This window comes from Natator depressus, chromosome 3, assembly GCF_965152275.1.
Source record: "Natator depressus isolate rNatDep1 chromosome 3, rNatDep2.hap1, whole genome shotgun sequence".
Classification (NCBI taxonomy): Eukaryota; Metazoa; Chordata; order Testudines; family Cheloniidae; genus Natator; species Natator depressus.
The window spans coordinates 124,152,120-124,440,477 of NC_134236.1; the positions used below are offsets into that span (position 1 = coordinate 124,152,120).

The following is a 288,358-nucleotide window of genomic DNA, read 5'->3' on the forward strand; positions in this document are numbered from 1 at the left end:
GGCGTTCCCGATTACACCCCTACATGCTCGAGCAATATTTTTATACTTCCTAGTCATCTGTCCAAACTTCCACTTCTTGTAAGCTTCCTTTTTGAGTTTAAGCTCACCAAAGATTTCACTGTTAAGCCAAGCTGGTCACCTGCCATATTTGCTATTCTTGTCTCTGGACCATCCTTGCCAATGGCCCAGTCTTGTGAGATCCTGAGCACCCTCACCTCCAGTTGAATGAAATAGCTTTTTCAGGTGCTTGACACTTCACAGGACTGGGCCTCCAAAGAAAAAAATGTACTGTTTTAGGTCTTAATCCTGAAGTGCTGAGCACCTGCAACTGCCATGGAATTTCACTCTGTAGTATAAATAAGCCAAACATTTCAGACTTGAGTGTCTAAATTTAAGAACCTTACATAAAAAGGGCCCTAATATTCAAAGCTGTTGTGCAACTGCTGGCTTCAGTGGAAGCTGTAGATCCTCAACTCCTTTGAAAATTACTAATCATTTTGCAGATGTTCTTCAAGAGACTTGTAAAAAATTCTCAGATATGCCTCTTATTTGAGGGAAGATGGGTCAAGTGGGATGAACAGGTTAAAATCAGTCATTGATACAACTTGAATTCCCATATGCAACTCACAGTTTATGCTGCCATATATTTGATACCCTCTCTCTTATTGCCGATGCAAAAAAATAGCAATTTTGTTCTCTAGGTCTGTATGGTTCAGAGATTTTCCGCTTCATATATTGTCAGCCTCATTTAACTACTACCACTCAACTGTGTTGACCACAGAGCAATAACATACTGAAGCAGACTAACACATCCCTTTTAGCTGCTTCTTGCAACCCTCTTCAGCTACAGCCTATGCCTGAATTAGTGTGCACCCAGCTGTAACAGTGCACGTGTAGCTTATTGGGCATGTTCTGGTTCTCCCTATAGCCTCAGAGTTTGCCACCTCTGTTCTCATTCACTGTTAAAGAGCCGTGTAACTGGATCTGCACGAACATGTGGCAAGCGGATGCAGTGCTTCACTACTGCATGTACTGAGCCATGCCATTAGCAGTCCCCAGCTGCCGCCAGACATAGTGAAAAGTGCATTAAAATAAAATGTTGACATGGAGAAACATTTTACATCTGGAATACTGAGCTCCTTCCAGGTGTATTCATGCTGTAAGGAAGCAGGACTGAAATAGATGGATCTGTACTGCCACAATGTGAGCCTGAGTCTATAGACCTGGGCTCTGAGACATGGTGTCTTGAGTTTTAAAACACAGTCTAGACATACCCTTATTGGAGACCTGGGTCCATGGGTACAGCCATTGTTACCTCCTAATAACTGTGATATTAATTAAGATGCACCATTTCAGTGAGCGAATTAGGATGTATTTAAATGGTGTGACAGCTTCTGTGACATAATGTCACAATATGATAAAAATAACATCAATAATTAAAGCAGTATTTTTAAATCTAGTTATCTCTAAAATCCACTGCTTCGGCAAAGAGCATTTCTTTCTGTTATGCTGCATTTATTTTATTTAGGTTTTTTAAAAGCCAGACAGCACCTCTCCAGAAATTCAAGATTTCTTTGACATGCATTAAAAGTTCAAAACAATTGAATCAACAAAAGTAGGCACAGCAATTTTCTTAAACCAGAAAAAGGGAGAAAAGACCTTCATGCCAGTCCCTGACCCCAGCTACACAGTACACCCCTTCCCTCAATCTTCAGCTTCCCCACCAAAAGCCTAGGAAAAGAGATGGCCTTGTAGTGTGCCCTAAAGAATAACCCATCTAAGCTACACTGAATCGAAGATGGGGTGAGGATCGAGACAGAATTCTGACATCTCAACCCCTTGCTGGAGAAGACTCTGCCAGCAGCTGTCTCTGGTAAACAGAGCAGGGCCCAGCCCTCCACCTCTGCTGGCCACAGCTGTGGTAGTACAGCATGGAGAGCGATAGGGTCTCTCAAATAGGCGGTGATGTTAAACTGCATCATGTAGCTCAGGATTATGGAAAACAGTCCTGGAATCGGCATATTTCTAATTCAAGGTAGGTGGAAGTGAAGGTTCAGGTATCAGCCTCATGTGACATCACTTTGCTGGTCCTCCAAAGGCTGTTACGTTTAAAGGCACCATAATGATAATCTAGTGACCTCCTGGATAACACAGGCCATAGAATTCCACCCCTTAATCTCTGCATCAAGCCCATAATTTCTGTTTGAGCAATCGTCTCTTTTAGAATGACATCCAGACTGATGTCAAGTGATGAGGAATCCCCCACACTCCTAGGTAAGTTGTTCCAGTGATTACTTATCTTCATTTTTTAAAAATTTGCACCTTATTTTTAGTCTGAACTTTTACTAGCTTCAATGTCCAGCCATTAGATCTTGCCATAACGTTGTCTGCTAGATTAAAGAGCCCTCTGTTATCAGAAATCTTCTCCCCTCATAGGCACCTGTAAACCATGGTCGAGATACCACTTCAGCTTCTCTTCGAGAAACTTACCAGACCACGTGTCTTGACTCTTTTTTGCTGTAAGACTGATGTGCCAGACTCTGATCATTCTTCTGACCTTTTTTTTCAGAACCCTTTTCAGTTTTTCAAAATCCTTTTTAAAGTGTGGACCCCAGACCCAGACACAGTATTCCAGTAATGGTCTCACAAACGTTGTATACAGAGGTAATACCACCTTCCCCCTCCTACTTAGTATTCTTCTGTTTACACATTCAAGGATTGTTAGCCCATTTAGGTCTTGTCCTTACTTGGGGGGAAAAGGTTTTTTTTTTTTTTTTATAAATACATGTTTAGCGAACACCTGTTAGTTAATATCTGTTAAAATGCTAGGGTGAAATTCTGACGCCATGTAATAAACAGCAAAATTCTTATTGACTTCAGTGAAGCCAGTATTTCACAGCTCATGTAGACCCCGCAAGATGTAATTTTAACATGTATAGTCTGATTGAGGTAGACCCTAGGCTCCCTGCTGAGAGTTAACCTAGTTTGACTAACGAGTTAAAACTATAACTTGCCTTGTCTATCCTAGCATTTTAACATGTGTTTAAAACCAGACTCTTTCCCCTAAAGCAGATATGGCCCTTTTCAGAGTCACTCCTTTTCCCAGATAGAACCCACATTCCCACAAGTGTGACCTGGTGCCAGATTCCTCCAACACAGTGAGGGAAGTGAAATCCTAATATTTCAAATGCTAGAAAATGTAAAACATTTGAAACCATCTTTATCCATCTTCAAGGAAGCAGTGCAAGGCAAAAAACAGGTGTGTTGTTTTACATTTGACCTTTAACATGAAAAAAATTGACACCACTCAAATCTTTAACTTTGAAAAGATACTTGTTTTTAAAGATAAAACCCAGTTTACTCCTACAAGAGTTTGGCAGATTGATGCAGCATGTTAAGATGGTTCATATCCATGCAAGAGTTCACTGGGTAGTTGGAATATATTGTGTGACCAAATTAATATGTATAAGAACATCCAATATGTGTATGCAGAAACTCATTGTTTTTATGGCCCCTTGTTAGACAGGAATTCAGTGAAGTCAATGGTGTAGTCTGAATTCAAGTTACTCTGCAGTGAATTGGAAATCAGGGGAAGGCTGAGCTGCTTTGCATTGCTCTAGTTGGTGAAGTTCATTAATGTTCATTTTGGGAATGATTTAATGATGAGTAGTTGATACATTGCCAGCTCATAAAATCAGCTCAATATCAACTCATTAGCAAGAAGTTGAACTCCGCTTACGTTGTTCTGAGACTTGTACCATAAACAATTCTTAAGGAAAGTCAAATCTTATTAAAAGAAAGAAGAAGGGGGGTGGGGTAGGGAAAGGAATTTGAGAACCAACTTTAAAAAATTCTTTTGGTGCTTAGGAACGGACTTACAGTGAAGCTCACCCTTTAAAAATTACTTTAAAAAAAAGTTTATATAAAAAACGGTGTCCCAAACTATTTTAGATTCAAACACAAACACTAACGTGTGGACTGGTTAAGGTTGCTTAAGTGCAACTCCCACCAACGAATTGTTCAAAGACTAGGAAATCCATTGTTAATTTAAGTTAAATTCAACACAATATCCAATTAATAGCAACATAGAGAAAGCACCCATAACACATGTATGTCATCCTGCACACTAGGAAGGAAACACCTCCCTGAAACGACCTTATCTCTGGGTCCAGATATAAACTTTGTGGTAGGCTCCTATTTCTATTATGGGATAGGCCAAGGCAAAACTATGCATTTGGCTATTCAGTTTCTGCTGCCTTAGCTGACTAACCAACTTTGCTGGTGATCTTTGGGAAGGAGGGTAGAAGTTATTCAAATGTTGGGAGTGAGGGCCCTGAGGTGTTTTCTTTTACAGTCAAATTAGGGCTTGTTCACACAGTGCATTAGTGCACACCAGCTGGGGTGTAAAGTCTAATGTGCCCCAGCATGTTGCACGCTAACTGGCTCAAGTGGGGCACATACTAAAAGTTCCCTAGCTTGTGTTAATGTAGTCCCATTTCAAACAGTAATAACTATTGCACAGATTATGGAAGTAACAGAGAGAGAAAAAAAAGGAGCAAAAACATCTAGAAGGGAGAATAAATGTGCAGGAAAGCTGAATTCTTGGATGATTATTTAGGGCTTGAGCATTTTGGCAAAATCAATTTTATTTTGCTTCTGAATGGTTTATTCATGTAGAGCCATTAGAAGCATAATAATTTGTGAAATAGCCTGTGACCCTCACTACTTCTCCCTGCTGTCTTAACAAGCTTCCTATCTTATTGTCAAAAGACTTTTGAGGCTAAAATGATAAATGCAGGAAATCATGCCTTGTTAAAAGGTGAATTAAAGGTTCTTCCTTAACCAACAAAAAGTTTTCCGTGGAAGCAGAGAGTTTGTTTACTGGAAAGGCAAACAGGGACAAATTGTACACATTAAAACCCTTTTGGTAAACCTAGAAAGGGAGAGAATAAAGAGCCGAATGTCTTTCTTTGTTCAAGTTGCACCAAGAACAGCTGCGGCATATTACATAGAACGTGGTTCTCAAACTATTGTACTGGTGACCCCTTTCACATAGCAAGCCTCTGAGTGCGACCCATCCCCTGCTTATAAATGAAAAACACTTGTTTATATATTTAACACCATTATAAATGCTGGAGGCAAAGCAGGGTTTGGGATGGAGGCTGGCAGCTCACAACCCCCATGTAATATCTTCATGACCCCCCGAGGGGTCCCGAACCCCTAATGTAGAACATGTTAACAGAGACATTGGCAACGTTGTTTGGGGACATCGGTGCAAGTTTTTGTGCATGCAAGTTAGTTTCAAAGTATGCATGCTGGGGACAGTGAAAGGCAAATTTATGCACAAAGAATGCAGCTGCATATGCAAAAGTTACACATGTGGTGTTTGTACATGCACATACAGGCATCTGCTCAGTCACTCCCTTGTTTTGGTGCACAGTTTACCCAACTTGTATGTGTAGCTGGCACCATTTCTCTGTTTGGCGCTGCAGGCATTTATTTTCCATGAGCAACTCGCATGTTTAGATTTGAAAATTTTCCCTTTTTGTTGGTTTTATTTGAATAGACTCCACTAGGCACCTATCTGCATTTGTAGGCTCCTAAATACCTCTGAAAATCGGAGTCAGAGTTTATAAAAGAAGATTTCTCTGTACTACTGTTCCTGTGCCTTGACTGAGGTGATGCTATTTTTAGCACTAGCTGGCTATATTCTGTGGTCGTCAGTCTCCCGTGTTTGCTGTAGTAGAGCCTCATTACAAACATAGATAGGCCAGCAGAATATGACCCTTATTTTCTGAGTTGTCCCTTTGATTTAAGGGTAAGGTGAGCTGGATTAGGCTCATACAATGCTACTGTAATTGCTCCATCTGTTTAGTTTTCCTCATTTATTATAATTAACATTTTCACTATCCCCTGTTGGATTGTGTTGGTTACGGAATCAGTTTCCTGGTTTATAAACATTGCTAATGTCAAATTCTAATGAGTGCATGTTTTACACTGTGTTATAGCCTTTCAGCTGGATATGGTTTTGACGTAAGCTTTCGGGACAAGCTGTCATTTGTCACTCTCGTGAAATTTTTTCCCCCCTTGTAAACAGGATCTGCAACGTCCTGTTGCCCAAAGGATAATCAGACATTCTTTTCTTGTCTGCTTTGTTTGTTTTTCTTACGCCACTTATTGCTCTGCTTGAGTGAGATGCACAGAGGCAGTTACTATCCATATTTATTTGCAGTGGGCATTAACCTAGACTAGTACCACAATTTTTTTTTTTTTTTGGTGATCCTAAGGAGAAGCTAAATAGCTGGGCCAGGAGGTAGCAATACCAATGAATAGAACTTGGAATCTTTAGTCAGTTAGCTTGAATGAAGAACTGCCAAGGTCCACTGGACAAGATGTTAGTGAATCTTACCTGAACAATCCTATGATGAGTGCTGAGCAATAAGCCAGTGCAGCTTTTAAGCTATGCCAGTCAATTTACTCCAGGCTAGAGATATGACAAGTCCCTCAGAAACTGGAGCCCTCTGTAGCCAGGGCCAGATTAAGCCATAGGCACTATAAGCTTTTGCCTTGGACCCAAGTTCCTGGCATCATGCAATGTCAAAATCTCAGCTTTCATTAAAAATCTTTGCCCTCATGGTTGTCTAAAAAAGACTGAAAATGTGCAGGGCCTTGCCTGTCCTTCCTGAACAGTTTATATCCATCCATGACAGTACTCCAGTCATGTGAGTTATCCCACCAAGTCTCTGTTATTCCAATCATATCATAATTCCTTGACTGTGCCAAGACTTCCAGTTCTCTCTGCTTGTTTCCCAGGCTTCTTGCATTTGTGTATAGGCACTTGAGATAACTCGCTGATCGTCCCCCTTTCTCAGTATGAGGCAGGAGCCCTCCCCTCTCGCACTCCCCTGCTAGTGCTTCCTCCCGGTATCCCGAGTCCCCACTTACCTTAGGGCTTTGGTCTCCTTCCCCTGGTGAACCTAGTTTAAAGCCCTCCTTACTAGGTTAGCCAGCCTGCTTGCGAAGATGCTCTTCCCTCTCTTCGTTAGGTGGAGCCCGTCTCTGCCTAGCACTCCTCCTTCTTGGAACACCATCCCATGGTCAAAGAATCCAAAGCCTTCTCTCCGACACCACCTGCGTAGCCATTCGCTGACTTCCACGATTCAACGGTCTCTACCCAGGCCTTTTACTCCCTGTGGGGTACCCTCAAGCCCTTTCACCCCCCATCTGGGGAAGAGCTAAGAAAGGAAATCAGCTGTTGACACCAGCTAATTAAATAACATATGCACAAACCTCTAAGGGACACAAAAATCCAGTCCTGTTCTTAAAAAAAAAAAAAGTAAATATTAAACAAAAAGAAAGAAAATACATCTGGAATTTAGGCTTTTTGCTAGATTTAAAAAAAAACAATTACAGGGATTAAGCATCAAGATAGCTACTTGAGATTCAGCTTAAAGGTTACAAGCAAAACTAAAGCACCTGGGGTTAGCACAGAGGAGTCCACAAGCCATAAAGAAATAAGAGATAAACTAATCATAGAAGATCAGGGTTGGAAGGGACCTCAGGAGGTCATCTAGTCCAACCCCCTGCTCAGCCAATCCCTTACAAATTGCCCAGTGTTTTTCTTTTGTCAGAAATCATCCTGTTTAGCTAAACACCCCTCCTGCCAAAGCAGATATCCAACTTCCAGGGGATTCCAGCCTACTCAGAGTAATGGCCTTGGGGATGGGTGTTCTTTGGGTGAAAGGGCCACTGGGTCTTAAAGGCGGTATCCACAGACCTTGAGTGCCTCATCTCCTGAGTTGGAACGGGTGGGGGGGGGGGAGGTGAGGTGAGGTGAGGAGTGCACTCGTATGTGTGCTTCTCTGGGCAAGGTTTGCCTTCGTAGATGAGTTCTGAGTCCCCTTTGCTTTCCAGAAATCTGCAGCTATAATTTTAGAAATCAAACATAAAGTCCTAGTTAGTTCTAACAGGCACCCAGTGAAGTTGGCTTTAAGGCTGCTTTTTCACTGTCAATGTTGCAAAGCAACTTTAGTGGGGGCCAAGATCTGAGCCACTAACTCAGCTGTGTTGCACTCAGAAGGTTAAATAGTGCTCTCTGTTCCAATCTTATTCATGTCAGCGAGTAGCAACAACAAAGAACTGCAACTGACCCATATGATGCAGTAGTAATTTATTTGTTTTCCTTCTTAAATGTACTTACTTACCTCTCTAATCTAGCTATAGGTTTTTATGGCACCTTCAGTGCCATGTTTTCTGAGTGCCTCTCATGTACTACTGTTTGCCGTTAAATCACACACAAGTGAAATCCACAGTACATACAATGTGGCTGTGCTGATATTGTAGGAGAACAGATATCATTTGGAATTTTCTGCTTGATGTCACAATTTAAGAATTGCATTAAATGCTAGTATTTAAAGATGAGGTAATTTACTATTTGTACAGTGACAACAGTGTGCTAGGTGCGCTAGCCCGTGATGAGAACAAGTTTTAAATTGCCTCATGTTTATGTATTTGTATCGTTAAACCTAACACTGCATTAACATTTCTTATTTTGCATAGAATTCAATCCAAATTTCTTATAATATCCTGCAAGCTCTAGTAAGAATCCTATTTCTCTTCTGTTTTGTGGTAGCTTTCACAGATTTTATAGCCTCTGTTTAGTTTGCACCCATCTGTAATCCTTCCTTAGGAACCCAATGTCTTGGAAAAGTTACGGTGACTATCAGAAAGCAGCACTTAACTTTATAGGTGCACCTGTGCATTTAATTCTCTCTCTAAAACTTCTTTTAAGTCCTTAAAGGGTCATTCCAAACTCGAGGGCAAAACTATGATGATATCATCTCAGTATACTACACAAGTGCAATATATTGAACCTGACAATGAAGTGTTCATTAATCCTGAAACCCAGCCAGTCCATTGGCTATTCTGAAGGGCATTGCATGAAAATGAAATGTCCTCTTATGACAGACAAAGGTCTCTTTATTAAATTATTATTATTACTTACAGTTGTCCTCCACTTGTGACTGTCAATAGCTGCCAGTAAGATCAAGGGTAGTTAAAAGTTTTGCTTGAATGTATGTGGTTGAATATTCAAGCCAATTGGTTTGAATAGAGATGGCTCAAGTCACAAAGTCCGAATCCAAACTTACCCAAAAGTTTGGGTGTTTTTGGGGTCTGGGGCAGAGGGGTTTATAGCTAATTCTGCCCCCTGTGTACATATTATTATGAGCTAACTTTTCTGAGGACAGTGAAATGGATTTGCCAGCATAGGCTGTGATTAGAAAATGGGGGTGAGCAAACTGGTTTGGATGCAGTAAGAAGTGACTTGACCCTTTCTCCAAAATTCAAATTTAATTTTTTTTTAAATGTGGATAACATTTTGTTAATTTTTTAGAAGTTATGTTTGTCTTTGTGCCCATCTATACCTGAAGCAGAAGTGCTGAAATACCATGATCAAGGCTATTTTCAGATTATCCCTGGCTTGACTAGACACAGAATATATCAAAACTTTCAAGATTGGCCTTTCTTCTGGGATGCTCAATCCAATTTTGTAGACTCAAAAGGGGAAATCCAGGCTCTGTTAAAATCAATGGGAACTTTGACATGGATTACATAGGACCAAGATTCCATCCAAAAGATGGAGATAATTCATAGGAGCATCCATTCTTATGGATGGCTGGTATCTTGAGTGATTATCTGAACCATTGAGACTTGCCAGTCACTAGATGTGGATGATATATATTTTGCATTTTTTAACTGGAAAGGCACAAAAAGAAGGGCAGAAAGGTAAGAAACATAATGTAGTCAGCAGTCCTTTCCATAACAGCTTATAGCCCACTTTTGGGGACATCAAAGTCCCAATCTGGCAGTGCACTTATGCACTTGCTTAGTTTTAAGAACATGAGTGCTCCCATAAACTGGTAATAGCACTGTTTTACCTATTTAAGAGCATGATTAACTTTAAGGGCCCTGCTAGATCAGGGGCCCTGGGTGGTGACAGTAGACAGAACAGGTTCTTGATTGTGGCTATATTTTGAATGACAAAAAAAGGTGTGTTGTTTTACTGCAGGAAAGCATTAGCTATCCCAGATAAAAAACTTAGCAGATTTAAGGCAGTCTAGTTTTACTGCAAGGCAAACTAGGCAAGGTCCACTATGGGAAAGGGGGATAATGCTGACTTTGCCTAGCTACCTATTGGTAAATACTACCAGTGCCTTGTCCTCATTTAGGATTTTACAGCAAGATAATTATCAAGTTTGCTATCTCACTGTAACTCCCACCCCCTCAAATCCCTCCCTCCTAGTCCACCCTTGTGTTAGCAAAGACAAGAAGCCTTAGTTTTGAGAGCCATGGAGAACTTCTGCCCGACTCCAGTGGCCTCAATAAGGAATTTGTTTTAGATTCAGTATGATTGAATTCTGTCTCTGGAACAGCACAAGAGTGAGGGAAGAGAAACTACAAGAGGATGTCAAGTATCGGGGGTAGCTGTGTTAGTCTGTATCCACAAAAACAACAAGGAGTCCGGGTGCACCTTAAAGACTAACAGATTTATTTGAGCATAAACTTTCGTGGGTAAAAACCTCACTTCTTCACATGCATGGAGTGAAAGTTACAGATTTATGTCTGCACCTGTAACTTTCACTCCATGCATCTGAAGAAGTGAGGTTTTACCCACAAAAGCTTATGCTCAAATAAATCTGTTAGTCTTTAAGGTGCCACCGGACTCTTGTTGTTTTTGCAGGAGGATGGGAGAAGAAAGTGAGAGCAAAGGGGTTGGAGGGGAGAAGAGACACAAAAAGCATGATTAATATCAAAACTCTGTGTGCAACCCTACGATATTTTGACTAATTATACCTCTTAACACTGTTTTCTGTTTGTTCTTTACTCCAGCAAATAATTGCTCCATATTTTGCAAATACTAATGGCTTGAATAGATTAAATCTGTTGTAATGTCTGTGCAATTTAATAAAGCTTGATCGTTTGTAATCCCATGTATTCTGACTTCTGTTCTTATGGCATTGGCAAAAGGGAATATGACCAGTAGGGAACCAATTCTAACAAAACACAAACAAAATCCAAGAAAGATTTCTGAGTCTTCTGACTCTCTCTCATAGTAAAATGAATTTATAACAAAACCGAATTCAAAAAGGGAAGCTCTGATTCTTCACTGGATGTTCTCTTCTAGAGATATTTGGCAGTGGTACCCATAATTTGTAATCTGGAGTACAAAGAGAAATTATTTTCATTTCTTCCTTACTAAAATATTCCCTTGGTGTTTGGGCAATAATGTAATATGTTGCACTTGTATACCACTTTGCATTTGAGGACCTTGGAGCTTTGCAAACGTTATTGAATTAAGCCTTACAATAACCCTGTGATATAGGGAAATATCCTCATTTTGCAGAAGATGAAATGGAGATGCGGAGAGATTGTGATTTGTCCAAGATAATGCAGTAAATCTATGGCAGAGGTGGGAATAGAATCCACATTACCTGATCCTGGTCCAGTGCTTTAACCACTACAATGTGCACTCCAGAATTTGGATAACTACCTGAAATACCCCAATCTCTTGGATCTGGATATAATGCAAGAACCTGTCCACCTGGCAAGAACCTGGAAGTGCAGAAGCATGTAAAAATGAAGAAAACCATGTTGCCAGTGGGGTTGCATTGGGTGTGACTTAGGGCAGAATTTGACACATACCTTAATGTTGTCTTTGTGCTACACAGAGCAGCCTGTGCTAGGTGTAGTGGTAAGAAAACTCTCATCGCTACATTCTGTCATGTCCTACTGCTTTATTTTTTTATATAATATAGCTCAATGTTAAAAGCTTCCTCATGCTTTTTTCTAGTTTAAAAAAAACTTGTGTTTTATTTCTAGAACATTAAATATCTGTCTTGGGCTTTTTTAAATTTTAAGAGCAGGCTTTTTACTTTTCCTCCATAAAATCCTGAGCAGGAGATATTAATCAGTCTATAGATGTGCCTGCTACAGGATGTTTGCCTACTGTAGGCCCCGATCTCTTGCTTCTAATTAAAACGTGCTTTGTTTGTGATGTTAGCTTCCAAGAGACTCCGAGTTGCGGTGGTGGTAGAAATGGAAACTTTTTTTTCAAAGTCCATTTTGGTGGTTGTTTTACAAAGCATTTTTGGGGGGTTTCTAACTTCTTGTGCCATTGCACATCACATTTGTTTCTGTAAGTCTGTCCATAAAATTCCTGATAGCGTCCATTCTTTGGCCCAGAATGGATTTTGCTTTCTCTACAGTACACCTTTAAATCACTCAGGGTTATGCTGTCTGCAGAACAAGACACCATTTTGTGTTGTGTTCTGTGCAGGCTGTGGGAGGAGAGGCTCACACTGTAGGACCTCACATGGAGCCTTTCCTTTCATTCTCATCTTTGTTAATCTTACACAAATTAGGTTGATGGAAATATACTTTCACCCTTCATGTGTGCGGGGGAAAAACACATAATAGGGTTGAAATGAAGCTCTAGTACAATAACTTCAAATATATTTGTCCAGTCAAGTAATTAAATTAGATGCAATAACCAATACTATTTATTGGCTGTATCACCATTTTCCAGCTGGGCTGCTTTTCTTTCGATAGCCTTTTCCTAAACCAATTCTGAAGCTGCGACTCCTTTGCCCAACTCTTCAGGGGCTGCTTCTCCTGCTCTGTACCGTCCGGTGCTCTGTTTGTAACCTTCTCTCCAGTCAGCTGCCTCCAACCTGCTGCCCTTGCCCTGTGTTCTGTTTCTCTTCCTATGTATCAGGAAGATTCATGTTTTTCTAACTTGGAACAATATTGCAAGGTGGAGCCCATCAAATTAAAACTTTAGAAAGGATTCTGTGCTTAAGCCAAATTTAGGGTTGGTTAGAGATTGTTTTTTCTTACTGCTAGCTGGCTAGTACATTTCTTTGCTATATTGTGGAACGTGTATCACTTGACACCCAACCAATTACCTTAGTTAATTGTGACTGGGAGCTGAGGTAGCTGAGAAAGAACTGATATTGGTTTAGATCGTGTTAAGTCAAGCAGAAAGGACAGCCTTGTTTGTATCTGCAAGATGAAGTCACATGTAACTTTCAAAATTAGCATTGTGACTCTCTCTGCTGAATTCTTTTATTCTGGAAAGCATTTATACATATGCTTAAATTTAAAGAATGTACTTAAGTGCTGTCCAGAATCTGGGTCTTACCACAGACCTGGAGGGACAATGAGGAATCCTTGTGGCACCTTAGAGACCTAACCTGGAGGGGTCATCTTTAGAGGATGAGAGAGGTAGTTTAGGCTTGCTGCCCAGCTGATCCTTGGTGTCTTAGTGGAGATTATTAATAGAGGTGCTAATTCTGGTGGTGGCTTTTTGACTGTCTGGAAGGAGTTGAATTAAAACCACCAATTCTTTTCAAATAATCCTCCAAATAGCCTTCAGAAGGCTGCTGTCTCTGAATGAACTGGGGACATTGATTCACAGAATGGCCATCAGATTCCTTCATTCTATGAGTAAATTTTAAATGCTTGTTCAATAAGATGCCTGGTGGTGGCTTTTTGTAGTGCACAGTTTGTAAATGCTTCAGCTAGTCTCTGCATGCGCTCTAAAGCGCCTCCATGTACTATACTTGCATTTTCACTGTGCTATTTTCCTACATTTTTATACTTGGATACTTATTTTTTTTAAAAAATATTCACTGAATATTGTTAGTATTCCTTAGTCTTGTAACTCTTCAATCAGTTGAATAAGCAGCTCCCATTGTATCGGCTACAGTCACTCTGGGTAATAATATGCCTGGTAGTTATTTAAATAATAATATGCCTGGTAGCTATTAAAGATATTTATTATAAATCCTCACCTACACCCACCTTCCCCCCCCCCATTTTTTTTTAACTGCCAAGATGACATGGGAGAGAAGTGAGTCACCATTGTCTTGGTTAATGCAATTTCAAATAACATTTTACAAGAGCTTATAAGCTTCCAGAAGTTTTAATTGGTAAATGAGCAATTGGTATATGGGGGAGTGGGTTTGGAGTGGGCAGGCAAAAATCCTTCCCTCACCTCTGGTGAATTCCCCCAGGCAGCTCTGCTTGGATTGTGGACCTTAATATAAATCTATATACAGTTAATGTGCCTGCACAAAACTGAATGCCTTTTGTTTCACAGAGATTCATGCAAGCCTTTTTCTTTTGGTTAGCTTCTATTCTTAGATCCTGCATATTGGTTTTGAGACAATATCTCTAAGTGTTAAGTAAATCCTGGCTGAACTACAAACCTTTGCCTGGTTTTGGGTGGAAAAATTATAATAGACAATTGAGTAAGTATTGCATAGTTGTCACAAAAGAACATAGTTCAGCCCCAAGAGTCACCTGAAACTTTGACCTAGGATTGCCCAACATTTGCCTTGGGTTTTTAGAAAGATTTGCAAATTTGCCCAAAATTTGCCCAAACTTGAAACCAGTTGAGATTTTTTGTTTCCTGGCTTTGAATTTTATGAGGATTTTCACAACTTTAAGTTATCTGGCTTTTATTCTCACTTGGCTCTGCCCCAACCACCATAAAAGTGCAAGTAAGGTAAGCAGGTGCTTATGGCTCCAGGTATAACTTGTTTAGAGTCCTCCCCTCTCCCCCTCCCCTTCAGCAGTGAGATCAGAGTGACAGGCAACTCAGGGCTTGATCTCTCTTCCCTCTTCCTGCTTTTGGCAGCAGGACCTGATGGGAAAAGGATATCCAATTTGAGTTCCCAGCTTCCCCATAAACTTTCTTGCTTGTGAAGCAATTTGTTCTAGCCCTGCCTTTTTCCCCTTTACATCACTGACTCTCCTCAGAAACATGAGTAAAGTACCATTGCTATGCTTGACATCTGACAAGACTGGCTGGCTGGTAACCTACCTCCAAGAAGATTATTATTGCAGTGCCTAGGAACCGCGGTCATGGATGAGGATCCTGTGGTACTAAGCTCTGAACTAACATAACAAAATGACAGTTTCTGCCCCAACGAGCTTACAATCCAAGAAGACTGCCCCTCCAGTAGTCACTTATAAAGCAGACAGCTGCTGTTTTAATTTCCTATCCCAAATCTTAGCTTTATATTGTTTGGTCAGCACCACTGACACCTGGGGTGAAAATCATGAGGATACTCCCAGTACGAAGTAGGATTCCCATGAGGCAGCAATCTGCTTTGCCAACAAGTCCCTAGGCAGGCTACTTAAGGATGTGACTTACAAAGTGATACAGAGCTTGTAAAACAAAAGAAGGTGTTATGATGTCATCGACCATGTAAACAGAAACAATACAACTGGATTGTCATTACATTTCAGGGTAGGTATGGGGAGTTGACTCTGATTAAAGAAGGCTATGGAACAATTCCAATAATACAGTCCTATTTAACAATTTCTTTGTTTTTCTCTGGAAGAGGAAGGAATTGTCAGAGTTTTGCAAATGGGAGAGAACTGGCTTCTAACACCATACTGATATATGACCTCAACACTTCTCTTGTCTCTGGTGAAAAATGAATCCCATCTGATGACTGACCTTTCAAGTAAGGGTACCTTCTCCAGAAAGGCACTGGATCTATTGGTTCCCAGCTGCTGCTTTGTAAGAATCATTATTAAAGTTCACAGGGGAAAACTAGTTACTGCTGAGGCTTGGCTGAATGAACAGATTTCTTTTCAAAAAAATCCTCAAAATAACATAAATCTGTATATAAGCGGAATGTGACTTTGGGGCTATGTGGGGAGGGGACTGTTTCTGAAAACTGATAGGGCCTGGTGTAAGTCAAACAAAAATACCCCAGACAGTTTAGACTGAATTTACTACCAGTGCTGAGGAGAGGGTGAAGGATGGCCACATGCAGCTGCCACAGGACTTTGAGTCAGAAACCTACGTCCTATTGCAGGCTCTTCTGCTGACTTTCTGGGTAGGCAACTGGCGTAATATCTGTGCACTTGTTTTCCCATGTCAAATGGGGATAATGCTTGCCTACCTCCAAGGGACTTCAATGGGATTCTGAGCGGGTGCAAAGATCCACTGTCAGAACAGGAGCCTTGCTTTGGAAAGTGCTTTACACATGTAATGCAGCATATAAAAAGCTATGCATTACTTTTATGTGCCAATCTCTGTGGGTAGATTGTCCCCTTATATCGGCCCTGAGCAAGGAGTGGCACATTGATGGGAGTTCCATTTCCCCCTCTGGTTCCCCGGTGCTCTGAGGGGAAGTGATTTGCTTACTTGTCTACACCAGGAGCAGACTACTCTTTTCTCTCCATGCTGGCTCAGTGCTGCTGGCCAGTGTATTGGAGGAAATGAGGGATGAGTCAGGCTCCACCCATTCCCTACTCACCTGAATAGGAGAGAGTAGTGGTCCTGCTGAGGCTGTTCTCCCATCTCATCAGCCCCAACCACTCACTGATCCATGAGGTGAGTAACCCTCACAGGGGAAGTTTTGTACCCCCATTCTCCCCTGTGCCATGTCATAAGGGTAGGCCACAGTCTCGCTCAGTGCTTGTAAAGCACTTTGAGATCTTCTGGGGGTGCCAGGTAAGTATACAGTATATTATTTTCCATAACCCTTCCCCTGCACTCTGTAAACTTCTGAGAGGAAAATCATCTGTCCACAGTTTTGAAAGACAAATATACCAGAGAATGGAGTTTCTGAGAATACAATAGGGAATTTTTTTTCTCAATTTACTGTTTCCTATCAACCTTTTAGCTTTCATTTCCCTAGTCCTCTTCTCCTCATTTAAGCCCCTGCCCCCACCAAAACAAAAATCCTTGGTTCTGGGAAAACAGAATATAAAACAGGATATGAAATACAAATCTAGTAAGAGGCAATGTTTGGTAACTCAACTCAGAGTTCCTTTGCTATTTCTCATTGCTCATTTTCCTCTCTTACTGAAACTTCAATATGTTGCCTGCATTATTTTATAGTCTTCAAGTTTGCTCACTAGTGGCCAGACATGTCCAGTGATTGCTGCTTCCTTTGTTCTGTTCCTTTCCTCCAGACCAGAAGGTTACGGTTTCTCATAGACAGAAAGTCGTACCACTTATAATCCTCCAATTTCTTGATTGCTGATGCTGCAATCACCTACTGGATGACTTTGCAATATCAGTAGCTTCATGAGAGCACTTTGTGATGTGCAGCCAGAGGAAGAGCTAATTTCTTTAGATTTTAGTTGGATAAAATCTTTGGGTTATTGCCTCGTTTTGGAGGGTGAGGATGGAGGACTGCCTTTTATGGATAAGTAAGTCCCTGAAATGAATTTCCTATTGCTCTGCATAACTTTATATTCTGTATTTTTCCTCCAAAAGACAATTCAGGTCTGAGATTTACTTTATTATTTAATGGCAAAGGTAAAGCATATAATGTAAGGAATTCAGAGATTAGATTGCTGCTATACTGACAATAAGCCTTTGTAGATAAGGCTGGGGGGAAAACTATTTTTAATTAAAACCAATTAACATGAAATTGGAGTTTCTGGTTCTTAATTGTTCAGAGTGAATTGAAGGTTTGAAACTCTCTGGGTTTTGTATCAATGCTTTAATCCACTGGCATATGGGCGACATGAGCTTTGTGAGTGACTTTGAGTTGAATTTATTCTTCAGTCTCTGGACTGATGCAATGTGGAGTCAGCAAGCATTGTGGAAGGGAAACAGAGGAGGAATAAACTCACAAGGTATATCTTCACTGTAGAGTTAGCTTGAGTTATCTACATTTAAGTAGACTCCTCTTGAGTGTGAGTGGCCTCACTGGGACATCTTCAAGTTGCTGCACACTCTTCTGTGTGGCACTAAGACTTCTGGGGGCATGCCCCATAGTTCTTAGTGCAGTAAGCTGAGTTGCACTAGGAATGCTTTCACAGTGCATTGCAGAAAAACTTGTCTATCCTCTGTGGACACACTGGGGCATTGTGGGAAGGCATTGGAGGACTAGCAGCACTGGAATGGAGTTGATGAGTTGTGCAGTAGTCTATAGTGCCTAATAAATCAGCCAAGTTGAGTTAAAAGCTCCACCATGCTCAAGTTAAGGGGTTCTGTGTGTTGATGGGAGTCAAGGTAGGGACAATACTCAAATTATAACTTGTTACTTTTGCAGTAAAGACAAGCCTTTAGGGCATGTCTACACTTAAATCTCTACAGTGGCACAGCTGCAGTACTTCAGTGTAGACCCTACCTATGCCAACAGGAGGGGTTCTCCCATCAGCATAGGTAATCCATCTCCCCAAGAGATGGTAGCTAGGTCAATGGAAAAATTCTTCTATCAACCTTGTGCTGTCTGCACTGCGACTTAGGTCAGCATAGCTCCGTCTCTAAGGGGTGTGGATTTTTCATACCCCTGAGTGATGTACCTATGTCGATATAAGTTCCTAGTGTAGACCAGCCTTAAGCTCACCAAGAATGACACAGACTAATGGATGAGTCCTGGCCGGGTTACCTTTATGACTGGTAGGGCCACATGCAGAGGTATATGAACCTTTTCTTCAAAAACTAGATTTGACATGAATATTTCCTGGCTCTGGATTCACAAGCAAATGTTGAACCAGTAGGTTTTTGGTTTCACTTTATTTTGATGACATTGTGTTGCCAGTAACTGAGTACAATTCATCATTGTCACAAATAAATTAGTAACTATGGTTTGGGTGTATGTACGTAGGCCTTCAGAGTTGGCAAGGACATTCAAAAATAGTGAGTCAGGCCCCAAAAGCTTGAGACTGACTTAAAAGACATGAATTATTTTATCATGCATTTTGGATTCTTTTTATTTGCCTTCTGGCTTCTAAGGTTTTTAAGCGGAACTTGATTCTGTTTTCCTATTTATTTATTTATTTATTTACAACCAAAAGGGTGTTAAACTTTTTTTGAAAGGAAAGCTGAGATTTTCATGTAATCTCCTGATTCCAAGAGCTGGGGCTTTAAGGAATGCACCAAAAATCACAAGACTTGTGATAAAATCATGAAGGTTGGCAGCACTGCAAGGGGACGGTAAGATCCCTTTAGCAGTCTGCAGCAGGGGATTCGGTGGGAGGGTTGTGGGACTGTCCCACCCATCTCTGTTAATACCCATCTCTGTTGTATCTTTATCTGCCATTACTGGTCATCAACCCAAACGATGAACAAGAGTAGTAGCAATGGAGAGACTCGTAGGCCAGAAGGGACCATTGTGATAATCTAATCTGACCTCCTGTATAACGCAGGCCATCGGACTTCCCTGTACTGATTCCTGTTTGAATTAAAGGATATATCTATATATATCTATATATATTTAGAAAAATCTCTAATTTTCATTTCAAGACTTTCAGTGAGAGAAAATGGTCTGCCCAAATGAGCTCTTTGACCCCCTGGGGATACCAGAGGATAGTCCTAACATGTGTAACTCCAACATAGCCTTGTCCTCCCAACTTTTTCCTTTAGTTTGCTAGTGACAGACTCCCGGGGAATGAAGCACAGAAACCGTTATCTCTTGACCACAGAGGAAAAGGGTCAGTCAAGGACTGGAGGGTCCCCTTTTGAGTCCAGAGAATGTGGTGGAGGCTCTCATCCAATCAGCGGGTGTAGAGGACGTTCGTGTAACTGGGAAGTTGGTGTCCATTGGTAGGTGACACTACATGTTTTTCTGCAGCTAACAATAGCAAGCCAGGTCCTGAGGATTCCTCTGGCGGAAGAGTAGTTCCTGCGCCACCTCCCATCCTGGCCTCCAGCATAGCATGCATGGCCAAGGAAAAGGAATGTGGCTGGGAAACCAGTACATCCAGCCAAGCCCCAGCTGCTCTGACCGCCATTAAGGACTGCTATGAGCTGGTGCAACGTAACGCAGCCCCGGGGACTGTGTAGGGGCTAGTGGACTAAGAATCAGGGTAGTAAAGTTGTCTTACGCACATTTTTTGTTACGTTTTATTAGATATCTGGAAAAGTTTCACCATATTGTTGCCATTCTTTGTTTTATTTATATTTAAATAGTGACAGGGTTCTCACTTCTGTACAAGAAACAGAAGAAGACCCAAGCCAAGGGGTTCACAATCTATTTGCTGTCTTTTCATTGACAAGTTGACAGGATTTCAACTTTGCATTCAGATGTTAGGGGGCTCTTGGCAATATTCAGATTTTCACACAGCCTTTCTCCTCTAAATTTGAATTCTGCTTCAGGAATTCAACTCTGTCTTGCCAATAGGAAACATGTCTATTCTGACCAGGGCCAGCTCCAGGCACCAGCGTTCCAAGCAGGTGCTTGGGGTGGCAGTTAGCAAGGGACGGCGGCAATTCGGCGGCAGCCCCGCAGTCCCGCTGGCCGCCGTGGCAGTTTGGCGGCAGCTTCTCCCTTTTGCTGTCCATGGCGGCAGTTTTTTTCACTGCTTGGGGCGGCAAAAACTGTGGAGCCGGCCCTGATTCTGGCCCAGTTGAAGCGAAGCCTCTTCTATCACATCAATGTCATGTCTTGCTGGGACAATGTGCTGACATTTGTAGGCTCATGCAGGAGCAGCCGAATCCTGTCCCCCAGCTTGGATTTGCTCCCTCCAAGAAGCGAGTCCCTGTGGCTGCTTTCAAAGCTCCAGTCTCAATTACAAAGATCTATTTGACTAAACTAGTCTCTTACAAAATCTGCCAATCAAACTTCACAAGTTGCCTCTAGGGACTCACTCCTCTGAAAGGGTGCGTCCAAGATAACTGCAGCATTTCTGTGGAAGATGCAGCTTGATTGCATTTTTAAAGTGATAGGACTCTACATACTATATAGAGTATATATACTAGAAAGAAAATGAAGCTATAATCTGCCTATACACCTGCTAATGGATTTTAATAACATCGTGGTAATGACTGATGCTCTAATGGTTTTGTGATATCAATAGAATCCTGAACTCCTGGAGGCGTGAATCTTTAGTCATAGCTTTTCTGATGAATTTTAAATACTTGAAAGACATCATAAGATTTTACCGCTCCCCCAAAATATATGATTTAAATAAGTAAATACCCTCTGCCACCCTATTTTTTTTTCCCTTATGGAAAAGTTTTACAGAATCTAACAAACAAAAACAAAAAGTTGCTTTTATTATTTGTTACAGTAGTGCCTGGAGGGCCTAATCGGAGATCATGGCTCTAGTGTACTAAGAACTGTAAACACAAAACACAGAGTGTATGTTTAAAAAAAAAAAAAGTCCCTGCCACAAAAACCTTACAGTTCAATCTGAAACACGAGCGATAAGAAAATACAGATAAAAGTAATGACTACACAACATATGTAACATGTCTGAAGTACAGACTCTGTTCATTCCATAGAAATTACTCTAAAATCTATAGAATGTAATAGACCAGTTTGTTTTTACATCGTGGTTTTTTTTAACCATGCAGTAGAGTTCTAAAGTGGGGATGTGATTCTCCATTCAATTCTGTAGAAAAGTTATAATTTTTTTTGTCAGATTCTGTAGGACATTTCTATAGGGGAAGGTGATGTGTGACTGTGATATCAACCAAAAGGTCCAGTCGGGTCATGGTTTTGAAGGGGAACTTTGCTTTGGCAGGCTGTGCTGAGGAGAGCCCCCTCACAGCACTGGGATGTCTAAAGAACTCCAGGACAGGAGTGTTTAAAGATCTGCATTGAGGTGTGCTGGCAGAGCTACAACTAGGTGGGGAACTGATGGAGAGTCTATCAGCACAGTACTAGATTGCAACCGGCGCTTAGTACTTCACCACCATCTCATCAAATCTGCTCAAAAATTTACCAGAAACCAACAATCACAATTAAAAAAAAATCCTCTGCAAAATGTTATTTTTCAGTCTTGGCTTGCACTTCATAAATCCCTGCCTGCAGCTTCTCTGCTTTGTCTCCAGATTCATATGCGAGTGCTGTCATATTAGCTGGTTTTCTTAAGAATTGTGCTGCCGGTGTTCAGACAATTCACTGCTGCCATGATGGTGGCATTGCTGCAGGGCGTTCGTGCTGTGTTTGCAGTGGCAGGGCCTGATGTTCAAAGCTGGGCTTCCTCCAGTTGCTTTAATGGGGAGCAAGCGAATGCCTGCCTGCACGCTACAGCAGCCGTGATGCCAAATCTGCCAAGGAAGCCTGCATTTCGGAGGTGAGAGCTCCCTTCCCTGTCTCATTAGGTGGTAGGATCTGCTACTCTGGCTTCACTTTAACTGTGTTGCAGTTAGGGTGACCAGATGTCCCGATTTTTATAGGGACAGTCCTGATTTTTGGGTCTTTTTCTTATATAGGCACCTATTAGCCCCCACTCCCATCCCAATTTTTCACATTTCTGTCTGGTCACCCTAGTTGCAGTCCAGTCTTGCCCACACCTTTTCTGGTTTTACCTGAATCATTGGCATTCTTCCTCTCTGTATTTGAGACTCCAATTAGGATACTGGATTGAAAAGGAGCCTAGAAGATACAGCAGGCACACCGCAGTCTAAATCAACCCTGATTAGAGATGAACAATTTCTTTCTCCTCCTTTATTGAGGCATTGTCTGTCTGTGAACATTAGCATTTTATCCGCTTGTAAGATGCCAGCCGCAACTGAATATTCTTTTGAAATTGGGGTTTTATTGTTAAAAACCACTTGTATTTTTAGATTTCTGAATGTTTATTTTCTTTTCTTTTTCTTTTTTTTTAACTTGTTGCAATTGATCTTAGCTCCTTGTTTCTGATTTCTAGCATCTGTGTCGGAGCAGAACGAGCGACAGAAATAGAATGTCAGATCTTTGCTCAGGTGGTAGGGAATTTGTTCTTTGCTGTGGTGAAGAGTGTGACAGCTACAGAAATGGTGGTGAGAATGAGTGAGGGAAAGCCCAACCAGGCTGTCATTCCAAGACACTGCTGTGGCAGAAACCGGCGCACTACAGCACTATAAAGCATTAGAAAGTTGATAAAAATTTCACACATTCTCTCTCCTACCCCCAATAAAATCCTACCCATGCATGTTCATGCACACCCAAATATTAATCTGATCTCAGTTTCCTTGAGTCTCTAGCTGTCCTGAGCTAGCTAGCTTGCTTCCTCCCTGCTGCTGCTCTCCCCCTCTTATCACAGGCAAATCAGGAGTTAGCTACCTATTAAACCTCCCTCCTTTTGAGCTCCTATTAACCAATTAAGTCTTACTGCCTGACTATTCACAGCTACGTAACTGGATGGCTCCATCAATTTTTGAACCACGGAGCATTTGCTGGAGACGGGTGATTGGTGGCTGGGTCAGTGTGGGCTCATTCCACTCTGTAACAAATCCTTCCTGTACATAGGCACAGAGGGCCAAACGAAAGATGTAACTGCTTTTTCCTTTGTACGTGGAATTTTTATTTTGTATGGGTCTTTTGGGTGATTTTATTTCTTTTAAGAAAGGGTGCATTTGAAAAATCAGCTGTAGTGCTACAGATATATGGGGTCAGGGACCTTTCTTCCGAAGAGTTCAGTCTCGAAGGCCCTAGGGCTGCAAAGACACATACACCATGCTTTACGGCAAGCTTCGGAGTAGCCACACTGCCTTCAGTAGCACTACTTCTGTGAGTGAAGTTACTTACATGTTTAGAAGGGTTTGTAGGATTGAGGCTTAAGGACTTGATCTACCACTGATGAGCTACAGGAGGCAGGGGCGCTAGAATTGCGGGAGAGGCAGCCGGCCATGGCCCCATCACTTTTTACCAGCCGCAAGGGCGAGCAACAGGAGGGAGGGGACGGAGAGGAGCGAACGGGGGCAGGGCCTTGAGACAATGGGCAGCATGAGGGCGGGGTCTTGGGGGAATGGGCAGAGCCAGGGCAGGGTTTCAGGGAGAAGGGGGGGGACCATGGTTTGGGCACTAGTGGCCTGCCCACTTTTAGGAAGCTTTTGCTGCTCCTGGGCCTTACAAGTCCCTTATTAACAAAGCTTTTTCTTTATTTAAAGAAGGCTTTTGGTCCTTGTCCTTAGAAAGATTGCCTTGGAAATGTCAACTGATTGTAGGGGTGAAAGGAACCAGCAGTTGGTTAGCACATCTGCAGCAGAAGGCTGGGTGGGACCTTATGGTCATTTATACAAAATGAGTTTAAGTTTGGGGTGTACCCCAAAGAACATCATGCTGACACTCCACAAAATTCTTAGCCTGATCCCGTACATAGTTGCACAGGAATGATAGACAGGACTTTGATGGATACTTTTTCGCAGTGGGTATCTTTATGGGCCTTATCACCAGAGTATCTGAGCATCGCATCATCTCTACGGTCTCCTTAATCTTAAAACAGACTGTGAGATAGGGAAGCATCATTATCCTCATTTCTCAACTGCGGGACTGAGACACTACATGCCTTGTCCCAGGTAGAGTGTGACAGAACAGGGAACTGAGCCCAGTTCTTCTGAGTACCAGGCCTGAACCGCTAGACGATCCAGAAGTACTGAGCCTGGCTTTGCTGGTTAAAATGCTCAGCCTTACAGTAAGCCAGCTGTACCACACTCAGGCCAGCAGGAGAGGAGCAGGGATGTGGCTAGGGGAGGACAACAGAGTTTGAGTGGTTTGGTTTTGGGGGGAATGGTTAGAGGGCAGCGTCCTTGGAGGGGAGGATGGCAGCATGGCTTGTGGGGAAACATGGCTTGAGAGTAGAGGGATTAGTGTTGGTGGATGAGGTTGTCGGAGGAAAAACCTGTCCATCTCTCCCACTGCATGGTCCCAGATTTCATTTGGGAAACTTATTCACCCTACTTTTGTGTCCACCACTAGTGCATACAGGAGTGCATGTGGGATGAACTGTCCCCAGCTTCCTCCTGCAGGAGCATACTAGGGAGAGATGGTGAGGAAATGGCTAAGGTGCTGCTGCACTTGAGTGGGAATCCTGCAGACACAGAAACCTACCTCTCTTCACCCCAGTGCCTGCCCACCCAGCCCCAGTATGGAGTTTGGGAACCTGGGCATATAAAAAACTGCTCTACTTAGAGGGTGGCAAAAGAATGCTTTACCTAGGGAGTGTCCCAAGTATTGCTGACAGAGGCAGAAGCTCCTTGAAGGAACACCACATTAAAATTTTGGCAGAACATTGCTGGATCCTGCAAAATGCCAGCAACTCCTGCCAGGTACAGAGCACCCTTGGAGCATTTCCTCCAGTAGACAACATAAAGAGTAGAGCTAAGTGAACAAGGAATAATTATTCTGCAAACATAGTCTCTTTCGGCTCACAGGAAAAACTATAAGCAGATCACGATTTCTTCAAATTTATTCTTTTTTAATATTTATTTAATTTTTATTGAATTGATTGATCATGAATGTTCCGAACTGGAGCTGTATTATTTAGTTGTGACAGGTTGGATAAAATCTTCTGATGTGAAAATGTGCATGTCTGAATTGAGAATTTACTTTCTGAGAACACTTGTGTATGTGACTTCGAAATTTTTGCCTAGAAAACTCAAAGGCTTGAATGCTTGCAGAAGGCAAACACAAGGATCATGACTATTGTGGTAGCAAGTTCAACTAAAAATTCTGACTAATAGGAATTTTGTTTTTCTTTACATTTGCCCAGTTCTAATACAGGCAAAGCAGTGGGGGTAGAGATTCAACACAAGGCTATTTTCTTGCCTATTTTAAAAACGTATTTTAAAATTTACTGGGGGGTGAGGAAATTTTAACTCTTTCTTATATCCACCCCTTCTTTACCATCCCTCCTTGGATTCTTTTTTCTCTATGCCTTCTTGACCAAGCATAACTATTCCACCATAGCCCTCTTTATAGCTCTCATCTTGACTTTTTCATCAACCCTTAATTGTCATCAGGTCCTTTCCTCTCTTTCCCCCTCTTTTCCCCACATGTGCTGTTACATCCCCAAGCACAAAATGAGAAAATATTTCTGAATAGTTGACCTGTCATTTTGTATTAAACTTCTGAGTCAACTCCTGAAATCCTATTTACTTGGGTGGCCTCTATCTCCATAAAGAACAGGAGTACTTGTGGCACCTTAGAGACTAACAAATTTATTTGAGCATAAGCTTTCGTGGTCCGATGAATTGGGTTTTAGCCCACGAAAGCTTATGCTCAAATAAATTTGTTAGTCTCTAAGGTGCCACAAGTACTCCTTGTTCTTTTTGCTGATACAGAGTAACACGGCTACCACTCTGAAATCTATCTCCATAGTATCTGGTGCCTCCTAAATATTTAAAAGTAGAAGGAACTGCTCTCTCTCTCTCTCCTCCTCAGTCTGCAGGAGAAGTTGTTTAATTAGTTCATATTGCTTTTTTGTTTTTTAGTGGGTGAGTGGGCTGTGTGCAAAGGACTTCCTGAGAAAGTGCAAAGTCAAAGAGATGAGTTTTATATTTGTGTTTTAGTTGCGAGGGAGAGTTCCACAGTCTAGTTCCAGCTCCTGGGACAGAAAACGCATTTTCTGCAAAAGCAAAATCTTCTGCAGGCAAACTTTGTATGTTTTGCTCAACATATTCACACAGGAAGCAGCTTGACTTGCTTGAGACAAACCAGTGTGAATGCAGACTTTCAGTTCAGTTATAACCATGTAATTATAGTGATCAGTTTTGTCACACTTTGTGGACAAGGCCTTAGATTGTAAGCTTTTTGGGGCAGGGATTCTCTCTTGCAGTACGTGTATACATGCATACAATGACTTGCACAGTGCGGCCTTGTTCCCTGTCTGAGGAGCTCTCACAATATAAATAAGATCACAGTCTACTACTTGTACTGGTGGCTTTGAGGGAAACTGCTTTTAAAGGCTTGGCTACCGAAACATGCTCAGGCTTGTCTCATGAAAAGCTTTGGAACAAAGGCTCATCTTAGCTATTGCTAAGGGAGACACACATGGGTGAGGTACTGGCTAAGGGACACAGACAAGCGGCCAAAAAGGGATGGGGCAGCTTAGTGTCTGCTGAGAAAGAGGGGTGCAAGGATTCTGTCAGGTATAGGAATTGGGAGTGTTTCTTCAAATTGTTTAGGAGCCATATAGCAGGCTATCCAGGCCTCTGGAAAATAGAGGTTTGCAATGGAAAAACTGGCAGAGTTGGTTACATCAGCATTATCAGGCACGCAGGATAATTGAGAAAACTGGCTCGCACCGAAAGCTGAACTGCAAACTTTCTCCCTGATCAAGGAGAGTTTAATACATCTCTGCTTCAGGTACCTTCCCTTCAATGACAGAAATCCATCCTGATTCTAAACTGGGTAATATATGTCACTTCCTTCCCCTCCCCCCCCCCCCCCGGCCCCATACCCACACACTGATTCGCTCACATTCATTCAAATCACCAGTGATGGTAGCTCTACTGTACTCCACTGCATGGCCATGCATGGATGAGCAATGTCCAAACAAGTTTACAAAGCCCTGTTTCCCAGGTCAAGCTGTGTAATGCCCTCTGAAAGTCCCTAAGTCAAGGAAGAAAGGAGGAGGGAAGGTGGAAGGGTTACTTATGTTTCACAAATCCACAAACTGCAGCCAGACTCAAAACTGTTTAAGCCTGGGCTGACTACAAAAGGAATTCAATATTCCATTCTTCAGAGTGAATGACTCTGATCAAAGCAACCACTTTTGAAAAGACACATTCTCTCCTTCCGTTCCCCAGTTGCAAACTTGTCTTTAGACAGCATCATCCAATGATCTTTCAAACTGCAAATTTTCATTTCCTTGAACCAGAACATCCCTCGGCCTTGCCCCTGACACCCTCCTGAATTAATAATGGTTTTTATTAAGAGGCAAATTCTACCTTTTCTTACTGCAGACATCCCCTGGCAGCTATGGAACAAAGTATGGTTCCATTGTGCATGGAAAGAAGAGGTCTGGAATGTCACAGCCCTGGGCCAGTGGTCTTTACCCCTGGTGCTTTACAGAGCTCTACGGAGAGTGTGGGGAGCCGGTGGATCTATCACTGCATGGATCTTCTGGGAATTTCCTCCTATCCCTGTACAAATTGGTATAGGAGCCACAAGTACTGCTGCAGCTTAGAGATTGCATTAGTGGTTGTGGCTCAGTTCAGCAGCTACTCTGTGGTCCCTGAGGAGGATTCCTGCCTGTCTCACGAGTGCCCACAGCATGGGTGGTTACTTGGGATGTGTCCTGGGAATTGGGTGTGGCCCTCAAAGTGTGTCATCCCCCCGGAAAGGTTTTACATGCAAAACACTAACAGCTAAAACAATAAAAGCATAAAACTGCATCAGATCAAATAGCCAAAATTATAGCAAACATCTGAAACAAAACCACTTTTAATTTAGCTCTCTCGGGCACTATACTTTTTGTTTGAGCCCTATTATTGACGAAGTACAAGTTCTAAAATTATAATAATTAAAATGGTGATTATAAGTGTCAAGGATTGTACTTTTTTTTTTAATAGCTGGGAACAATCTCCTCATTATTAAAGCCAAAACTTGGCTTGAAATTCACATCAGTAAAAAAGAAAAGAGAGGATTAAGCTGAGTGCAGAGCACATGCCTGACCATTGAGCCTCTCTCTATAATAGACATGACCTTTCATAGTTTGTCACTAAAAAGGAGGATAGCCTTGTGGTAAAGGGAGAAGCTTGAAAATAAGCTGGAGGTATAGAGCTACTCAGTTTTTGTGGACATTCTGATGAACTTTAGCATTAATATAGCATGTTACAAACATCAACTGGTTGGTCACTGCAGCTCCTCCTCAGAGATGGGCACGGAAGTTACATATTATGCCCATTTTACAGATGGGGAAATGGAGGAAGAGTTCAAAGAAGTCTACAGAGGGCATTGGTGATAAGGCAGGAATCCTCTGGTCTCAATTCTATCCTTAGTTCACTACATCAGGTCACGAATCTCCCCGTGACGCTGTTTTCCCTCACCCACCACTGATGGAAAGAGGCCACCCCAGCTGCTAGGCAGAGAAGCTGGTTCAGCTGCAGACAGCTGGCTGGGGTAGAACTCCTAGTGGAGTGGTGGCCCTAATGACAGCAGCAGCTGCAGCCTAGGTGGTGCTGTGAATTGGTCTGTTTCACAAAAAGTTGAGGGACCACTGGCTGTGAGTTTTCACAGGACCCAAGGGCCGGACTTGGATAACAGGGGGCGAGGGGGATGAATCAAAACTAACCCAAGCAGAGGTGATGGTGGTGGACAGAAGAATGTATTTGGGGAGTCTAGGAGTACTGTTGGAGTCCTTGCTGATGATGAGGTATTGTGTTGCAGCGGCTGTGAGTAAGCTTTCTACCATCTCCAGTTGGCTAGGAGACTCTGTCCCATCCTCGTGAACAAAGACCTGGCCTCAGTTATTTATGCCTTTGTAACCTCTTGACTGGACTACAGCAATGTGACGCACCTGGGAATGAAATCTTCAGCGCTTAGGAAACTCAAACTAGTACAAAATGCTGCAGTATGTCGCCTCGGCAACATCGGCTCCAGTGACTATCCCAAACTTCACCACTTTCCATACTAGGTGCATTTCTTTGACCTGGCCTTCTCTAATGTAACCACATAGCAACGGGAACATTGAACAAATCCCTAGCAAAACAGGACACTCCACTCTAGATGCCTCTTTCTCTGGGGTGAGGCTGAGAGAACAGACATGTGACATGTGCAATCCCATTGCTTAATGCAATACAGGAAGGTGCTCGGATATTCTGGTGATGTGTGGTATAAAAATCTATAATCCTTCATGGAAAAAATCCGTGGTGCAAACATCCAAACCCTGATTGGCTTTATGTTTTCAAGGCAATCCTTGTGATAAAAAGGATTAGAGACGTATTCTGCTTGTTCTGTTTTACAGGGTACATGAAAGCTCTAGCTTTGGATGCCTGTCCAGAACTGCGGTAGGCTACCAGGGCCCCATCTGTCTGGTCTGGGAGTTGCTGTCTGTCCCTGCATTGATCATACCAATAGCTGAGAGGAAGCGGCTGGGGAGCAGACGGGAAATGGAGAAAGAAGGGGAGGGGGAAGGAAAGGGAATTGGAGAAATGTTGATAAATTCTATTTAGTGACTAACACAATGCGTGTAGCAGCACAATGGCCTTTTCTGCAGACAGATTATCCCAGCCAGAGTCTTTGCTATATTAAAAAGAGGGGGGGGAAATAGAGCGCCAAAGAAAAGGAAAGGCGGGCTGTACAGCAGCAATCAATGCTGCCCTTTGTGCTGCCTGACATTTGAGGGACTTGTTATCAATGATTGCTGGCTGCTTTTATCTAAATGTATCTCCCCAGCTGCCAGGCACAGCACTGATAGGCAGCAGAACGTGCTGATGGCCCTAGCCGATATCGTGTCCGCCCAATTCACCCGCCTGCCTTCCTGTCAGGTGCTTGATGGCTTCTGTCATTCCACTGGTGACATGCTTTTGCCTAGCTCAATAAAGGAGGGTGGGGGACATTTCCCACTCCTGTTCCTCCTCTTCCACTTCGGTCACGTCTCTGTCTTTTTTTAAAGCAAAAAAGACAAAAGGCCAAACTTACCAAACAAACAGGAAGCTGAAGGGGGAATGCATTGGAGAAAGAGAGGGAAAACTCACTTTATTTTTTGTTTGTCAGGCAACAGCTTTGTCATCTGCTGCTCTGGCAGAAATTGCTTTGCTCTCTTTCCCTCTCTCTCCCCCTGGTTACTGCAGAAGAGTGATAAGACTAATCTACTGCTTGGCTGTTAGCTTGTCTTTTATTGTGGAAAATGCCTCTCTTTAATATTGTGTATATACAATATATACTCTGTATAAATACACACCCAATTCTGGGGGTAGAGGGTAGTGAGTGCATGTAGAATAGGAGTTAGTTGCTGCAGTTTCCTAAATTCTGGTGCATGGGGGGAAAAAACCCTTCAAACAGTCTTTGCTGGAAAGTAGCTGCTTTTAAGAGTGCAAGCTGGGTCAAAGGAGCTGAGCATTTGCTAAGAAAGTAGCCAATTACTGACAGCTCTTAAAACACAGAGGCCCTTGGTTGTCTATGGCCTCTTATTTGAAGAGACAGCTTAAATTATTACTTTTGCTGCTAAAAAGATTCTGAAGTTTGCATAAAAATGTCCGCTAATAGGCTTGCATGGATATTTACTCTTGCTTAGTGACAGTGAATCCATTTAAAAAATACAATATGGGCAAAGTTTTAACACTTCTCTAACAATAAGCTTTCTGCTGTTGTCTTCTTCAGGGAATCGTGCCATCTTCAAATTGAGTATTGAAAAAATGCAACATATAAAGTAACCAGAGGCTAATTCAGCAATCACTATTAACTGGTTGGCTTTTAATGATTCTTCATCAAATCTGAAGTTAATTACATAGAGCTCTCATAATACGGAATGTCAGGAGGTCAGGTTATGGTCTCACCTGTCTCCGATGTTAAATATTTTCTATTTAATCTACACACTTACTTACAAACCAGGGACCTGATTCTGCAAACATGCATGTGTTTGCTCCTGTTGAACTCCAAAGGGCTACTCACATGAATAAATGTTGCTGGATTATGGCCTATGTATAACAACATAAAACTATGATGAGCCAAAGGTATATAATTAAAATAACGGTACATACAAAGGTTTCTTGCAGTAGTCTTCTCTTTGCTTTTTGTTCTGGGTCATGGTGTCTACTTGGAATGTGAGGTCTTCAAAGTACAGACTCTTCTTTTGGCTTACGGTACTTATTGTACAGTGCCGGGTAAACTGATGCTTTGGATCAAATTCTCAAATCCTTCATCAGTGTTTCCTGAGTACTTACTCAAGCAGAATTGTTGCCTGACTGAGGACTGAGTGACTAAGTATGGATTTCAGGATTTAGCCCTACATAAATAAACACTAATGATAATCAAAAGAGCCAGTTCTCAGAAAAGCAGACATGTAGAAGAGCTATTTGAGTCAGTGAAATCTGTTGAAGGGACTAGAGCTAAAGGTCAGAAATCAGTGTGTGTTGAATGTAGTAAAAATAAAAGTATTAATAAAATGTAAAATTGGTCTTTTTAAAATGGGACAACGCTATAAAACTTCAAGCGTCAAAGTCAAGGACATCTGTAAATTAGGAGGCATAATATCTCAAAGGATACCTTGATGAGATTCTGAATAAAAAGACACAGCATTTTAAAAAAAAATAGACAGCCAAGACTTTAAAATATAGCACCACCATTTAATTCTGCTTATTAATTCTAGCTTTCATCTAAGGCAAGGGATCAGTTGAAGGCAAGAGGAAGAAATTTCATTGCTAATAGAAAACTAGGAAGAGCTAACATAAGTTATGGAGAGTGAAATAAAATGGGCGAGGGGGTGTTCTGTCTAATTTCATAAGGAGACCAAATTGAGAGAGAGGCAGTTTTAACTACTACTATTAGTTGCCACTGAATCCATTTGGGTTGTCCTTTGATCAGACTCAATGAATATAGTGTGTTCTTCTCCACCCTTGCCCTTCCCATACACTCACGCCTGCACAGATAGTACCAGCCAGAGCCTATGCTCAGACATGCACACGGCATAACCTTCTAGAGAATTTCTTTCTGTGGAGCCAATGAGCATTAGGAAGCCAATTCCTCCCAAGAGCATGTTTATATCCATCTAAAATTCATTTCAGCTGAAATATTTATGGGGTTTTTTTTTATGGTCGGGGGGTGAAGGGGTGGACTGAGTTTAGCTTGGTCAGATCAAGTTAGCTGCTGCAGGCAGAGATTACTGCTTCTTTCAACACTATCTGTCCCTCCTCCTCAGACTTAAATGAGCATTTATTCCAATCCCTTTCTTAATGCTGTAACATAATTCATTAGGACAGTCATAATGAGCTGATAATTAGTCTGGTGGGAGGGGGTGAGTAGAGGAAACAGAAATGCTAGACAGAGAGAAAGTCAAGCAGGCTGGGGCATCTTAAAGAGCCCTGAGAGAGCCTTTTGTCAACAAAATGGATCAGGCTTGCAGGCAGTAAAACTTTCAAATGACCTTCGTGTCAAAATATTAGGCTGCTATTTTTTGCTAGATGGTAGTTTCATAAACATAAAAAGCACACATATCATTCAGCGAGCCATAAAATTTGTCTCAAAGATGTGGTATGCTCCACCCCCCCCTTTTAAAAAAGTCTCCAAATATTTGGAGGGGGGGTGGTAGGGGGATATGACATCTAATATCACAACCTTCCACTTAGCCTGAAAATGATATTTACAGCAGGCTTGTCTTTGTTCTCTGGGTTGTGTGTGAGATTTTTTTTTTAAAGGAAGCAGTAAATTATATACATTGCTATATAAATAGATAGATCCAGGAGGTAGATATAAACCTATGGAGAAATTTCACATATTCCATTCAGGAAAATTACCCATTGAGGTTTACAGTTTATGGTGTAAGCTGGAAAATGACAACCATGTTGATATTCTGTAATTTAGAAGATAGATATGATTATCATAAAGGTCTTCCCTGGATGAGTGAAACATCAAAACAATCTGCAGTAGGTGTTCTCCCTCAGAAGTCCTCTCTTTTCAAGGAAAAACTTCAATACAGGAGGACAGAGGGTTGAATTTACACTGTCTAAAATTACAGGAAATAGAAATGTATTACTGAAAACTTTAACTGCTTTGGTATTGCACTTGTCTTTAGGCTCCCTCCCTGTCTGTCCTTATCTAACAAGTCCCAGAGCTGTGGGACTCATGTAACTTGAACTAGCAAAGGACTGATATGGCACCACTGAAGTTGAACCATAAAAACATGTGTAAGCAGCAGCAAATACAAGGATGACTAGCCAATTTATTGAAAGTAGAACTAAGTAGGTAGCCAGGAGACAGAAAAATTGGCTTACTGATAAATTGTGTTTAATTACTTGTTTTTCCACTATGACATGGAATTATTAAACTGTTCTCTCTCTCTCTCTCCACCTCCAGCCTCCGTGCCTGTCTTTTCCCTTTGAGTATCTGATCTCTTTACCACTAGAAGTCAATGCACTGGTGCTCACAGCAACACTCCTAGGTGATTTTTTGGCATCAAGGCAGTAAACCTTTAGACCATGTTTACACTTGAAGTAGCCCTGATTCAGCCACCGGTGAGCAGCAGTCTGTGTCCTTGCAGCAGTGCTGACCACTAATTCCAGGCAAAGGCAAGCGTGGGAGTGCAATGATTGAACTAATCTATGTTTAGCCCAACTTGCTGGCCACCAGTGGCTGAATCAGGGCTATTCCTGAGCATAAACCTGGCATGAACTGTGTAAAATGTTTACAACACAACTGAAATACCAAACTCCTTTGGTTTCAGAACATCTTTCTAGCCCAGCACCTGATCAGACCAAATTTTCACTAGGGCTTGCAAGCCTTTTGGGTTAGGCTGTCCTAGGGTTGCCAGCTCTGGGGAAATACCCAGCCACTGGCCACTCTTGCTCCCTCATCTAAGCCCTAGAGATAGCCCCTTACCATTCTCTCCCCAGAGCCCCTGCCTCCTTCTTCCTGCTGGCAAGCCTGGGGTCCATCCCGCTCTGGCTCCCCAGTGCCAAGAGGAGCCACTGTGGTTTTGGTAGGCGTGAGGGCCTAGCATGCAAAGTGGGAGCTAGCTGTTGGATGCACTCCCAGCAGTGTGATGTGTGTGGTAGTTACAAGATCACTGCGTGGCCATGCAGCATACAAGGAACGTTGGTCCAAAGTGTGTGTGTGGGGGGAATATGTCAAACTTTTCACTGGCAAGCAGTACAAAAACCAGTCAGGCTGTCCCCAGTTTCAAATGAACCTGAGTTAGTTTACATTTTCACTTCCAAACTTGTGTGGATGTTCACAGTAATGGCAAAAAGTGCTTGCCCCCAGGGTAACAGTAATGGCAAAAAGTGCTTGCTCCTCGTTAGCAATGTTTTGGAGTGAAAAAACTTACTGTAGTGGAACTCAGCAGTTTTGATTGAATTTTGCTTTAAGGTTTGAGGGTTCCTCCCTCCCCCCCACAAACATTAAATTCAAAACTTAGGCTAGGATAAGGTGAGGCATGGCACCTCCATCTGGACCCAAACAGGAGAAGAGGTTTACATGAATCTCTGCGAGGTTTAGACCCTCTTTTTCCCACAGCTCTAATTACAGATGATTTGGAAAATTAAACAATGTAGCTGGCATAATTTTTCCAGGAAAGTGTCTGTTTTTAAGTACTGTCACAGTTGAATTCTGCCAAAAAAGCTGAATATGGATCTCAATGACCTCTAATGAACATAGAGTTTAGTACACATTTTCTTAAATGGGGAACCACCATGCAGTTATAGCATACAGACTCATTCAGACTCTAGATTTGATCAATTTAGAAGGAGGCAAAACTCTGACATGGCATTCAATTGACATTGGATCATGCTGGCTGGCTAGATCAAAACTATTGATAAAACTCTCCTTTTATTTTTCTAGTCCTTCACTGAGAGACAGCCACTTGTCTCCATCTCCCAAAAAGGTAACAGTTAAGAACCTTAGAAACCAAACCCACCCCGATGCCATAATACTAATTGAATACTTAATAAAGGGCATGTAACTGATCGCTAGAATGCAAGGCACGTGCCTGCATTTTAACATCTTGTGCCCCATTCTTATGATTAATTAAAAATGTTAAAATGTATTTTTTTTAAATCACATTGAATTGTTGTAGTTAGAGTTGGGAGTTTCCATTATGTGAATGACCATTTGCTTCTCTCTTTGTGCAACTGTCCAAGTTGTAAGTGTGGATTGAGGGTAGAATATAATTATAGGAAAGGCTGATAGCAGTGCCTATTAAGGTTGCCTGACACTTCTCATTATAAGATCCTGTTTTCAGTTGCTTATAACATGGCCACACCTTAACCATTTGAGCTGAAATTTTCCATGCTGGGTGTCTGCCTGAGACTGAATATTACTTCTGTAGTTTCAGCCAAAATGGTTCAGCTGTTTGATAATGAGTCTAGGGGGGAAACTTTTGCTCTAGTCTCTCCCCGCCCTGCGCTCCTCCCTCCCCCGCATTTGCTTTGGAGCAGGGGCTTGAAATTTGGCAGGGGAGTGATCTTTGTGTCAGGGAAAAGCCTTTTGCTATCCCTGTGGAAAATCTGCCCAAATTTGGCCAAGTTATAAGTCTTTGGGGGAAAAACACAGTTTATACATGCTCAGAAGAGACTTGTAAGACTGCAGGTAAATATCCTGAAGATTCCATCTGCACAGAACATGCTCCATCCTGGGGCTACATGGTTGTGAGCAGGGCTTGACCTGCAATTGCAGCTATGGGTTGCTGCAGGCTGGGCACCAGAACTGAAATCAGGGAGTCTCTTCTGGGCTGTTGATGACCCCTGCTGGGCCCAGGAAATATAGAGGAGGTAGCTGCCTGATTTGAATGCAGAGGGTCAAGAGCTGGAATGGGGAAGTGAGTGGAGGGAGTAGATTGGGAAAAGGAGCCTGAGGGTGTGGGATATTGGGACTAGAGGCTGTGAGGGGAGTGAAGGAAACTGGGACTGGAAGTTGGGGTGGGTGTGGAAACTGGGACTAGGGCTGGGGGGAGGAAGAGAGAGTGGTAGGAGGAGGGGAACTGAACTGGCTGGGCAAGGAAACTGGGAACGTGATGGGGACTATGGAGGGGCAAAAAGACTGGTTCTGGGATGAGAAGCCTGAAGAGTGGAAGCTGTAATTGCCCAGGCAAGGAGAATAGGACTGGGATGAGGAGCCAAGGGTGGGGAAGAGAGAGGACAGTCAGGGGTCAAGTTTGGAGGCAATGGGCAAAAGTATCTGCCTCCTAGTGCATATTCCCCTCCAGTGCCTGGAATGGAACCCAGGATTCCCAAGTCTCCCCATTCTGCTGCTGTCCGCGACTATTTGTGAAACGCATTGGCAAGGTGTTCCATCCCCATCTAGCTCTGGTCCACACAGAGGATGAGAACCCATTACTGCTATCAGTTACTCCATTAGCTTAAGTGGCAGAGGTTTGTGTGGTGAATCTAAAGGTTCCCGCCCTGATGATGACCCATGCAGGTGTCAGTGATATTCTATAATGGATTTTTTTGGGAGGTGGGAGTTGTTAGTTTACTTTATCTCTCTCTCTCTCTCGCAAAAGAACACCAATGCTTGACTTTGCACCTAAATAAAAAGTTAGGAAGTCCCAGAATTAAAGTTGCCTTAAGGATGATCTGATGGTTAAGACAGCTGAATCCTACCTTGGAGAACTGGTTTCTATCCCTGCCTCTGCCACAGAGTTTCTATGATGTTAGGTGTCACTTAAACCAAAATTTTCATATGTGGTCACTAATTGTATGATCCTTGTTTCCTGGGTGCTCAACTTGAAACACTTGGGTTTTGATTTGCAGAAGAGCTAAGCAATCACAGCTGCAAGTGAAGTCAATAGGAGCTGTGCACTGAACATATAAAGTGCTATAAATATGCTAAGGACTCTGAAAAAACAGGTCTTAGATGTCTCAAAGTGGACATGCAAACCTATTAAACGCTTAACAATTTTGGCTTTAATATCTTTGTGTCTCAGTTCTCCATCTGTAAAATGGGGATAATACCACTCTTTCACCTCACAGGGGTGTTTGGAAATTAAATTCGTTAATGTTTGTGAAGCACTCGGATATTCTGGGAGCGTAGTTGAAATGTCCATGAGGAAATTAATAATTTTGTATTCAGGGCAGGATTTGAATGGTATGTTAAATAAGACCTGGGGCTACAAACTGAATGACATGGTCACATCTCTTTGGATACCATTCGACTGAATGAAGCAGGGATCCTCCAGGAAAAAATACTTCATGGTCGTGTGTAATTAAAGACTAATATCGTAATGCATTCTAACAAGGGAATAAAGTTAAGATTATGTGGGCAGCCTTATCTTTGTCATTTTCAGATCAAGAAAAACAACTTTGCTTCTGCAGGGTGATGTATAGCTACTTACTGCTCGGCTCTAAGTGTCAGCATGTGAAAAGTGCAATTATAAATATATTATGCATACTCCCCCCCCCCCGCCCCCCCGAAACAACAACACCCCTGCATTATTAAGGTTACAAAGTTGAGCATTCAAGTTTTGCAATGCCTGTGCAGCCTTAATTCAGCCCCCTTGAGCATATACATTACCATAGAAGTAATAGGCTGTCATCCTTTATATGGATGAGTCATTATAGTGGGATGAGAGCCATACTCTGCCAGTGGGCTTCATAGCTATTTGCTAGACAGCAGAGAAAAGTTGTGACTCAAGACTTCTGGGTTCTAGACTAGGTTCTGGTGGCAGTGTTCTTGAGGGGTTACAGACTCTTCCTTCCTGTCTGCCGTAGCCTGTTCCCCTTGCTCCTCTATTCCTGTCCTGCCTAGCATGTTCTTATTTCCTGTTTGTTCCTGTTGTCCCATCTTGCCTATCCCCACCAAGCCTGTCCCTCCCTCTGCTTCTTACCCCTCTACATTCTAGTCAGGATGTTCCCTCCTTTTTCCTCCACTCTTCGCGTGCATGAGCAGCTCGGCACTGAGAGCACAGCAATGAGATTCGCCCTCCTCTGTTTTGTTGTCATGCTCCACAGTACCCCTAGCACGAAGAAGGAGCAATTGCAGGGAAAGGCCCTGAGCTGGAACATGCTCAGTGCAGGCTGCATGTAGCTGACATTTTGAGCCGTTTGTACTCCACCAAATTTGTATAGATGTTCACAGTAATGTCAAAAAACGCCTCCTGCCAGGGTGACATTTACCCCCAACACAGCCAAACTTCAAGTCTCTGCTCTAAAACATGGAGGTACTAAAGCTTCTCAGTTAAATACCTGTAAGATTTTTTTTTTTTTTAGATTGGCAAAACACAGTTTTCCCTAACCTCATTCTTAAACAGCTGAGGAACTTTTGCTGAAACTGTCTATAAAACTTCAATCTGAAGCAGAGACAGCACAGAAAATTTCAGCCCAAACAATTAGTCTGGAAAAGTTAGAAGCAACTGAAAATAGGGTCTTATAATGGAAAATATCAGGCAACCTTAACTTCAGGTATCACTATGATACATTCAAGTAATGTGTTCAAACTCATGAAGGTTAAGAAATGCTAAATTAAGGCTAATGTTCTGTTCTCGGCTCATGTTGATGTGGAAAAAAAATACTTCTTAGCTACATTCAGCCTGGAGCAAAATTTTATGGTGGAGTTATAAACCCTTGCAGATAGGTGTTTTTAATGGACTCACCGTTAGACCTTAATTACAGCAGTACAAGTGGCTTTCATAAACAGCATTTAAAATGTGAGCACAATGGAGCAGGGTCTCAAGACATAAGTCAGTAGCTTTGATAGTATTAGCAGTAGCCAGATAACAGTGAGCATTGTAGGGGTGGGAGGTGCATTACATAAATGAAATAATAAATATGATTTATTTTCTCAAAACACTGAGAGGCAAACCTGAATTAATCTCATGGTTTTATCTGTAGTCTACACCTTACCCTCAGTGCAGGCAGATGCTTATGGCTGAATAAGACAAAATGTCTCACTGTAACATTCAAATGAAGTGCCGATTGTTTTTATTTCATGGGGACAGAGACAGTAGATACTTGACTTACATCCAATAATAAAGTGTTGTAAATTGTGATGGCTTCAGTAGGGGGATGGGTAAAGAGGGTTGTCTAATTGAAAATTTGCAATGGGTTGGGGCAGAAAGGGGAATACAAGTATGAGTGGAAACGGGTGTACAGTAATTCCTCATTTAACGTTGTAGTTATATTCCTGAAAAATGCGACTTTAAGTGAAACGATGTTAAGTGAATCCAGTTTCCCCATAGGAATGAATGTAAATGGGGGGGTTAGGTTCCAGTGAAATTTTTTTTTGCCATACAGTACAGTACTGTAGTTGGGAGGTGCCCCCGCCTTACCCCACACAGGCACCGCCCACTGGCACTGGAGACAATGAGGCAGGCAAGGAGGCTGAAGGTGCTGTAGGCTAGGAGAAGCACGTTTTGCAGCAGAAGCGGCAGCTTCCCCTATTCTGCAAGCACCAGAGGCAGGGGGCTCATCCCTTGGCCCGCTCACTCCACCCTTTTCCCCAAACCCCCACCCTTAACCTGCCTCTTCTTCCCCCGCTCCTCCTCCGTCTTTACTCCGCACCCTGTGTCCTCACTCCTTCCCCCTCCCTCAGTCTCCTGCCCGTGGCAATCAGCTGGCGTGCGGCGTTCGGGGGCAGGAGGGTGGGGGGAGGAGCGAGGACTCGGCACGCAGCCTCCCCCCTTCCTCCCCTGCCTCCTGCCTGCGGCAATCAGCTGGTTTGCAGCGTTCAGGAGGCAGGGGAGGGAGGGGGAGCCTGTGCGCCGAGTCCTCGCTCCTCCCTCCTGAGCCCCGCAAGCAAGCTGATTGCCGCAGGCAGGAGGCAGGGGGAGGAAGGGGAAGGCGCTGATCCTCAGGGTCTGCCGGTGGGCGGGAGGCACTGTGTGTGGGGGGCGTATGGGAGCTGATGGGGGGCTGCCCGCTGTGGACAAAGCAGGCAGCCAAACGACGTTATAGGGAAGCATTGCACAACTTTAAATGGAGCATGTTCTGTAATTGAGCAGGGACGTAAGATCAAAACAAGATTAAGCGAGAGGACGTTAAGTGGGGAGTTACTGTATCAGTGATCAGGTGCAAACCTGGGAAAATTATAAATCAATATGGGGGGTGGGGAGGGGAGAAAGCAAGAGAAAGTCAAAGACACCACATAAGATATTGGAGTTGAAAAATCTTAAAACCAAAAGCTAAGAACACTTGCTCCCAGGAAGAGTGATGCATGCTAGGAAAACGACTACCCTTAATTCTCTGATCATCTTGTCTGCTCTGGGTGGATATTTCCACATGACATCTGAGGTGCTGCTGCTGGATGTGCATTTTTAGTTGCAGCAGAGGGCAGGTAGAATTAAGTAAGTTTTGCTGCTTAGCTCTGGTGTTGCAGGAGAAAGTAGGGAGAGGTTGCTGGCAGGAAGAGTCTGTGGGAACAAGTCCTCTTGCATTGGTAGTGTTTTAGCTTCTGCTCAAATGTGAATGCCCACTGCTACCACGGTCTACAAACCTTTTTAAGGAGTGATTAATTAACTGGCATTGCGGCTTATCATAATGGTGAAGGTGGACCAGTTGTTCCACTGCCCAGGAGAAAGTGCTGGGTTAGATTCTGCCCTGGATATTTTCCCATAAGTCACATTGGTATCAACAGGAGTTGAACTTGCCTATTGGCGAGCACCAGTTGGAAGAATAGGAAAAGTATTTTTGGGAAAGGAGTAACTTAACAAACTCCTCTACCCTCTAAAGCTAAATCCTGCTTCCCTTTCACCATTGAAGATTATTTGCACCAGGAAGATGATCAGGGTTTGGCCCATGGTGACCTTCGTAGAGCTTGGCACAGAAGAGGAATTATATAACTCCCACCAATGAATGGGTAAGGGAGGCTCGCAGCCTCCAGTTTCTTTTACTTTGGCAGGGGACACGATCTCCTCCACACAAATGCTTGGAGCAGGAGGTGGACATGGGAGCTGTGGCATGTTGATTTGATAATTTTATATAACTTTGCTATGTTTCTACCCTGTCTGTCAATCATATATTTTTGTATATGGAGGAAGTTCTGGCCAGTATGATACCTTTCGACATGGGGTTGGTGTTGAGTTAATCTAAAGCAAGATAAGAGGAGGAGGTACTAACTAGGGAAAACAAAGATTTGGGAGTGCATCAGTATAAATGATCCCTTTATTTTGTGTTGACAAATCAAAATAAATGCCAGTTGGAATTGCTATATGTTCCCCAATAACAATAAAAGCCACAGGAGCCAGACAGAAGCACTGTAAATACATGCAATGTCTTCCTTTAGGATGACATACACATACTTTAGAGGGCTTCTCAGCTCTCTCCTCTGCATTCCATTTCTTCACTGCAATAGCATCTTACCATAGAATGTTTTCCTTCCTTCCTCCTGTAAAGGAACAGTAAATTGAGCTTGTGTCTTTTTTATGATTTACAAAGGAAGTTTGAAAGGGTTATATTTTTAAAACAATATTTTTTCTTCTTTGTTTTTGTATGTTAGAAATTTAAGTCCCATCTAGGCCGGAGGACTCTGATTGCTGGGAAAATAGTGGTGAAGCAAGAAAGTAAAAGTAGAGGTATTAAGAGGGGAAGGGATTTTTTTAGTCAGACTGTGTACAATTTTTATTAACTTCCACTGAATGAAATGGAAGCAGGATGGGGTGCCTATGGGTATTCTCACTTGGTACAGAACCAGTACAGAGCTTCCATTAATATCAGTGAGAGCTATGTGCACACTCAGAGAAGAAAAGATTCTTTAGCCTCTGCTATGTTTCTACCCTGTCAATTGTATGTATTTGTAGATATACAATTCTGATCCTTTTGAAATAGCTGTTTCAGGCCTGGAATCCAGAGGGTTAAACATTCTCAGTAGGTTTAAAAATGGGGCAATAAAACAAAAAACCAAAAGAGAAACTCACACCAAAAAACATTAATAATAATAATAAAAAAGACATTTTGGCCATTTGGTCATAAATAGTACTGTTCAATAGCACAAGAAATCATGCAGACTGTGCAGGGAGACATAAAACCACTGAATTATGTATTAATGTGTCATATAAAAGGGAAAAAGCACTACAGAAATATTGTAGAAAAAAATAAATAAAACCACCATTAAAAGTCAATGTGCCCCATTTGGTCAATTTTGCTAAACATAAAACAACAAAAAGCATGATTTGGAAGTTAACGAGTTAAACACTTAATTTTGATACTGGATTTTCCATTATAAACCATAGAAAGGTGTGGCTAGGCCATAGGTTCAAGAATTGATTTTATGTCTGCACTCATCTAAATCAGCTTTTGGGTGTTTTTGTTTTTTAAGAACTTGGAAACCTGGACATGTATGAGCTGGCTGACATTAAACTGGCGCTGAAACCAGCTCAAAGAGGGTATTTTGGATGAAAAGAGCCTAAGTTGAAATCTCCTGGCAATAGCAGTGAGACTAATGTTTTTCTGCCATAAGGTTTGTGGTGGTGCTGGGTATGCACATATGAAAAAATTACATCTTGTGTGCAGAAGCACAGACTGTTCTGAAGAGAGGAGAAAATGTGAAACAGCACAGGGGGAGGTGGCCCAGCCCACTTCAGATTGCAGGTTTGATTTCACTCATTTCCCCAGTGGCTCTTAACATAAAATGGCAGTTGCCAGTGCCTGACTGACCTAGTGGAGTTTGCTGTCACAAGGCATGCAGGATGTAGAGAAGGGCTGCCTACATCCAGGAGTGAAAGTGGGTGGGTATGGCGTACTGGTAAGAAGCCAGTACCAACCTGTATGCAGCTGATGCTAAAGAGCTTTCCCTTTTGGTCCCCCTGGGCTGCCAACAGGGGGGCAAAAGGGGCAGCTGCCCCAGGGCTGACGATTTAAAAAGGTCCGGGGCTCCTGGCCATCGACGCCGCTACTGTAGCAGCGGCCAGAGCCCCAGGCCCTTTTAAATCGCCGCCGGAGTCCTGGGCGGTGCAGGCCAGGGTGTGTGGATGGGCTGGCTGTGGGAGGCTGACCCCCAGCCCCACCCCTTCTGCTCGAGGCCCCGCCCCGTACCAGTAAGAGTTTAATATTACTTTCACCCCTGCCTACATTTTGCTCAACTGGGTCCACTGTGACAATTTGCCAGGACCCCTCTTTTGCCATGCCCACCTAATTGGTGTAATGCTGAAGAGATTGTAGCTGCCCTCCTCTTTAACATGGAAGTGCTGATAATGATGGAGATTGCAGGATATGTGCTGCTCAGCCGTGGGTAGTCAAATCAGGATGGTGCACTGGGACCTTTAACTACTGTGGGACAAAGCTCCTTTTCGAGGGCTGTGCCAGCAGAACATAGCGTAGAACTCTGTGGTTCTATTTAGCCCATAAGGCCTCACTGCAACCCTCTCCCCTAGTTTAGAAACCGTGAATTTCTGCCTCAGACACAAACCTCTGAAAGATTTGTAAATTATTTTGATAGGCCTGTCAGGAAGCACAAATAACATGAAAACCATTGTGTGACTGCTTCGTTCTCCATTGCTACAATGCATTCTACAGTCTTCATTCTACATTCTGGAGCCGTATTTCAGATGTAATTCCAGCACATTTTGGAAAAGCAAATTTCCCTTTGGTCATCTCTAGCATGTTTTGTCTGCATCTTAGTCCAACCCCAGTGGTGCCAGTAACGTTTTCATTGCAAGGTGAAAAGCTTTCAGCTGTTGTAGTGACAGCTGTGGCTAATTCAGGTGCTCAGACACCTGTACGTGTGCTGCTCCCATCTGCTGTTGCTTGTTCTTATTCCCCAGCTATGGTATAGAGAATCTATACCATTTCCACTGTGAAAGTCCATAGATCAACACCAGATGAAGACAGTGAGGCCTATCTCCCTCCTAAAATAAATGGAGATGCCTAAAATACTTGTAAAATATATTGCAGTCCAATATCTCTTGTCACCTGTAGAAAAGAAGAGCCTAAAAATGTACCCTGGTTTTGACACCAGTTTGTGGATTAAATTAGGAGGGACCTGAGCCTCAATGTTTTTCTTTTCAACAGAAGCTGATCTCCAGAACTTCAAAAATGCTAGGTTTTATATTGTTCCATTTGAGCATAAAATGAGTGAAATAGTGTTAAGGGAAATAAAAAAATCAAAAGAATTGACTACGTACTTGCCATCTATCTGAAGACCAAGGGTATGTCTACATTGCCATAAAAAACTCATGGCATTGAGTCTCAAAGCCCGGGTCAATTGACTCAGGCTCACAGGGCTCAGTCTGTGGCACTAAAAACTGCAGTGTAAGCTGTTCAGGCTTTGGCAGGTGCCCAAGCCTAACCATCTACACTGCAGATTTTAGCCCTGCAGCCTGAACACTGAGCACATGTCAGCTGACCCAGGCCAGCCCTGGGTCTTTTATTACAGTGTAGATGAAGCCCCAGTGATCTGTATTGCTTACTACTATTTACCATAGGCTCTAGCACTTGTGTGGTACTCCCTTGCTCACATGTTGTTGTGGGGTTCTGTAGCGTGTGTGCAGATCTTGGCGAATCTGTATTTTTAGTTATATTAACTTTATGTAGAAGCTAACATTTAGCTTTCTTGCAGTGACTAATGTTGTAGCATATGTTAGTGTTGATACTGCATTGGAAACTGATCTCTTGACTAGGAATGGAATTTTATAATCTAGTAATGTCGTTATTTTGCAAAGTTTAGAGGCCAAGTTCATTGGGACAGGTTAAATGAAGCAAGTTGCTTGTTAGATGAAATACTGCACCATGTGACTCTGTGTTTGTGATTGCATGAGTCTGTCCTGGGTGATGAAGAGGATCAGCCCAAAGCAGAGGTGGTTCGTTTCGGAGAGAGTGAAAATGTAGATGAAGTGGGGCTGCTTTGCATATTTTCTCTGATTCAGCTGGGAGAATGTGTGTGTTTTGGCAGAGATGCCTCTAGCTTTTTCCTGGTCCCGTCTGTGGGTATTACTCTCTGCAATTCCTTTTAGACTTATCATTTTAAAAAAAATTTTATTTGGACATAACTGAAGTGTGTTTAACTTTTTACAGTGGGAAATATATTTGTTTCACTGAGTTCTCTAGTGCCATCAGATGTGTATTTTTGCTAGCCAGAGGTCTGGAGAGTGTTTGCTCTAATTTTCCACAGTCAATGGGAAGCGTTCTAATAACACTATTCAAAAGAATGCCTGTGTTCCAAATGCTGGATCTGAGTTTGAACCCCTTCGCCTTGCAGGGGTTTGGGACTGATGGATCAGTTTCAGCCTGTTCTAGATGCCCTGGTTGTAAAACTCAGATCTCAGACCTTCTCTAAGTTTTGGGGTGTTTGGATTTGGGGCTGACATCTGTGCCTATGTCTAATCATTTATCTTCTGGTCAAACCAGCAGATAACTTCTTCGTTTCCCTGATTGTGGCGTTCTCTTGCATCATCAAGCTAAGATCTAGAATGAACGAGTCTTGGAGGCTGGGAGAGCGAGATCTTGTCCACACTCATGGTTTGCCTGAATGGTGGCCTGCCATTGGGGTAATCCCTATTACCAGCCCCTACTTAGTGTAGAGAAGGTAAATTGCTGTAGGGGTTCAATTTTGCATTAGTGGAGCTTGTCCCAGTTTCAACCAAGGAGTAAGCTTAGGAAATGCAAGTAATGGCTGTGCTCATTTACATGAAGGGTTTTCTCTGGTGGCTGGTCACCAACAGCTGTAATTGGGGCAAACCCCCAGCACAGAGAAGATCTCAAAGTTTTTAAGTGCATAGCACATTTTACCAGCTGCACTTCCTGTTACCAGCTCAGCTCAGATGTGCCTTAACTCCCCTCCCCTTCCCTTCTTTTGTCTGCTGTAGTTAGGTTTGGCTGCTCCTGGATATGTAAAAGCCATCTGTGTGGGAGGAAGAGAGGGAGTGTCAGTTTTTTCCATTTGATTCCCTTCTCATTCTTTACATTTTACATCGTACATGTATGTTCTGTCTCTGAAGTTCACTCTATTCTCTGAAATATCTGTTTTCTTTATTTGGTGAAAGTCTTATGGGATTTCTGTGTGCAGCACACAGGTCACATTCAGTAATAGCTTTGGCTACAAGTAAATAACTATGGGTTCCTATGACCTCATGTGATGTCTCAGGCAATATGTCTGACTTCACAATGAACAATGAAAGAGGGTGTTGTGTGAATAGGGGCTGTTTCATTCATGCAAGCGTGAACATTCTGGCTTGTGATTCTCATGCAAACCCAACCAGGATAGTTATGGATTTATTTTCAAACCAGAAACAGAAAGGCGCATACAGTTCTGCGTGACAAGTACTATAAATGTTTTTAGTTGTATTTTGTTCAATTTTGTTTTGAGTACAATGTGGATACATTTTAATTGTGCTCTCCAGGCTGAAAATAGAGGGAACTATTGTGAAGTGAATCCTGAAAATCAGGGCTGAAATATGCTTTTAATCTTCACTTGAAGATATTTACAGAATTGATGTTTCCTGAGTCTCTGGTAGCGACATGTCCTGGAGCTGAGGGACATAGCAGGAAAAGGCTCTGACACCTAATGGTTTATCGCTGAATGGTATTTCTGTATGAGCAAGAACCCAATGTCTGCTGAGCACAGAACATGAGTGATCGGGGTGACGGAACCAAAACCTCATTTAGATACAGGGGATCCTAAATTGAGCAGAGCTTTAAAAATCAACAGCATCTTAAAATGAATTCCATATCCAGCTTAACAGCAAGTGAAAACACATGGGGGGCGGGGTCTCTTTGACTAGGTTTGAATTTTATTGAAGCTGGGGCAGCCGGACTCTATACGTCTCCCAGTCTTATGAAATGTGTGAAAAAGGACATTTCAGTGATCTGGTAAATGCTCCTGCTTCATTTTAAAGCCATGTTGTCGTCTTGAATATTTCCTCAAACACCTTTACTTTGCTTTTTTGGACACTCTCATTCTAGCCCCATCCCCCCTGTCCTTTAGTACTTTCAAATCTAAAGCTCACTAGCCTCAGAAATCTAGCTTCCAAGGTGTCTGCAAAGAGAGGTGATTTTTAAAACCAGAAAATGCTGATTGAGGCGAAATGAAATAAACTCATCTAGGAGGTGCTACTGCTTGACGTAATGTCCTAGTTTTTAATTTTTTTTTAATTAAAAGTTTGGGAACCCTGAGGACATAACTTTCAATGGAATGACCTGATGGAAAAATGAACATGAAATGTATGTATTGAGATATATGTGTATGCATTTTTGTGTGGCATGCCACTAGGAAACGTTCAAATGCAATGGTAGTTCTGAACACACTGGTATTCAGAATTATGCAGGTGCTTTGGAAGGAGGGACAGTGCAAAATTTGTTTTCTGATGCACACTACAAGGTGCAGTGGTGCGTGGGTGGTTCTTCTTCGAGTGCTTGTTCACGTCCATTCCACATTAGGTGTGTGCGCGCTGCGTGCACGAGCGTCGGAAACTTTTTTCCTTAGCGGCTCCCATCAGGGCCCCCCTAGTGGCTCCACGGTGCCATGCATATATACCCCTGCCGGCCCGACCCCCTCCAGTTCCTTTTTACCGTCCGTGGTGGTGTTGGAACAACTTTTCTCTCTCTCTCTGGTAAAAGAGCAGTCCCTTAGCCTTTAGAGTAGCTGTTATCAGTTCGTTAACATACCTATTGTGGACACTTAAGTCATTAGGTGCTTGGAGGCTTCCAGCACCCGCCCCAGGCCGTGGGGCATGCTGCAGGCCCACGGCTTCAAGGCTTGCACCACGTGCCACAAACCTATGCCAGTTAGTGACCCCCACAACTCGAGTCTACGTTGCCTGGGGGATGGACATCAAACTGAATGGTGTAGGATTTGCAAGGCGTTAAAGCCAAAAACAAGGAAAGAAAGAGACTTTCATCTAAAGCAGCTGTTGATGGAGGCCGCATTGCAGCCGCCGGGCCCGGAGCGCCCGACGCCGGCTCAGGCTTCCTTGGTGCGTAGTGCCCCGGAGCTGTCGAGAGACCCGGCACCGGCTAAGCACTGTAAACTGTCAGCCCCAGAGCCCCGGCGCAGCTGAAAGGAAGGCACAGTCGTTCCCCGCACAGGAGGCTGGCACCTAGTGCCGACCAAGGCCCCAAGTGCCGATAAGAGCAGGAAGGCCACGGTACTGGTGCTGACACCGGTGGTCCCAGCAGCACAAGCCCCACTGAGCCCAGACGTAAGTGAGCTCAGTGCGGACAATGGGCTCGAGGGCATAATGGATCAGCCCTCTATGCTTAGCACCTTTGAGGCTGCAAAGGACCTCATCGAGCTGTCGGCGGCGAGCCCCATCCTGTATGGGGAGAACCCTCCAGCACCCATGCCTCGGGTATCATCGAGGGGTAAACCGGCAATGGTGTGTCGCTCAAGGACACCGTCCCAGCTCTGCTCCCAGAGTTGGTCCCGGTTGAGCTCCGACTCCGTGGACTCACAGTTGCCAGCGGCCCAGAAGGAGGTTGCGTCACCAGCAGTGGGTTGGCGCGAGGAAGCACTGGAAAGGGCACGCTGCACTCTGGCACCACCCAGAGACCAGCACTGGGAGGAGTTGAGATGGCCCTCGCCAGAGGACTCCCGCAGATGGTCCCGGTCCAGGGAATGCTGGCACTGGTCCCAGTCCCAGTCCAGATCCCAGTCCCGGGGATACCGGTACCGCTCCCGCTCAGCCAGGAGCCGATCATTCTCCCGTCGGCGCAGATCGTTGGCATCGCCATGGCCTTCGCAATTGGCATTGCCGCAGTCCAGCGCTGACTCCGGCCACTATAGCTACTTGCACCGGGCCCCGGACAGCAGGGACCCTCAGGTGGGTTGGCAATGCCAATGGGGGCCGCCAGGCCATTGGCCCTTCTGGCCCCCTGGGACTATCAGGAGCGCTAAGGGGCCCCGTCCAGGGCAAGTTACTCGGTGCAGTGGCCCTGGTCCCCGCACTGCTGCCAGACAGTGCCGGAGGCTACAGTATCCAGGCCTCCAGCATCCCCCCAGGATAAATGGGAGAGACCGGCACCGAGTCTGGTGCCGTCCCATAGACTCCCACCCCGGCTTAAACCAGAGGCCCCTCCCATGGGAGAAGGGGAGCAGGAGGACCAACCAGAGGGGGTCGAGCAGCAGCTAGCCTCCTCGTCTTCCCTGGATGAGGCGGTGGCGGGTACAGAGGTGTCCGGACCTCCACCGCTAGACCATAGAGCCCACCAGGAATTGCTGCACGCAGGGTTGCCCAAAACTTGGGGTTGCAGGCCGAGGAGATGGTTGAGCAGGAGGACCCCATGGACATTTTGAGCCCCGAAGGTCCATCCAGAATAGTGCTCCCACTCATTAAGACCATTCAATCCAACTATAAGACTATATGGCAGACCCCGGCCTCCAGCACTCCAATGGCCAAGGGAGTGGAGCGTAAATACTTCTAAGGGCTATGAGTTCCTGTTCTGCCACCCAAGTCCATGCTCCCTACTGGTCTCAGCGGTAAACGAAAGGGAGTGCCATGGACAGCAGGTCCTGGCCCCTAAGGCCAATGAGGCAAAATGCCTGGACCTTTTTGGCAGAAAGGTGTATTCATCTGGGGGCCTTCAATTGAGGATTGTGAACCAGCAGGCCATCCTCAACAGGCACAGTTTCAACTCCTGGGCAGTGGTGGGGAAGTTGAAGGACAACCTCCCGCAAGGTTCCCAACAGGAGTTCACGGCCCTGGTGGACGAGGGCAAGGCAGTAGCTAAGACCTCTCTCCAGGCCTCCCTGGATTTGGCAGATGTGGCAGCTAGAACAATCGCGTCAGGGGGTCATGAGGCGCTCGGCGTGGCTTCAGGAGTCAGGTCTTCCACCTGAGATCCAGAATACACTCCAGGACCTCCCCTTCAAAGGGTCCGGGCTCTTCTTGGACCAGACAGACACGAGGCCGCACAGCCTCAAGGACTCGTGAGCTACGCTTAAGTCGCTGGGTATGCACACCCTAGCGACCCAGAGGAAGCCCTTTGAGCTGCAACCTCCCCCTCAACGCCAGTACCAGCCTTGCTATAGCCATGAGCCTTACCGTAGGTGAGGCAGGGATAACAGGCGACAGCACAACAATAATAGTAACAATAATGCGCCAGAACCAAGGCCAGCACAACCCCCAGCCGGGCATTAAGCCAGGCTTTTGAAGGTGCGCTCGAGGACAGCGTACCAGACCAGTCACCAGATCCGTCCCTTTGTTTCCTGAACCACCTGTCCCGTTTCTCCCATGCGTGGTCCACCATTATGTCAGACCGTTGGGTCTTATGCATGGTGCGGAACAGGTACTCGCTGCAGTTTACCTCCTTCCCCCCCGCCACCTCCCTTCCCCATCCCTCTTTAGGGACCCCTCTCACAAGCATCTCCTAGAGGAGAAAGTCCGCTCGCTGCTAGAGGCGGGGGCGGTAGAGGCGGTGCCGCACAGCCTAAGGGGGAAGGGGTTCTACTCCCGGTACTTCCACATCCCCAAGGCCAAAGGGGGCCTTTGCTCCATCCTAGACCTGCGCAGGCTCAACATGTTCCTGGTCAAGGCCCGGTTCTGCATGGTCTCTCTGGGCACCATCATCCCTTCCCTGGATCCGGGGGACTGGTACGCCGCCCTCGACATGAAGGACACGTACTTTCATATCGCCATCCACCCAGCACATCGACAGTTCCTACACTTCACCGTGGGCCAAGAACATTACCAGTTTGTGGTTCTCCCGTTCGGCCTAGCCGTGGCCCCAAGGGTGTTCACGAAGTGCATGGCGGTGGTGGCGGCCTTCTTACGGAGGCAGAGAATCCAGATGTATCCATACCTCAATGACTGGCTCCTGGTGGGCCGATCCGAAGCGGAAGTGCAGGGCCATGTGGAGGTGGCCCTGAGATTGTTCCGTGAGCTAGGGCTCCTGGTCAACGTCCCCAAGTCCACGCTCGTACCCACGCAGAGAGTGGAATTCATAGGGGCGGTCCTGGATGCAGTGCAGGCCAGGGCAAGCCTTCCAGTATCCCGATTCTGGGCTATCCAGCAAGCGGTGGCCTCCCTGCGCCAGTTTCCAATGGCCAGGTGCTGCCTGCGGCTGCTGGGCCACATGGCAGCATGCACGCACGTGGTCAGGCATGCCAGGCTGAGACTCAGGACTCTGCAGGCGTGGCTCGCTCGGGTGTACTGCCCAGGCAGGGACCCCCTGGACTTGGTAGTGACAGCCCCAAGGGCTGTGCTGGACTCCCTGCTGTGGTGGCAGTCCCAGCCTGTGGTTTGCGAAGGCATCCCCTTTGCCGCTCCACAACTGGACCTGACGCTGGTGATGGATGCATCAGACCATGGATGGGGGGCTCACCTGGGGGACCTCATGACACAGGCGTTGTGGTCCGGAGCAGAGCGGTCGCTCCATATCAATGTGAAGGAGCTCAGGGGGGTTCGTCTCGCCTGCCAGACCTTTCATGCCACTCTGAGTGGTCACAGCATGACAGTTCTGACAGACAACACTACTGCCATGTTTTATATAAACAAACAAGGCGGGGCTCGTTCCTCGCCACTCTGTCGTGAGGCTCTCCTCCTCTGGGTCCTTTGCATAGCCCATGCAATTCACCTCGAGGTGTCCTATCTCCTGGGGGTACAAAACGAGCTGGTAGACTCCCTCAGCAAGTCGTACCGCTTGCATGAGTGGACGCTCAGGGCGGACGTTATGCTTTTGCTCTTCTGCAGGTGGGGGTTTCCCCGGGTAGACCTGTTTGCCATCAGGGCCAACCCCCAGTGCCCGCAGTTATGCTCGTTCCAGGGCCGCAGCCTGGGCTTGCTCACGGACGCGTTTGCAATCCCGTGGGGAGGCGGCTGGATGTATGCCTTCCCCCCGCTCCCCTTGGTGCGCAAGGTCCTACTCAAGGTGCGCAGGGACAGGGCGGTGGTGATCCTCATCGCCCCAGCCTGGGCCCGCCAGCACTGGTACACATCACTTCTAGAGCTGTCGGTGGAGGCCCCAGTAGTCCTGCCCCTACACTGGGACCTCATTACACAGGACAGTGGGCAGCTTCTCCACCCCGACCTACAATCACTACACCTGACGGCGTGGAGGCTCTGTGGCTAAATGCCCTGGAGAGCCAGTGCTCCCTTCCCGTGCAGCAACTTCTGCTTGGCAGTAGAAAGCCCTCTACCAGGGCGGCCTATATGGCCGAGTGGAAAAGATTCTTGTGTTGGTGTGAACCCCAACAGGTGCGGCCATGCCAGGCCCCGGTGCAGGCCATCCTGGACTACTTCCTGCACCTCAAGCAGCAAGGGCTAGCCCCGTCCTCACTCAGGGTACACCTGGCGGCCATCTCCGCCTTCCATACGGGGTTCTCGGGGGGCTCGGTGTTTTCCCACCCAATGGTGGGACGGTTCCTTAAGGGGTTGGAGAGGGTGTTCCCGTACTCCCACCCCCCAGTCCCTCCATGGAACCTTAACCCGGTCCTCTCTAAACTCATGGGACCCCCTTTCGAGCCCCTCACTTCCTGTTCTCTCCTCCACCTTTCCTGGAAGGTGGCATTTCTGGTTGCCATTACCTCGGCAGAAGGGTGTCCGAACTGAGGGCCCTCACCTCTGAGCCACCGTACACAGTCTTTCACAAGGACAAGGTGCAGCTCCGGCCGCACCCCAAGTTCCTCCCTAACGTAGTCTCCCAATTCCATTTAGGCCAGGACATTTGTCTGCCGGTGTTCTTCCCGAAACCCCATATGGACCTGAGTCACTGCAGCTTGCACACCCTAGGTGTGCATCGAGCGCTGGTATTCTATTTGGAGTGCACCAAGTCCTTTCGTAAATCTGCGCAGCTGTTTGTGGCTGTAGCTGAGAGGATGAAAGACCTCCCAGTGTTGGCGCAGCGGATTTTGTCTTGGATTACAAGCTGCATCCGGGCGTGCTATGAGCTTGCAGGTGTTCCGGCCCCGGCGGTCACGACCCACTCAACCAGGGCGCAAGCAACTTCCACGACGTTCCTGTCACAGGTCCCGATCCAGGAGATCTGCAGAGCAGCCACCTGATCCTTGGTGCACACCTTCACAACCCACTACGCGGTCAGCCAGCAGGCCAGAGAGGACACAGCAGTTGGCAGAGCGGTCCTCTGCGCAGTTGTTCTGTGACTCCTACCCTCCTCCAGAGGTCAGCTTGTGATTCACCTAATGTGGAATGGACATGAACAAGCACTCGAAGAAGAAAAAACGGTTACTTACTTTCTTGTAACTGTTGTTCTTTGAGATGTGTTGTTCACGTCCATTCCACCACCCACCCTCCTACCTCTCTGTCGGAGTTGCTGGCAAGAAGGAACTGGAGGGGGTTGGGCCGGCAGGGGTATATATGCACGGCACAGTGGCGCCACTCGGGGGGCCCCGCTGGCCCAACAGGAGCTGCTAAGGGGAAAGTTTCCAATGCTCGTGCACGCAGCGTGCGCACACCTAATGTGGAATGGACGTGAACAACACATCTCGAAGAACAACAGTTACGAGAAAGTAAGTAACCGTTTTTTGTGCATGTTTGAGAAAGAGCAAATTATCCAGAATTAATATTTTTTGAGTTGATTGCTGAGTAAAAGGACCAGAGATCCACCTCTGCAATCCTCCACAGGGTTCAGTTGCACCACCACCTATAATGCACCTAGTACCTGGTACTCTGAGGCAGTAATAATTAATGATATTACTCCCTATCTGCACCAGGGTAACTCAGAGACCTGTGTATTTAATAAGGCATGTTTGAAGATGAACTTGCAGGTTATAAGATCTTACAATTTGCTTCAATACTATTTCTAAACCAATTTTAAATAGGCTTTAGCTCACTTTATATAACTGAGTACTTAAAAAGAACCAAACTGATCCACATGTATGGAAACAAAATGAATGCTGGCCAGTCCAGCTTACTAGATATTATTTAATGCTGGAAAACACTTCCATTTAGGATTTTTTTTGCCAAATCCAGCTTTCTATGGAACAAAATACATTTGCATTTGAACACTGGAACAATCAGTAAAACCATTACACGGGATTGACACAGATAGGAAAAAGCTGTCTTGAGCCAGGGAGAACTGAAGTTGACAAAGTGATTGTGGCATCTATGTTTCCTCTTATTGCTCAGTACTTTTCTCAGCGACTTGACTCGGGGGAAAATCTTCAAGTCTTTAAATAAGCAGAATGAAATACTCCCTCTGATGTGCATTTTGGAAAGTCCCTATTACTTATTCTGTGCCTGGAGCTTCCAGTGACATCAGTAGTTGTTCCACCTGCACAGATAATAAGCAGTGTGGAAAAGGACTCTTGTACAGTGCTGGTTGGAAAGAAGAATTGTGTTCTTTTAATAGAAATTCATTGGTTTGGGCAAAATACAGCTTTTATTTCCAGAAAAGCTTGAAAGCATGACCGGCCTAGGGAAGGAATGAGTCTTCCAGATATTTCTTCCCTTTGAGAGGGGAAAAATTGAGGGTCTGTTACACCCTCTTTTCTTTGGACGTCCATGCCAGACATTGGATACTGTTTGTTCTCAAGGAACGAGTTTGTGCCTGTGCAATGTCAGATCATATCAACCCACCTCAAATGTTCACTCTTATATCTTTCTAGGTTTTTGTGCTATGTCCATTGCCATGAAATCTGAGTGTCTAATTGGTCAGACCTGTACTTCTTGCAACATGTAGAATGTGCAGCCATTCTTAAATTCCTAATGCAAACTGCTACTGCATTAGGAATATACGGGCTTGCTTGGTTCCTTTGCACAAATGTTCCAACAAAGGAAACAATTACATCACTACTGAGTCTGCCAACTGAGGATCTCAAAGCATTTCACACACACACTGTTATGTTTAATCTTGTAACGCCTGTGACAGGTAGCTATTGTTCTAGTTTTTGCAAGAGCTGAATGAACAAATCTTAGTGAATAATTCCTTCCACAGATTTGGCCTCTTTCCTATTTGTGAATTGTCCAAAGGTACTTTTGATTTTCTTAAATGTATTTCTTATTCAGAATTACCCCAGAATAATTTCAATAAGCAATTTTTGCTCTTTGTGTTGCCTGTGGGAAATTTATTGTGCATATTTAATAAATGAACTTAGAAATTTGGTCTACATTGATTCATTTTGATCAGACACATGGGTGACATGGTATGTTTCTATGCCTGGATGTCAAATCAGTTTTCTGCTGCAAATACTCACATTTCTGAAATCAAAAATCATGCTTCACTAAAGTATGCTGTTTTAATAAACATTCCTGCGACTAAATTCATTTGTTAGCATGTTCATGAAAAAGGACCACAAAAGGGATGTGAAGCAAATACATTTTAAAAAAATTGGGTGAATATTTGTTGAGAATTTTTAGAGGGGGGAAATCAAGGCATTGATACAAAGCGAATATTCTGAGGACATACAGCAACTTCGTGGCAGAGTGAGCCAGTACTAGAACCTAATAATACCTACCTCTTATATAGCAGTTTACAGCCATAGGTCTTGAAGCACTTTACAAAGGAGATCAGTATTATCTCTGTTTTACAGATGGGGAAACTGGGTCACAGAGGTGTAATAACTTGCTTGAGGCCAGTGGCAGAACTAGAAATAGAACCCAGATCTCATGAGTCCTGGCCTAGTACTCTATCCACTAGCCAAGCCTAGATCTCCTGACTCTCAGTCTTGAGTTTTAATCACAAGTCAATGCTTTCTCTTTTGGGAGAGGCAGGTAGGACACAAACATGAGAGAAAACAAAAGTTCTCAAATCAGTTCAGTGCTTGTATCAACATCTTTATTCTGTTTTCATACAGCACTAACAGTGTGGTAGACATATTAAATGTAGTTTCTTGATCCCTCTCTGCTCCATGCCAGAGCTGAATCCCTGAGTTTCAGTACTGAATGAATTCCTTCACTTGATTTCTCTCCTCATTCAATTGAGGAGAAGCATGGTCAGAGCACGTCGTTAAAAACTTCTGTGCCACATATACAAAACTTTAAAGAAAGACATGCCAGGAAGGAACAATTCCTCACTACAAATGGCCATACCTTAATACATGTTAATAGTTCAGTGGTTTATAATGCATTTCACAATAATGCTCCCAACTTTTGCTGAGGGTACACATGTGGCCTCCTTCCAAGTGCCTCCTTATGGCCTCACCTCACTTTCTCTTTTGAGTCCCCAGTAATTCCATGGAATCTTGGTCCTTTAGTCCATCAACAGTTTATCAACAAACCTTGTGGAAATAGTCCCTAACAAAAGTCCCACAACATAGCCCATATGACCCCAGTGCAAGCAGTCCTTAAAAATCACATATCCTCTCGGGCATTAACATAACATGTACCAACTTCTGGCATCATCTGCTGTGCCTGGACTCTTTCAGTCCTCCTCTGTTCTTCTGCCAGGACAGCCACCCCAACCCTTCCTTCTGGAGTGCCAACCCTCTGTCTCCAGCAGGAACCCCCACAGCCTCTCTGCTGAGAGCATCCTTGCCATGGGAACAACCCTCACTCCTCCTGATCCTCTTCCAGTTATTCTGGGTCTAGCTTTCCAGCTCTGGAGATGTCGGCAGATAAGGTGCTCCACTGCTCCCCTATCTTCAGCCCTATCTGGCCCTTCGTTCCAGCTCTCCAACTTAGAGCCAGCAGGCATCTCCCTCTGCTGCTGATTCTCCTGCCTTCAGCCCTCTGGTCCTGGTTTTCTGGCTAGGAGATGCCAGCCAGCAAACCCCTCTTGCTGCTCTCCTGCCTTTAGCCTTCTCCCAGGATCCACTTTCTCTCTGTCAGCGAAGTTCTCCTGGCTCTGTTCTCTATCACTAGTTGTCACCAGACCTCTTTTAGCTCCCCAAGTGATGCCCGTCCCTCTTATTTGGGAGCACCTGGACTGGAACAGGAGAGCTGAGCCCAGTTTCACTTAAGCCAGTTACAGCTTAGAAGGTACTGAACGTTTAGCCTTCTGAATGAAGTTATGTATGTAAGGGTGGGAAGAAGAAGTCGATGGGCTAAACTTCCTACTGGCATAAGTGATACAACTCACTGAAGAAGACCCTTATGGCAGCAGTGAATATGTCCCACCGTCTCTGTCTGATGTGACCTCTTTCTTCTTTCTCTTATATCTTTCTCTTTATTTTTTCCTATGATTCTATGTTTGAATTCATTTTTATAACTATTAACACAATCAAAACACCAGTTGTTACCCTTATCAGTTCAAGATACACGACGTGATGTGTTTTTATATTTTTTGGCTATGCATTTTGATTATTATGTACATTATCAGATAGAAGATATCCATTGTGGATTGTGGAAAGTGGAACTTAACAAATAGTCCATCTTGTACAGCAGTGGTCTCCAACCTTTTTACCCACAAGATCACTTTTTGAATTTAAGATCAACCCAGGATCTACCCTGCCCCTTCCCTGATGCCCCGCCCCACTCACTCCATTGCCCCCTCCCTCCATTGCTTGCTCTCCCTGACCCTAACTCACTTTCACAGGGCAGGGGCGTGGGAGGGGATGCAGGCTCTGGGCTGGGTCTGAGGGGTTTGGAGTGTGGGAGGGGGCTCTGGGCTGAGCCTGGGGCAGCGGGTTGGGGTGCAGGAGGAGGCTCTGTGCTGGGGCTGGGGGTGAGGGGTACAAGCTCTGGGAGGGAGTTTGGGGTGCAGGCTCAGGGCTGGAGGTTGGGATGCGGGAGGGGATGTGGGGTCTGGGAGGGAGTTTGGGTGCAGGAAGGGGCTCTGGACTGGGGCAGGGGTTGGGGTGCAGGAGGGGGTATAAGGTGCAAGCTCTGGCCGGGAGGCGCTTATCACAGGTTGCTCCCTGTCAGCGGTGCAGTGGGGCTAAGGCAGGCTCCCTGCCTGCCCTGGCCCCACACCACTCCTGGAAGCGGCTGGCATGTCTCTGTGGCCCTTGGGAGGGGCAGGTGGCTCCGTGTGCTACCATTGCCGCTGCCCCCACAGCTCCCATTGGCCCTATGCTATTTATCAATGATCTGGAAGAAAATGAACTCATCACTGAAAGCTTACAGACAACATAAAAATTGAGGAGTGGTAAATAATGAAGAGGGCAGGTCACTTATACAGAAAAATCTGGATCACTTGATAAGCTGGACTCAAGCAAACAATGTGTGTTTTAATATGGCTAAATATAAGTATATACATCGAGGAGCAAAGCATGTATGTAGGCCATACTTAGAGGATCGGAGTCAATCAGCTGAATATGAGCTCCCAGGGTGATGCTGTGGCTAAAAGGGCTAAAGCAGTCTTGAGTACAAATAGAGAGGTTATTTTACCTCTGTATTTGGCAGTGGTACGATTGCTGCTGGAATACCGTGTCCAGCTTTGGTGTCCACAATTCAAGAAGGATGTTGAGAAGTACCTGCCTGAGGAACAGATATTTAATAGGCTCTTCAACCAAGCAGAGAAAGGTATAACACAATCCAATGGCTGGAAATTGCAGCAAGACAAATTTAAATAGGAAATAAGGGGCACATTTTGAACAGTGAGGCTAATTAACCATTGGCATAACTTGCCAAGGGTCATGGTGGATTCTCCATCACAGGCAGTGTTTAAATCAAGATTGGATGTTTACCTAAAAGTACGGAATTATTTTGGGAAGTGCTATGGCCTACTTCATACAGGAGGTCAGACTAGATGATCACAGAGGCCTTCTAGCCTTGGAATCCAGGAATCTTGCTCGTTGGGGCAGGAACCGTACCTATTGTTCATTCTATAAAGAGCCACCGGTATTTTTGGGTGCTGGATAAACAAGATGGTTTGATGTGCTATTAATAAGCTGATCATAATACACGTGGTATGATGTGCTATTAATTAGGGTTTGGCAAAGCTGGTTAAAATGTTGTGACTGAAAGATTTTCCTACCAGAAAGTGGGGTTTTGTTGGGAACAATATTTTTAACAGGAAATTTTTGTCTTGAAATTTTGCTAGGGGAAATGGGAATTGTTTAATTTTGAATTGCATTTTTTGTTTCTGAAAATAAAGAAAATTTTGTACTGAAATAAAAAATTTTGATCAAAATCTAAAAAAAAAAAATGCTTGTTTCATTTCAAAATCCCCTGCCAAAACAACTTGGGATGAAAATTTTTAATGGATGAGGAGGTGGAAAAAACCCAAAATGATTTTTGACCAGCTCTAGTGTTTGGATTGAGAACTTACTGGAGTAAGGGGATGCAGCTGCTACTGGTGCTTGTATAAGTAATAGGGTGGAAAATTAAAACAAATAAATAAAAGGAAAAGGTCTAACAATGCTAAATGTTCTAATAAAAGGTCTGATCTTGCTAAGTGCTGAGCATCTCTTGAGAAGGTACAACATAGACTGTTCTGTTCGTATGCCCAAAACATCAAATACTGTACAGTGTGGCAAGATAACTTTTGTTGTTGACACACAAATAATTATTTGAAATTGTGTGATTTTTTTTCAATCAAGGTGTTTAAAGAAATTGTACTGTCCTGTCATAATAAATAAAAACACTTCACAGCATATCATATGTTGTTAATGAGATGTTACATTCTGCCTCTAAAATATGGATCAGAGCCATTACCAAAATGATTAATATCCAGGATTAATCAAATAGTTTAGAACACAATCCTGTCTAAAGTTCATAGGCAAAATTGGACATAACTTTGAGATTTAATCTATTCTCTTGTGGTTTTAGGGGGGAAATCAGTGAATGTCTACACGCTGCCCTTCTGAGGTGGGAAATTTTATGTTTTCTTTCAATCCTCGCATTTTTCTAAGACTGGAAATACCTTGAAGTATTATTGAGGCTGAGTCATTGGTGCATTATAAAGTTATTGCCGGTGCTGCTTAATATGTACTTCATTTAGCCATAGGTCTCATTGTCTGGAAGATTTAAGAAAAAAACTTTTTAAATGAGTCCCAACTATGCATTTAATTTAGATTTATAAGACAGTCATTTGTTCTAGTAATTAAAAAAAGACACTTTGTATTAATGACAGGTTTCAGAGTAACTTTGTATTAAAAACACATTAATTGAGGATTTTACCCAGATGTAAAAGATTTTGAAATCGTTAATGAAGGTATTCTAAAGAATCAATTGGTATTTACGAGAACTGATTATTGTAAACATATTTGAGGTTTAACAGCATTAATGTAATCGCTGATTTTGAATTCTGGATGAACAAAGACTTGTCTGATTCAGATCAGGGTACTTTAGTTTTATCATTTTTCTCAGGCAATTCAGCTGATATCTAGTTCAGAACCACTTCCTTTGAGCCTTTTTATATTTCATTTCAGTATTTTAAAAATGTATTCCTGTGAATGATGCCATCAGAAACATTGAGACACTTTTATAATCTGTGGAAGGAAATTGCCTTCAGAACACAGAGTTCTGCCATTTTCACTACAGTTTAGGCGTACACAGCTGGTTGGCAAAGAGTCAGATTCATACTGTTGCGGTAAAGAGGCACTGCCCTGTTCCAACAGGACCTTCTGTTGCTGGGTGGGGAAGGGATTCACCCAGGGGAGGGCTGTCAGTGTTCATATCCATGTACTGCCTTAGGGTGTCTGCTGGGGAAGGGTTGGGGAAGTCTACCTTTGTGGCTTATTCCCCAATAGCAGCTCCTGTGGAACCTATCTATGCTGTAGCTGGCAGTGAGCCTCCCAGCCTTGATTAGACATGCTTGTGCTAGCACGGCTCAAACTGGTGTGCTAAAAATAGCAGTGTGAATGTTGCAGCTCAGGTTCTCCAGCCCACCCGACCCCCTGGGCCTGAGCTTGGGTGGCTAGCCCAAGCCTCTGCTGCAGCCACAGGTCCACACTACTATTTTTAGCATGCTAGCTCGAGCCTGACTAGTGCATGTCTGTCTTTCTGGCTCACTCCCAGCTGCGGTATAGACGTACCCTTGAGTGGGGGGTGCTGAATTGATGTGTCCCCAGCCTCTGTGCTCCATCCAACCCAGCTGGATCCATGGAGATCAAGTGGAAAAGTAACACATTCTGTTGTTTATATTCCTTTTCATTGCCCCCCCTCCGCCTTTTGAGGGGGGAGAAGGTTAGGGGAAACCTGGGAGCCATGCTGCCAGGTTGCAAGGTGGGGAGGGGAGGGGATGTAAGCATCTAAGGTAGGGCCTCCATGTAAATGACTGTGGCTTCTTGCAGGGCCAAAAGGCTTGGGGGCCACACTCATGCCATGCTCTACAGGTAGAGCCCTGCCAATCTGCAGATACCCGCAGACCAGTTTTGCGGATCGCAGCACGGATGCAGATACAAATTTTGCATTCGCACAGGGCTCTGCAGCACACAGTCACCCGAACGGAGCGACTGTCTAGCTCGGCTCCAGCTCGACTCTCTGAATCACATGCTGGGTATTCTGGGAGTTGTCCCCAGCTTGCTTGGAGGGAGGAGGTAAATGACAACTCCCCGAAGGGAGTGAGCCAAGCACCGCTTTGAAGGTGGGGTTGTTCTTTAAACAAGCAGGCAGCAATGGCTGCGTGCATTAGAGCCGCTGCAACTGCATAGGGGTGTCCGAGCCCCCCACGGGGAGGGCGGCGCTGCATAGAAGGTCCCAGAATTGTAGCCTCCCTGCTGGAGTGGGGAAGGAGGTACAGCAGGGGCAGAGCGGTCGGCAGGGCAGGAGGTCTCTGGAGAGAAGAGGGGTTGGGGAGGCGGTTGGAGGTTTGACACAGCCCTGCGTCACTGCTGAGCAGTGACCTGTGGAGCTGTTTAGAGCCATGCAAATCCGCGGATATCCGCAGACAAAATTTTTGCAGATCGTGGATCAGATGTGGATACGCCTCTTTGTATCTGCACAGGGCTTTATCTACAGGGGCTTGTAGGGGTGGAGGGACAAGGCAAAACCCCACCCTCCCCGGAAAATATATGGCAGGAAACACTGTGACAGAAACTGGCCTATGTTTTTAACCCAGCCCTTACTCAGGCAAAGCTTCAATTGACTTCAGTGGGAGTTTTGCCCAAGAAAGAACTGAGAATTTGGCCTAGTAATTGGGGGGAGGGGAGTGTGTGGCTTGTTTTAGGATGGCGGGGCGGGAGGACGGGGACTGAATGCGAACACTTTTTGCCAGCACAATAGTCTTTTGCATTTATTTTACAGGATATTTTTTCAGAGCACTTGGAAGAAGAGGAAAATAAGAGGTTAGCGGACAGGGCCAGGCTGTGGCTTTGGTCAAGATAGTTCTCCTCTTTTCAGCTTGTGCTGAAACAGCCGCTGCCAGGGATGACTACCCCATTGTTTCTGTAGATCAGTTACTGCCTCAGCAATTTCCTGTCCTTTCATTCAACTTTCAGTCCTGCCCAACAAGTTATAAGTCAGTTTCAGGAAAGCATTGACTTTGATTTGACGTCAGCATTCCCTTGTGCACTGTGAGACAGTGGACAAGCATTACACACGATCTTGCCTTGAGGGTTGCAATTCAGCCTTGTAATACTGGCTGGCAGGGCTGTATTATTATAAGTCCTTATCATGTTTATTTCACTTTTCAGTCACATTCCCTCCAGTCGTTTGATTTTTAGCCTCGGGGCAGGTTCAGCTATATATCCAAAGATACAACTTTACATTGAATTAACGTGTATCTACTTGCTATTTAAGAAGTTAGTAAAAAAGGAGTAGGTGTCACTATTTTGCTTACGGTGGGAATTTGACAATGCACTCAACCACGTACAACACGCGCCTAGAATCTTAACTAGTCTCATTGCCCCATGGACACGGTTATTTCAACAGCCCTGCTCTCCAGCATCTGGCATAATGGGAAGCAGCAGCCAGCAGGTATCAAATGTCAGTATGAATTGTCTCCTGCTGCATAAGTACGGACTATGAAATTGATTTGCTGTCTTTTTTTATGCAGTTTTGTAATGAAAATAATGCAAAGTCCATAATGGACACATTTACTATTCACTCAGGTGCAGTTTAAAAAAATATTTTCAAAATTAGGAAGAAAAATCCCACCAACAAAATAGAATGGTCCCAGCAAGGCCTGCCTCTCCAGAGATGGGGGTAGCGCTTCTCCAAGTGCTTCTGAAGCTGAGCTGAACAAATATCTCAGAATTGATTCTCGCATTCCGGGATGTTATCTAGATCAGTGAGGGGTAGTCACCACCTGCCCTACAACCTTGGGTGCCTCACGATATTTGGTGCTATAGAGCTCACCTGGGCTGCTCACAAACAGCCAAATGATGTACAGTGGGGGAAAAAGTTCAGAACATCTGGTATGTGTTCACTGGAGCCTGCTTCCAAGGTTTAATTGTGTTTCTGCTCTGACAAACAGTTGCATAGCAATAGGGGAGTGTATGATGAGACATTCTGTATATGGGAGAGGTGTGGCCTAGCGTTCTGAGCCTCTGACGGGGAGGCAGGAACTCCGGCATTCTAATCCTGGTTCTGACATGGGCTCACTCTGTTATCTTAAGGCAAGTTACTTAAAGTTCTTGACTCCATTTCCTCACTTATAAATGGGAACAGGGGACCAACCTGTGACTACCTTGGGCTTCATGGTTGTCATTACCCTGAACATCATGGCCACTCAGAGCTTGATAGCAATAGCAGGGGTATAACGCAGACCCGCCTGTTTCAAAAGACACAGATCCTTACCAAGTCAGCTAGAGAAGTGTTTCCTTTCGTTGCTAGGCCCTATACTGCTGTGACACAGGTAAATGGTTCTGAATCCATCCAGAAGAGGGTGCGGTCTACATACACCCTGTTCAGACCACTATGCTACTTACCTGTTTCACTGCAATGTTATGAGGATGTGATGAGCCTGAGCCTGCTTAAGCCAGATGAGTCATCAGAGGCAATTACCTGCCGGTCTTGCATTAGGCCCCATACCATTCAATGAGGGTTCAGTCAATCCACAGGCGAGGATTCACCCAGGTGATCCCAAGGCAGGTATATAAGCTCCCAAAAGAAGCGGTCTCTCCAGCCTGCAAAATGTCACTACCTGCCAGGAGCGCTGCCATGGTCTAGTTAGTTCGGACAGTGCCTGTGCTCCTGCTCTCCATTGCTGTTGCTTTAGCCTCTGGCTCTTTTCACACTAGTCACCCTCTGCTCCAGCCTGCCCCTGCTGGCCACTCAGTGATTCTGACAGGGGAGTAATCCTTCAATGTTAGAAAGTGCTTTGAAGTACTCTGTTAGCGTAACCCTGCTCAAAGGTGGAGCTCTGTTGGGCTGCTCAGACAGGAAATGCTCCTCTTCTCTTCTAGAGGGTGATCATATTCTCCCGCTGAGCTTCTTGTTCTCTCTGGAAGTACCCTGAGGAGGTTCAGGCTTCAAATAGCACGGGGTGTCAGAAGAAAGAAAGAGAATGTCCTGTCTGTGGCTCACTTAACTGTTGCAGGGAGAAAGGGTATTTGCTGCACTGGTGAAACAATTGACTGCTGTGCTAGCTGCCTCTGAAATCAAAGGGAAAAGAACAGGGAAGTGATCCAACCCTGTTTTCTGCTGAATGTTAAGGAAAAAGGGAACCCACCTCCTTCAGTAGAAGATTATAGTGTCACTAAAGGCAAAGAAATGTTACATATTGATGCACATTAAGAAGAAAGAAGGTTAATATAAGAATGAAACAAAACAAAGCTATAATGAGGAGTTAAATATCAACTGTCCTCCAACAGCAAAACATAAGCCGCAAGCTAAATATATTTTTACCCACCCACCAAACTTCAGCAATCTCCTTTCAGGTCTATCTGTCCCTTCGCTGTCTTTCAGTGGGTTCATTTATCTATCAAGCATGTGTTGTGTTGCGAACATCAAGTAGAATAATATTGAATATTGCTGTCTCCATAACCCTATTCCCACTTTTTCTAAAATGCATCACAATCATTTTAACATGACGGTTCTGGCTTTTACCTTTCCTTGCTCCATCAAAAGCCTCTTGGGAATTCTATAACCTACATTTCTCAGTATAAATGGGAGCAGATTTAATATCTAAATCCAGTATGGCAGGTACAATAACTTCCAAAGATGGCCCAGGAGGATCCTAATGCATCTTTCTCCAATACTCTCAGGTGACGGTTCCATTGTTGTTTCTCTCTCCCTTCAGTGATTTATCTCTCTTAAAGAAGAATAGACCAGCTTAGCTTGTTCAGCCTTTTGCTCTAGATTCTTTACAGAGAAATTTTCAGTAGGATCAATCTTAATGGAACCTGCACAGTTAAACTCATGTCTCTGCATCTTGCTGAAAACTTACCTCCTAGCTATTGTTTCAGTAGCTCTGGAACTTTTTGCAACTGTAAGAATTTTTTGAACCTTTTGCTGTTTCTTTTATAGCAAATTTTGTAGCGTGAACTTTTCAGATTGCTCTTATAAGCATTTGATTTTAGTGATGTGAATATGACATAAATGAACTTGAGGAATAGGCTGTCAACTTAGGCTCTCTGTGCCCTGTTTATTGCTGTGACCTGATTGCATAGTACAAAGAGTTTCCTGCTGAACTTCATGCAGCTGCCTAGCTGAAAAGCATGTGAGAGAGCTTTATTTGTCAGGCACAAAGTCTGAGATCTTCTTGGAACTGGCTCACAGAATCCCTAGCTAGGCGGCTGTCTATGATATCACCACACAGGCTTTCTAAAGATCCTGGCCTGCCTGGAATCTGCAGTTATGGAATTGGACTGTATTACAGCATGCAGTTCAGAATATTGCCCAAATAAAGTAACCCAATAAGGATTAGTCATCTATGGACTATCAGAGCAGCTTTGTCAGTTTTAGTTGAGAAAATGAATGTAAAGAAACTGTGAGCATGGGTTTTGTTACCACTGATGTACACTTTTATGAATTTATTTCTTTTAACAGTCATATAGGCCCTCTGTCTGCATACTGCTAACATCAGCAAGTAAATTTTTCAGGGATCTTACCTCATCTATGTCTGTAAAGTGTTTAATAATAATTCTTGATCCAATCGCTTCATGAGACTGTTTGCCAGCCCAAACCATAACAAACTGTAGACAAATTTTGCAGTCAAAATGAGTAAGAAACATTTTCAAATAATTCAGTGAGCTGCTGTTCTGGGTCATTGGCAGGCAATGGTTATCCATATGAGTGGAATATGTTATCATCTTCCCTTTTCTTGTCTGGGTGCCAATCTTCGTGCTCAAATGCCAAACGGCGGACGAGGACATTTTTTCTGGTGGTGCCATCAGTTTCTTAGCTTGCTTATGAGGTGGCTGTGGAGTATTTTTGAGTTGTCTTTGAGCTTTCATGTGGTTCCAGCATTGGTCTCTTCAGATAGCTTTGCCCTTTGGATGCTATTTTCTTCTGCCTATTTAAAGTCTGCCAAGTTTTCTTCATCTTATTTATTTTGAGCTGTTATCTTGGTCCTACTGAAGTCAAGGGAAACAAGTTTGGGCCCCTGAGGATATAAGAGCACTGACTCTCCAACTCTGCTGTTTTCCTTGTACAAGACCTTAGAATTTCTCTGTCATGTTCTTTTAAAACAAAGTAAAGTTATAGTAACAAGCCCACATTCTATTATTTATTATTTGTATAGAGCCATAGGCGTGCATGGCACTTTACAAATCAGTACATTGACTGGTTCTTAAAATTTTAAACGATCATTATATGTTAACGATCTTGATTGCATATGAGCGATTTTTTTGTATATGTTAATTTTTTTATTTTAAAAAATGGGAAGACTATGTAGAGAATCCTTGCCCAGCACAAACTTGTACAAAGTTGAAACCAAATTTTCATAAAAAAAATTCTCCTAGACACTTCTCTTCTCATTCCTTAGCATGTGGACCATCGTTTCTTCCATTTTCCAATTTTCTACCGTCTCTTTTACATCAATGGCAATTGCTTACATGGAAAAATAATATTAGGAAAGTATTTAGTATATTTTTAGATGTCTTTAATATGATGTAACAGCTTGAAATGAGGAGGCGAGCCAGCAGCTTGTGACCAGCCAGCTGTTCATGGACCACATTTTGGGAGCCATTGATTCAAGAGGTTGGCAATGAGTTACGGAAACTTTCCATTTACATCACTGGTTCAAATCAACAAGAGCTAATAGTGACTGAAAGCTGTTCCCATTTGAAAACCGCTCAGTGGCTATTGCAAAATGTTAGATGTCTTTGTCCAGTTACTGGTGGACAGTCGTCTGCTTAAAAGAAAAAAAATCATACTCAGAATTGACACTAATTGGGACTTTTGTCAGTTTCAGTAGAGACATAAGAACTTCATACTGGGTCAGGCCAATGATCCATCTAGCTCGGTATCCTGTTTCTAATAGTGGCCAGTGCCAGAGCTTCTGGGGTTGTATACAGAACAGGATGTATACAGTTGGAATGATCCATTCCTGTCTTTCCCTCGCAGCTTCTGGCAGTCAGAGATTTAGGGTTGCCCGAGCATGGGTTGCATCCATGACTGTCTTGGCTAATAGCCAATGATGGACCTATCCTCCATGAATGCATCTTTCTTTTTTTAAACCAGTTATACTTTTGGCCATCACAACACCCCACAGGAAGGAGTTCCGCAGGTTAATTGTGCATAGTGTGAAAAAGTAATTCCTCTTGTTTGTATTTAACATACTGCCTATTTATTTCATTGGGTGACCCCTGGTTTTTGTATTGTGAGAAAGGGTAAATAACACTTCTCAATTTACTTTTTCATAATTTTATATCTCTCTATTATATCCCTCCTAAACTGAAAGGCCCTAATCTTTTTAGTTTCTCCTCATATGGAACCTATTCATACCCTCTGTCATCTCTATTGCCCTTCTCTTAACCCTTTCCAGTTCCACTATAACCTCTTTGGAATGGGTTGACCAGAGCTGGAGGCAGCATTCGAGGTGTGGATGCACCATGAAGCTATATAGATAGTGGCAGGATGATATTTTGTCTTGTCTGTCTATCCCTTTCCTAATAGTTCCTAACATTCTGTTAGCCTTTTTGACTGCTGCTGCCAGAGGTGCTGGAACAATTTTTACTGTGGGGGTGCTGAGAGCCATTGAAACAAACTATAAACCCTGGATATAATGGAAACCACTTCAAGCGAGGGGGTACAGCAGCACCCCCAGCAGCACCCCTAGTTCCAACACCTATGGATTGTGCCTGTTCAGCTGAAGTTTTCATGGAACTATCCATGATGATGCCAAGATCTTTCCTAAGTGGTAACTGCTAATTTATATTCTATAATGATATATGTGTAGTTGGGATAATTTTTGCCAAGGCACATTTCTTTGCACTTATCAATATTGAATTTTGTCTGCCATTTTAGTGCCTAGTCACCCAGTCTTGTGAGATTCCCTGTAACTCTTTGGACTTAACTATCTTGAATAATTTTGTATCATTTGCAAACTTTGCCACTTCACTGCTCACTCCCTTTTTCAGATCATTAATGAATATGTTAAATAGGACTGGTCCCAGTACAGATCCTTGGGGGACACCACTATTTACCTCTTTCCATTCTGAAAACTGACCTTTTATTCCTACCCTTAATTTCCTTTATTTTAACCAGTTACTGATCCATGAGAAGACCTTCCCTCCTGTCCCATGACTACTTTATTTCCTTAAGAGACATTGGTGAGGGACCTTGTCAAAGGCTTTCTATATCAACTAGATCACCCATATCTACATGTTTGTTGACACCCTCAAAAAATTCTAATAGATTGGTGAGGCATGATTTCCCTTTACAAAAGCAATGTTGACTTTTCCCCAAAACATCATGTTCATCTATGTGTCTGTTCTTTACTATAGTTTCTGCCAATTTCCCTGACACTGAAGTTAGGTTCACTATCCTGTAATTGCTAGGATTGCCTTTGAAGCCCTTTAAAAAAATTTGGCATTATGTTAGCTACCTTCTAGTCATCTGGTATAGAGGCTCGTTTCAGCGATAGGTCACATACTATAGATAGTAGTTCTGCAATTTCATGTTTGAGTTCCTTCAGAACTCTTGGGTGAATACCATATTGTCCTGGTGATTTATTGCTGTTTAATTTATCAATTTGTTCTAAAACCTCCTCTACAGTATATCAGATTTGTCACCCAAAAAGAACAGCTCTGATGTGGGGATCTCTCCCATATCCTCTGCAGTGAAGACTAATGCAAAAAATTCATTTAGCTTTTCTGCAATGGCCTTGCAGAGAAAACAAAGGACTTGCCTGGGCATGGAGACTGAGGCATACTCTACTTCTGTGAGGTAGTCTTTTTCAGAATAGGGGGTGGGAGGATTGCAATGTGGGGAATAACGCACATAGCAGAATCTTTTCTGTGGCTAGAGCACATCAGCCCCCACAGCTGTCACTCCTGCATCTTCCTTAAACTCCCTTTAAAGTAAAATGGTAAAACCACATCAAATGACAATAAGTGAAATAGGGATTACGAATAACTCGTGTCGTGTGAAGCTGTACATAAAGGAGAAATACCTCGTTAGTGCATACACCTCTTACAGAGTGAAGACATGTAATAAATGAATTTAATATGAAAGCACTGAAGCCTAAACCATTTACAAATAACAGTGACTAAGGTCAAACTTCTGAACCAAATCCTACAGCTTTTACTGCCATTGGTTTCACTGGTAACTTAACCTGAGGGTGAGGTTCAGAGTCCCTGCGTGCTGTGTAAAGGTGCTATATAAAGTCACAGATATTACCCGGGGACAAATCCCCCTAGTGCAGGAATGGAGGCAGAAAGTGGTAGGCCGTCCTCTGAGGACTCCATTGCAAGCCCTGGTGTAGGGCGAGCGTCAGGGGTTGGGCTGAGTGGCATCCCAGCACTAAGTGCTGTGGAGATTCTGGATGGCCACTGCTGCTCCACAGGTGGGCAGCAGCAAGCTTCTGTAACTGAGGCAGCACCTACAGCTGTCTAAATTACCCAGGGGGCCCTCCGTCCCCCAAACCAGCCCAAAATTTGATAGGGTACAAAGTTATCTGAAAGCCACCTTATCTCCCTGTCCCCTGGGCTGTGAGGTTCTGTGCTGAATCTCTTATAGATGTAGCCTAGACTTTCTCCCTGAGTATGTACTTCAAGTTTTCACCCTATGTGAGTACTGGAGGCCGTGCTTCAAAGTGTTTGGCTTATAAATAGTGCCTAGCACAGACATTTCCATATCATGCAAGAAATCCCAATGATCAAAATCATTTTGGGGGGGGTCTTTCCAATTAAGTAGCAGATAGCACAAACCAGAGACCAGCTCCTCAGTGCTGATGTCAATGGAGCTACACTGATTTACACCAAGCGAGGAGTGGTCTGCTTTTTAAGGAATTAGGATTAAATAAAGGCAATGGGAATTGACCTAGAATCCCCAAAGTCTGCCTGTGTGAAACTCCTGCATGTTTTCAGTGTGCAGTATTCATAAACCATTGCTTGATGAATATGGCCTGAAGTGATGCAGGCAACGTACTGTAAATTTTTTTTTTTTTTTTTTGCTGTGCTTTGTTCGGATTCATTTCCTAGTCAGTCAGGTCAGACATTCTGTAGATTAAGATTTAGCACACACATTTTGAATCCATAGACTAGTACTGGAGTTGAAATAGGAATTGCTTTGTTTCAGAGCAGTAATGGCCTGAATTTCCAGAAATAACCACAATAACAAATGGCTAGTTTCCCCAGTCAGACACAGGGAGCAGGAACCCACAGTCTCAATGTAGGAACACTTCTCTTTTCTCTGATGAGAATCACATGGATGTGAACTGAACCAAGGTGAGTTTGTTCCTGTAACTTGTCTGATCTCCTTTTAAAACAATCCACCTTAGGAAGAAATATAACTACATAGTCATTTAAACAGTGATTCTTGGGGGGTATGTTTGTTTGGCTAAAGAGTTATACAGTAGACATATTCAAACTGAGAAGCATTCAAACATCTGCATTTTAATTTTATTTTAAGGAAATTGTATGGATTATTCTTTTAATTTTATTATTATCTTTGAGCAAATGTTGTTTTTAGTCACTCTCTCCCCCTACCCTCCATGACACTCGCACCCCACTGTAAGCTAGTTGTGTAGTGTACAAGTCACTTGCTTCACTCTGAGTTTTTTGGGGGATCACAGCTCAGAATGACAGGATTGGGTGGATATGGAGAGGCCTGTTCCACTTTTGAAGAATTCACTTTAAGAAGATTCCACTTTGTGCCTCTTTAAAGACTTCACCTCATGGGAAATTCCCCCTTTGAATTTGTGGGTTTCCTCTCTTCTCGGGACCTTTGAATTCCTGACTTGCATCATATGTTAACTGTAAGAGACTTCCCTCTTTAAAGACTTAAAATGTCTTTTGCAGTCTGTTTTTAAAGGGAAAAGGCTTGTGAGGAATTAATGAAATACTACAGAAGCATCCAGGGATGCTGTGACAGATATGGCAGTTTCCTGCAATATCCTTGAGAGATCTTATTAAATTAAGTTTAAGTATTTTTGTATTAAATTAATGGTTTATGTATTGTGGGCTGGGATTGTATGTAGCCTCTTGAGGGGGAGAGGTGACAGCTGTTTGACCAGGGCATTCAAAGGACCATATTGAACAAAATGAACAAGAATGGACTTTTGGAACAAAATGTGTCAAGTGGCTTGCCTGGAAAAATCTTTAAGGGGAAGTGAATGCAAATTCCCCATCTCCAGTTATGCAAAATCCCAGCCCTTTGAAGCTAGGCCCTGAGGCATGAGTCATTGTCCGCTGATCGCCTGTTACATGAGTCCCAGTTCAAAGGTCCAAGCTGTATAAAGGAAAGACTGAATTATTCATGGTTGCTCTGGTTCTGAATGCGAGACAGTTATGAACATGTTAGCCAGTTGTGGGTTTTGAAGGACTGACATCAACAAGAGCCCAAGCCTGGTGCTGGGGTGATCTCTGGTATGCTTTTTAGCATGCATGTAGGTTCTCTTAATTTTAATGCTTCCACCGTAAGAATAAATGTGCTTGCTTTTAAAGATCTGTAAGTGCAGGCAATACACTGTTCATAGCCTCTGGAGAGAAAGTGAAGTGCAGATGCTGGCCTTTTAGACAGTCTGGCTTGCAGGGGAACTCAGGATAGACCGAGAACTGTGCAGTCTGGAAAAACCTCAGTCAGGAGGGAGAGAGATGTGGGTCTGCCCAAGATAGGTGAAGGCTGAGGAGCCAGAAGCTTAGAATAGGTGCCCTCGAGAGACCACAGAGTGGGAATATAGGTGCAGTTGACCTGAAGTGTGACAGATGTGCCTATGCTGGCAAAGCTTCTACCTCTAGTTTAGCAGCCCCACCAGTACTAGCAATGGTGGAGGCTGTAGTGTGGATAGATAGGAGTTAGACATTTTTATCATGTCTTCTACCTTGCCAAGCCAATACCTTGTCATCCTCCAAGTCCCTCTTTAAAACTCACCTTTTCTGCAATGCATAAAGTACTGAGTGGTAATGGTGAGTCAGTTGCAGAGCTGTGATCCCTACTACCTGCTGGCTAAGAATTGTTTACATCCTATTATATTTGTTTGTTATCATGACCTGCTTTAACAGGTGGATGAGACAGAGATCTTGTCGTTTAGAGAGTAAGCTCTTCAGGACAGGGATTGTCACTTACTATACGTTAAGTTTAATAATGATGCTGATAATTAATAATAGGTGTAAACTTGCTCAGAACAAATTTTGGGGTTTTCGCTTCTATGGCTCCAAGTTCTAACTGAGAGTTAGTGCAGTGTGAGCCAGAGTGTGGATCTACAGCAGACTAGCCTTGCCGCGCACTAAGTGGCTGTGTGAACTCTGCTACTATGCGCTAGAAATTCTGTAGTGTGTTTTGATGTACTTGAAATGGCAGTTGGTCAAAGTGCACTATGGAACTTTCAGTGCATGGCAGCAGGGCCCACATGGCCAGTTGGTGTGTGGCAAGCAACACACTGTAGAGTCTCAGCCTGGCTTGCCCCACACTAGCTGTCTCTGTAGAGAAGCCCTGACACCAAAAGTTTCAACCATGTGATAGCCTGCTTGGTGGCTGTGTGGAACAAGTTGGTGGTTATAACTGAATGTACCCAAGTATTCACACCCTACCTGCTGTTGTAATAATTTTTGTGCAAAATATGCCTTGTGAGGTATCATTGGAAAATGAATAACTCACTGGTCAATATCATGATGAAATGTGTGTAGAAAAGTTACAAAGATAAGCTGAAATTAGGTCTGAAATGTGTTTATCAGACAAATCTGGGTAAACCAGTTTCTCAAAGACAAAAGACAAGCTAATGATCATCTAGTGTGACCGCCTGCACATTGCAGGCCACAGAAACTTATCCACCCACTCCTGTAATAGATTTATAACCTTTGGCTGAGTTACTCAAGTCATCAAATAATGATTTAAAGACTTCAAGTTACAGAGAATCTACTGTTTACTCTAGTTTTAACAACAAGTGACCCATGCCCCATGCTGCAGAGGAAGGTGAAAAATCCTTGAGGTCTCTGCCAATCTGAGCTGGGTGAAAATTTCTTTCTGACCCCAAATATGGCCATCAGTTGAACCCTGAGCATATTGGCAAGATCCCCAGCCAGACACCTGGGAAAGAACTCTCTGTAATAACGCAGAGTCTTCCCCATCTCCAGACACTGGGGAGTTTTGCTACTAGCAGCCACAGATTGGCTACATGCCATTGTAGACAGTCTCATCATACCATCCCCTTCATGAATTTATCAAGCTCAATCTTGAAGCCACTTCGGTTTTTTGCCCCCACTGCTTCCTTTGGAGGGCTGTTCCAGAATTTCACTCCTCTGATGGTTAGAAACCTTTGTCTAATTTCAAGCCTAAACTTGATGATGGCAGATTTATACAGAAGGTCAAATTAGATAATCACAATGGTCCCTTCTGGCTTTGGAATCTATGACCAAACAATGAATGAGGCTGGAGAATGAATTATTTTATCCTCTATATGGGTAGAATTTCCAAGTCAGCCGCTGCTTATGTTGAAACTGCTCCTTAGCTAAAGAAACTCATTCTCCAGGGCTGTCAGTCTGGCATCTGCTAATTTCTCGGTTCTGTAGTCCCTCCCTCATCTGATGGGGTGTCCCTCTTGTTGCTTTGGTGGGCTTTGCCCACCAATCCCAGTTATCAAATAAGATGGTACTTCTCATTAGTATGGAATTTCAATATTTGTTTTTAAAGAGGAGGGGAAAGGAGGATGGAGACAAAATTTATTATGGATTTGTACTGAGTGTGAACTTTTGAGTCTCCTTTGTTTCCCTACAGGGATTAAAAATATTCACATGTACTGGAGAGAAACTAGCGAACTGGATTGGTCCCTGGTTATGTTTGGTTACACTGGAATCTTCCGCCATCAAGGAATCCCAAGAAAGAAAAGCAAAACTAATACGTAACCCATCCTTCCATTGCCACACAAAGAACAGAGCTGATAGGCAGAAGAGAGTGGTACCGATTAGATCTGCAGCAGTGATTCACAGCCTGGGATTATAGTTTCTGCAATTTGCTTGAGTTTGTACAACCCAAATATCAGATAACATTAAGGTTTACATTTTCCATGGAACGGTGTCTCAAGAATGTATTGATTCCTGCAGCATCAGATTACTCCAGAGCTTGAGAAGGCCAAAAGGAGAATTATATATTTTTTCCTGCTGACCTTCGAAAAACAAGATTGTATAACCACATATATAGCCCTTGTGTGACCTTGAAGGGCATGAATCTGAAAGTTGCTCATGATTTACCACAGCTTTTCTTTAAACAATTGAAAGGTACCGTTACTACATTTTAAGAGAACATTTGTTTACTTGTAGTTGGGTTGGTGTTGGAGAAGTGAGATGTACAGAAGGGGTGAGATAGGTTACTGCAATTCTGTGCCCTTCACGTACAGCCCCTCTTTGTGATAGGCTAGGTTCTGACACTGTCACTCTCACCTGGCAGGACCTGAAAGCCTGATCCAAAGCCCACTGAGATTCTTTCCATTAACTTCATCCAGGCTTTGGGTTATCAGGCCCTTACTTCAGAAGTACTTCCATTGATTTCAATGAGTCTACTCACAGAATAAGGTACTATTCAACAGGAGTAAGGAATCTGGCCCTTTGTTTTTGGGATACCACTTGATTGTGCATTTAAATTAAAATGTAATCTATTTTCTGAAAGAAGTGATTTTAGGGAAATGAGATGAAATCTCAGACCGAATTTTCAAAGTTAGATATTAGGCACCGCAGTCCATGTGTAGGCCTAATTAAAAGTGGCCTGACTTTCAGAGGTGCTGAGCACCTACGTTTCCTACTGGGTTCATATTTGAAACAGGGAAGTTGCTGGGAGCTGTGACTGCCCAGCACAACCTCAGAATTGGACCACTTCTATTTATATGCCTAGCTGTAGGCACCCACGTTTGGCCTAAGATCTCACTTTGTGGGTGGGTTTTTTTAAACTTCTCAGCTGCTTTGCTTAGAAGTCATAGACTGCTCTTTGTAAAAGTGCAGCTGTGACTAGTCTATCATACTATATTTTATTTTAAGAATGGACCAGAGCTAGGGCAACATAACTCCTATTGTTACTTGTCATCTTGCATGAGTGAAATTCAATGTGTGCAGTTGTTCGTCAAAGAGATGTGGCATTGTAGCTGCATATGTAGATGAAGGTTCCCCAGATGGACTGCAGTGAAAATTTCAGAGCAAAGATCACACGGCAGTTTTGCTCTTTGGAATTTGTATAACTGTATAAGATGCCACATTACAGGTGGATAATCTAAAAGGAAATCGCTATCATTGGTCACATTATGATGGAATGGAATGTGACACCTTTAACATGCTGGGGCCAGGGTTATGCAATGTAAAATGTCAATTTGAAGCTAGTCAAAAATACTATAATAGTACTAAAAATGAAATAATTGTAGAGGATGAATGCCAAGGTGCTTGAAATGCTTATGTATTTGAGGGGCACTGAAGTTCAGCAAAACATCTTTAGATGTCAGTTTCAGTAAAAACAGATCCAGTGGATCTGGTAGTAAACTAGATGTTGCGAAATTCCGTTTATAGTGAAGCAGAATGAAATTCCCAGATGTGCTACAATAGGCTCACTGCTCTTCTCATTAGAGCTAAAATTGGACGGAATCCTGTGCCTCTGGCCAAGTGGGAGGCATTTCACTGGGCTAGGAATGAAAATTTTTCCCACTTCACCTCTGCTGAAATTGTGGGTGGAGTTCCTGTTCCCTTCTCAGCAAAGGACAGTGGTCAGTGAATGCTTGTAATGGCAGAACCCCATTTCTGCTTCTGTTCCTTTACTGGCTGCCGTTCAGAACCCCCTGCAGGGACAATGCACGGACCCTGTGTAGGGAAAGGTGTCACAACAAGCAGGGAGTGTATGTCCCTACATAAGATTCCAAAATTTGGCCCCTCCACCACCATGGACGGCATCAGTTTTGTTGTCTAGGACCTTTCATGGCTACAGAGGAGGGAGCAGAATCTGCCACATAATGAAGTTGCTCTGTGAAAAAAGATGATTTTGCTGTAGCCTTTTGATGGCATCTCTCTCTGTAGATGGTTATATTGATAGCCTTCACCTTAGTACCAGTATCCAAGTGCCTTTTCCTTGGTAGTTTGGAGATGTTTTGTAGCTATTGGTTGGTTTCCCCACACTCCCAATACTGGATAGCCCCTGTTTCTCTGACATCTGATTCCTCGTTAGCAGCAGTTCCAGTGTGGCCTGTCCTATGGAGCTCAGCAATTACATTGGCCTTTTCCATAGCAGACTTCAGATGTTCAGGGGGAAACACATGCAATTACTAATCTGATTAGGACAATGACTGTGGTGAATGGTGATAGTTGGTAGGAAACTGAGACTAATCAAGTCAGTTCATGCCCTCGGTGTATTAATATGTGAAAATAGTCTGGTGCTGTATATAGCAGGGGGAATACACATCTACTCCCCAGCCTACTTCCCTGGCTAGAGCCCCAGCACTCCAAGATAGTAAGTCAGACTAGGATCTGGTGACATCCTTTGCATAAAGCCACCTCCCAACACATACAATGTGCCGGTATGTATATGATGAGAAAAACTGCTGTAAAGTCTTCTAGACAGTCAAGAAATCTGGCTTGTATTTTTCTCTGTATATCAGTTATAAAGGAACCCAGCTGTCTTGAAATTTGGTCTGCAGGTATGTAGCCAAATATTGAGCCTCTTTGTATATAAAGGAGGATCGGATGAGATATAAAATGTCCTGAAACTCCCTAGTCCTGCTTATCTCTTGTTATGTCTTTCTTTCCCAAACGGGCTCCTCCACCATCCCCCTGAGAGAACCAAAGCCCCAGGTTTTGTTTGTTTTTTTTGATCAGGCACTTCTCCTATTCATAAAGCATAGGTCATCCAAACAGGAAGCAGAAGTAACACCGTGTGACTTATCAAACAGCAAACGGCAAAACACTCAAGACTGGACAAATGATCCATGTGCTAATATTTGTTTGTGCAAACAATGAATGAAGCAACTAGGAATACTGAAACCAATTCACAGCAATAGCTAAATGGATTGGAAAAAATTGTTATGAATTATTTGCTCATTTTAATTTTTAGGATGTCTTCCACCTCTTCCCTTGGATTTTTCTAAGCCTGAGTATATGAATCACAGGGGATATAACTCTGGAGTTTAAAGAAAAAATAAATATAATTAACATTATTCTCCTCTATTTTTAACATTTTTTTGTCAATGTGCATTCTGCTGTGCCTCACTCCCACCCCAAGTTGTTACAGAAAAGTTGTATAAAACACATACAAGGTGCTGTGTGTTTGAAATAAAATGTTGTGGTTTTGTTATTGGCTTTTGAAGCTGTTACTGGGCTATTCCTTTTTTAAAATAAAGTATCTGCTTAATCTTTTGAGAATTATGTCCAAAATCGTACAACTTTGTACGACTGTATGAAACGGCAAGATATGTTATGAAATGTGTTGTTTTTTTAAACCAAGGTCTCTCATGAATGTTTTTTTTTTAATTTATAGTGTGCTGTTTTTATTCTTTGTCAAAGTATTTTATTTTTTTCTGCAAGAGGCTGACAGTAACTAGGACTGCACTTGCCTTTTTATATATCTACTAACTGCTTTTCTTTGTAATGATGTGCTGTGTATGCTATGAATGGGTCTGAAAATACAATATCATAAAGTAGAGAATGTTGATGATTGATTTGAGGAGACCTGTTATTTTTACACCAGTTCTGCCAGAGGAATACCAGGACTGAAGTTTTTAACCAGACAAGCCACTGCTATCAATATCTCTTAGATATGCTTTAAATAAACCATTGGAAAAGCATGATGGACCTCTCTTTGGAAGATAATAACAGCAATTAAATTGTGATTCTTTGGGGAGAAACCCCCAGCAAACCCACTGATGCAAATTTATTTGAGAGATATCCTTAATAAGATATATAGATATAATGTAGAAAACACAAGTGGCTGAGCATCCAGAAGACAAATCCTTCCCTTGTTGGATTGCAGCTGGAGTCCAGCCACAGCAGGTGTCCTGGATTTGTGGTGGCATGCACAGGCTCCTGTGCCTATCACCTGACTACAATTACAAGCCCTATCCCCAGATTCTTGCCCTCATCTCATTCCATCTTTCTGACAGCTGCTGCACTTAGCTGCCCTGCTGTTTCCCAAACCACCATGTATCCCCTGTGGTAACTGATACCAGGATCCAGGGTGGAAGGTCAGCAGAAAGAGAGAGAGAAAAAAAGTTGCAGACTTAAATGGATGCAATGCTGCTAATTCCACAGGTTCATAATGATCACCATATTTGGGAAATACTTTAAGGGGCATCCTCAGAGATGCAAAATAATCCAAGTGTTGTGTATGTGCAGGGAGGAGAGGGGGATGTTCCCTCTCCTCTCAGGCAATGACAAATAGCTGAAAATCTCCCTAATTTCAGAACATATGGTCCTCTCTTAGACTGAGAGAATAATACTTGTTTGTATAATTCATTCCCTCAAGGGTTTCAAATCACATTGCAAATGACTAATAAAATCTCCAGCCATTCTTGTGACATACGTAAGCAGTAGTATATCCATTTTACAGGAGGCTAAGCTAAGGCACAAAGTGCTTAACTGATTTGCTGAATGAGTGACAGAGCTGGGACTGGATCCTGGGGGTCTGCCTGACTGCTGGTCTCCTTCTCTTTCAGTGTTAGAGACCAGTCCCTCTGTAAAAACTCTAAAAATAAATCCATGGCCAGGGCTCCCAGGCTCTAGGATAATACAAAAATAAATAGTAAATGTATAAAAACTTGTTCTGGATAGAATGAAGATTTCCAGCTTGATGTGACTTGCAGTTGTTGAGTCAGAGCACCATGAAAATCGGGTTTATAACTTGGAATAGCCACACTGGAAATCGTGTCCTCCAATAGACAGAGCAGGCTAAATCACTATTTATTTTGTATTCATTCTTTATTCAGGCAAACTCTCATTGACTTCATGGTAGTATCCCCAGTGTTCAGAGGATCACTCTTTCATTCCCTCCTCAGGAGAATCAAATCAAATCAAGCACTACTCAAAGTGACGGCTGTCTGAGCACTGCTATTCAGTGGTAAGTATATTCTGCATTACACCATGTGGGTGGTGAGTCCGTGTAGCCAGAGCAAAGAATAACAGCAGCCTGCTTTCAGGATCTGATGTTAGAGTTCTGCATTCTGAAAGGAACTTACTGGTTGCAGGCAGGACTGGTTTATTGCGGGAGCATGCTGTATTGTGTTTAAAGCAATCAAGATTCGTTGGTATCAGTTACTAATGAGTCTGTGGCCAAGAAAGTGATGAGTAACTGTTAAAACAAAACTGCAGTGACATGCTCAGTGGGTGACAGGAAATCAACATGAGCTTTGCTTGAGCTGGAAGGAGTAAAATTTTCAATAAGAACCTCAGCATTCCAGCCAGCTGGAAGGTTGCATGCCCCATGCCCAGCCAGAAGCTTACTTCCTGCCACCAACTGAGTATTGTTAATGCAGTTTTGTTTTAACAGTTACTCATCATTTTCTTGACTGCTCCTTCTGCAGTAGAACAATTCAGTCTAACACCAATCAGTTCCCCTCAGAATAATGTTCAGATATCATTTGAAAGAAGATTGTAAGGAGGCTCTTCTATAGTAAAGAAGGATAATTCCTATCACTTCAGAAATTTCTCAGATGAAATTCTGTGGCCTGTGTTATACAGGAGGTCAAACTACATGATCAAAGCCATTCCTTCTGGCCTCAAAAATCGATGAATCTGTTGTTCTTTGTGCTAGCTAAAATGGCTTACCCTCTACCTGTTGTAATGCATTACTTGCTTTTCACTGAAATACCAGCATTCTGCTCTCCATAACTTAGAGCCCTGTTTGATTTTATTTTAGGCCATTGGAAAGGGTTGATTTTATGCATCCTCTTTGTGCAGTGAGGGTACCCTCATCTTTTTGTGATTTAATGCCTCACCTGCCTCCAATCCTTGTTGTGACTAAAATCTCTCTGGGTGAGGCGTTTTGTTCAGCATTCTTTTTTGCCTCAGTTTCCAGTCTTCTGCTTCTCTTGCCTTTTGTCTTTCTTGTCTAGTTAGGTCCAGATTGTGGCCTGCCCTGCATGTTCATGTAAGGGAATAAGGGAAGTAACATATCCCCTTATTTCCCTTCCCCAGCTACCCATACTGTGGGAAACAGTGCAGAAGGGAAAGTGGCTTCCATGGGGTTATTACATTCCCCACCCCTGCACATGTGGGTAGGGAGAGGGCAAGAAAGGGTGGGAAGAAGGCAGATTTTTGACTCCTCCCCTTCCCCGCACAGTCTGGGTTACGTACGTTGTACTAGGTATAGGGCTTGGCTCTGGTGCAAGGGGAAACCAGGAAGCAGATTGTGACACTGAATCACAACTTATTTTGGGCAGGGGGAGGCCGCCTGCTCTCTGGGCAACACAGCTCTTTGTTGCCCTATAAATGCAGATTGTGGAAAAGCCACAATTTAGTTCATTGATAGAAACTCTTTAGGGGTTACACAGCTGTTTCAGAGTAGGTGTTTGTTTATACAGTGCCTAACACAATGAGGCCCTGATGTTGGTTGGGTATTGTAATCCAAATAATAATAAGGAAGTTGGAAACTGGGTTTCTTTTCAGGGTTCCATTTTGGGCCCATCTCTATTTGACTCAAGCATTTTCTAGTTTAACATCAATCACAGACTTGCCTTTGTTTATTTCCCTTGCTATTAAAGCGTGATTACTAAAATTGCTCCCAGTAGGTCCTTTTATAATTCTCAGCTTCCCTAATATCTTTAATTTTCTGTCCCAATTTCCTTCCTAACTGCTAACACCTGTGATCTTTAACTGAAAAATGTTACAGTGGAACCCTATTGAGTAATGTAGCTATGGCGAGCTGAAATGTCCTAATCAAATCTCACACCTAATATGGAGCTTGGATATCAAGGTAATTTGAAAGTGGTGTAATGCACTTGTTATTCAAATGATGAAAAGTCACTACTCTACAAGTCAGGAAGCGTGGAGACGAAGAGTGGGCATTTGAGTTAGATTGCAGGTCGGGATTCTCTGTGGTGTATATGTATCCTAAAGGAGAAGGAGTTATTGGGAAAAGGAAAGGATCTGACCTGTAGTTGCGCAATGACATGTTTCATTTAAAAAAAAATTGTGAAGAATTTGGGTATCTGAACCTTCAGGAATCACCTCATTTCTCATTGAACTCGAGGGCATTACAAGCCTTATATTTACCACACAGGTAAGATGTTCCTTAAGGCTGTTTTAAATGTATGAGGTCCTAAATGTGCTGTTCCGGAACCTCAGGCCTCCATGACTTCAGTTTTCTTTAATACGCAGCGTCATGGTTCCTACTGTAAGTAAAACCTATCTCTACGTTGTGACTTGGATTCTATCTACACAGCTATGGCCTAGTTCTAATCTTTCTTACATGAGTTTAAATCAAATGTAAGCTGGCAGACATCAGTGGAGATATAGTGCTTTAAAAACTCGTCTGCATAAGATCAAAATCAGCCCTGATGGGCCAAATTCTGCTCTGTGTAAATCTAGATTAAGTCAGTTGATTTCACTGGAGTTACGACTGATTTACCCTAGTGTAAGTGAGAAGAGAATCCGGCTTTTCTTTCAAGAGTTCTCCTTGACCCCTCAACTTTCCAGTCCCCTGGGATGCCTGGTAATATTTGCACTTTTCTAATCCTGCTGGTTTTGCAGGAGGAAATTCAGGTTAATTATCCCATTGGGGCTAGTGATCAGATCCAAAATGTGCCTTTATCTCACTTGCTTGGAATGGGGAAGGTAAGAACATATTCTTCCCCTAGATACCCCAGTGGTGGTGATGCAAGAATCTGAATAGGATAGAATAGCCCACAAACAGGAGAGAAGATTGTCATGCTGTCTGGAGTGGCTCACAACTGTGAGTGCCTACCACAGGGCAGACTGTCAAAAACAGGGCAGACGCTCCAAACTGGTGGTTTGTTCTATAATTAGATTTCATCAACCTGATAACAAATGTGATTACTTCTGGATCCCTATGACAGTCTTATGCTGGAGTCACAGACAGTCCCCTTGAACTCTCCACTCTATCTTGCCACCCAGACAAACTGGACTTAGCAATAAATGGTCACGGACACCCCCCCCCACACACACACACATCCACACCCACAGCACACCACACCACACTCAGTTGCTTCCAGTTCCAGATCAATTGGAACCCTAGGTCTTACACCAAAGACAACACCTGTAGCCAATCCTGTAATAAACCATCCCAAGGTTTATTAACTAGGAAAAAGGAATCAGAATTATTTATAGGTTTAAGCAAGCAAACATATACACACATGAGTTACCATCCAAATCCTAAGAGTGACAGAGTTATAGCGATCTGTCTATTCAAAGTGCCTTTCAGGGCAGCCCCAGGAGGCAGCCCTGCGGATCTCTGTCTTCAGTCTACAGTCTCTGGCCCTTCAGAGTTCAAACAGCGAAAAAGATGCAGTTTCGTCTTCTCAGGGATTTTTATTCCCAGAGTTCAAGATGATGGGACGAGTTCATGCGCACATCTCCTCTTCAAGGTGGTGGTGGTGGTGGGGGGAGGAATCAACAAAGTCTTTTGTCTTCTGATGTTCCACAATGGTTTGCCTGGTATCTGTGGGCTTTCTTTTGTTGGGCAGGAGATAATGCCTGTGGCAAACTAGTATTTCACACTAGGTAATGTTTCTCTCCTGACTGTGGGGTTTACAGTTACAGCGCAAATGCTTAAATATTACCTTATAAAGTGGGGTATAGATATTATGAGATTAATGCATGCAGCAGCATTCATAGAGTCTAAGCACTAAATACATTATTGGAAGACTAATACCTCTTTTGAGCAAAACTAACCTACAGGTGACCTACTCTGGTCTCCAGCTATGAGGCTGTTAGTTCTTAGCTAATTACTTCAGCCTGCTAGTGCCACAGAGATGATGGCAGCTGGCAGTCCGAGCCTGGCTGGTTTGGAACTGACAATCTCAAGAAACAATAGAATGGAAGGTGATATTCAAATAGCCATGCTACCCATTTCCTATTAATCCAGGCATTTTGTAGCCCAGCCATGAGTATGTGTGCTAGAACTGGCAATTCTGGTTCTTATAGGTGGTACTCTAATGATTTGATTCTCCTCTCAGTCAACTGGGGTAGTTAGGGGTAACTGCCCCGACATCAATGAAATCACATGGTGAGAAACTTGTGGGAGATCAGGATCAGACATTAAGCATAGGTCCAGCCCTGTCTTCAGGCAAAACCTGCCATTGGAAATGGGACCCTAAATCAGTAAGCAGAAAATCCATGCATTTTTAGGCTAAATTTCCATATCCATTTATTGTATTCCAGTAGCAGCTAGGGGAGTTTCAGTTACAGATCCCAGCCCCTTTGGGCTAGGTGCGTCACAGGTAACCATGAAGAAAGGCCCCGCTCCAGAGAGTGTACAATACAGTTGTCAGATGACACACAATTAGGCAGGTGACCTTCAGACAAATGGGAATGGAGTGTGGGTTGAGAGTATGAGGTAATCAATAAAGTAGATGGAGTATCGTCTCAAAAGAGAAGCTCTGTGGGAGTCATTAGAAGACTTTATGCCAGAGGTAGGTTTTTAAGGAGGGATTTAAGAGAATAAGATGGCAGCTTTATGGAGTGTGGTAAGGAGTTTTTTCACATGTGTAAGGGGTGGTATGGGAGCAGTTGTGAGTACAGGAGGCAATGGAGGCTGATATCATTGGTAGAGGTGGGGGTCGATCGTAAAGGCCGGGGGGGGGTGTCGATGGCTCGGCAAGCTAACAGATCTGATATATAGGGCAGAGCTACATGGTTAAGGGTCTGGGAGGCAAAGACTAGAACAAGTGTGATATGGTAGAGGAGAGGGAGGGATCTGGTTGGAGGCATGAGTCAGGAAGATGATCCTAACAGCAACGTTTGGAATAGATTTGGGTGGGGTAAGGCACGTGGCTGGTAGCAAGGCAAGAGAAGCGATAGCCTAGCCTTCCTCAGCACTAACATTGGTGCACAAAAGTAGAGAACGTATGAAGTATAAATGGGTATGAGTTAATCCATTTACATGTAGGACGTGATTCTGACCTAACAGCAGTTTATTCAAATGTAGCTCCATTGGCTTTAGTGGAATTACTCCGGAATTACACCCATATACGTGAAAGGTGGAGTAAGATCTGTAGATTCTCTATGAGCACTTTTATGCTCAAAAATTGCATGTAGGACTGAAGGCCTTTGAAAATTTGTCTGTGTGTCCCAGGGTTAGACTACTGTGCAGAATGTACACCTATCAAGCCACTTAGAAGATCCTCTGCTGAATGAAGAATATGCATCAAAAAACCTTAGGTTAGAGCTTCAGTGCAAATGATGAATTACTCCATGTGTTTGAGAGGGGGATGGGTAATCATATATATATTTAATGACAAACCACTGCAGGTTAACATGTTTTTTTTAATCAAAGGGATCAGGTAATAATTGTGCTTAGCTACTTTGGACACATGGCTTTTATTCCTATAAGAGATGTAATAATCTGTCAGGACACTTCTGCTCAAACAGAAATGAATGTGTGCAAAATGGCAAACTGTATGCAAAACAGTAACATTCAGTCCCATCTGCAACCAATATATCAGGCATTCGCTTATTTGTGCCTCCCTGGGTAACTATGGACTAGTGGGGGATTAAACTCCGGTAAAGAAGAATCTCCCACTAAATTTCCCTGTTTTTAAGGCTACCACTGAGCAGACAGATCTGTAACATTCCACCTGTGTATAAATCGATTCCAATCATCATTTAGAAGGTTTCAGGCTGCTTCAGCTGTAGGATAGCACAGTACAACAGAGAAAGTTTTTTTTCTCCCTTCTCTATTGACAGGTTTGTTATGAAACATGGAGCGTTTATATTCAGGGTATTCATCCCAGTGTCTCATACACATAGCGCTGTTATCTTGGCTTCAAGCCTATTGTAAAACTCTCATTACATGCAGCAGGGTCCCTATCACAAACAATGGGCCGCCAGCTCCTGAAGATAAGCCTTTTTTGGATATAAATGATATTCTAAAAAAAGATTGATGATTTCCTATTTCCTTTTAAGCTGTATCTGCATTAAGGAAATGTGCCAAGTTCCTCATTTCAAAGCTTTCCCACTTCTTCTCCCACCCCTGCCCCCAAATCCTCGGTTTCAACTCTGGACAAGGTGAGAGGTTAGAGGCCTCCTTGTTAATGAGAGAGGCAGCCTCTGATTTTCTCACTAATTGAAGCATTTACATTTTTTCTGCAGAAGTAAAATGCAAAACTAAAACCTTCCTTGGAGATTTATAACCCCACAATGGGTTCTCTTACCCCCCACTCCCTTAATTATCCCAAATTATCCTAACTCTCATGAAGAAGAAAAATTAATATTAATATTCCATTTAGAATCTACTCTAAAATGTGTTAGAAAATGGAGGCAATAATAATGATAAAGAGGGTAGCTGAGAAGATTTGGAATATATAATCTTCTCTTCATTGCAGCTTCTTTATACTAGAGTAAGCCAGGAATCGTTTGTCTTGCATTCATTTAGCGGAGCAGCAGAGCAATTTTTGTGCTGCATTGATTTTCAGTATATAAGTAAAAGCTTGGTAAAATATTGCCCTGTCCATTGGAGACAACATTTTGGCTTCCAGCCTTGATCAGAAAGCATTTCAGGGTAAAAGAAGTCAAATAGTTTGTACAGAAGAAATGTGAGATCATCTGTTTGTGTTTGTATGCGGAGCAGGTCATGGGGTGAGGATCATTTTTGCATTGTAGATGAAAGAGAGCAAGAAGAAAAGAGCTGGTATAAAATGAAGATGAAATGAAGCAGAAATTATAATTTATGTTCAGAAGATGAAAGAAAGGAGAGATTTATAGCTATTGGAAGTGCAAACAGTGGGGTCAAATTAATCAGAAACTGCAAATGTTCAGTCCATACATAATGGACCTACACCAGAGTGGGGTGAGGTGTGTGTCTGAGTGAGTGTGAGAGAGAGAGCGAAGCAGACAGATGAAGGGAATAAGGCAAGATGCGAAAGACAAAGAGGAGTGTCTCTACAATAAGCTCAGCTGTTTGCCTGGGTAACTTCTTCATTTTAGACAGTGAAGCCCGAGCACATGCCAATGTCAGCACTAGCTGTTGGTTAGCTTTGCATGATGCATTAAACCCTTTAATAATCAGATGGCTCCATACTGGCACCCCAAATCCCAACTTTCCTTCCTCCAAATGTTGGGGTCTTTGGTTTTAATTCCACGTCACATCCTTCAAGTGACCCTCTTTCCTGGATTTGGTTTGGAAGTGGACCAAGGTGTCCAAAACCCTGTGAGAGCAATTCACAGGATTTTGGTTCCATTGACTCTGAACCTAAACCTTAGTCCAGGTTTGACATCAGACCTGAGCTCAAATGTAGATCTGGGTCTGATCATCATCTTCTGGTCCCCATCTCTGGTTGTTATAGCAGCTTTCACGGCTTGCTTCATTAGACTTCCATTGAAACCACAGCATTCTAAATAACACTTCTCCTGTGAGAGTCTTGGACCACATCCACCCTGACATTATACCCTCATATTTATTATCCTCTGTAAATTATAATGTCTTTTTTTGTTTCATATGGTTTTGGTGAAGTTTAGTCCTGTGCATAGATTTAGATTTTTAAGGCCAGAAGAGACCATTAGATTATCTAGTCAGATCTTTCAGGAAGGCATCTAGTTGCACCTTTCTTCCTATTCTATATTCACCTCCATTCACTATCTTACAATGATAACTTTGACAGCATATTACTTGGGTGGTTGAAGGCACTAGCCAAAATAAAGCCTGTCTTGGTAGCTGCTACACACCATCACATATTGTGCTTCAGAACTTTGGGAGAAGCACCTGTTTGTATTTTAAAAGAATACAAATCAATAGCATTAGTAAAAAAATAGTGATAACAGACTCGAGACCAGCCTTGCAGTGAAAAAAGCAAATCTTTATTGCTCTTTAGGCTGAAAACAGTCTTTACTCCTTTTACAAGAATGCGCATCCTCTTTATGTTTTCATAGCTTGCAGGAATCCAGGGCCTGTTCATGAGAGGTGCTGAGAAACACAACTCCCATTAAAGTCTGTGGGAGTTGCAAACACCCAGCATTGCTCGGGATCAGGAGTCTATAGTATAAGGATCCAAGTATTTATTATATTGCAGTTGTGACTGCTTGTGTATGTTTAGATTTTTGTTTACTGATATAGTGCTGCAGTTAAAGAACTCTGGAACATGAGTTTAGTTTTGACTTAGGTCATCTGTGAACTGAGTTCTGCATGCCTCAGCATTCTCTTGGAGGTCAGATTATTTGAGAGGAACCATGATCCTAGTGGTTGGTGATCCCTTATGGGAAGGCAAATTTTTGCAACCTTCTTATATTTAGTCTGAAAGTGAAAAAATGTATCGATGGTAACAATAAGCACATCTAATTTACTTATGGGTGTTTTGAGAAGTTGCCAGAGAATTCTTGACCTTCAAGGATAAGGGTGTGCTGGGAGTGGGGAAATGAGATTTTCTTTCTTTTAGATTATAATAAAATGTTCAGTGCTTCAGAACCCTCTTGATTGCCTTTCGTGACGCCCCCACCTCTCCTGGGCATTGTGACAAACTATCTGGAAAACACTAAAATAGTTAAAACATAGGTTTGGGAACCAAGAGATCTGGGTTTTATTCCTGGCCTTGCCATAGATTTGCTCTGTGAGCTTGGCCACGACAATTAACTGCCTTTTGCCTCGGTTTCCCCATCTATAAAATGGGGATAATTATAGCATAACACCTGTCTGAGGCAGATATAGAATTATTACTGATGTTTACAAAGAATGTTGAGATTCTTGATGAACATGCTGTAGAAGCGCGAGGTATTACTGGATTTCTACCTTGTTTCAGAAAATCACTAGCAAGAAAATTAGACAAAGAAAATGGAAGCCTTCATATTTGAGTGTAAGACCTAGGGCTACCATATGCTATTATATTGAAGGTCCCAGGACGATAAGTTTAAATAGCATATTCAATATCTTGGTCAGTTGGTTACTAAAACTATGTGACCATAATGGCGTCAGTCAGTAACTATTACCACAGTTAACTTTTACAGAAATAATACAAAGTGCTGCATTTTAGATACCCTCTTCATTTTGGTTTCTCCACAAGGTGATAGGGGACTCAAGACCAGCGTAGCAGCATTTTATTATTAAAACGGGTTTAATTTCATAAACTCCATTTTGATTTGTTCTCTGGTAAAAAAATAATTTGTTTTTTGGATTGCCTTCTTAGTTAGCAGGATGGTTTGCTACTAAAAAAAGATGAACTATCACAAAAGGGAAGGATAAAATTTATGAGAAGAGGAGGAGGGGAATAATTCAGTAACTGCCTAAGAATGATCTAGGCGGAATATAAATCCTTGTAGCTGTGTATTTCTTTAACCACACTTTTTAATTTCTTTTATTAATGCTATGGGAGAAAGCAATGCAAAGGAGTGGCTACTTACCATTCATTTGAATAAGGTCTCGGTGAATTCCAGATGCCGACCTCATGTTTTACCATTGTTTGGGGAAATAAAAAGGTGTATTTCCTTTATGCTCTTATTTGATTTTCTTCAAGAGACTAGTTTTATCCTGCATCACAGGAGAAAACTGTCCATTGTGCATTTACATGAAAACTACGGAGTCTGTGTGTCTGGCTGGCTGGCTTGACCTGACTGTGGAAGGCTTGCTTTTCTCTTCCTTGCTGGAGGCCCCAAAGGCCACATTTGTCATACAGTCACTTTGCTATGAGTGTGTAATTAAATGTAAAGCACTTTGGGATGCTCAGATCTATAAAGAACTGCAAATAGTATTTCTGCAGACAAACACAAAAGCAAAACGAAACAAACAAGAAGGCTTGTATGGGCTAAAAATGTGAACGTTGGTAGATACATAAAATATTACAAAGAGAAGAAAATATTTCCGAAAAACAAATCAATACAGGGGGAGGGGAGGAGGGAGATTTATGTGGGAAAGGTGATTGATGCGAGAAATTTCTGGCTTGAGAACAGAGATAATTAAAAAGAGAAAATGCAACCTACAAAATACAGTAAAAATTCTTGTTATTAAAATGTGTATTGCTAGAATGTAGTTTGAGCCCTGATCATCCCCTATGTTGGATAAATCTGCACAGGGGACTAGAAACTCTGCGAGAGTCCCATTTCAGAATCCCCCTTGATGTTGCTCCCCTGGAAATGGTGTTTGTCTTCCTGTGAAATGAGCATGGGGTACAGGTACCCCCCACAAAATTGTGAGTGCCATTGAATCCACCAGGAGGCCAGACCTTTTGTGAAGAGGCTCTGTGCTTCCATATTGCCTTTGGAGCTCTCCTTGTGCATAGCTCCATCACTGCACATATTTTCCAGGAAAACCCCCCCACCCACCCAGCTTCCTACCTTGGAGGTCCCAGATGACATTTGGCTCATGTTGAAAAAAGCCTGGCTTGCTTGCTCATGAATTCAGCCAACATATTTTCCTTCTCTTTTACCCCAGTGTCGGTCTTTGCCGCCTTTTGAAATCAAGGGGCGATGATGATTATCATCTTTACCATGTAGTAAGTTTTCGTGTGTTTGGGTTGCTGTCATAGCTAGGGTTCAAACACACAATAGGATTAGGACATTTTCATTCACAGTTGTCATTCTCCTCTTCCTTTTTTCTTTTAGTTGTTCATGACTAAGGCTACGTTTTAGTCATGGGTATTTTTAGTAAAAGTCATGGACAGGTCACGGGCTGTGAATTTTTCAGCTCGGGCAGCGCCTGAGCCAGCACCAGCCATTACAGAAGTCATGGAGGTCACGGAAAGTCATGGAATCTGTGACTTCCGTGACCTCTGTGATAGACATGCAGCCTTATTCCTGACAAAACCCGCAAATATGTTACCATAATACTGGGTTAGTTCATCTTGGCATTTGTAATTGATTAATAATAGATCTTCACGTCAGTTTACAAAACGCATAGTACGACACATTCCCTGCCCCAAAGGGCTTATGAGAGCACATTTAGCCCATTCCCTAATGCTTTGCCTATAGTTGCTCAAGATTGGGCCTAAGTGAATCCCATACAATTCTGTGATTAGTTTCATAGGCACAGCCACAGGATACCTGGAACATTCTCACGCATGACAGTTTGAATAATGATGTGCATAGCCAATTTCTTACCAACTAAATTATAAATTCATTTGAATAAGGCCATGGTCAATTCCAGATATTGACCTCATCACCCTTTTTGTTTGAGGAAATAAAACTGTATTTTCCATATGCTCTCATTGGATTTCCTTCAAAACACTAGTTTTCTCCTGTGCATCGAATGTAGAATCTGCAGTGTGGCCTATTTACAAGAAGAGTGCAGTGAGTGTCTGTTGCATTCTCCAAATTGCTGTTTACTCCGTAGACCATAATGTGGTTGAAGGTTGGCAAGCAGCATCATCTGACTTGGATTCAAAAAGGTTGCATCTACACTGTCAAAATTTAGACCTCCTGAGGGCAGCAGTTGTGGGAGCTGTACTATAGACAGGGTTCATTTTGTTTTGTTTAACCCTTGAGGGACTATGAAAGTCAGAGCCCTGTCTACACTGCAGCTTCCATTATTATCATCAGGGGAGTGTAATTGGCTTTGAATTACTAACATGATTTTCTTTCCTACTGTAGATGAGGCTGTACCCCTGTACCCAAAATGGTTGTACCCCTGATTTACCAATGCTTGGAACAACAATCAAATGATTGATCCATTTTACTACACATCCATAGCTTCTTTCAAGCCACACATCCCTCAAGTCTCTGTATATAATGCTATGGTTGCAGCTGAATTTTGTGACAACAGGTAAACCAAATTAGACTTAATCTTCTTTTTAAAAAATTGAAAATCCATCAGCATCTCCGTCTTGCAAAGGATAGATTTTTCCAAATAGGAAAGAAAAAAATATCCTCATAAAAGCAAACTCCAGTGGACCCAACAAGCTGTCTAAGTGGCTTTTGTACTTTGCCAATCCATTTTCCTTTCTTCATCTTTTTTAAAAACATTGGACCCTAAAAGGTTTTAAACAAGGAGGGATGTTTTGAAAGTGGAATAATAGAAAGCACTAAATATTTTATTATTGATTTATGAAAACATGCCTTTACTTTATTTCTTTAATAGAAAAAACCCTGACAGTTAGTGAAATGATGAGGATTAATGTATGAAAATGTGTTTCATGGCAGCCTCTGAGTAATGGATTCATAAAGAGTTCCCTTTTTTTCTTTTTCTTTTAAGTCAAAGTGGATTACAAGATGAGTGGCGAATTACTGTAGTCAGATCAAATAAAACAGACAGGCCATGGTTTTTCCTGTAACCCTGTTGACCCCAGACTCAGGTCACCAAATCTTCCATTCTATCAAGTACCATCTCCAATGGGAACATCTCACTGCTATTGTCCTAAAGGTTCACTTTGTGTCATGGGTTATAGCAGAGAACAAGTCGGGTGAATATTTGAACAGTTTAATTTACTGCAAACATTGCTTGCTTTAAGCTATGTTTCATCCGAAAAATGATCTTTCATTCTCTATTTAGGCTTTTTTGTAATTACCACTAAGTTTATGGCTTTCTTTTCATAAAGGTGACAACTTAATTTTAAATATTAATAGATACCATGAATAGTCTGAGCTAAGTAATAATAAAGAGCTTTGGGAAATAAATAAATAAATAATGTGAGTTTTATATGAAGAGTAAGCAGCCTTTTTGAGACTTTCACTTCCTAGTTGACTGGATGCCATTGTGTGCTAAGGGTCTGATCCAAAGTCCATTGAAGTCGATAGAAAGTCTCCCACTGACTTCAATGGGCTTTGGGTCAAACCCTAATTCAGCCTATTGATTACATGATTTCTTTACTTCTGTGGAACCCAGCCTTGCTGCTGGGCAGGGATGAGGAGTGGAGGGGACTCTAGGAGGCAAAAGGAAAGCTGACCACACAAACGCAACATTGGGTACATTAGTTGTGGTATGCAAGGGGTTGTTCAGCCTCCACAAAGGACCAAACTTATTCCCATGGAAACCAATGTTTGGAGATGAATAAATGGCCTGGCTCTCAACAGTTCCTCTTCCTTGTTCTCTCTTCATCTTTCTTGGGATGTTTTGTTGTTGTGTTTTTTCTTTTTCTTTGGTAGGTTTTAATTTTTAAGGGAGAAGAAAGAGGCTCTTTGCTTTCAAGCAGCTTGTAAAAAGACTGATGACATTAATTCCACTAATAAGCTGGCAATTAAGAAAAAGTCCCAGATTTCTCAAAGAGACATATTTTTCAACAGGAGCTAGTCAAGATGTTGATGAGGTTTTGTTTTTTGTTTTTAAATGGTATGTTCTGTCTCTTAGCTGAAAAAGGGCTGCTAAACTGGCATTGTAAGTCTGCCCTCACATGTCTGTGCACAAGAAAAAATCTCTTAAGCCTTAGGAAGAGGAAAAAAATCAGCGAATTCAATGGACTCACACCAGCCTTTCCCTGGTGTAACCAAGATAAGGATCTAATCTATATTTTTATTGAGTTTTAGGTACAGATCTGTACATTAATAATGGACTACCTACACATAGGTTACACAAAGGCATTGTCATCCATTTGATAAAGCAGTTCAAGGGCATTATTGTCACAGCACAAAGTACATAGTGAATACAAATACAAGCATTAAAAACATCTCATTGATAGTATCGATGTTATAGTGTGTTGTAGCTATTGACTCAAGTATAAAAAGAGATAAGGAAAAGAAGGATGAAACACAGGATGAGTGGAAAATTAACAAATAAGTTACAGTAAGTAAGAAAAAAGAGAGAAGTTCCAGTCTCACCAGTTTGGAAGAAATTTCTCATGACAAACTGTCAAAATTTGAGGCTCTTATTCAGATCTGGTATGTGTAGGAAGGATCCTGTGGAGAATTTCCTCCTGCAAGAAATTGGGTTTAGAGTTAGGAAAAGGGGTTAATAGTAAAAAACGTGAATTCTTGGGCTAGAGTTGGAGGTGTGCAGAGTATGGTAAGGAGTTAACCAAAATACCTTGTGTGGCACTACTTGCTGCTTATACCAGTGTACAATTGGATCCATACTTTCAACTCTCCCGTCTGGTTTCTTCTAGGTGCTGTCAGCAAATGCCCAACTCCACAGCTGGAATGTTGTTGAATGGTTAAAGCAGTGAACTGAGCATAAGAATGTCCATACCTCTTTGATCCTTTGCCTGGATGCCAGCTACAGTCAGTTTAGATGGTGGTTTTTCTGTGATGTGAAATTGATTGAGACCACCAATCCATTTAACACACCCACTTAAATAGCCTTCTGAAGGTTTCTGGCTGCTGCCAATCTGACCTGCACTGAAACCAAGTTTATGAGGGACAGGTTTCATATCCTATTATCAGTGCCCGGAGTTATTGCTTTCTCTGTTTAAAATTTTTAAATGAACCTTAAAAAATGTTTCCAAAAAGTTGCCCCTTACTTTGTTTTACCGGTTTCCAGGACTTAATTCCTTTCATATTAACTTTGAGAGATCCTGTGCACATACAGCTCCCGCTGCAATAAATGGAAGTTGTGGGTACCCACTATCTCTCAGGATTTCCCTTTTTATCTGTAGTGAGCAGCTCATGCTATTTCTCTCCCTCTCCCCCCCCCACCTTTCCAGAACTGTGGTTAACAAATTGTGTTTATCTTTGCAGAAAACTGAAATGCTCAGCTCTGTTTACACCCCCTCCCTCCAAAAAACAAAAAAACCTTCACAGCAGACTCTTCCTTCTTCAACACATATGGTCAGTGATATTCCCCTTGTTGGGATCTGCTCAACTCTCAAGGTGTTTTTTAAGAAGTGGAATTTGTTTTATGTACGAAAAAAGGCACATGGCCAAAAATCCTCGTGTTGAATTTTTTATGGTGTGAATACTGAGTGGAGGAATGGCATTGTAACTGCTTTCCAGGGCGAGTTTATCTTTAGTGTTTTGTTTTATCCTGAGGCACTGACCTTTCTATTATCAGTTTCTCTAAAGGCAAGCAGTACAACAATGTCTTGTCTGTATCAGCTTGTTTATGTTTTATATGTCGCTCAAAGTTCTGCCAGAACTTCGTGTCATTTTACTGGCTACTTCTACATTCTGCCTGCGATATGCTAATTATTGGGATGTGACAGAGCACTTACTCCTTATCATAAATCAGAGTCTGTTATCCAAGAATTAAACTTCTGTTGAGTCATCAAAGGATGTAACCATATGAAATAGTCTCTAAGGGACAGATCCTGATCCTACTGAAGTCAATGGGCATTTTGCTATTGTCTTTATGATGGGATCAATGTTGAATCCAATATAATGAAACAGAATGGAATTACAGTGTCTGTTTTAGATATTATGATTATTTTCCAAGGAAACATTCCCCTGGAGTACTGTGAGCACTAGAAAGGGAAACTGCTATGGCGATTTATACCAGCTGAGCATCTACTTTTCAGATATTATAAGTAAGGACATTAACAAATTAGAAAGCCACATCCTCAGTTGGGGTAAATCAGTGTAGCTCCACTAACTTCAGTGGAGGTATGAAGGTTTATATTAACTGAGACTCTGGCCCAGAGTTTTAAATTTACATTGTCTCCCTTTGAAAATCCAGATTGCACTGTTAACCCACTCACGGTAGGTGGGTTTGAGAGGAAGGAAAGAAAAGGAAACATATTGGAGAATATGGAGATGTCCTTTATTACCCCACTAGGATGTTAGCAGCACATAGTTAGCTCACATGACTTAATTTACCAGGAAAATACTTCATCTACAGGAGAAAGGCGAATGCAGTGTTTCTGCTTAACCATCATGAACCTTCACTAGAATATCAGGAGTACAGCTTTACTGTAAATTCAACGTAAAGCAAAATAAAACTGACTCCAGCCTTCATCCCAGCCAACAACTCTTAAACACAGTTGTTGAGATGATTGACTACTGCATTTGCTTATACTTATTATCATTGACTTCAGTCATTGTCATATCAGTGTTTTGTATTTTTATGGGCTGATGGCCATTTCCTCCTTTTCCACCATGAGAGAGACTATAAAACTAAAGGAGAAGCAAAAGAGTTACTGTAGTTAGTCCAACAGTAATAGATTGAAAAGCCTCCACTGCTCAGAATACGTGAAGTATATTATTGTGGACACTCCAGCTCTTATAACAAAATGGCTACAAGAACAAAACACAGGACCATAACACATTTACTTGACAACAATTATAATAGGGCCAGAAAGCAATGGAAACTAAATTCATCTTCATTAAAACAGTGAATCTCCACGTACAATCCCAAATCCCGCTCCCTTTTCTGCTGTTCCCTGCCCCCCCAAAGGCAAAAAAGGTTTGAATATCTTATTTTATTTTTAATGTGGAGTTCTTTTCTTGAGCATTGTAAATGAAACCTCCAAAGGTTTGTGAGGAACCTTTGTGGTTCTGCTGTCCTATAAATCCCATAATTTATTAGCTTCTTGTACCTGTCATGCTCCAGATTTCTTGCACAGTGGGAATACAGCCCCCTTTGAGCAGTCATCCTGCCTTTATAACTAGAAAGAGAGAGAAAGTTACATGTGTCAATTAAGCCATCACTGCAGCTTTGATCTTTTTTAGTTACTCTTGATTTAAATAATGATTTCCAACTGCTTTACCTGGTGTGGCATAGCTTGAAAATGGAGCAACACATATTAATTTTTAATAAATACTGAGCCTGCTTCTCCTCTTGCATCAGTGTAAATTGGGAGTGACTCCACTGAGGTCCGTAGAGTACAGTGGAGTAAAATCAATATAAATGACAGGAGTATCAGGCCCAATGCCTTCTTCTTCAGAAGTTAGGCCCCAGTTCAGGAAAGCACTGCAGCATGTGCTTAAAGTCAAGTGCTTCCCTAAACAGGGGTGCTTCCCTGAAGCCTGCCCCTAGTTAGTGTTCCAGTAGTAAAGGGACACTGTCATGATATCAAAATTGGTATCTTAAAAAAAGCTCCTTCCCTAGAGATGTGGTGGATTCTCCACCACTTGTAGTCTTTAAGTCAAGATTTAAATGATAGGCTGTAGCTCAGACAGAAGTTATGGCCTGGGTGCAGGAATTAGTGGGTGAGGTTCTATGTGGCCTGTGTAATCCAGGGGGTCAGATAAGATGATTTTCATGGTCCTTTCTGGCTATTAATTTATGAACTTTGATTGTTAAAACTGAAATAATTTTTAAAATAGACCTGAATTGTCACTAATGATGCTGTTAGTTTTCTTATTGAACGCCACTCAGCTTAAACAGTGAACCTAGCCTGGTCAGTTTCCCTTTAGTTTCTGCTTCATCTCCCATTCCGATTCTCATGTACTAGCAGAGCATGCTGTTGTCTTTGAGTTCACAAAACTGCAGGAGAGTGTTAAAGTTTAGAAAAAGAAACACATCTGAGCCATAAGACTTTAAAATAATTCCTGAAAACATTTCTATTCCCATTATCTTGTATAAGGATCCTCTTTCATTTACACAACCTAATTCTGGGGCTTAGAGTAAGTTGGCAGAGCCTATGTGAAGTGCCACCTGTTATAGGATCTGTTGTATGTATTTAGGCACGTATTTTAAAACTTCTTCTGTTGCAAATATAGCTCTATAATATTTGGTTTTCAGATCCTGCAGGAAGTCTTCACCCTTCCCCTCCCCATCCCCCAGAGACCTGTTTCTTCAATCGGTTATGTGAACAAACATGATCTCCCTCTAGCCTCAGTGCTGACTCATAGTGGCATCTGCTGGTGGCACTGGGGAAGATGCATTCCATTGTAGGGTCCTTAACCCACCAGAGCCACTCATAGCTCCACTGGTTTGAGTCCTTGTCATGTGTGCAGAAGGCTCAAAAGATACGTTTTTAAAAACCCCACCTCCATGAACTGAATAGTTATCTTCTTTCAGTTGACACCATGGAATTTAGATAATTTCAAACTATTTTGTTCTGCTGCATTTCCCTTCTCTTTGGCATCAGCATAGCAGGACAGAGGGTTGATCCTTGCGATCCTTTTGCAGTGGTGAATTTTCTCATCTTACCATGTTGTACTATAGCTTAAAAATGTGGTGGGTGAAATCTTTTGTTGGAAATTTCTTTAGATAAAAAACTTAAATCCAGGACCTGTGAATTTTCCTGCTGTGTTTATTTAGGCCTGGATTCTACAAACACTTACACACATCAGTGGTCTAGCTGACTTTAACAAGAGTGCTTGTGTGTAAAGTTGCATGCATAAATGTGTACAGGATTGGGGCTTTAGTGTGTAACTGATAAAATTATTTGTCTTTGATTAGTTGGGATTTTTTGTTGTATTTTGGGGTGGGGGGGGAAGGGGTTGTAATTGCCTGCTTGTTAACATAAAGATTAAGGGAGATACTGTTGTTTCTGTTCAGTGATATTTACTATGTCTTAGTTTGAATGTTCTCCATTGGTGGTTTGTTTTGTACCGAGGTACATTGGAATATGGTTACTGAGGTCTAGAACTCTGAGCACGGTGCTGGAAGAGATGTTTCTTTAATTCTAACCCTAATTCTAATTCAGTGTTTTGCTTTATGTAGACTGTCTGAGTCTGATTCCCTTCTGACTTTTACCAATTTTACACTAACCAATGGTCAAAGAGAGCTAGGCTCTCTATTATAAGGTCATGGGAATAGGCATCATTGTTGGTTATTGTGCTGGAGATGCCTAATCTGATTTCCCTCAAACTTGCCAGCAAGTTAAAGATGTATGGGCTGGATGAATGGACTATAAGGTGGATAGAAAGCTGGCTAGATCATCGGGCTCAATGGGTAGTGATCAATGGCTCCATGTCTAGTTGGCAACAGTATCAAGCGGAGTGCCCCAAGGGTCGGTGGGGGGACCGGTTTTGTTCAATATCTTCATTAACAATCTGGAGGATGGCATGGATTGCACTCTCAGCAAGTTTGCAGATGACACTAAACTGGGAGGAGTGGTAGATACGCTGGAGGGTAGGGATAGGATAGGATAGGATACAGAGGGACCTAGATAAATTAGAGGATTGGGCCAAAAGAAATCTGATGAGGTTCAGTAAGGACAAGTGCAGAGTCCTGCACTTAGAATGGAAGAATCCCATGCACTGCTACAGGCTGGGGACCGACTGGCTAAGCAGCAGTTCTGCAGAAAAGGACCTAGGGGTTACAGTGGATAAGAAGCTGGATATGAGTCAACAGTGTGCCCTTGTTGCCAAGAAGACTAACGGCATTTTGAACTGCATAAGTAGGAGCATTGCCAGCAGATTGAGGGATATGATCATACCCCTCTGTTCGGCATTGGTGAGGCCTTATCTGGTCTACTGTGTCCAGTTTTGGGCCCCAAGCTACAAGGAGGATGTGGAAAAATGGGAGAGAGTCCCGTGAAGGGCAACAAAAAGGATTAGGGGGCTGGAGCACATGATTTATGAGGAGAGGCTGAGGGAACTGGGATTATTTAATCTGCAGAAGAGAAGAATGAGGGGGGATTTGATAGCTGCTTTCAACTACCTGAAAGGGGGTTCCAAAGAGAATGGATCTAGACTGTTTTCAGTGGTAGCAGATGACAGAACGAGGAGTAATGGTCTCAAGTTGCAGTGGGGGCGGTTTAGGTTGGATATTAGGAAAAACTTTTTCACTAGGAGGGTGGTGAAGCACTGGAATGGGTTACCTAGGGAGGTGGTGGAATCTTCTTCCTTAGAGGTTTTTAAGGTCAGGCTTGACAAACCCCTGGCTGGGATGATTTAATTGGGGATTGGTCCTGCTTTGAGCAAGGGGTTGGACTAGATGACCTCCTGAGATCCCTTCCAACCCTGATATTCTATGATTCTATGATCAGAGTGGATTTTGAACTTCCTTCACCAAAATGCATAGTTGGTCACAAGTTTTGTGATGCAACACATTTCCACTGGAAAATGCTGATTTGGATAAATTGAAACATTTGACAGGACCATGCCAGTTCATCAAAACTTATGGAAGAAATGATCAAAATGTTTCACTTTGACTTTATTGTTTTGACTTTTGGATTCTATTACAATAAGTTATAATTTAAATTGTTATACATATTGTAATAGAACATAAAAGTTGAAATGATAAAATCAAAATCAAAATAATTTTTATCAAAAGGAAACATTTTCAGCATATTTCACTTTGCAGAGACTTTGACTTTTTGTCCCAATTCAGGATGAAACCAAATGTGAAAATCTGAGAATTTCCAACCGGATAGAAATTCCAAATTTTGAGTAGCTGCTCTACTAAAATCCCTATTGTCCTTCACTTTGTAATTGGAAAGTGGATAGGAATGCCTGACTGTTTCTTGAGGGGAGTGTTTGTTTTCTTTTGCTTTTTGTTTTTTTGTGGTTGTGGTGGTAAGGGTAGGAAACGCAAATTGGAATTTCAATCCCAGCTTCACCCGTTAGGCTCTATCCTAAGGATCACTTCCTTTCCCCCTTCTGTTGCAGCCCCTTTGCCCTTGAGGTCCTGTAGTACAGCCACCTTCCTGACAAGGACTTGATAAGAACATCTTTTTTTGGACCTTGTCAGTGTTAGGAAAATTGCTGTGGAGCATCATGAGGCACTCTCCCCCTCCCTGGAGCTTTAAAGTTGCTATGTACAATTAAAATGTTTGTTTTAGATAAGATATTGGGGCTATAACAAGGCTAAGATTTGTTGACTGTTTAAAAATACATAGTTTGTAGAGGGCTATCAGATCTTGTACTGTGTTAAGGGATAAATACGGACAGACCAGGTATAGAAATGGTCAGGGGTATAATGCTTTTGAAGAGTATTTTACAATTACTCTGATGACATTGTTTAAATCAAGCTGTAGTGTTTGATTAGGCTGGCGTTCTGTGTGATGCAATGTAACATGGAATAAGTGATGTAACAAGATATGCCCTCCAAAATCTAATGCTCTTCGTTTTTAGTCAGAATGTATTAATTCACTTTCTGAATAATTGACCCAAAGAAATTCTGTCAAACAGTACTAAATTATTCACTGGATTTCCAAACCAGCAGGCACCAACCTTAAATATTAAAGAATCATGTCAAGTAATTTTCTGCACAAAAATATTCCTTTGTGTTTGTTTAGGCTCTCTGGAATTTGTTTGCGGATAAGAGGGATGGGCTAATTAAACAAAAGCCAACCAGTCCTTCAGAGGTGCTAGCACGTCTCCCAACTGCCTCACCCCCAAACGTCCTCCACACATACCAAGAAAGAGAAGGTAAACTTTAGTCTAGTTCAGCTGCTCAACCCAGACCGATTTCATTTTCTATCATTTTTGCATTGCCTAGCCTCCATGTTTTCAAATGAGACCCACACCATCCAGTTTGATTTTTGTGGGGGTTTTTTCCATGTAAATTCCACATCAACAGTAAGTACCTCAAGACAGGGTGCAGCATCCCATAATGCTCAGCGAAGGTTGTTAGGCACCTTGCTCTTCTATGCCTTCAGGCCTTATAGTACCTCTCTAGGTGTGCATTTTGAGATAACAACCTTGCAGGATCAATTTTGGTGTAGAAAATAGGTTTCCTTAAAAGAGGGACACCACTGTAGCAGCATTGAAGTTCTACCAATTACGGTGTCTGACACCTTTCCCCTTGAAGGTTGCATGCTGAACGGGCACAGTGTATATTTCTGGCTTGTTTCAAAAGGATGAGGACAGACATCTGATAGCTTGCATTAATTACTCCATTTCCTTCTCCCTGTATACATTTCCAGAATCTAACTGTGGTGCACCTGGCACCCTGCAGTCTGCCAGGACCCAGGGATTACTATAAAGCCACAGGAGGACAGTTAACTCCCTTTATTGTTGCACAACATTGCAAATATATTCCAACAGTCTTTTGATGTTAACATTTTGATACATTCATCACTGCTTTAGCATCTGCAGTGTTAGTTTACAAGCTCTATTTTACAGCTCCTGTTACTCCTATTAGTCCACTCAATTTTCCACCTGAAATACCACATTTGTCTAGTCGGGACTTGACATCTATTTTCAGGGGGGGTTGCCTTTAATAACAAGTGTTATTTAATTGTATGTTCTTCTTCTCCCAAAGAATATGCTAGGCAATCTGTTCTGTATTGTCAATCAACCAAGATGCACTTGGCTGCACTTTTGTGGTTTATTATCTTGGCCCTGATAAGGAGGCATTTGTGTGTGTGTGCATCTCAGGGTGTTGAAGTGTAATTGTTTATCTGTTCTTCTGCAGCTTTATTTAGAGTGGAACTCATTGCAGTGCCCTCACAAGTGCAGGAATGTTGTACTGGGGTGTGGGCATGCATGCCTTTAGTGGAGAGTGAATTGCATTTCTCACTAATGACAGGGTTTCAGAGTACCAGCTGTGTTAGTCTGTATTCGCAAAAAGAAAAGGAGTACTTGTGGCACCTTAGAGACTAACCAATTTATTTGAGCATAAGCTTTCATGAGCCACTGCTGCATCCAATGAAGTGAGCTGTAGCTCACGAAAGCTTATGCTCAAATAAATTGGTTAGTCTCTAAGGTGCCACAAGTCCTCCTTTTCATTTCTCACTAAGATTGCTATTCAAAGCCACCAGTGTTGTCACTTTGAGATGCTTTTTAAAATGATCAGCCTTAAAATATTAAGTATTCTTTATTTGTAAAAATAAATGAAGAATTCTCCTTTGTCTCCCCTCCCTTAAAGGCATTTAGAACTGGCTTTAGGCAACTGCAAAACCTAATATGACTCTGGTGCACCAGAATTTAATGAAGGAGCGGGGAACCCAAACTCAGAACAAACAGTTGTTCTAAATGAGAAACGGATTTGTTTCCTTGTCAGAGGCAAAGAATAAAAACGGACGTAAATGTTTCTACCCACAGCAAGGACAAAAACGCAGGACTTATCTAAGCCCGTATGGCTCAGTACAGATCTGCAGTGTCGTCACAGGTATTGGCAAACTTTACAGAATGATGCACTCTGGAGCATCAGCTGTGCACCGAGAATTGGCCAGTGACTGATTTGATTGGTCTATCTATCTACTGCTTTTCTAGAGGACACATCACTGTGGAATTAAAGCACTGCACAGATCGAGGTCCGTAGTGGACTTCATGGAATCTTCTGGGTTCTTTTATAGGGAGCACTGCTTGGGAGTCATGTGCGCACACTCAGTATTATAAGTGGAGCTGGAAGCAATGGTTATGGTGAAGATTGCCCAACACTTCACGTTGAGACTCTGTTTTCAGCTGATTATAACTTTGCCAAATTGTAACCATCCAGGCTGAGTTTTTCCATGCCAGGTTCCGGCCTGAATTTTTTCTTGAGAATTTCATCAAAAATGGTTCAGCCATTTCCGAAAATGAGGTTTGGGAAAAACGTATTTTTTAATCCCTTCATGTTAAAAAATTCTTAAAACCATTTCTTTGAGAAGCAGCAGTTCTTCCATGTTGTGGAGCAGGAACTTGAAATTTGGTCTCCTTCATGACAGAGATGTGCCTGTTGCTGGTCCTGTTAAAATCTGCCCAAAGTCTCAGTTCACGTATGTTCATTATAGACTTGCTAGTTTGACAGCCCCGTACTCTGAAGATTCCATCTACCCTGAGCAAGCATGCAAACCTGCGTCTCTTTCTGTGGGAACTGTTATCCCATTGTACTATATCGTACATGTCTGTGCCTAGGTCAGTTTGCAGTCAAGGCTGGAGACCTTTTCTTTCATGTGTTTGTAGTAAAAATCCTTAGTACTACAGCTGGTCAGGAATTTTTTGATCAAACTTTTTTTGGTCAGAAAATGCTGACTTGTCAAAATCGACATCCTATTTTGTCAGTAAGGTTTTGCAGATCCAGGTTTGAATTTCAAAACAGTGAAAACTGTCCAGCCCGCTCTGGTTAGCCAATAACTAGGCTTGGCAAAACTTAATTTTTAATTTTGTAATAGTTTCTGATGGATAATATCAATGTTTGTTTTTAATCTTTTTGTTTTATTTTTTATAAATTTTAAATTTTCACAGTTGTGTGAATTTATGGGTTTTAAGCACTTTTAAAATTTTTATTGATTTAAATTTTCACAGCTGCAGGAAACTGGGGTGTGTGTGTCAGACAATGATTTCAAGACGGTAAACACTGAGATTCAGCAAGTTAAAGCTTTCTAATCGTTAAAACCCAAATTGTATATATTGACAGATGTTGACAAATTAAATAGCTTTAAATCAAACTCTTAAGTTCTCAAGCAGCATTTTTCTTACTTTGCCTACTGTAAATTTTGATTATTATTGATGGAAATATTTCTGTTGTTTTGTGCGTATAGTGAAATTGACGTTTACCAATAAAAATCTAATCCTTCTGAGCCTATGAATAACCCCGGGGTTAGGAGATTCTGCTTCAAGTCCTTGCTCTGTATCAGGTAGAGCAGAAATTTGAACCTGGGTCTCCTACATCCCAGATGAGGCTTCTAACCCACTAGACTATTGGCTAGTCTGGGAGCCTCTTTCTCTGCCCACTTTTTCATGAAAGGGCTTGCCTCAGTGTGAACAGAAATGTTAACCTAATTTTTGTGTGTGTGTGCGTGAAATGGAATCTTGTTTTCAGACCAGGCCTGCTTAGTGCTAACATAGCACCAGCCATCCAAGGCTTTCAAAGGGTGGTCTTGTGCTTAAAGTGCTGGGCTAGAGCTAGGAATCTCCATCAGAGTCTTCTTGTGTGACCTTGGGCAAGTCACTGAGTCTATCTGTGCTTCAGTTCCCCATCCGTAAAATGAAGAGGGATAGTACTTTCTTTCTCCCACCCTGGGTCTGTCATGTCTGTTTAAGCCAGGGACTATTGCTTACTGTGTGTTTACACCATACCAGGGAATTGAGGCCCCTAAGTGCTACTGTAATAATACTGATGATGAATACTTTTAGAGAGAAATTCTAACCTGTCCTCCATGGGCTTGGAGTGCCTGGCTTCAGCAGAGCAAGTTCAGTTCTGCTATGCCGAGGAAGGCAGTATTTGGGAAGCCTGCAGAAGAGGGGTGCACCCTCCCACTGAAGTGCCTGCAAAGAACAGTTCTGTACAGGCTGCCTTCGTGTTGTAGAGCAGGAAGAGTAGGACTGGTGCATCTCATTACATGGCTCTACTTACCATTCCCCTTGTGTAGAGGATCACAGGCACTGCAGAAGCACCCTGACTCTCCAAGGTGTGGGAAGGAGGATTCCTTCCTTCTGTCCTTTGATGAACGCTCCAGCACTCAGTTCAGCTATTTGTGCTCTGCACTGAGGGAAGCACTAGGGTCTAGTTGACAGATCCTCACAGCTCTTCTTGAGGTAGGTTTCATAGGTGTTATTCCCAGTCTATCCATGGATACGGAAAGGTTAAATAAATTGTCTGAGGTCCAGACTAAGTCAGTGTCAGAGCTGGGATTAAAACCCAGTTTCTTTACTTCCCGTACCTTGCTCCATTCACAAGACTACACTTTCTTTCCTAGCATGACGCTGTCGAATGGCACATACATGTTGGCGTTCTGTACATCAGACTGGCTAGGTCTGAAGGTGTTTAATATAGACCATGTATTTCAAAACATGTTTTGCAGCTGAGCTCAGGCCTTGTCTGCCACGAAGAGCCAGGAACAGAATTTTTATGGCTGAGTTACAGACCCTGAAAATGTTTTTTCATGAGAGAGGCTGACAAACCTTTAGAGAAATTACCCTTAAAACCTTAACTGTAGCAGCACTAGCAGGCAGCTTAGTAACATGACTGGATTTACTGTATGCATGCTGGTGGGCTTACATGAGTGTGAAGTAAACATCTTTCAAATGACTTGACGCCAGAGGGGGCATATATGGCATCCTCAGACAGCCTCAGTGAGACATCTGACCCATTAGATATTTAGGGCAGGCACTGAGATACCAAGGTCATGCCACATCCTGTTTCTCTCATACAGCTGGGCCCTGATAAAATAGCAGTTGGTGAGACCACCAATCAGATAAGGTGGCAGTTTGCAACAATCTCAAATTATTGTTAGAGCAAGGGAGGTCCAGATAAGATCAATCAGACACTGGAGTGATTTAGCTATTCCTGAGATTTCCCACCCCCCTCCCCTTCCTGAAGACACTTTACACAGCCAGTTTTTTGAATATGAATGCAAGGATCACTCATGAAATCTTTTAACCAACCTCAGAGCAAAATACAAGGGTTGATTTATGGGCTGGATTACTGAGAAACAGTAATTCTTTGCTCTTTATGATGTTTTGTCAGAAGGTGCAGTACTCTGCAGTCAGAACAGCATGATTTCAAGTAGGTTTTACAAAAGAGTCTATAGAATGGGATGGTGGCGAGTAGGACAGCTCCTATAACAGAGCAGTTAATAAGTCACAAACACATAAATCATGTGACAGGTATTGAGTGTAACAGGGCAAGGCAGTAGCTTTTATAAACAGCAATTTAAGTTACTACCCCATAGAAAGAATGCCAGAGATTTTTTTTTTTTTTGGCCATAAATTGCAATTAAGCTTTTTGGTTTTGCTGTCAAAAGATTTCATCTATGTTTTGGGAACCCAAAAGAAATGGATGGGGGAGAAGAGCTTGGTGTGATGCCTAAAGCTGAGTCCGTACCTCTCACTTCCAGGGACATTGTTCATTTTTAGTGCCAAAGCTACCTACGCTCCAAGCAAATGTATTTGTTATTGTCGAAAACTATTTACATCAGAAATAAACAATCATAAAATGGAGATTACAGAAAGATATTTACACTAAAGGAACTGTTCCTATAACATTTTAGTTTTCCTACATGATTCATTGTTCTGTGTTCTTCATTTTGGGTCTTTGTCACACACTGGCTTACACATTTTGTGCCTTGGCAGGATGAGAGGCACGGAGGAGGCCAAAATAGAATGGTGCAAAGGATCCAGACCCCTGTCTCTTCTTCTGTCCCTAGGTGGGAATCTATAGGTGATGTTTCGAGAGTGTTCTTATCAATGCAAAAATTGGGTTTGCCTGTGTCCCATGTCCAACTCTATCACCTTTTGCTAGCGCTGGTCTAAATGTGGTTCATGGTCCTGTTTATTTTTCAACACAAATCAAATTTTCACTTTCGTAGAAATTTTTCTTAAGTTTTTGGCGTTTCATCAAAAACTTGCAAATTGAAGAATTTCAGTTAAACTGAATTGTTTTGGCTGCTGCAAATCAATTTTGATTTTTTGATTACAAAATTAAAAAAAATTAAAACTGACATTTCCCTATGAAACTTTTGGTTTTTGATGAAAAAGCATTTTGAATTAAAATTTTTAACCTGCTCTACTTTTACCTTTCATGGACTTGGATCCCCTCCCCCACATCTGCACAGTGCAGGTTCAAGCCCTGTATAGAGCATCACCTAGTGCATTATGCAAGAATTTTTTTCTTTCAGTGTCTCATGCTGCTTTCTAACAAGTAGAAAATAGATTTGTTACATATTATATGGTAGTTGTGGGCTAATCTGGGGATGAATCCATGTACATTTCCTCAATACCATGTTATCAGGCCAAGTTTGTGGTGGTGACTTATTTTTACATCCAATCCTGACAATATCAGTAGAGGTAAATAATTTTCCAAGGAGGTTCAGAGCATTTCAATACATAGCATCTCATCAGTAAAATCTTGTGAGATAATTTTCAGTGAGGGTATTTGGTCCCCATTTTAATATATTAAGCTTTCTAACTGCAAGTCTCCTGGGCACTCATGGGGAGGAAATAGCATGTAGTAAGAGGGTTGCCTTAAAGTGTTATACTAACAGATGTCACCAATGAAACAGGAGCCTAGAAATTGCCATACTGCACTACACAAAAGGTCCATCCAGCTCAGTATACTGCCTCTGACAATGATCAATGTCTGGTGTTTTAGGGAAAGGCAACCCCGTCTCCCCCCTAAAATGCAGCTAACAGCAGTGCAGTGCTACTGGAGAAACTTACTCCAGATCCTAGGCTAATTATCAGCAAATGCCAAGCAGCAAAAGGTGAAGAGCACAATTATGTGAATCTGCAGCTGAGAATAATAAAACAGAGCTGCTCAATCAATGTTGTCTGTTTCTGTAGTATGTCTGGAAGTGCAGCTTTCAAGCCAGTAGATTGGAGGAAGGGCTCCATCTTGTGAATACAGCCAAAGTTTTTGGAAATGGGTTTTATAGGCAGGATATCTGACGTGTCTATAAATTGCCAGCTTCTCTGTACTGGGGGATGCTAGCTTCGGGTTGAGTCTGTTCTTCCTTTTATAGGATGTATGTGTTTATTGGGTCAGATCCTCACCTGGTGCAAATCAGCACAGCTCTGTACTGAGTGAGGGAAATTGGCAAACTTCATTGAAGACAGAGGAACTACACCGATTTTCTCCAGCTGAGGATCTGACCCACTGCATTTCAATTGTCGTTGCTGGTTGTATCTGAAGGGTTCATTGTGGAACTTTTATGGGCTCAAGATGCTTACTAGTTCAGGAGCTGGTTGAGTACTACCAGTCACTTAATGAATGTCATAGATTCATAGATATTAAGGTCAGAAGGGACCATTATGATCATCTAGTCTGACCTCCTGCACAAGGCAGGCCACAGAATCTCACCCACCCACTCCTGCGAAAAACCTCTCACCTATGTCTGAGCTATTGAAGTCCTCAAATCATGGTTTAAAGACTTTAAGGAGCAGAGAATCCTCCAGCAAGTGACCCATGCCCCATGCTACAGAGGAAGGCGAAAAACCTCCAGGGCCTCTTCCAATCTGCCCTGGAGGAAAATTCCTTCCCGACCCCAAATACGGCGATCAGCTAAACCCTGAGCATATGGGCAAGATTCACCAGCCAGATACCCAGGAAAGAATTCTCTGTAGTAACTCATATCCCACCCCATCTAGCATCCCATCACAGGCCATTGGGCCTATTTACCATGAATAGTTAAAGATCAATTAATTGCCAAAATCATGTTATCCCATCATACCATCTCCTCCATAAACTTATCGAGTCTAATCTGAAAGCCAGATAGGTCCCACTGCTTCCCTTGGAAGGCTATTCCAAAACTTCACTCCTCTGATAGTTAGAAACCTTCATCTAATTTCAAGTCTAAACTTCCTGATGACCAGTTTATATCCGTTTGTTCTTGTGTCCACATTGGTACTGAGCTTAAATAATTCCTCTCCCTCCCTAGTATTTATCCCTCTGATATATTTATAGAGAGCAATCATATCTTCCCTCAACCTTCTTTTAGTTAGGCTACACAAGACAAGCTCCTTGAGTCTCCTTTCATAAGACAGGTTTTCCATTCCTCGGATCATCCTAGTAGCCCTTCTCTGTACCTGCTCCAGTTTGAATTCATCCTTTTTAAACATGAGAGACCAGAACTGCACACAGTATTCCAGATGAGGTCTCACCAGTGCCTTGTATAACGGTACTAAAACCTCCTTATCTCTACTGGAAATACCTTGCCTGATGCATCCCAAGACCACATTAGCTTTTTCACGGCCATATCACATTGGCGGCTCATAGTCATCCCGTGATCAACCAATACTCCAAGGTCCTTCTCCTCCTCCGTTACTTCTAATTGATGCGTCCCCAGCTTATAACTAAAATTCTTGTTATTAATCCCTAAATGCATAACCTTACACTTCTCACTATTAAATTTCATCCTATTACTATTACTCCAGTTTACAAGGTCATCCAAATCTTCCTGTTTGATATCCCGGTCTCTCTTTAAATTGGCAATACCTCCCAGCTTTGTATCATCTGCAAACTTTATTAGCACACTCCCACTTTCTGTGCCAAGGTCAGTAATAAAAAGATTAAATAAGATTGGTCCCAAAACTGATCCCTGGGGAACTCCACTGGTAACCTCCGTCCAGCCTGACAGTTCACCTTTCAGTAGGACCTGCTGTAGTCTCCCTGTTAACCAATTCCTTATCCATGACATTTTCCATATTAATTATTATTTTTAATATTCACTTAGCTATACAGCTGGGCTAATACAAGAAAAAATGTATTTGTATTTGGAAATTTTGTGATTTTTTAAAAATAAATTATTTGAATTTTATTTTGTTGTTCTGCCAGTTGTTGCCTCTCTGTAATTCCTCTTCACATCATATTCACAATCAAGTTGTCCACCAACCAACAAAACTCTGACAGATATGCTAGTCTATTGTATTTGTATTTGCTTCTCAGTGAAAAACCTTTTTCTTAGCCCATTTCATCGCTTTGTGTCCACGATGGCTAACAGGATACAAATATATGCGTGAGGGGTGGCCTTCTCCGCCAGGCTCTGCTCCTGCAAACTTTTATGAGTGAGGCCATTGACACCCCACCATCAAGACTGTGTGGATGGTTGCTGTACCCACTTTGCTCCACTCTTTCTGTAGACAGGGAAATCCTGGTCCCATTGAAGTCAGTGGCAAAACCTCCACTGACTTCAATGGGGCCGGGATTTCACCTGAGGAACACAGGGATAATAAACACCAGAGGGCAAGGAGATTAAGTTGACCTGCTTCTTCTTTCTGGGACAGCAGAAATCCTTCATCATGACAGACTTCAGATACTCTTAGCACAGTGCCAGTGCTTAGCAAATAACATAGCTCATTCTCAATCACATCCCCGCTCCTTCATACTGCATAAGGCAAACCTTTCTCAGTCTCTTCTCAAGACTCTTATTTTGAGTCTACAATGCAGTTAATACAAAAGTGTTTCTTTTTTCCACATTCAGGGTTTGAATAATGGGATTGGGTTTTGTGTGTGTGGTTATGTATTTATTTTTCAGAAGGTGGAAGAACACAAATGCACAAAGTAGTCCTCTAACTCCCAATATATTAATAGCTCTGCTAAGAGAATAACAAAGGTTCTGTTAACAAACCCAAATATGAATGAAATGCAAGAAAGTAAATTACACCAAACAAGAATCTGTGTGCTGTTTTTCCCCCAAGTTCTTTAAAAGAGTCTGAAACTTTCTCCAAGTAGCTGCTATGTAAAGAATTTTGGTGCCTATGTAGAAGCATCTGGACTTAAATATTTAAAATCAACAAAAACATAAAACAAACTACCCATCTGGGTTTTCCAAATAAAGCTGCAACTACTGGAATTCATTAAGTTCCTTCATCTGCAGAAGTGAATGCCTCATTTATTTCAGCTTATCTATCATCTTCCGTTTAAGATGCACACAAACCTCTTTGGTGATTAGTTTTTTGTTTTGTTTTTCATTTTTCTTCCTCCTAATCAAATTGGAAATAACTCAGGCTGGGTGAACTGATGACTCAACTAGAAAAACCCTTTTTGCAAAATTCTTAAGTTCCAAAATTTCAGTGTGTTGGAATATGACTACAGGATCCAGCAAATAGCATATGTATAACTGGCTGTGCTTCTTATACGGCACCCCCGCACCCCCCAAAAAATACACTGAAAGAATGTTAAGGTTGCAAAATAGGGTACGAAGAAGGGTGCCGAATGAGCAGTGCATGGGCAATTTTAATTGTGTCATTTCTTAACTTTGGAGTGCTTGAGTTTTCAATCTCAACATTCTTTTAATGTTTTATTTTTTAAGTAATTGCCCAATATTTTTAAAGCAAACTGAAAAAACTACCCCAATTTCTATCATGAGGAACCATATTGACCCCCAACTCTGGTTATTTTGGATATGTCTACAGTGCTATAAAAGGCCCGTACCTGGCCTGTGTCAGTTGACTCAGACTTGTGGGCCTTGGGCTGGAAGCCTATAAAAATTAAAGTGTAGACATTTGGGCTCAAGCTGGAACCTGGGCTTTGAGACCCCATGAGAGGGGAAGGTCTCAGAGCCCAGGCTCCAGCCTGAGCCTGTATGTCTACAATGCAATTTTATAGCCCCACATCCTTGAGTCCCAGTCAGTTGATCCAGGCTTTGAGACTCAATGCTATGTGTTTATCGCAGTGTAGACATACCCTATCAGGGTTCAGACCTCTGGATCGACAGCAGAAACATCTACCAATTGAGCTAATGGAGTAACTGATAGAGGATAACCGCCTACTACTGCTATGTGGACCAGCTGGTTGAGGGGAAGGGTTGATTTCACAGGTATTTGCTGAAAGCAAAAGATATAGAGATTCGGGAATCCTGGGTTCAATTCCAGGTTCTGGAGGGGAGTGTTCTGTAATGGTTATAGATCATTCTGCCCCTTTGTCCCGCCCTGTACATGTCTCCTTCTGCTTCTAATGATCCCCGGCTCTTGTCTCCCTCTGCTCCTATCTACCCCACCCCACTCCCAGCTACTGCCCTCCTCTGTGCCTATCCACCTCCTCTCCATCATCTACTATCCATCACCCGGGCTGCTGCCCTCCATGCTTCCATTCCATTTTGCTGTCCCTCACCCTCTGGCTCCGATTCCTGCAACACCCCGTGTCCCTCTGCCAACTTCCTCATCTCTCTGCACGCCAGTCAGGCAGCTTCTTCCTTCTCCATGCTAGATGGGCACCAGCACCGGGAGCACTGATAGCAGAGGTGAGACAATCTCCCTGCCCTGCCCCCCGCAGCACGAAGCAATGACAGGGAAAGTCCAGCTTTGCCACTGCAGCCCTGAGAGATGGAACATGCTCATTGCAGTCCTGCAGATGGACTCTCCAAGTCCCTGCTCCAAAGCTTCTTGACAAAATGCTTGTACAAATTCTTTTAACATGGTCAGAGCAACATATTCCACAAACCCTCCCCTGTCCCCAGATCTCATTCTTGGAAACAACTGAACTCTTTTACCTGACGCTTTCAAAAACAATTCAGCCCAGCATGGAAAATTCAGCCTGAACAATTGAAGTTTGACAAAGGTATTAGCAACAGGCAACGGTCTTAAAATGGAAAGTGTTGAGCAACCTTAACTCTAGGCAATGCTACCAGCTCTGCCTGTAATGCCAGCAAAGGCCTATATTGGGGCATATAGTAATAGCACCATACTGAGTGATGTAGAGGTGCACTACTTCAGTGGTATTTCCAGACGGTAGCATGCTTCACAGAGCTGCCATGGAGTGTAGGTAGGCACTCTGCCACCTTTAAAGAAAGTACAATATGCACTGTGCTTTCTCCCCAGCCCAATCTTCTGACTGATTGGAGAGGGGACAGGATCCTACCTCCTTCCTGCCCTTCCCCACCCCTTTGTACAGTTCTTGTGCTTCTTGAATATGATGACTTCCATTTTGTCCGGCCCTCAAATTGGGCACTTTCTCCTTCCTTTACACATCCATGCGGGGTGGGGGGGGGACCTTAAAAATCTTTGCCCAGTTTACGGCATTAGCCAACAAGTTTACATTCAATATAAGGAATTAGCCAATGTGTCACTAACAGAGAGGAATGATGGTCCAGTGATTAGAGTGCTAGGCTGGAGCTACAGATTCAGTTCCTTGTTCTGCTGCAGGCTTCCTGTGAGACCTTGGGAAGATCTCTTGGCTTCTCAGTGCTTCCTTCTCCATCTATACAATGGGGATAATAGTACTTCCCTTCTCCACAGAGGTTGTTGAGAGGGACTCGTACTACGGTAACGGAGGTAGATCCGTGTGACAAACATTGGTGGCTGTGGGTCTGCTGAGCAAAACTGAGCCTTCTTTCGTGTTATTTGCTGCTTCTGTTTCCCTTCTTTTTCTTCTGTCTTCTTCTTACCTTCCTGTGCTCTGCCTTTGCCCTCTCAATTCAGACTTCAGTGCTATATTTACAATTTTCAGAGACAGTCTAATTGTGTATGCGGGTGTATATGTAGGCCAACTTGTAATGTATCCCAACACCTATATGTTTAGTGAATAGATGCACTTTTGCAAAGCTATTTCTGTTTCTTTGTTTTAAATTAATGTGTAATATTTAATGATGTTTCAGTTTAAAAAAAATAAAGGCAGAAAAGGTAAATGTCCTAAATTCTTGTTGCTTTCTTCAGCGATAAGACTTCTTAGGCTCAATTGCAAGGGGAGCAAATTATTCCAAGACTTTCTCAAGAACGGAGTTAGTCACTGATTTTTATACTTGTTTTCTGCCCTCCTATTTGGTGTGGATTCTATATAATTTTAATAAAAGGGCTCATTTTTTTTCATTGTAATGTCTCTTTAACACTGTGGGAGTTATAAACACTGTAATAATTTTACCACTTTCATATTTAAAAATAATATGCCCTCTAAACATTTACCGTCAAGATTTGTTTTCCTTCAGATGTGTAAATAACACATAGTAATTTGCATCTCATGCATAAATCTCTCTCCTGTTGAATGCAAATTAAAAACAAAAAACAACTTTCCCTCGCCTTTTTTTTCACCTTCTCATATTTATGACAATTTAGCTGGCTAATTCTTCCAAGCAGAATTTGGGGGTTTATATGTGGCTTTTTTGTTTTGTTTTCAATCTCTTATTGCAGTTTTCTTCCACTGAATATTAAGAAGTTCAGAATCGATTAATTGCTCTTCCGTTTGCAGCCCTAACGAAAGTATTTCAGGCTTTATGTATCCCAGATGAACGCGTTTTAAATATTGTGGGTGGGGGTGGGTACATACATGTGCATGCGTGCTCCCGTCTGTCACTTTTTGGGATTCAAATGAATTCAGTTTCTTGGTTCCTTGTAGAACAATATCAGTGCAAGTTTAAGCAATTTCAGTTTGCTGGCAAACCAAAACCAAGGCATTTATCAGGATGAACCTTGATGGACTGAACTGGCATTTCTTGCTGCTGAAGACTCTTCTTGAAATTTCACGTCATTCACCTGAAAGTTGTTAGAGCACGGAATTACAAGAAGCTCTTTTCTGTCTTGCACTGATCATGTTGTCTGGTGAAACCCTAAGGGCTGTTTTACTCTTTGAGTTTCCTGTACTGGTAGTTTCTGTGCCTACTGATCAGTTTTCTGGGTCTCAGCCCAGTAAAAAGACTTTCTCTGGGGAGTCTGTCTGCCTTTGTAAAAATGTGACAAAAATATCTCGTCTAGTCGTCTTCCTCAGCTGCGATTGACTCAGTGTAAAGCGTTTGGTGAGGCAGTGAATGAAAGGCACTATATAAAATAAATTGCGTGGCATTGGTAGCTACACCCAAGCAAGATGTGTTGCAGCCCCAGCCGCCGAGCTAGCTCCCGCTTGTTGGTGTTTGATGTGCTGTTCACATCCAGGGTAGCATATCCCCGACAGCCAGTGATCCGTGCACTGAAAACTCCCCAGCGGTCTGAGGCAGGAGTTATTTTAGTGGTCAGTTCTAAAAGCCCTGTTGAGCTCTGGGTGAGCATTTCATCAGCTGCGGCCTGCGTGCAGCACTGCTCATTTTACACCACCGCAAGGAAAGGAGAGGACGTGGCAGTGGGATGATCGCAGCTGCTCATCGCAGGGAGGCAAGCAGCATTTGTGTGAGGAGAAAGAATGCTGGACCTCCCAGCTGACTCCCACAGGAGATGACAGAAAAAGAAAAAACATTTGCTCCCATCTCTCTGCACTTTAAAAAATAAATCAATCTGCAAATGCTGTGTTTTTCTAGAGGTGTTTCTGGTTTTAATCTTGTCTAATTGCTGCACCCCTACCCCTCACTACATGGAATAACAACAGGCCAGATTATGCTCTCACTTAAAGTTGCGTAAATCAAGATGAACTCCACTGAAGTTAATGGGCCTGACCTGCTACTACCTTTGTATTGTCATTTCACCGATGCAACATGAAATGGCTGTAGAACACTACGAGAGCATTCTGCCATCAGCACAACACTCCTGGAGGTCTGCACCTAGTGGAGCTACACTGATGCAAAGGTGTTGTGAAGAGAATCAGGCTCACTGCTTTATCTGGCTTCTTATCTGCTATTATATTGTTTTACAGTGCTCTATAACTGTGTTTGAAATTGCTTTACAGCAGACCACACGCCCTGGTGGGAGGGCGAGGCTGCTTTATCAGTAAGATTATTGTTCATAATTATGGTTTGGCAAACAGTTGAGCACAGGATCTTGTGTATCTGGAATTGATCGTGGAGAGGTTTTTTTATCTGCAAGATATAGCCAAGACAAAGAACCGAAAACTCCACGTGCCTGTAAACAATTGCTATGATTGTATGTAGTCTGCTTCTCACAAGCAGGCAGGTGAAACTTCACAATGATGGCCAGACATGTCTGTTTTGAAGTCAGTTTTTCAGGAACCGTCACTTGTTTGGCTCTCAGCAGGGACCTAGTTAGGCACCCCTCAGCTGTCCCTTACCTACTGAAATCAATGGGAGTTTTAAGTGGGCGATGAATACAGCACATGGCAGTAGGCTGCCTGTCCCCTTTCTTCCTGTTGTGTCATTGCTTTGCTGGGGTTAGTCCAACTGACTCCAGGATACCAAACCCCATTGCAGTAATTCAAAGCAATGCAGACCATCTGTCACAATCTCTGAATTCAGACCTTGCTTTCTAGCAGGGTACTCTGCTACCAGTGAGGCTGGTAGACATCACTGGCTGGAAGTTATATGAGCAAGTCCGTTAATGTTTGCCGTTATATAGGAACTTGCATCTGAGATCTCAAAGCTCGTTTAAATAATAATTTAAGCACAGCACTCTTGTGAGCAAGGCATCATTATACCTATTGGATAGGTTCACAGACTGGGGCACAGAGCAGTTAAAATGACATATACACAGCAGAGCTGAGCTAGGAGTCATGACTCTTAATACCCTGCTTTAACCACTTGACTCTAACCCATCCTTTCCAGTTAGAAGTGGTTGGTAATTCATACCATTGGCTCTTGGAATGGCAGTGGTAATTTTGCTGTCCTTAGCTACCCAGCACGTAAATCACTATTTTCCTTCCAGCTTAATGTATGAAACATCTATAATCACAAGTGAGATTTGGAAGCATTGTGGTCTCACCTCTATCCTCCTCCTTCCATCCGGTTAGAAGTGAGGCTGTATTCTATTTTGTTTTTAATCAGGATTGATCATATACAATACAAATTTAGATTGCACAGTGTAGTTTTGTTTTGGGGTGTTTTTGCTGCAGCTTCTGTTAGCAGATCACATCCTTATTTCACACTTGAGGTGTCAGGTGCCACCTCTAAAGGCAGAGGTGATTGTGGCCAGAGAGTAGAACACAAGTTTCCGTTGCTTAGCTCAGAGGAGATGACAGATAACATGATCCTGACTTCCGAAGGTCATGGACCGCGCTGAGACTGGGTAACCTGAGCCGTGACTGGGGCCCGATCATACAACGACGACACTTGGTGGGTTTGTAGCACAGACATAGCTGGGTGGGGTTTCATTCTTTGAATGTTTTTCCAGTTGGCGCCATATTGGATTCTAATTCCTTTAACCTCAGAAGGATATTCAATGTGGATGTGGGGAATGGCTTGGGAGCATGAGAGGCTCTTTCTTTCATTTATTGGACACAGTTAGACAAAGGAAAAAAAGGCTGATTTCAAAGCTGGTTTTATGTGTTTGAATTTTTGGATGGAGAAGAGATAAGGCCTTGAAGAAATTATAGCTTTAATTATGTCATGAAGATCTTGATATTCTTGCTTCCCAAGTTGTATACTTTCCTGCCCTTTCCAGGGTTCTGATTTCATCCCATCGTGTGACATTAGGAAAGTCAAAACTCTCTTATGGATAGGTTTTGGTAAACTTCAGGGAAGCTTCTAATTTATAATATTTGTTTCCAGTAGATTTTTACAAAGGTTCATCCTCATCCAAATGCCATTGCTGTTGTCTCAGAGGTTCTCAAAAGATGGTCCATGGAGGTCTGTGGAGAAATGACTAGTTACAGGGCATCGGCTTCTCCACTGGGTCTTCAGCTGCTAAATTACATTAAAAGACACTAAAGATACATGAAATATCTTCCTTTACCATATAAGCAATTGTGGTCATTGCCACAAGCCTGGCATGTTATTGTGAATATTGAGGAGGGGATCAATGTAACTGGGAATAGGAAAGTCTCTGTGTTAAAATGCGGTCCACACTATGAAAGCCATGGCACATGGTGTTCCTCCCACGCAATATAGTCCTTTGTTGATCCAGGCTTGATTTACATAGTAAATCTTATTTGTGAAATTATAGGCTGTCCCTTGGAAGGAAGGATTGTACCTGGCTAGTTATTTAAAGGCTTTGTTCATGGCTTTTGAGATGTAATACCCTTATGTACAAAATCCCTGAGTAGCAGCAGCTCTACAAGCACATGATACTTATAATATATTACACATTATCAATAAAATGTTGCAAGACATGTCATAGATCTTATTAATGTAACTGTAAATTATGGGTACAAGTCTGACCTATCTGCTGATAGATTAGAGAGGCTTGGATTGTTAAACAGTAGCGGGAGGCTCAGGGCGTCACGAAACAAAGTGTTTCAAGTGCCGCCTCGGTATTTCACCACTAGATCAGTCAGAGCGTACCTTGAAAGTGAGCAGAGCAGACGCTCCCTTTTCAAGTTAAAAACGATGAAAGTGGAAATCATTATTGACTCCTCTCAGGGGCGGCTCTACCAATTTTGCCGCCCCAAGCAGTCGCCCGCCGCCCAAGAGCCGCGGCGGTGGGAAGAGCAGCGGGGCTGCTGCCGAATTGCTGCCGCGGGACACAGACTGCCTCTCCATTTTGAATGCCGCCCCAAGTACCTGCTTGGAAAGCTGGTGCCTGGAGCCAGCCCTGCCTCTTCTTCCTCCGTATATAATAACATCGATCCTGATTGCGATTCAGGTCGTTCCTGAAGCCCTGCATTGCCTGCAAGAATAAGTGTTTTACCCTCCTCCGATACAAGCATTAAAACTAAAATGTTTTGAAACCCCAAGATGTCTAAACAGAAACAGCATGATTGTGTAGCTGTAACACTTCGAATGTTTGCCTTTAAGCCCTGATTTTACATCAGGATCTGCTAGTCTGAACTCCTGGCCGGTGAGGGTGTAAATATTGACATACATGGGACTCCACACATGTGCATGGGTCTGTGCTAGCAGATCCTGATCCCAAATTTGGGCTTTGGATTTGTAAGCTCATTCCTTGTGTACGGTCTGTGAAGCACCTTGCACACTTGTGCATGCTATAAAATAATGTATTGAGTTTATATAATGCTTTCTATCAAAGATCATTACACCGTTTAGAAATGTTAACTACTTTAGTCCTTAAAACAGCTGGGTGGGGTAGGAAGAATTATCCCTGTTTTAGTGATGGGAAAACTCAGAAACAAGAGCAAATAAGTGACTAGCCTGAGGTTACATGGGCCAGTGCTAGAACCAAGAATAAAACCCTGATCTCCTGACTCCCAGTCCTATGATTTCTCCTGAAATCATAGAACCAAAGGGTTAGGAGGGACTGCAAGAGTCATCTAGTCTAACTCCCTGCCAAGATGCAGGATTTGTTGTGTCTAAACCATCCAAGACAGATGGCTCTCCAGCCTCCTTTTGAAAGCCTCCAGCGAAGGAGCTTCCACACCCACCCTAGGCAGTCTGTTCCATTGTCCTACTGTTCTTACAGGTAGGAAGTTTTTCCTGAAATTTAATCTAAAACTGCTATGCTATAGTTTGACATTGCCTCTTGTCCTGCCCTCTGTGGCAAGAGAGAACAACTTTTGTCCATCTATTTATGGCAGCCGTTCAAGTATCTGAAGACTGCTGTCATGTCCCCTCTTAACCTCCTCTTTTCTAAACTAAACATAGCCCATTTCCTTCAGCCTTTGCTCATATGGCTTGCATTTCATCCCTTTGATCATCTTTGTCGCTCGCCTCTGGATCCTTTCCACTTTCTCTACATCCTTTCTATACGTTGGTGACCAAAATTGGACACAGTACTCCAGGTGAGGCCTTTCTCCTGTTAGCAGGATGAAATAAGATACATCTCCAGGGTTGTATTTAAACAACCCTTCTCTGAGGATCTGAAATTTTGGGACAACTCTTGTCCTGTTTTGTTTTCTGCTTCCTGTTCCTAGTGAGGACACTAACTAGAAGTGCCAGCCCTCCTGCCCCAGAGAAAGTCTCCTCTTGCAGCATTTCTATTAAATCTCCAGATCGAGCACAGAATTAGGACCAAGAGAGTAATCTTGCATTGACCAGGGACATTGTGTAAAACATGTGTCCAGCTGGTCAGTAAGCCAGCATGCACCACTGAGTTGTTAATAATGTTTATTCTCCTGAAGTGGACAGTCTTCTTGCTGTTGACAAAAAAAGTAACTTAGTCCTTTACAGATCAAATTAAGAGAACACAGACATGCACTGTAATCACAACTCATTCTCTATCCCTGTGCACTGATCAGTAATAATTACCTTTTGGGAGGAGGTGGAGGGAGACAACTCAGAGCTTTTCAGGTTGATTATTTCCCTGCTGTGCTCCATAAAGACACCAGTATTTTAATAACAGCAACCTTTTCGTGCCAAAGGTCCTTTGAGACTTGAAATTGGCAACAACAAAATAGCATATATCTTTAGACAAGAACAGTGTAAGTCATTGTGCTGGGAAAAAATGATATAATTTTTTTTTTGGCAAGTTTAAGAAGATCCACTTTTACTCCTACAAGCTCATACACTAAATAAATCCCGGCACCAATAAGTGCACCCATCAGGCTTCCACTGAGGTTTCCTGTCTCTTTATGTTAACCTTAATTTTTATTATGCCTAAAACGAAGAGTATCTAATTGTCAAGAAGCCAGAATGATGACATTTTGTGCCATTATTCTAATATGTTTTTGCTGTGCATTTTCTTTAATTATTTGCATGAATAATGTCATTAGGCATTCATGCCAATACAATGCTGATAATTAATTTACAGGAAGACAATTTCTTAATGATTTTGATGTCAATGTTAATAGCAATATCTGATAGTTGATCTGTGTGGCGCTGACATAAATTTAATGTTTAATGCATGAATGCCAACACAAACCGTGGCACAGAATTACACTGGAGAAAAATAAATATCCACTGGGTAAAAACATCAGTGGAACCCCTCTCCCGAACCTTGCTTGATTATGGGTTTCAAAGCTCCAAAACAAAATCCGGGTTCCTAGACCTGTTTCTTGTTTTTTTGTTTGTTTGCTTGTTTGAAATCATCTTGACAATCTGGCTTTTAGAAGTTCAAAATATATAAATCAAATATAAATAACATGCAGTCCTATGTATTAAAGTTGCACATAAGTTCTATATATTAAAAAAAAATTAAGCTCATGTATTCAGATTTCTTTTTTTCTTTCTGGTACCAAAAGCCTGACCTGCATTCCACACCCAAAACTCCTACTGAAGCCAATCAAGGAATGCAGGATTAGCCTGAGTGTGAACTTTACCCGTTCTCTGAATTTTCCAAAGCTCACAGGATTTTGTAGTTACACAACTTACCTGAATGTCAATACAGTAGCATTTGTGTGGGAGCTATTACTATTAATACCAATAAAAATGAAAGATGTGCAATATATTATAAAGTTATGCAAAAATCTGTAGTCAGCACTACTACTTTCGGCTTTTTAGAGTTGCAAGTGTGTGTGTGTGTGTCTATACACATGAATGCATACACACATAAATATTATAATAATAAAATGAATACACTATAAAATGCACATCCTGCATCCAGTGTCCCTGTATGCTGAAGATCTCTCAAGAATTTTATAGGGACTTTTATTTACCAGTTAAATATTTTAGCACACCTTGCTCTTCATAAATGTATTTGAAACAAATTATGGTAACTATAATATGGTTGTTATTGTTTTTATTTTTACAAAAGCAAAGCCATAGCCCATAACACAGAACCTGACATGATGTTTATTTCCACCTGTTTCAGCCAGTTAAATTTATAGATAAAATGTTAAAAACAAAATTGATCCCATCATGCATTGCAGCCTGCTCTCCACGTGGCTTTTCATCAATGGTATCCACCGAGGGAGCGCACCCTATAGGGTGAGGAGATAATTATACAGTCTCAATTAGATTCTTAATCACTGGAGTATAAACAGCTAGTGGTAGCTACGACTAACCTTCCAGCTCCAGTGTAGACATGCCCACAGTGTAAACTGCTCCAACTGCCCGGCAAACTACTTCCTTCACAGTTGCAGCAACCTCTCTTTTAACTTTAACTTCCACAGGCATATTATTCATGGCCATATAAAAACAATTCCTTCTCTTGAAGGTTGATTCCTTCTGGTATTTTTATATATATTTAGAACAGAAGAACTTTCCTCATGTTTATTCTCCTGCTCTCCCACCCGTCCCAAAAAAGCAAGCAAAATTAGGCACTGAATCTGCAAAGGGATCCATAGATGTGGACCCTTATAATCTGTCTAGCCCTACTGAAGTTAAGGGGGCTCTGTCCAGGAGTAAGTGTCCATGTTTTTGTGGATCCATTTGCAAGATTGGGCTCGTAAAAGACCAGTCTGAGAAAATGAAGAGGTGATGAAATATAAAAGCAGCCCTGTTAGATGAATCATTTAAACGGCTGTGTGAAATAATTCCCAATTAAGGCTAACTTTGGACCTAAGGTAGAACTGTCCTAGAGATGTGCAAAGCATACAGATGGGGGACTCTGGTCACCCAGGACACCTGGGACCACATTCATAGGCTCATTCCAGCCAGTTGGCGGTATCACAGCTGCAGTTCCTCCCCTTCCCATCTACTTGCCTGCTGCCTCTGCTGAGCCAGGAGCTGCAAGTTGGTGCCTGCCACACAGAACTTAGAGCAGGGATCAGCAACCTTTGGCATGCGGCCCGCCAGGGAAAGCTGTTGGCGGGCTGGGACAGTTTGTTTACCTGCAGCATCCGCAGGTTCGGCCTATCGCAGCTCCCACTGGCTGTGGTTCACCGTCCCAGGCCAATGGGGGCTGCAGGAAGGGTGGCCAGCACATCCCTTGGCCCGCGCTGCTTCCCGCAGCCCCCACTGGCCTGGGACAGCGAACTGCGGCCAGTGGAAGCTGCAGATGCTGCAGGTAAACAAACCGTCCCGACCTGCCAGGGGCTTTCCCTGGCGGGCCGCGGGCCAAAGGTTGCCGATCCCTGATTTAGAGACTCCCAGCAGAAGTGGCTTCTGCTCCAGCCCCAGATTGAGTCTTCCGGTGAGGCCCAGCTAGGTGAGACTGCAGGGAGGAAGGGTAAGGGATATGATGCCATCAGGGGAGAAGAAGCCAGGGGAAGTGAAAGGAGCAGGTCTGCAGGGGGAAAGTGGCTTGTTAAAGGTAGGTGCGGAAGGAGGCGCAAGAAGCCTGCTGGGGCAAAGGCAGAAGGATACTGACTGAGTCTGCAGGGAGAAGTGAGCAAGACAGAACTGGGTTGGGGAAGGGGGTCAAAGAATGCCCCTTCTGCAAGTGGAGGGGAACTTGCACCTATGGGTCCTGGCTGAAGCGAAGGAAGGAATGGGAAAATGTTGCTTTCCTAGCATGTTCCCTTCTTTTTCTAAACCCCACAGAAGCCCTTGCATCTTGGAAAGAGGCAGGAAGCCAGGCTGTCATCCCCCGGATTCTAATCCCACTTGACAATAAACTGTTTGGGGAAGTGCTGGGTCAAAGTTGGGTCTGACAATTATCAGAGATGAGAAAAAGGCCATAAGGGCCTGTTCCCCCAAGTGCAGAAGATCCTCTCTGGTACCACAGCAACTGCACTCCCCACACCAGCCCCGAAACCCTCCCAACCCAGATCCATCAATGAGCTCTGCTCTCCTTAAGGAAAGAGAACTGACAGTACTCTGGTACATGGTCCCAGACATACTTTGGCTGCCACCGGTGTCTAAACTGTCCTTTGTGATTTCTCCACTTCCCCAACTCTCATGCCTGGGTTTCTGGAGCCTAGAAAGAAGATAAAGGTAACTCCAACTCTTTATTTTTTTTTTAAATCCACCTTTTAATCAACTAGCCATTTAAAAAAAATGAGATTCATTATTCGTTAGCAGTATTACATCAGCAGAGACATGAACGGCTCGTTTTCTGTCTCGGAGGGGATGCCTTAATTGTATTAACATGAGTTTATTTATTTAGCATCCCTTGAGCCAAAAGTTCAAATGCTGGCAGGCTCAGCTCAGCCCTTCTTCCTTCCACGGTAGAGACATTAAACACCACACAGGTTGCTGTAGGTCATTCCCAACCCGTGGGCCTGTCTGCTTCGTGTAGTTATAGAGGATCCCATGACACTGTGCATAAAAGAACAGGTTTGCCCTGTGTCCTTTGCTAAACCTTTCCCTTTCTCTCCTGCCTCCAGGCTGTTTTACAGAGTGCTGTGAGCTGATTGGCTGCTGCCCCCCACCCCTGCCACAGGCATGCTGTGTGTATTACATTTTGGAAAATGGTCATGGAGCCTGTAGGGTGAAAGGAGCTATATTTTGGAGCCACGGTATTTGTATTTATTTGTTTAATCAAAATGGAAAAATTCATGTTTAGGTGCCCATCCAGTGCTCTGGGTGCCCATCTCAGAGATCAGGGATAGTCAATTATTTTTTGTCAAGGTCCAAATTTCTTGGTCAAGGTATAGTCAAGGTCCAGACTCCAGAGAAGAAAATAAAAATATAACAATAATGATAATAAGTAAATAAAAAGATTTCTGGGTTCGTTCAAAAGTGTCTGTGGCCTACGGTCTGCCTATTGACTAGCCCTGACCTAGACCCATAGGAGGACTGGCTTGGGAAAGGGGGCATGGATGTGATATCCTTATCCCCCCCGTGAGCCCTGGTTACCTTAGCAGCAGCCCCTTGGGGCCCCTGGAGGCTGCTGTCATATATGCATGGGCCTGGCCAAGTACCCAGATGGCCCCAGGATCAAGGGAGCAGAAAGCTGCTTGAAAGGACATATCAGACGCATCCCTTCTGAACTGTGCTGGGGACTGCTCAGCCCCTAGTCCACAATCTCCACAGTGTACAAATATGGAATGCTCAAAAGAGAAAAACAACCTGTGTTTAACAATGTGCACTCTTCATCAAGGGCTGGGGGAGAGAGAAAATCCACTGCACATTTACCTTGGACAGTTTTGAGCTCAGAGGTGTGACTACATGGATGTGCTGTAACTGCTTTTGGTCCTTTGTGCAAAAGTTGGTTTCTACAAAGGTGGTAATTAGTCAGTATGAAGCCTCGCTACTAATTACAATGTGCATTGTTTCTTTCCTTGACAGCTAAGCTGAGGCCGGTTATTAACAGGAAGAAAGCTTTTGCCTTGAAAGTCATATTGCTCTCTCCATTCCTCAGCATTCTATTCCGCTCCATGCCAAGCCAGAATAAACCAGTGTTGGCTCAACCGAGTTTCTTTGAGGTGTCCTTTGAGATACAGTTGTGAAAATCTCTGCGCAAACTAAGATTGCAATACATGACAGCAACTTACTTTGATAGAGAGAGTCTCTGACTGGCTGATGGCTGCACTGCTATAAGTCAAGTCCTGAAAAAGCTTTGCAGCAGAAACTACAGGTTATGTAATTTGGCAACTTTATGACAAGGAGAAAATTATTGCCTCTGGTGTTTGTCGTATTGGACTTGATCATGTTGAATTCTCTTCGTATCCATTTGGATGTCATGCACTGCAGAACTCAATAGGAATTCCATTTGTAACTGAGCAGTAATTAATGCCCATTTATTACAGTGGCACCCATTGTTTTAACTCAATCAGTTTACTGACTAAACGTACTGGATAAAATACGTTATCTTTCTGAGTATAATATGCATTTATAATCTGCAGTGCTTGAATACATAAAAACCTTTAAAATATGCTGTGGTTGACTCCTAAATCACAGGATTTTACAAGGAACTATGTATATTGTTGGCATCTGCTTTAGACTTTCACACATACAGTATTTCCAATTGTTTACATATGTTAGAATCTCTTGCATTTAAATAGCTCATTATATAAATATTTAGGAAATACATTGATATTTATTTCTACTGTACTCTCTATTCAATCACTGAGCTGAGATTTTTAATGTCTAAACATTGTCCACAATGTTGTATGTGCAGTAATGAATTATGAGGGATTATAAATGCTATACAATTATACACACACACACAAACTACATTAAAAGAACGTTATTAAGGTTGCAAAATCAAGCATGCACATGTTGGGAAATGCTAGAATTAAGGTAACCCATGCAACCTTAATTTAGCCCCTTTGTGTGTATGCTTTATGATAGTCTTTAATTCCACGATCACATACTTCCTCAGTGCACAGGATGGACAGTGCACACTTAATGAGCAACTATTCAATATTTTGTATTATCCTCTTTGTTCAATGTGTGCCCCCAGGTTATTCAAACCCAGCTCTGGAGATAGAATTATTAATTTCTTCATAAGCTTTTTTATGGTGCCCATCCGTGTAATATCTGAGTGCTTCACAAACATTAATTTATCTTCACAACACCACTGTGAGGTGAGGGGGTGGTATTATTCCCATTTTACAGATTGGAAATTGAGACACAGAAAGATTAAGGTAAAAAGTGTCCAATAATTTTGGGCACCCAATATGAGATTGGATTTGGATAAAATAAGAATTCCCCTAGAAGTTAAACTGAATCTGATCTGAACTTTTTCCAGTTCAAAACACTCTTTTTAACTTTCTGAGGTGTTTATTTGAGTGTAGCTGGGCATTTCCTGATTTTTGAAGTAGAAACAATAAAATACCATGACAGAGGCCAGTTTTGCAATAATTCTGACTCAGCTGAAACTCAGCAAATATGAGGAACCTTTTAGAAAGAAAGGTGCTCCTAAGCCTTCCTGTCTAAAGAAGATCATGTAGTATTTAATAAATCATGCAATAAACAGGTTTACTGGAGAGCAGGCTCAGCATGTGAGTATGGCACCCAGTCAGTCTGCTCAGGTTTCTGGAAACATGGAGTTGATACTGCGTATGCTCAGAGGCAGCAGTATAGAAGATCAGGGTTGAAAGGGACCTCAGGAGGTCATCTAGTCCAATCCCCTACTCAAAGCAGGACTAATCTCCAACTAAATCATTCCAGTCAGGGCTTTGTCAAGCCTGACCTTAAAAACCTCTAAGAAAAAAGATTCCACCACCTACCTAGGTAACCCATTCCAGTGCTTCACCACCCTCCTAGTGAAAAAGTTTTTCCTAATATCCAAGCTAAACCTCCCCCACTGCAATTTGAGACCATTACTCCTTGTTCTGTCATCTGCTACCACTGAGAACAGTTTAGAGCCATCCTCTTTGGAACCCCCTTTCAGGTAGTTGAAAGCAGCTATTAAATCCCCCCTCATTCTTCTCTTCTCCAGACTAAATAATCCCAGTTCCCTCAGCCTCTCCTCATAAGTCATGTGTTCCAGTCCCCTAATCATTTTTGTTGCCCTCCGCTGGATGCTTTCCAATTTTTCCACATCCTTCTTGTAGTGTGGGGCCCAAAACTGGACACAGTAATCCAGATGAGGCCTCACCAATGCCGAATAGAGGGGAATGGTCACCTCCCTTGATCTGCTGGCAATGCTCCTACTTATACATCCCAAAATGCTGTTAGCCTTCTTGGCAACAAGGGCACACTGTTGACTCATATCCAGCTTCTCGTCCACTGTAACCCCTAGGTCCTTTTCTGCAGAACTGCTGCCTAGCCACTCAATCCCTAGTCTGTAGCGGTGCATGGGATTCTTTCATCCTAAGTGCAGGACTCTGCACTTGTCCTTACTGAACCTCATCAGATTTCTTTTGGCCCAATCCTCTAATTTGTCTAGGGCCCTCTGTATCCTATCCCTACCTTCCAGCGTATCTACCACTCCTTCCAGTTTAGTGCTATCTGCAAACTTGCTAAGGGTGCAATCCACACCATCCTCCAGATCATTAATGAAGATATTGAACAAAACCGGCCCCAGGACCAACCCTTGGGGCACTCCGCTTGATACCGGCTGCCAACTAGACATGGAGCCATTGATCACTACCCATTGAGCCCGATGATCTAGCCAGCTTTCTATCCACTTCATAGTCCATTCATCCAGCCCATACATCTTTAACTTGCTGGGAAGAATACTGTGGGAGACCGTATCAAAAGCTTTGCTAAAGTCAAGGAATAACACGTCCACTGCTTTCCCTATATCCACAGAGCCAGTTATCTCATTATAGAAGGCAATTAGGTTAGTCAGGCATGACTTGCCCTTGGTGAATCCATGCTGACTGTTCCTGATCACTTTCCTCTCCTCGAAGTGCTTTAAAATTGATTCCTTGAGGATCTGCTCCACGATTTTTCCAGGAACTGAGGTGAGGCTGACTGGCCTGTAGTTCCCCGGATCTTCCTCCTTCCCTTTTTAAAAGATGGGCACTACATTAGCCTTTTTCCAGTCATCTGGGACCTCTTCCGATCGCCATGAGTTTTCAAAGATTGTATAGACACACCCATGCAAATGTTTACATTTTCCTGCCTACAGACTCAATTCCTTCCTAGTCCCCTGTTATTTACCCTTGCATTTCAGATTGGTTTGGAGAAGCAGGTTTATCCAACCCCGCAAACACCTCCGAACTTCTTGAGGTTTTCCCATCTGTAGAATCTTTGAACTACTGCTATTGCTTCTGGGAGCCAGCAGAAACTACAGAAAATGCGCAATCTTGTTAAAGACCTGGGAGGCAGAAGGTTTGGGGTGGGATCCTGACTCCACTGAAGTCAATGTGAGTTTTGCCATTGATTTCAGTAGGATCAGGATTTCACCCTTGGATCCTATTGCTACCTCTGCCACAAAGTTGCCATTTGACCTTGGGCAAGTTCATTTCTGCGTTCCTCCATTTCCTCATCTGTAAAATGGAGAGAACAGCCCTTAAGGACCTCTGCAACCTGTGTGACGTTAAATTCTGTAATGTTAGTGAATTACTTTGAGATCCTCAATGGAAGGTGCTGTGGAAGTACAAAGTGGTGTTGTTGCACTGAGAGGATATATGCGCAGTTAAAATGGTTGGAGGATTTTGTGTGACCATTCTTGTCGGTGGCAACCTCCTTCCTAAAGTTAAGAATCTCATTCTAGCACCGCGCATTTATTCCATTTCAGGTAAAGCCCCAAATGTTTCCACTTAAAAAAAAATTGCACAAATAACAAGCACCTGTAAATTTCACGTGATTCCCCACCTCCCCCCAAAAACTGGTGTGTGTCTTTGCGTGTGTGTGTATGTAGTATAATCACTGCAACTTGTAAATAGGAAATGAAGTCACAATCCGCAAAATTATAATGGCAGGCACACAAAGACACAGTTGCTGGCACGGAATTCAATTAACAGATAGCAATCACCCTTGGGTGACTGTGTGAGGTTGAAATATACAGGCATGCTAATAAGTAATATCTTAAAGCCAAAACGTTTATCAGCCAGCAGCCAGACTTGGGCATGAGTGCGGGCAGACAGCACTGCTCTAGGATATTTAATAAAACCTGCTCTCTTCATTTAAGGATTTGTGTTTAATGATTTGGTAACATTTTAGGAACATCCAGACTGGGAAACTTCTCAAATGGAACTGCTTAGGTCAGAAAAGTAAAGAGCTATTTACCGACACTAAAATAGCCGGGGGAACAGAGTGGATTCTAGGGTGATTTAAATATTTTTGTTGTTGTTGCCATCTTTTTAACCTTTTGAGCTTCTATGGTATGTCTGCTACGTGAATCACAGCCTTATCTGGGGAAACATGCAGAAGGGGTTTATTAATACTGGGTAAGCAAACGATTGAACTGCTGTTTTAAATAATATTTTAGCTCTTTGGCTCGGTTTAAAGCCTGGAGCTAAAATCTTCTGGGTTCCTTGAACTTTAATTTGCATTGAATCCTGGGTGTTTAAAAGTTTGAGCCAGCCGAGAGCTTGACAATCCGTTAGAAGTCTTCATTTTAGGCCTTATTATCAGAGATGTTCCTCACGCAACAACAGTGTGGTAAAACTGCAGGACTATTGTTGCATGGTAAATACCTTGTATAGTTTAGACACTGTTGCTTGGGGAAAAGGTCTACCCACAAAGCTGTGGGTTCCTTTAAGCAAGGCTAATTTAAATTAATAAGAAGTGTAGTAGAATCTTCCGACAGTATAGATGTAATGCGTGGTTTTAATAGCCTTTTGGGTAGTTCTCTGGGATTAAAACATTTATTAAACAATAATGGCTCATATAGGACAAACTGAGGCCAGCCAGCCTCACAGCAGCATGGTCATCATGTGACATGCTGAAGGCAGCATGTCAATGCCATTAACAACGACAAACCCCTGAAGCTGTCTGACTAGAAAGCAGATGTCTCTGCTAGAAGAACTTCTACTGCTTTTGGTGTTGACTGTGCGCCGAAGAGCCAGCTTTTCGTGTGATCACAATTTCTCATTCACTCTAGTTAAATAGTGATGTTAGGCTCGATTAGGTCTTAGCCTACCCTAGTTTCTGCCAGCGTGGTTGGCATTGCAGGGTCCTGTCTGCAGAAAATCTGCATGAGGCGTGGAAGGGCCTGCAAACCCCACTCCACCTTGGAAATGTTCATAGCGATGAGTGGTGCCTAAGGAGTGTGCTGATTCAGGGCTCTGATGGAGTTTTGACCACACACATGTTAAATTTCTCCTCCCCGAATGGAACAGCTGCCTCCTCTCCCCAAGTGTGCATGTCCCCCAGGGCTCCTGCTCCTCTTGCACCAGCAGTGACGCAGCCCATAGAGAGATTATACAGGAGGTACCATGACGACGTCTTGGTAAATGAACTTTGTTCAGGGAACTCGGAGGCGTATTAGTGGGCTGGAGTGTATCCCACAACCAGCAGCCCAGGTATGGGCCACTGTGCGGCCACTGTGCAGCTGACTCTGGCATAGTCGCTGCAGGAGGGCTCCATGTAATTTCTGAATCAGTACCCGTCTCCTCCTCTCCCAGCCCGTTCCCAAACCATTCGCCTGGAGCCCAGCTTTACCATGTGCAGGCAGTACAGTGTCTCTGAATCCCTGCTGTGAAGCTATCCAACCACTGTGCAGTGGGAGTTTTCAATGCCCACCTCACTAATGGATGGATTTCTCCCACAGAGACTACAAAACCATGTGGTGAGATGTGACGGTTTTATTGACGTGAGTTTGGTATGGCCACACAATTCATAATGGCAAAGCCACGAGTTATGCAGTTCATCCCAAATGAGTGCCTATAACTCCTACAAACCACACCATGCCATCATGTTTTGTTTAGACCACTTATTTTGCAGAAAAGCTGTTTGTATCCCCTGGTATGGGAAACCCAGCTGTCTTGTTACCATCAGCCCAACTGCGCATTGGAGGAAGAAGAAAAAAATACAGCCACTAACCTTTAGAAAACTCAATTATAATCCGATGATATTAAGGCTCAATGTCTGCTTTCAATGCTAGGAAGGAACAAGGGCTATGCACAGCTGGAAATGGGAGATTCTCATTGCCTGTGCAATGAGATAAAGAACTCATTCCTAGCCCTAATGGTTTGCAAAATATTGGCACTTAAATCTACTGCTATTTCTGGACTGAATGTTGCTCATCTCCAAACTCAAACCGAAGTAATCGGGAGGGAGTGAGGAGAGAGAGGAAATATTTTTTTTGTTGATCTGGCTTTAATAAATGGCGGTTCTAATGGGAGGATGTTGGCAGTAGGCTCAGTGGATGTGGATTCGCAGCCAGAGTGCAGCTGAGGCAGTCAAAAATGCAGGATAATTGTAATTTACCACTCGGGTATCACTACCGCATGTGTGACATAAATCAGTCCTGCAGGAGTCAGGGAATAGTTCATTCTCTGTGTCTACTCACGACTGTGCTTTTCCACTGAGGCTGTCATCCAGGGATCCAGTTTGTGTAAGCTGTGATGGTGTCCAGAAGGAACAGACTGAGGCTACCAGCTCTTTTCACATAAGCAACCAAACCACCATCTGATGGTATGGACATTTCTGTGCTTCTCAATTTGACCTGGTGACCTAGAAATGAACGGCTCCATAAGGCATTACTGATCTTGTCAGCCGTCCCTTCCCACAATGCCCCTGTTTCTGCCTTAACAGGTGGTGTTAAAACCTGCAAGCTGGCAGGTACTATTTACTTGTGGCCAGAATAATTTCTCAGCAGTGTAGCACATTGTTCATTAAAGCAAATATTTGTTGGAAGAACTGTGCATGCACAATATGGATGAGTCTTATTGCTTTATGGAAAAGTGATGAGTCAGCTGAATCAGGTAGCTGCCTGTTCTAACCTTCGCAAAATTGCTGCCAAGCAGCAGGATTTCTTGTAGAACTCCCTCCCCTTCTCCCACCTCCAGATGTACCCCTATACTTATGGCCATTATAACAAATTAATCCCAAGGAACCTAGGATTTCCCAAGGCTAAAAGCAACAGCAGGCTCCCTGTGCTCCTGCAGCTACTGGTATTAGCCCTGGAAATGATGATTGCAGGTATCAAAGGTTAAATGTGTTTGCAGGAAATCCCTGGAGCGCTGTCTCTTTGCTCCCCTTCCCCTCAGTGTCAGAGGTGGAAAATGTTTGGAAGGACCCTCTATATATGAAGGCAATAAGTTAATATCTCCCTATCTCACATAAAACATGCATTCATGTCAGAGGCTTACAGGATGTGTACTTTATGGCCCCAGTGTAGAATGGTGTTGGGGAGAAAAGCGGAGGATTCTGCCACATGTGTTATTATGCAGGGCATGCCTTTTAAAATGTTAAGGACCCAGATTGTCTCTTACACAGCTAGTGCTGTAAGAAGTTTGCATGGTGCTTTTATATCTTATGTTTTTCTCTCTCTACGATACCTGCGTTCAGTTGAGAACTGATTCTGAAGCAAGCCATTAAAGATCTTAGGAGCACCATTTCTGTGAAGAGGTCAACTTGTTCCTTCTGTCTAGTGATTCAAAACTCTGGTCTGCAGCTAGTAAATACAAGTATTGGAAGCATATCTTGCTTTTTAACTCACCCTCTCCTTCCGTTTATCCCCTCTCATGCCCCCCTTCCTTTAAAGTATACATGTATTCATGAGAAGTCCAGAGTGACACCCCTGCAGACCGTAACACTCTGTTAGAGATAAGGTACAGCATGGGCAGTCTGGCTTGCATGCAATGATCTGCTAGCCCGTCTTACCTCTCTCCTGGAGGAACTACCTTCCAAAGAAGAGAGAAAGAAGTTCAAGTCTCTTTTCTTATGTCAATATTTGGCTTTGTTGTTGGTAAAAGTACCAATGTGATGGGGGGAAGGTGTGTGTGTGAAAGAGATGTGCAGACTGTAGTAGTGAGACTGCCAAATGTTATTTCATATATAAGCTTCTGAACAACCATCAGATGGCACTGACTTTTGGTCCCTTCTGATAGTAGCTAGGAACCAGGTCTCTGAAAAGGCCCATGTCCCAATACCAGTTCTGTGAAGCACTTCCATTGCCTTACCAGTTGCAGTACAGATGGGTCCCTCAGTGTTTTTAGATACTTTTTTTTATCATCTAAATTACAATGAACAACAACAAAATCCCCACAAACCGGTGAGGTAGAGGGCACCTCTCTGCAGCCTGCACAACCGGTTTTTCTTAGTTATTTCTTTTGTGTAAATTGAACTGCTATCAAATTTTCAGATAGTGGGTAAAGGAATCACAACCAATGCCCATTGTAATGAGTTAGTTAGCAAGCAAGAGGTCATCCAAAGACATTTAAAAAGATGTGGAATTGATATTTCCTCTTAATTTCAATATATTTTTGTAAGCATGTTTGCAGAAATGGGCTTTTGAGGGGAGCAATGAAACTTATGTGGGCTAATTATGTTCTGTGTGTGTAATTTATGGCCACGGAGCAAGAGCCTTGGATAAATTAGGTGTACCACATTCAGTTCATCAAATGCCCCAACAACAACTATGTGGGTGAAACCAGACAATCACTGTGCACTCGAATGGACTCACACAGAAAAATGATAAAAGACAAAAATATCACATCCTCTGTGGGTGAACACTTCATAAAGTAATCACTTCATATCTGAACTCTCAGTCCTTGTCCTCAAAGGAAACCTGCACGCGCCTTCAAGGGACAAGCTTGGGAACTGAAATTCATAACTCTGCTAGACACTAAAAATCCTGGCCTTAATGGAGACACTGGTTTTATGGCTCATTGCAACCATTTCTAAGACCCCTGCCTGATAACCCTTAATTGGCCACTTCATTTTATGTGGTCTCCTACAGCATAGAATCATAGAATCGTAGGACTGGAAAGGACCTCGAGAGGTGATCCAGTCTAGTCCCCTGCACTCATGTGAATAGCATGTGTGTACCCCTTATGCTTATCAATTAGTCCCAACTTATACTTAGCTCAGACACTCTGGTTAACTTCCCCAGACCTGAAGAAGAGCTCTGTGGAGCTCGAAAGCTTGTCCCTTCCACCAGCAGAAGTTGCTCCAAGAAAAGATATTAATACCTCACCTACCTTTTCTGTCTCATTAAAAAAAAAAAAGTATTCAAGCCTCGTAATGCTCCTGTAAAATAGAGGGCAGTAGAGAGTAAACTGAGACAGCGAAGTGTTTAATGACTTGCCCCACATCGCACAGTGAGTCAGAGGCAGTACTCGGGACGGTATGTCCACACTGGACTTGGAAGGTATAATTCCCAGCTCAAGACAATCTACCTGCACTAGCTGTGATGGATGTAGTCTGCTAACAATAACAATATAGTCATGGCAGCATGAGAAGCAGAACGGGCGAGCCACACTGAGGACGTAGCTACGACTAACCTTCCAGCTCCAGTGTAGACATGCCCACAGTGTAAACTGCTCCAACTGCCCGGCAAACTACTTCCTTCATAGAAAAGCTTTTCTATTGATAATCATTATTTATTATTAATTAAATCTATAGATATTTAAAACCTTCACAATTAGTTTTCTCTCCTTCCTTAATAGTTTCTTTCTTTTCTTTTTCTGCAGCCAGAAACAGCCATCTGCAGAAAGCTGCAGTGTCCTTGGAAGTAATTGAAAATGTCCACTTCTCAAGGATAGCGATCAGCTAATTATTCTTTGTTTTGTTTCTTCAGATCAAATATTTTCTGCCCAGAGTCCCTGTCCAAATGAACAAACAAAAATAATAATTAAAAAAAAAAAGCAATCCATGTGTGATGCCTCACGTTTCCTGCTGGGACAGATTTCAAAAGCTCGTAAAATGTCTACAGCCTCGACAGTATCACTGCATATTCATTTATGAACATCAATGACCAGGGGATGGGGAGATGGCGAGCTCATAATATGCTGCATCTAGTCAGCCCTGCATATCAGAGTGCCTTTTCTTTTTCTTAGAGGAAGCACAGCATCTCGCCTTTCATGCGTCAAAAAAACCATATTTGTGCTACGTTCTGTCCTCCAGGCAGTGCATTCCCTCTGCCAACTACCTGTGGGTGTACAGCCCTTCCTTGGGAACATGCTGTAACTTCCCAGTTCCTGTGTCTGTGATATCACAGAGGCCTTTTGCTCTGCGAAGCTGTGACTGGGGCCATTGTGAGGGGCTGCTAGATATTTAAGATTCTAAGAGGGCTATGTTGCAGAAGAGTGTGCTTAAGGAGGAAAATTACATGACCAGTTAAAAAAAATCTTCCTAAATTCCTGTGGTATGTTTCTTCTTTATTTCAAAGCAGCACGGACAAAATTGGTGTGACCCTATGAGCCCCGTTATGCCAGCTGGCAAAGGGCACACCCAACACACTATTTAGCCAAACAGTGTCATGAAGGTATCATATACAAACCGATGACACTCTGGTGATTAATATTGTTGCATAATGTATGGTTCCTGTGTAAAGGATTATGTGTGTGTGCTGGAAAATGTTCCTAAAATATGTTCTGGCTAAGCAATTTGAGTAGAGAGGGTAAAGAAGTTTGTTGTAGACAAAGGAATGCTGTTTCACCTGTTTGCTTGTGTCTCCAGTGTAAACTGAGCAAGGTGAGGCCAGAGACAATGGAAGTACATTTACATCTAAGGTAAACAAAGTGATTAAGCCAATCAAAAAAGTAAATTGTCCGGCGGATGTGGAAAACAGCTTGGGTCTACACCCCTGCAGAGGAGAGGAACTTTGTCTGAGTTTATTTTTCAAAGAATACATTTAAAAACTTTACTGGACTATAAAAACAAGGGGAGAAAACCCACCAGTTATCCATTACTTAGGGGACAGGGGGGACAGCACCCTCTGCTTCTAGGGATGCTGGATCCTCTTGCCAGAAGGGCTGGAGGCTGGCAGTAAGTGAGAAAGCTGTTTAGGCAAAAATTGTAGCTTGCTAAAGTTAAGTCTTAGACACTAGAAAGTATGTTTTATTTTGTCTGTTTCTAACCATTTTCTATTTTTGTTATATCTGCTTATATTTCTGTTCTTTTTAAATAAACTTATTTTTAGTTTTCCTATAGACAATTTCAGTGCTGTTACAGTGAATTAAGTGTGAGTCCTCAGTTAAACCAATTGGCTGGTGTGTGCATGGGCTCTTTGGAGGCAGTAAACTTCATTTCTGTGCCTGTCCAGTGAGAGGGACTGGACACTACAGAGAGAGGTCTCTGAAGAACTGGGGTTCACCTATTGTTGCTTGCAAGGCAATGTAAAGACTGGCAGAGTCTTGAGGAGTTTGCTGGTGACGCAGACAGATTGGTGTAGCAGGGAGCTGATGCATAGTCTAGTCTCCAGTAAAGCTCACACTGACTAAGGCAGGAGGTTGACACTGTAATACTGGAGTCCAGTTCTCAGTGCCTGGAGGAGAGCATCACAGTTGGGTATAACTTTTCAAGGCTTGCCATGTTTTTTCCCCACTAGGAGTTGAGGCTGAAATCTAAATCTAAATCCAAATTAATGAAGCTACTTCAAAGTTGAAGGGAGGGAGGGAAACCACAGCTGTGAGTCTCAGACCACTGAAGATTCCTCCTTCAAACCCAGTCGATGTCGAATCGCTGGATTTATTTGATTTGGGAACAGGATTTACAGTATCAGATTCACAGATTAGCGGGGGAGGGGGAGGAGGAACATTTAAAAAATTCCTAATTTCAGATATCATTTTCATCTCCCTATTTTCTTATACCATCTTTTCAAGCTGCAATAAAATTACCTGAAAACTGAATCCATCTTGAGGAAAACTCAGAGGAACTTGCACAATGACTGGCAAATTAATCTGCAAACAGCCCACAGTTAAGTGTGTCTTATTTTATTTGGTCAATATTCAGCGAATGAGAGAGATGCAGAACACAGTTTTTTCACCCATTTAGTCATACTCCTTTTTTTTCAACCAGGAAAGACCCCCTTGCGACGTATTGCTCTTTTCCGAGAAGTATATTCAGGCTAATTACTTTTTTTTTAATTATGAAAACTTTTAAGTACAGAAGTTCCTTGAGATAGGAGAGAGCCATACTAAGCCCCACAAATGTAAACACAATGTTTTGTACAGAAGCCCTGCCTATATTAAGAAATCATTAAAGATGCTGAGCTAAGCCTTGAAAAGTCTGGAGAGTACAAGGAGAACCCTCCCCTTTACGCCTCCACACATGTGTGAGGAACAAATATAATCTCTGCTTTGTCTGGGGCAGAGCACAAGCTCATTCTTTGTATCTCCTTGAAAGTCAATAAATCCTCATTGGGGTAGATAGGAGACAGGGCCAAAGCTCTGCCTCCCCTACACACCAGCCAGCTGAGCTGGCCAGGGGCACATAGAATCATAGAATATCAGGGTTGGAAGGGACCTCAGGAGGTCATCTAGTCCAACCCCCTGCTCAAAGCGGGACCGATCCCCCCAATTACATCATCCCAGCCAGAGCTTTGTCAAGCCTGACCTTAAAAACTTCTAAGGAAGGAGATTCCACCACCTCTCTAGGTAACGCATTCCAGTGTTTCACCACCCTCCTAGTGGAAAAAGTTTTTCCTAATATCCAACCTAAATCTCCCCCACTGCAACTTGAGACCATTACTCCTTGTTCTGTCATCTGCTACCACTGAGAACAGTCTAGAGCCATCCTCTTTGGAACCCCCTTTCAGGTAGTTGAAAACAGCTATCAAATCCCCCCTCATTCTTCTCTTCCGTAGACTAAACATCCCCAGTTCCCTCAGTCTCTCCTCATAACTCATGTGTTCCAGTCTCCTAATCATTTTTGTTGCCCTCCGCTGGACTCTTTCCAATTTTTCCACATCCTTCTTGTAGTGTGGGGCCCAAAACTGGACACAGTACTTCAGATGAGGCCTCACCAGTGTCGAATAGAGGGGAACGATCACGTCCCTCGATCTGCTGGCAATGCCCCTACTTATACATCCCAAAATGCCATTGGCCTTCTTGGCAACAAGGGCACACTGTTGACTCATATCCAGCTTCTCGTCCACTGTAACCCCTAGGTCCTTTTCTGCAGAACTGCTGCCGAGCCATTCGGTCCCTAGTCTGTAGCGGTGCATTGGATTCTTCCGTCCTAAGTGCAGGACTCTACACTTGTCCTTGTTGAACCTCATCAGATTTCTTTTGGCCCAATCCTCCAATTTGTCTAGGTCCCTCTGTATCCTATCCCTACCCTCCATCGTATCTACCTCTCCTCCCAGTTTAGTGTCATCTGCAAACTTGCTGAGGGTGTAATCCACACCATCCTCCCGGTCATTTATGAAGATATTGAACAAAACTTGCCCCAGGACCAACTCTTGGGGCACTCCACTTGATACCGGCTGCCAACTAGACATGGAGCCATTGATCACTACCCGTTGAGCCCGACAATCTAGCCAGCTTTCTATCCACTTCATAGTCCATTCATCCAGCCCATACTTCTTGGACAGTAACTGCACCTGTTGAAGAGGTGTAACAGCAGGCATGCTGCTCTTATGTAAGATACAACTAGGGGAGGAATTCTACCTGAGGTCCCTGTGGAGTGGTGCAGCTCTGTACCATCCTGTTCCTAGTACTTGGCTTTGCCTTAAAGGCACAAATATGTCCAAAGTGTAGACTGCACATGCAGCTTAAACTCGACCTCCTTGGTCTTATGCACTGCAGTCTTTGATGATGAGCGCCCACCACATTATTTTTCAAAAATCCAATATGCCATTTTCTCTACAATTTTAGATGTGTGTGGGGAATGTTATATTTTTGAGTCTCGTACAATTGCATTAAATTTTGTTTTGATAATTGTACAATAAATCTGTGGACTTGTGGCCAAATCCTGAGTATTTGCTGTTCAGTACTTTGGATTTAGTTATTAAACTTTTCCTATGATTAAGTTCTCTTCTCTCTTAGGTCTGTATCTTAATAATTTTTTCAGCAAACGTACTCTATACATTTAAGAGGATTTATTTTACTTTTGCAGACAGCTATACTGATGTGGAATAATTTATTATGTTAAAATGGTAAATGCTGTAACTCAGAGAAACGCACCCACAGATGTATATGAAAGACAAAGTCAACTTGAAAAGCGGTCATTTTTAAAACAAAATGAATTTAAAATAGTTACAAGTACGGTTGCTCCTTTTGAGCCCCCCCTGCCAATTTTTGAGGTTTTATAATCACAATTTTAATATTTTTTAAATGTTTTTGTGCTCCTTTGGTGCTGTGTGAGAGACCTACACAAACAGGGGAAGTGACAGACTGACAATAGAGGGGAAACCATGAAATTGACTAAACACTAACTAATGTCAAATGTGAAAACAAAATGGAAAAAGTAGAGGAAAAAGGTGTTTTCTCAAATCCCCTTCAATTATAGTAATCTTATTAGACTAATATAGTAACCTTGTATTCTTTCTTGTAATCGTAGTAAGTATGATTATAAGTTGTCAGTGTCTCTTTAACAGTATATGGGTCAGCTCACCAACTGGTATATTTCCCTGACTTCAATGGAGCTGTAGAAGTTTACACCAGCTGAGGATCTAGCTGGCTATTTTAACAATTTCCTGTTTGGCTGTTACCCATGTAGAAGTATTACTATTTTTGTATTTTTCATGTGAACAATTCTCACTATCTCACAGCTCCAATGTTACCTTCTCTGAAGAAAAAATATATGTTCTTTTACTGTATTGTTGTAGAAATGACCTGGAGCATTTGAAATCTGAACCTGGATCCAAATTTTGCAGCTGGACCCTTTTCTTATATGATCTTAACCAAAACCTCAGACCCAAACACTTCTGAAATTTGGGGTTTCAATCTGGATCCAGATTTAAATTTTGTGGTTTAACAATCTCTGAATTATATGGTTTTTACATGCTCAAAGCCTATTTAATAAAGGTATGTATACCTTGCTTCCAGCTTGTGCTCACAAGTAAGGAAAAATGACTCACACATCTTTCCCAAGAATCCCCTTGTTGCAGACTACAGCTGGTCAGAAAATTCAAAATTTTCAATTAAAAACATAATTTTTTAGCAAAAGAATTCCTGTATTTTGAGAAGCTCTGTAACTGGTTGAAAAAATTCAGAATTTGACTTTTTTATGGAAAAAGAGAGGCGTTTTTGCAAACATTTTTTTCAACCAGCTCTTTTGTGGACATCCAAATCAGCTCCAATTAAATAAAATATTTTAAAATTGCCCATTTATATCCTTATTATTGTTCTGTGTAACGATGTGAAAAATCAAGTGTGACATATAGAAAGTGCATATTTAAAAAGGAACCTATGTGGTTTATGCTATGCAAATAATTTAAACTTTGGAAGTGGGATGCTATGAAAGGCAGGAGGAGAAGGATGGTGTGGGGGTTGCTGTGGCTTAGATGACGAAAGGAAGGATCAGAGGTGAGGGGGCAGGACTAGCGATGGAGAATGTTGGGTGTTTTTGCAAAATGTCATTCTCCAACTTTCGGAAGCTCCGGTGGTTTGCATCTGGATCCTATTCTAGCTGAAGTTCCATAGCTCAGAGATTTTTGCATACATTGTTTCAACTGTAGCTCATCTCTGTTTCAAATAAGTGGGACAGCAGTTTTGTTTTTTCAAATCCTCTCTGGGTGGCAAACGAAAGACATGTATCATAGACTGAAGGAGATGATTTGTTTAACCAATTTATTAGCCAGTGCACTGCATCTCCACATAGATAGTATGTTAAACAACCTGCACCTCTATTACTGCTTAATGTACCAGGCATGATAGCTATAGGGTGCTGATGTTCCAGTGGAAGTGACATGTTCAATGTTCAGTACCCTAAGATGCTGTGCATTTTGCAAAACCAAGCTTTCCTCCCACTTTTCCCCTAAACATTTACATATGTTGAAAGTAACTTAGGGACAAATTACAACTGTCTCTTAAAAATTATGAGTTCTCTGATCCCAGTGTGGATTCCAGCTTGGCAGTGGGTCCTACAGCTGATACCGAAGAAATCAGAAAAGTAGTCATGCACTGTAATGCCTCCCAGAACCCCCATCTGTACACTGTAAACTGGTGCAAAATCTCTGCCATTCTGCATGCTCTTCCCACATTTGTTCCCAAACGCATAGTTGGCACCAAGAATCGCACCAGCTAGTGCAACTGTCTTTCATCAGCTGCTTTGAGGCTGTGATTTTGTTGTTGCCATCTGGATGTGATTTTAGAGCGTGACACAAGCCTGAAAATACAGGCATGCAACTGTTAGCTTCTTTTTTCTCTCTACCATGCACATGCACTATTACAAAAGTTACATTCCTTTGTTGAGAAAACATGATGTACTCTTGTGATTATTTATTTTCATTATTGCTGTTTGTTTTACAGTGGAACCTAGAAGGCCCAGATGAGATCAGAGCCCCACTATGCAAGGCTGCCTACAAACACATGGTAAGAAACTGTTCCTACCCCAGAGAACGTGTCATCTAAATAGATAAATCAGACACATAGCAAGAGGGGAAGAGACTTGTCCAAGGTTACACAGCAGGCCAATTGGAGAGTCAGAAACAGAGCCTAGATTTCTTGAATCACTAGTCTACTTCCCTGTCTAATGGGACACATTCCATCATTGTTATTTATTATTTATATTGTAGTACCACTCAAATGCTCTAATCAGGGTTAGGTCCTCATTACTCTAAGCACTGTATGAGCACAGAGGAAGAAATGGTCCCTTCCCGGAAGAGCTTAGAGTCTAAATGCTGGTGTACACAGGAAGGTTGCATCAGTTTAACTTAAAGTGTGAGTTTTGAACTGATTTACCTGAACTTGTGTGGATACTCTTTAACCACGTTTCTTTTGTTTTGGCTTAAGTTGATTAGGGTGCAGTTTAAACTACACCAAAATAAGCCACCCGAGAGTTTACTCCAGTTTAAATAAATTGGGTTTTAAAAGATTTTACGTTAAATTAGCACAACTTCTGCATGTAAACAAGGCCTATGTATGTGTAACTTTACTCCTAGGAGTAGTCTCACTATTGGTTGCAGGACTGAAACCTAAAAAGACAAGACAAAAACGATACAACATTGGACAATCAACAGACAAGCAAAATGTGGTGATGTTAGGTTCTCAGCTTGTCTCTTGCCTGTTCACAAATAGATTGTGCCCTGGTCTTACATTGACTGTGCCGGGCAGTAATAACTTGCCTCTGGTTTAGTACTCTTCATCAGTAGATCTCAATGCACGGGCACTGACTTTCTTCTCTCCGGATGGCTTCTGAACCCCCACTCCACCCCAAGGCCCCACCCCACTCCGCCCTTTCCTCCAGTGCCCCACCCTCGCCCCACCTCTTCCCGCTCCTGCTCCACCCTCTCCCCCAAGACCTCACTCCTGCCCTATTTCTTCCTGCCCCTGCTCCACCTCCTCCCTGAGCACACCCTGCCCTCGCTCTGCCTCTTCCCACCCCTGTTCCGCCCCCTCCCCGCAGCACCTTCCACCCACCACCGAACAGCTGATTGACAGGACCCACCAATCAGCTGATTGGCATGTGGCTGGTGGGTACTGAGCACCCACTAATTATTTTCTGTGGGTGCTCCATGGTGCTCCACTCATGGAGTTGGTGCCAGTTTCTCAAGGCCCTTCACAATCTTTAATGTATTTATTCTGCAGCACCCCTGAGAGGTAGGGAAGTGCTATTAGCCACATTTTACAGAGCGGGAACTGCACTGCACTTTATGTATGACCTAAGGTGAAATCTGGGGTAGAGCAAGGAAATGAACGCAGGTCTCTCAAGTCCTAGCTTTGTGCTATAACTACTGGACCATCTTTCCTCAGCTGCCTTAGGCTTGCAGTAGACCTGCCTGGATCTTGAGTCCAGGGAGAGAGAGACAAGCAGGGGCTTTGCTGGGAGGGGGCTCAGGGGGCTTTAGAGCAGTCAGCGCCATGACACTGCCTCCTTCTCCTTCCCCCACTCATGCCCATACTGCGCCCCAGCAGAGGTGACTGGATGCAAAGGGCAGAATACACTGTGTCTTGTAAATAGCTGATGCAAGGTCCCTGCAGTGGAAAATGGAAGCTCCAGAGGAATTGAGATTCCAAGATAACTCTGAGGCACAAATATTTCCTGGTGTTGTTCCATATTCAGGACTGAGCCTAATGGCACAATCTAGCCCGATTTTAGGTTGCCTTTAAACCTTGTATATTTACTAGTTTTCATTTTGCTCTAACGTGTGCATTTTTTATTTTAATGTCTTTTGTATTCTTAAAATCATTGCCTATTGTCTGATTAAAAATCATTTTCTTTACAAACCTTATCAATTTACTATATTAAAAAAACCCCACTCCGTTTTCCATTTGTTGTTTTTTATCAACTTTTCCTTATTCTGAGTTATGATCTCATGGTGTAAGAAACATTTCTTCACTGCATTGTGGGAATGTGTAATCTCATTCGTTTCTGCCTTTCTAGGTCAGAGGAACATAACCCATGTAACTAGGGAGCAACTATTTCTGAGACTGTCAGACAAAAATAAGCAGCAATTCTGTTGATCATTTCCGAGTAGCAGCCGTGTTAGTCTGTATCTGTAAAAAGAAAAGGAGGACTTGTGGCACCTTGGAGACTAACAAATTTGTTAGTCTCCAAGGTGCCACAAGTCCTCCTTTTCTGTTTATCATTTGTTTACTTTGTGCCTGAGCTGTTTCCAACCTCCATTTCTTTTGTACGCATGTGGTAGTGTTAATGAGGTGTTAATGTGTTTGTAGGAGAGGCGATTATAGAAGTTGGCTTTAATCAGGGGTGTCATTTCTATTTTCTTTGCTTTGAGAGGCTGTTTACACCATAAGTGGTTGTTGGCTTACTCCTGTAGCTGGGAAAAATTTATAAAACAACGTGGGGGTAAAACTCCCACTGATTTCAATGGGGCAGTAAGAAAAGGAGGACTTGTGGCACCTTAGAGACTAACCAGTTTATTTGAGCATAAGCTTTCATGAGCTACAGCTTTGATTGGAATGTCTGAAGAGCAAAAACATTTCCCCAAGACACACAAGTTTTGTACTGCTTTAACGAGCAGTTTGAAACTTGTATAGTTAAGGTATTACAACCCCTTAGTATGGATCCAATTATACCAGCATAAAGGTATAAATATAGGGGAATAAGCTACACTAGTATAACTGTGTGCACAATAGGGTTTGTATCTATTTTAAAAGTTGCACCCCTAGCAGAAATAGTTATCAATACATAATCTGTGTGCAGAGAAGATACAAGTTTCGAGGTTTATAACCATTAGGTAAGCGTCACTAACGTACAAAGTCAAAACAAGGCATCTGAAGTGTGATTTTTGGGGATGACAAAATGTAAACGTCGTCTTGTCGTGCATTAAAAAAAAATTTCTCTAGCCCTCTTCCTTGTGAAGACCGCTTTGAATTTGAATATGTAATGTACATTGGAAGCTTCTTATTGTGATTTCTAAAAATCAGGGTTGATTCACACTGCGTCCTCCATCATTACCCAAAGCTGCTCTTTGGGACCCAGGAAACTGGTAGCCAAGAGACCTATGAACTTCTGGTAGGGTTGTGAAAAGGAGGATGTCTTTGGGTTTTGTGTTAACTGGTGGGAAATTGTCCAAGTGAAATCAATCATGGAAGACAGCACAGTTGAACTCAGAACTTTGCCAGTTTTTTGAAAAATAACCTCATTTTTGTTCAGCCAGCTCAGTGTCAATTAAGCATGTTTTAGCATGTTTGGAATGGTTTGCTGTGGGGCCCTAGCAATAGGGGAAATGGAATTGTGTGGGTTCTGTGAGGTTTGCACCTCACCAGAGAAGAGTATTTGCAGCTAGGGAACTTGGAACAATTGCTTGTTTTTCAATAGTGGTGTTCTCACCCTTTTACAGCAAACCATGTTTGAATTAAGCGCTGATAAAACTTCAGACTGGTCCTCCTTGGAAGTTAGGGAGGAAAAAAGGTATTGACATTTGCTCACACCATACTCACAAGCAGAAGATGATGCCAAGCTAGAACGAAGACTCAGTTGAAAGCAATGTTTCAGTCAATATGGTGTGGCAGGAAGGATTCCTGATTTTTCCCTTCACGGGCCCAGATGTCACTCCCTGGCACTGTTCCCTCTAAGCTGTGCGCGTGCACATAGATCCTAAACCCCGCGCACACGGCGAAATACCGCGCGCACAAAAATTTGCACAGAAGCACAACAATTTTCACAGAAGAAATTTTTTGCGCACATGGCCTGTCAAAAATTAGAGGGAACATTAGGTAGGGTAGGGTGACCAGACAGCAAATGTGAAAAATCGGGACAGGGGGTGGGGAGTAATAGGAGCCTATATAAGAAAAAGACCCCAAAATCGGGACTGTCCCTATAAAATTGAGACATCCGGTCACCCTACTCCCAGGACAGGAAGGCTCTCACAATTGTTCTGATACCTACGGGATAACTGATGAAAGGGAGAAACTGTCATCCCTGAAAAAAGATCCACTCTTAATGAAAAGAAGTTGAGGGAAAGCAGAGAGATTTGCTCAAACCAAGCATTTAATCCAGGGACCTTTAGGGTATGTGTACCCTGTGATCAAAAACATGCAGCACCGAGTCTGAGAGTCCGGGGCTGTTCACCTGGGCCTATGGGGCTTGGGCTCCGGAGCTATAAAATAGTAGTGCAGACCTACAGGCACGGCTTAGAGTCATGTTTCTGAGACCCTCCCTCTTCGTGGGGACTTAGAGCCCAGGCTCCAGCCCAAGCCCAAACATTCAATTTTATAGCCGCACAGCCTACGCCCTGCAAGCCTGAGTCAACTGACCTGGCCCAGCCACAGCTGTGCCACAAGTCTTCGATTGCAGGGCAGATATACCCTTAGATGTTAAGGGAAAGAAGAGCATTTAATCCAGGGCTAATGCTCTCCCAACCAAAGTACTTTGGCAGCTGTTGTGGTTTGGTTCTCTTTAAGGCATCACAGATGTAGTCATTCTACCCAGAGGATGTAGTGAAGATTGGGCTTTTCCCCCTCTGGCTTAGTTGATTTACTTTTACACATCATTCCTGCAGCTCCTACTTTTTGTTAGAAAAGAAAATGAGACTGGATGAAAGACCCCAGCCTGCAAAGGCTGCTGGTGTCAAAGCACCAACTTCTGTGAGGTCACTTGCTCACCACCTTTTGGTTAGTGGGCTGTTGCAAAGGCACAGGCCTCTGTAAAGGTTCTGCCTCACCTCCTCTTGTTTTCAGGGTTGATATTACGTCATGGGCCTCTAAACTGACCATCTCAAGGGGCCTCTTTTTTTGTTCCTTGTCCCCATATGTGAGACAATCAGAACCCTTGATGAGCAGCAGTAAAAGACTGTTTCTGCCTGGTTTTGCACAAGGAATCTTTCATATATTAGGCAAGGTAATTGCTACTCTAGAGAAACTGGGCAATTGAGCTTGCTCAGGACCCCTGGGACTTCTTGGTTGTATTAGATTAACTGGGGGGAAAGAAACAAGAAAGCTAAGTTGATGAAAGAACAGAAATGGGGATCACACATCTCAGTGGCTGGGTAGTGGAGGAGGAAAATCTACTTGCCAATTGTCAAAAAATGAATTTTTCTGTTCCGTGAAGTTGAAGCAAAAGCCATAGTGTGTCTACCTGATTATGGACTGAGGGGCATTCACGTGAGGCAAATGCAAATGTATGCTAGAGAAACTTGCCTGACCACCATCTCTCAGACATGAAAGTTCATTCTTGTCTGAGGTTTAAACTTGCTGCTGCTTGGGATTTTTCCTGACCTGCCCATTCCCCCTCTATCTCCTTCTAGCCTCTGTCCCTCACCAAAATATCAAGAGTAGGAAAAACTCACACAGGCACCTTGTTGCCTGCACACTCTTTGCTCTGCACTTGCAAGCACCAAGAGTGGAAAATAGGCAGGTGGAAGCTGCTGTAGTGATCCATATGAAGCTCTATGCTGTGTGGCAATATGCTGAACTGTAGCTATCTGAGGAAAGAGCAGGGCTCTTTTTGGCATCCTTCCCCAAAGAGCGTGCCTTTACTTAGCACTGGTGGCCCAATGATGGCAAGCGAGAATTCTCTTGCCTTGTTCCCTCCTCAGCATGGCAGGTTAATGTGCTTGGAATCTACTAAGGATGATCTTTGAAGCCTGGAACGTGTTGAGGTTTTCAAGATTTCCAGAGGAAAGCTTCAAATGTTCTTCTCAAGTTTTTCGCTGGCCTTTCTCCTTCCATTTCCCCATCTGTTGTTTCCATGGTTTTGGCTCAGGCTTTGGGCAAAAAGACTGGCAGCTCTTTAAACCAAACCAAACGCCTTTCTAGCTCTATCTTTGAGCCGCATGAATGTGCTCTGTGTTGAGCTGCTGTGCCTTCTTTCTTTCTTTGCAGACGGAGTTCGGAGGAGTCTGAGTTGCCTTGGATAAAATTTGTGTTTTAGATTGATTGAGTACCCTCTGCTCACTTCCTCATCTGTCATGACATTTGGAACTGCAGGTCAAGAAATTTTGGTCCCTCTGGTTTCCGGCTTTCCCAGCTGCTAGTTCCACCACCCAGTTCAACAACTGGAGCTCTGACACTCCCCAGGTCTCACTGCCCTATAGCTGCCTTGCTCCACTCAGTTCCTGCTTCGTCTCAGAAGCTTCTGCTATGGTGGCCCAGGTTAGGAGACCCCTCCCAGTCCTCCTTCCGCTTTCCTCCCCATACAAACATGGTCCTCTCCACCCCCCCGGTAGTTAGTTCTGAACTCCCACCCCTTGCCTTGGGGTGAAGAAACCTCCTCTTGCCATTGGGGAGGCAGGCATTCATCCAGAAATCACTTGAACACCACCCTGTCACTAATAAACAGGCACTTTTATCAGCAAACAAACAGTCCCAGTGCTTCTGCAACATCAGTCCCTTAGTCAAAGCTCCAGGTGTCTCCTTCCCTTTGGCCTCTCACTGATTCCTGCATGCCCTACAGTACAGGCTCCTAGTGGCCACGCAGTCAGGTTGCTCCCTCGGCCTTCCCCGAGCTCAGCCTTTCAGCCTGCTGTGTCCTTGCAGTCCTTACTTGAATGGCACTGCCATCCTCCAGTGGGAGGAGAGAGAGCAGCAGGAAGCAGAGTAGAATTTCTTCCCAGATCCCTAGCCAAATAGGCCCCTGGGGCCATTTGGACTAGCCCTTTCGTGCTGCTGATTGTGGAGTGGTGACTCCATATGAAGAAGCCTGTTGGCTGTAGCAGTAGCCCCAGGACCCCTCACCTTCTTAGTAGCTCTCTGGTCTGGCCATGCTGTGAAGGACCTGGATCTCGCTCCTGGGTGAGGCAGAAGGTGGCTGAGCTGATCCCTCATCTGCTGTGGATCACACTCTTTGGAACTATCAGCCTTTGTTTCCTGGTTAAATGGGGTCTGGCCCCAATGTCATGTGTCTGCAGCCTGGTAGCAGAACCAAATTGGGCGGTAAGTAAACAAACAAAAAAGTGTATCTGTCTGTCTCTCTTTGTATACTCACGCACACACACACACTCTCTCTCTCTCTCTCTCACTTACGCACGCGCTCACTCACTCTCAAGAAAATTATTTTACTCCTCAGAAGCCTCCTGGATTTTTAGACTGCAGTAATAAACTGACATAGCTCTACTGAAGTCAGTGGAGCAATATTGATTCACACCAGCTGACGGTCTAATCTGTAGATTATATTATGAAAATTTTAAGTACTGAATTTTACTTCACTAAAGGAACTTGGTTATATGAAGCATACAATGTTTCCTTAAGTCTGTAGATCATTTTAGAATGCATCTGTGCTAGGCAAAATAAGAACATAAGAACGACCATATAGGGTCAGACCGTCTACCCAAGTGTTCTGTCTTCCAACAGTGGCCAATGCCAGATGCTTTAGAGGGAATGAACAGAACAGGGCAATTATCAAGTGATCCCTCCCCTGTCATCCCGTCTCAGCATCAGGCAATCAGAATTTGAGACACCCAGAGCATAGGGTTGCATCGCTGATCATCCTGGCTAAAAGTCATTGATCAACCTATTCTCCATGAACGTATCTATTTCTTTTTTGAACCTGTTATTGTCGTGGACTTCACAACATCCTCTGGCAAAGAGTTCCACAGGTTGACTGTGCGTTGTGTGAAGAAATACTTGCTTCTATTTGTTTTAAACCTGCTGCCTATTAATTTCATTGGGTTACCCCTAGTTCTTGTGTTATGAGAAAGAGTTAATAACACTTTCTTATTTACTTTCTTCATACTAGTCATGATTTTATAGACCTCTATCATATCCCCCCTTAGTCGTCTCTTTTCCAAGATGAAAAGTCTTATTAACTTCTCCTCATATGGAAGCTGTTCCATACCCCTAATAATTTTGTTGTCCTTTTCTTTAACTTTTCCAGTTCCAATATATTTTTTCTGAAATGGGGCCACCACATCTGCATGCAGTATTCAAGATGTGGGCATACCATGGATTTATATAGAGGCAATATGATATTTTCTGTCTTATTGTCTATCCCTTTCCTAATGATTCCCAACATTCTGTTTGCTTTTTTGAGTGCTGCTGCACATTTTGTGGGTCTTTTCAGAGAACTATCCACAATGACTCCAGATCTCTTTCTTGCGTGGTAACAGCTAATTTAGACCCCCCCTCACTTTATATGTATAGTTGACCTTATGTTTTCCAATGTGCATTACTTTGCATTTATCAACATTGAATCTGATCTGTCATTTTGTTGCCCAGTCACCGAGTTTTGTGAGAGGTCTCTGTCTTGCAAATGGTTGCTGCCAAACATAGCGCTTACTATCATGAGTAGTCCTGTTGAAGTTAATAGGACCAGCTATGGCAGCAATGCACTTAATAATAATTGTTTGCAGGATGACTGAGTCCTAAAATTCTATTGCAGTACTGTTAAAAGAAAATCTGAAATATCTTGTAATTGGAATAAAGGTGGGGGGGGGGTGGAGGAGGAGAGAGAGAATTGTATATTTGTTCCTAAGTGTCACAAATAACTATTAAAATCTAACAAAGAGGATAGACTATAGTAATCCTAAATACAAATAGTGATTCTATGTACCTAGTGAGTTTATGTAAAATCACTGACCTTGATCTGAGGATAGACCTCTTTAACACAATCAATACAGGTGCAATCTGATAAGAACATTCTACTGTTTTATTAAAGTGCATCTAATTCAAAACTCAATAACTCTCACAAATCCTTAATCAGAGAAGACATCCTGGGAGGTATTTAGGTGAGTGATCTTATAATTCTTGCTCTCTCCTTGTCAGGATGGCTTTTTACAGATATACATGTCTGTTTCCTCTTTGCTGTCTCTGCAATAATTCTCTCCCTTTATCTGCATGGTTTTGTTGACTGTGATGCGTTTAGCAAGCTTTTCTTTATTTAGAGAGGCTGAGTCAAGTATCAGTCTTTGCTCACCTCATCCCCCAGCACGGCCAAGCTTGTAAAGGGCAGATCTATTTTCCTTAATGGCATACCGGGGCCTACAGACTCATACACAGTATATGAGTATTGCTCTGGAGGAGGGACTCCATTCACACTTCCCTTCTCACCCAGGGTGATCAGGGCTTAATAAAAATAATCTCTCCAGGTGCCGCATTATGTGACGGTTTAAATAAAATGAAAGCAGAAAGCAATTATTGTGTTTCTGGAAATGATTTTAAATCAAAATGATACATATTGAATAAGACAAAATAAGCACAAGATGGAGAGCTCCACCTGCACTGTTTACTCTGAGGTAATTATTATCCTTTCCAGGTGATCCTCAGCATGCTCCACGATAATGTAAAAGAAATTGCCATTTGGAACAGTTGAACTGAGTGTTGATTTATAGTCACCGACGTTCACATAAGGCAGATTGAGGGCATTAGGTCTTTGGTTTAAGTGCAAACAACTGCACACAGTTAGCTATATGCATGGCTCACGGCTTTAGCCCATACAGCACTCCCAGCTTTTGGGTATAGATCATATTTTTTAAAAAATCTAATAGGTTTTCAGATTTAACCTCAAACTATAGGCTATGCACAGTCACAGAGACTCAGGAGCTCCATGGTCACTATCGCAGCTTTAGGACGGCTGTAGCCTCCACAATGGTTGTGCCCACCCCGGGTGTTTGGCCAGTAGGTTCCCTCCCCCCCCCCCCACACAGTACAGGGGTAATTGGGTAAAATTCTATGACCTGTGTTATACAGGAGGTCAGATTAGATGATCTAATGGTCCCTTCTGGTGTTAAACTCCATAAATCTGTGAATCCTCTGCGAGGACTATCGATTTGCAAATAAAAATGGATTAGGATAATTTAGCAATAGAGGCCCTGAATCTGATTTTACTGGTGTAAGTTCATTGTGCTAAGATCATAAATGAGGTTGCAGCCAGGTCCAATATAAAAAGTATAAAACCCTGTAAGTAAAGTCTTCTCATTGTCACCATTTCTTCATACTGGTCGTGGATTGTTCCTCACCTAGCAGGTCTGAATGGTGTTTATGGCAATCCAGTACTGTGCAACCCAGTCTTCAGTGGAAAAAATATGTTATCCTTACAGATCTCAAAGCACTCAAATTTGAATCACTGAGGTGTAACTTAAAAACAGCCCCTTCTGGGGTGGAACAGAGCAACTGTTTAGCAGTACCCCTGGTCCTACACAACAGTTTAGGATAGGATGGGGAAAGCACCATTTTCAAATTGCAATAGACTGAAAGATGGTTGGGAAGGGAGAACAGCATTCCAGATGGTTTATTTTGTCCACAACTACATACGACAAAGAGAAAAGGAGGACTTGTGGCACCTTAGAGACTAACAAATTTATTTGAGCATAAGTTTTCGTGAGCTACAGCTCACTTCATCGGATGCATTCAGTGGAAAATACAGTGCGGAGATTTATGTACATAGAGAACATGAAACAATGGGTGTTACCATACACCTCTCGTTACAGTGTGTATGGTAACACCCATTGTTTCATGTTCTCTATGTATATAAATCTCCCCACTGTATTTTCCACTGCATGCATCCAGTGAAGTGAGCTGTAGTTCATGAAAGCTTATGCTCAAATAAGTTTGTTAGTCTCTAAGGTGCCACAAGTCCTCCTTTTCTTTTTGCGAATACAGACTAACACGGCTGCTCCTCTGAAATCTACATAAGACAGTTTTATATTAATCTAATACAGCCATGGTCTGTGAACAAGTTCTGCGCTTATGCCAGAGTGGTTTGGCTCTAAAGAATTCCCACCCCGGCTGGAAAATAAGGATACTAGAGATCTAATTAAAAATGGGAGTTTGAGATACACAACAAGACTTTAAACTCCTCTGGCATTTAATGGAATTTGCTGTGGTGCTAAAATAGTATTTCACCCCCCCCCCCCGTGATTTTGACATGAAAAACATTAGAGAATATTTGATTTTACTGTGGAACAAATTAGGGTAATAACGAGTCTTTGAGAGAAAAAATCTGCACAAACTGGTACAATCGCATTTAAAATGTGCCCGTTAAAATAGAGCACATACATGAGGAAATGGCTGTTACTTAATCAACAGATTTTTAGTTTATGAGCTGTGGGCCCTTTCATTGTTGTGTTTGACAATTCTTTTTAACATTAGCTATCTAAACCCCACTCCTATTGTGTGCACTATCAGCCTATATATATTATGGGTGTGAGGAACATGTGAACAGTTGGACTGCAACTCCTGTTAGACAATCAAGAATTCAAGGTGGTTCCAGAGCTCATTGGGCAGATAACTTCCCCCTATATTTGCTGTTTGACAGGGCGGGGGATTGGTGATCTCCATACCACCTGGCAACTAACTACTTTGTTTTTAAGATCTGCTAGATTTTTTAATTTACAAGGCTGAGTTCATTTAATTTCATAGACTCATTCATTGCTAATGGCTAAATTCTGCCCCGGATTGCATGAAGGGTCTCAATTGATTGGGCCCTAAAATATTTATTTGATGATTAGATTTGTAATGCACCCATTGCTCAGATGCGTGTTGTTACTCCATCAGTATTATAAATAAGAGAGATGCTCTGTTGCATGCTTTTAATTCAAGCCTAGATGAGAACAGTTGATGAGAAAATGGCAAGAACTAGTGGTCTCAGCACTAGACTGAAAGCCAGGAACTCCCACATTCCAGTTCTGACCATGACTCTTTCTGTGACCTTGGGCAAGTCATTTAACTTGTCTGCCTCCATTCCTCTGCTTGTAAAATAGAAATAATCATACGTATCTCACAGGAGCGTTGTGAGATTCAGTTTGTGGGGCAGATTCAGTGACGATAGGGCCTGCTCCAGCTCCCACTGAAATCAATGGAAAAACTCTCAATGACATCAGTGGGGTAGAATCAGACCCGTAATGCTGGGACATGTGCATTACACTTCCTTGCACCACCAAGTCCCTTTTGCTACAGGGAAGCTTCACTGTGAGGGAATGGAGGTGATTTCTCTCTGGCTACAGCAGCTTTAGTTTATGGCCAAAACTTCATAAGTGCCCTACCAGGGAAGTCTGCTGAAGGAATGGATTGAATCAATGCACTCCTGCTCCTCAGGCCACAGCCCTTTTTTAGGTAGCCCTGACCACTTTTTGGACTGTGCTGGTCCCTATATCTCTCCCCTCCACTCCAGTGCAAGTTAAGCGGCCCTTTCTGCAGCTATAAACTCCCCCTCATCAGACTTTCTTATTCTTTGGTCCTCCACTAGTATTTACCTTCATAAAACCCAAGGGTGAATTTGTCCCAGCCTTTGTAAAGCACTATAGAAGTCTTAAGCACTATTGTTATTTGTCACCTGCTGATTGTGGATGATAATTATGGAAGGTTCTACTTAAGGAAAAAAGTTCACTGAGATTTTGAGCAGTTGTAAACAGTCACAACAAATCATATATGCAGCGTTGTTGTAACCATGTTCATCCAAGGATATCTGAGAGACAAGGTGGGTGAGGTAATATCTTTTATTGGACCAACTTGTGGTGGTGAGAGAGACAAGTTTCGAGTTTACACAGAGCTCTTCTTCAGAACTCTTTGTAAGCTCAAAAGCTCGTCTCTCTCACCATCAGAAGCTGGTCCAATAAAAGATATTACCTCACTCACCTTATCTCTCGAACAAATCATATGGTCCTTTAAAGTCTGAAATAAGTATGTAATTATGGGTCTTTTTTGTGAATTGGGTCACTTTACATTAAACAGGAATATATGTAAGACAAGTGCAGCAGGTCCTTTTAAGAAAAATCATACCTCCCCGCCCCAGAATGAGAGTGGGAGATATGCCATTTTATTTGGCTAATCAGTGATATATTAATATAAACTAATTAACTGCAAATGTTTAAGCAGTGAGCACCAAATGAGAGGGCTTGTTTCATGGCTTGTTCATGGCTGGGATGGCTTGTTTTTATAAAAGCATCTAAAAATAAAAATCAAGAAGTGTGTGTGTGTGTGTGCGCGCGCACTTGCATTTTCCAGTAGTGTTTTATATAAGTATACTACTCTGACTAATTAAACACAGAAATTCAGGCTGTGAACATCTGACAAATTTTTCTGCACTAAACAAGCCTATCATTTAAAAGTCCCATATAAAATCATTATGACTGATACAGTCAATGGCCTTGTGTTTAAATAGATTTTGGTTTGGAATGTGGGTCACTGTGGTGTAGGCTCGCAGGCTTACATGGCATGCAAATGGCAGGCAAAAGAAAACAGAAAATGTGAGCTGCCAGGAGATCTTATAAAGAATTTGCAGAAAATCTTACTCATAAATAGAATGGGGAAGGCAGACACCTTAGTGCAACCTTTGATTATATAGTCACGGTTAGCAGCTGTTCCAGCCAAAAATGCAGGAAGCATTTAATGTAATCTTTCTGTGTAATGTAATCAGACTGTGTCTGAGGGATATCCTTAGAATACTCTGATAGTCAACGATTAAGTGTGGTCAAGGACAGTCAAATTGATTTATTGCACATAACTAGGCTGGGCAGAATTCAATTTTTAAAAATTATTTGGATGGATAATATCGATGTTTATTTGTAAACTTTTTTATTTTTATCAATTTAAATTTTCACAGTTGTGAGGGGGTCAAGATCCCATGTAAAAATATACAGAGTAAATATCTTTAAATCAAACTCTAATAAATTCACAACCAGCATTTTTCTTACTTTGCCTATCTATACATTTCTATTATCATCACTGGAAATATTTGTTGTCAGTTTGTATGTGTACTGTGAAATCAATGTTTACTGACATTTACCAATACAAATTTAATCCTTCCAAGCCTAGACATAACTTGGCGAAGACTAAGGAAAATGTATGTGAACTTAATGGCTCAAAGCTTTTATTACTTACCCAACAGGTGATTTTTAAAATGTACTTGCTTGCCTTTCTGTCAAATGCAAAGAGAAATAGGTGGCTTTAAATATTATTAGTTGGAAACAGCGAGAGAAAGAACAGCAGTCCTCTGATGTCAGCCTGCAAATTGGTCTAAAGAGGATCTGAAGGCAAACAGAGAGACTTCTAGAAATCCCAGGAGTGCTGTAAAAGATGAGACTATAGGAATAGTGTCATTTCATGTAGGACAGCATTCAAATTACGTGACAAATCTATGCAAAGGATAATAACCACACTGTTGAAGAATGCAAATCTGCCCTTTAAGAATATGTGCCTTCCAGTGGGGTCTCAGGAGAAATCCATCTTAGATAACCAAGAGCTGAGGATGCTGCAGATCCTCTGCCTGACTTGTTTAATCTCTCTCTAATGTAGAGAAATCCATAGGAATGACTAAGGAGATCGAGGGATTTGGAAGATGAGCGCACTTGATTTGGGAGAAAACTAGTGGGCACTTCTGAAATATGTTTTCTGTCTAAGGGATGGAAGCAGTTTCCAGAACCATCATCTGTTCATCAATCAAAGGGAAGCTAGGATTACCTTTTCTATTTCAATTACAGAGTCCAGGGTGTAATGAAAGTGAGCTGAAGCTCTAGCAAGGAATTTTAGTTTCTGTTACAATTCTGCTGACAGAAAAGTGTCCTAGAATAATAATATATTGAGTTTAGATGCTGCATTCCAAAGGATCACAAAGCACTTTACAGATGGTCTATTGTATTTACAGGGTAGCACATCACCGCTGCTGACATACAGTCACCTCTGGAGTGGCCCACAGCAGTTGTTTGGCAACACTCCACGAGAGTAAAAGAAAGAAAGTGAAAAAGAATATTAGGTCCATTTGAAACCGTGGGGAAATGTAAGTGGACAGAATGTATCCATCGAAACTGGAATTTGACCAGGACACTGCAGCTAACACATTACTCTTGTGAAAGTGCCATGCAATCTGTAATGACCAGGAATAGTCAGGAGCTTGATTTTTACTCTCCTTGGAAAGACCTCCAACATTACAGTGCATCAAAAGAAGAGCTTTAGCACTGGCTCAGTACTGACTGAGAGGAAAGAGTGCCATCTACTGAAGCATCAGCACCACACCTTGCAGCAGTTTGGGTTTTCTCTGAAGGTCTCCTATTGAAGCACTGGCCATTCCCAATCCTGTTTAGCTTGTGAAATGTGACAAGATTATCTCCCAGGATGGAACGGCTGCGAGTTAATCATAAACAGGACTTACATGAAGGTGACCGCTGACTTTAGAATGAAAGCAAATGCAGAGAGTAAATCAACTGATTTCCGCCAGCGAGATTTGCTCTGTAGTGAATCTGAGGCCTTTCTATAGCTGGGAGCAGACAGGAACAATGAAGTGCAACTTTTACTCAGATTAATTTTTGCTAGATTATCTCAGGATCTGATCATGATCTTGATTTCTTTCATGTGGGCCTCATAGATTTGCTCTGTACAGTTAAAGTTCTTTGAGGGGTTTAGGATTAAAGCAGGATTGAAATACGATAGAGAACTCTGTAATGATACATTAGAAGCTTAGCCATATAACCTAAATGGATGGAAAAAATGTGGGAGTGTGATTTAGTTGGAGATTAATCCATTGCACCTTGGAAAGGTGTGGAAAATTCTAACTGTTTAGAAAGATGCCCTCTCAGGAGGGATCTTTTAGACGGGAAAAACACATTTCCTCCCCCCGCCCCCAGAAAACCAGTTGTCTGGGGGAGGGGAATCTCATGCACTGCCATTCCAGCCTATTCTTTGCAGAAATAGTTGAGGAAATCTGGGGGGAGGGATAGCTCAGCGGTTTGAGCATTGGCCTGCTAAACCCAGGCTTGTGAGTTCAATCCTTGAGGGGGCCATTTGGGATCTGGGGCAAAAATTGGGGATTGGTTCTGCTTTGAGCAGGGGGTTGGACTAGATGAGCTCCTGAGGTCCCTTCCAACCCTGATATTCTATGAAATCTCCTGTTCCATTTTATGCCATTTTTGGAGAACACATCCAGGACCAAAGAATGAGATGATTTGCCCATGCCTAGACATAGATGGATCTAGCTGGTAGTCCAAAGAGAGGTGGGGGTTACCTCTCTGATGGGGAAAAAAAACCCAACAACAAAAAGGTCCTGCAGTGATTGGATCTAGGATAGCTATAAAAAAGGAAAGTTAACTGTTCCCACAGAAGGCCATTTGACCTGAAATGGCAAAAATCTGAGGTTTGGGGATTGCTTTTAATTTAGGGCACAAGGGTGAATGAACCCCGCAGGGGTTATGGTAAAATGGGTGTTATTAAAATCCTTCCCTAAATACCCAAATGAGCCTGCAAAAAATTACCAGGAAGTGTATTACAGCCACCTGCTAATCTGGTTGCTCTCCGTCTGTTCTCTAAACAGGGGGTAGTGGAAGAACAGGAACATCATAGATTAAGCAGGCTCCTCTTCCAAGAGGTATTATTACCCAGAGAAGTTGGAAGTCAGAGAAAGCTGGAATTTGGATTTCACCCAAGGGGTTTCTCTTGTGCTGTCTGTAGGAAACCTTTGCAAAACAGCCTCTACTTTTTCCTGTATTTCCTTTGGCTGAAACCAGCCTTATTCTTCTGCATGGACTCCAGCTGAAGAAAGGTCATTTCCTCGACATACAGACAGGCTTGGGGATCTTTTACTTTGCTTAGAGCTGGGATGAGGAAAGCCTTTTACTATGCATTTTGACTAGCAGGCTTTGGAGGAAAATGATGTTTTGTATCACTGCTTAGTGGTTGAAAAGACCTATTCAGGCTTCATTGTGGGGGTGGGTGAGCCTCTTGGTGATACCCCAATATAAGGCACAATAGGTACTCGGTTTGCAGTTTCACTATTTTTAGAGGCTGGTTATTTACAGTCATCTTAAATTCAGGCCCTCGCACCATCCCCACCAAATGAACAGGTCCAACCACATTCTTAGGGGAATGTTGTCGCTTGTGGACTCTGTGGGGTTCAGGAAGGCTCATGTGTCTGCTCATTTGGGCATTCACTTCTAGACTGTCCTGTCTCATAGCACTGTGCGCATCCTCCCTGTTAGAAGAAGTACAGGGTTCCCTCTTTAAAAAGGTGGTGTGCTGCACCTCTGAGGATGATCACACTTTTGCAGATATTCAGCACCTTCCTGGCATTAAACCGTCACCTGACGTGACGTTGGTTCTTTCCCAGTGACAGTGTAAAGGGCAGGCAGCACGTGAAAGAGTTGCTGTGAGGTGGCCGAGGGAGAATGAGAGCTCAATTGACTCTGTGTCTCAGTGCTTTTCTGTGTGAAGATTAAGGCTCCAACCGTGTCAACCATCTTCTCTGGAAAAGTCCGAAAAAGGCTGTCGGAGTGCAGTACTTTTATCAGGTTATCTCTTTTCTTTTAGAGGTCACAATAGTTCTTAGAGGTTAAGAGAGAGACAGAAGCCTCATTAATTTTGGAATGTCAAGTGAACTCAATAAAGCACCACGGAGATTTTTTTCCATAGGAACCTGAAAAGTTGCTTGACGGATGTGAAATCGAGGGAAAGTGTCCTGCTTACGGGTCTCTGTGCTAATAAGATACAGTGGCAAACTTCCCCAGTCTGCCTCTAGACAATTCAGGAGTGTGTTCCATTCATGACCTTCTCAGCAAGGTTGGTTCTAAACTGGAACTTGAGGCATTTTAAAGAAAAGCTCATAGTCTTTAAGAGATGGAGGATTAAAAGAAGAGACAGGGGTTTCTTCTGAGTCCTGCACTCATGGAGAGGTTTGATCAAAGGGCCACAGCTACGAGTCTTTACATTATCTGGACAGATGTTCCTGAAGAAAGGGTTCAGTAACTCTGAAGGAATCTGAAATGGAACCAGAGGGACTTTGCTGGAACTAGACGAAAGGATTGTTGTTGGGCAACAACTAGTGGTCTTGGGTGATCTTGTTTGTTTAAAACTCAATAAACAGATTTACAGCTTGGACTTTGGTTCAAAGTTAAACAAAAAATAGAAATGTAAGAAAGCAGTTAAAGAGGCAAGGTTAAACGTGTGGTTTTCAAATCAAAACCCTTGTTAAACTGGCCTCTTCAAGTGTCCTTGAACACTTCTTTGCTTTGGGTTTTCTTGATGATCTCAGATGGGTTTCTCCTGAGTGCACATAAAAAGTCACATTGTTTCTTGTAGAGTCTTCCAGTCTGAGACTTGGATCTTTACCCAAGCTCTATTCTGGAATCAGGTTTGTTATTATCATATCAATATATATCTGAACTGAGCTCAGTGCAGGGATGGAGGGGCTGCTGTCGGGAAGCTAGTGATGGCTCATTGATTCTCAGACAGCATAGCCTCAGTGTGAGTTAAAACAGTGTCAGGGCTGCTCTAAGCTATGTCACTGGAGATCATTTGTCCATGGAGGATCAATAGCTGCGCTCTGCCTCAACCCCACCCTTTCCTCCTGCGGGAGCTAACTCTCCTGGCTTTCCAGCAGGGGAGTTCTCCATTGGTGTGTTGCAGCCAGAATCCATCTCCTTTGTGTTTTTTGTTCAGTACAAAGGGAGCCAAGGGTAATGCAAGATCTAGCCCTTTTGGTTTTCTTTTCAATGTGCATGCCTCTACCTAATGTGAGTAAGGGCAGTCCAGACAGAGTGCTAAGGATCCCCACTGTTGTCCGTTCCCTTTGTTTTCTCTACTGCCTAATCAGGTGGCTGCCAAATGCACCTTTCTTCTACTGTTCCACTAGACCAGCAATTGACAAACATGACAATAAGGTAGCAATTGTTTTGTGAATAGTGATAGGGATCTAGATGGAGACCACCAGAATCAAAGCATCAGTGATCTAAATTGGGCCTTCAGAGCGGAGAGGCAAGTGCAATAGCCCACTGCTTCACCCCTGATTATTACACCATCACCTTGGTTCCCTGCTGCTCTGCTGATTGGGTGCAATTGACGACTGTGGAGAAGGCCAGTGCAAGGCCTATGCGCTACATATGTTCCAATTAAGCCCTCAAAATAGGGCTAAAGTAGGACTTATGTGGCGCATAGGCCTTGTGCTAGCTTTTTGCACAAGGGTGAATTTCATCCATGGGAACTGTGTTGGTGCTTTCTATGAAGGGCTGCTTCTGAGTGCTAGGTATGTGAAGAAATCTACTGTCCAAACATTGGCTATGGCAGAGCAGAGCTCACTGGAAACTGCTTCATCTATTATTAAGGTAGTTAGGGTGGGCCTACTAAATTCAGCGAGACTTGGGTGAGTTTATTCCTGGAAAGAAGAGAGCGGTAGGAATTCTCTCCAAGGTGTTTACTTGGCTGGTTCTGTCTTGTCCCACTGTTGATGTGTGCATTTGTAGTACCAGTTATTTGCATACTCTCCTCTTTTGAGCTCCACGACTCACAGGGATCAGAACCGCCAAATGCAGCAGTGATTAGATTAGCTGGTTCGGTAGGAAATTCAGCGTCAAACAAGGACCAGAGTGGGTGTACTTGAGAGACTGGAGAGCATATTGGTCCTGTTGTCAGACTTACTTTCTGCAAGGAGCCAATTCTTGGAATAACATTTCATAATCTCTGGGTTCTAAATAGCCAGTTTTCCCAGTCCAAATTATTCTGTCCAAGGTGTTTTATTTTTCTTTGCACATACTGTAGAATGGTGTGAAAATAAAGGGGGGGGGGGTTGAAGGAGTGTTAAAATGACTGTTAAAATTCAGAAATGTAGGAGAATAAAGAGAAAAACATAACCTTCTTCCCCTTCCAAAAATCATCACAGAAGAATAATAATGTTTTTCATTTCCGCAGTACCTTTCATCTGAGACTCTCAAAGCACTTTGCAAACATGGATCAAGCTTTGCAAGTGTCAAGCTTCAGATTGGCAATAAGGCATAAGCTGTTAACACTAAGGGTAAGTAACCACTGGAACAATTTACAAAGGGTCGCGTGGGATTCTCCATCACTGACAATTTTAAAATCAAGATTGGATCTTTTTCTAAAAGATATACTCTAGGAATTATTTTGGGGAAGTTCTATGGCCTGTGTTATTCAGGAGATCAGACTAGATGATCAAAATGCTCCCTTCTGGCCTTGGAATCTGTGAATCTATGAACACTTAAGTGATTTTGGGGGGGGGGCATTTTACAGATGAGGGACATTGAGGCAGAAAGAGGCTTAATGACTTCCCCAAAATCAGGCAATTCCCCCCCCCCAAAAAAAAACAGTGGCAAAAGAAGGCATAGACCCCCAAGAGTCCCAGCTCCTTATCTACTACCCTAATCATTATACACAGTATATTTTCACTGCACTACAAAAATATGAATACAAGAAACCAAAAAAAGCCAGAGGAAACACATTTCCTGTAGAGATGTGAAAAGGATATGTTTGGTCTGATAATCTTGAACACATTTCTTTTGAAAGCATAATTTATTAAAATAAGCACATGTAATTCTGCAATTATAAATACAATATGTGCATTAAACACATTAGTTAAGAAGTTATGCTTTTAAAACTGCAAATCACTAACCAAATGCATTTTACAATGTTTTAATGAGCACTTTTTCATATGGTATTAATATCCATTAGCTATGTTAATACAACTAATGCTAATAATGTACAAAGCCATTATTTTGTACAAAGTCAATAATGGTTGGTAGTGATTCCTAGACTGAACTGCCTGAGAGGGTTTATATTGTGTTTAGTACAGTGGTAAAAGTACCACTGAATTTCTCTCTCTCTTGACTAAATTCTGGCTGCTTCCACGGAGGGTAATTATCTGGGTTAGGTGGATGTCTGTGGGGTGATTTTGGAGGGGTTTTATGAATCAAGACAGGTGCTGGGTAGAAATATCACACAGATGCCCTTCTGTCTTCCATAAAGCAACATATAGGGATATAGGGACATTTACCCTGTTTTCTATTGCTTGCTGTCTAATGTTGTACCCATTGTTTCCTTGCACTTGCCTGTCTGTCTGTATCCATCTGTTGTCTCTTGTCTTCTATTTAGATTGTAAGCTCTTTGGGACAAGGACTGTCTTTTTGTTCCGTTTGTACAGCACCTACAACAGTAGAGTCCTTCTACAGGACTGGGGCTCATAGATGCTATGATTTAAAAAATAATTAATAAAAAGAACTAACCATCTTCATAGGTACCTGAAGGGTACCTGCCCTCTCCGTTGCACAGGTATAAATTTCACCGTTATGAGATAAGCAGAGGTGGGCCTGACCTGCAAAGTCTGGATTCAAACTTGCCCAGCGTACATGGTGGTTGGGCTCTGAGATGGATTCAATGGCAAACTGAAGTCAATGGAAAAACTCCCAATGACTTCCATGGGCTTTGCATCAGTCCCTTGCTTTGAGCTTATCTTTAAATATAACTTAGATATATTTTATCTAAATGGATTTTATTGGCTAGATTCTCTCTTTGGAACAACTGTGATTGTTATTTTGCCGGACAATCTGGTGAAATGCAATAGTTGTTTAGTTAGTGGATGGAATGAGGAGTGCTTATTGGGAGAAATTCTACTTGAAGTTGTAATACAATTTGCAGCTACACTATACTGCTTGCTTTAGGAAAGCATTTATAAGCTGATTTGCAAGTAAAATATTTTATTATACTAATATTTGGAACATTTTATGCTACTGGTAAAATTCTTGCATGATTTTAGAGACCATTCTTGCATGTGTAAAATTAACCATATATCTTGTAAATCGACAGAGAGAAGAAACCACAGTGGTTGGCTCAAATATTAAGCATACAGATTTTAATAATTGCATGTTCCTGTTTAATTTTTAATTTACTTAACCACAGCATTTATTCTAACTTAAGACAACAATTTGCCTGTAAAATGCAATTATTTGCAACTTTTCTCATTTTTGTACAATATACATATACTCCATTCCCCATATAGTTTGTTTCACGTTCTCTAGCTTCTCGCAATGTTCTGGCTTTTGGAAATACCCTGCTGTAGGCTGCAAAAGTGAACTTTTAGCCAATGTGTTTAGGGAAAGAATCAGGCTTATTGTGGCATGATTCATTGTCATTAGATCCATAAGATTGATGCGTGCAGTAGAAGCTGTTCCAAGGACCTCATCCATCTCTGGTTCTACCTCTTCAGCTTCTGGCTCGGGAACTATTTTCTTCATCATAAACCAACATATACCCATTGCTTATGTAAGGTTTTGCTTTCAGTAAAACCGGTGAATGGGAGCCATGCTGGGAAGGCCAAGATGGAAATCTCCAATCCACCTACCCTACAGTAGGAAGAGGTTTGGGCCAAAACCAGAATTACTAGTTTTTATTCTTAAAGCCTGAGGAAACCATAGCCAACCCAAAACCATACCAATAATAGCAGCCCATGCTGCATTCCCCTAAGACTGAGTGGGCAAGAATCATAAAGTATGGGGTGACCCCAAACGACAAGGACATGAAGCAATTTAGTGTCTATCAAGCTGCTTTTAAAAATTCTATTCTTGAGCTAGTGTTCCAGTCCATACTTGGTTCCCTCTGATGTAGGTGCAGAAGGACTCTTTTGTAGTTTAAACACTATTTTCCGATGCCAGATAAAAACACTTTAAATGATACTAGTGATTATAGTATATAAATCGCTATAAATCACTATATAAACTATAGGGCTGTCGGCTGCTTCACAACACATCACCACCATCTTGCTCTGGGACTCCCACTGCAAGTGAGGACTTTGGGTCTGAAGAGGCTTTTAGGGTATGTCTACACTGCAATCAGGCACCTGTGGCTGGCCCACACCAGCTGACTCGGGCTTATGGGGCTTGGGCTAAAGGGCTGTTTAAATGCAGTGTCGATGTTTGGACTCAGGCTGCAGCCGGAACTCTGGGACCCTCCCACCTTGCAGGGTGCTAGAGCCCCGGCTGCAGCCTGAACCCGAATGTCTACACTGTAATTAAACAGCGCATTAACCCAAGCCCTGCAATCCTGAGTCAGCTGGTGTGCTCAGCCGCAGGTGTCAGTGTAGACATGCCCTAAGAGGGTGGACATCTGACAAGTTGTAATCCACTCTAGCATTTGTGGAGGCTGTAGACATGGTTCTTATCTCATCTTAGACTCACCTAGAGTAAGTCAGAAGTAACTCCATTAGACTCAATGGGGTAAAAGCTGTGTAAATGAAATCACAAGCAGGCTCCAGATGAGGAAGCTCCAAAATCTTTAGATAACAGTGTGGAGAGCATAGAGGAGCAGAGTAAGGCTTTGGTTCAATGTCTGACAGAAAGATTGATAATCCTGGAAAAGTAGGTGAGAATCAGAAAGGTAAAGGTCCTTTGTCTTGAGGAACAAAAATCCAGGGCATCTCCTGACATTTAGGAAGGACCTTGGTCTCCTAACTCCTAGAATTAAATATTAAAAGGAACCCTGATTTATCTGGGAGGGGTTTACAGGACCCCCTATAGAAGCGAGAGAATGATGGAAGCATCATTAGTGTGATCCTGTCAAATGGGCAACAGAGTAAAAATTCCTGATGTGGAAAAATGAGCTGCTGAAGTAACCTACAAATACAATAAAATTATTCTCCCTGGATCTGAGTTTTCTGCTGTGACCTAGACATGGAGGAAAGAGTTTGCTTCCTGAAATACACTTCTGTCAAAAAAGGAACAGAGTTTCAATCACAGCAAGACCGAGGATATACTTTGGAGACAAAAGGTATATCTTCTGGCATTGGGACTCCAGAAATAAATCCTCTTTGAAAAATTACAGCTGGGGACAAACTAAAGTGCAGCCATAGGAATTGCATACAGAATCAGACCAGTGGTCTGTCTAGTCACGTATCCTGTTTTTGCCAGTGGCCAGAATCATGTGCTACAGAGATAATATAGTGGATAATTACACCCTGCTCCTGCTCCCTTTGAAGTCAATGGCAAAACTTCTATTAACTTCAGTAGTGCAGGGTCAAGCCCCTATTGAACAGTGGGAATCTGAGAAGCAAATTTGGATCCCAATTTTGCAGATGGCCCCTGTCTTCACAATGGGCCAAACCAATTCAAACAACTCTAAATTTTGTGGTGATTGAAATCTGGATCCAGATTCATATTTTGTGGCTTGAGCCATTCTCTAGAAAAAAAAAGAAAATGAGAGTAGCTTCGTAGACTCTACCCAGAATAAAAGCCGAGTAAATAATTTGTAGCAAATGATGTATTTGGTGAATCTGCCCCCCACCTTTTTATTTTCCCACAAACTATCCATCAGAAGCTCATGGGTTTCCTGCATTTGTTACTTGTTATTATTTGTGCATAAGTCTTGCTCTGTAGATTGTTCACGAGTAATTCATTGTGAGTATTCAAAAGCTGTAACTCCAGTTTCAAGCTGTGATGGCATGTTTTATCAGGTGGTATTTTTCTGTATCCTGATAGAAGGAACTCTCAGAAACCAGTTTCCAGTGTGAATACTCAACCTTACAAGTTCATTTGCTTTCCTATGTATATTTTTAATATCATTTCTATTTGTAATAAAGGTGCAATAGACCTGGTAAGAGATTAAACTGTATTATATTTACAGGCCCCAGATACTTGACAAGAGTTAGGGTTACAAAAGTTTATTAACCTTGTGACATGACAGAGATCGCTATCTACTAACTAGTAGGTACAGTTACAGCTTCCTCTCAAAAAAGTCGAATGCAACAAACCATAAAATATCATCTTTAAATGAGAGCCTCAGACTAATTCAACCAATTAATAAAACACCGATAGAGTTGTCGGGATGGAAATGGAGATGATGTTATGAATCAGCCTTGACTGATTAGAGGATTATTGTGGCTCTGACTCTGCAGACATCTGTCAATAGCTGCTATCCCTGAACCTGAATGGCTTTGTGATAGCATGACCCCTTGTTCTCAAAACAGTTCCTTCTGCAGCAGCTTATTCAGACTCTGAAGTGGATCACCACTTCTTGTCACCAAAGACGAAGGGTCAGATTCTCTTGGCACCGACAGTTATGCAGGGGTTTCTGTGATTTTTATAATCTCCCCAAAACCCCCAATAATGCTGTCCGCACAAGAATGGGCAAGAGCTGCTGTGGCGGAATGGTGGCGAGCAGCAGCCAAATTGTTCACAATAGAATAATTTCTGTGACAGGAACAGCTGGTGATGTGACTGTGCCCTCCTAATAATATAAACAAAACTCAAATATTTTCTTTTGCTCTTTATGAAATACCTTGCACAGATAACAATAACTGTTGTGTCTTTGATATTATGATATGGAATATGGGGACAAGGCGCTCTGCTTTATCAAGCCAACTATATAGGTAGCACTGTGCTCTTCAATCGTGCATGTGAGCTGTCAACTTTTTTTTGGCTTTAGTGGTGACGCAGGCTAAGTAGGGCTCGGGCAGCTACCATAATTCTAAGGTGGCACCAGAATAGTACAACAACTGCTGTGATCACTCACCAGCATGCTAGTCTTGGACTGCCCTTTTCTGGCTGCAGAGTTATTGCTCAGTCATTCCCCTCTGTGCAAAAGGGTTGTCCTTGCTTCTGCTCAGTCAAGTACAGCAGGAGCCTCTCTGTCTCAGATATGCCCCTGATTCTTTTGCACATCTTTTGCTGCTTCTGGTGCAAAGGTTTCTGCTGCACGATGCCTTATGTGAGCTTGGATTAAACTTTCAGTTTATCCTGATTTTTGGCTCTTCATAAAATGAGCTAACTGTCTGGTGGTTCATCAGTGATTTTTCTGTTTCATGGTAAGCACTGACGTCACATACACAGTAAATTCTTGTTGTATTTTTCTTTGTGGGCGTATTTTCTGATCTATTTTCATTCTTTTCCATTTCCCTGTTCTTTGTTCATATTTTGTGTCCATAATTTGCTGACGGTTTTCAAAAGGCTTTTGGTAATTTGACCTTTAAGATTGTGCCAAAGTGGAAAATGTATCTTCAAAATATTTATGACAATAAAGTAATAGTGCTTATATCTACACTCTTGATTACCAGGATTTTCTAATTGTGCATAGCCAAATCCTGGCGATAGGCAGATTATGTGATCAGAATGCTTTTAGCAGGCCCCAGTCTCAGGATCTAAGTTAAAGCTCATCAGGTTTAGCTTTAATTCATGTGCTGCTTTCCAAATATATTTGCTTTTTTCTCAGAAGTAGAATTTGTGTAACTTGCCACTGAAATAGAGGAAAAGATGCCCATTGAATTAAATGGGCACTGGACGGGGCCCTAACTCCTTACACATTTTCTGCTTGCTTTGAGGACTGTGTATTCCACTCCTGTGGGGTTGGAAATGTCCCAGGGATTCACATGTTTGGTAGGCCTAGAGTATTGATTTTTACATTGCTAACAAATGCCAGAAGAGTTTAGCATAACTTTCTCTTTCTAATTACATAAAAATCTGAGATGTATCAGAGGGTCACAGGGGAGGGTGAAACATGGCCTTTAGGGAGCACAGGGCACAGGAATGTTTCCTTATATGCTATGCATCCGATGAAGTGAGCTGTAGCTCACGAAAGCTCATGCTCAAATAAACTGGTTAGTCTCTAAGGTGCCACAAGTACTCCTTTTCTTTTTTCTTTTTACGAATACAGACTAACACGGCTGTTACTCTGAAACCTTTCATTGACTGAATGAATTATTTTCAGCCAGCCAGCAGGACTTTCCCATAAGGTAGACTTCTAAGAAACTAACATCTCTTCATGGGCCAGTCTGAGTGGTGAACAACGTAAGCCACCTTCTGTGTGCTTTCTGCTGTTTTGTAACTGAAGGTTATTACTGGAGGTTATTACTGCTAGTATTTATGGAATACTCTGTGGGCATGTCCACCGTGCACCAAAACACCGGCGGCTGGCTCATGGCAGCTGACTTGGGATCACGGGGCTTGGGCTGCAGGGCTATAAAATTGCAGTGTAGACGTTTGGGCTTGGGCTCCCCAAACCCTATTTTGAGTGTAGAGAATTGGTATCAAAGAGAGTGCAAAGGTGAGTCAGGGAAGGGGATAGAGGGATGGTTAGGCATGAGGACGGTGAGAGAGCACAGGCAGTGAGAGGGAGAGGAAAGGAAAGAAGAACATGTTCGTGCGGATAACATTTTGTAGCACCTCAGCGATGAAAGTGTGGAATTTGTGGTAAATGACAGTGAAGAGCACTGAAGAAGGTGATGACATGGAAGAAACAAGGTGAGAGTAAGATGAGTTAACAGCAGTGTTTTGGATAGATTAGATTCTAGTGCTTCCACACTGCTGCATTCACTTCTCCACTGCTGCCCTCCTTTCCTGGGGTTGAGGGAAACGATTACTTATATATCCTGAAGTATATAATGCATCTATCCTACATTTGAGGTGAAAGTGAGAACTACCCCAGCTCAACTCTGGAGTCTCCCCAAAATGTTAGAATCCTGTGAGGAGTCCTTTACTTGTCAGGCTTCTAATTTTTAGATACACGCGTCTTCCCCAGGTCCAGTGATCGACCCTCTCATAGTGTCTAGCTACATTGTTTAATTTGGTCTTCTCTGAGTACTAGCACTGTCCCAGAACAGTGTTGTGAAGCCCTCTGAGGCGTACTTGTGTAACTACAGTCACAGAGCACAAACACAGTCATCTACAATAGCCTGCATATATCCTTTGTGGTGTCTGCTACATATCCTAGATATACTGTCCAAAATTAAGGGTATGTACCTTCAGAAAGCATTGCCTTGGCTGCTTATGACAGTGTAGCACCCTAAGGGCTAATATGAAAAGCAACATAGACAGTGTATTGTAGGTGAACATCTTTTTTTTTTTAATTCAAGGAAGATCTAGTTTGGTTGAGCTTGGGTTGGATGGCTTTCAAAGGTAAATGCTTAAGGCTCCTTTAGAGGAACTTGATATTGCCTCTGAGTCAGAACAGGTCTCTTAAAGTGCAGCAGGACCAAAAAAGGACTTGAGGTTATGGTGACCACACATCCTTGACGCCCTGGAAGAGTTCCCGAGTACAGGATGATATTTCAGTCCTTTGCATTCCCCAGGATGTCCTTTTGTCCCACAAAGGGCTGACAATGTCAAAGATGAGCCAGAGAAGAAGGGTATATGTCTAATGAACCTGTGTAGCGACCAGCTAGTACTGTCCCACTGTGGGGGTGACTGATTGCTGCCTTTCCAGTCTGTCAAATGAAGGAGTACCAAAGTCAGGATGTGAATTCTCATCCTGAGACTGACCCCTCCTGGCTGATCTAACAAGTCTTCAGTGGACTTGGAGTCATTGAATTAAATAATGTATGGGAAGGAATGAGATGGAAAAAGATGCCCAAGGAGAGTTACCAGCAAATAATTCACCAGTACCAGCAAATAATTCATCAGCAAATAATTCACCTCCTTCTGTCTCTCTGTTCAGCATGAAGTGTTTGTTTTGTTTTGTTTCCTTACCTATATGGTTTGTTTAAGCTGCTAAGAAGAATGAGAGTAAAGTTAAACGTCAGGGCCCCATGCAGTGATAAAGATTAGAAGATGGTAGCTGCTTGCATTCCTAGTTTGGATTTCCTCTGAGTGGCTTTCTTCATACATTTAATATTATTCCCAGCCAAAATCTTTGATTAAGTTACCTTTATAAAGGCAAAACACTCACTTGTACCTAAAAATCTATCAGATCATTGCAGTTATAAAACAACTACCGCAAAAATGCTTGGAAGGTAAGAAAATATACATTAAGATTAATTTTATACAAATAAATGCTTTAAAGTCTGTAAGCTTATGAGGGCCCAATCCTTTCCTTAGTTAAGTGCAACTTGCATTGAAATAAGGGGGAATTCCACCCACATAGCTGAGGGCAGAATTGACACTTGAGAGCTAAGGTGAGTGTCTACTCCGAAAAGTAACTGGCCACCCAAGTACAAGCCTGCCAGACCCTCTAGGTCAGTGGCTCTCAACCTTTCCAGACTACCGTATTCCTTCCAGGAGTCTGATTTGTCTTGCATACCCGCAAGTTACATCTCACTTAAAAACTAATTGCTTACAAAACCAGACATAAAAATACAAAAGTGTCACAGCACACTATGACTGAAAAATTGCTGACTTTTTCATTTTTACCATATAAATATAAAATAAATCCACTGGACTATAAATATTGTACTTACATTTCAGTGTATAGTACACAGAGCAGTATAAACAAGTCACTGTCTGTATGAAATTTTAGTTTGTACTGACTTAGCTAGTGCTTTTTATGTAGCCTGCTGTAAAACTAGGCAAATATCAAGATGAGTTAAAGTATCCCCTGGAAGACCTCCCCTTCCCCCCAAGGGTATGTGTACCCCTGGTTGAGAACCACTGCTCTAGGTCCATACTAAGGTGGCTAGCCTGTGCCTCAACGACCACACTGCTATTTTTTGCATGCTAGCTCAAGTGGAGCGAGCACACGTCTGTGTATGTGGGCTGGGAGACATGCTCCCAGATGCAGTGCAGAGAGACCTAATATAGACACCTTGCTGTAACAGAAATGTGGTGCACATTTTGAGAAATGTGCATGAGACTGCTAGCAACATTACAGAACCAAAACGCATTCTCACGTCAAAAGTGGGATTGGTTCTTCCAAATAGCCTAAGCAGATGCCTTCATGAGGCTAGTAACTGTATAACTCATAGAGCCAGCACATAGGTTAGCAACCTTAACTAATTTGAGGGCCGGTCCCATAAAATCTACTCATCAGGATAGATTAAGAAACTGTGATCTGAGGCGTTCTCCGTGATTTCTGGCTGCAGCGGAGCAAATTCATGGCAGAAGGAATAGTTTGGCCTTGAGAGGGGTGTGGCTAGCGATAGGGTCTTATGCCTTTACCCCAGCCAAGATAATGAGAAAAATCCTGCACACTTAAAATGTGCATGGTCTCTTTCTTTCCAACATGTGCCAATATGCTTCATTCACAGATGGTGTATCAAGGGAGCCCCAATGGCCAGTTACAGCAATTCCTGCACTAATGTGAACAGAGCGTTAGATTTCATGGTTTAAAATAAAATGACCCAAATATAATTACTGAAGCTTATTAATTTATTTGTTATGGGTCGGTTACTCTTCATAGGCTATAGCACTTGTTACAGGAAGGGCCAAGAGGATTAAGGCTTTAGTTGAGCACAGTTTGATTCCTATATGAAAATTGGACGAAACGAAGCACTAAATTGCATGTTTTATGATTATATCTTATTAAAGAACAATTAATACCCAACTTTGAGTGCACCAGTTTCATGTTGAATAGGAGCAGTGTGAAAACGACAACATCATGAAGGCTACAGTTAAGTCTGGATTCAAGTCCAGCATAACAACTGAAAGCTGTTACATCTCACAGCTTTTCATGGCCTATGTGGGCTGAAAGTTTCGGTCCAGTTTCTAGTGACCAAGTGTCTGCATCACAACTGGCACCTGTACCATATAGGTAAGGAAACTGGCACCACAGCTGGCACCAGATTTAGCACAGCTAATGGATTGCACATGAATGGAGACCCAACAACCATCTTCCCTCTCATGGCGTGTGGGCATTCCTCCAAGGATGAGGCACACTGAGGTGGCTGGGGTTCTCATTGGCCAGCTCTGTTATTTCTCTGAGGACACCTGGGAAAATTTAGCCTTGCAACCGTTCATCATTATTTATGAGCACTAAATTCACATTCACAAAAACTGAAGAAAAGTTATTCAAGGCTGGGCTGGTAGCACTGCCTGCTGTTAAGGTTGCTTCAACTTTGCCAAATTTTAACTGTTTGGGCTGAAATTTTCCACGCTGAGTGTTTGCCTCTGGCTGAATTTCTGGAAAATTACACCCAGAAGGATTCAGCTGTTTCTGAGAATGAGATTAAGAAAAATAACAATTCTGTCTTCAGAGCAGGAGTTGAATAGTGTGCAGTAAAGAAGGCCTGGGGCCATACACTGAACAACAAGGAGAGAACAAAATATTGAATAGCTGCTTGTTAAACCATAAGCTCTCCTGTGCCCTAGTGCCTATACTTCCCGCCCCGCCCCCCTGCAAGAAGGTTAGGATGCTGGTGTGCTTGATATCATGATATCATAGCCACAGGAGATGCGTGGGGGGGGGGGGGAGAGATTTCTTCCAGGGTTTGCTGGCCCTGCTCGGTCACATGATGCAGCTGGGCCCTCTCCCTGCATGGCAGCTGCCGGAGCCAGTGAGCTGCGAGCTGTGCCCTGCAGGGAGAGGCAGGAGCAACAGCTGGGAGCTGCAGGGAGGGGCCGCTGCTTTCCGGGAAGGGAGACTGAGGGTAAGGGCGGAGCCTACCTTGGGGAGAGGGCATGACTCGCACTGTTCTGGGGGTGGCCGAACCTTTAAATTGCCCCCACCCCCATCAGGTACGGGTCATCTCTGCCCACTACCTATCATGCTGACCAGCATTGTTTCCTTGTGCTCCCCTGTCTGTGTCCATCTCTTGTCTTGTGTCACACTTAAATTGTAAGCTCTTTGCGGGCAGGGACCATCTTTTTGCTCTATACAGTGCATAGCAGAATAAGCTCCTGGTCCATGACTAGGGCTCGTAGGCCCTAGACTAATACAAATAAATAATAATAAGGTGACCACAATCCCACATTCTGTGCACTGAATGAGGCAGGGGTTTTGTGGAAAAAAATAGTATGTAATGCAGTAATTAAAGACTGTATCATGATACACATGCACAGGGGGAGGGGGCAAATTAAGATTGCCCATGCAGCCCATGGCATTTCCTAATTTTTGAGTGCTTGATAATATAGCTTTTTTGGGGGTGTTCATCTGTATATGAACCGTCTCAGGGTGGTGGATTACCTAGGCTGGTGGAAGAACCCCTCCCTTCAGTGTAGGTAGTGTCTACACTGAACCGCTACAGCGGCTCAGCTGCAGTGGCGCAGCTGTAGTGTTTTAAGTGTAGACACACATTCAGTCCCATTGACTTTCAGTTAGACACAGGGTCCTAAGCCAACTTGGGACTCTTGAAAATTTTACGTGATATGTACTAAGTGTTAATTTCAAGTTGCATTTCCAAATTCTTTCTAATGTTATATTTTTTTTTTACAAGCACAGTTATGTGTAGTTCGTAGTGGATTTGTGTGAAACTAAAATGCAAAGAAATGTTAAGCATTTTAAAATATCCTTAACTGTAGGCTTACATATGAAAAAGATAAATAAGCAACTCTTGCCAGACAGTACTTGTTTTTCGTAAAAATCAGAATGTTTTCATTCATGATCAGATATTTAAGGGTTCCTTCCTTGATGCAGATATATAACTCCCACTGACAGTGATGGATCCCATAGTATCAATACGTTCCTTGCTTTCCAGAAGCAGTGCCATACTGAGAGATTCCCATCTTTCCATACCGTGGTTCCTTGGCCATCCCTAATCTGTTGTTGTTTTTTTGTGTGTGAATTTTAACAATATATATTTTTAGAAACTGCCATATAGGCCATCAGTTTCACCTCTCCTCCCAACCATTTTGAATAGTTCTGCCATAAAAGACACATACCTATGGCCTAAGAAATCTCTTACAAACCCTCTTCTAACTGCTAAACCTTCCTTAGCCTCACAATGAAAACTGCACCAACGCTAACTACCATGCCAGCTGCTTAACTTTCCTTCTTCGCTCAGTGACAGGTATCCTGTTGCCAAACCTTTTAAAATTCCTCATCACTTACAAATGGAGGGCCTATCATAGCAGAGGAGACTAATAGAGCTTGGCTTGTTTACCCTAGCAAAAGGAAGACTGAGAGGGAATATGACTACTCTCTATAAATACAGCAGGGGGTAAACACCAGACAGGGAGAAGAGTTATTTAACCAAAAGGACAATGTTGGCACAAGAACAAATGGATATAAATTGGCCATGAATAAATTTAGGCTGGAAATTAGATGAAGGTTTTTAACCATCAGAGTAGTTAGCTTCTGGAACAGCCTCCCAGTAGGAATAGTGTGTGTGTGCGGAGGCGGAGGAGGGGAGAGGAGGGGACGACGACAACTTAACGAATTTTAAGATAGAGCTTGATATGAACAGGTTTATATGATGGAGTTGTCTGTGATAATAGGGGACTGGATTTGATGAGTCAGGAGGTCCTGTCCAGTCCTATGGCCCTAAGATAATCCACTCATCTGACTGCTCAAGAGATCTACATTCAAAATTACACACTTCAAAAGAACTGAGGGCCATGTCCAGGAGCACAGGCAAAAAGAAAATGCTGATTATAGGACAATGATTACTAAAAAGCTTGTCCTCCTCGTGCACATGTATAGTGCATAGGCAGGACCAAAGGGCTGTCCATGTCTAGAAGAAACTGGCCAGAAAGACCCCAATGGGAGCTCATTCCTAGAGTTGAGGAAGGGTGGATGGCTGACAGTATGAGGAAGCAGACTGCTTTGGTCTGCTGATTCTGCTGAAGAGGGGCAAGTTTTTGATGGCAGTTTTCGTGACATGGAGTTTAAGTCCAGAAGGGAACATTAGCTCATCTAGTCTGACCTCATCTGTAAATTAAAACAGATCCCTATTTCCTAAGCACAGAGATCCCACACAGAACACCTCCCAACAAGACTATGAGGATCAGTCACTGTGGACCTGGCTCATATTTGGACAAGTGACCCATCACAGCGTTTTTCAGATCCCTTAAGCCATCCATTTCCCTGTGACTCAGAAGCTGTGCTTTTGCATGGGGGAGACAAATATACCTCTTTTCTCCTGCACGCTTAACCTGTGTGTGATTTTTCCCATTTCCCAGTTACGGAAAAAGAGCAAGGGGAAAATGATCAGTTGCGGTAGAAGTTCTCTCTTTCCCTGCTAGTGTGTGCTACGTTCAGTGCATGGGGAGAATATGTCTGTTACTTACATTTGTTTTAATGGAAGTTCCCTTTGTAAGGCCTCAGTTCAGCAAGGCACTTAAGCATGTGCCCAGCTTTAAGCATGGGAATAGTTCTAGTGGCTTCAATGGGATTGCTCATGGGCTTAATGCTCGACTTGTGCTTAAGTACTTCAGTGACTCGGAGCCTAAACCCCCAATATATCAAGGATATTCCAAAACAGATCTGGAGATAGGCCAGCACTGCAGTTCCTATCTTAGGTTCTGTACTGGGAGCTTTCTGTTTGTGTAGCTGTTGTTGGGAGAGGATGGCAACTTCCAATCAACAGCAGGATGCAGGGTTATTTATTGAACCGTTCCATCTCATGTGCTAGTTAACAAAAACCAGCATAATGGTGATAACCTAAAATACATTGATGGAGAAAAACCTTTCTGTTAAATTAAGTGACTGTTCCATTTTTTACAGGATCTGGGCTATTACACACAGCTGGAATGCTTTCTCTAAATTGGAATAAGGATGATGCATTTGTCTAGGGCGATAAAATTGAACCCCACAGGAAATTATTTTGTTGGAATTCATAATGAATTGTAACTAGGGAAGGGGAAGCCAGTTCAGGAGGAAAGAAAAAACTGGCCTTAACCTTCTCCCAGCCATCAGATGGAATCCAAACTTATTTCAGGTTCAATATGGAGATGGACCCTCACCTCATCTCTCCTTCCTCTTGATATTTCAGCATCTTCCTGCCTCCCTGGTGGTCTTCCACTAGGCTACACCAGCTTCCGTCCCCAGAAACTCCCCATAGGCTTGGGCTCCTTCCCAGCCCATAACCTTCAGGAACCACTCTTCCCTCTGTGCCTTTGAAGATCCTGCTGCAATACACAGAAACTCTGGCAGCTTCCAGCATGACTGCTACTGACTTCACATATCACACGTTCTGGGGTGCATAGCCCACTGGAGAGTCCTAGTGGATACCACTTCAATATTGCAAGATTATGGGGAAAGGAATAAATAGAGGTCTATTGGAGAATGATAGGGACAGGGACCTGGAGGAAATAAGGGCTGTAAAGAGGGAGAGGCACATATGAACAACACTGAGGGTCATTGAGGGGAAGGGGGCCTTCAGTATTTTGGGTAAGTATCTAAATGTCAGGGGAGCCCATGTGGAAAATGGACCATACAGCCTGCAATCAGGGATTGGGTTGGCAATAGTGAGGTTACAGCCTGGCCATCAATGGAACAGACAAGTCATTGGACTCTAGAATCCCACAGAATGCGGCTCATGTATAAATCTGATAATTTAAAAGTGGACTTCTTATGTAGCAAACTTCTCAAAGTTGTTTTTCCTGTATTGGGGCATATGTGGCTTCCTAACCAGACCCCACATTAGGGTGCTGCTGATTCCAGAATGCTCAGAGTCACAATTGTTCATTCCAAGTGTTGGCTTGACTCCTATAAGGGGCCAAACAGCCTACATGTCAGAACTAGGTCAGAGCCAAGATAGTGTCATAAAGAAGATAGGGGTGGCCTGGAGACATCAGTGTATTATTGCGTGTCATGCACGTCCACAGAAAAAGATGAGGGTCCACAGTTGTTTTCACCTTGGAATGCTCATTTTAAAAGACTTTTATAAGTAAAATTTTACATTGACATTATATGGTAACCTTGGCTTGTTTGAAACATATATAAAGGCTCCAATTTCAGTAGCCTTTGTGACCTGGGTTGTTTGAATTACTCCTTTCCCCAGCAGGAAAGCCTGATGCTGCATAAAGAATTACAGAGTGCAAATGCAGGCAAAGCCATGGCATACGGGAAGGAGAAGCAAAATAATCTTGAGGGATTCCAACTTGTTTGAAGCACACACAAGGATTCTGATTTCAGAAAACCTTTTGTGAGCAGAGCTGTTTAAAATACTCCCAGGAATTCTAAGCATGCAGTGAGGAATTCATTTAGGAAACTCTGCTTTATTACAGAATACATAAGCATTAACTGGAGCAGGGCAATCAGTTTTCCACATGATGATCTTTGCTGTGACTTCTCCCAGGAGAGGACAGAAATTAGTTTGTTCTTGCCCTTTACATTGTGATATTCCTATTAGATTAGGTGTTAAGAATCTCCTATCCATCTATTCGTGCATTTTATGAAAGACCTGATTTACTACTGTGTTACTCCAATTTTATGCCAGTGTAATTCCACTGATTTCAGTTAAATTACATCAGTATTATTCTGGCATGACACGGTGGTGAATCAGCCCTAAGATTTTGAGGCAGGCCTATTTTCTCTTGTTAGCCAATGAAAATTTTCCTGGTTCAGTTTATTGATGGTGCATTTCAGTCGTTAAAAATCTTCTTATAAATAAGATGGATAGTCAGTTTGTCCCTATTGAAAAACATCAACTGGTCCTCGTCAGCCTTCACCAGACATTACATTGTGGTGTGGCCCTGCCATATAATAGTAGCACCTATGTGTCTCATAAAACATTCTTAGAAAAGCACCTTCTAATTGTCTTACAGTGCCTGGCTGGACATGCTCTAAATCGGTAAAGTGTAACAAAACTCACTGCAAATATTTATTAATGACTTTCCATCACTCAGCCCCAACATAGCTCTGTGCTCTCTAACACTGCAGCATCTAAAGATGTCAATCAGAGAATAGCATGATAAAATATAGTGCTGGATATTCCTGCTCTAAAGCTAGATCCAATTCCCTGATGCAATATTAGCGTTTGGGGTGCTATATTGGTTTCCAGGTACATGTCTAAATGTAGTGGATTTCTAGCCTCGGTGCCTGGTAGTCTAGTGGCAGTGCATTACATTACTATGGGGAGACTTCCAATTAATATTCTGGCCTTGAGTTGGAGCCGCTGGCATGGCAGGGGCTGGGAGTGCCGTGGATTCTGCTTCACACTTGTGCAAATGGGGATTAACTCTATTAAAGTCAGTAGTGTTACACAGGTATGAAACCGGCGTGAGAGGCAATGGCCTAGAGTTCTTTGTTCCTGCACAGGAAGGGAGCCTGCCCAGTGACCCACTTTCAGTATTGCCAACCCCAAAAGTTCAAAAATCGTAAGACTGGTTTTAAAATCATGAGATTATTTGAAAATAATCACTTCGGTGTTCTTTTTATTTGCCTTCTGCATTTTGAGCCTGTAGGATACACTGGGGTCACATTTTTGAAGCTTTCTCCACAGTCACGAGGGCTAGAAATTTACTTTTTCTTTCATAATGAAGGCTGAAATCATCACAGGTCAGCTTGACTCCAGGAGCTGGGGTTTTAAGGAAAACAGTAATTATCATGAGACTCACGACAAAATCGTGACAAAATCGCTTTGGCAGATGAATGTGTAGCCTACATGCTTTATATGGCAGCATACACGTGTCTCTGTTAAAGAGAGAGAATGGGGCAGCACATAATGAAGTGAGGGTTTATGAATTCTTGCTTGACTTAGCTGGGCTTATGAGGCGAAGATGGTGCCCTACAGAGATCCAGAAATGGCTATTGTGTATGGTGATCCCAAACCCTGTACCATTTTGGATACAGGCTGCAGACTTCTGTTTTACCAGCAAATGAGAGGACCAGTCAGCTGTTAACCTAAGGCTTGGTCTGCTGCTAGCTAGGGAGGTCCCCAGCATGTTTCTTTGCTGACAGGATTCTGGCGTGTTTCAAAGGACTGTGACACTGCCTCACACACACAGTGTATACTGTGGTCATCACACTTTAAAGACTGAGACATCAATTCTGAATGGAGATCAGGGGGGATGTGTCTTGGTGTGTGTGCTGAAAATGTTCTGTTGAAACCTGTATGCAGTGTAGCCATGTCAGTCGCAGGATATTACATAGACAAGGTGGATGAGGTAATATCGTTTATTGAACCAACTTCTATTGATGAGAGAGACAAGCTTTTGGGCCACATAAAGCTCTTCTTCAGGTCTGGGAAATGTACTCCAAGCATCACAGCTAAATGCAAGGTGGAAAAAATTGCTTAGCAAAAATAGTTAGCACGTATTCTAGGGAACCGTTCTAGGTAGAGTGGCCCATTAAAAACTCTGTAGTCATAGGACAAATAAGGGGGGAATTAGTGGGTTACAGATTGTTGTAATAAGCCATAAATCCAGTGTCTTTGATCAGTCCATGATTTTTGGTGTCCAGCAGAGTTATGAATTTGAGCTCCTGGGCTCATCTTTTTAAAGTGTTGTGTGCAGGTTTCCCTTGAGGATGAAGATTGAGAGGTCAAATATAGAGTGATCATTTTGTGAAAGTGTTCACCCACAGGTGATAGGCCTGTATTTGTCCTATGACTACAGTGGTGTTAATGGACCACTCTACCTTAAATGGTCCTTTAGAATGTTTAGCATAAATAGTTAGCACATAATCTGTACCACCATACATTTAGTTGTGATGCTTGGAATACCATTCCCAGACCTGAAGAAGAGCTCTGTGTCACTCAGATTTTGTCTCTCTCATGAGCAGATGTTGGTCCAATAAAAAGATAGTACCTCACCCACCTTGTGCTCTAATGTTGAAACCTTACATTTTACTATAGGTAATAGAAACAAAAGTGGGGAAGTCTGAATAAGAAACACCAGTATATTTATTGTCGAATAGCTTTTGTTTAAAAGGTTTCAGAGTAGCAGCCGTGTTAGTCTGTATCTGCAAAAAGAAAAGGAGGACTTGTGGCACCTTAGAGACTAACCAATTTATTTGAGCATAAGCTTTCGTGAGCTACAGCTCACTTCATTGGATGCACGTAGTGGAAAATACAGTGGGGAGATTTTATATACACAGAGAACATGAAACAATGGGTGTTACCATACACGCTGTAACAAGAGTGATCAGGTAAGGTGAGCTATTACCAGCAGGAGAGTAGCGGGGCGGGGGGGGGGAGGGGGAAACTTTGTCGTGATAATCAAGGTGGGCCGTTTCCAGCAGTTGACAAGAACGTGTGAGGAACAGTTGGCGGGGGGGAATAAACATGGGGAAATAGTTTTACTTTGTATAATGACACATCCACTCCCAGTCTTTATTCAAGCCTAAGTTAATTGTGTCCAGTTTGCAAATTAATTCCAATTCAGCAGTCTCTCGTTGGAGTCTGTTTTGAAGGTTTTTTGTTGAAGAATTGCCACTTTTAGGTCTATAATCGAGTGACCAAAGAGATTGAAGTGTTTTCTGACTGGTTTTTGAATGTTATAATTCTTGACGTCTGATTTGTGTCCATTTATTCTTTTACGTAGAAACTGTCCAGTTTGGCCAATGTATACGGCAGAGGGGCATTGCTGACACATAATGGCATATATCACATTTGTAGATGTGCAGGTGAACGAGCCTCTGATAGTGTGGCTGATGTGATTAGGCCCTATGATGGTGTCCCCTGAATAGATATGTGGACACTGTGGACAACGGGCTTTGTTGCAAGGATAGGTTCCTGGGTTAGTGTTTTTGTTGTGTGGTGTGTGGTTGCTGGTGAGTATTTGCTACAGGTTGGGGGGCTGTCTATAAGCGAGGACTGGCCTGTCTCCCAAGATCTGTGAGAGTGATGGGTCGTCCTTCAGGATAGGTTGTAGATCCTTGATGATGCGTTGGAGAGGTTTTAGTTGGGGGCTGAAGGTGATGGCTAGTGGTGTTCTGTTATTTTCTTTGTTGGGCCTGTCCTGTAGTAGTAACTTCTGGGCTACCGACATGCACAGGCTGAAATTGTGGAAAAGCAGCATCACTTGTGTCCCCCCCCCCCCCCCCGCAACTATTCCTCACACGTTCTTGTCAACTGCTGGAAATGGCCCACCTTGATTATCACTACAAAGGTTCCCCCACCCCCACCCTGCCGCTCTCCTACTGGTAATAGCTCAACTTACCTGATCACTCTTGTTACAGTGTGTGTGGTAACACCCATTGTTTCATGTTCTCTGTGTATATAAAATCTCCCCACTGTATTTTCCACTGAATGCATCCAATGAAGTGAGCTGTAGCTCACGAAAGCTTATGCTCAAATAAATTTGTTAGTGTCTAAGGTGCCACAAGTACTCCTTTTCTTTTTGTTTAAAAGTTATTCATAGTATTCCAAGTGCTATTTACAGTTTTATACTATTTGCAATGTCTTTTATGTGCACTAAAAATGTTTGTTTTACTATGCAAATGTATGGTTCTCTCTCTTTTAAATTGACTAGGAATGTTAACATCCATTTATCATGGTTTTACGTACAATAGGCCTGAGGTTTAATTCTGTGTAATGCTGTCTGAAAAGTCCAAAAAGACAAAACTCTGGCCTGTGTGTCAGCAAAGAGCTAAGCTGAGGTGCAGGAAGAAGAGAAGTGTAATAGTTGAATACAGAATATTGCGTTAGCATCCCCTATCCCCAATAACACCTGGAATAACATCAGTGGACTCTGAAGAAAAGGGAGTCTAATGTGGGGCCTTTTGAAAAGGGAAGGCCAAAACATTGGGAACAGAGGGCTGCTACAGACATGGAGAACTCCCCTAGATGCTGATGGAGGTCCAACTTCAAGTCCTTTTGCTGATTTCTGCAGTTGAGAGTATTAAAATTTGCCTGTACTGCCAGGAAAGGGACAGCTAATGGGAGAACAAAGACTTCCTTTCTCTCCCAAACTGAGGCAATAACGCATGGTCAGGATTAAAAATAAATAAATAAATAACTGGAAGAAAAGCTGTTTGTGAAAGAGGCTGCATATACACCAGTTATTTACCAACTCTGCCAAAATCCGTTTCTTCTAACAGGAAAGAATAAATCTGCTGGGCTAATGTTTCATTTATTAGGTTCCCAGGGAAAATAAGGGATGAGAACTGTAAAGAGGAAGTTGGCAGCCAAGATTGTGGATAAAGACTTGAACGAGCCCTGAGGATTCTGTGGGGAATATGCACATGCCTTTAATAGGGCTGTGTCATCTTCACTGGAAGCTGTTTAAACATGAGTAGCATTCTGAATGTTTGATTGTATGACTATGGCTCCGTTAGATGTTAATCATGGCTGTAGTAGGTCAGGTGCTTGAAAATAATTACCAGCTGAGCTCAGGGTGTTTCACTGGGGTTTTCAAACTCTTTATTCAATTAACTAGCTACTTCCCTGACACGATGATGAATGGGTATTTTATTTTCTGTGCGTTGCCTCTGTTCAGCTGTCATGTGGGGTGTTTTCTCACTTCATGGACTTTGAGGAATTTAGCGTTATTCTTCCGCCACTTCCAAACCTCTATTGCATCCCTGTCTTGTTCCCTATCTGTGTTCATAGACCCTCCCGCACCTCCCCCATCTCTCTGCCTTTCCCTACCTGTTCCCTCCCTGCCCCCGCATACATTCCTCATCCTTGGGTTAGTCTGCAGGACCTCCAGGAAATCTATTGGCAAGCCCCAGGCTTGACCTCTTCAGATCCACATTCCATCTTGCTGTCAGTATTCTTCTTCAGGCTGCTTTTTACACAACTAGCCAAAAATGATAATACTGATTCTTTAAGATTGGAGTTTGGGAGTATAAAACTATGGTCATTCTTTTTCTTTTCTTCCCCCTCCCCCCCACCTATGACCATGTTTTTGTTTCATATGATATTCTGTCTCATATTTTGCTTGCTTGCATTATTGGCCTAGTTAATAGGCAGTACTAATTACGTTAACTGAGAGGGTGCATGTATTTTATTGCTTCAGGTTATACACATTGCTCAGTGCATTGAGCGTTCTCTAAATGGATTTTTTTTTTTATATTCCTGCAGGAATAACTAAACGGAACATTTAAAAAGAGCAGAGAGTGAAAAGATTCCACCATCTCATGCAGGCTGTTTTGGAAATTGTAAATTCTGAGGTTAGTTCTCACTTACGGAAGCAGTAATCCTTCTTCCAAATTTATATTTAATTCTTCAGTGCAGGATGCATCCATCCATCTATCTGGTTCTTCTCAGCATCTGAGCACCTGACAAAGTCCCCAGTTCTGACATGGTCTTGGCCGGTAAAAATGTTTCTGGGTTTCCTGTTATATATGTCCCATTGGTAATTTATTTCAGGGGCTGTCATTCCTATATGTTTTCTTCTTCTTGCATTTCTTTGCTCCTCTAATGGGAAAATAACATCCAGATAGTTGCACCTCTTCGACTGACTCTCATCTCAGCTTCATCTGCCATTCATTCTTGCCTATTTTTCCAACTTTATTGAGAGAAATTGGAGAAATGGAACAGAGATGGTATTTCTCAGGGAAGGGACAGTCCTCATTTCTTGCCCAGCATGAAGAGAGGCATATTTACTCTGGGTATCTGAGGGAGACTTGGTCTCTGAAGCAGTCTGGCAGGTGGATGTTGATGGTATCACAGGAATAAGCAGATCTGAATGTTGGTTCTAAGTTGTCTTTTCTTTCTGGGGCCTCCAGTCCTGAAATTGGCGTGATTATTTTGAGGTGCTGATCACCAAAACTCTTATTGACTTCAGTAGGAGTTGTGGGTGCTCAGCACCTCTGAAAAATAGCCCATTTTGTTTAGGTGCCTATGCACGAATTGAAGTGCCTAATTTAAAGCTGACAAGTTTGAAATTTTCGCCCTGATGTTTCCATGTTCCTGGTGAAGCTTCCCCAAATGGTTGAGAACTCTATTGACTTGGAAACTGGAAAGAGAGACAGAGATATGCTTGCTTGTCTGTGCCATTCCCATATCAGCTGTCTTCACTGAAATGAGAATAGCTCTATTGAAATTCTTTTATGTTCAAATATTTTATTACTTTCATAAAAACAAACACCTCCCCCTCTAAAGAAAGAAAGAAATGTAACAAACGAATAATATTGAATGTTTGTACAAATTGACATATAAAATGTATATATTATATAATAAAACACTGGAAAAACCCTCATAACATAACGAGCAGAAATAAAAACAAACGTAAAGAAAAAAAGGGGAGAAAACAAGACATATAAAATTGTAATTGGTGAAATGTTATGATAATATGAGTGTAAAAAACACCACAAATATTATACTATACACACCGGATGACTCTCTGTTTTCATGTGAAATTATTACCCCTGTAAAGCTGTTGAAATTCTGCCAGAATTAACTATATATAAAAGAGGCCAGAAATCTGGAACATATAGTTAGTGAAAATTTCTTGAAAGATGTCTCCAGATGTAAACGGAAACTGAAACAAACAAAACAAAAACCAACCACAGAAAAAAACAGCTACTTCCTTACAGTAACTGTGGTTCTTTGAGATGTGTCAGCCACATGGATTATGCTCTCGGTGTTCATATGCCCAAAGTGTGCAAGGTTGGATCCTTCTGGCCAGCAGAGTCTGTGTGGCCTGCAGATTTCTGTTTGCTTAGAAGTGAGTGCTACTAGTCCTGCTAACTTAACCAAGGACTGTAGGACAGGCCTACTAAAATAGCCTTCACTAAAGACTAATGTGAAAGTATGGCTTGAACTCCATGTAGCTGCCCTACAAAATTCATAAATAGGGACATTCTTCAAACATGCAGCTTAGACTGCCTAAGTAGTGGAATTAGTTCCAAAGTGGATAGGGGGATTTAACTTTGCTAGCTCGTAATGTGCCCCATGGAGACCCTTTTTTGATAATCACCTCTGTGAGGATATTGCTTGGCCCTTAACCCTATCAGCAAAAGCCATGAACAGTCTTGCTGTGCTCCTGGATGGTTTTTATGATAATCCCCTTACTACGTCAAGTGTGTGAAGTTTAGCATCCTCTGAGGTTGAGTGAGACTTGGGGAAGGACACTGGCAGGTCAGTGGACTCGTTCACATGGAACTCTGACACAACTTTGGGCAGGAACTTAGGATGAGGTCTGAGGGTGACCTTGTCCTTATGAAACACTGTATAAAGGGGACCTGTCCTGAGGGCCTGAATCTCCCCTACTCTTTGATCTGATGTAATGGCTACTGAAAAAGCAGCCTTCATCAATAAATGGTATAGGGAGCAGGTTTGTTGTGGTCTCACAGTGGCGATCCATCAGTCCTCTTAGTACTGTATTGTGGTTCCAAAAGGGAGAGGGTTCCTGAACTGGCAAAGGGGAAGGGAACATGGATTAGACCCCTAAGGAATCTTGCTACCTTAGGATAGGAAAATACTGTATGACCCTAGATAGGAAGATGGTGCACAGATATCACTGATATAGGACCCTCATGGAACTGAAAGAAAGTCCAGATTTTTTCAAGGCTCTTAAATAGTACAATATTGCTAGAGTGGGTGCTGTCATGGAAGATAGTTGATGTTGAGATCCCCAAATATAAAACCTCTTCCACTTAGGTTTATAAGGTAGCCTAGTTGAGGTATTGCTGGTTTGGAACACAATGTTTTGAACTTCAGTTGATCAGCTTCTTTCAGTGGATGTCAACTAGAGTGACCAGACAGCAGTGTGAAAAATTGGAATGGGGGTGTGGGGTAGGAGCCAATATAAGAAAAAGACCCAAAAATCAGGACTGACCGATTTTATGAGACTATCTGAGGTAGAGCAGGTGAGATGTGGCGGGGCTGTTTGGAAAGGTTCACCACATCCAAATTCCAGAATTGTCTGGCCCATCCTTGGGCTATCATGGCCATCAGTCCACCACCTGGCTTCAATTTCATCAGGACCCACAGTATCATGGGGATCAGGGGTAAGACATACATTAGTCCTGCTATCCAGGGTATGAGCAAGGCCTCTGGCAGGGCACCCAGATTAGAGCCCCCTCTAGAGAAAAGTGCTAGGCATTTGTTGTTATGGTCTGTGGCAAACAGGTCTATTGATGGGTATCCCACTTGTGAAATATCCTCGGCAAAACTGAGTCCTTGATCAGCCACTTGTGGTTGTCTGAGAACTGGCTGCTGAAGTGATCTGCAAACTAATTTTGAGTGCCTGGAAGATGCAGAGCCAGCAGTATGTTTTGGTGGCAAATGTACCAAGTACAAAGATGAATGGTCTTTTGACAGAGGGAAAATGTCATGACTCCTCCTTCTCTGTTGACAGAATGCATAACTGCGGTGTCTGTCAGCACTGGAATGTAGTAGCCATAGAAATGTTGTATGTGAGATGGATGGCTCTGAGTTCCAGGATGTTTATGTGCCTGTGTACTTCCTGACAGAACCACAGGCCCTGAGTTTGAAGGTTATCCAAATGAGCCCCCATCTTTGAATGAAAAGGAGTACTTGTGGCACCTTAGAGACTAACCAATTTATTTGAGCATAAGCTTTTGTGAGCTACAGCTCACTTCATCGGATGCATATTGTGGAAACTGCAGAACTGTCTTCTGCAGTTTCCACAGTATGCATCCGATGAAGTGAGCTGTAGCTCACGAAAACTTATGCTCAAATAAATTGGTAAGTCTCTAAGGTGCCACAAGTACTCCTTTTCTTTTTGCGAATACAGACTAACATGGCTGTTACTCTGAAACCCATCTTTGAATGGAGGCATCCATGACCAAAATATTGGTAGGTAGAAAAGCAGAGAAGGGTACTCCTTGGCACACCTGAAGTGAGTCTTTCTACTAGTTTAACAAGGAGAGGACCTCTTGGAGGACTGTGGCCAGAATGCAGTGTTTCCTGGGTAGATATACTGACTGATTTCAACCACCCTTGCATGGTGCACAAGTGAAGTCTGGCAAACTGTCATTTAGATACATGAAACCATATGTGCCAGAAGTCTAAAGGCATGCTCGTATTGGTTTCTTTGGGTGAGCATGAAATTGATTGATGAAGTTCACTATACCTTGAAATCTTTCTTGTGGAAGATAAGCTCACTCTCATGTGGACTCTAACATGACTCCTATGAGGTGTGTTTTGAATCAGAGTATGGAGTATAGATTTTTCTTTGTTAACTTACTTTGAGGCCCAGTGTGGCAAAGAGTTAAGGTTATTTGAATCCACTCAATCACCTGTGGGGTGATCTTCCTGGGATTAGACAATTGCTGAGATACGGATGCACCTGACTCCCCTGTCTCTTTAAATGAGCTACCACAACTGCCAAGCACCTGATGAACACCCTTGATGTTCTGGAAAGACTAAAGTGCCAGATCCTGTACTGGTAGTGACATGTTACTACTAGGAATCTCAGGCACTTCCAGGGATCCAGAAATATGGATAGATGAAAATCAGCATCCTGAAGGTTGAGATAGATCTAGTCTTGAGCATCTAACAACAGGATTATGGAGGCCAGTCATCATTCTGAACTTGAAGAATGGCTGATGGATTTTTGAGATGTCAAAGGTCCGGAATAGGACACCAACCCCATTTCTTCTTTGTAATGAGAAAATAATGGGAATAAAACCCCCTGCCCTAGAACTCTGGGGGCACGTCCTCCTCTGCTCTGAGTTGTAGAAGGGAGTCCATTTCTTGTTTCAACAGTATCTCATGAGAGGGGTGTGATGCTGGCAGCCCAGTTGCCAGCTTTTGCCCAGGCTGGAGGCATTAGCTAAGAACTGACAGCCTCCGAGCTGGAGACCAGACCTGGTCACCTGTATGTTAGTTTTGCATTAATCTTATCAGAATGTATTTAGTGTTTATATTCTATGAAATGCTTGTACATTGCTGCATGTATTAATCTCACTTATAATATCTATATCCCATTTTATAAGGTAATATTTAAGTGTTTGCAATGTAAGTGTAACAGTGTTCGCTCTGAAATTGTAAACCCTCACAGTCAGGAGAGAAACATTACCAAGCGTGAAATGCTATTTTGCCACAGGAGGTGTTATCTCCTGCCCAACAAAAGAAAGCCCATAGACATCAGACAAACCACTGTGGAACATCAGAGGACAAAATACTTTGTTGATTGCTCCCCCTTCACTCATGAAGAGGAAATACTGGGCCCATCATCTTGAACTCTGGGGGAACCGGATAAAAATCCCTGACAAGAAGAAACTGCACCTTTTGGCTGTTTGAACTCTGAAGGGCCAGAGACTCTAACTGGAAGCAAAAGGTCTCCAGGGGCTGCCTCCTGGGTCTGCCCTGAAAGACACTTTGAATAGACAGATCACTACAACACTGTCACTCATAGGATTTGGATAGTAACTCATATGTTTGTATATGTTTGCTTGCTTAAACTTGTAAATAATTCTGTTTCCTTTTTCCTAGTTACTAAACCTTTGGATTGTTTATTTCAGGATTGGCTACAGGCATTGTCCTTGGTGTAGGATCGATTTAGGGTTCCAATTAATCTGGGGGTAGGTGACTGGTCTCTTGGGATTGGAAGCAACCTAAATGTAGTATGATTTTTGGAATAAGTGACCATTATCACTAAGTCTAGTTTGTCTGGGCTGCAGGATAAACTGGAGTGTCTAAGGTCTGGTCTACACTTGGCCGGGGGGCGGGGGGGGATCGATCAATCTAAGTTACTTAGATCTACTCACCGCAGTGTCTTCACTGTAGTGAGTCGACTGCTGAAGCTCCCCCATCAACTCCGCTTGCGCCTCTTGCTCCGGTGGAGTACCAGAGTCGACAGGAGAGTGCTCAGCAGTCGATTTATCGTACTGTACTAGTTAGTTTATCATGTCTATACTAATCTATACTAGACGCGATAAATCGACCCCCGCTGGATCGATCACTGCCCGTCGATCCGGGGGGTAATGTAGACAAGCCCGAAGAGGACTGCCTGTGACTGCATGATAAAACTGTAACAGTGATCCAGGAGTTCATATTTGTTCATGGTTTGGTGAAATCTAATTATAGAACATACTACCAGCAGTGGCAGATTAACACATGGGCCCTGGCCAACTTGGGGGCCCCTGGAAAAACAGATTCCGCAAGCCCCTGCAGAAGGTGTGGGGCTGAAGCCCTGGCCTCGAGTACCCCAAGCCCTGGCAGGGGCTTCAGGAGTGCCGGAAGCTCCTTAGAAGTGGGGGGATTGCTGGTGCCCAAACCATGGCCCCACCCCTCCTCTGCCCCTTCCACCAAGGCCTCGCCCCTGCACCTCGTTTCCCCGGAGGCCCCGCCCTGCACTTGTTCCTCTCTGCCTCCTCTTCCCTGTCGTTTGCTCTTAAGGTAGGTAAAAATTGGGAGGGCACAGCCCCCTGGTCCCCTCTGTTCTGGTGCCCCTGAAGTCCCAAGCCTGGGCACCCCCCCGAGCCCTGGCAGAAGCCTGGGTACCCTGTGCTGTCTAGGAGGGACCGCTTAATGGGGGGTGGGGGGAGGGGGAGGCTGCTGTGGCAACCTGAGTGCAGGAACTGCAGCCACTCAGGCAAAAAGTGCCTCTCCCCACCCCATCCCCTTTTTCCCCCCACTCCCCTATTCCCGTATCCCCTTTTCTTCCCCCCAAACCTATCGCATCCCCCTTCCCCACTGCCCCCTCCCCCCCATTCTCTTCCCCCTGCCCTATCCAATCCCCCCTTCCCCACTGCCTCTTCCCCCCGACCCCCTTCCCTCCTTCTCCCCCCTCTCCCTTACAGGCCAAGCAGGGCAGAAATCGGGGGTGGGGAGAGAGGGGGGAAGACAGTGGCATGATACCCTGCATGCACCCCCCCAAGCCTCACCCCTATTTGGGGGCAATTCCCCCAAAAAACTGCATCCATCCCCTCCGTCTCCTGATGCTGCAACCTCTCCCCCTGGAGAGCCGGGCTCCCTCTGCCCGGAAGTCTGCCACCTGCGGCACTGGGCCTGGGAGCTGCAGCCCCACACACGGCCTGGTGGCCCCGGCTGAGCAGCAGAGGGTGCTGATGATGCAGCGATCCCTGCTCTCACCTGCCCCTAAGGCAGGTTTCTTTTGTTTAAAAAGTGGCATCACCTTCCTGGTCCCCCTGCTTCTGGCGCCCCCCCATAGGGCTTGCCTCTCCCAGCATAAAGGGGGCATCATGCAGAGAAGCCACCATGTCATTGGGAGGACAGAGTGAGAGAGTAAATCCCCTCTGCCAACACCATCCAGCTGCCAGGGAAAGGCAGGGCCAGAGGGAGCTAGTTTGCAGCAAGATGTGTCATTCAGACTACACTGCACAGTGGGGTTGAATGCTGCAACCTTGGGTCTAGTTCAAAAAAGCAGCCCAGGTAAGCAGCTGTATGCACAGCAGCATCTCCAGTCAGCATTCTTCTCCCACCACAGGTGAATTTCTTCTTTGGGCTTCAGGAGTACTGGAACCTGTGTAGAAGTTCGGGGGGTCACCAGCACCAGAACACCGCTCCTCCTTTTCCCCTGAGGGTGAGATGAGGTGCCCGAGAGCAGTCTCTGGACTATGTCCCACCCTCTGGGGCACACCACCCATGGCAGGTGGAGGGTCTGGGGCCCTTCACAGCAGCCCAGGCTCCCTGGGCAGCTCTTGCTATGGCCTGGCTCTGCTTCCAGCCTGACCAGGAGGCAGGATCTCAGGGGGAATAGGAGGAGCAGGGGGCGGGGCCCCATGGTGAAGGGGGCAGTGAGGGGACCAAATGTTCTTTTTTGCCCAGGGCCCCAGTAAATCTTAATTCTCCTCTGACCACCAGTTTGGGGTGTGTGCCCTATTTCTGACAGTCTGCCCTGAGGTAGGGCACTCACGGTTGTGAGCCACTCCAGGCAGTGTGACACTTCCTGTTTCAACAGTATCTCATGAGAGGGGTCACTGAAAAGGGATGGGGAAAAACGGGAGTGGGGAGGAAGGGCCTGGAATTGAATGCAATACTCCTTGCTGACAATCTCCAAGACCCATAGGTCTGAGGTGACCCCATTTCAGGATTCCTGACAAGAGAGGTGGTTGTCAAAAGGTGGGGATGGCTGGAAAAAGATCCTTGGAGAAACTTTCTGCTGGGCCTGCAACAGTGTCATATTTGCTGCCAGGAGAAATATGCTAAGTATTGCCACAGCTGTGGAAGAGGCAAAGGATTGTCTGCTGGGCCTCATCCATCTTTGAATTAAAAAGTTTACTGCCCTCCAAGGGAAGGTCTGTGATTGTGATTTGGATCTCGCTGGGTAACCCTGACGCTTGGAGCCAGAACGATCTCCACATCGCCACAGATGTAGCCATGGTAAGTGCTGCTGTGTCCGATGCATCGAATTCTACTTTTTCAGAAGTGTGAGCTGCCTGTCATTCATTATTGATTTTAGTTCTTTTAATTCAGAAGGAAGCCTGTCCGTAAATCGAAACCTCTTGTCATAGTATAAATAACTCTATTCCCAAAGATTATTTTAGCAGAATATAATTAATAATATTCACAACCAAACTGCATGATAGAAATGAAGATACAGAGGTTTTAGAAGAGACTACTCTAAAACATACCTATTAGAAGCCACTCTTAGGGTATGTGTGCACTGGCAGAGTTACAGCGCCGGCCGTTACAGCGCCACTCAGAGAGCGCTGAAGGGAAACCGCTGTTGTGTGTTCACACTGGCAGCTGCCTGCACAGTAGCGTGTTCACACTTGCAGCAGTATTCAGAGTGGTGCACTCTGGGCAGCTATCCCACAAAGCACCTCTTCCTCTTCTGCCGCTAAGAGTTGTGGGAAGGTGGAGGGGGTCGCGGGGCAGCCTGGGTCCTTTCCCAATGCCCCGTGATGCATTGCTTCGCATCCCAGCAATCCCTCTGCTTCCATCCACATGTGGCACCATCTTTCAACAGTTTGTGTACTCTGCACTCTGCCTCTTCAGGCTGCAGGAATGGATCCCGAACTGCTGACCAATATGCTGCTCGCTCTGATCAACACATCACGAGTGGCAGTGGAGTTATTCCTGACACTACAAAGGCAAGAGAAGTGTGACATTGATCTCGCCACGCGTAGTAGCTACGACATGAGATTGCTTGTGGGATTCATGGAGGTGCCGAGAACAGTGGAACGCTGCTTTTGGGCTCAGGAAATGAGCACTGAGTGGTGGGATCACCTTGTCATGCACGTCTGGGATGACAAGCAGTGGCTGCAGAACGTTTGGATGAGGAAAGCCACATTCATGGGGCTGTGTGATGAGCTCGCCCCCACCCTGCGGTGCAACGACACGAGATTGAGCACAGCCCTGTTGTTGGAGACGCGTGTGGCAATTGCACTGTGGAAGCTGGCTACTCCAGACTGCTACCGATTGGTCACTAACCAGTTCGCAGTGGGAAAGTCAACCGTTGGACTCATGTTGACCAGAAGTGTGCAGGGCCATTAATTGCATCCTGCTCCGAAAGACTGTGACTCTGGGCAACGTGCATGACATTGTGGATGGCTTTGCACAAATAGGCTTCCCTAACTGCAGAGGGGTGATAGATGGCATGCACATTCCAATTCTGGCACCAGACCACCTAGCTACTGAGTACATTAATCGGAAGGGGTATTTCTCAATGGTTCTCCAGGCACTTGTGGATCATCGCTGGTGTTTCATGGACATTAACGCAGGCTGGTCCGGAAAGATGCATGTCACATTCATCTTTTGGAACACTGGCCTGTTCAGGAAGCTGCAAGCCGGGACTTTCTTCCCGGAGCAGAAGATCACTGTAGGGGAAGTTGAAATGCCCATTGTGATCCTGGGAGACCCCACCTACTCCGTAAAGCCATGGCTTATGAAGCCATAGACGGGGCACCTTGACAGCAGCAAGGAGCAGTTCAACAACAGGCTGAGCAAGTGTAGAATGACTGTTGAGTGTGCTTTTGGCCATTTAAAGGCCCATTGATGCTGCCTATATGGGAGGCTGGACCTGGTCGATGACAATATTCCTATGCTTATAGCGGCGTGCTGTACACTCCATAATATTTGTGAAGGGAAGGGTGAAAGCTTCACTCAGGGCTGGACCGCTGCGGCTCAGTGCCTGGAGGCTGAATTTGAACAGCCAGAGACCAGGGCTATTAGAAGGGCGCAGTGCGGGGCCATAAGGATCGGGGATGCCTTGAGGCAGCAATTTGAAGCTGAAAGCCACTAATATTTGTTGCTATGCTCAGGAGTGCAGTGCTTGTAATGCTGGGAGGTGATTGTGATTGGTGCGGACGATGCAGGGTGAACGTTTAAGAAAACTGCCTGTTGCTTTGTAGGGCTCTGTTTGCTTTCAATGACTGAAATAAAGATCGCTTTCAAACCAAAACCATTCTTTTATTAAAAAACAACAATCAGAGAAGAGAGACAGACAAAAAAAACCACATCAGCACTGAGGGATGGGGGAAGGGAGAGTCCCAGGAGGAGGTGGGGTCCCGGGACGGTTAAAGATTTGTGTATGTGCAGGTATCATATCCAACCTTCTCCTTTGGAGTACAGTGCAGCGGGTACTGTACTTCAGCAGGGCTAAACGGCTGGGGAACAGGTGTTGGGTGCAGGGGGTACTGGGAGTCCCCAGGGCTGGACTGTGACAGGGCAGGAGTGGAATACGGCGGGTACAGACTGGAGCCAGGAGGTTGATCAGAGTGTGTTGGCAGTGTCTGGGGGGGCGCATGGGAAAGAGTTTTGTGACAGTGGCTGCAGGGGAGGGCGTGTGTGGAGCTGCTCAGTTTGCAGTGCTAGTATTGCCTGGAGTGCATCCGCTTGGCGCTCCATAACATTTAAGAGTCGCTCCATGGCTTCGTTCTGGTGCGCTGCGTTCTCCTTTCGATCCCTTTTCTCTCTGTCCCAGCACTCCTTCAATTCTTGTTTTTTGGCTGCAGAGTGCATCATGACCTCACACAAAAAGTCCTCCTTAGTTCTTCTTGGCCGCTTTCTAATTCTGCGCAGCCGTTCAGCTGGTGATAACAAAGAGGGAGGCTGGGCTCCCAAGGTCATATCTGTGATGCCAAAATGCAACATTTTACAGAAGCATATTGTTTGCAACATACAGACCACTGATTTAAAACACAGCTACTCTTCACATACCTGTCACTAACTGGCTGACCCCAGGCCAGCACACATGAGCCACAAGACCCCCAAAATGGTGAGTAACCTCAGGGGCAGAGGAAATCAGTGTTCCAGGACTGTACTGTATGCTGGGCATGTGGCTCTTGGGGAGAGCTAGCACTGTAGGGGGGGCTTTATAATCATTCCTGTCCCCACATTTTCTACAGGCTGTGTTCATAATGGAAGATTGAGGGTGAGCAGGGGATCAAGGGAGAGTCTTCTCTAAGACTGCAGCTTCCGCCCTGGCCCTTATGCGGCTCACCTGTGTGCAACAGTGGTCCTGTTTCCGCCCCCTCCCCCCCCGCAGTGACAGGAGAGTGGCGTGGGAAAGTTACTCTTAATGGGGCAAGAAACAAAGCAGCTCTGCCAAAGAACCTGTAGCAGCATATTGCCCAGTATCTCCACGAGAGTTTCTGGAGATCTCTTAGGCAGATTCCCATGAAGTCAATCAACACCCTGTTCTGCCACTCAGACTAGGTATGTGGTGATACGCGCATCATAGAGACACAAGCCTGCTTTCTGCAATCCTCCTGCCCCCAACAACTCGCTTCAGCGATTCCCAAAATCAAAGCCACTTACCAGGGGCCTGCTCTCTTGTTTGTACTTTGCCAAGATCCGACAGCTGTGACTGTCTAGCCTCCTCTGGGGTAGAGAAAAGCTCTGGGCTGCATGCATCTCTGACCTCCAAGTCATCCTGTGCCTCTGGGTCTCCCTCCCCCTCCACATTCTCGTCCAAGATTTCCTCCTCCTGGCTTGGTCCACTCTCGACTGGCATGCGAGCCACCAAAGTATCCACGGTGGCCTTCGCAGTGGAGGTGGAGTCGCCACTGAATATCATGTCCAGCTCTTTGTAGAATCGGCAGCTCATGGGCACAGCACCGGAGTGGTGGGTTGCCTCCCGCGCCTTGTGGTAGGCGCTCTGCAGCTCCTTCACTTTGACCCTGTACTCTGATGTGTCCCGGTCATGGTCCCTTTCCATCATGCATCATGACATCTGTCCGTAGGTATCATAATTCCTATGGCTGGAGTGCAGCTGGGACTGGACAGCCTCCTCTCCCCAAATGCTGATGAGGTCCAGCAGCTCGGCATTGCTCCAAGCGGGGGATCGCCTGGTGTGTGGAGCAGGCATGGCCACCTGGAAAGATGTGCTGAGACCACTGACGCGTCACCGAGCAAACAGGAAGGGGACTTTCAAAATTCCCAAGGAATTTAAAGGGTGGGGATGAGGGTTGATCTCCTGAGGGCAGGGCAGTAGAGTTCAAACCGATGACCAGAGAGGCAAGAACAGGCATTGTGGGACACCTCCCGGAGGCCAATCGCAGCGCTGTAATCCACCAGGGTGTCTACACTGGCACCGCGGCGCTGTGCCCCCGGCGCAGAGCGCCGCACGCCTATCATCGGGGTGGTGTTTTACAGCGCTGCAACTGCGCAGTTTCTGCGTGCTAAGCGGCTCGGCGGAGTGTACGCCTCGGGAGTTACACTGCCGAAAGCGGCTTTAGTGCACAGAGGCTTGCCAGTGTACACAAGGCCTCAGAGAGTCATTTTCATTTCCTCTGATCTTTTCTGGACACAGTTCAGCAACCTTTCAAATCTAGTTTTGGCATTCTACCTTCATAATTGCTTATTTCCTAAGGTTTTTATCCAATTGAAACATTTTGAGTTAGGTCATTGATTTGGTTCAAATTTAGCTGATGCATCCCTTCTTCCCAAACACAATGTCTAAAGTGATTGGAACTTCTGAGTGATAGGAGCCCTTATATGATAAAGCAGTTCATGGCTGAGGGAAAAAGAGGTTATGGTGGATACTTACTGGGAAGAACAATGCAGTGCTAGAGGAAGCAGCATATGCCAGTTGCAAACGTGCGGCGTCATGAGGAAGACTGATATTCAGATTCAACCTTTAAGTGGAGTTGACCAAAAATCAGAATTACCATTCTGCAGGAAAGTCCAGTGTTCTAGCATTTAGCTTTGTTCTGGATAGGGGCAAAAAGTCAAAATACCGAAACTTCAGAAACAATTTAATTCACAAATGTTAAAACATTTGGTTTCAGCTTTAACATTAGTCTCCGGGTCTGCTTGAGCTGCCATGGGTGTCTCATGAGGCTTGCAGGTCAGAGGCCTAATTAGGGTTGCCAACTTTCTAATTGCACAAAACTGAACACCCTTGCACCAGCCACTTATCTGAGGCCGCACCCCCACTCACTCCAGCCTCCCTTTCTCTGTCAGTCGCTCACTCTCACCCACCCTCACTCACTTTCAATGGCCTGGGGCAGGGGGTTGGGGTGGAGGAGGGGGGTGAGGGCTCCAGCTGGGGGTGCGGGCTCTGGGGTGGGGCTGGGGATGAAGGGTTTGGGGTTCAGGAGGGGTCTCTGGGCTGGGGCCGAGGGTTTGGAAGGCAGGAGGGGGCTTAGGGCTGGGGCAGGGCGTTGCGGTGTAGGAGGGGGTGTGGGGTGCAGGTTCTGGGAAGGAGTTTGGGTGCAGGAGGGGGTTCCGACCTGGGGCAGAGGGTTCGGGGTGTAGGATCCAGCAGGGCGGCACTTACCTCATGCGGCTCCCAGTCGGCGGTGCAGTCGGGCTGAGGCAGGCTCCCTGCCTGTCCTGGCTCCATGCTGCTCCTGGAGCACAGGTACCATTACATGAAAATCTCTCCTTGAGTATGTCACAGTTCAGGGAAACTGCACCTGTATTTCCCCCAGTGGTCCAGCAAGGGCACCCACTCTTCGGATTCTGGCTCCCTTGTTGTTGACTCTTTTGCGTGAAGACCTCATCTCACTCCCTCTAACTAGGATATTTCCAGGCTCTACAGTTCCCTGCCTTGTATTTCCAAGCAAAGACAGCCTGCCTGAACAGACCTGCTTTCTTTTTTCTTCAAAGACCGATAACAGAGAGATTGCTGCAGTTACCTCCCAGGTCTTTCTAGCCTCCTTTATTCCAAAAGTAAAAAAAAAATTATGGTGAAAACATATTAAAAGACCCTACACACATACTAATATGCTTACCAGAGTTCATCGTACCATGGACTTTGGCAGGTCCAGGCTTTCCAACCCTACCCAAAGGATTGGGGCCCTCCGTGGACCAAGAAGAAGGCCTTGAGTCAGTTTAAACTCAAGCCGTTTATCCAAAAGTCCTTTCCTTAGTCTGTGGAGAATCCAGTTCGAACTAGTATATGTGTATCCCTCCAGGGTATGACTTTAAAGGGTTGATAACAGATGAAGTTCATTAGCATTCCCCCGCTCCCGACTAGAGAAGGTACTTACAGTGCCACAATAACCCTGACACAATTGCATTTTTAATACAGTATACCCCAAAGGTATTAACCCTAATTCAATAAGGTTTAGCTTAATTCAATAAAGGCTATCTTAATTCCATACGGTGTGTCCAGGGTATTAAAGGATATTGTTAGCCTGTCACAGTGTGGACAAAGGGCCTTGAGTGTACAGTTTGCTCAGGGGTGAATTTTGCCTGTCAGCTGGTCCAGCGAGTGGCAATGATGCTGGAGGAGGCAGCCTCTCAGGCTTTGTCGTCACTGACACAAAGTTGTTTGGGTCTTTTTTTTTTTTTAACAGCAAGGTAACTAACAGGGGGATAGCTTTCTAGCTGTAAAATCCTAAGTGGTGACAAGGCACTTGTAGTGTCTACCATGAGGTATTGAAGCAAGGTCAGCACTATACTCCCTGCCCGCAGTTAACCTTGCTTAGTGTACCTCATAGTGAAACTACAGTGCCTTGTCTCCCCTGTGTAGGTGTGGATTGCACTCTCAGCAAATTTGCGGATGATACTAAACTGGGAGGAGTGGTAGATACGCTGGAGAGGAGGGATAGGATACAGAAGGACCTAGACAAATTGGAGGATTGGGCCAAAAGAAATCTGATGAGGTTCAATAAGGATAAGTGCAGGGTCCTGCACTTAGGATGGAAGAATCCAATGCACCGCTACAGACTAGGGACCGAATGGCTAGGCAGCAGTTCTGCGGAAAAGGACCTAGGGGTGACAGTGGACGAGAAGCTGGATATGAGTCAACAGTGTGCCTTTGTTGCCAAGAAGGCCAATGGCATTTTGGGATGTATAAGTAGGGGCATAGCCAGCAGATCGAGGGATGTGATCGTTCCCCTCTATTCGACACTGGTGAGGCCTCATCTGGAGTACTGTGTCCAGTTTTGGGCCCCACACTACAAGAAGGATGTGGATAAATTGGAGAGAGTCCAGCGAAGGGCAACAAAAATGATTAGGGGTCTAGAGCACATGACTTATGAGGAGAGGCTGAGGGAGCTGGGATTGTTTAGTCTGCAGAAGAGAAGAATGAGGGGGGATTTGATAGCTGCTTTCAACTACCTGAAAGGGGGTTCCAAAGAGGATGGCTCTAGACTGTTCTCAATGGTAGCAGATGACAGAACGAGGAGAAATGGTCTCAAGTTGCAATGGGGGAGGTTTAGATTGGATATTAGGAAAAACTTTTTCACTAAGAGGGTGGTGAAACACTGGAATGCGTTACCTAGGGAGGTGGTAGAATCTCCTTCCTTCGAGGTTTTTAAGGTCAGGCTTGACAAAGCCCTGGCTGGGATGATTTAACTGGAAATTGGTCCTGCTTCGAGCAGGGGGTTGGACAGATGACCTTCTGGGGTCCCTTCCAACCCTGATATTCTATGATTCTATGATTCTATGATTCTATGTACTTACAGAAGGATAGCATGGTAAACTAATAGGCTCAATCTGCAGCAAGGAAGCTATAGGTTAGATATGAGGAAAAAGTTTCTAACTGTAAGGATAGTCTCTGGAATAGGCCTCCAAAAGAGGTTGTGGAATCATAGAAGATTAGGGATGGAAGAGACCTCAGGAGGTCATCTAGTCCAATCCCCTGCTCAAAGCAGGACCAACACCAACTAAATCATCCCAGCGAGGGCTTTATCAAGCCGGGCCTTAAAAATCTCTAAGGATGGAGATTCCACCACCTCGCTATGTAACCCATTCTAGTGCTTCACCACCCTCCTAGTGAAATAGTATTTCCCAATATCCAACCTAAACCTCCCCCACTGCAACTTGAGACCATTACTCCTTGTTCTGTCATCTGCCACCACTGAGAACAGCCTAGTTCCATTCTCTTTGGAACCCCCCTTCAGGTAGTTGAAGGTTGCTATCAAATCCCCCCTCACACTTCTCTTCAGCAGACTAAATAAGCCCAGTTCCTCAGCCTCTCCTCATAAGTCGTGTGCCCCAGTCCCCTAATCATTTTCATTGCCCTCCGCTGGACTCTCTTCAATTTGTCCACATCCTTTCTGTAGTGGGGGGCCCAAAACTGGACACAGTACTCCAGATGTGGCCTCACCAGTGCCAAATAGAGGGGAATATCACTTCCCTCCATCTGGGCAATGCTCCTACTAATGCAGCCCAATATGCCGTTAGCCTTCTTGGCAACAAGGGCACACTGCTGATTCATATCTAGCTTCTCCCCATCATTGGAGGTTTTTAAAAACAGGTTAGACAAACGCATGTCAGGGATAGGGCCAGGTTCACATGGTCCTGCCACAGTGAAGGGGGATGGACGTCATGGCTTCTCAAGGTCCCTTCCAACCTTACATTTCTATGATTCTATGAAAATTTGCACTTTTTTTTTCTTAGTGAAGACATAGGCTCAGTCAGAGAGACGGTGTCACAATTAGGGCAGAGGACAGAAAGGATGAATATTGAATGTTGTATAAGCAGTATGTACATTTGTAGTCTTTAAAATGCTGATATCCAAACCCGCAGTACAGCACGGATAATGTGTACTAAATCACTCTACTATTTCAGTGCTCAGTGTGCACGCAATTCTGCCATACTATAGTTTTGCCTCGGGACAGGCTCAGCAAAGGCTTCCTGCACTGGCCATAGGAATATCCACTATTTCTCAGAATGGAGGAGGGAGGGCAAGCTGGTGATTGGGATGCAGGCGGCACTGTATCATGTACAGGCAGAACAACATGAGCAATGAATGCCTCTTCCCCCTTGTCACTGACTGTGTCCAGCCAGGTTGACAGGGTTGCTTCTCAGCAGTTACTGCTGAAGCCTACACTTTGACAGCACAGTAAACCTGAGAATGTGGGCTATCCTGTCAAGTATGTCAGCTTGTTTAAAGGTCACTTGCTATCAGGATCAAAAGCATATAGGGGCCTCCCCCCTCCCTTACACACATTCTTTGGGCGGGAGGGGGGAGGCAGGCAAGCACAGAAAAGCCTTTGAAAACTTTGTATAAACTATGTAATTGGGTACATTTGCCAAAGCATGGCTGTGTTCTTTGTGAAGGCTTAGAGAAGAACATTACTCTGATTCTTCTGTAGGCCTTCAGAAGTGTGGATCCTTTCAAAAGTGTAGAGTGTGAAGGATTACAAATTTGTTTTTCAAAAGACCCCCAAATACCTGCTGGGTTCACCAGCCCCCTCACCTCTTCTCCCCCCTCCCTCCAGTGGCAGTGCCCCTCTCCCCACTCCCAGCTCTAACTCCATGCTGCCCCCAACTGGCGCTGTCTCTCTTATGCCTCTCTCTGGGACTCTCACTGTCTCTTCTTTTTTTTAGCTCCCCCCCCCAGGTTTTTTTATGCAAAGAAAAGTGTAGAAAAGCATTGCCATGGCAACAGTGTCGCAGTGGGCTATTGGAGTTGATGGGCGTTCTAAACTTTTAAAATAATGGCCTCGAAAGAACAGGAAGGGGACAGAGAAAGAGAGAGTGAGCGAGCAAAAGCAATGAAAAGTGGGACAAAAACACTGGAAATGCATTCAGCCTGACATCATCACCCTTTCCCACAGTGGCCGTTCACTTGTGAGGCCCTAGTGTTGATTCACTGTCTTAAAGCTAGCTTTCTAGAGCCTGGGGAGACCATCTTTCCCTGCCTGAATGCCTTTTTTGTTGTGAAACAGTGGACTGTTTCTGAAGCCCTGCATAAAGGGCTGAGTAATTCACTTCAGTTGCCAGGAAGTCTGAGCCACTTGTGAGCTAACAATAGTTAACTTTATCTCCCACCCCAAGCTGAAAGTTCCAGCTGTAGGTCCCGAATTCTAATAAGGGCTTCACTCATGCCTCCGAGGTTATGGTAATATTTTACACATCTTTTTTCATTAAGACACAGTCATAGCTACTGTTGAGGCACCGGAGGCAACTCCTGTCGATTGATGGAAAAAAATAAAAAAGGAAAGCAAGAAAATAGCTTTTATGTAAGCCAGACAGACTTGCTGTTTAATTCTAGAATTCTAAACTGATTTGGGAGAAGCAGGAGAACTTAACTTTAACCAATTACATTATACATTTCTGAGTCAAAGACCTTCCGGTTGCTTCAGATTTTTAAAATAGTCTCAGTTTTTAGAATTTGGGGTGGTTGTTTTTTTTCTCTGTTCCTGCACAGGAGGGATGATTGGTGATAAGGAGCAGAGTGAGTCATGAGGAATGGAGATGAATTTGTTTGGGTTTCCCTTTTCATCCAGATTTGGATTTCATCCTGCACCATGACAGCACAGCTGAATGCCTGTGATGACACACAACTGTGATTCATGCAGCAGACCTGCAAAGCCAATAATCAGGGTATGTTTTTGAAAGGAGATCGAGAACAGCAATTTTCTTCTTTACATTCCAAAATAGTTGCCTCCGTGAGAATTACTAAAACCAAATTCAATGTGGAAACAACCTCAGATAACTATCTAGGCTTCTAATAGTTGGTGATTTAAAATTATTTGCTTATTTCCCACTTTCAAGTTAATAGTCAACAAGACTGCACTTTGTTTCAGTGCCCCTCTTTACATTTTGTTGTTGGGTATAAAAGACAGCAGTATTCAAACAGCTCTTTTGTGCCTTTGGCTAATGCTTCTTCCCCACTGTGCCTTGAGAACTAGCTATAAGAATGCTTGGATGAAAATAAAAACACAATTCTTTAACCTCCACTTAATACATTATTAATTTTAAAAAGTGATTGAAGGACATATGCAATATTTGTGAAATAAAACAACACATGCTCAGTACATCTCCTATTTAAGGCAACACTGTGTCCTTGAGCTGTACAAAGGACTCCAGCTGATGCCAGAGGCAGCTGTTTGTGTTGTGGATCAGGTCACTATAAGCAAATGCATTGTAAATAAGTTACTTGGCCTTTTGGATAAGATCAAGTGCAGTAGGATGCACCCAACCCATGTACTTATTCTCTACACCAATACCGACTTGGACTCTTAATACATTCCATGGGTGGCGCACCTGAGCCCACTTATCCACTGACAGTTTAAAAACTCCCACACCCCAATCTGGATCTATGGTGGTTATGTGATATGTATGTACCTCGTGAACCTTGTAACCGATACTTGCAATCCCCCATAACCCAAGCCTGATCCCAGATGTACAGTACCTTCCCTCTTAACTTGTGTAAATTTGATTTTAAACCTTAACTTTAATATCCAGCATCAATGTGACCTCTATCAGGGGAGAATACCCTGCCTTTCTAGGAGGATGGACTGAACACTTATGCTGATCTTTTTCCTCCCTAAGAGCTGTGATTTCTATCTTCACTGTGAGTTTGCCTTGACTAGGATGAAAAGCTGGTTTTTGGACTGTGCTTGCTGACGTTTAAAAAAACCCATCTTTTTATCTTAGTCAAGACAAATCCTGTGAGAGAAGCATCAGGCACCACAATCATATAAACCACAGAAGACAGACAGAAGGTTTGGGGGAGAGTCATTTTATGCAAGATGTTAATCATGAAATAACTTTAAAGGCCTTGAATCTACTCCAATGCTTGCAATTGAAAACACTGATCTTCTAGCAGGGCAGCTCCCGGAGCTCTCAGAGCTCTGTCACTGCACATGACCTGAAACAGGTGAACTGAAGCTGAATGTATTAAGTCCCATCTGAATGAAAGGAATTAACTAGCTAATAATTCTCAGTGGTAAAAACAGAATGGCTAATGTACATATGATGAATGAAAAGTCATCCATTCCTCTACATTGCAAAAGACTTCAGAAATCATGACAGGGCTTTACTGTCCTCAAATGATCATTTCACTTAACTCTTGAGATCAGGTTTAGTATATCATTGTTGGAAATGTATATTCATATATAATTTTACTTAGCCAGTACATAGCACATTTTACAAAGCACATTGCAAAAAATGAATTGTTCCTTATGACTTCCCCTGTGAAGAAGGAACCGAGCATTAGACTTTATTTCCAGAAAGGAAAATGGAGGGCGAGAGGTTAAAGTGACCTGACTGAACCTACAGAGAGAGAGAGAGATAGTGTCCAAGCATGGATTAAAACTCAAGAGTTTTGGACTCAGTAGCCCATGCGTTTCTCTGTGAGGGCCTGATCCTGTGAAGCACTGAATACCCCTGATTTGCCTCACTGGCTGCTGTACACCCCAGGATAAAATCTTTCAGGCCAGATTTTCAAAAGTGCTCAGCATTTTGAATTCTTTGAAAATGTGGCTGTTTATTTAGGTGACTAAATGGGAGCTGAGCTCTTCTGAAAACTGTGATCCAGTTATAGGTGCTGAACACGAAAATCTGACCCTGACCTCTTTTGAAAATGTGGCAGTTAATGTATATTTTTACTACATATCAAATGTGTCCATGATACCCTTTTAATCAACTCCTATCTCCCAACCTATGGTACACATTTCAAGCAATTATGTACCTTTAAACAGGGTGACTCTTTCATAGAAAATAACAAATATTTTTGTGGAACAAAAATCACCCTACACTTGAAAACATTGGGATTTTTCTGGAAAATTTTTGAGGAAATCAAGATTTTTTTTAAGATCAGATATTATATCTTGTTTTGTGAGAAATAAAAATCTCAGCAACTACCTTGAGACTGGCTCTCTCCATGACATATTTTTTACTTTTTCTTAGTACTTCTACAAAGCACTCCTTTTGATCTCAGTGCTCTGCTCTCCTCTTCCGCTCTCTGCTTCTAATGCTTTGCCCTCTGCTTTTAGTGATCTTTCTTTCTGTTTCCAGGCCTGGTCTCTCACTCTGAGTTTCCATTATTTAGTTGTTTTTCCTCTTGCTCTGCCACCTGGGTTCTGCTTCTTGCTCTCATTCATTTTTCTTCAAAGGCTCCATTTTTCTGTTTCCTGCCTTTCCTATTGGATCCAATCCTCTAGCTCTATTAAAAGGTTCCTGCCCCAAGTCTGAGCCATGCCTCTCAGGATTCTCAGATTGTCAGGGGCCAGTTTGGCTCCTGGCATACACTATATCTGCCTCAGCAGCGATTCTAACTTACTACCAGGCTTTTGCCGTCCTCAAGGGATGATCTGGAAGCCCGAAATAGGTAAAGCACAACTTATTCAAGCCATAGCCTCTGCCTTTCCCAACAGACTCCTGGCAAGCCCCTATATTGGAGACTGCAAGGTGAGGGACGCTGTAGGGTCACTGTGCTGGCCCTACACCAACCGGGGAGTCCCCTTACACCATGGAATTCTTATGTGGGAAGATCTGGCTGCTTTCCATCATTTTTATGTCTCAGGAGTGGTGAAAAAGTACCAGAATGCAACCCACGATAGCGGCTTCTAAGTTCATGGGTCTAAGTAGGATTGTAAGACTGGAAGGGATCTCAAGAGGTCATCTAGTCCAGGCCCCTTCACACAAGGCAGGATTAAGTATTATCTAGACCATCCCTGGCAGGTGTTTGTGTAACCTACTCTTAAAAATCTTCCACGATGGAGATCGCACACCCTCCCTGAGCAATTTATTCCAGTGCTTAAGCACCCTGACATTTAGGAATTTTTTCCTAATGTCTATCCTAAATTGCCATAGCTGCAATTTAAGCCCATTGCTTCTTATCCTATCCTCAGAGTTTAAGGAGAACAATTTTTCTCCATCCTTCTTGTAACAACCTTTATGGAATTGAAAATTGTTATCATGTCACCCCCTCACTCTTCTCCAGACTACACAAACCCGATTTTTTCAATCTTCCCTCATGTTTTTCTCTGGACTTTCTCCAGTTTGTCCACATCTTTCCTGAAATGTGGCACCCAGAAATAGACACACTATTCCAGTTGATGTCTAATCACCACGGAGTGGAGCGGAAGAATTACTTCTTGTGTCTTGCTTACTACACTCCTGCAAATACATCCCAGAATGATGTTTGCTTTTTTTGCAACAGAGTTACACTGTTCACTCATATTTAGCTTGTGATCCACTATCACCCCAGATCCCTTTCTGCCCTATTTTGTATGTGTGCAACTGACTGTTCCTTCCTAAGCAGAGTACTTTCCATTTATCCTTATTAAATTTTATCCTATTTACTTCAGACCGTTTCTCCAGTTTGTCCAGAATCCATATCATTTTTAATTTTAACCCTATCCCCCAAAACACTTACAACCCCTCCCAGCTTGGCACTGTCTACAAACTTTATAAGTGTACTCTCTATGCTATTATCTAAATCATTTATGAAGAGATTGAACAGAACTGGACCCAGAACTGATCCCTGCGGGATCCCACTGCAGAACAATGCTTTGCTTTCAGGTCTGAGAGTAATCTCTGCTCAGTCAGAAATAACAGGGCACACTGAGCAAACAGGCCTGACTGTGTGAGAGCTCAGAGCTGAGGAATGGCACATGGTGTGAAATGTGTGAGACATGGAATTTTGACCCCACTCCAGTTTTGAAAATGTTAGAAGTCGCCCTGATGAAAGATGATATTTGGGGAGACAGAAGGGGAGGGGGGTGTTTTGTCTTTTTAAATCAGACTCATCTTCTAGGAGCAAATATGGCCTTAATAAAACCCCAACAGGTAATGGGTCTGATGCAAGCCTCAGTTACTTCCAGATAATTCCACTGAAGTCAGTAGCATAAACCCTGCTTGTAAAGTTTTCCTGTTCATTTCCTTGGCCTGATTCTGATCATGCACCAGTTTTACACTAGTGTAACTCCTTTGCACTCAAACTATGCCAAGCCAGTTCTGGGGACTGCAAACGTTTCTTTCAGATGGACAGGCTCGCAAAGTGACGTGAAAGCTGCTGGTGGGTGAAAGGAATGAAAACCAGAATAAGAGAGTGTGATATTTCTCAGAACCAGACTGCGGACACTGCAGGAAGTTGAAGGAACACAGCCAAGATGAAAGGTAGGGAGGAAAAATTGTGGCTGTAGTGAGTGCAGAACAATTACAGTGAAAGTGCCAAGAACAGGCCTGTCTTTGAATGGTTCAGGCCAGGGAATAGATTTTGCTGCAGGGCAGCAGGCAGCTCCTGTTTTTTGTTTTTTTGTTTTAAATGCTCATCTATCTGTGTAAACAGCCTGAAAACTTCACCTCTGTGTTGGGAGATGTCACTTAGAATCAAGGCACTGGTTCCGCATTCAAAAACCTGATGTTGATCATGTTCCTTCCCAGCCATTCTCTCGAGTAGTCTTTTGCAATGGGATCTAATTTTAACCACATCTCCGTCTTTATCCTTTCGGGAGTAGGAAATATTAGTCACTACATCTGATTGGTTTTACTGTTGCTTACCCCAGGGCAGCTTGTTTGGCTTATGAAAACCAGTGTCAGTTGACATTGTCATGCACATGGCCAGATGATTACGAGTAAAAGCCTAGCTATTTCCGTTTTAACTAGACAATAAGGCGCAGGAGCTGATAAATGCTGAGATAGGATAGAGGTTTTACAGAGTGAAGGGTTCTCATTAGTTTCATGCCCACCGCCTCGCTTATGCTGGTACGGTCTTTGCCACTGCTTTTTATGATTTTTATTAACAGATTTTTGTCAGAAGAATTGCCAAACTGGCAAAGATGCTGCAGCTTAATAGTATGCATATCCCTCTTTTACAGCTCTGCCCTTGCTCCTTTTCAAACATTCTCCCTTCATGTAATGGAGAGGCTGTTAACTTGAGTGAGACAGAAATTTTTTTTGCAATGCGGTGGTTTATGTTGATTTTTTCAGCCCAATTCCTATTATTATTATTATTATTTATGCAGGACCAGCAGCATGCTAAGACAAGGTCTCTGCCCCAGTGGCATTAGAGTCAAAAGTTCAATCTCCCCAGTGATATATTTGAGAGAGAGGGTGGTCTTCTAAGTAAGGCACTGGCCTGTGATGCAGGAGATCAGCTTTCAACACTCATCTCTGCCACAAACTATCCGTGTGACTTGGGGCAAGTCCCGCCAGATGGGCTTGCCAAAGCGGCAGAGCGTTTGAGCATCCCAGTCTTAATCTCTCTGTGCTGTAGCTTCAGCACCAATAAAATGGGGATCACAGTGTTTTCCTTGCCTGGCTCTTCTGTTTAGATCTAAGGGCAGGAACCAACTCTTATCATGTATTTGGACAGTGCTTAGCACAATGGGGCCTGATCTTGTTTGGGGCCTCTCTGTGCTGCCTCAATATTCGTGATTAAAGGAATACATGCATTCATTACTCTGTCACATCTCCCATCGATTTCACTGATTGGGTCCTAAATAAACATAGGGACAAAGAGTGAACTTTCACTCAGTTTTATTCTTTTCTCTTTAATGTTTGCTCTTTCTTTTTAAAGAAATAAGCTGTGCTTTTCTTTCATTTGAGGATGAGTATTTTAGACTAAACTGCTAAAAGGCCAGGTATGGTTTCAGGGATCAGGTGGAGGTTTTAAATGCTCCATCCCATTTTTATTCTTGTTTTTCTTAATATTTCTTGCAGCATCAGCTGCTTTCTTGGAGGTGAGCTTGAGAGGAAATAAACTCAAGGCAAAAGAGGAAATGTAGAGATGGGTAGTGTGTGTGTGTGTGAGACAGAGCAATTTCAGATTGGGCGGGCTAGCTGGCTTGCTGCATAAGGTGCTTTCAGGTGCAATCTCAGGTCATGTTCAGTGTGTCCTACAGTTTAGTGTCGCTTTGGTTCCTTGTAGCCACTGCTCCAGAGGAAAATACACCACATGCAATCCAGCACAGACAACACTTGCTGCTATCAGGGGATGGGCTTTTCTACTCTAATGCACACACCTCTCACCCTGAAGAACTGTAGGGATAAGGGAACTGAGCCATTCTGGGCCAAGGCGTGGATCTTCCTCTTTCCATGTGGAAGGGGCAAGGTCTGTCACCTCCACAATATTATTCCCATGTACTCCGCTCCTCAGAAGGACCTCTGCAGGGCTGGGGGTCTGCTCCTGGGAAAGCAGTGGATCATGCATGTAGACTTGGGTAAAGGTGGGGAGACAGTTGTGTTACAGTCCCCCCTACCAATCTCTGTGTTACAGTTAATAGAACCTGAGGCTATATTAATGTTTAAGAGGAGCTTCTCCATGCTGGGGGATGCTTCTTCAAGGTGCTACAATGGACCGCCAAAGCCAGGGAGGAAGGGCTATGGAATCCAGTGTTTGTTCCATGGAGAGGCAAATGCTGTCACCTCCCCTGTCGATGAAAAGACTGGGTGAAAATTCTGCGAGGTTCATTTTGTGCCATTTTCTTCCCCTCTTTCCCGTACCGGAGGGAGCAACCTGGCCCTCAGCTAGGGGGAGACACTGATGGTGACTTGATTACAGTACATCTCTTCACTGGTCTCATTAAACAAGCCATTTCTTCTCAGCAGCTATTGCCATGGGACACCGGCTCCTGTGAGCCCCACCACAGAGCTAAAACAGTAACAGCGACACCCCTTCTTCTGCTCAGCAGTTCTCATTGCCATGTGCTTGAATGAGCCCCTGGGTGTGTGCATAGGCTTCCTATAAACAAGCCCTGAGCCCCACAGGGAGCAGAATGCTGGAAACGGAGTGGGCAGGGCTCTGACCCCACCCACCCTCTGCACCTGCTCACAACAGAGCTCAGATGCACCAGGCAGAGCAAGCTGTTCCCAATTCTGAGCCCAATGGATGGAGCAGATTGTACACCCACTGTGTGCACTGAGCAGTTCCAGGAGAGACTGTGCTTGGCTGAGACACAGTCTCTTTGCTGCTCCTAGAGCAGTGCAGCTGCATCCCACCCCCACCCCCCCGCCCACCACAATCTAGCATCTAGATTAGAGACACTCAGCGACTTGGGATACCCCACTCATATGCTTCACTGGACCCTGACCTGAGGTGCAAGATCTGAGTTTCCTCAAAGCTTAGCATTGCATGTTCAGATTTGGGGGTTTGTTCTGGCCTATTAAAAAAATAGGGCACATCTATGAAGTTTGGTTTTGGATCCAATCTGCCCCACAGTTCTTGGGTGGTAAAATCTGAAGTTTTGGTCTGGATTGATCTCAGACCTTAACTGAAATACAATCCACAATCTGAGTCCCCTCCACATTTTCTCCTGACCTAGCACCCTTGGAGACGGTAAGCAGTAATGTAAGGACACTGGAATTTCTCTGGCTTACCCAGCTTCTGCTCTGTGAATAAATAAAGGTGTTTAGTTTCTCCGAGCTGTCAATCCCTTAACCTTCAGGTTTGTTAACAACTTCTCCCTCCTATGGTCTATGTAATGGAGAAGAAGCCAGCACTTTCTACATTTTCTGAGAGATAAGCAACTCATTTAGAGCCACAAATAAGATCATAATTTGACAGGCAAAATGCCAGGGAAAATACAAACAGATTTCTCCCTCCCAGGCCCTGAATATTTTAATGATTCTTTTCTTGTTCTCCAAATTATATTTCCTTTTTGCTTAATTGCAGGATCAGGTCAAGCCAAAGCTGTCGCTGTCATGCACCATCCATATGTTTTGGGTTTTTTTTTTAACCTTTCGGCTGCCAGTGTTTTTCCATTTTGCCAGCCAAATGAACACAGCTCAAGAATGCCCATCAGTATCTGTGGCAGCCATTGGATTACTCTCCTGTTTCACTGACCTGTAGATGGATGTGCCCAGCTTGTCCTTTGTGCAAGAAGCAAACATCCATAGGGTTGGAATAACAAGTATTCAGGACGCAGTATTTGCTATGAAATTTATCAAAGGGAATTAGCTACAGTCAGGGCCGGATTAAGACCTTTAGAGGCCCTAAGCACTGAAAAGATTATGGTGCCCCACCATATGTAATTCAAAATAAAAACAATACTATACCATAAAACAAAATTTTATTTTTCGTAATGACAAAAAACTTACATGTATGGTGAAATTAAAATAGCTTCTTTCTAGATTTTCTGATTGCAAAATTCCAGATAAGTTCATCGAAGCTGACTTGACGAAGCATGTCCGCTTCCATACACAGTAGGGAAAGTGAATCTAGTCTGTCCTGACACATTGTTGTTCTCTGAGGGTTTTTTATTCTTTTCAGCTGAGAAAAAGAGCGTTCTGCAGAGCAGTTAGTAATCATCAATGTTAGAAAAATACGTAGTGCGATCTCTACATTTGGAAATACACATTGTATTCCATCTTTCAATATTGTGTCATGAAGATCAATGTGACTGAATTTCATTTTTCCTGTTTCATTAAACTTTGCACGCAGATAACAATGGAACTGCCGTACTTCTCCACAGAGATTCATGTTCAAGTCAACAGGGTAGGAGTCAACTTGCTTTTGGGAACCTTGTGAATATTGTTCGTCAGATAAGTCCATATCGTTTAGAAAAGAAAATCTACTTGATACTTCTTTGTACACTTCACCTCTCCTCTTCATATGAGCTTCAAGTGTATCAATTATAGCGTAGTAAGTCGATACGCTAAATTTGTCTTCAGGATTCAATGCTGTTTCTGTTGCACTGCTATCATTTGCTGGTTTTTTCCTGATTCGCTTGTGGGACTGGGCTTCTTTGTAGTTAGTATCACGCAAGATATCTTTTGATACGTCTTCAAATCTTTCAAAATCATTCCTCAAAGTGTGTAAGTGGTCTGCTAATGATTGACAGAGGTCTGCGCATGTTTTCAAATCCACTTCTTTTTCTTGGAGAGCTTGACTCGTGTGGTAAAAGTGTTGTAAAATTTCATTCCACATGGTCAACATGAATACAAACTCTAGTTCTTGCATCTTGTTTGCAATGTTTTCTGCCTCTCGTATAGTTTCTCCCTTTTCTGATTGGTCTTCGGCTGTACTTTCTAATGCATCCACAATCTTTGAGTAGGACTCCAGAATTGCGCTTGTTGCCATTGCATGTGCCTCCCAGCGAGTATTAGAAAGAGATTTCAACACACGATCATTGCCCAAATATGTTTTAAGAACTGCCCATCGGTGTGCTGAGGCCGAGAAAAAGGTATAAAGTAACTGGACTGTTGAGAAAAAACTTACTGCCACCGGACAGCAATCAACAGCACTGTGGCCAACAAGACTGAGTGTGTGTGCAGCACATGGTATGAATATGGCATATTTGTTCTGTTCTAAAAGCTTCTTCTGCATTCCTTGATAACGCCCTGACATGTTGGCAGCGTTGTCATAAGATTGACCACTGCGCTTTGAGAAATCTCTTTTCCAAACTTGGCACAGATAATGTAGTATTTGATTTGCCATTTCTTCACCAGTGTGGCTTTTCAGATTGAGGAATGTTATAAATGACAGGATCTGATTTCCTCGCATTATTTCGATCTATGTTAGTAGGAAGCGCCCCTGGTTTAGGTGGGTATAAGTAATAAAAAGAGAACAGAAAAATGGGGGAAGAGTGTGTCGTGGAGTGTAAGCAAGTCTAACAAAGTTCTGATTTTTTCCCATGATGACTACTTCGATGCTTTTTTAAAAAATATCAAATACCAAATTTTTTCAACCCCCCCCTCATTTTTTGGTGCCCCTCTGCTTTGCTGGTGCCCTAAGCACGTGCTTAGTCTCCCTATTGGGTAATCCATCCCTGGCTACAGTAAGTGAACAATAACTTTAAATGGCAGGGCTACAAAAAGAACCAAGGCTGATAAAGGCAAACCAGTAATTACAATATTAGTGGTGTACGCACACTGACTTTCTAAACCATTTTAAAATTAAATAATGCATTGTCTATCCACAGTGCCTTCTAGCCAAGAAGCCCAACAGGCTTTACAACTGGAACCTCGTTGTACCCTAGGCCAGAGCATCCCCTCCAATGGAACGAACTGTGCGAGGGGCCTCCGGGGGAAGAAATCTGTTCAAGCTAGCCCTTCTCTGATGGTTCTGTCAGGGTGAGGTTGCCCCCTCGACAGCTAGGCTCTGGGACCTTCCCCCACCAAACTTGGCAATCCAGCCCTGCTGAGGCCCTGTGCTTTTGCCCTCGATTGGTCACCCCAGTGCTCTCCACTCCCAGAGTCGGGGGTCCATGGGAAAAATCATATAGCCTCAGGCTTTATTGTTTCTGCGGCACCTCCATGAAGTGGGATGGGGAGATGAGGTATGCCCTCACTGGCCCCTGCCCTCAGTGTGACCACTCTTGCCATCTAGCAGCCCAAGCTTCCTAGTCTGGATCCATGAATTGTTGTCTTTGGCAACTTATGACACACCTCATGTGCCATGCACCCCTACATACACCCAATGTGTCATACATATTTGTGAGGAAGAGTCACCCCGTGAGGTGCTTATTATTGGGCCCATTTTACAGATAGGCACACTGATGCATAGAGAATTAAGTGATTTGCTTAAGATTACCCAGTACATCAGAGCTGCAAATACAACACTGGAGTCCTAACTCCAAGCGCCTTATAACCAATAGGCAGCACTTTCTTTCCTAATTACGTTCATAATTCCCTTCCCATCAGAAGGAAAAGAACTCATTCTATGGCTAGTGTATTTGATTAGTTTGTTTCCAAGGTGAGATGCCAGCTGTGATTATTCTATCTAAATAGTTTAAAATACTATTTTCAAATGACAAGACGTTTAAAAATTGGGATTTTCGTCACAACTGGCTTGAAGGGAGAAGAATCGTATATTTGATTTTGCTTAGTGTTCATACTGGAGGAAATGGACTCCAGCCTTGCTCTTTAATATTTAATAAAATGTTATTAATTTTTAAAAAATAAGATTTCATTTCTGATTTACCCATACCTCCAGAATCCCAACAAAGCTTATCTAGTGCTGCCAATTTTGCACTGAGGTTTGCATTTGGTCTTGGGATCTTTTAAAAAAATATTTTATTTTTTTAAATCTCTGAAGTGCCCGGAACTGAAACAAAGCATCTCAGAGAAGTTGCCCAGCATTGCAGCACAGAGACATCATTTCAGCAGGAATGGCCAAAGTGATTGTTTTGGTGCAAATAATATAATGTGATCCACACGTATCATGTAGGCTGTGTTTCTGCTCCCACTGAAGTCAATGGCAAAGCTCTCCACAGAAGTGGGCGCCATCGGTTAGTGAACAGCCTGTAAAGTCAGACTGGTCTTGTGCAGTGACTGCCCAGTGACTACTGCACGGCAAGTTAATTGCACAGTAGTGAATTAATCTTGTGGTGACAAGGTGCATGACTCAGGCCAGGGCTTCAGGGATAGTTCAGGGTTTGGGGAGCAATAAAAGCAAATCACTGCTCCAGCGCAGAAGGGAATGGCACTGCTTAGATAAGAGGTGAGTGAATCCTGCAGCAGAATCACTGTTCTCTTTAATTGTACAGTTGGGAGGACTGGGAACGGCACCTTCGTGCCTCTCAGCTCCGTTTAGAGCCTATTGCTAGAGCCCAAATGTTACATGGGCCGTCCATGCGCCATGCACTTATTTCTGATCTCATCCCTCAATGGGAAGAATTTGGGAGGAAGGAATTAAAACCCAGTAAATTCTTGTTTGTGTGAGGCTGGCTGAGTTCTGGGCATAAAGCAGGGACTCAGAGCTCACACAAAACAGCACAGTTAGCTTCCTCAAGCGGCTTTGGGTGAAAGAGGAGCACTTGTTTACTGCTTCTGCAGGTGGCAAGAGTCTTTTATATCCAGCTCTGGGCATAAAAATAATGAGCTGGTGAATTTGTTAATTTGCTGCCTGCTCTTAGTTGCCTAAATGGTCTAGCTGGATTTTGGTTATCATAATGAGTCATTGAAAAAGCAGGTTTGCTTCATGGATGGCTATTATTTATTTATGGTATTACAGTAGCACCCATTGGCCCCAGTCAGGTTTGGGGGCCCCCTTTATGCCAGGTGGGTGCTATACAAATGCATAAACTACAGCGCTTCAGCCACTTTACAGCAGCACACTCCCTTGAACCTGGGCAACTGGGCATCACGCATAACGCACAGTTGCCCGAAGGCTGCTTTAATGTGCAATGGCTGCCAATAGTCCACCATGGGCCAGTATGACAAATGGGCATTAGTAGGGCATAAGGATGCACCAGCCATGACCCTTTTCCTTAGCTCTGACCTTACAGAAGGGACAGCGGTATAGAAGCCACAATGCTGGCTCAGGGACACTAGAGGATCCCCCTGTACTACAGTGAGCCTCCTGGGGTTAGCTACGTTGTGACATGAAGGCCACTTTGCACCATTAGTGAGCTCAAAGCAGCTGCACTGCAGTATAGCAATGGTTTCATTCTCTTCCTTCAGGACAAGACAGGAGAGCTAGCTGGAAGTTTGCTAACAGAATGTTTATCCATTGGAAAATTTAGCTTCATCAGACACAAACCATTTAGTAGAAGCATTTCTATTTCAGTGAAACGTTTCAGAAAGAAAACAGACCCCAGAACAAAGCATTCAACTAAATTTTTCTGTTTCAAAACAACTGTTGGTTTCCATTTAAAAATTTTTATAATATAAACATTTTAAAAAGTCAAAATTGAAAGGAAACATTTCAGTTTACCCAAAACAATTCACCCCCCCCCCCACCCCCGAATTTCATTTGGTGGGACAATGTGAAATGTTTTGGTTTTGTTCTGTTTTAAATGGGAATATTTTTGAAATCGCAACCTTTCCCATGCAATGGACAATCCAGCTCCTGTTCAGTGGCACAAATCAGAATTCTAAAAACAGGCACCCACACCATTTCCTTCAATTAGCTGGTAACAATCATCAGGTACCATGCTCCCTGAGAAGAAAGAAAGCCTCAGTGGAGTGACCTTAGATTCATGTTGGAACAGCTAGGAGAATTTGGCCCAGGACTATAACAAATGCAGTCACAAATGAATTGGGAAGGTGGTTGTGTTATTCCATCATGTACAAAAGCCAAAGTAGGGGCCCAATTCGCATCCTGCAGGATAGGATTAACTACCATTGACTTAAATAACCTCATGTGTGGGTGAGAACAGGGCCCTGTAGTAGAAAGCCAAATATTCTCTCTAATCCTGGATTTCCCTTACTGTGAGTCACTGAGCTGACTAATATTCATATATCTGTTTTTCTACTGTGGGCAACTAACATTTTCCTGCAGCACATAGTGGGGAATATAGATAATCAAGTCCAGGCCTTCTCAATTTTGAAGGTGAAGTAGCAAGTCTGGATTTGAGATATTACTAATATCACATGGTGGGGTCTTGATGAAACAAACAAATCTCTAAGAAAAAAACAAAACACCTTTCTTATAGAGGGAATTGCCTGCACAGTTATTTCCAGCTTGCCAAATCTGTGTGTAATCTGTCATAGAGAATTAAAGAAGATATAATATTTCTGGATCCAGCTCTGGCCTACACATTTAAATATTGCACGGTAAAGCAAGGGGGCTCTTTTTTCTAATCATCATCATCATGTGTCTTTCTCCTGTGCGTCCCCTGATTCTGCTTGTTGTATAAATGGATGCTGTCCATCAAGAACCCTCGTCCCTTATCTCTTCCTCTTGAGGGGTGGGGTGGGGGGATTCACTCATGGGACAAGAGAAAGCACCACTCAGTTGGCCAAAATAGGTTGCTATTGTAATGGGGATTTTTTTAGTTTATATTCTGTTTTCCTTTTGTCTTAAGGTCTAACTAGGATGCACAAAGGGCTAATGCAGAGAACCTTTTCAGTCAACTTCAGAGCTACTAGAACCTTGAATTCAAAAAGACGAACCAAAAAGCTGTTGCTTTTCTTTGTCAAACCCAATCACAATGACACAGCTGCAAAACCGAAGGCCCCGCACTTCACTGACATGAAACCCAAGAACAAACTGCAGGAAATTCAAAGTTCAGGCTGATGAGCAGCCCTTAAACCGCCCAGTTGTGACTAGATTATTGAGCCAAGAGACACTAACAGCTCTTTTGGAGCCATTACAGTCTCTAGCCTAAATACATACTTAAGACCTTTCTTTAAAACCCTCAATTATTGATCTGGCAGCCTGTAACAGGTCCCTTGGAGCTCTTACCATGTAACTGTCAGTGCTGTGGCTGCTGCCCATATCCATGAAGCCTGTATGCGAAAACCACCTTGTTCTACAAATGTTACCACAGAACTTGAGGCAGGGCCAGATTAAGGGAGCGGCTTTAGGGGCTGTAGCCCAGGGCCCCGGCTCATGGGGGCCCCCCACAAAAGTAAATCACAGGCAGCGGTCTCTGGGCTGCTGAAAGGGGTGCTCAGGCAGGCTGTCTGCCTGCCATACCCCCACGTCGCTCCCGGAAGCGGCTTGCTGCTGGCATGTCTCTGCAGCCCCTGGGGGGCGCACGGTGGCTTCATGCTCTGCACCCACCCCCAGCAGCATCCCTGCAGCTCCTGGCCAATAGGAGCTACAGGGGCGGCGCTTGCAGGTGCAGGCAGTGCACAGAGACCCGCTGGCTCCCTTCCCCCAGGGGCCAAGAGATGTGCTAGCAGCCAGCTGTTTCTGAGAGCGGCATGGGGCTATTGCAGGCAGGCAGCCAGAGCCCTGCTGCACTGCTGGCTGGGAGCTGCCTGTGGTAAGCACCGCCCGGCCAGAGCCTGCACCTGACCCCCCCTCCTCCACCCCTGCTCCAGATCAGAATCCCCTCCTGCACCAAACATCCTCCCAGGAAAAAGACTTATATACAGGGGCCCCATAAAATCTAAAAGCCCCGGGCCCACAGGAGCATTAATCCAGCCCTGTCTGGAGGATTTCTTCTTCCATATGAAGTCACGCTGTCTATATTTTGTTGCTGCCCCCACCCCAGCCCAGATACTGTATCAGATGAAGGCACACCATGGAATAAGGACCTGCAGAAGTCAGTTTGAAAACTATTGCTCAAATTCTGTCCTCAGCCCCAGAGTGCACCCTGCTGGGGGTGGGGGCATAGAAACCTCAGCAAGGGCTTCCTTAGGCTGGGTCCTTGGGGGGGCGGGGGGGAAAGGGGGTAGCATTGCTCCCTGAGTTCTGCCTCCAAGCAGCATGGATCTTTCAGACCCTGCAAGAGGCGAGGGCCCTGTCCCTCAGAGTTGCTCTGACATCTCCCCTACTGCTCCCTGATATTTTAGTTCTGTTGGGGCCATGCTGCCAGGGCTTCTCGCAGTGGTCACTACCCCCGTAACTTCCTTTAAAGCAGGGCTTTCCCAAGTGCGGAGGGCTGGCAGAAGAGTTAATGCAGTTCCAGACTGTGTTATTCCCTGCCAGATTTTCCAAGTGGCTTGGAGGGGGTCAATGCACGCTCCCAACCCCCACACCTCTAGCCTCTCCCTTCCTGCTCCTGGCCTGCCTTCTCCTCAGCTTTGGCACTCTAGTTCCACAGCTGGAACGCTGTGCGGTCTGTGGTAGCAAGGGAATGTTTCCAGAGATGCCTGGGTGGGGTGGGGATCTGTGCGTCAGAAACCCTCGGTGTAGATAATACCCTCCAGACATGCTGTCTTCCATGTATGCCAGTGTAAATCCAGAGAAATCTCACTGACTTCAGTGAAGTTAGTCTGTATTTCTAATGGTGTGAGCTCAAAACTGAGTCTGAAATCATTTGTTTTTAAAGTAATGGCATGCAGCAAATAGCTGAAATTCCTGCATTTCCATCTGCTCGTGTGAAAAGCACAAATATCCCCTGAGCAGTCTGAAAACAAAACACCATCCAGGCCACATTTTTATGGTTGAGACAGCTTCTGAAAATAGGGTGTCATGAGGCACTGGCTGACTTACGGGCTTTAGAATGAGATAAGGAATCTTTCCTCCGTAGGTCACTGGTTTGAATGTGACCCGGCACGGCAGTGCTTGAAAGCTGCTGCCATCTGATGGCAGCTTGTTCTCCTGTGTGAAATGAGTTTTGGGCCTGGGCTTGTCCCCAGTGGGCAGATGTCCGTCGCTCAAACACCACCATCCCTGGTTGGCATTAACTGACGTTCTTACTGGGAGGCTCAGCAGAAAAGCCAAGGGCTGACTAGGCATAAGACTGAATTACCCTCTCACCCCTAGATGAGATCGCTACAGTTCAAGGGCAAGGTCTATTAGCAGGCAAGAGTAGGGTCAACTTGCACGACCTCTGCCCCTGCTCTACCGGCTCTGTGGATTGAGGATGTCAGGCTACACAGCTATCAACCTGGCACCATTCACAAACATGGAAATTGACTGCAGGAAGACGGCTTAGAACAGAAGCTCCAACGAGCTAATGGTGCAATCAGCACTGTCGTAAGGATGGGTAGAATATTAAGGTGCCTAAAAAGAGCCTTTGAAAAGCGTCACTCCTACTCACCAGGCTACGGCAGTATGTGATCAGCAGCATTGTGTGTGTCACTCACAGGAGGGTTGCACGTACAATCAGTTCTGTTCCCTCTGCCTGTTCTGTATCACTTTCCTTGTTCCATGTTATTTGTTTTATGTTGGTACTGTCTACGCACTTAAAGAGATTATATATTTTTCCCATGGCATAAACAAAATGACTTGCATTTCACAAGGAGAGTAATGGTAATGAGAAGTCAGGCTTAGAGGGGAGTGATGGTAAATTTTATAGCAAGGAGAAATAAATCTTCTCTCTTCGACTTGGCCTAGCTACTGCATTTACTTACAAAATCATCATTGCTCTTGCTTTATAGAAGGTGAATGGGCCCATGTGGTACAGTGGGTAATTTTGCAGTGGGCAGCATTTACCTCTGAGCTGATGGCAGGAGTTCAAAGTCAGTTTAAAGCAAGACCCACTTGCATGTAGTTTAGTGCTCTTCAGAGACTGATGTCAAAAACCACCCTACAGCTCACCAAGGTTTGAAAAAGTTACAGTGCAGAAAGATGAGGTAACAATTCTTTTGAGTCCAGACAAGCTTAAAAAGTCCCCTCTCCCCACAACTCCCACCTCCAGTCAAGGGACCGGAAGCAGTTGTGGGAGGTGTTATTAACAGCCCTAAACTGCTGCTCCCTGAAAAGTGATGTGCATTCATTTCCTTTTGTTCTCAGGGAACAGCATACTGTCTGTTGCCACAATGTATTGATTTGCCACCCAAATACAGAACAGTGGCAGCTGAACCATGGCATGAGAATAGCATTAAGATGTGTTATGCACCATAAATAAACCGAAATAGACAGCCAGGAAGCGCTGGTAATCACTGCTTTGATGTAGCATGAATTATGGGGTGGGTGGTGGTGGGTTTTTTTTAAAAGGCGGGTTGTGCTTGTTTTGAGTCAGCTGCTACTGCTCGGGGAAGAGACTGAATCCCGTTTTTCATCTGCGTATCTCCACCTTCACACTGACAGCTGTTGTCCCTTGATTCAGAGGAAAGCGATCTCTGCCTCTACCTCGTGTTCCCTTTATAGTCCTCTCCTCCTCTGCCCCGCAGTCGCAGCGGGGAGTCTGGAATCTTGGCCCTCTCCCAGGAGCGGAATTGAGAGGCTCCTCCTGCCAGCTACCAAGGGTTCCTGTAAAAACATCCAGGCTACATCATGACCTTCCAGCAGCAGCTTATTTAAATCCCCCTGGGTCTTGTCTGCACGACCATGTTTCTACTGCTGCCCCACTGTTGCACTAGCGCTGGCAGCACTAGTGTAGACAAGGCTCCCACGGGGTTGTTCACAACCATGTCGTCTAATCCCACCCAGAACGTTTCATAGGCAGGCGGCTGTTGAACCCTCGTGCTCCCACCGTAGCTCGCACTGGCACAGCTGCGCCTGAGCTTGGCTTCTATTAACTTTACAGAGCCGTTCTTTAGCTGGCACAGCAAACTGCTTGTTTGGAACAATCTGTTGTCTCCTCCTGACACAGTAGCAAGGCAGCTTATTAAAACAGCCTCCGATCCTCTTTGTGGTCTTTGCACTGTCATTTTACCTCGAGCAGACAGTTGGTTTTTTTTAAAAAAATGGCTTGCTCTGAATAGCCACAAATGTATCTAAAAGTGCATAAGAGCTGCGAGAGTTCGATGAATTCTCTGACCTTATGATAATGTCGGTGTCACAGAGCACCACTAAATGCCAGAAACTGCCTTCCAGGCTGCAACTGGCTACATAATAACCCCTGCAGAATGTGGGAATGTTCATCCTGCCTGCTGCTAGTGCTCTTAATGAACTGTGTAAGCAACAGCCTTTCTTTAGACCTGTGTCCGGAAGCGCCCTCTTGTGGTTTGAAGTGCTCAACCTGCAGCCACATTTTCAGATGCAGATCAGCAGCTTTGTCTCATTCAGCTGGGGGCTCTTCCCTAAGCCCTAGAGTTAGAACATCACTAAATGGCTCATTCATCTAATGCCAGAGACCTCATTTATTATCCGAGAGAGGAGCAAATAGTGCTGCTCTTTTTGGCTCTCTTTCTCCACAGTTGTTTCATAAAAAGGGGCACACTTAAGAAACCATAATTCGGAACAGCTACAGTGAAACGCTGGCAAATCTTTAGTTCACCTAGCTCTATAATGACTGACCTAGATGTTCAATAATGAATTATGATTGCCAAGGGTAAAAATAGTTCCCGAGACTGTGTTATAACGCTCAGCACAATATACCCAACTAAAGGAACAATTTTAACTAGATGACAATGTTTTTTATTGCTATTGTCACTGGAGAAAGTGAGTGTTTGTTTTACTAGCATTTTGTGGAGCGGGAGGGTTATGCACTGAAGTCTTTATACGCATAAGGATGGCAATACATAAAAACAGCTCCCCTGGGAGGGAGATGTCAAGGCTGCTTTCTGGCTTCTTTTGCTGGCTGGAGAGGCTGATCCATTACCCAGCCCCTGTTCCCACTGGGAAATGTTGTCATGGATTGGTTGGTTGGGAGCTGGTGGTTTGCGCCTCTTCCACTGTCTAAATTAACACACAAACACTGTAACACAAACACCTATGCTAGCACTAAGTTAAGGGTGCGAGCTTTCCCCAAACAACAGATGTAATTATTAGTACAAATATACTGTGAATCCTGAGCTGTTTTTCACTACTTTTAGAAATCACTTCCACTTTTACATACTATTTCAGTTAACACACTCACAGATACCTAAGAATAAGAAAGCAAAAGTCACCTGGCAACTTTAATTATGGTCACAACAAACTATGAGTTGACCTTTAAGTGCTTAAAATTTATGCACATGTTTAACTTAAAGGAGGTGACCGATTAATCCCATTGCTATTCACCAACACACAAGCAGGTGCGTAACTTTAAGTACATGCGTAAGTGATTTGCCAGAGAGGCATCATTTTACAACTTTTCTCATATTTCTGTTTTGGCTTATAGGACTAACTTCACAAGAGGACTTCGGTACCCAACTTAGCTGGCACCTTAGGTGCCTAAATTCCAGAATCAGGCCACAGTGGAATGCACAAAACCTCAGCTGGGCTGCAGCCTAAACCTGTAGACATCTAAACTTGCTCAGTACCTACATGCAGTAAAATTTCCCTAGGCACCTGCTTTTGCCTCTGAGCATGTGTGCTGTGGCCCCCACACTGGCTATCTGGATGCCTAAGCCCCAGAACAATTCACAAACTGGGGGAAGATAGGCGTTCCTCTGCCCAACACACCTGCAAGGCCCAATCCAGTAAATGTGGCCAGACCTCACCTATCGAATGGTGAGCTTATCTACAGTGGTGGTGGACCTTCCTCATAACTTTTAGCCCTATCTTTTGGGTACCCATCTGGAATGTGGGCAACCCCAGTTCAAAGCCACTGGGGGTGGGGATGGAGCATGAAAGAATTTGAAGTGGGATTGCTATCCCGCAAGTGAGTCCCCTAACCCCAGGGCTCTGGGCTATGCTCAGGTGGGGCTTTCTCAGTCTTACCTGTTGAAGCTGTTCCATTGTGGCTAAATAATGAAAAAGAGTAATTGGGCCAGAGAGAGAAAGCGCCCCATGCTCCAATGATGACAACTTCTTTTTTCAATTAGTTAATCCACATGGAACAGCTTCAACAGGCGAGACAATGGGAGCCCCACATGTGCATAACAGTCCAGTGGTTACAGCACTGTTCAAATCTCTACTCTCCCTCACATGGACTTGACCTGGGGTCTCCCACATCCCAGGTGGGTATGCTAAAGATGTGGCTACAAAGCTATGAGGCAGGTCCTGCTCCCTCAATGGCTTAGCCGCTTCCCTCCAAGAGGGGGTTTGTAGCTGAGAATCTGGAGCAGAGGGAGGCTGCAGCCTGGAATTAGGTGCCTATCTCCAAGTGGGCTGGGGTTTAGTACACGCGTCTTGGGCTGGCATCTCCCATGGGCTTGCTTAGGTGAGAAGCTGCCTGTAGTGCTGCTTTTCCGAATGCCATTCGAAGATGCCCCTCTCTCCCTATTCATTATAGAGGAGCCTAGGTGTTTAACTCAGGCTGTGTAAACCCCTGTGTTTTCCTAGGTGCCTAAAAGTTGGACACAGGGATGCTCAGCACCACCACGCCCAAGGTCCTTTGTGAATTCTCCTTTGTGAATCTCGCCCATATATGCTATGTGAAATAGCAGCAAAGTAATGGCTGTATCAGCAAACCATGTCACAGTGTACGTATATTGCCATGCCAAATAATGACTGAAATGTTCTGTCTGCCTGTCCTTAAAATATAGAAATATCTGATTTATATTTGTTTCTTGACGGTTAGAGAGAGCTTCATATTTCAGATATAACAGGCCCAACTCGTTATTGTAATGTTCACCTCATCTGTTCCTCCAGTAGCATACAGGGACCTGAGGGAGGTGGCAATGGCCTCGGGGAATAGCCTCCAACATAAGAATGGCCAACACTAGCTCACTCTGGCCCTCGCACAGCCATCAGCACAGGGCGCTCACTGGGAATGGGCAGTAGAGTATGTGGGTCAGAGAGGGCTGCACACTGGTTACTCTGACCTGGCTAATGGCCCATAGGGGACCACTGCGAGCAGAGCATAAATTAAAGCAGCCCTCCATACAGTATTGCTAACCCTGAGCATTAACAAAATCAGGAGTCAGAACTCCTTCCCTCCGAATCATGAAATTGACTTACATTCACAAGATTTTTTTTTTTAAATAGACGTTTGGGGGGTCTTTTTAGTTGCTTTCTGTTTTTTGATCCTTCAGGATTCAAGTTTTCAAGGTTTCCTCCTGCAAAGCTGAGATGCTCACATGTTCACAGGACTCTAGATCCTGGGACTTTAAGAAAACCATCAAATATTGTGAGTCTCTTGGCAACAGATAACACTGCCATACATACACACCTGTATAATTAAGTGCCCCAGACCTCATTAATGCAGCATTAATATTGCCCAATGGTGCCTTGTGCCCTTCTAGAACATAGACTTCAGCTATACTCAAACCTCTGAAAACAAGGAGCTAAGGTAGCACACACTTAAAGGTCTGAAAACAGAAATATGGAGTTAAGGTATGTGCCACCCCCTGTAACAGAAACTTAACTCTGCCTCCAGGAGTTGGCAATAGCCATTGAGCATGATTCAATAAGGAGGTGGGGCAAAATAAGTAGACCACAAGGAAGTTCTAAGAGAATATGCCATTGTTTGTGCTGCATGCCACAGATTTGAATCCCAGCATTTATCTGCACTCACTGCCTTTGGTGTGCTAGGTGTAGCTGTATTGCACGGTGGGGGAATCAGCTGGCATACATTACTATGACATAAGGAGAGGTGCATGTGTACTTCAAAGGATCCAATATGCCTCCTTTCAGCCCTGAGTTCTGTAGGCTGTCTCATTAGCAGCCATGGGGATTAACAGCAATGTAGTGGCATGTTCCAGGGCTTAATAAGGGGTAAGTGAAGGCAATGTGGCAGAAGGAATCCTCAGCGCAAGCATAATGAGAATGATAAATATTTTGCAAGTCTGGGGTGCTTTGTGTGGAGTAGGATCTGTTTGAGTGTAGGCCAGGTGAGGGTAGCTCCTGTTTGCTATGCAGGACCTAAACCTGTGTTTTCCCTTAGCAAAGAGAAGGTATTAGACTTTGTCCTACGGGGCTCATGTGTGCTGTTCCCTGAGTGTTTGGTAGCATCTGCAAAGGCAGCCTGTTAGTATGTGTGGGTTATCAATGTGTTGGGGCATCACTCCCAAAAAGGGGCAGAGTTAAGGTTGTATCATGAGGTGTTGTTAGGGTGACCAGATGTTCCAATTTTATAGGGACAGTCCTGATATTTGGGGCTTTGTTTTATACAGGCGCCTATTACACCCCACCCCCGTCCCAATTTTTCACACTTGCTGTGTGGTCACCCTAGGTGTCATGAGTATCTTAACACTCTCTGTATTTCCTATTTTTGAGACGTTTGTTTGTGTTACCTTAACGCATCGTTTCCTGGTTTTCAGAGGTTTGAGCAGAGCTGAACTTGATGTTTTGGAAGGGTAAAGGACACCAATGGGCAACCTTATCACTGTGTTAATGAAGTTGGGGGGCATTTAATTTCCTTATTTTTTTTATAAAATAATTTCTTAGCATCACAATGTACCACAGCCCAGCTCTCCCTTGCTCCTTGAGAATGATCTCCCCAACAACTGAATGCACTGGCTGTATGTTAGCCTTGTCACTGCTCCTGCATCCTGTCTCCTGTCTCTCTGTTTATCCAGCCTAGCTCAATTCACCCTCTCAGCCTTCTGCCCCACAGACAGGTGTTGGACGTGGGCCTGCAGGCTGAGGCGCTGGGGAGAGGATGTGGAAACAGTGCAGGGACTAGCATGCAGGCCGTGGGACATTTTTTGACGGGGCAGACAGACACGAGAGGGAGTGGATGTGGGAGGTCTGAGGGCACAGAGCTGAAGCTCCCACAGCTCAGACTGTTGTGTGTTGGCCAGGGGGCTGGAATACCCACCCCACACAAAGGAGCTAAAAAGGGAAGTAGAAACCGGCAGCAAACAACCCCCTCGTGGGCTCAGCCTTCCATTTGGGATGCTTCCAGCAACCTGGGCAGCAGTTATGGCCGCACCACTACAGCTACCTTTCCCCTTTGAATCCACCGCACTCCCACATCCAGGAGTTTGAATCCTGCAGCTCTGCCAGTGTCATTCCTGCTCAGGGCACTCAGGCTCAGACTCTCCTGGGCCTAATGGCACGTGAGGCAACATATTTTGCCCACTGCTGTCTATCCAGAGCAAGATGCTTGGCTCCATCGTAAGAGGTCTCCATCATCCTCTTTGATCGTCTTATGATAGGTCATTTTTTTGTCCTCCGCATCTTCTCTTCCCTCCAATCTACAATGGACCTTGTGCTTCTGCCACAAGACGTGATCTGACAACATGGCCGAACTACCATAGCCATCTCTGTCTAATATTGACTCCTTTGTCTGCTGACCTATGTGGTACAGCAGTTCCATATTGGTTACATGAGCGCACCAATAAATGCCTAATAGTCTTCTTAAACAACATTGGTGGAATACATTCAGCTTCCTGTTGTTTACTTTCACCATCTCCCTCACTTTTGAGGCACACATAATGTTGGAAGGACAATAGTGTTGCACAATCTCATTTTAGTGTGTAGATGTATCTTCTTACTCTTCCAACTATGTGACAAATGGAACAATATTCCACTAATGTTACTGATTCTTGCCTTTATTTCTTTAGTGCAGTGGCTCTCAACCTTTCCAGATTACTGCACCCCTTTCAGGAGTCTGATTTGCCTCATGTACCCCGCAAGTTTCACCTCACTTAAAAACTACTTGCTTACAAAATCAGACATAGAAATACAAAAGTGACACAGCACACTATGACTGAAAAATCTTTTACTTTCTCATTTTTACCATATAATTATAAAATAAAGCCATTGGAATATAAATATTGTACTTACATTTCAGTGTATGGTATATAGAGCAGTCTAAACAAGTCATTGTCTTTATGAAATTTTAGTTCATACTGACTTCGCTACTGCTTTTTCTGTAGCCTGTTGTAAAACTAGGGAAATATCTAGATGATGATGTACTCCCTGGAATACCTCTGCGTACCCCCAGGGGTAAACATACTCCTGGCTGAGAACCACTGCTTTAGTGGGCTAGCTATTAGCAGTAGTGTGGCAGGTCTACTTCATCTACGGTTGCCAACTTTCTACTCACACAAAACCAAAACACCTTTCGCCTGCTCCCTGCCCCGCAACTCCTCCGAGGCCCCACCCATGCTCCACCCCTTCTCCAAGACCCCCACCCGCCTGCTCACTCCATCCCCTCCTCCCTCTGTCGCTCACTCTTCCCACCCTCACTCAATTGCTCATTTTCACCGCGCTGGCTTAGGGGGCTGGGGTGCGGGAGGGGCTGAGGGCTCCACCTGGGGGTGCGGGCTCCAGGGTGGGGCCAGAAATGAGGAGTTCAGGGTCTGGGAGGGGGCTCCAGGCTGAGGCAGTGGTTTGGGATGTGAGGGGGGACAGTGAGGACTCTGGCTGGGGGTGTGAGCTCTTGCGTGGGGCCAGGGATGAGGGGTTTGGGGTGCAGGAGGGGGGTCTGGGCTGGGGGGGTGGAGCTGAGAGGTTTGGAATATGGGAAGGGGCTCCGGGCTGAGGCAAGGGGTTGGGGTGTGGAGGTGGTACGGGCTCTGGGCTGGGGGTGTGGTCTCTGGGGTGGGGCCAGAAATGAAGGGTTCAGGGTGTGGAAGGAGGCTCCGGTCTGGGGCAGGGGGTTGGCGAAGTGGGGGCTCTGGCTGGGGGTGCAGACTGTGAGGTGGGGCTGGGGCTGAGGAGTTTGGGGTGCAGGAAGGTGCTCCAGGCTGGGACCGAGGAGGTTCGGAGGGCAGGAGGGGGATCAGGGCTGGGGCAGGAGGTTGGGGTATGGGGGAGGTTCAGGGGTGCAGGCTCTGGCCGGAGCTTACCTCAAGCAGCTCCCAGAAGCAGCGGCATGTCCCCCCTCCAGCTCCTACGTGGAGACATGGCCAGGTGGCTCTGCGCGCTGCCCTGTCCGCAGGCTCTATTCTAGAAAATAAGTGCTTGTGGGTGTCCAGGCTAGGCTCAGTTAGTGTCTCTCATTGGGGAGCTCCCTGCCCAGCCACTGCTGCTCACCCATAAGCCCCCCACACAGACCTGGACTCTGCTGTAATGTGGGGTGGTCACAGCCTGTTCCATGTGTGCCTCTGATTGAGGGTGAAAAGAAATACTGACTAGCACCATTCATTCTCTGCACTGGATGAGGCAGGGATCCGGTGGAAAAAAAAGTAGGTGATCGTGTAATTAAAGACTGTATCATAATGCATATGCACAAATAAGTTTCATTGACGGTCAAAGTGACTTAGGCTCCTAAATACCTAAGTGACTTGAAAACGGGACACAAGCTTCTAAATCACTTCATTGCTTTACAAATGTGTTCCCGCTGTCATTTTATTTGCCTTTCCTATCTGTCTTTACTTTACATTATTTTAAACATGCTGTGTATAGCCTTGTAATAGAAGGACTGAATCGTACAAAGCTTGCACTCAATAAAATGTCATAACCATGCCAAGCTATAACAACTAGATTGATTAATCCAGGATGGGCTTTACTGAGGATGCAAGGGATCACCGCCAGTCAGTGATGCTAGCACTGCTCTTTAAAAAAACAATAAAAGGAATTTTAGTTTGCAGTGCCTGTAAATGGGTGTCTTGACCATAATTTCTGTGGCACCTTGAATCTTAACTATGAATCTCGTGTCATTTCATGTTTTCCCTTGCCAAATCAGCAGAATAGGTCGCAGTAGCATGCGTCCATACACTACTGGTCTGGGTAAGGGCCTGTTCAAGGTCCATGAGACCTTTGCCACTAACTTTAGTGGGCTTTGGATGAGTTAAAGCATAGGCAAAGGCTTCCAACCCTGTGGAAAATGTAATAGGCCGTGCTCGTTACTCATACCTTTCCCAGACCTGAAGAAGAGCTTTGTGTGGCTAAAAAGCTTGTCTTTCTCATCAACAGACACTGTACCAATGAACCATATTACCTCACCCACCTTGTCTTTCTAACTGCTTGCAATCATTTATCGGAGTTTACTGAAATAAACTAAGGGCCCCATTCTGCTATCCTTCCTGATGCTGAGTAGTACCTTTCTCTGCAAGGAGTTCCTTTCATTTCCAGGAGACAGGGTAGCAGAATATGGCCCAAAGAAAAGAAGGAAAGCCATCAAAGCCAGTGGTAAAGTACTGATTGACCATTCCCTGAATAAGGGCATGTGGTGCTGGCATTAGGGGTGGGTAGGCTGGCCTGCTGCCCAGGCACGGTACTCAAGGGGGCGCCATGCTGCTCCCTGCCACCCACCTGACCTGCCGACAGCCGCGGGGCTTAGAAGCAGCCAGGCAGGTGCGGCAGCGTCTGGAGAGGGCAGACGGACCGAGCTGCAGGGGTGCAGATGGACCAGCCAGATAACTCCTCTGGAGCAGGGGTGCCCCTCCTCCCCTGCTCCACTGCCGTCTGTAGCCACACTGCTCCTCCCCTCCTTCACTCCCCCCCCTACCCCCCCACCCCGTGCCCATGAAGACGCCCTTGGCCAAGCTCAGGACCTGGAACCTGGCTCCTGTTTCTCTGCGGGGCAGGGCACTGATGTCACAGTGTTTCCTTTCCCCCACCTGTGTACCCGGTCTCCACTGCACTGGGGCGGGGGTCAGGGGGAGCACGTCTATGCTGGTGCCTCTGGGTCTGGAGTGGGAGCTGCCTGGCCCTGCTGTTCAGGCTTATGAATGTTCTGCTTAAAGAGATAGTGCTCTGACACACTCGGACACATACCTGTTCCTGCCAACACCCACACTTACACAATCACTCTCTCTCTCACACTCCCCCCAACTCATACACACTCCCCCCCCAACTCACACACTTATACACTCCCCCAACACTCTCTCTCTCGCTCACGGGCACACACATACATAGATGCTCCCCTACACATTCTCTCCCTCACACACTCTCTCCCTCACACACACACACAGTCCCCGCAAAACTCAGAGCTGGGTGCCCAGACGGTGTTTAATTTGTGCTGGGGCTGAGCCCCGGCACCTCTTTCAATACAAATTAAGCACTGGGAGGAGACAGCAGGGCCTGGAGGTGATGGGGGAAGCTGTGGGGAAGCCATAAGGGTCAGGGGTGATGGGGAGAGCCCACAGGGATTGGGGTGATGGGGGGATGGGAAGCCTGCAGGGGCCAGAGGCACCAAATACAAGTTAGCCCAGAGTGCCATTTTCCCTAAGGCCAGCCCTGCATGTCTACACTAGTGACTGTAGGTGTGTCCATGCGTGGGCATATGTCATAATCCCCCCTACTGTCCATACTTAATCCCAGAAACACATCTCAAGGTGAATAGCGTGTGAGTAAGCGAGCATGTCAGAGGGCTTTTGATAAGTACACTCCTTAGGCTGTGCCATGGTCCTGTCTGCAGTATCAACAGGGGTAACAGGCAAGTACTAGGTCTCAAATTTCATTAGGCCTCCACTCCCATTCCCACAAGGCACTGAACCCTTTTCTTCCTGACCCTTCACAACCTAGGTCCCTGTCCCCATCTGCACCGGTAGAAGCGTGTTGCACTGACTGACCCCAGAACAGCTTTCTGCTGCAGTCTTTATAGGTGACAATGGATTTAACACTGCGCGCAGTCGCTTGCCCTGCTGAGGATACCCGGGAGCTGATCAATGTGTGGACAGAGTCCACCCTTTTCCATGATTTCAGCTGGAACAGCAGGAATATTCACCTGTACCAGGAAATTTTCATGGAGGCTGGAGTGGGTGGGCATTGAGCAGAGTCTGGCCCAGTGCTGTGAACACATGAAGCACTTGAGGCTCCTGTACAGGAAAGCCAGAGACTCCAACAGGTGGTCTGGGAGGGCATGTCATACCTGTCTCTTCTACAAGGTGCTTGAGTAGGTGCTGTCATGAGATCCCTGTACTGAGCTTGAAGTGGCTCATGATTCCCTTCTCAGCCCCGCTGGTCTCATTGTCTGAGAAGACATCTATGAGGGCCAGAATGAGGAGGCAGCAGGGATTGTGGTGGACACCCCAGAATACCCAGAGGATGAGGAACATGTGATTCTGCGCCACTACCTGGTGCAGAGTGTTGAAGAAGCCCTACAGCTGTGGCAGGAACCAGAGTCCCAAGCTGCTAAATTACAGTTGACCCCCACCCTCCACCCCAATATCCCACCTTGCTCTGGTGCTAAATTCCCAATTCTAAGTTCCAGGGTATTTGAAGCTCTGTGCACCGACTCTTACTCCCTGGGTAATACAGCCTGCAGTGCTGAAGCCACAGCATTGTCATACCCCATCTCCTTACCAAATTCCTCCAACATTCCCCCACTTGGTTTCGCTCCTGCTCTGCTCCACCCCAACACAGTCCTCAAGTGAGACAGAGGTCTCAGTCGATGATTTTATTGATTTCTGATGAAGCACAATTAGGCATTTGGCTTCTAAAGCTATTTTTTTCAAATACTTTATAAAGGAAAAATCAATGTGCCCTTGTGTCTATGCATTTTCTCAGCCAGCAGCCAGCCAGAGATGGTCCTAGGGCCTCTGGAGAGGTCCTGGCTGGGGAAGGGAACAGAACATAGCTGTTGAAAACTTTACAGTTGGTTGCCTCAGGAAAAAAGTTAGTTATAGCACTCTGTTCTCCCTTGGATAATTACATATTTTCAGTGCTTCTCCTACCCCCCCCCCCCGATCTTCCCATTTCCTTACAAACTGGAGCAGCATGGAATGGGTGTTGGGGAGGGAGGGGAGATAGGTTTCAGATGGGAAAGGTAACAGAAAGTTGTAGAAAAGTTACAGTTGGTTGTCTAAGGAGAAGCTAATTATGTCAGTCTTATTCCCTTGGAAGATTACCAAGTCTTTACAGTCTCTGTCTTTGGTTTCTGCCTTCTCCCCACACAGAGCAACGCTATACAAGCTGGGAGAAAGTGGGGGTGGGAGACGGATTGGTCTGGCGGTTGGATAAAAATAGTGCAGTGTCCTTTTCCAGTTGTCTGAAGTGACAAGTTGTGGTGCTGAGTTGAATCTTCAGAAAACCTAATGCAGTTGCAGTGTGTCTTTTTCTTGCTCTGCCCATTTCACCATTGTTAGGCAGACACAGGGGCAGGATTTTGAGGCAAAGCTGGTGGCTGGGGGTGGGTGAGGTGGGGGTGGTTGATCTCCTTTAGCATGAAAGCTTCCTATGCTAGTGGAGAATTTAGTCAATTTAATTCAAATTTCCTCCCAATCCTGAAAGCACATTTCAGCAAATTTCTGTTGTAGCAAAAACTCCAGCTGGTTCTTCAGGTTCACTGGCAGTGCAAATCTGCTTGGTCCACCTTCATAGCTAATCAATATCCTCCATTCAGCAATATGTAGAGAATGGAGGGGGGTGACCATTAGCAGAAACATCTCTCTGGCATAGATTGCCAGATCTCTTCCACCGGACTGGAAAGGCTTTTCTCTTTTCCATTCTGGTACTTTGAAAACCGCTATGGTCTCCAAATGTTGGCAAGCCTTAAGGGAAGAAATTGTGAACAGGTAACATAGCCCCTGGAAGGAATTACGTCTCCCCCCCACCCCACTTCCCCTGTTGAGACAGTATGAACATGTTAAATTGTTAAAAACAGTAGTACAGATTTCTTACCATTACTAGCCTCTGGACCTTCCCGTTGGGCTTCAAAAGTTGTCTGAGAACTGAAGATAGTTGAACCATTGTATTCCTAGAATGCTAGAAAGTATCAGAATTGCAGCCTTTAATAGCAAAGTTATGATACATGGGGCGGGTGGGATTTCTTAGCATGTTCAGAAGGTAAAAAATAGAATGCTACCCTTGTCTTTGAATTGGCAGGACCTTCAGCTTCCGAGAGGGAAACCGTTCCACCAGGAAGGCAGGAGCAACTCTCCAGAGACAGTCAGAGAAGGACCCTGAAGGACCATTGGCTTGGAGAAGAGGAATCAGGAGCAGTTTGAGTCCCTCAGGGCACGGAAGGATCATGCTCTTCAGCAGGAAGGGACACTGATGAACTGGTTCATGGAGCAGGTGACACATCATAAGAAATGGGAGAATTCCCTGATCAAGAGGCTCATTGAACTGGTGGCCAAAAGAGTGAGGCATCTGCCTGCTGCCAAGGCCTCAGAACCAGCCGATCAGCTGCCTTTTCTGGTGGCCAACCAGGATGCTGCCAAACCAGAGCCTCCTGTTGCAGTGACACCCCTCGCCTACAAACAGACCAGGAGGAGAACACTGATCCTGCAGGAGTCCCAGAACACCAGCATGTACTGGCCCTGAAGGAGATGTCCCCAGTTGTCACCAAGAGTCATTGTCTCTCATTGTTCACCCCTGCTGATGAGGAGGGAAAGGAGACGAGTGCAGAGACATTAAACTGTGGGCCTTGTTCTCAGCTGTGAACAGACACTTTGGTAAAAAGCTCTTGTTCTGATTTCAGAATCTTTCCATTAAACCTTCTTTCTCATACTTTTAATAATGATTATGCTTTGTTTAACTGTGTGTTGGTCCTTATTCCTAGTGATTAACTGAAGCGGGGTTTTTGTTTTTGATTGGGCTGCAAGCTTCCTGCCTCATGTCATGAAACGGTATGTACAAATCAGGTGCCATCATAGGGCAACTAGTTTTTGAGGCTTCCCCACCCCAAGATTCATAAATATCTTAAGTGGTACAGTTACCCAGGAAGACTGAGGAAAGTGATGTGTGTGTGGTGATGTGCTTTTAAAGCACTACTGTTGTTCAATGTAGCAGATTTCTAAAGCACACAAGAGGGGTTGATCGATGTCTTAACGGCTTTATTACACATGTTGAAAATCAAAATCCAAGAACAATAACAAAGACAAAAGGAACATACTGACAATAATGGCTTCTACCAGTACCCTGTAGAGAACCAACCTTTCACCCTCTGAAAGTTTAAGCAATTTCAATCATACCAAGCATTACTGTTCTAACAGCTGTTACTTGCAGTTAGCACTACTGACAATGAAAAGTTAAAAAAAAACCCAAAACCAAGCAGACCACAACTATGGCTACAATACTCCCCACCCAAAGCAAACCATCATAAGCTTGTTAAAAAAGTTTGAGTGCTTCTGATAAGAGAGGTTTCTAAAGAAGTGTGAATAGTGAAAGACAAAATCATTGTACAATGACCCCATAACAGCTCAACCACCACCCTCCATAGCACATACTCAACCCCAAGGTGACAATCCAATGGAGGTGCTCTGCTATAATTGTCTTTAATGTGTGCAACGTCATATGAACAAATGGCTAATGACCTTTGGCTACAGAGGAACAAAACCCGCACAAAGCTATGTAGCTCCATAAGTGTGTACCAATGTTTCCTCATGTGCATTTCCAGCAGTTTTACAAGACGTGAAGCTGTCCCTTGGCACAGGAAGATGTCATCCTCTGCCTTCCAGCTGTATTGAGATGTGTGCACATATGACATCCCTGATTTCCCTTGTCCACTGGAAACCAGGCCCAGTGTGCACATGAATGGGATCTGGCTGCCCGTACAAATTTTATAAATCAGACTTGCCCTTGGGCAAGAAGAACTCCCCTTTTCCCTCACAAATGTTAACTTGTGCACTAGGTTCACCGGGGACCAAAGCCCTGAGGTAAGTGGGGACGTGGGATACCGGGAGGAAGCACGAGCAAGAGAACACAAAAGGTGTGGGCTCCTGCCTCATGCTAAGAAAGCAGGACAAACAGCAAGTTATCTCAAGTGCCTATACACAAATGTAAGAAGCCTGGGAAACAAGCAGGGAGACCTGGAAGTCCTGGCACAGTCAAGGAAGTATGATGTGATTGGAATAACAGAGACTTGGTGGGATAACTCACATGACTGGAGTACTGTCATGGATGGATATAAACTGTTCAGGAAGGACAGGCAGGGCAGAAAAGGTGGGGGAGTTGCATTGTATGTAAGAGAGCAGTATGACTGCTCAGAGCTCCGGTATGAAACTGCAGAAAAACCTGAGTGTCTCGGGATTAAGTTTAGAAGCGTGAGCAACAAGGGTGATGTCATGGTGGGAGTCTGCTGTAGACCACCGGATCAGGGGGATGAGGTGGACGAGGCTTTCTTCCGGCAACTCATGGAAGTTACAAGATCGCAGGCCCTGGTTCTCATGAGAGACTTCAATCACCCTGATATCTGCTGGGAGAGCAATACAGCGGTGCACAGACAATCCAGGAAGTTTTTGGAAAGTGTAGGGGACAATTGCCTGGTGCAAGTGCTGGAGGAACCAACTAGGGGCAGAGCTCTTCTTGACCTGCTGCTCATAAACCGGGAAGAATTAGTAGGGGAAGCAAAAGTGGATGGGAACCTGGGAGGCAGTGACCATGAGATGATTGAGTTCAGGATCCAGACACAGGGAAGAAAGGAGAGCAGCAGAATACGGACCTTGGACTTCAGAAAAGCAGACTTTGACAACCTCAGGGAACTGATGTGCAGGATCCCCTGGGAGAATAACATGAGGGGGAAAGGAGTCCAGGAGAGCTGGCTGTATTTTAAAGAATCCTTATTGAGGTTACAGGGACAAACCATCCTGATGTGTAGAAAGAATAGTAAATATGGCAGGAGACCAGCTTGGTTTAACAGTGAAATCCTTGCTGATCTTAAACACAAAAAAGAAGCTTACAAGAAGTGGAAGATTGGACAAATGACCAGGGAAGAGTATAAAAGTATGGCTCGGGCTTGCAGGAGTGAAATCAGGAAGGCCAAATCACACCTGGAGGTGCAGCTAGCAAGAGATGTTAAGAGTAACAAGAAGAGTTTCTTCAGGTATGTTAGCAACAAGAAGAAAGTCAAGGAAAGTGTGGGCCCCCTACTGAATGAGGGAGGCAACCTAGTGACAGAGGATGTGGAAAAAGCTCATGTACTCAATGCTTTTTTTGCCTCTGTCTTCATGAACAAGGTCAGCTCCCAGACTGCTGCACTGGGCAGCACAGCATGGGGAGGAGGTGACCAGCCCTCTGTGAAGAAAGAAGTGGTTTGGGACTATTTAGAAAAGCTGGACAAGCACAAGTCCATGGGACCAGATGCGCTGAATCTGAGAGTGCTAAAGGAGTTGGTGGATGTGATTGCAGAGCCATTGGCCATTATCTTTGAAAACTCATGGTGATTGGGGGAGGTCCCGGATGACTGGAAAAAGGCTAATGTAGTGCCCAAATTTAAAAAAGGGAAGAAGGAGGATCCTGGGAACTACAGGCCAGTCAGCCTGACCTCAGTCCCTGGAAAAAACATGGAGCAGGTCCTCAGGGAATCAATTCTGAAGCACTTAGAGGAGAGGAAAGTGATCAGGAACAGTCAGCATGGATTCACCAAGGGCAAGTCATGCCTGACTAATCTAATTGCCTTCTATGATGAGATAACTGGCTCTGTGGATGAGGGGAAAGCAGTGGACGTGTTGTTCCTTGACTTTAGCAAAGCTTTTGACACAGTCTCCCCCAGTATTCTTGCCAGTAAGTTAAAGAAGTATGGGCTGGATGAATGGACGATAAGGTGGATAGAAATCTGGCTACATTGTCGGGCTCAATGGGGAGTGATCACTGGCTGCATGTCTAGTTGGCAGCCGGTATCAAGTGGAGTGCCCCAAGGATCGGTCCTCGGGCCGGTTTTGTTCAATATCTTCATAAATGACCTGGAGGATGGTGTGGATTGCACCCTCAACAAGTTTGCAGATGACACTAAACTGGGAGGAGAGGTAGATACTCTGGAGGGTAGGGATAGGATACAGAGGGCCCTAGACAAATTAGAGGATTGGGCCAAAAGAAATCTGATGAGGTTCAACAAGGACAAGTGCAGAGTCCTGCACTTAGGACGGAAGAATCCCATGCACTGCTACAGACTAGGGACTGAATGGCTAGGCAGCAGTTCTGCAGAAAAGGACCTAGGGGTTACAGTGGACGAGAAGCTGGATATGAGTCAACAGTGTGCCCTTGTTGCAAAAGAAGGCCAATGGCATTTTGGGATGTATATTTAGGGGCATTGCCAGCAGATCAAGGGATGTGATCGTTCCCCTCTATTCGACATTGGTGAGGCCTCATCTGGAGTACTGTGTCCAGTTTTGGGCCCCACACTACAAGAAGGATGTGGAAAAATTGGAAAACGTCCAGCGGAGGGCAACAAAAATGATTAGGGAACTGGAACACATGACTTATGAGGAGAGGCTGAAGGAACTGGGATTGTTTAGTCTGCAGAAGAGAAGAACGAGGGGGGAGTTGATAGCTGCTTTCAGCTACCTGAAAGGGGGTTCCAGGGAGGATGGCTCTAGACTCTTCTCAGTGGTACCAGATGACAGAACAAGGAGTAATGGTCTCAAGTTGCAGTGGGGGAGGTTTAGGTTGGATATTAGGGAAAACTTTTTCACTAGGAGGGTGGTGAAACACTGGAATGCGTTATCGAGGGAGATGGTGGAATCTCCTTCCTTAGAAGTTTTTAAGGTGAGGCTTGACAAAACCCTGGCTGGAATGATTTAGTTGGGGATTGGTCCTGCTTTGAGTAGGGTGTTGGATTAGATGACCTCCTGAGGTCCCTTCCAACCCTGATATTCTATGATTCTATGATTATATGAGTGCTGTTTGTCACATTGGCACCCACACAGGAACATAGGCAGCGCCAACAAGCTTTCAGCGTACCAAACACTCACATCACAACAATTCTCCAGTTACTTAGATTGTAATTGAATTCCCTTTTTTCAGAATCACTGATGCTAGAGTACAGTTTCATGAGCCAAGGCAGGAGTGGATGTCTGGGGTCCTCCACAATAATAGTTGACAGAGACACACTGTACAGGACCACATAATTTCTGGGGAATTAAGTCCCTTCTTCACCCTTCCCATACAATCCTGATCTCCTCAGCACCCTGGGATTATGAACCTTTCCAGTGTTTCCCACATTTTTAGTCATGAGTTTGCCTCTGTTCACTAAGCCTGGCAGAACAATTAAATAGTAACTGTGTTGGTTCACATACTCACTTGCCCCTGGTGGTGGGCAAACTCTTGATATCATTGATATGTCATTGATGGCCCTGGAGCAGTTTGGAAACCCCATCCTCTGAAATCCAGCAATTACTTCTGGGACTTTTCTTATAGCAACCACATGTGAGTAAATCACAGTGTTAATTGCCTCTCAAATGTGCAAAACCACAACCTTGACCCCGACAATGGACTTTCCAACCCCAAAGTGGTTTGCAAGAGACCTACAGTTGTCTGGTGTAACCAGCTTCTACAGGGCAATAACAATCCACTTGTGAATTAGTATGGCTTCCATGAATCGAGTGTTCTGGAACTGGCGGGGGGGGGGGGGAGTGGAAGCTCCTCATTTAACTCCATGAAGGTCCATTTCCTCATTTGGAGGTTCTGCTTCCACTGCTGGTCATCCCAGGTTTCCAAAATGATGTGATCCCATCACACCATGCTGGTTCTCCTGTGCCAGAAGTGACGATCAACCAAAGGGCATGCTGTGACAATACTGGCATTCATCATATCTGTACAGTGTGAGCTGAATAAATTGTCATTGACCTTCAAAGTTAGCAGTCTTCAGTGTGTCAGAAAATGCTGCCAAAATTCCATCCAGTATCTCACTGAGCCCCCACTCCTCTGCATAAGTATTTGTCCTGCAATAAGGAGCAGGAGTGGAATGAGATCATCCTCCAATTGATCCATATCTTCCAGCCAGTTTTGCAGGGAAAAAACAGTGAGGGGCAACCTGATCAGGAGCTACCATTAGCAAATGTGTGAAGGCAGGGGACAGTACCAACAACACACAGTAAAGTGGATCCTATAGTGTCACCTAGTGATGCACAGAACCTGGGGATACCACTCCTGAAATGGTAGCAATAACATCACATACCTCTAGCTGTAGTGTGTATGTGGGAAAATGCAAGTACATAGTGCTATGCCTGTGTCCAGCCCTGCATATGTGGACTCTAGGGCAAGTGTTTGCGAAGTACACAGGAGCATTACAAGATCCACTATTCAGGTATATAGGCAAATGCAGACAACTCAAGAATACCAGTTCTAAGTATGTAAACACTCAATGATCTCAGGAGAGTAAAAACACAGGATATTTAAGCATATATGATGATGCAAAGTGTGACTGAATCAGACCAGAAATTTTCAAAATTCCTGTAAAGAAAGTGCTATAATGTTAGTACGTTAACTTTATAACTGTTGCATTAACTATTCCCCACCTATACCGTAATGTGGAATTTACCTTTCTATAATCTTGAAATGTTTTGAGTTCCATTACTTTATAGTAGGAGAGCAGATTCTTGGAGAGAAATCCAGTGGAAGTTTTTCCACTGACTGTAACAGAATCAAGATTTCATCCTTCTCTAGTCCTATTTTATGATGTAAAGTTGTCAAGCTATCAGTTTGCTGTTTGCTTCTTAACTGGCTTTTTAAAATTATATTTAAGGCATGTACATTTGTTCAGTGATTTATTCTTCTTTGCAATTAGTTGCAGTCATTAGGAAATGTTTTATATTACCCTGGGGGTTTCCATTTAAGTGCTGAGATCATTAAATTTTCATTTTTCCTCTATTTGGGAGCTTTGCATTAATCCAAAAGGTTTAAACATGTCAGTGGATAATTGGTCGCAAGTTCAGTGTTCTAGGTCCACAGGTCTATGACATTCAGTCTGTGACTTTGTTGTCTTGGGGCTTACATTTTATGGCGTTCTTCTTCTGCAGCTTCTGACACATTATTGCTAAAATATCAGGCAAATTCAATATTAGCACACTCTACATTTTCCTCCCTATTTGCTATTTTATATTTTCAAAACATAACAAGAATAAAAAGTACACATAAAAGCATAGTACATCATAAAACACACCACATTTACAAGAAAAAAATACTAGTGCAAGGATATTAGTAGTCATAAATTCCCAAGAAAATGACTATATTTTTCTACATTCATCCTGCTGTTCATTAAACAGAAGATACTTTCTCTAAATTGGCTAGGTTTTAAGCACATGTATCAGTTTATGATAACTCAATCTTTGGATGCTTTCTATTTGTGAGGAAGCATTCTTCTGGGTGTTAAACTAGCTCTCAACAGAATCATATTAGTGTGAAATTCACCACTGTGCGGAGAGCCAATATAAAGCCTGCGCGCTGTTCCTGCTTAAGACCTAGTCTCACATCCAGAAGAAATCATAGAGTCGAGAGATAGATTGATGGGTTGAACTTTGATTTTTAGTATCCAGATTACTCCTCTGTATGTACCTTAAAACTGCATCTTTGCTCTGACCCATTTCTCCTTTGCCACAGCAAGCTGCCCTTCACAGCAGCTCCTCAACAGGCTCCTAATCATTCAAGATATCTGAGTTTGCCATGAACGATTATATGGTGGTGATTATAAAGTATGGGTATGTGTCGTGAGGTAGGTGAATACTTCCTGAGAATGTCCATGGTTTCCATGTTTTGGATTGACACGTTAGTGGCTTTCCTATTCTGTGGCTTTGGGCTTGAGTTGGGGTGGAAGCATGAGGAGAGAACAGAGTTAAATTTCTTTGATTGTAGTAATTTGCAACGTAGTGAGTGGAATTGGTAGCATAGAGCTATTATTTTAGCTATTACATCAGTAATATTAGCGTAATAGCTAGAGGCCCCCTTGTGCAAGGCACTGTACATATACCTAGTGACAGCTGTTGTCCTGGAGAACTGAAGTCTAATTAGACAAGCCAGAGAGAGACTGGGGAACTGAGGTGCAGAGACGTTAAATGACTTGCCAAGATCACACCGAAAATCTTTGGGATAGCCAGGAATTAAGCCCAGCTCTCTCTAGTCTCAGTCCCACGATTTATCCATAAACCATGCTTCCTCTCAATAGCAAGTGATATCTAGCTTGGTGATACTCTTGCACATTTGAGTGGAGTGGAATTAAAGGATTTGGTCAATGGTGTCCAGCTGAAACAGGAGGTCTTAAGACAGGAATATTAACATTGCTGTATCTTGGTTATGGGATTTGACTTTAGTTTAACACTGATACAAGGTGGGGGGGGAGGTGCTGATATGGAAACACTTCCCACATGCTTTTCCCCATCAAATCAACAGTACCCAGATTTCAAGGGCATGCAGAAGAGAATTTCATATGAGACCAGCTGACCTGCTCATGCACAGATTTCAACAGCTATGGGAAGATCTGAAAGATTTTACACTCATGTAGGCTGTGTAGGTGGAAAACATTGTTATGTCTGGCCTTTGGCAGTCCTACACAATAATCAAGCTAAAAAATCTGTTTTTAAAACTTCAAGGACACTACAAGAGTCTTCTCAATACTTTTACCAAAAATTTGCACGAGAGACATTACACCTTTTGAAAGTGAGATGAATATTTATGCAGGGTGCAAATTTCCACTTAGCAGTTTTTAAATGCATACATAAATTCATAGATAAACTTGTTAATAACTCCCCCAAAATAATTAGTTTGTTGATGTAAATTGTTACTCCACAGGAAATTCAGGTCTGCAAAATAATCACACAATTCTCGTTGGTGAGAGTTGCAGAGCCTTAAATCAATTAATTCCACAATTTCCATAAAACAGCTCACAGCTACTGGTAGTCTGTTGAAGTATTTTATACCTTTCTAAAAGAAACATTTGTTTCCTTTTCATATGAAATCCATAGAATAGAGCCCACCGAAGAGCTGATGTAGAGAAAACACTGCATACAGTAACTAGCCCACAAAGGCACAAGTCTTTCATCCAGTTTAAAAGAAAGTGAAAAAAAAATCAGAGAATATAATCTAATGCACGTTGTTAAAAAAATTCCAGGACTCTAGGCTATGGGAGACAGAGAAAGGAACTTTTGTATATTAAAGTTGCTTCTCCCATGTGATTGTAACTCAGGCTTGAATACTGAATTAAATGGATTCTTGTTGAGTTATAGAAATTGGAAGCCAAATTCATCATTACACTCTGGCAGCTTTGCTCTATTTTAGTGACAAAAACCAGCCATACCCTGTTTAACTGGTTGGTTTGCAGGGGTTCTCATAACAAATTTTTTGGTGGCCTCAATCCCTGCTGGTGGCTGTTCTGATAATTTTTCCAAGCCTGAGCCCTGCTGCTCTGGGCTAAAGCCCAGACCCGGAGCCCAGGAGATGAAGCCCAAAGCCTGCTGCTGGAGCCTCGGCAAGCTGAATCCTGAAGCTCGTCTTCCCCCCAGGAAAGTGGGTTGTGAACGCCCCTGCTGAGCACATACACCGGCTCCATATGTCTGCAGAGGTGTTCTCCGGAGCACAAAGGAGGCTGGACAGTGCAGGGTGCCAATCCCCTGCTGGCAGTGCCAACAAACACCAAGGCAGCACATTCAGGAGCAATAGCTTGGCACTGCAGGGAGGGGGCCTCTGCTTTGTGCCTCCCGCAATCTCTGCCCAAGAGGCTGGCGTGGCTGCAGAAACATCCCCTGGTGGCCACGGTGGCTGCATTTGAGAAATGCTGTTATGATATGTTTATGACTGCTTTGTGTCACTGGAGCAATGCAAAGTAGTCAGCATATACTGGTGAATCTGGCCTTAGTACTCCTGGGGGAATTCTGCACCACTGCACAATGCAGAATTTTGCAGAAATTACTGTTGGGTGCACAGAATTTCCTTCCCCCCCCCCCAGAAACGGGCTGCAGAGATACTGGCTGCCACTAAGGGCTGCTGGACCCAGTAAAGCCCAGCTCACAAACAGAAAACAAGGCCGGGGGCAGGGAGAGGGAACTGGAGGGTTCCCAGCATGCCCTGAAGGAAGGAGACTGCAGCATGCAGGAGGAAACTTCGTGCAAGCCCAGGACCCAGCATCAGGCTGTTTCTCCCTCTGGATCCCTGGGCTCTAGGAGGGTAGGGTCTGTGAGTGTCTGGGCTGGGGAGGCCCCTCAGCTGGCCTCTGCGGGGAGGAGGTGTGAAAGTCTGGGTCGGGGAGTGGTGAGCGGCTGGACTCTCAGGGAGGGAGGGGGAGTTAGTGTCTGGGGGAAGGGCCCCATGGCTGGGCTCTGTGTGGGAGGGGTGTGACATACTTGCTAATAAGTATTTTGAAATAATTTACCAAAATAATTGAAAACTGGTGTGATTATATAGTGTTATTTTGACAAATTAAATTTGCAGAATTTTAAAATATTGTGCACAAAAATTTTAATTTTTTGGGGCACAGAATTCCCCCAGGAGTATCTTAGGGAAAGGGGGAAAAAACCAACCTCTTAGCTAACCTCCTCCATCCATCTTTTTTCTTTCTTAAAATATGTATGTAATATTCATGGAAAATGCCTAATGATGATGGAAGTTCTCCATTAACAGGACAGATACAGCGTGGGCAGCAGAAGTGCAAGCTTCCTTCCTGCACTGCCCTCACACTTTGCCTTAACTGTGCCCAGGAGAGAGATGAGCTATAGGTTTGAGTGGGTAGCTCAGATTTAGGTACCTTTCCACTCTGTGGTCTGTCTCTTGAGATTGCAGGCCTGAAAACTCATAGTCACATGAGCAGCCTTGTTCATGTGAACCGTCCAACTGACTTAAATGGGACTACTTGAAGGAGGACTGTTGGGTTTTTTTGGTGGTAGGGCCACTTGACCATTAGGAACTGAGTTGAGCCCCTTAACCCATTTCATAGATTCCATCAAATGTGCATTGAATGAAACAGTGAGCGTTCACACAATTCAGTGACTGAGAAAGAACTTTTTATGGAAGAGATGAACACTAATGGCCTGTTCTTTATAAACAAAATTATGTATTATTCATTATTTCTTATTTTATTAGCAGCAGAAAAGGAGGTGAAATAAATGAATCAACTCATCTCCCCTTATCTCTGCAATTCTTTTGGGGCTTAGTATTGATATAATTTATGCTTGTTTCTCCATTTAACGCTGTGACTCTGTATCAGTGTTTAGCCTACACCTTCCTGATTAATTATGATATCTGAAAATAATACAAGGAGGAGGTTTTAAAAATAAATTATTACAGGGGAAGGGTTTGCATGAAAATGAGGAGTCTTGATATGATTATGATTATGCTGGCATTGGGGGAATCTACATTTTATTTAAATCCAATCACCGACAGGCAAAATTCCCTCATATCTCTGAATATTCATGGAAATGAATATTGGGGTTACTTTATCAGTCCCACAAAAAGCTAAATCCAATGATAAGATAAATATGACACAAAGGCAGGTTTTTTTCACCATGAAATATTTGCTGAGGAACAGGTATCAAAACAAAAAACAAACAGAAACAGACCTCCATGCAGGGGCTTGTCTCTCTGCCCAGCTCTTAAAGAATGAGTGTTGATGCTGTAGATGATCACAACGGACCCTTCTGACCTGAAAAATCTATGAAATCAGCTACATAGGCTTCTGGGAAACAGTAAATTAGTGTCTCTTGGGCAGCTAAAGCCACATAAGAACACATTAGATTAAACTCCTGCAGGAAACCCTGAGAGGTCTCTGGAGAATAATGATGGAATCGTAGCTGCACTGAAGTCAATGGGAGTTTTGCTAGTGAGAGACTATTGGGGATCAGAGTGGGCTGTAGATGCAATGTAGGATTCAAAGGTTAGTTGTAATATAAGAAATTTTCCTCCTATACATGCTGGCAAGGGCCTATGGGGCCTTATCTAGGGTTTTATCTGGGCAGAGGGTGAATTGTTGTCCTTGGACGAATTTGTGTTTATTCATATTTGCATCTGAATTTGCAATGAAAAATCTGAAAACTAATATAAAATCTCAGCCTCCAGGCAGTCTGAGTGGGCAGAGCTGATAATCAGGTAATCAAAAAGACGTGAACGTTCAGCATGGTATGCACTGATATGGCTAGCTACGTGCCTGTTCTTGGGAACCATGTGGCTTATTTCCCATGCACCATGCTGACAATTTACTACATAATAAGCACTTTCCAGAACCAGGGGCTGGCTGGCTACTTTATCCTGACAGACCACAGATCTAAAAGCATTATGGAGAAAACAAAGGGGGTTAGACTGTCCTGGCTATGACTCCACCACAGGGAATGTTCAGTATATGCACCATTTTGCTGCTGCTGAGCTCATTATAAACCTGCGCACCCCTTTCTGGATCTAAGAGATAAATATGCGAGCTGAGGTGAATGCATTGGTTTATTAAGGGTGACTTATCTCCTGTTAAGATTTAGTGCACTTTGTTTATTCACTGTCACAGCTAATTGTAGATGATTAAGGGTGCGAGGGTCATCAGTTTTCTTGATAATAGGTAATGTCACTGTTCCTGTGTTTTAGTTTAATATTTTAAATTGGTAATTTACATCTCTAGGAAACCTCTGCTCCAAGGCAGTACTGGTTTTCAGCAACACACGGTATTTTTTAACCCCTTTTCCCAACTAGATTGACTGAGACACAGGAAAGCCCAGTAAGTGGGTTTCCCAAGGTGGCGCATAGTAAATCAGTGGCTCAGCTGTATTAGCACTAGGCTCTTTAGAGCCCTAGTGTGAAATCCAGGCTCCATTGACGTCAATGGTAAAACTCCCATTGATTTCCAAGGAGCCAAGCTTTCACCCCCCAGTATTTTTTGCTATACACCCTTAGGTTACATAGCTTCTTTTGGCAGAGAAGATGAGGTCATTTTAATAGAGGCTGCATGGCTCAGTGCTCTGTCCTTTGTGGCCACCATTTAATTAGCAGGGAGACTCGGTTGAGATTGCCCGAATAGGTGAGTGGGTTCCCAAAGCAGGGAATTAGAATTCTACATTGCTGTTTTTACATGGAGTCATCTAGAGCTCTTAGTTCAGGATACAGCAGGCTAAAATTGGCTATATACTATTACACATTGCCAAAAGAAACTCTCTGTTAAGACTGAGTTTAGAGTAGGTACAAATAGGCCATTAACATTAGAATCTGTAATAATTAAAAAGAAAAGTATCTAAGGCAACTATGTTGCTCAGGCGTGGGACAAATTCACATGCCTGAGCAATGTACTTATACCAACCTAACCTCCCTGGTGTGTTGACAGCAGTGTGTTGATGGGAAAGCTTTGCCTGTCCACAAAGCTACCACCTGTCTGGGAGGTAGCTTAACTACACGATGGGAGAAGCTCTCCGACTGGAGTAGAAGCACCTTCATTAAAGTGCTGCACCAGTGCAGCTGCTCCTCTGTATGTGAAGACAAGCCCTAAAAGTCAAGAACTCCCGCAGAGTTGATAGTATCCCCACTGGACATTCCTGCATTGAACCTCCACTGTACTTGTCCTCTCTGTCCCAGGCCAGGTGCTCTCTCTTTTTCCTGACTTCCAGAGTCTTTCACATACCCAGACCTCTTTGTGTGTGCCGGGCTAGATTTCCTGTCTGGCCCTAGAGCTTGTACTGCCTGCAGGCATCACAGAGTTTACAATGCATGCATGAGGCTCGACATAGTTCTCAGATGTTCACAAAATCTATAACAGATATATTAAAAATGGACATGGCTCCATCCCCAGAATAGTTAAAGACACCAGACCTCAGTGAGGACAAAGGAAGAAACCAAATATGGAGTTTGTAGGCTCAGCTGTTTGTGAGTTATGACTAAATAAAATCAGGAACAATTTTACAATGGCAACATACCTCCGATTTTTCCAAATTGTCATAGTTCAGTTTGATTACCCTCAAATAACTCCCTAAAATTCTCCTTTGAGATAAGACCACACAGAAAATTTAGGCAGATTGGTTTAATTTTGGTTGAGCTATAGGCATAATGGATAGTATTGGACATATAAGAGCTGGTTAGACAAACACCTGTCAGGGATGGTCTAGATAATACTTAGTCCTGCCATGAGTGCAGGGGACTGGACTAGCTGACCTGTCAAGGTCTCTTCCAGTCCTACGATTCTATGATATATAACAGAAAACTTGTTACAACCATAATGCCGTATTCATTGGTGATTTGTAGAGATATTTAATAGTGCTTTAATGAAAACAGTAGCCTTCTCAAACCCAGTTTTCTTGTATTGCCTTAGTCTGAAGGAGTCTGGGGGCAAAGAGAACCTTTGCACCAGCATGTTTGCTGCTATGTTCTTATAGCACGCCAGCATTTTGTCTTTAAAATGGTTACGTTCCCATTAAATGAGATGTTGTTTTAAAATGTATCTTTCAAATAAACAGCACCATAACTGTTGCATATGATGATCATAACTCTGTGCTAGGAATCTGTTCATAAAGTGTATTGATGTTACTTAGGGCTGTATTTTAACAGCCATTTGGGGGCATTGCTGCTAGCATTACTATGTAATTTGCACTTCCAGGTGGATGCATCACAATCTAACAGCAATGCACTTTGTAAGAAATGTAAATATTTAACTTCCAATGAAATAATATATTAATTACAGGTAAATAAACCTTTGTATAGGTATAATAAAACACAGCATTTATTGTATGCCTGCCTTGTGTAGCGTGCCTGGGAAAATGACTGTAAAGTTATGAAACAATTTATACAAGTGTAATTAGTGATAGTCCCAAACAAATAAGAGTTCACAATTTAATGAAAGTTGTTTTGAAAATCTCCTCTCCCACCCTTCCCATGATGATGACACTAATGAAACTAGTGAAATTAATATTTGCGCACACATAAAAATAATTGCTCACCTGGGACTAGTGGGGGAGTAGAATTTGCAAGGCTAGAATATAATAATAATCAATAATGTCAACAATCTTTAACTTCTGATGGCGACTGAACATGCCCAAAAGTCTCTGGGAGATTTAACAAAAATTAACTGAAGCCAAGTTTTTAAAAAAATGGTTAGCGAGTTTGGATTCTTCAGTTTTTTGGGAGCCGAACTTGAGATGCCTTCAAGGGGCCTGATTTTTCAGAGGATGGATATTCAGATTCAAGTTGTCTTGAAATTGGGCACCCAAAACCTGAGGCACCCCAAATCACTAGTCATTTTTGAAAAATCTTGGCCTAAAAGCATAAGTTACCAATATAGACAACATGCCCAAATAAATCAGACAGGGAACAAAGTTTGAAAAAAAATCAGAAAAAACTAAATCTACAGGTCACATCTGTAATCAATAGAGGGGGAAAAAAAAAGATCCTAATTCTTAAACAGGGAACACTTTGAATAGTGGGGGTGCTGAAAGCCAGCCCCCTTACTCTTGTCCGGAGCCAGCAGCTGGGACCCGGGGGGTAGAGGGCCGGTGGGCTGGGACCCAGGGCACAGGGGGCTGGCATCAGGGACCCGGGCATGGGGAGCTGGCAGCGGAGCCCCAGCTAAAACCTTGTGGTGCTGCAGCACTCCCCCGCACCCTTAGTTCCCGCACCTATGCTCTTAAGTATTCGATCAAAATGCTTTTGTGTGTGTTGAAGGGGAATGAATTCCACAGGGGCAGCCCCTCATGGGAGGAGGCCCTGCCTCTCTCTAGTGCACTCTGGGATATTTAGTAGATACAATGCTGCCTGTCATACATTTGCTGCTCAGTTGCTTGAAAAAAGCCCCACATAGACCAAGAGAGTGAGTGAAGTGTTAGTTCACAAAAACCCTGCAAGACTAGGAGACAGAGTCCTCATCCACCACATGCAAGTGAATGGTCAGGTCACAGCTGCTACTGCAGAGAATGTGGAGACGTGGTTGTAGCTGCTGCCAGCTCCAGTGTTTCCTGCCCCCACTGTATATGGGCACGGTATCACATCCTGGCCTACCCCACTTCCCCTCTTAATCTGTGGTGCCATGTACAAAGACACCACACAGTTTTGCTCAATGTCGAGCAATGGAGGCAAAGAGGCCACCTGCATGGGCTTGTTGCTGCCGAGCACACCCACATGTTGAAGATGTAGGAACAGATCCTCGGGTGGTGGAAGTGGTTTAGCTGCAAGGCTATCAATACCAATTTACTCCCGCTGAAGCTATCTGGACAAATGAATTTACAGAACTTGTCATTTTTCTATTTGCAAAATTGATTTATTTCTGGGGAAAGCCCGGGAAATTCCCCTTACCTTTTCTAAGCTGTTTGCTATTCCCTTGATGAAAACATCCAATAACTTCCCAGCCAAAGAATATAATTTCCTCCTCCTCTATATATTTTTCTGGCCTGTGAATGATCATTTGCAAAAACAACCCAGTATCAGTCTGCAGCTTCAAGATTTTCCAGAAACAAGGAACTTCATAAATAAATCACTGGTAAATGGCAGTCACCAATTCCATACGACACCCGTATACGGTATACATACATGCAGCTATTACTTAGCTTGGTGTGAAACTGTGGTAGGACATCTGGTTTATGAACTCTGGGAGAAGGACCTGTGTGCTTTGCTGTAAAATGACAGCACGTGTTTATAACAGGGTGGTCTGGTATGGTGTGGGGTGTATATGTTAGGGGAGTTTTCTGTAATGTATACAACTCATGCTGTTGTATGTGGTATGATTAAGTGATTTAATGTGATACAAATGGAGAATGAAATTCATCTTGTCTTGGTTTTTTTTCTTTCTTCCCTCTGTTTTATGTGCCTCTGTGCTGCAGCATTTTTGTTCTTGAGTTCCCTTCTCACTTTTGTGGGGAATAAAATGAGCACTAGAAACTGCTGACACTTGGGAATCATTTGGGTTGCCTTAGCAACAACTGGTCAGAAAAGACAGGGTCTAATTGCTCTGGCTTAATCTGAAAGGCCTTCTGAGGAAAGCAGAGTCTGGAGCTAACCGGGACCAGAGGAGGGCCAGATAAGAACAGCTCTCCTAAACTTGTGGGGAAAGGGAGGAACAATTCAGTTGGTAGAAGTGAGAGGCCTCCTGCACACAACAGCTGGATCTAAACATTGGTGGAATGCAGGCTGTAAAGTCCTGTCTGGGAAATCTGAGTTTTGACTTTTGTAATTTTTGCCCTGGAGCCACATGGCTAGAAAAATCACAGGAACAGTGGGATCCACAGACCCTGAGTTAAGTGCCTCTGCTCCCTATACAATGCATGAGGAGAGATAGGCGCCTAAGAATGGGAAGGGATGCTAAGCATGCAGCTGCCTAACACAGTGACTATCATAGAATATCGGGGCTGGAAGGGACCTCAGGAGGTAATCTAGTCCAATCCCCTGCTCAAAGCAGGACCAATCCTCAATTTTTTCCCCAGATCCCTAAATGCCCCCCTCAAGGATTGAACCCTAGGTTTAGCGGGCCAATGCTCAAACCACTGAGCGATCCCTCTCTCTGAGGGAGCAGCCTAAACTAGGCAATGGGAGATGCCAATGAGAGGGGTGTGTCCCAAGCCCTGAATGTGATGCCTAAGTCCAGGCTGGAGGAAGGAGCCTTTGTTTGCTTGTGATCCACAGCCAAGAACTCCTCCGCTGGAGTTTAGGTGCCTAAGGTGTTTCCTGATAGAATGAGTTAGGCACGCACCTAACTCCGCACAAAATGGACAGAAGAGGAGGTAATGCCTCCCTTATCACTTTTAGTCCAGTGGATAGCACACTTACCTGGTATGTGGGAGATCTAGGTTCAAGTCCCCCCTTTGCCGGATGGGGAGAAGGGATTTGAACAGTGGTCTCTCAGACCTCTCAGGACAGTTCCCTAATAGTCTGGGAACATCTGTAATTCCATGGGCAAGTTAATGACAGAAAGGTAAGGGAGGTGTCATTTGATTTGTGAAAACCTACCGAATCATAGTTTTAGTGATGTCACCCTAACTGGTGTGGCAGGGGGGACTCCCTGCCCTCACCCAGCCCCAGGTCCTCCAATTGGTGGAAATTTTGATAATGTAATATTGTTGGAAATGGGTCAAGTTAAGTATAATTTGAAAGCCCTTTCTCCCACCAACACAATGGTATCAAACATGATAAACCTAGACCAACTATGTAGCTATATAGTCAAGAAATGTTAAAAATCAACTTTTAAAATTATACTTTAACACAGGCATGTTAGACATGTAGCCCTCACAAAGTTAAATTGTGGCCCTCGACTGACAGTGCTGTGTTATCAGTTACTGCTCAGAACATGATACCTGATTCATTTTTTAAATGTTATAGATTACTATAAATGGAAGCAGTGCGTCAGGCTGATTTGCCATCGTTGGCAAAAATGAAGCAATTCAGTGGTATTGATTATCAGCTTTGTTTATTGTGCGCAAAAAGTTGTCAGAGTTCAGCCAGAAATGACCGGAATCCATCTGCAAACAGTGTGCACATGTTATTTAACAGACATTACATAACAATTCCAAAATAATTCATTACAAAATCCTTGTTTTTACTTTGGTCTTCACCATTTTAAGGCATCAGTGGGGAGATATAGAGTACCAACTAGTAACTGAATCTTTGGAGAATACCATAGTGGAAGACGTAGTTAAACACAATGCTGTGGGTACCTTATCTGCTATAAGAAGTGCACCTATTAACTGAATACGGAAATGGTGGAGAGGTTCTTTGCTGCATGGAACTGAAAGAAGAGTTGTACATTCCCCCAGATCTCATCAAGGGTAGGTTTATATTCCATGCTGCCAATAACAGACTTCCTTGAAGATACAGCAGATGGCAAAGGGTACCTTCATGCTACTGCTATGGTCTGCTATTAGGAGAGTATTAATGGGGATAAGTCCCAACCTTCAATGCTGTGTGGACGAGCAAAGAACTGTTCCTTGAAAGAGCGTCCTGACTTCATGACTCACTTACTTTCCTACCAAGGTCTAAAGATTCTGAAGCCAAGAAGTCCAGTTTTCAATGAAGCAACAGTTATATGGACTATGGTAGAGCTTTCTACTTTCACTAATCTTGACCTCGCTTGGTTATTGCATAACACAAACTGCATGTAGCTCGATAGCTTGTCCCTTTCACCATCAGAAGTCAGTACAATAAAAGATATCACCTCTCCCACTTTGTCTCTCTAACACAAGTGTAGGGCAGAGGAGAATAATGACCAACAGCCTTGATTCTTCTCTTACTGATCCTAGTTTTATACAGATTCAGTAGCGTTGCTCCTGATTTACATGTGCATGAAAGGAGAATTAGGTCCAGGGGCTCAACTCTGTTCCTGGCATATTTCCACTGAAATCAATGGAATGGCATCCACTTGCACCAGTGCTGAATTTAGCTCATTATTCCTTTTTGTCTTTCCAGGGCAGAAGGTCACTTTTGTATCACAGCTAGATCAAAAGTCTGATCGTTTCAGTAGCTGTTGTATTAACAGCTTGGAAAATTCCAGAAGTGACTAAAGTCTTGTCACAGTGACATTATGTTGGTAAGAACTTCACCTTTGAAGAGACTTTGCTCAGTAGCGCTGTTAGTCACCATCACACTGCATCACTACCAACAAAGCTTGCTAAAGGAAAGTGAGAGGTGAGCCTTGGCTTTGTAGAAAACAGCTTATATTAACAGTAGACACTATCACTCCAAAATGGACAATGTCCTTACTATATGTGGGACATGGTAGTTTATATTAAAGGCAGCCTCTGCTAATGTAATGATAAAGTTAAATAGGTAGAATATTAAAGGTCAAGAAGTGCAAAAATTATAGTTTCTACAGCATTATTAAATTGGTTATAAAACAACCCTATTTTGCTTACTTTTTTGTGTTAAACCTGTCCTGTAAGATGTTAAATGTATATGAGAAAATATAGGGGGCGTGAAACTTGGCAGAGCTATTATTGCTGTAAGAATCTTTGCTTGTACATTTTCCAACTTCTAAATTTGTGGCTGTTTAACCTTAAGATTGTATAACACAGGGCCAGACCCCACCCTTCCATGGCAGAATCCTCCCCATTTCTGTAGACTTTATGTTCTGGCTACTTCCCAGTATGTCCCTATGCCAGGTACCACCAGGGATGGTGGTGGTGGTGGTGGATAGCAGCACAGAGGAGAGGTGGGCACACTTTTGTCCACAAATAGTAAATTTGCCAAAAATGCATTTTGGGGTGTGTGACAAAGTATGAATGTTCTTAATGTTTTCTCTGAATATTGTGTGTACGCGCCTCACTTTCCCCTATGTATTACTCAAGTATCAAGGTGGTGGGACAAGGGTGTGTGATCGTTGCAGAGACCCTAGAGGGCAGATGTGACTGCCAACTGGCTGTCTGAGCAACGAGCACGGCTGACATTCTGTATCCTGGCCACTGGTGGCTTGGCTCCCTCCTCTGCAAGAATCAGCTGGAGGTGACGGAAAACAAAGAGACCAGGTGACCTGTTTGCCTGGCAAAGAGACAAAGCTTGAAGGCGGGGCAGCTGAGCATGACTCAGGCTGGGCTGGTGGAAACTGGTCAGTCTCCTGGTTTGGGACTCTGGGGATGGGTGGCGGAACCCAGGATTGGAGACACTGAATTCTCCAAAGGTGGATTTTACTGAATGTTCCTGATTTCTGTGCTAACAAGACATGTTCTACACTGTGTTCCTGTCACCTAATAAACCCTTCTGTTTTACAACACTGGCTGAGAGTCACTGCTGACTGCAAAGTTGGGGTGAATGGCCCCTGTGGGGACATGTAAGGCTTCCCCAGGTGTCCCTTCCAGGTGGACTCACTGCGGGAAGCTCACGATGTGAACAGGGGTGCTGAATGCTTTGAGGCCAGACCCAGAAAATATTGAAGCCGAAGAGGCTTTTTGCCCTGGTGAGAGTGCGTCCTGAAGGGAGACACTCCCCTAGAGTCCTGCCTGGCATCATTCAGAGCAGTTTCAGAGCACCGAGATTGTGACTCCATCACAGGGGGCACAAAATCCATTTGTGAATTCAGGTTGAATGTAGCAGTGTTAGTCAAAAAAAATATTTTTTTTTCTAGAGACGTCAAAACATTTTGTTTCAATGTTTCATCTCAAAATGACATTTTCAAAACAAAATGTCAAATTAAATCAACATTTCATTTTGAAAACGTTGAATCAAAACAATGTTCAAAACATTTTGTTCAACCCAAACAAAGTGTTCGATTCAAAACTACAAACTTTTTCCAGATTTTTCACTTTGGCCACTGAACTGAAAAATTGTCCACGCTGCATTGTAATCCTGGGCTCATGATTGCTGGACCCAGGTCTCACAGCTATGCTAATGTGTCCTTATTGTGCTAGGCAGACCTTCTGACTTGGGTCTGCAGCCTGAACTGTGTCCACACTTCAAAATGACAGGGCTTGGACCCAAATCATAGAGGGACTCGGGCTCTGACCCATTGTACTAGCAGGGTCCTAGTCATGAGTGCTTGCTGACCCAAGTCAGGATGGGTCTACATCTACAGTGTCATGTACAGTACAGACAATGCACACCCAGCTAGCATGGATATAAATAGCAGTGTAAACGGTGAGGCACTGCTTAGGTGAGTAAAGTAGAGTGGCCAGCATGCCTGAACTCCCAGGGTATATACCCTACATGACTCTACCTGACCAAGCCATGCCTCACATGTCTAAAAATACACTACACTAAAAATAGCAATGTAGTGTCCCACCCCCCACCCCCCGCCAGAATCTTTTTCTATTGCAGTGAAAGGCTCCAGCTGCAGGGAGTTGATAAAGCCTTTCCCGGCTACAGTGAAAGACTCTGGCAATAGGGAAAGGCTCTGGCAGGTTGAAGGCAGCAGTGAAAAGCTCTGGCAGTGGGGGGAGGGGGGGCACGGAGGTCAATGGTGAAAGGCTCCAGCAGCTCCCCACTGTCAGAGACATTCCCCATTGCCTCCCTCCTGCCAGAGCCTGTCACTGCTGCATGAAGCTACGCAATGCAGTGAGTGTGGACGTAGCCTGCCTTCCACTGAGGCATATAGCTACACATTCCCTACTTGCTGTTGCAAGTGTAGACAAGATCTCACATTGATTTGTGTGTGGATGGAAGAGGGACTTGGGCTCAAACCTGAGTCAGAGTTCAGGCTTAGTGTGCAGTGTAGACATCCCCTTTATGGCCCTGCACACTGCCAGCTCAGCATACAGAGGTTGCAGTAGGGAGCAGAATCTGGCCTCTGTTGCTCTCCCTAGTTCAAGCACCTGATGCTTAGTGTCACCTTCCTCTTGCTTGGAAATTCTTGAGACACTGTTTTCTCTTGGCCACTGACAGCAGCATCAATGAAAGAGGGGTCATGGTGTATGAGCAACATTCTCCCACACCCAGTCCTCAAAGAGAACAAAAACATCTGGCTGTTTTATGCTAATAAACACCAAAGTTTATTATTAACAGCAGTGCTGTGTCCAATGGCCTCAGTCAGAATCAGGGCCTAGCTGTGCTATAAACTGTAGAAACACTAGGTGGGTAGTGAGTAGCGCTGAGTGAAAATTGGAATGTCTATTCTGCAGGAAATTCCAATACTTGTTTTTCTCCTGAAGGGGGGTGAAAAGTTGAAATATCGATTTTTCACAGAATAAAAATTTCCCCCAAAATTATAATTTTTGGAAATGGTGAAATGTTTTGTTTCAAGTCTGTTCAATATTAACTGCATTTCCCTATGGTGGTACACTGCCTCATGACAGTTGTAGCTCAGGGCTGATGTCTCCCTTGTCCCCTATGAGCCAGGTTCTCTGGCCAGGCTACATCTCCTATGATGCACCCTGTGACTCTCACGATGCACCATGCTGGTCAGAAGGGAGACTACATTGTTTCATAGGAGATATAGTCCAGCCAGGGAGCTCAGCCCATAGGGGAGAATGGGGAATCAGTTATCTTAATTACAACTCCTGTGGGGCAATGTAGATATGCAGCTGGATGTTTGAACTTACTCAAAACAAGATGTTTTGTTTTCTTTTTCCCACATGAAAAATTTGGCAAACGTGACGTGACCTTTGTGAATCAAATGGATGGCTTATTCTAGTTCCAGGTGGAGAGTCAGGTGTCCACAACCCACTGTCACACTTGTCATTAGTTCATGCTCTGGTGGGAAGCCTCAGCAGAGAAGCCAAGGACAGAATAGGCCCAAAGACGGAATACACCCTCCACACCTCCGGGCCATGGCTAAGGCATGGCGGCCAAGCATTGTGGGGAGGCTTGCATTTTTACTGCCTGTTCTGTACCTCTTTTGGGTATAAAAGAGTTTATTCTCAAGGATTTTCAATCCAACACTTTTCCCTAGCACTAAATTCATTTCCCCCTTCCTATTACTCTTCCTCCAACCCCCCACAATAAATAAAAAGCGCGCGCACACACACACACACAAGAATGGTGACATGCAGCAGAATTAAAAGGCAGTTCCATGGCCAGAAGCCTTGTGTCCCATGGCTTGATGAACAAAGCAGTTGTTCTTTCTCTCTTAAGATGATCATCTGTGCCAAGTATTCTGGCACATTTCTGAGCCTGCTTCCCAAACTTATTCACTTAATAATAGGAGTGTTTGTCTTTGGGGAATGCTCTAAGTTATACCATTGGGGTTTCCAGGGCATGAGAATTTTCAGTCCTGGAAAATGAATAAAAGGCCATCTCCTTTCTCTGCAGGCAAGTGGAGACTCTGAATTCCCTCAGTGTAGGCTCCTCTTTGTTTTTAGTCCAAAGATTGTCTTAGATCCAAGCCAACAAAACAAAAGCTGATTCTCTCACCTTTAAATAGAGGGATTACTGAAGACAAGTTGAAGCTGTGGGGGAAACTGTGAGCTCCACTTGAACAACTGAGGACACAACATTTCATATGAAACAAAGGTGAAGAAGAAAAAAAAAGCCCTGCTGAAGATTTACACAGAGTGATAGCTGCAGGAATCATTGCTGACACTTGAGATATTGTTTATAGCTCTTTGTATTTATATAAAGAGGGTATGTAAATAAACAGCAACATTATTTCCCTCTGCAATAAGAAACCAGCTTTTAAGCTAAGAAAGTTCACTATAAAAGCAATCTTAGTGAGTTGTGTGTAACAGAAGAAAAATGCCAATGTCCTCAAATACTGCTGTCTGTCTTTCTTCTTCTCCCATACCTCAGCAATAAATCATGTTTAGAGACATGTATATTACCAGCTATTCATGGTGGATGCCATGCAAACAACAGTGCTACAAGACAATTTCTCGTACCTTCTTTGTAACAAATCACTCCTAGCAACAATGTGAAAAACAATTATGTCCCAAAATAACATCTCACTCTGGCCGGGAAATGCTCAGCACAATTCAGGTGGTGGGTATGGAGCAAAGGTAGTTGTAAGCATTTTTTGCACTCCCCCAACCTTGGGCTGCTCCGTACTGGAAAAATCCTCTGGCACAAGTCAGAGAAGCCTGAAAAGTGCTTTTATCTTCACTGCCTGCCGAAAGATCCAACCAGCCATTATAGTAGCCTGGGATTGCTGGGGATCTCTGAGGCAAAGGAATGCCCTGGCCTTGCTTCCTGGCTATGTTCCCTGCACCAACTGTAGGGAAGGTATTGGTGGTGGGAGTCACTCTGGCAGCTCTATGCCAAACAAGGGTCCTCCTAAACGGGAGTAATCTTCCTCTGACCTACCACCATTTGCTGTGGGAGAACAAAGCTAAAAGAAGGGGAGGTGGATTCTAGGCTTTTCCCCGAGCATGGGCACACCCCTGTCTATTACAGTACTGTCTTTGGCAGCTGTACTTGGAGAAGAATGACATTGACTTATAGAAGTCTCCCCCCAAATCAGTTTTTTATAGGGGCTAAACTAACATTGTATTGATTCTGAGCCTTTAAATATTGATCCAGTTTTCAAAAGAACAAGAATCTTCATGGTAATTGGAACCAAGTTAGGAAAAGAGCACTGACACTACCATCAAGCTGATCCACAATATTTCATATCTTTAAATGAACTAAAACCAGTGAGAGAAAGAACACTTCAACAATATGTAATTGTCATTCTACCTGCGCCTGATTTAAACTGGTGTGATTTCAATGGTGATAATTCTGATTTATAGCAAGGTAACTGAGAGGAAGAATCAGGCCCATAATATCTATAAGAGCGGCCATGCTAGGAAAGGGTTACAGGTTTAAATTGTCATCTTAGGCAAGACAAAACAGATTTTCTTGCCACCCACCCATGACCTTGCAGCCCATGACGGCTCAAAGCTCTCAAATATGGGTTTATGAACTCAAGGAGGGTGGGAATCAAGCTATGAGAACTCTGTGAAGCATTTTTTCCTGTATTTCATCTTTTTCTCTGGTTTTCCTTACAACATCATAATCTACATCTGCCACAGCGGTGCACTGCATGAATAGCATTTGATGTCATGCAGGCTTTTGGAAAACTTGAAGATATTGCCTGGTTCAAGTGTCAGACAGGCACTGGCAGGAACAATTTACAGCAGAGTCAGAAATCTGAGAAAGTCTGAAGTACGCTTGTCCCCCCAAAAAAGTGCACTATGAAAATTGATGTGACATTGTGCAGCGGTGAAAGAGGAAATGAGTTTCATTTTACTTTAAGTATGGATGGCTTCAGATTCTAATACTAAGAAAAACTAGTAGGAATATCTTGCATGGATTTCCCATCCAGGTGTAAGACCAGTTTTGTGTGTGTGTGTGTGTTTGTTTTTCTTAAAAGCTCTGGGGGAATTTGGATTTATACCTGTATAACCAAGAGTAGGATCTGATGCAAGCAGTAAGAGTAAAGAGAAGCACAGATCACACAGCAGAACAGAGGCAAGGATTCTGAACCAGTCTTTGCTGGCAAAGTGAAATTTTTCTCCAATATAAAGCAATGGGGAATAGCAATCAAAATTGATTGTTCCAGTTAAAAGGCTGGATCATGATGTTACCAAAAAAGTATCATGATGAGCTCAGCTCTTCTGCTAACATGTTGCAATAAATATAGACAGGAACCCGTTAAGATTAAACAGTTCTTTGGCACATTGTACATTCACTTGGTTCATTGTGCATCATTAAACATATTTTTTTATGATGCTTTGTTTATTTCCTGGACAAGACATTAAATTCAAATGACATCTTAAAGGAGTTTTACTCAGTTCAGATCTCACGGTGGGAATATCTCATTATCAGGGTTTGTATTTCTAATGCAGATGAATGGGTCAGACTTTGATAGCAGGTCAAGAAGATTAGGTGAGCTCAGAGTCGTTTGGATCCAAGGCACTTTTTACATTAGCTAGTCTGCTGCTACTTTTTTGTAAGGAATCTACAAAATATTTATGTAGATCTGGGCAACGAGGTGATAAAAATGATAGAGAGCCCTTTTTTTCTGCCCCCAAAGCATAATTTAATGTTATTGTTGATTATGGTGACATTGAATAGTCAGTAAAACATGTATGTGTATCTCACAGTGTGTAAATGGTGTTTCAGATTCCTGTCTAAAATGCATAAAAATATTCAGTGGCACAGTATCTAAAATGGTCCCTCCCTCCCACTCCCTTTCCCCTCATTCCTTTGCCGGTTGGTCATGAATTTTAAGAGTAAAAGGCTAAAGCTGTATAATCAAATTCATTGTACAGAAGTAGAAAGGCTTTATTTGTCATTAATTTGAAAAAAAATTGTCATTGCATTCTCTCTTCCTTCACCTAGAGATAAGCATTTTGTAGCATTTAATAAAGTGCATAGGGTGAGTGCAGAGTTGAAAGACTTGTGCAATTGTTAAAGGTCCTCTCAACATTATCACAGGTTTCTTTAAACTGTTGCTGGCTCTCGCTCCCCCTCCCCCCCTCCAAGATTCATCCCCACCACGTTAAGTTAGGGTGTGCCATGGTCAAAGAGCTCAAAATTGAAAGACAGTTTTTCTTGATAACAGAGATTCAGACCTGAGTAATTTCAAATCCTTTCTGGTTTTTAAGAAACCAGTGGAAAATTCTCTATGATTCATGGCCAGTCTCTCTCACCTTTGGAAATGCATGTGCTTGTCAGTTTTACCATCACCTACTGCATTATAGTTTGCTATTTATGGACCCAATCAAGCCAGGGGCTGAGTCCCCTCAGTTCCTTTGGGAATTGAAGGAGCTCAAGCACCTTGGAGGAGGGGCGAAGCACCTTATAGGATGAGGTGCAAGCCCTACAAGCAACATTTTGTTCTGATCAGATACAAACCATCAATGCTGAGCGACCCTCAAGATAATGCATGAATTTCTTTTAACTTGCCTGTCATTTTTATTTATGATAATGCTTTCTGTTTGCTAAAATCCCAATAAGATGCTGTATTATAAAGATAAGCCTTTCTCCAAGATTGCATTGTATTTTTGTGTCCTAGAAAAAGAGCATGTTCAAGGTTGTGCTCCAAGACACATCACTATGTTGTACAGGACTTACAGTTTTCTAATTACTGCATTGGATAGTTACTCAAGAGATAGGCTGTGAGCCTGGGCAAGCCCCTGCAGAGAGAGCGAGCGAGCAGGGCCTGCTGGAGGGTGCCACAGTGAGCTTCACTCCTAGCGCAGGGATCTTTGGAAGATCTCTTGCTGGAAACTTGCTAATCATTCAGTGAGAAAATGCAAACTGCTAAACTTCTCTGGGGGAATTTGGGGAATATGTGAGTAATTCTCAACTCCAGCAAAGGAAATTAGTAAACAAGGTTAGTTGCTGTGATCCCCAATTCCCATTTTGGTTCAGAAATTGCTGAATGCTTCAGCCTCACCCCTTAAAATATCACGGATGCTAATTTTGTTCTTAACCATGAAATGAATGGTTGCATAGGACTCTATCAGAATTGTTAATAGGAGAAGGTGTTTTATCAGAAACATGATGACTACTAACAGCCTCCGTAACAACAATAAAAAGAGAATTGACCATTGCATTTGCATCCTTTCTTTAGCCTTCCTTTTGTACAGTATGCGTTTCCCTTTATTTATCCCTAGCTGGGAGCTGCTGCAGTGAAATTCTGTCAGAGCAGAAAGACAAGGTGTGTGCTAAGCAGCAACCACCAGTGCAGCTGCACATAGGTCAGGACTGCATTGCAGTGAGGGCCTCTTCAACCAGACAAGGTTCCTCGCTTTCATGGTAAACTTAACCTCCATTGACCCTGGGGATGAGATCTCTACCCCACCAAAGTCAGTGGGAGTTTTGCCATTGATGTCAGTGGGGCCAGGATTTCACCCTAGGTTTATAACAACTTGAGTCTGCTCCAAAACCCAGAATCCCCTTCCCTTTTCGTTGCCAAAGCAAGATGCCACTTGAACCCAAGTTGACTTGTGTAGTAATACTTGTTACATAAAGTGTTAAACATCATTAAGAGGAGGCGGTGGAGCTTCAAGTCAAGCTTGTGTCTCCAAAAATTCTCAACCAGGTCAGAGCCAGGGCTTAGATAAACAGGGTGGGCTAGATCTGAAAGGGGGTCTTTGATGCTTAACTGCCACTTTAGGCACCTAAGTCTAACAATTAGGCATCACTTGCATTCACAAAATCAGAGTTCAGTTGCCACCTAACCCCATAGGTGCCTACCTCCAGGAGAGGGTTCATGGCTGTAAATCCCAAGCGGAGATAGGCACCTCCCTCTGGCCCAGAATTAGGTGCCTAACCATCCTGGAAGGGCAGGGCTTAGGCCCCATCCCTCTCCTCAGCATTTCTACTGCCTATCTTACGCAGCTTCCTATTCAGCTTCCTACTCAGCATAGGTAGTGGCTGGCTAGGGCTGGTGGGTGTTCAGACCCCTCCCAAATCTATTGAGCAGTTCACCAACTTTTCTCCAGTTTTAGCATAAAGCTACTCTCCAACAGCTCTGCTGTGCCACTTTCTGAGCTACCCCGCATGCATGCCCAAGCCCAGCATGACAGGCAAAGCCCACGTCCGACAGCACCAGGGTCGGGGGGTGGGGAGCGGGAAGACCCCACCTATGCATGGATGTGCCCATCATGTGACACTGTGGTGGACACCTCCGACTCCATGAGCAGCAAGAGCCAACAGGTCAGAGTGGGGAGTAGGGACCCCGGTTAGAGGCTGAGTGCAGGTGGGCTTGCTCTCCAACACTCCCAGTGCCCACCCCCACCCCCTCGCACCAGGCTGGGATAGACATGCTATAACTATGAATCATTCGGTTCTGAACGGCACTAAAAGTTCCTGAGCACCGTTACTATTAAGTTTTGCTCAGCCCAACCCCAAGGAATATTTTCACCTGCTGCCTATGCCCCTCAGCTTGCTGACTTTTGTGGATCCCATGAGTAGATACCTAATTCTCCCCATGCAGTGCATAGGGAGCCTGGGAACCGAACTCAGGGTGGCTGTGGATTCCATTAGGCAGCAGGGTGCCTAGAAGGTAGGCATTGTGGCATTGAGTCTCCCTCGTGGATCTAGTCCTGAGCTCTTTATATTGAGATTTGTATTGATTAAGAACTATTTAGGGCCAGCTCCTCAGCTGGTGTAAACCAGCATAGCTCCGTGGACTGCAGACACAAACAGTGAGCTTCTATATTGCTGGTGTCACACGTTGTGTAGTTTTATATCAATATGGCTGTCTCCACTGGCTGCACTGAGTTATCATAGAATATCAGGGTTGGAAGGGACCTCAGGAGGTCATCTAGTCCAACCCCCTGCTGGATCAATCCCCAACTAAATCATCCCAGCCAGGGCTTTGTCAAGCCTGACCTTAAAAACTTCTAAGGAAGGAGATTCCACCACCTCCCTAGGTAACACATTCCAGTGTTTCACCACCTCCTCGTAAAAAAGTTTTTCCTAATATCCAACCTAAACCTCCCCCACTGCAACTTGAGACCATTACTCTTTGTTCTGTCATCTGCTACCACTGAGAACAGTCTAGATCCATCCTCTTTGGAACCCCCTTTTAGGTAGTTGAAAGCAGCTATCCAGTCCCCCCTCATTCTTCTCTTTCATCCATTCATCCCATACTTCTTTAACTTACAGGCAAGAATCCAGTCAAAGGAAAAAAGGAAAAGTTCCAGAGCAACTGGAAGTTTGATACATAGTGAGAATTTCTCATGGTGTGAATTTTAAGAACCCTACACCCAGCAAAATGGAGCTAGCTTAGTTTTGTAGACAAGGGCTCTGTACAGCTCACCCTGCACATCAAACTCCTCTAGAAACCACCCTGCTTGTAAAGGTTCACCTACGTTAAGTCTTAATTACCCAGCAAACAAAAAGGGAGCTTAGTTCTGCTAGTCACAAACTTGGTGGATTCCCCCTCTTCCTCTCATAAACAAAGGCTGACATCATGCTACTCACTGTCTGAATACTGCTTTCTGTGGAACAGCATAGCTTGCAATAAATAAGAGACTCTCAGCAGGGTAGCTGCTGGCATTCAGTCTCTCATCAGTGGTGAGGAGACGGGAAACCAGCACTTTAGCTCTGTATCTGCTTTGTTCAAGGGTGGGATAAACTGAGAGCTCAGTGCTTTTCACACAGTTGTGTTACCAGGCAGATATTTCGTTCTTTGAGGGGCCTGGCTGATAGTATTTATACCAAAACATGAAAGTTTTAAAAATTGTTTTTTTACTGCCAACTGATTTGCATATGCAGTATCTGCCTTATTAGCCTCCACCTCCAAAATCACCCAACTTCTGCGGGGGACTTGTGCTCTGCTGAGTTGTGCCCTGTGTCTGAAGGCCTGACTGAATTTCCCTGATGGCCAATTGCAGCATCCTGTGGCTAGGATGGGACCACAATTCCCAATTTGCCACTTGAACTAAATTTGATAGCAAACAACTGATACATAACAGTGTTTGATAGGAAAATCAGGGCACACTGGGAGTGATGTTTTGTTGTCATTGTGTGTCCTGTTTAAAGACTGCCATTTTCTCCAGCTCTCCATTAGTGGCAGTTTTACTTAGTAAGGATTGTGGGCTATATTCACAAAGGGACTTTAGGTGTTACAAGGTCTAACTCTTACGTGCTCTGCCACCCAGGGGAATTCATTGCCCTGAGTTAGGCACCCAGGCATCCCATACAATCCACAGGAAGTGTTAGGTGCCTAAGAAAGGCATTCTCTGAAGCCAGCAGACTGAGCAGGGAGAGGCCTAAGCTTCCACATGAAACACAGAGGAAAGAGGTAGGGCTTAGGGCCCAGATTCACAAAGGTACTCAGGCATCTAGCTCCCATTGGTCTGGGCTTCAAAGGCAAAGCAGGGATTTGAATCTGGGTGTCCCACAGCCCAGGTGAGTGTTGTCAGCACACACACAGGTCTTTGGTGCAGAGGTGCCCTGAGGACACCAGTTGGATCAGCCCCTGCAGGGGAGATAGGTAGGGAATACCTACTTTGAGAGTCCCTCTGGGGCTTAGGCTAAGCAAGGGCTCTGAGCTGCTCATTAGCTGTGGGGCAGCATCAGGACTTAGGAAGCTGGTGGAGACTTAAGCAATTAGGAGACCTTAGGTGCCTTCAGGGTTAGATGCCAGCTGAGCAGGGGTTTCAAGGATCTCAGCGGTGACTAAATGTTGGACATAGGCACCCGACTGGCTCTTTAGGTACCTAAGTACTTTTGTGAATCTGGCCCTGTAAGATTAGGCTCACCCGATCTGATCCTTTCAGATGCTTCCAGTGGAAGCTAAGGGCACTCAGCAATTGGCAGGATTGGGCTCATAAAGTTCATTGAGCACTTTAAAATCTTCAGATGAAAGGTTCTGTGTAGGGCCCTGATTCAGCAAAGCACTAATGTTAAGCAGATGAGTAGTCCAATGAGTTCAATAAGACTAATCATGTGCAATCACACGTGTCATAAATATAAAGGGAAGGGTAACCACCTTTCTGTATACAGAACTATAAAATCCCTTCTGGCCAGAGGCAAAACCCTTTCACCTGTAAAGGGTTAAGAAGCTAAAATAACCTTGCTGGCACCTGACCAAAATGGAGAGAGAGCTAGTCCCAGAACCGGAACAGATGGAATAACCAGAACCATTGCCAGCACTGAATCCAGTACTTGCAACCCCAACACCAGAGGGCCCCACCGAACCTGCACTGTCAGCAGCAGACAACCCTACACAAAAGGCTCAGCCGGAGCCTGAACCTCAACGTAGTGCACCAGCGGAAAGCGGTTCACAGTCAATGGAAACAGCCCCATCTCCTACATCGCTTCCAGAGGGACCAAGCCCAGATCCACAATCCAATGAAGAACTGATGTCTCCAGCCTCAAGGGAACAGTTCCAGACCAAACAGAAAGCAGAAGAAAGCCTCCAAAGAGCTTGGATGGCAGCATGGAGCAACCCACCACCTCTCAGCTCTTCTAATTGATCCAGGTTTGTTGTAGAAAGAGGACTTTTATACAAGGAAACTCTTTCGGGTGGACATCAGGAAGACTGGCATCCTCAGAGACAGTTGGTAGTTCTGACTAAGTACCGGGTAAAGCTATTAAGCTTAGCCCACAATCATCCTAAAGGCCATGCCGGGGTGAACAGAACCAAAGACCATTTGGGAAAGTCATTCTACTGGGAGGGAATGGGCAAGGATGTTTCTACCTATGTCCAGTCTTGTGAGGTGTGCCAAAGAGTGGGAAAACCCCAAGACCAGGTCAAAGCCCGTCTCCAGCCACTCCCCATCATTGAGGTTCCATTTCAGCGAGTAGCTGTGGATATTCTGGGTCCTTTTCCGAAAAAGACACCCATAGGAAAGCAGTTCATACTGACTTTCATGGATTTTGCCACCCGATGGCCGGAAGCAGTAGCTCTAAGCAACAGTAGGGCTAAAAGTGTGTGCCAGGCACTAACAGACATTTTTGCCAGGGTAGGTTGGCCCTCCGACATCCTCACAGATGCAGGAACTAATTTCCTGGCAGGAACTATTGAAAGCCTTTGGGAAGCTCATGGAATAAATCACTTGGTTGCCACTCCTTACCACCATCAAACAAATGGCATGGTGGAGAAGTTTAATGGAACTTTGGGGGCCATGATACGTAAATTCGTAAATGAGCACTCCAATGATTGGGACCTAGTGTTGCAGCAGTTGCTCTTTGCCTACAGAGCTGTACCACATCCCAGTTTAGGGTTTTCACCATTTGAACTTGTATATGGCCGCGAGGTTAAGGGGCCATTACAGTTGGTGAAGCAGCAATGGGAAGGGTTTACACCTTCTCCAGGAACTAACATTCTGGACTTTGTAACCAACCTACAAAACACCCTCCGAACCTCTTTAGCCCGTGCTAAAGAAAACCTACAGACTGCTCAAAAAGAGCAAAAAGCCTGGTATGATAAACATGCCAGAGAGCGTTCCTTCAAAGTAGGGGCCAGGTCATGGTCTTAAAGGTGCTCCAGGCCCATAAAATGGAAGCATCGTGGGAAGGGCCATTCATGGTCCAAGAGTGCCTGGGAGCTGTTAATTATCTCATAGCATTCCCCACCTCCAACTGAAAACCTAAGGTGTACCATATTAATTCTCTAAAGCCCTTTTATTCCAGAGAATTAAAGGTTTGTCAGCTTACAGCCCAGGGAGGAGATGACGCTGAGTGGCCTGAAGGTGTCTACTACAAAGGGAAAAGTGATGGTGGCATGGAAAAGGTAAACATCTCCATGACCCTTGGGCGTATGCAGCGACAGCAGATCAAGGAGATGTGCACTAGCTACGCGCCGACATTCTCAGCCACCCTAGGACTGACTGAACAGGCATACCACTCCATTGACACAGGTAATGCTCACCCAATTAAAGTCCAACCTTACCGGATGTCTCCTCAAGCTAAAACTGCTATAGAACGGGAGATCCAGGATATGTTACAGATGGGTGTAATCCGCCCCTCTGGCAGTGCATGGGCATCTCCAGTGGTTCTAGTTCCCAAACCAGATGGGGAGATACGATTTTGCGTGGACTACCGTAAGCTAAATGCTGTAACTCACCCAGACAACAATCCAATGCCACACACAGATGAATGATTGGAGAAACTGAGACAGGCCCAGTTCATCTCTACCTTGGACTTAACCAAGGGGTACTGGCAGGTACCACTAGATGAATCCACCAAGGAAAGGTCAGCCTTCACCACACATGTCGGGCTGTATGAATTTAATGTACTTCCTTTCGGGCTGCGGAATGCACCTGCCACCTTCCAAAGACTTGTAGTTGGTCTCCTAGCAGGATTAGGAAAATATGCCATCGACTACCTTCACAATGTGGCCATATTTTCAGATTCCTGGGCAGAACACCTGAAACATCTACAAAATGTCTTCAAGCACATAAGGGAGGCAGGACTAACTGTTAAGGCTAAGAAGTGTCAAATAGGCCTAAACAGAGTGACTTACCTTGGACACCAGGTGGATCAAGGAACTATCAACCCCTACAGGCCAAAGTGGATGCTATCCAAAAGTGGCCTGTCCCAAAGTCAAAGAAACTGGTCCAATCCTTCTTAGGCTTGGCCGGATATTACAGGTGATTTGTACCGCAATACAGCCAAATCGCCACCCCACTGACAGACCTAACCAAAAAGAAACAGCCAAATGCCATGCAGTGGACCGAAGAGTGTCAGAAGGGCCTTTAACCAGCTTAAAGTGACACTCATGTCTGACCCTGTGCTAAGGGCCCCAGACTTTGACAAACCGTTCCGAGTAACCACAGATGCGTCCGAGCATGGTGTGGGAGCAGTTTTAATGCAGGAAGGACCGGATCAAGAATTCCATCCTGTAGTGTTTCTCAGCAAGAAGCTATCTGAGAGGGAAAGCAACTGGTCAGTCAGTGAAAAAAAACGTTACGCCATTGTCTACGCTCTGGAAAAGTTATGCCCCTACATTTGGGGACGGCATTTCCACCTGCAAACTGACCATGCTGCGCTACAGAGGCTTCATACCACCATGGGAAATAACAAAAAACTTATTTGGTGGAGTTTAGCTCTCCAAGATTTTGATTTTGACATCCAACACATCTCAGGAGCTTCTAACAAAGTGGCTGATGCACTCTCCCGTGAAAGTTTCCCAGAATCAACTGGTTAAAATCGTCCTTGAGATGTGGAAAATATTGTTAGTCTTTATACACTTTGTAGTATATTTAGAGGTGCAAGTGTCTTATTAACTCTGTTTTCTCTTAGAGCTCCAGGGTGAAACACTGGCTGTGATTTCTTCCATCTGTGATTTGGGGGGCGTGTCATAAATATAAAGGGAAGGGTAATCACCTTTCTGTATACAGAACCATAAAATTCCTCCTGGCCAGAGGCAAAACCCTTTCACCTGTAAAGGGTTAAGAAGCTAAGATAAACTTGCTGGCACCTGACCAAAATGACTAATGAGGAGACAAGATACTTTCAAAGCTGGAGGGGGAGGGGGGAACAAAGGGTCTGTCTGTCTGTGTGATGCTTTTGCCGGGAACAGATCAGGAATGCAGTCTCAGAAACTCTGTTAAGTAAGTTAGTATGAAATCTAGCTAGAAATGCATTAGATATCCTTTTGTTTAATGGCTGGTAAAATACACTATGCTGAATGGAATGTATATTCCTGTTTTTGTGTCTTTTTGTAACTTAAGGTTTTGCCCAGAGGGATTCTCTGTGTTTTGAATCTGATTACCCTGTAAGGTATTTACTATTCTGATTTTACAGAGGTGATTCTTTTATCTTTTCTTTAATTAAAATTCTTCTTTTAAGAACCTGACTGCTTTTTCATTGTTCTTAAGATCCAAGAGTTTGGGTCTGTGTTCACCTGTACAAATTGGTGAGGATTTTTATCAAGCCTTCCCCAGGAAAGGGGGTGTAGGCCTTGGGGGGATATTTTTGGGGGGAAGACGTCTCCAAGTGGTCTCTTTCCCTGTTCTTTGTTTAACACGCTTGGTGGTGGCAGCATAGGGTTCAAGGACAAGGCAAAGTTTGTACCTTGAGGAAGTTTAATCTAAGCTGGTAAGAATAAGCTTGAGGGTCTTTCATGTAGGTCCCCACATCTGTACCCTAGAGTTCAGAGTGGGGAAGGACCCTTGACAACATGTAAAGTTAAGCATCTGCTAATTAGTTCACTGAATCAGGGCCTAAACATTAGTTATTAACAATTTTAAAATGATTATTGTTATTCTGAGTGAAACGAGATTGATGTACTGGTAAAACAAATATTATCTACAGTGTATATTCATTTTGCTGGTTATAAATGCTCTCTGGTCAGCTAGTATTTATAGAACAAAAACTCCCTCCAGGTGTCTGGCAGTCAGCTTAGCAAGTACTTTGTAATCAGTATTGAAGAATGAGATTGGCTTATAGACCATGCAATTATTTGTTTCTTTGTGTGTTTTCTAATAAGATTGCAGCTGTTTCCAGGGATTGTGACCTTATTCCATGCAGAATGTCTCTGATTACTGCCACCATGAGGTACGTACTGTAGCTTTGATTGGACGCTCAGTTAAATTTCGGTGATAAAGCCAGCCAGTTTGCTTTGTTTGTTACACAGCGAAAAGGGGCTCTGATATTTTCCATCTCTTTAGACTACTTTTGTTCCAGTCTTAAGATATCATTTTTTGTCACCTCGTCAGGGAGAGAACAGAATGCATGCTTTTAAAGGATAGAGTAGGGGACTAGTTTATCATCTCCAGTAATTTATCACATCAATAGCATTGCTGTTCCATTTTTGCTTCCTTCTGTTCTTTCCTCTTTCCTTAATATACCAGGCCTGACCCTCCACTTGGTTATCCCAGTTTAATTCCATCAACTTCCATGGAGTGACCGTGGCATAAAACTGGCTTAACAGACCAGAAAATCTGCCCTACCCTCTTTGAAGTGGCGCCTGCCTTCATTCACAATACTACTACTAGCCCGTGTGCCTTCTGAGGCCAACTTCATGGGATAGGTATTTTGGCAATATCACCATATGTCAGAGAAGCTTGTTTGAAAAGTCTGAATGGCTGGTCTCTTGCTGTAGGATTCCCCACGTGTTTATTATTATCTTTTCTAGCATCCAGAATGTACATCTTTTTTACTACTGCCAGTTAGTTAAAAATGAGCTTTATTTAATTCATTGGGCTTTCAAAATGTTATTTTTATACTAGAGTGTTTTACGGTATTTATACTATGGCATAAATATTTTTGCAAGTACACCATCAACCAGATTGCATCTCCCCCTCACTGTGACTTCAGTGAAAGTTTTCTACATTCCTGTGAATTTAATGAAGCCTTTCTACTGCTTCCTAGGTCTCCTGCTATAGGCACACAGGTACTCACTGACAGACATACACATACCCCATGGCTCTCAGAGTAACACAGCACAAGCTACGTTCAGCAATTTAGATGCAAGTGCCTGTTGAGGGAGCTCACACCTCAAACAAAACATGAGGAATGGTTAATCAGACAAGCCTTGGCCCTGATTCAATAAATCATCCCTATTCAGGATAGGGCTTATGCATGTGCTTAAGTGCTGTCCAGAATCAGGCCTCTTGTCTATACCAGGAAAAAAAACAACCACTTTTCTGCACCAGTGCAACTCAATCTGTGCTGCTAACAATGCAAGCTGCAGTGTAGACAGGATACAAACATCTTTACAATTGTGTCATCTGGCCCTATTTTTCAATTTGTAACTGTGATGACTTGGGGGCTCTGTCTGTACAAATTATGCATTCTAGTTGATATTGCAAAGTTATTCTTAAGTTATCTGGAAATTCCTGTATCATGGAAAGCCTATGTATGCATACCATCATCGGCGATCCCTACCACAGATTTACATATGAGTCCTGAGATGACTCAGGAGTCCGATCCTGGAACCATGGATCCACCTGCAGTACATACAGACATTTTCTGGTCGGCCAGCTCCCTGCTGGGAAAATTTTTTTCCTTCCTTCTCTCTCTCTCTGTCTTTTCAGCTTCAATGGCAAGGCATTGCTCCTCAAAGCGGACCACTGCCTAATGGAGAATGTGGCACCATTGGGGTCAGTTAACAGCTTGCTCCTCCAAGCTTGTGATGTCCACATCAGTTTTCTTGAGATACCCTTTAAGTGTCTCTTTGTAGCATTTCCTCTGACCACCATGGGATCGCTGACCATGGGTGAGCTGAGAGTAGAGGCCTTGTTTTGGGAGGTGAGAGAGTCTGGCATCCACATGCCATGTCCAGCCCAGCGGAGTTGGTGCATGAGGATCATTGCTTCAATGCTGACGACATTGGCTTCAGTGAGGATGCTGGCATTAGTGCAGCGATCTTCCCACTTGATGTGAAGGATCTTCCAGAGGCATTGTTGAGGTGCTGTTGATAGGTCACCCAGGTTTCGCATCCATAAAGGAGTGTAGGAATAACAGTGGTCTTATAGACCTGGATCGTGGTGTCCTGCCATAGGTCACGGTCCGTGAAAACACATCGGAGCAATTTCCCAAAGGAAGCACTTGCACACTGGATCCTGTGCTGGATCTCACTGTTGCTTATTGCATTTTGAGAAAGTTGGCTACAGAGGTAGCAAAAGTGCTCCACTGTCTCCAAAGCCTGTCCCTCAATGGTGATTTGTGGTGGGTCATGTGCAAGGCCTGAAGCAGGCCGATAGAGCACTTCAGTCTTCTCAATATTGAGTGAGTCCTAGGCTTTGATAAGCTTGTGCAAAAAAATCCAGTCTGGACTGCAGGTCATTCTCAGTGTGCGCGAGGATAACGCTGTCATCAGCATACTGAAGATCAGAAAAGGACACCCTGAGGACTTTATACTTTGAGCGGAGACGTCAAAGATTAAAAAGCTGTCCAGCTATTCTGTATTGAATGTCAACTCCACTGGGGAGGTGGTCTTTAATGATGATCAAAATGACTGCTAAATACATGGAGAACAGGGATGGGGCAATAACGCATCCTTGCTTAACCCCAGTTTTGATGAGAAAAGGATCCATATGCATACCGCCATTGTGGAGAGGACCTACAGCAGGTATACACCAGACTGGAGACAATGGATAGTGCTTATCTTTAACAACTATGCTTTGACCACATAATAGTTATGTTAAAGAGGAACTGCATCGTAGGGGAAGCCTGTTTTATTGTACCTCTCTGAGGACAGGTTTTCTTGAGTAGTAGAAAGATACCAAAATACAGAACGAAGAATCAAAGATGCTAGTAGGGATAGGTATGCAAGTAGACACACACACACAGCTTCACAGAAGAGCTGGGGGTGTGACTGCAGGAAATTTAGGCAGGAGGAAGATAGGGCACAGATCAAGGTTAGAGGGGGTGAACTGAGGGGAGAAAACATGTTTTAGTTCACAAACCATGCTCTGTAGCAGAAGAACCTCGACAGCCCAGAGGATCCTGATTCCAGCCCAAAGAATGAGTGGTGAGGAAACAGGCACAGAAATAAATTTAAGGTTTATTATTTTATACAGATCTGTGTATGTCTCATGCTACTAAAGAGCAATAATATATTAGACTCTGGGCAAAGTGTCTATGTGTGCTGTATACTTTACATTTACCACAGGCCACCTGAGAGAGTTAAACTGTAAACCAGAGAGCTCACACCTTTGGAAGCAGCTCTGGGAGAGGGATTATTTAAGCTACTGGGGAGCCTGAAGGGTCAGCACTGAGCCCTTGGGCTAGGCAACTGGACAGCATGTTCTAACTCTTAAGGAGATGGTGCCACACAATGGCTCAGCTCTGGTCAGCTCTAGAGGCATAAAAGCATGTTGGGCCCAGTGGCTGGGTTCCTTCACAGCAGGCTAGAGAGTGGCAGGGGGAACAACACTTGACTGGGATGTAGGAGAGTACCCATGTCATTTACACTGAGGAAATCACCTACAGCAAATACCTTGATAAAGTACTGCACTGAAGAGGTCTCCCGGGTCCAGTACAAGTTTAGCACTCTTACTTTACACTACAGACTTCTGCCAGCATACCTACGTCAGCCAGGGTGTAAAGACATGTGAACCCTGATCAACATAGCTATGACAGCAATAGCCCCTAGTATAACTGTATAGACAATTATACCAGCAAAGCTGCATTTTTACCAATATAGTGTATTTCGGTTGGGGGAGATTAGGGAGTGGAATGAGCTATACCAATTAAAGTTCTGTTTTGCTGGTACAAGCTGTGTCTATACTTTCAGAGCTTTCCAATGTAGTATGTTGGTATTCCTGGACCAGTAAAGTGCTAGTACTGTAGGCATGGTAGAGATATGTTTGTAGAATATTATAATTCAGAGACACTACCTCGTACGGGACAGTATTAGGAACACAGGAATTTGGAGATGTGCCTTAGAGGTGGGGGTTAGGAACACCACATGGCTGTGTGCAGCAGTTCACCAGAGATTCTCTTCAGTTTGTTTTATTCCTTTCTTATTCACTGGTTTGTTATTTAATGAACCCTGTCAAGGTTCCTTCCCCACTCTGAACTCTAGGTTAAAGATGTGGGAACCTGCATGAAAGACTCCCAAGCTTATTTTTACCAGCTTAGGTTAAAAACTTCCCCAAGGTACAAACTTTGCCTTGTCCTTGAACCCTATGCTGCCACCACCAAGTGTGTTAAACAAAGAACAGGGAAAGAGACCACTTGGAGATGTCTTCCCCCCCCAAATATCCCTCCAAACCCTACACCCCCTTTCCTGGGGAAGGCTTGATAAAAATCCTCACCAATTTGTACAGGTGAACACTGACCCAAACCCTTGGATCTTAAGAACAATGAAAAAAATCAATCAGGTTCTTAAAAAAAGAATTTTAATTAAAGAAAAGATAAAAGAATCACCTCTGTAAAATCAGGATGGTAAATACCTTACAGGGTAATCAGATTCAAAACACAGAGAATCCCTCTAAGCACAATCTTAAGTTACAAAAAGACACAAAAACAGGAATATACATTCCATTCAGCATAGTGTATTTTACAAGCCATTAAACAAAAGGATATCTAATGCATTTCTAGCTAGATTTCATACTAACTTACTTAACAGAGTTTCTGAGACTGCATTCCTGATCTGTTCCCGGCAAAAGCATCACACAGACAGACAGACCCTTTGTTTCCCCACCTCCAGCTTTGAAAGTGTCTTGTCTCCTCATTGGTCATTTTGGTCAGGTGCCAGCGAGTGTATCTTAGCTTCTTAACCCTTTACAGGTGAAAGGGTTTTGCCTCTGGCCAGGAGGGATTTTATAGCACTGTATACAGAAAGGTGGTTACCCTTCCCTTTATTTTTATGACAAACTCCAAGATTGCTACAGGCATGGCCTTAGAGTGCAGCTTCAGTGGGAAAATTTGCAACTGTTTTTTCCCCTTGCACCCGTGCCGCTCCATTGGTGTTGACAGTGGTGGGTACTGTGGTATAAAAAGCACTGCCATATTGTTTAAATCTCTGAGCAGGTGTGTATGACACAGTGGTAAAATCAGCAGCAGCCAGTCAACACCATCACGCCATTCTTGCTTGCACCAATGTCAGTGCACTATTGTTACAACACTGGTGGGAGATTTATAAAACAAAGCTCAACGCAGGCAAGGCCAGTGCTGACTTTCTGCCTGATTCACCCCTGGGTTACTCCAGATTTGTGCCAGTGGAACTCTGTTGGTTTCAACGGATTAACACACTGATTAATCAGGCCTTTGGATTTGAGGTAAGCAGGTATGTTCCAGTGTCTGATGTACTCTTACATTCAAAATTAATGCAAATTGGCTTGTACCTGAAGACTGTCGTGTGTATTAAAAACTGGCTGAAGGGTGGTGAGAACAATGGGTAATGATTAACTGCAAAGTATCAAACTGGAGGGAGGTGTCTCACTGGAAACAGAGGGATGTGTTAGGTCCGGTTTTAGACCCCAATCTTGCATTGGGGTCTGCAGGATTGGGGTGTTATTTAGTCTCTTCATTAATGCTGTAGAAGAGGGAGTAAGTGAAACTCATCAATGGAATTTGCAGACGATGATAAACTGGGAAGAGCTCTCAACACCAGAGAGGACAGCTGAATATTACAAGAACAGCCTAGATATTAGAAACATGAGCAGGAAATAAAATCTGATTAATCTTGAGACAATACAAGATAATGGATCTGGGCAAAACAGCCCCAAAACACAGATACGCAATAGCACGGAAAGCATTGAGCTGGCCTTGGTTCCTTTCTGTGTAGAATTGTTTCTTGTTCCACATGTTCTCAGACAAAGACAAAGCCAGAGCCAGCTGGCCTGGCTTGGTATTTAATGGCTCTTGCTACTGCTACGAGAAGGGGCACGTGTTCAAGGAACAGTTTTTCTATGCAATATCTATTTGAAAGGATGTGCCTTTTGCTTTGGACAAGTAAATTTGATGGACGTAATCAGTACACAATTCTGTAGTTTTAACTGAAATGGTATTTAAATGGTCATTAGGCTTAGATAGTAACACACTCTGTTAAGATGAATGGAGGAAGTTAACACCTCTCTTGGGGCCTATCCAAAGCCCATTGAAGTATCTTTCCATTTACTATAGTAGGCTTTGGGTCAGGCCTTCAGTGCTTCGTTTCTGTCTGCTTGGCTGTAGAATCAAGCAAATGACCTGTGTATCAATTGTATTGGGAAGCTTATTCTCATATCCAGAAGTACTAAAAATCTCTACTAAAAAAATCTGGAGAACTGAACAAAATGTGCAATTTCCACCGAGATTTCTGCAGTCCATATTTTCTTTTCTGTTTGTTACAGAGACAGATCACTAGCATTTTATACAGAGTTGGAAACAAACATTGCCTTGACTTTCCAGAATCAGTTGCTACTACAGTATGTTGTTTACTTATACTCTTGGAAAAACTGGTTGTGTAAGGAAAAGTGGACCCAAGGCCTTTTTTTTGGTATGAGGCAAGGGCATAAGTTATCTGCTAACTACAGCTTCAGAGATGCTTTATATGGATGTGGATATCCTGAGAAAGATCCTCAAGCAGATGTAATAAACGCTAATTGCGCTGAGATCTGGCAGGAGTTACCCTGAAATTCCTCTGTAATGCCATTTTGTTCCATCAAATAACATAGTTATCATGAAATCTCATGGTAAATTATGGTATTTCCTATGATGACTGTGGAGCAATGCTGTATTTCCACTGAATGTAAGAAATATAATAATTCTGGGCCTGATTCAAAGCTAATGAAATACATGGGAAGCTTTCCATCAGTTTTAATGGGAGTTGGAATGCACCCTAAATGAGCTAAAGTGAGAAGAGGAGGCTTCCTAGAGTAGGTGTTTTTGTTTATTTCTTTAGCTTTGCAAAAGGTTTCTCTAGAGGTCTATCCTGTGTTACGAGTGGGATTGTCACAGAGTGGCTGGCCTCATTAAAGAGAGATGAGCCCAGCCCCACCTGTGATATACAACTCACCTCCCCAGTGGAGCGAAGGAAGAATGTCATGTGACAGGTGGGTCATGTGACTAAATCAGGTCACTGAAGTATAGGTAAGTGAGGCAATAGAAGGTGGAGGAGGCACTGAATTCTCTCCTGAGGGAGAAAGACCACCCCAGGAAGCCCTGAGAGTTGCTGCTCAGTAGAGAGCAGGGAGTACATGAACAAGTGTTGCACGACTATTCAGGATTCTGAGTAGGGTTCCCACTTTGAAATGCCAAAAAACCAGTACTCCCCACCACCCCCAAGGCCAGCCTGCTGCAACCCCAACCCCCAACCACAAGGCAACTCTGCAACCTCCCCTTCCACAGCCACTTAGAGTATCTAGAGAGATAAACACATACAGATAAGATTGAGAACACCATTTTCTTACCTTGGTCACGTTTCTCCAAGCTGCTTTGTTTGTGTCTGTCTTCATTGGGATTGTTTTTGCCCAAACTGCATTGATTCTATATTTTAACTATATACTTGAATGTGAAAGTTTTGTAACTTTATACATAAAGAAAATCCATTGATCCTACTTCTTGAATTTGTATTTGCCATTTGATTTTGCCGTTTCAAGCAATTTCTTATTTTTAACGGTAATATCGTAGCATCTTTAGCTGGACACAAACTTTTAACATTAGATATCCCCGTGTGTTGTGATAATAATGCAAATCTTTAGACCCACGTAACCCTCCCCCCCCCACCCCCCGGCACATTAAATTATTTTTCTGGCATCTGACAAATCCATAAAAAAAACTGGCTAGACCAGTCAAATACCAGCCAGGTGGTAACCCTCATTCTGAAGGACCTGGTTAGAAGTTAAGACTCCCTTTGGGGGACCTGGTTTTCATTTTGAACTTTGTGCTAATAAACGAGCCCCAGGAAGGGGTATCAGTGGACAGAGGAAAGCTCTTGTGGGGTTCTAGAGGAGCCCAAGAGGGAAACCTGAGGCAGCAGTGAACGTGAGCACAGAGCAAGTAGGGCGTCTAGTCTAGAGGGAGACATATTTCAAACTGCAGTAGAAAGGACTGCTCATCCCACTCTAACAAATACATAAATCGACCAGATAATAACAGAAACCGAGACATCTCCAATATTCTAACCACGCACTCCCCAAAAGCCAAGGGAGTAAAGACACAGCTTGCAGTACTGCCAAAAGGCTAACAAATCCAGACTACTGCAGATCCAAGTAGGTGGATAGGAAGTGACTTCCAAAGATGGGGAGCCATGCTTTGCTAGAAGCTTCCTCCTGTTCATAGCAAGGGAACTCCTGCTCAAAACACATCCGCTGATTGCCACTGTCGCAATATGTCATGGGAGGAGAGGCAGTCTCTCAAGTAACCAGGTCCCAAACCAGTCAGGGATTGATAGTGTCAAAGCAACTCCTTGAATTCTACCCAGAAATGTATTAGAAACCGAAGCACTGGTACAATTTGATCCCACCATTAAAGTCTGCTTAAAAAGCATACCTCAGCATAGCTTGTTTCCAAATGGTTTCGGTCTAGAGATTATTGCAGCATTTTACTCTGCAGAGGAGAGGGGGCAAGGATAATTAGGGCACGGTCTGCAGTAGAAGAGAAGGGCTATGCTTTGCTCATTTGATGCAGACCAAAAAAGTGTTGTTGGCAAAAGACAGAGCATTCAGGAACAGCCCAGGATCTAACACCACCGATAAGTTCCCACCCCCATGTTACAAATGGCAGTTGTACTCCCTCAGTGTGCAGCACTGATTGACATTCTGCCAAATCTTCTTTCGGCTTTCAGTCAACCCACCAAAATTCGCCTCAATAGTTTCTGGATTATTTTGCAGCCACCTAGCTCTCATCCAAGCCTCCAGTTCATCTGGACACTGGGTAAGTCATTCCACTGCTCCAGCGGGGTGACATCTTCATACTGAATAAATCCCAGCCCATATCTCCTCACTAACTGCCCATGAGGTTTCATATGCAGGATGAATGACTATATAGACCACCATCATACCTTTCAGGAAAGGTCTAGGTGCAGAGGAGCAATTGCTAATAACTACTTTTTGAGTTCTCACAGAGAAAAAAGTGCAGAGTCACAGGAGAACAATTCCATCCACTTCTGTTAAGGTCTGAGAGATCTCAAAGAGCCACAATGGCCACTTTCTCTTTATCTTCTTCTAGCAGAAGATAATCAAATAACTGAACCAGTTTCTGTCCCATATCCAGTTTTTATCCATAATCAGCTGACCAGGCTTGGGGAAATCTAAGGACTCAAGAAGTTACTAATAGCCCCACCAACAATCTGAGTGACCGCCTCCAAAAATGGGAGATTGTAAGCCTCAAGAGTTGGTTTCTCAAGCATTGCCCTTATGAAAACTTCTTTAAGAACCATCATCATCCTTTCTCCCAAACATGTACACCAGGAACAGGGGTGGTAGTGAGACCATAGCCGTCTAGGGTACACTCAATGGTATATTTAATTGTTGTATGACACTTGAATACCACAGTGATAAGTGTAGAAAACCCTCATATTTATAGGTCCATTGAATTGAAGCAGCTCTCTCACACCCCTTTAAACTTGCATGCTTAATATTACAATTTTCTCTCTACATATAAAATGACTGCTATAACAGAAGTATTCAAGTGGTAACTGCACTCTCTTTTGAAGACCGCTGTGATCTCATTCTCAGGACTAGTACTATGCTGTTGCAAAGGCAGGGCAGGAAGAAGGGATGAGTATAGTACATGGCAATTGATTAATTTTTTAAGAAGGGGTGGATCCCCGCCTGCTGCCGCTGAACCAATATTAAATTATGTTTTCTAAGAAACAAGGTTCAAATATTATTTACAATACATGGAATACTACACAAGAAAACAAAACTTGTCATGTCTGCTCAGCTCATTGATCACTCTAGTATCCTGACCGCAGAGGTCACCGATATTGGAATCTTTAGAAGATGAACTCCTCCTGTACTGCACATAACCACTTGTTCAGTGCTACACAAAAGTGAAAATCTCCTTCCTGATCACCTACTATGATCAGTTCATGTCCCGAACCATGAGGTTTGATTGTCCTTAACATGATCTTAAGTTAAAAAAGTAGTATTTATAGAAGTAACCTCTAAACTTCTTACCCTGCAGTTCTTGTTCTAGGTTGGTTTGCAGCTGATGCTAATACCACAAACAGCAATTTGGACAGCAGCCTCAGAGACGAGTGTAATTAGGTTTTAAGTGTATATCTTTTTAGTAAAATAAATAATAGCTGACTTTTACATTAAGATAACCCAAAGCAGGATTTTTTTATCGTCCTCTGAATTGTACCAGTAAAATACCACCCATACAGATGACTGAACACTGCAGTTAAGAGTTTTAACAAGTTTTTCCTCCCCCATCTTATTCTCAACCCAGATTATCTGAGACCTCCTAAGTGGTATATTTTAAGGAACAGACTTAGACAGATGTATCATCTGTCATGGGGTTTGAACCCACTGTCATCAGGGAGAGAGCTGCTATTAATGGATGAAGATGTCAAAACTATGTTACAGGAGTAGCCATGACTGCATATTTATCACAGCGTCACAGGCTCCCTCACAAACCGAAAGATTTAGCTGTTCATTCACAGTGAAGACACTTAATTAATGACTAGGCCTAATCAGGCTGTTTTATTATTTACAGGGATTCCAGCATGGCTTAGCTCAACTGATATGCAAACAAACCATCCTCGGACTGCTTTAATTAATAATTCTGAACCAGACTCAGAGACTGGCACTGTCAAGTAGCTCTTTGGTGATTTACAACACCTCCGCTGCCATGTCCACATCCCTTGCATACAAATGAGCAGCCACCCCTGCAAATCCGTCATTTTAAAATCCAATGTGCTGTCTTGTTGATGACAGGAATGCCCTTATCTTTGCACATGACTTAATGGAGACAAATGCCTGAGCTGGGCAAGTTCCTGGGGTCTTTCATGGACACAGACCTATAAGGGGCATCATTTCAGAAACATTCAAGGGGAAGGAAAAGAGAGAGCAGGGACAGGCCCTTTATCGCATATAGCACCTCTGGTCTTTCACAATCCTTCTATCTTATATAGTGCTGCCACCTCCAAAAAAAGCCTGATTGGCTCACTGCTTTGCACTTTGCTGTGGTCATTGACACCTGTAGTAGGGGGCACCTGTGCTAAACAAGTGTAGAATGCTACCAAGTCAGCAGGGTGGAAGGTGTAAATAATGACCTACAGTACCAGGCTGGAAATAATCGAATCCCAAGCAGTTTAAAGGGAAGTAAGAAGCACAGATTCTTCCTCAGAACTGACAGGGTAGAGGTGCAGAATGTTGCAAATGGAAACAATAGTAGTTTGCATTTCTGAAGCTCCTTCTATCTAAGGAAGGATTTCAAAGCACTTTACAAGCATTAATGAATTAACTCTCACAACACCCCGTTAATTAGGTTTTCTTATCCGTTTTACAGACAGGGAAGTGGAAGGAAAGAAGTTAAATGATTTGCCCAGGGTCAATCAAGAAGTCAGTGATACAACCAGGAATAGGACCCAGACTTCTTGTGTTCCAGTCTTGGGCTTTACCCAGAAGGCCGTCCTTCCTTGGAAAGTGAATTCTAAATAAGTGGCAAAAGCATTAGCAGTGCAATAGAAGGCAGATGAAAACAGCTGATGAGTATGTGATGCCATATGATTAAAACATGACCATTTATATCATTAATATTGCCAGTTAGACAATTGCAACAAATCTTATACAAAGTATGTCATATAGGGTGTAAATGGAAAGTTATGATTTGCTGAGTAGGATTATCCTGTTTATATGCATGCATCGTTTATATATCTTAAGTTATGAATATTGATTGTTTACTAGTATTTCAAATGTGTCTGTCCTGAGTAACACCCTCCAGGTAAAATCTACATTAAAGACAGACAGCAAATTATAAATGGACTATTCAAGTTGATGGCCCAATCAAACAATACTTAACTCACAATGGGCCATAGAAGAAGCTTGTCCCCACCCAATGAGCCTTCCTGTGGATGCTTTGGCCAGAGTATGGGTAATGGGTGCTCCTCTGAGTCATCAAATCATGCACAGGCCTGTGACTAGCTCATGTGACCCTGGACTCCATCTTGTTCTTGCAATTTTCCACAAATTAAGACTGAGAGCATTCCCTCCACATGGGTGAAGATAAAAAAGACCCTGGAAGCATCTCCATTTGGCTTCTTTCCTGCTCTGATCTCTTGACCAGGGTTATGCGCAACAGGGAGCAAGCAGGGGCATGGGCCCCTCAGTCAGCAGGGGCACAGAACTCCTCCAGCTGCTGGGGGAGAGCAAGATCCACCAGCCCCGGGGCCACTGTGGCAGAGGGAACAGCCAGCTCCTCATTGAAGTGGGGTGAGCCAGCTCCTCCAGCCATGGTGGGAGAAAGATAGTCAGCTCCTCCGGCTGCAGGAAGTGCCCCTCCAAAAGCAGCCAGATTTTTATTCCCGTGCACACCCCTGCTCTGACTATGTACTTACACAAAAGGAGCATTCCAACCAAAGGACTGAGGACTTTCCAGTCTTTTGAAGTTACCAGAGACTTTACAAGCCAGCAGTTTATTCCATCACTTCTTCAAACCTGATACAAGGACTCTACAATGAGTATATGTATTAGTTAAAATGGTCAAGAAAAACACTCTCTTTCCTCTTATAAACCTTTAGATATTAGATACTAAAAGATTGGCAACAGCGTGATTATTGGGTAAGATCTGAGTTCTATATTGACCTGGCTATGTGGCTGATCTTTTAAGATCAGAAGGACCCTTTGTTTGATGAAACTTGTTTTGAAATAAGGATGGGCCAAAAATTCATGACTTTTTTTGAATTAAAGGTGATTTTTGTACCCTAAACAAACTATTTAGTTGACATTTTTGAATCTCTCCGAACAATTCTTTTTCAACCCTAAAAGGATCATTTAAAAAATTAACAATATCTGGTTCCTGTTAAAATACAAGAGAAGGGGATACGAGATTAAAAAAGTTTATAATGGACCTCTGCTTGCAAGCTAAACTATGGAGTCTCAGTTAATTACATCCACATTTGGAAGCACTTCATTGAAATGCAGGCCCCTCTGGGGTGCTATGACATTAATCTAACAGAGCACAGTAGCACTACACACAAGTTTAGGACAGGAAGTGAAAGACATGACACCAAAACTGCATAATTATGAGTATCTGAATACATGCTGTGAGAGAGAGACAGACAAAAAGGAAGGAGGATGAGACACCCTGTAAACATATGATCTTATTTTTATTCAGCCATGCAGCAATAATTTTTCCAGCAGAACATGTGCAGTGTTAGGGGACGTAGGGTTTTTAATGGCTTTTCCCATCATGCTTAAGTTAAGGGCTGGGTTTTCTAGATTCAGAAATTACACAGAGCATAACTGGATAAAACAGACAGCCAAATGGACAATTTATCAAAATATTATCTACTCAGCGAGGTGAAAATTATTAATTTGTAACTGGGTTATTAAGAACTGTCAAGCCTTGAGTCAGGTTTGCAATTCTCAAGTTTGAAAATTCAATTTGTGGACTGCAGCATTAAATTAAAAAGTCTCCTTTTGTGTCAGTTTTCACTACTGTTTGTAGGTATAATAGGGGCTTCTGGTGTCAGTGAGCCTGGTTCTCTGCTACTCCATTTCTTTGCTTGCAGGAAGGATGGAGGTGAAGAGGGGGTAGGCAAAAGGTGGCTTAACTCGACAGTTGTAGTCCTCATATTCAGGACTGCCTAACCCCCAGTGGACGCTGGGGAAGCAGAGAGTAGTTGTAGTGCTCTATACTCCAGCCACCCCTCCAAAATGGTCCCTGTCCTGGGGGCTTTGAGCAGGGCCAGTACAGAGCCTTGACTGGCCATGCAAGTCTTCTGCACTGGAGTAGAGCTGGCCAACATTTTTTCATGGAAAAACTTTTAAAATCAATAAATGGGGTTTCTTTGAAAATGACATTTTTCACCAAACCCATCATTTCCCAACAAAACGTTTCATGTTCTGAAAAAAAAAAAGTTTAAAAATGAAACACTTCCTAAAACATTTTGGAATTTTGCAAATTTTTCATTTTGAAAGTATGGCAATATTTCCATTTTTTTCTTAGCAATTTTCTTCCCCTGTCATCTCTTCCAAAGTAGAAAAAGGTGGGGGGGGGGGAGGGTTTAAAAATGCAAGAAAATATTTCTTCTCCCACTTATTCACTTTTTCCCCACTGGTAGATGGAAAAAAGTGAGAGAAGATCAGGGAAGGGAGATGGAAATTCTGATTTTAACTCAGCTGTAGCTGAAATTAAAACAGCATAGTTAATGTGGCCGTGCTGCACCTTTGGTGTTTGTACATCCCTGCTGTCTCACTAGTTCAATTATCAATGGTTCATGTCTCTAATGTAGGCATAGTTTATGTTAAATACCTACCTAATAAAGCTCTGAATAGTTTACAGAGGGACTAATTAGACACTAAATTATTTGTAGTATAACAGATCACCTCGCTTTGATCGGATTATTCTGAGCAACAGACTTGACTTTGCAAAGAATAGTGCCTATTTGCGGGCTGGTGAAAACTGTGCATACAGAAAAATACTCTAACATGTCTGGGCATCGTCCCACAGAGCACCTGTGCAGTAACTATGCTACCCTCCTTGGGGTTTGTCTTCACTAGGAAATTTAATCATGTGTAACAAATGGGTTAGGTGACACAATAAAGACTGACTGGCCGGTCAACGTGCAGCATTAGGTCAGCTAGTCACAGAAAAACTCTACTGAGTCCAGATCAGTCGATATGATGCTGAACAATCTCGCCTTGTCTATATTGACCCTTCAGCATTGTGTCTGCTAACTTGATTGCTAAAAATCAAGTTTAAACACAATTACATTTCCTAGTGAAGACAGGGCCGAGGAGGTTGCCACAGACCTGCTAGCTCCAACAGCTATTGCAAAGGAGAGGGAGCGCTGAGGTCTTCCCTCCTCATTGCCACTTTCAGAGAGGCGAGTGTCTACAAGGGCCCCGAGGCCTGATCAGAACAGTGGTGCTTCAGTTTTGGCTGCTGCATCCCATGTCCTGGCACACGGAGCTCACAAAGGAAAAGAAGGCAGCTTGCCCTTCTGCACATCCACATGGTGTCCAGCCCCAATCTGACCAATAGCCTTTAGAAAGCATCAAATACCTTGTAGAAGTCATTCAGTGCCTCTGGTTTGCTGTGGTGCAGCCTGTTTAGTCACAGGTACATAGAGCACGGGGAGTTACACAGTAATGATATTGTTCTCACATTTGCGACCTCTATAATTAGGCTGTAAAATGTTTAGGGTCCCTCCCATGTGTAATTACGAAGTTTACTCGGGCGTCATTTTTAAAATGAGCAATTGGTTTTTTGTACATAAAAAAACCCAACTCCCAGACGAAGAAGCCTGAGTGTGACATTTATCAAGGAAGCGAAAGAGGGGGCTGGGAGGGCTGGCAGCTTTATTCTGGGCCACCATTTTGTTGCAGCTCTGGGAGCCCACCATATTATAGCTACTGGGGAGATTCCTTAATATATATTTTAAACTGGGAGAACAAAATTCTTGTCATAGAGGCCAGGTTGACTGCCTGGGTGACTGACATTTTGTGTTTACCCACAGAACAGGGACAGCTGTAGAGGAAGCTGATCTGCACATGGGCCTCAATCCTGACCTGGAGGCACCACATATAGAGCTAACAGGGCAGCCCAGTTTTCATGGCTCTTTTGGTCCTTGGCCTCTCAGTTGATTCTTCCTCAAAGGGTGCCAGGTGTGATGAGCACCGTCCACCAAGGTTTAGTCTGAAACTACCAGTTTGCTTCACAGAGACCGTATGAACTCCCATGGAAAACATGTTAGGCTGTATCCAATCCACAGACGAGTGTGCAACGGAGAAAGAGGGCACCAGGAGCCTCCACCACCTTCTGACAATGTGGAGGGGCCAGGAAACTAGAAGTCTTCATGCTCAGGGATTGCAAGGACATGGCAGGGCGAATGCCACTGCCAGGGTAGCCCCTGCAAAGGGAGCAGAAACAGGTGGAGAGGAGATGGGGCCATAGCCTCCTCACCCTCCACACCAGCTGGTGGAAGTGGCCAGCCACACTGGGGGAAGCATGCCACACTCCCCTAACAGCGTAGAATCAGCTGTGCTTTCCAGGAACTCTGAAGTACTAAGGGTGTTTGGACTCTGAATAGTATTCTGGAATTAGATATGTGCTTATCCCACTGATCTCTTGGAATTCATTGATATTAAGGCCAGAAGGGACCATTGTGATCATCTAGTCTGACCTCCTGTATAGCACAGGCCAGAGAATGTTCTGAAAATAATCTCTAGAGCATAACTTTTTGAAAAAACATCCAGCCTTGATTTAAACATACTCAAGGATGGAGCGTCCACTTCGGCCCTTGGTAAATTTGTTCTAGTGATTAATTACACTCATTGTGAAAACTGTATGCCTTAATTCCAGTCTGAATCTCTCTAGCATCAGCTTCCAGCCATTGGATCATGTTATACCTTTCTCTGCTAGACTAAAGAGCCCATTATTAAATATTTGTTCCTCATATTGGTACTTATAGACTGTAAGCAAGTCACCCCTTTATCTTCTCTTTGTTACATTAGATTCAAGGAATTCAATCTGTTTCTCTCATAAAGCACATTTTCTAATCCTTTAATTATGCTCTGAACTCAATTTATCAACATCCTTCTTGAATAGTGGGTTCCAGAACTGGACACACAGTATTCCACCAGCAGTCACACCAGTGCCAAATACAAAGGTAAAATAACCTCTCTACTTCTAGTCAAGATTCCCCAAAAACGGGCAATGAACATTCTAATGTTTCAGTGTAAAAAAAGCAAAACAAAAAAGCAAACAGTATATTTATGAACTTATATTTTCCAATACACAGAACCTTATCCTGACATGGTGGATAATTACGTTTTACGTCCATTCCTAGATAACACAAACACTAAGGCCTTGTCGGTATTGTTAACAAGTTTACCTCCACAATCCATTTTCCCTAATACAATATTAAACACAATTTTGCCCTTACTGTGGAGAAGGGCAGTAGTTGTTTCAAAATGTGTTAACCTTGACCACAACAAGATAACTTTGTCCACATCAAGATCAAAAATCACATTTAACATCAAGCTAGATACAACGTGCTAGCTAACATGATGCATTTTCCCAGTATAGACAAGGCCTAAAACTACAAGAAATCCTGATTTAGGCTCTCTCCCAACCTTTAGTAATCACTTTCTCTTTCAGATATGGCATAGTATATTAGTATGAAAAGAAAAAATTTACACAGCAACTTCACAACAAGTCTGAATTAGAGCTGCATGGAAGGACTGATTTCTCTTCAGTTTGCTGGCAATTCTGAAAAATAATAATGCATTATTTCAAGTTGATACAAAATGAAAGTTTTTGGTGAATGTAAAAATAAAAACAAACTATTTTAGGTCAAATAAAACACTTCATTAGACCCAAAATGAAACTTTTAGTTTAGATTTTGAGCTTTTAACTTTTTAAATTAAAACAAGTTCAAGGAAATTTCTAAATGAAAAATCATTTCAAATTGCAAAATCAAAACATTTTGTTTCGAAAATGTGGAGATGAAAGGTTTCAATTTTTTTCAGATTCTTTTTCCAACTGAAACAATTAGACAAATTTGAAACAAATTCATGAAATGTTTCAATGGACCTGACTCTGCATATTTCTCTGAAAAAGGCTTTGGCTGAAAAATTTCACAAGGCTCTAATCTGAATTCAGTGTTTCTGTGCATTAATGTAGTTACACGTTTAATCATTTCTGAAGAACTATGCAGTCTTAACAATTAGATGGCTGCACACAACATTTAAAATAATGACCCTAGGTAATGAACAACAAAATATGAAGTCACAATAAATGTATCTTATATAAACAGTCAAACTGCAAGAAAAAAAATTCAGAATACCATTCACAAAACAAAAAAAATCAAAACATGACTTATGCTTGCTTTAAGAACTTTAAAGATTCTTTATTTCAGACATTATGCATGGGATTTTTAAAAACACTCCACTTTGGTTCCTGATGAAGTCAATGTGAGTTTTACTGTTGGCTTCGGTGGGAGCAGAATTAGGGCAATGTGAAATGCTTTGGAAAATCCCACTCCGTAAATATATCTAAACACCTAAGTACATTTGTTGAGAAATGCTGGAGTGTAACTTGATGAGGTTATGTCAACACTGTAAGCAAATACTTCATATTTCTCAACAAATACTCTGTATCAGAGACATTATCTACAGACTAGTAGTTTTGAATTTTGAGTGTATTGAACTAGAGGGACCAAAGGCTAATCAGTGAAAAGCGTCAAACATGAATAATTTTTAAATGCTTCTGACCTATGCAAAAGAATCAGTTAAAATTGTCAAAACTATTAAATCTCAGTAAGTGGTGGGAGGTTGGGAAAGAATTATTTGGTTTTTAGAAAATCAGTGGGAAAGAGTCCTGGCTTTAAATGCCTTTTTCTACTTAGCCCCAACGAGGGCATTGTGACTACTTCAGAAAATAAGGTAAATACAATGATCAAACACTTGGATGTACCTTGTGTTACCAAAGGAGAAAAGTAGCCAGTTTTTAGTGATTTTTGCTGAAGCCTAGAAATTTAAAGTAGCATTTTAAAGCAAAGGTTTGCTTAAAATTAATACAAGTATGGAGTAGAATAACACTGTAGTACAAATCCTCAGACCTTTTTAACTAACTCCCCTTATAGCTCATTTCCTCTCTAACACGGATAAGTGTGTTATCCCACTGTAACTCATTATGTTCTCTACCTCCCTTTGTCCTTTTGTATTGTGATAATCATTTGTTCTGTGGCATACTGTTAGGCACTGAAACATATTCGCAAAAGGGTTTGTAAATTGCCCAGTTGAAGCTCTGGCTGTCCTGTGAGGAAATTTAGCAAATTGCAAGAATGGAGCCTGCCATGGAAATATAATAGGAAGAATTTAAAAAATAAACAAACTAACAAAAACAAAAAAACCACATCCCAACACCTGCTCCCAACAAAAATTCCCTGACCCCCCCCCCAAATACCCCCCCCCACAAAAACAAAAGCCCCAAAACAAACCACAGCCTGAGACTTGGAGTTACTGGGTGGGGAAAATGACAGAGAGAGGCAGGTGGTCAGCTGGGGGTGGTGGAAGAGGATGCACTTTTCAGAAAGCAAAACATATTGCAGTCCTACACTGGGAGGGGTTTGAACTAAGATATACGACTTCAGCTACGCTATTCGTGTAGCTGAAGTCGAAGTATCTTAGTTTGCTTACCTGGCCGTCCTCACGGTGGCTAGTAGACTGCGGCGGCTCCCCTGTTAACTCCACTTACTCCTCCTGCTGAGGTGGAGTACGGGTGACGATTCGCGATAAATCAATCCCTGATAGATCGATCACTACCCGCCACACTGGCGGGTAGTGAAGACGTACCCTCAGTAGGGCTAGTTTCATAAACATTATGATCACCCATTCTCTCTTTCTGTCTTCATAGACTTTGCCAAAGGGTAAATCCAGACTAGGAAAGGATTTCATTTGTTACCGAATACTTCATTGAAATATTTTGTTTTGCTATTGGGACATGATTTACAGTGGTACATTTGTGCCAGGCTGTTTCATGAGCTATTGAAGTAGCTCAGCTGTCCAAGACAACAGACTCTTTAAATCTGTCCCTCTGTGTTAGTCCTTCCCTTTACATTTGTCTGAATCTGCCCTTTCTCAGAGTGTTGACACAGAGCAGCAAGTTTTGCTGAGGCTACTTTCTCACTCCTAATAAATTCCGAAGCCAGCCACAGAAATGCTTGGTCATCAGGCCAGCTTTCTTCTGCTATTTGAAGAACAGACATTTCTAGAGTGGGAGCTGTCTTATTTCTTATTATATTAAATTGCTTCATAGTGTAATTTTCTGACGAAGGGCTATATCCTGCAAAGTGTGCAGTGCCTTGAGAGCACTGAACCTAATGTCCACAAAGGGCACTCAATACCTCACATAGACAGATCTAGATCAAAATTTTAGCTGGGCATGGCCATTTGCCTATACTGTGTGTGTGTGCTCACTTAGGGCCCGTCTCTCGAAGCTTGATGCAGTTTGTGTGGCATTCATTCAAGCCAGTAGTCCAACTGAATTACTTACGTGAGTAAATTCGACTCAGGGTTGCAAAATCTTGCCTTGTGCCTTCCCTACGTCAAGGTATGGGCACTTCTGAGAGTGCACCCCTGTGGCGGGCGGAGGGGTTTCTAGTGAATAGGTTGTTCAATGAAGTCCTGCTAGTGCTGCTAATTTAGAGCCTGCTGGGGGAAAGGTTCACACATGGCTCCCCACCTAGAAGAGCTTTTCAAGAGCAGTGATTCTCAGCCTTTCCCGAATACTGAACCCCTTTCAGGGATCTGATTTATCTTGCATACGCCTAGTTTCACTTCACTTAAAAACTCAGACTTTGGCTTCAGCCCCATGCAGCTAGGCTTGGCCTTGGGCTTTTTGCCCTGGGCACCAGTGAGTCTAATGCTGACCCTGGTGACCCCATTAAAATGAACTCGTGACCCACTTTGGGGTCATGACCAGCGTTCACTAATTTTTCTCACCCATGTGTGGAATGAATGCTGTTATGTGCACCAATATGGAGGTGATGTGTGACACATCACCTTCATATTGATGCACATAAAAAATTCATTGGTGGGGTTGTGGCTGAGGTGTTCAGAGCGTGGGAGGGGGTTCAGGGCAGAGGGTTGGAGTGCAGGGGTGTGAAGGCTCCGGCTGGGGGTGTGGGCTCTGGGGTGGGGCCAGGGATGATGGGCTCAAGGCTGGGGCAGAGGGTTGGGTGCAGGGGGCGAGGTTCCAGCTGGGGGTGTGGGCGGGTTCTCTGGGGTTAAGGTGGGGGATAGAGGACTCCCCCCAGCGCTCTCTCCCTGCAGCAGCAGCACCTGGTTAGGAGGGGTGGGGGAGGGAGAGAAGAGGCACCTGTCCCTGCTGTGGGAGGGCTGGGGCTGCAGGATAAGTGCCTGGGTCCGGGCCGGGGGAGGGCAAGTGCTGAGTTGGGGCCGGGGGAGGGGCACCTGCACATCTCCCAGAGCACCTGCACAGCTCTAAATAGGCTGCTGCATGGCCGTACATCTTACAGGGAACCACTGTTGAAAACCGTCGAAAATATAGAGCAGCATAAGCAAGTCACTGTATGAAATTTTAGTTTGTACTGACTTTGCTACTGCTTTTTATGTAGCCCTGTTGTAAAACTAGGCAAATATCTGGATGATAGTGATGGGGGATATTGATGTCCCCCCTGGAAGACCTCTGTGTACTTCTGTGTACCCCTGGTTGAGAACCACTATTCTAGAAAACAAACAAAACAAAACAAAAACCCCAACAATTGTGGCAGGCACAAGCTATTAAGATGTTGGTAATTTTATTTTACCTCCAATTCATCTATTTTATTTTTGGGAGTGGCACAATTCTCTGGGTGCCATCCCCAAATAGAGTCTCCATTGCTCAGCACCTTGCAGAATCAGGCTCTACAGACCAGATCCTCAGCTGGTGGAAGTGTAGTGTAGCACCACTGGCTTCAGTAAGAGCTGTGCTGATTT

General features: G+C 43.5%; 1 protein-coding gene and 2 long non-coding RNA genes across 4 annotated transcripts; 2 read left to right on the top strand and 1 right to left on the bottom strand.

Annotated features, from left to right (window-relative positions):
* The first annotated feature begins 21,855 nt into the window (after positions 1–21,855).
* Positions 21,856–182,194, top strand: LOC141984069 (uncharacterized). Its single transcript, XR_012638634.1, has 4 exons — positions 21,856–22,062; positions 140,824–140,886; positions 160,522–160,624; positions 182,165–182,194. It is a non-coding gene; the product is annotated as an uncharacterized LOC141984069 (long non-coding RNA).
* A 10,336-nt stretch (positions 182,195–192,530) lies between these two features.
* Positions 192,531–195,114, bottom strand: LOC141984067 (uncharacterized). 2 transcript variants are annotated; one of them, XM_074947003.1, is made up of 3 exons: positions 194,955–195,114; positions 193,724–194,279; positions 192,531–193,035 (listed from the first exon to the last, which is right to left on the bottom strand). In XM_074947003.1, exons 2-3 carry the CDS (start codon positions 194,124–194,126, stop codon positions 192,677–192,679), a joined length of 762 nt encoding a protein of 253 aa, XP_074803104.1. In that variant the 5' UTR covers positions 194,127–194,279; positions 194,955–195,114; the 3' UTR covers positions 192,531–192,676. The 2 variants fall into 2 exon arrangements, with proteins under 2 accessions (XP_074803104.1, XP_074803105.1); XM_074947004.1 differs by lacking the exon at positions 194,955–195,114 and having other exon boundaries at positions 193,724–194,283.
* A 5,120-nt stretch (positions 195,115–200,234) lies between these two features.
* On the top strand, positions 200,235–231,302 carry LOC141984068 (uncharacterized). Its single transcript, XR_012638633.1, has 4 exons — positions 200,235–200,328; positions 200,596–200,692; positions 205,081–205,216; positions 230,796–231,302. It is a non-coding gene; the product is annotated as an uncharacterized LOC141984068 (long non-coding RNA).
* Positions 231,303–288,358: the final 57,056 nt, after the last annotated feature.

Coding starts and splice junctions, on each gene's coding strand:
- LOC141984067 (XM_074947003.1), bottom strand. CDS start 194,126: ATGATGGAAAGGGACCATGACCGGGACACATCAGAGTACAGGGTCAAA. Junction 193,036..193,723: donor AACAAGAGAGCAGGCCCCTG/GTAAGTGGCTTT, acceptor TTGGCATCACAG/ATATGACCTTGGGAGCCCAG.